This window comes from Stegostoma tigrinum, chromosome 6 (genome assembly GCF_030684315.1).
Source record: "Stegostoma tigrinum isolate sSteTig4 chromosome 6, sSteTig4.hap1, whole genome shotgun sequence".
NCBI lineage: Eukaryota > Metazoa > Chordata > Chondrichthyes > Orectolobiformes > Stegostomatidae > Stegostoma > Stegostoma tigrinum.
The window spans coordinates 91,590,747-91,801,712 of NC_081359.1; the positions used below are offsets into that span (position 1 = coordinate 91,590,747).

Below are 210,966 nucleotides of genomic sequence, written 5' to 3' on the forward strand. Positions count from 1 at the left end.
ATTGTGCAATATCTCATATTGAAACCTGTCAAATGTCTTCTCAGCATCTAGGCATGGTGCATCAACAGATTCCCCTTTATCCATAGTGCATGTTATTTCTTCAAAGATTTCCAATAAATTGGTTGAACATGATTTCTTTTTCACAACTCTTTGACTCTTCCCAGTTATCTGAGTTTCTCCAAATGCCCAGTTATAACTTCCTTAATGATCGATTCTGACACCTTCCCCACAATAGATGACATGCTAACTGCCCTTTAATTTCCTGTTAACTGCTTCCCTCCCATCTTAAAAAGAGGGATTATATTTGCTATTTTCCAAACTGACAGAATCTTTTCAGAATGTAACAAATTTGAGAAAATTAACAGCAACACATCTACTACTTCATTACTGAGCTCCTTTAAGATCCTGGGATGAAATCCATCAGGACCCAGAGACTTATTCACAGCTCCATGACTTTGCTAAGTACTACTTTTCTAGTGATTGGGAAGGCAGTTGAATGAGAGAAGGACAAACGAAACCTTTCAAAGGCTCCCTGAAGGGTTCCCTTAAGAAATGCAACATAAATGTCAACATGACGGAGACCCTTGTTTTTGAATAAATATTTTGATTTGGAGGAACATCCTGAATGAAGGGACAGAATTCCTCAAGAACCCCCATTGGCAATAGAAACATAGAAAAGGAACCAGAGAAAGAAATACCAATGATCTCAAGGCCAAAGCCCAATTCCACCTCCCTGACTCATCAGCCATGCAATGATCCACAGAGTCCATGATCAAAGACATTGAATTTCCTTGGTAGACAATCATGCTCTTTCCTGAATGTTTGTTGACAATGCCAAAAGATTTAACCAGATTCCCCTCTTCATTCAACCTCCCAATTTGCAAATATCCCTGGAGTGTTTAATGTATCCTCTGTTACACATTCAGAAGTGAAATGTTTCTCCAGCACACCTTTATAGATTATCCACTATTGGCTCAGCATTATCACACTCAGAAGGATCAACAAACACTACTTTCTTCCCTTTTAGATGCCTATAGAAAGTCTTGCTATATGTTTTTGCATTAATAGCTAGCTTCCACTTTTACTTTAGTTTATTGTCTTAATTAATCTTTAAGTCATTCTGTGCCACATTCTGATCAGTCATCTGACCTGCTACCCACCTTTGGACATTTTCATGCCTTTTCCTTGAGTTTGATGCTTTTCCTTAAATTCTTTAGTTGATTAATTCTTTAGTAGATTGTGGGTTACCCATCTTATTAACTCCTCACCCAGGCTAAATATTAACAATTTTCCAGTTGATATGTAAGTTAAAACTACCCAGGATTAAAGCTGTCCCTTTATCACAAGCACTCAACAACTCTTCTTGTATACTTCTTCCTATTTATGATTACTGTTTGGGGCCTGTGGGTCACTCCCATTAGTGACTCTTTTTCCTTACTATTCCTCACCTCCACACAGATTAATTCTACATCTTGAGCTCTGGAACTCCAAAGTTATTTCTGACTATTATACCAATACCAACTTGGATAAGGAGTGATGCCTCACCATCCTTACCGAACTTCCTATTGTTCTTGAATGTCATCTACACTACTCCCCCCACCATGCTTTTAGCAGTCTACCATGTCTCTGAAATGTCTATCAGATCATATTTATTCACTTCAGTGAGCACAATCAATTAATTTATTTTGTTAAGAGTGCTGTGTGAATTCAGATACAGAATCTTTAGTTTTCATTTTTGTTATCTTTGTAGTATCAAGCCTTAACTGCTGGTGTATTTGCTCTTTGCCTCTCACCATTCTGAGACCTTCATTTTCCATTTTAGTGTTGTTGTGCCAAGGCATTATCCCTTGATTTGTTACATTTACCCAAATTTGATCTCTCCCACTCCTCCCCCACAAATGTTATACTCATCCAGGCAAATGGGGAACATTCCATTACTCTCCTGGTTTGTTCATTGTAGATGGTGGACAGGCTTTCAGGAGTCAGGAGATGAGTTTCTGAAAGCAGGATTTTGTGCCTTGGACCTGCCCAGAGTTTGTATCATTTGTTCTTTTCATCAAAATCCATACAGTTGTTTGGAGGGCACGGTGACTCAGTAGTTAGCACTGCTGCCTCACAGTGCCAGGGACCTGGATTCGATTTGGTCACCTGTCTGTGTGGAGTTTGCATGTTCATCCCTTGTCTGTGTGGGTTTTTGCCGGGCGCTCTGGTTTCGTCCTGCAGTCCGAAGATGTGCAAGTTAGTTGAATTGGCCATGTTAAATTACCCATAGTGTTTGGGGATGTGTAGATTAGGTGCATTAGCCATGGGAAATGTAGATTTAAGGGCATAGGTCTGTGTGGGATGCTGTTTCGACAGTTGGTGAGGGTATGTTGGGTTGAACGGCCTGTTTCCACACTGTGTGGCTCTGTGATGAATCAAAAGTATTCACAGAGCTACAGGGGTTTCTAACTGTGTTGTCACTTTGACAAATGCAGCTCTGTCTGTTCTCTCCAGATCATCATTGATTCCCTACAGCGTGAAAACAAGCCCTTCGGCCCAACAAGTCCACACCAACTTTCAGAGCAACCCACCCAGACCCACCTCCCTATAACTCACCCTCACCTACATGTCCCTGAACACTATGGGTGATTTAACATGGCCAATCCACATAATCTGCGCATCTTTGGACTGTGGGAGGAAACCAGAGCACCCAGAGGAAACCCATGCAAATAGAGGGATAATGTGCAAACTCCCCACAGACAGTGAAGCAAGGTTGGAATCGAACCCAGGTCCCTGGCGCAATAAGGCAGCAGTGCTAACCATTGAGCCACAATACGTCCTTATGAATTTAAACACGTCCATCAAATCTCTTACCCTTCTGCTGTTGAAAAATAGTCAAACTATTCATTTAACTAAAATGCCATTTTGTGAAACCATTTTTGTTCATCTTTTCTGTATGCTGTTGCACACAAACTACGCAGCACGGAATGGCAAGGGTGGATATGGTACTGAAATAGTTATGTTGCTGGATTAGCATTCTAAAGGCATACTTTTGCATCCCATTGTGGCAACTGTTGAGTTTAAATAATTTGACACACCATGAATTAAAAAAGACAATTGCTTGAATACAATGAAATCCATCCAGTTTAATAAAATCCTTCAAGGATGGAAATTTTCTGTGTGTATATCCAAGCACATACCAATGCGGTTGGCTGTAAACTGGTGTATGAAGCCTCACTCAATTTATTCAGTTTCTTAAGGGCTATTAGGAATGGGTGCTAAATACCAGCCTTACCAGTAACGTGTTAATTCTGTGAATGGAAATTGAAAAGTCCAGTTAACCTATTGTAGCACACATATTTCATTTGATCCTCTTTATCATTGCTGAACCCTTCTTTGGGTTAGCCAATTTGATAAAACAGACTATTCATTTTCTTCATAGAAAATATTCTTTCTTACTAATACATTAACTGAGCCACATCATGGCATCTAATTGTACTTTACTAGTATCTTTTCTGCTATAATATTTTGTATATGCTGCTGTTGGTGTGTAGGATTGAACGAGTTACATTTTGCATTGTTACTGGGTAGAGTCCGAGAGCATTTACAATACAGGAAGAGGCTCCTTGGCTCATTGCAGTTGTGATGTTGAAAAAGAAGCTGCTTTGTTTGCAAAATTTTCTAGATTCTGGAAGTTGTAACAAATTAACGAAAAGACACCTGTTCAGAAAAGCAGAGAGACAGACATAGGAACAATAAAGGATAGCTAGTCTGCTATCTCACAGGGAAAAGTCTGGGATCCCGAACATTTCAAAAATTGTAATACAATCAAGCAAAGTCTATAGACAGAATCTTAACAGGCTGCCAGCAACGTGGGCTGTGGTGGGCTCTGTGACAGAAACTGACGCCTTACAGTGAAAATTATTCCACCAGCCTCCACTTAGTCAAAAAAGTGTTAAGATTCTACCCAACATCGTTCTATGAAAGAGAAGTCAAATAATTAGAAATGTGTTGTTTTAAGGTTGGAAATTTGTAACTTGTAGAACTACTACAGAGGTCAATGCTGGGACCAAATTTTTACAATCTATATTAATGACTTGGATAAAGAGACAGATGCATTGTCACCAAGTTTGCTGGCGATAAAAAAGAATAAGTAGGTAAGCAAATTATGAAGAGGACACAATGGGCACAGTCTACTCTCACTGATAGTGAGTTCGGAGATGAATGGCACATGTCATTGGACAAGCATATGGACGTACATAGAATAGTGTAGGTTAGATGGGCTTGAGATCGGTATGACAGGTCGGCACAACATCGAGGGCCGAAGGACCTGTACTGTGCTGTAATGTTCTATGTAGTTCACTGGGAAGGCACCATACTTGAACCCACCATTTTCCTGTCTCTGCCAGTGTTAAATTCTGGGTGGGAAGGACCATGGCTGGCCTCTGTGGCCCGGTCTCAATTAACTTGCATGGGGAATTAATAACCATTCAGACTCTGCATTTAACTAATTTTTTGTGTACTCTTGATCCAGAGTTGTTTTTAGATGTTCAGTGCTGTGCATAAGTCATTAATATTAATAAGATAATAATATTAATAAGATAGAATAGTTCTGAGGAATGGTCACCGGACCCGAATCGTTAACTCTGTTCTTTCCTTCACGGGTGCTGCCAGTCCTGCCGAGCTTTATCAGCAATGTCTGTTTTGTTTTCCGATTTATACCATCTGCGGTTCTTTTGTATTTTAGTTAGGGCTTACAATAAGCTTGGAGTGTTGAGAGTGCCTAGTAAAGGGTTAAGAATCACTGTGAGTTGTGAAGTACAAATAGATTGGGAGTCCATTAACATGGTTCCCATGTACAAAAAAAGCTGTAAAAATCTTACACAGTCAATTAAAGACCCATCAGTTTTTTACTTTGATTCAATCATCTTACATGGAATTGATGATTAGGAACGTACTGTCTGACCAACATCTTTGATTTCATTTGAGAAAATGTTAGCCTGTGCAACACCTCTGATGAGGTTACAGTGTGAGAATAAGAGCAATTCCAAGGAAATTTCTGTCCAGTATTTAATTCAAATTGAAAAAGTGAATCTTGCCTTCTCATGCTTTGTACTTAATTGGGTAATCTAAATCGACCAAACAGTCTGTAACATTTTCATTCTTGCTAAATGAATAGTGTATGCCAAAGCATTGATGGGCTAGCCCAAACATAATTTCTACGTTTAGCCTAATTTTCATAGCATTGGTGAGTTTTGGCATCAGTGATGACTGTCATTGAGAATTATCTTTCTCATGAACAGAAAATGTGGATTAGCTGCAGGATTTAGATGAAAGCAGTAACATGAAGGTGATGCCAATTCTGTAAGTAGTGAGCTCTTTTTAAATGAATGCAGGCCATCTTCCAAGCATAACTTTATTTACATGTTTACCAAAGGATTTCTAAGCTCCTAGCTAGGCTGTGAATATTTGTAATAGCATCTCATCCAAAGCTAGATGGTAGCCACTTTATCTTTTCAGTTATTTGATGCTTGGTTCATTGGCTTTATTTACATCACAAATTTGTAACTTAGCTTTACTTTCACTTCGAGTGACGTTCAACTTTGAAAGCTCTGGTATTACAAAAATTTTTGGGATTCTAAATGACTGGTTTCAACAATGTAGCTATAGACTTGTTCTTGGAACAAGTGCTGAAAAGGTAGGAAGCGTGCTTTTGAATAAACGAAAACCCACTTCACAGCCAATCTGCACAACCTACAGAATGTTGAAATGAACATATATGTACAATGTATCCAATGTCTACTATCCAACAGTGATTTTTTAATACATTGAAATTTTTGCAAAATGAATATTGTATACAGACAAGACATCAATCTTTTGCAATTTATCAACTATTGCATTTTTGAACCTTTTAGCAAATCCTCTGCTTCCCTGAAAACAACACAATAAGATGATTGTTAGCAGTATACCAAAAGTCTTAGTTCTAGTGTAGCTTTCCCATTTGGCACATTTAATTCTACTAACGTTGCACTTTTGCCACAACACTATTGCCTTCATGCCTTTTCTGCAGTATATTGTCAATTAGCTTACAGTAAACCAGCAGCAAATTAGATCTGAAGAAAAAGAGCATGGACAAATCAAGAGGGAGAATAGTTACTGGAAAACTACCAATGAGAAATTACGACCATAATTCAAAGCTCTGAAACTGCAACACGTGATACGTTATTTATTACACCAATTGTTATTGTGTTGAAAATTCCTCAATTCTCCCTAAGAAAATAAAAATTTGCACTTGAAACAAGACTTTCAATATCTTCGAAATCCTTTGGTAAACATGTAAATAAATCTCAATACAAGCAACAGATTTAAATATACACACTTCCTGTAAATTTCATACTTGCTTTCCAAAACCGACTCTATTATATTTTGTTCATCATTTCTAAATTGTTGTAAAACATTGAGTCAATTCTCCCAGCACCTGAGCAATGTTGCAATGGCGCAATAGGTAGAGAAGTATAGTGAGATCAGAACAGTGCGATTCTTGATATGAAGGAAAATATAGTCCGATTTTGCACACCAAGATTTTAACAATGAGGGAACGGTATTGGATATATTAATATCTCTTTTGACCTATTTGCACCTCATTTATTTGTAATTTGCTATTCTTCCAGATGGTGAAAAAGTGTTGACTTTTACCATCTAGTTCATTACCTCACAACTCCAGCTCAATGCTGAGATAACAAAGTGTGGAGCTGGATGAACACAGCAGGCCAAGCAGCATCTTAGGAGCACAAAAGCTGACGTTTCGGGCCTAGACCCCACATCAGAAAAGGGGGATGGGGAGAGGATTCTGAAATAAATAGGGAGAGAGGGGGAGGCAGACCGAAGATGGATAGAGCAAAAGATAGGTGGAGAGGAGGGTATGGGGGGAGGGGGGAAGTAGGGAGGAGACAGGTCAGCCCGGGGAAGATGGACAGGTTGAGGGAATGGGATGAGGTTAGTAGGTAGGAAATGGAGGTGCGGCTTGAGGTGGGAGGAGGGGATAGGTGAGAGGAAGAACTGGTTGGGCAGGCAGGAACAAGCTGGGCTGGTGTTGGGGTGCAGTGGGGGGAGGGGAGATTTTGAAGCTTGTGAAACCCACATTAATACCATTGGGCTGCAGGGTTCCCAAGCGGAATATGAGTTGCTGTTCCTGCACCTACGGTTGGCATCATTATGGCACTGCAGGAGGCCCAGGATGGACATGTCGTCTAAGGAATGGGATGGGGAGTTAAAATGGTTCGCGACTGGAAGGACCAGTTGTTTATTGCGAACAGAGCGTAGGTGTTCTGCAAAACAGTCCCCAAGCTTTCACTTGGTTTCCCCAATGTGGAGGAAGCCACACCGGGTACAGTGGATACAGTATACCACGTTGGCGGATGTGCAGGTGAAGAACTGCTTGACTTGGCAGGTCATCTTGGGGCCTGGGATGTGGGTGAGGGGGGAGGTGTGGGGGCAGGTGTAGCACTTCCTGCGGTTGCAGAGGAAAGTGCCGGGTGAGGTAGGGTTGGAGGGGAGTGTGGAGCGGACAAGGGAGTCATGGAGAGAGTGGTCTCTCCGGAAGGCAGACAAGGGTGGGGTTGGAAAAATGTCTTTAGTGGTGGGGTCAGGTTGTAGATGGCGGAAGTGTCGGAGAGTGATGCGTTGTATCTGTAGGTTGGTGGGGTGGTATGTGAGGACTAGGGGGATTCTCTTTTGGCAGTTATTGCGGGGGCGGGGTGTGAGGGTTGAGGTGCGGGAAATGCGAGACCCACGGTCGAGGGCGCTGTCAACCACTGCTGGGGGGAGGTTGTAGTCCTTGTAGAACGAGGACATCTGGGATGTACGGGAGTGGAATGCCTCACTAAAGACATTTTTCCAACCCCATCCTTGTCTGCCTTCCGGAGAGACCACTCTCTCCGCGACTCCCTTGTCCGCTCCACACTCCCCTCCAACCCCACCACACCCAGCACTTTCCCCTGCAACCGCAGCAAGTGCTACACCTCCTTCCTCACCCACATCCCAGGCCCCAATATGACTTTGCACATCAAGCAGATGTTCACCTGCACATCTGCCAATGTGGTATACTGCATCAGCTGTACCAGATGTCACTTCCTCTACATTGGGGAAACCAAGCGGAGGCTTGGTTTGCAGAACACCTACACTCAATTTCCAACAAACATCTGCACCTCCCAGTCATGAACCATTTTAACTCCCGCTCCCATTCCTTAGATGACATGTCCATCATGGGCCTCCTGCAGTGCCATAATGATGCCACCCATAGGTTGCAGGAACAGCAACGCATATTCTGCTTAGGAACCCTGCAGCCTAATGGTATCAATGTGGATTTCACAAGCTTCAAAATCTCCCCTCCCCCCGCTGCATCCCAAAACCAGCCCAGCTCGTCCCTGCCTGCCTAACCTGTTCTCCCTCTCACCTACCCCCTCCTCCCACCTCAAGACGCACCTCCATTTCCTACTTACTAACCTCATCCCACCCCCTTGACCTGTCCGTCCTCCCCAACTGACCTATCTCCTCCCTACCTCCCCACCCATACCCTCCTCTCCACCTATCTTCTCCTTTATCCATCTTCAGACTGCCTCCCCCTCTCTCCCTATTTATTTCAGAATCCTCTCCCCATCCCCCTTTTCTGATAAAGGGTCTAGGCCCGAAACGTCAGCTTTTGTGCTCCTAAATGCTGCTTGGTCTGCTGTGTTCATCCAGCTCCACACTTTGTTATCTCGGATTCTCCAGCATCTGCAGCTCCCATTATCTCCAGCTCAACGCTTGTTACTCCAGCCTTCACTTTGGCTAGCAGCCGCTAACATCTTAAAGTGCATTCCAAGGGCAGCAATTCTAGTAACAAAGTGGTTGGCATTAGACATACACCAATCTCACCAAATCATGGCCTATGTCCAACTCGTTTAGAATGGTTATGCACTTCACTGCCACTCTTTGGACAGCACTGACACCAGTGTGCAATACTGCCACCAGCAAAGACAAACACCCATCTCATGCATTGGAATAGAGCACATTTTAGTGGTCTTTGCATGCTCTCTTAGAGCTCACACACTTTGCACCTACTTAGATGCTCACAGCAACTCTGCCTACCGTTTTTGCACTTTGCCAGTTTGCTCACAACCTACAGGTTCACATTACCTCTGTCTTACCTTGCCCTTTTGTGTGGACACAAAACCAGGCAGCTTGTCATGGTTGTTAGTAGTAATCAGTCAATGGAATGAACAGTTTCTTGTATGGCACCATGCTATGAAAATGTCACAGCTGCAGCATGTGCCATCAGCTTTCATGACGTACACGCTGTGAGCATGGAAAGGCAAGGACTCCTGCTGGAGCAGATGTCATCAATGGTTGCCACCACCCTGACTTTAATGTGGAGCGGGGGAGCAGCACATAACTCTGTCATAAATAAACTGTATGTCCTGGGCCTCAGGTAGTAAAGTGGGCAAATGAGCAATTAAATAAAAATGTATCAGAGATAATAGGAACTGCAGATGCTGGAGAATCCGAGATAGCAAGGTGTAGAGCTGGATGAATACAGCAAGCCCAGCAGCATCTTAGGAGCAAGAAAGCTGATGTTTCAGGCTGAGACCTTTCAGCAGAAATGGGGGAGGGGAAGGGGGTTCTGAAATAAATAGGGAGCGAGGGGGAGGCGGATCGAAGACGGATAGAGGAGAAGATAGGTGGAAAGGAGACAGACAAGTCAAAGAGGTGGGGATGGAGAGTTGCAGTGGGAGAGAGATCCCCTGAGGTTTGTCTGGAGGGAGGAGGATAACTTCTTCAGGGTAGGCATCCTTAGAAGAGGCTTCGTAGTGGGGTTAAAATTGTATCAGAGAAATTTTAACCCCACTATGAAGCCTCTTCTAAGGATGCCTACCCTGAAGAAGTTACCCTCCTCCCTCCAGACAAACCTCAGGGGATCTCTCTCCATCCCCGCCTCTTTGACTTGGCTGTCTCTGATATTCACATCCAAGTCATTTATAGAACGTAGAACAGTACAGCACAGTACAGGCCTTTTGGCCCACTATGCTGTGCCGTGGAATAATCCTAATCCAAAAATAAAACAACCTAACCTACATTCCCCTCAATTCACTGCTGTCCATGTGCATGTCCAGCAGTCGCTTAAATGTCACTAATGACTCTGCTTCCACGATTACCACTGGTAAACTATTCCATGCGCTCACAACTCTCTGGGTGAAGAACCTCCCTCTGACGTTTCCTCTATACCTTCCTCCTAACACCTTAAAACTATGACCCCTCGTGGCAGTCAGTCCTGCCTTGGGGAAAAGCCTCTGGCTATCGACTCTATCCATGCCTCTCATTACCTTGTACACCTCGATCAGGTCACCTCTCTTCCTCCTTCTCTCCAGAGAGAAAAGTCCGAGCTCAGTCAACCTCTCCTCGTAAGACAAGCCCTCCAGTCCAGGAAACATCCTGGTAAACCTCCTTTGCATCCTCTCTAAAGCCTCCACATCTTTCCTATAATAGGGCGACCAGAACCGGACGCAATATTTCAAGTGTGGCCTCACCAGGGTTTTGTAGAGCTGCAGCATAACCTCGCAGCTCTTAAACTCTATCCCCCTGTTAATGAAAGCCAAAACACCATATGCTTTCTTAACAACCTTATCCACCTGGGTGGCAACTTTGAAGGAGCTATGCACTTGAACACCAAGATTCCGCTGTTCCTCCACACTGCCGAGAATCCTGCCTTTAATCCTATATTCAACATTTAAATTTGACCTTCTAAAGTGCATCACTTCGCATTTATCCAGGTTGAACTCCATCTGCCATTTCTCAGCCCAGCTCTGCATTCTGTCAATGTCTCGCTGAAGCCTGCAGTAGCCCTCGATACTATCAACAGCACCTCCAACCTTTGTGTCATCAGCAAACATACTACCCCACCCCTCAACCTCCTCACCCAAGTCACTTATAAAAACTACAAAGAGCAGAGGCCCAAGAACAGACCCCTGTGGGACACCACTCAATACTGACCTCCAGGCAGAATGCTTACCATCTACAACCACCCTTGCCTCCTGTCAGCCAACCAATTCTGAATCCAGACAGCCAAATCACCCTGTATCCCATACCTCCTGACTTTATGAATGAGCCTGCCGTGGGGAACCTTATCAAATGCCTTGCTAAAGTCCATGTACACCACATCCACTGCTCGACCCTCATCAACCTGTCTCGTGACTTCCTCAAAGAACTCAGTAAAATTTTAAGGCATGACCTTCCCCTCACAAAGCCATGCTGACTCCCTTTAATCACGCTATCCTTTTCCAAATAGTCATAAATCCTATCCCTCAGAATTCTTTCCAAAACCTTGCTGACTATAGACATAAGACTGACTTGTCTGTAATTTCCAGGGATTTCCCTATTCCCTTTCTTGAAAAGAGGAACATTTGCCTCCCTCCAATCTTCCAGTGCGACTCCCGTGGAGAGTGAGGAAGCAAAGATCTTCACCAGCGGCTTAGCAACCTCCTTTCTCGCTTCCCAGAGCAACCTTGGATAAATCTGGTCTGGTCCTGGGGACTTATCAATCTTAATGTTTGCCAAAATTTCCAGCACATCAACTTCCTCAATCTTGATCTGTTCAAGCCTGTTTTCCTGCTCCTCAAAGTCCTCATTCACAACAAGGTCTCCTTTCCTTAGTGAAAACCGAAGCAAAAAACTCATTTAGGGCTTCCTCTATCTGCTCAGACTCCACGCACAAGTTCCCTACGCTATCACTGATCGGCCCTACCTGCTCCCTGATCATTCTCTTATTCCTCACGTATGAGTAAAATGCCTTCGGGTTCTCCCTAATCCTTCCTGCCAAGCCTTTTTCGTGCCCCCTCCTGGCCCTCCTCAGTCCACTTTTGAGCTCCTTCCAAGCAAGCCTGTAATCCTCTAAAGCTGTGCTAGACCCTTGCTTCCTCCACCTTACGTAAGCTGCCTTTTTCTTTTTGACAAGAAACACCTCAGTACCCAACATCCAAGGCACCTTAATCTTACCCCTTCTTACCTGTCTCAGAGGAACAAATCTATACATCACTCGCAACAACTGCTCCTTAAACAGCCTCCAAATGTCTGCCGTGCCCTTTCTGTGGAACAATTGCTCCCAATCTGTACTTCCCAACTCCTGTCTGATAGCGTCACGGTTTCCTTTACCCCAGTTAAATATCTTCCCCTGGCAACTGCTCCTTTCCCTTTCCATGGCTATGGTAAATGTGAGGCTGTGGTGGTCACTGTCGCCAAAGTGTTCTCCCACCACAAGATCTGACACCTGTCCTGGCTCATTGCCGAGCACCAAATTCAAAATGGCCTCCCCCCTCGTCGACCTGTCCACATACTGAGTAAGGAAACCCTCCTGAACACACCTGACAAAAACGGATCCATCCCAACCATCTGCACGAAGGAGGTTCCAATCCATATTGGGAAAGTTGAAGTCACCCATAACAACAACCCTGCTATGTTTGCACTTTTCAACAATCTGCCGGCCAATGAGTTCTTCAATCTCCCTACTGCTATTTGGGGGTCTGTAGAAAACCCCCAGTGAGGTGACTGCTCCCTTGCTGTTCCTAACTTCCACCCATACTGACTCAGTTGACAAACCTTCCTCGGCAACCTCAGCCCATACCACCTCAGTAGACGAGTCCTCATCAAAGGTTCTTTCAGCCACTGTTATACTGTCCTTGACCAACAAAGCCACACCTCCCTCTCTTTTACCACCTTCCCTGACCTTAATGAAAGATCTAAACCCTGGAACCTGCAACAATTCCTGACCCTGCTCTATCCATGTCTCCGAAATGGCCACAACATCGAAGACCCAGGTACCTACCCAAGCTGCAAGCTCACCTACCTTATTCTGGATACTCCTGGCATTAAAGTAGACACACTTCAATCCAGCTTGCTATCTGCCAGCACACTCCTGTGACAGTGAGGTCCTGACCATGTCCCCCCTAAGCTCATCCTCCTGCGTACTGGGACTACACCTCAGTTTCCCATCCCCCTTCTGAGCTAGTTTAAATCCACCCGAATAGCACTAGCAAATTTCCCACCCAGGATATTAGTGCCCCTGTGGTTCAAGTGGAGACTGTCCTGTTTGTAGAGGTCCCACCTTCCCCAGAATGAGCCCCAATTGTCCATGTACCTGAAGCCCTCCCTCCTGCACCATCCCTGCAGCCACGTGTTCAGCTGAAATATCTCCCTGTTCTTTGCCTCGCTATCATGTGGCACGGGTAACAAACCAGAGATGAACACTCTGTTTGTTGTAGCTCTCAACTTCCACACTAGCTCCCTGAAATCCTGCCTGACATTCCTGTCCCTCTTTCTACCTATGTCGTTGGTGCCTACGTGGACCACGACTTGGGGCTGGTCACCCTCTCCCCTCAGGACCCTAAAGGCACGATCCGAGACATCACGGACCCTGGCACCTGAGAGGCAACACACCAATCGTGAGTCTCTTTCATTCCCGGCAAACCTTCTATCAGTCCCTCTAACTATTAAGTCCCCAATGACTATCACAGTCTTCCTATCCCCCCTTCCCTTCTGTGCAAGAGGGACAGACTCTGTGCCAGAGACCTGCACCCTACTGCATGCTCCTGACAAAATGACAAAAAGCAGTGGACCTAGAACCAATCTTTGTGACGCACCACTGATCTCCAGCCTCCAGTCCAAAAAGCAACCCTCACCACCATCCTCTGTCCCCTACCTTTGAGACAATTTTGTTTCTATCTGGTTAGTTCTCTCTGTATTCCATGTGATCTAACCTTGCTCACCAGTTAACCATGCAGTACTTGCCAAACTCCTTACTGAAGTCCATATAGTCCATGTACCCAACAAGGACAGATCAGAGGTTAGGAATCATAATTCTATTAGTTTTAAAATAGTTATGGAAAATAATTCTAAATTGGAGGGAAGCTAATTTTGACAGTATTAGGCAAGAACTTTAAAAAGTTGAGTGGAGACAGATATTTGTTGTGGGAAACCTTCAAAACTGAGATAACGAGAATACGGAGACAGGAGAAAAGTATAAAGGCAATAGGAGCCTACTCAAAAGGAAAATCAGGAGGGCAAAAAGGAGATGAGATAGCTTTGGCAGATAGCATTAAGGATTTTACAAATACATTAAGAGCAATTAGAGTAACTAGGGAGAGAATAGGGACCCTTAAAGATCAAAGAGATTATCCATGGGAGACACCACAGGAGATGGGTCAGATACCAAATGAGTTTTTTGCATCAGTGTGGAGAAAGACATGGGGAAATAAATAATATATCTTTAAAAGTGTCCATACTACAGAGGAGGTGATGCTGGACATCTTAAATTCATATATGTGGATAAATCCCCATGGCCTGATAAAGTGTAACTTGGAAATTTGTGGGGGGCTAGGGAAGTGATTGCTGCGCCCCTTGCTCTGATATTTGTGTCATCGCTAGCCATAGGTTCAAGCAGTTTGGAGGTTGGCTAACATGGTGCTAGTACTTAAGAAAGGCTGTAAGGAAAAGCCAGGCAACTATACGCCAATAAGCCTGACATCAGTTGCCAGGTAAGCTGTTGGAGGGGATTCTGAGGGACAGGATTTACACATGTTTGGAAAAGCAAGAACTGTTAGGGATAGTCAACATATCTTTGTGTGTGGTACTCGTGTCTCACTAACTTGATTGAGTTTTTTGAAGAAGTGACGAAGACATGGTCAGATATAGTTTCTTCTATAGATAACCTCTTTGATCTTTAAGGGTCCCTATTGTCTCCATAGTTACTCTTTTGTTCTTAATGTATTTTTAGAATCCGTTTGGTTTCTCACATTCACAATCCTTTGAGAGAAGAAATTTTTCCTCATCTCTGTTTTAAATCTGCTACCCCCTACTCTAAAACCATCATCTCTTGTTTTAGAAACATAAACAGAAATTACTCAGAAAACTTTGAGTCCATTGACCCTTGTTCAGAATTCAAGTTTTAGATTGCCTCACATGAGGAAGCATCCTTTCTACATGTATTTGTCAATCTACTTTAGTATCTTATATTTTTGAATTAACTTTCATCTCACTCTTCTAAACTCCAGAGAGTATAGGTCTAAACTGCATAATCTCTCTTCAAAAAACAAATTTCTCTTCTCTGGAATCAATCTAGTCAACCTCATCTGAATTGCCTTCACGACAGCTACATCTCTTCTCAAGTGAGGGGATCAAAATTGTGAGACAAAGCCTAGTTGCACCCTTGCACAATTGCAGCAACACTTCCCTACCTTTATAATGAAATGTGAGGCTGGATGAACACAGCAGGCCCAGCAGCATCTCAGGAGCACAAAAGCTGACGTTTCGGGCCTAGACCCTTCATCAGAGAGGGGGATGGGGTGAGGGTTCTGGAATAAATAGGGAGAGAGGGGGAGGTGGACCGAAGATGGAGAGAAAAGAAGATAGGAGGAGAGGAGAGTGTAGGTGGGGAGGTAGGGAGGGGATAGGTCAGTCCAGGGAAGACAAACAGGTCAAGGAGGTGGGATGAGGTTAGTAGGTAGGAGATGGAGGTGCGGCTTGGGGTGGGAGGAAGGGATGGGTGAGAGGAAGAACAGGTTAGGGAGGCAGAGACAGGTTGGACTGGTTTTGGAATGCAGTGGGTGGAGGGGAAGAGCTGGGCTGGTTTTGGGATGCGGTGGGGGAAGGGGAGATTTTGAAGCTGGTGAAGTCCACATTGATACCGTTGGGCTGCAGGGTTCCCAAGCGGAATATGAGTTGCTGTTCCTGCAACCTTCGGTGGCATCATTGTGGCACTGCAGGAGGCCCAAGATGGACATGTCATCTAAAGAATGGGAGGGGGAGTGGAAATGGTTTGCAACTGGGAGGTGCAGTTGTTTATTGCGAACCGAGCGGAGGTGTTCTGCAAAGCAGTCCCCAAGTCTCCGCTTGGTTTCCCCAATGTAGAGGAAGCCACACCGGGTACAGTGGATGCAGTATACCACATTGGCAGATGTGCAGGTGAACCTCTGCTTAATGTGGAAAGTCATCTTGGGGCCTGGGATAGGGGTGAGGGAGGAAGTGTGGGGGCAAGTGTAGTATTTCCTGCGGTTGCAGGGGAAGGTGCTGGGTGTGGTGGGGTTGGAGGGCAGTGTGGAGCGAACAAGGGAGTGACGGAGAGAGTGGTCTCTCCGGAAAGCAGACAAGGGTGGGGATGGAAAAATGTCTTGGGTGGTGGGGTCGGATTGTAGATGGCGGAAGTGTCGGAGGATGATGCGTTGTATCCGGAGGTTGGTGGGGTGGTGTGTGAGAATAAGGGGGATCCTCTTTGGGCGGTTGTGGCAGGGGCGGGGTGTGAGGGATATGTTGCGGGAAATGCGGGAGACGCAAATCATGTTCCGCTTGGAAACCCTGCAGCCCAATGGTATCAATGTGGACTTCACCAGCTTCAAAATCTCCCCTTCCCCCACCGCATCCCAAAACCAGCCCAGTTTGTCCCCTCCCCCCACTGCACCACACAACCAGCCCAGCTCTTCCCCTCCACCCACTGCATTCCAAAACCAGTCCAACCTGTCTCTGCCTCCCTAACCTGTTCTTCCTCTCACCCATCCCTTCCTCCCACCCCAAGCCGCACCTCCATCTCCTACCTACTAACCTCATCCCACCTCCTTGACCTGTTTGTCTTCCCTGGACTGACCTATCCCCTCCCTACCTCCCCACCTACACTCTCCTCTCCACCTATCTTCTTTTCTCTCCATCTTCGGTCCGCCTCTCCCTCTCTCCCTATTTATTCCAGAACCCTCACCCCATCCCCCTCTCTGATGAAGGGTCTAGGCCCGAAACATCAGCTTTTGTGCTCCTGAGATGCTGCTGGGCCTGCTGTGTTCATCCAGCCTCACATTTCATTATCTTGGATTCTCCAGCATCTGCAGTTCCCATTATCACTTCCCTACCTTTGTCCTCTTTTCCTTTATTATTAAATGCCAAAATTCCATTTGCCTTCCTTATTTCCTGTTTTCCCTATGAGATTCTAACAGGATTCAACAGAATAGATGCAGGAAGGATTTTCTAGGTGACCGGAGAGTTCAGTACCAGGGATGGGGGGTCAGGCCGATTAGGACTGAGATCAGGACAAGTTATTTCAGCCAGAAAGTTGTGAGCCTGTGTAATTATCTGCTACAGAAAGCTTCTGAGGCCAAAACATTGAATATTTTCAAGCAGTAAGACATAGTTCTTAGGGCTAAAGGGTTCAAAGTGTCAGGGGAGAAAGAAGAAGCGGTGCTGAATTGGATGATCAGCTATGATCATATCAAATGGCGGAGCAGAGTTGAAGGGCTGAATGATCTACTCCTGCTCCTGGTTTCTACGTTTCTATGATATATGATACGATATTATGATAAGGGTAGCACGGTGGATCGGCGGTTAGCACTGCTGCCTCACAGTGCCAGTGGTCTGGGTTCAATTCTGCCCTTGGGCGATTGTCTGTGTGGAGTTTGACATTCTCCCTGTGTCTGCAGGTGTTACCTCCGGGTGCTCCGGTTTCCTCCCACACTCCAAAGGTGTGCAGGCTAGATAGATTGGCCCTGCTAAATTCCCCATAGTGTTCACAGATATGTAGATTAGGTGTGTTAGCCATGGGAAATGCAGGGTTACAGGGAAAGAGTAGAGGGATGGGTCTGGGTGGGATGCTCTTCAGAGGATTAGTATGGACTTGTTGGGCTGAATGTCCTGTTCCCGCACTGTAGGGATTCTATGATTACGAGTCCGCATTCTTCGCCTATTATTAATTACTTTAAGGTGACAATGGGGAGACCTATGCTCATCAGGCTCAGACAGTAGTATCCCCTTCTTCTGGAATCTTCATCAGATTAAACAGTTTTTCTGCATCTTAGCTACCTTATACCTTAGGTGTAGTGATAGAGATATGATTCAATCAAATTAAATTGGCTGAAATTGGAAAGTGCTATGGCTGCACCAATCCAAGTAAATCGAGAGGGTTAAGGTGAACATTAGCCCAATGTTAATCCAAACCCACCATACTATTGACTCTTTGGGAGTAATCTCTTTTTTTGTTTGTTTCCATACCTCTCAATTTTCAGTTGCCATTTCTATCAGTTTCCTTGAATTTTCATATACTAGTTTTACAAAATCTAATTTTGATCTAACCGATCCATTTACCCACAGATGCTTGATCTTTGATGTACTCTCATTATGTTGAGGTGGAATGTATTTTCTGGTGGTCTGCTGTTTAGTATGCCAATTTTTTTCAAACCAATTAATCTGAGATCACTTCCCTTTCATGTTACTGAAATTAGTTAATTTCCATTTGAACACCTTTATCTTTGTCGCCTCTTTTCTATTTTCAATGTGAACTTAATTAGACTGGTTCCCAAGAGTTCTCCTATCTTCAGGTCACATATTTGCCCTGCTTCATCATGCATAACTAGATGCAGCACTGTATCCTGCATTGTTAGACATGCAATAATTTTAGTTGTATTCTAAGGACCTTTTCATGTTTGACCACAAACATTTGTTGTATCCTGTACATATAAGAACACATTCCCCGAAAGTTAAAACCCTCATCATTGCTAATCACCGTAAATCATCTGTCACCCCATCATCAATTTCTTTCTAATTGTCTACTGGTTTATAAGGTACTTCTAATGTGATAACAGATCCCTTCTTCTTTATTAACTGCAGTCAGACAGGCTGAGCTGGATTTCCCCTGGCCATGCCACAAAAAGTTCCAATTACTCTTTCTCCACCTTAAGGGAAATAACACTGGTGGGCTCATTTGCCACGTAAATGGCAACTGCAGTATGAAATTTACATGCCTGCTAGATTTCCTTGGCATTCACTGTGTTCTCACAGCAATGTGACCTCTACTAACACAACTAGGTATTCCCAGTCTCTTTTTTTCATTCAGTCGTAGGATGTGGGCATCTCTGGTTAGACCAGCATTTATTGCCTATACCCAATTGCCCAAAAGGCAGTTAAGAGTCAACTACATTGCAGTGGGTTTGCAGTCACCTGAAAGCCTGACCAAGGAAGGACATCAGTGAACCAGATGGGTTTTTCTGAGAATTCGCCTTAATTCCAGATTCATTTCATTTTATTGAATTCAAATTCCACCATCTTATCATAGTGGGATTTGAATCCAGGTCCCCAGAACATTAGCTGTGTTTCCGGAAAAATAGTCTAGTGATAGTATCATGAGGCCAATGCCTCCCTTCTGGAGTGTAAGAGAAAAATAGCACCTCTCACAGGTAGGTTATAACAATCTTTGGAGTGATTCATCTGTATTGGCTCTCACTTTTAACCAACATTCGCATGTAGCTTCAAGAAGTTGTTAGCATGGGAAGTGGCCGTATTCCAGTAAATCGCTTTGATGGGTGACAACAGCAAGTTGTGGTTTTCCATCAGTCTCCTAACTTAGGTATTTGCCCACTCTGGCATGTCAATGTAAGGGGACAGGGTTGGGCACTTCAGACCAGCCTGCTCTCATCAACCACAGCCATCAAGCCTGTCCAATAGAGCATATGGTGCAACGGCCTCTCCTTCTCATCAGATGTTGAACTAGTTGGGCCTCCTACCAAGATCCAGGAGTGGGAAAGGGTTCCTTCAGGAAGAGTTGCAGTCTCATAAAATGGTAGGAACTTGCCGTACAATGAACATGAAATTTGGCAAGGTAGACGTGTCATGCCTAATCAACATAGGAGTGAAGCTGTTAACCATTACCAATATTTTTGAGAGAGTCTTTCTGAGGGTGTGACCTGATTGATGCCCCTTTCCTCATCTGGATCTCTGCTTTGCAGGAATCACCCAAACCCTGTCATGGCTTCAAGGAGCTCACCCTATCTGTCCTCATTCACAATTTCCATGGCCTGGACTTTCTGGTAGTTTTTAAGCCAATCGATATGCCAGTGGAAGTACGGAAGTCAAGAAAATCTGTGCTGCTAGTGTCAACTATATTAAGAAATATACGGGGATCCATAGAAAGTATGTATGGTGACTACTTTAAACTGCAGATTACAACACAGCAACATTACCCCCCCCCCCCAACCCTGATCGAAAACGCCCTAGACCGTGTCTCCCGCATTTCCCGCAACTCATCCCTCAAACCCCCTCCCTGCAATAAAACCCAAGGCAGAATCCCCCTCATCCTCACATACCATCCCACCAACCTCCAGATCTAATGGATCATCCTCCGACACCTCCGCCATCTGCAATCCGAACCCACCACCAAAGACATTTTTCTCTCCCCACCCTTATCTGCTTTCCGGAGGGACCACTGTCTCCGTGACTCCCTTGTCCACTCCACAATCCCCTCCAGCCCCACCACACCCAGCACTTCTCCCTGCAACCGCAGGAAGTGCGACACCTGCCCTGACACCTCCCCCCTCAACCCCATTCAAAGCCCCAAGAAGACTTTCCACCTGCACATTTGCCAATGCGGTATACTACATCCGCTATTGCCATTGTGGCATCCTCTACATCAGGGAAACCAAGTGGAGGTTTGGGGACCGCTTTGCGGAAAACCTACACTTGGTTCGCACTAAACAACTATGCCTCACAGTCGCAAACCATTTCAACTCCCCCTCCATTCCTCAGATGACATGTCCATCATGGGCCTCCTGCAGTGCCACAATGATGCTACTCGAAGGTTGCGGGAACAGCAACTCATATTCCGCTTGGGAGCCCTGCAGCCCTATGGTATCAATGTGGACTTCACCAGCTTCACAATCTCCCCTCCCCCTACCGCATCCCAAAACCAGCCCAGCTCGTCCTGCCTCCCTAACCTGTCCTTCCTCCCACCCATCCCCTCCTCCCACCCCTAACTCCTATCTACTAACCTCATCCCATCCTCCCTGCACTGACCTATCTCCTTCCTACCTCCCCACCTACACTCATCTCTACTGTCTCCGTCCCTGCCTCTTTGACCTGTCTTGTCTCCTCTCCACCTATCTTCTCCTCTGTGCATCGTTGATCCGCCTCCCCCTCTCTTCTTATTTATTTCAGAGCCTCCTTCCCCGCCCCCATTTCTGAAGAAGGGTCTAGCCCGAAACATCAGCCTTCCTGCTCCTCTCGTGCTACTTGGCCTGCTGTGTTCATCCACCTCTACACCTTATATCTCATGTTTATCTGCAGTCATGATTTGGCCCATGGTTATTACCAGCTACCTGGTGCTGAACAAAATATTGAAAAGACAACATTCCTGACAGGCACGAGGAGCTTTATTAATACATGAGAATGCCACTTGATCTCTGTAATGCCCTAGCCACTTTTATGCATGTGGTGAATAAAGTTTTGGTCTTTAATTTGAAGTCACTCCTTGTGTATCTGGACAAGCATTGACATTTGAGGAGGCTGTTGTAAAAGTACATACCATCTGAACTCTCTTGTTCCTGTTTAATTTGAAAACCAAATCAGAGAAAAGCCACTTTTCTAGACAAAATATATGGTACCTTGGATATTTTGTCACCAAGGAAGGTCTTAATGCTGACTGAAAAAATTCAAAGCAGTAGAGGAGTGGACCTGCCCTAAGATGGAACAGGAACTGCAGGGATGCCGGAGCTAATTGGTTACTATAGGAAATGCATATAAGGCTATAAACAGTTATCTGTCCCACGACACAATTTGCGAAAGAATCAGAGAATGCTGCAGGAGTGATTGGGAAAGGATGTCCAAGGAGTGATACATAGATAAACTCACCATGCTTCTACTGAGGATGTTCAGGCCAATGATTGGATACCATACATCACATGAGGCTAAGCCAGGCATTTGCATTGACATCTAAGGAGATTGAGAGGGAAGCACTGAGATGAAAAACATTGATTCATTACAAAAACAGAAGTTACTGGAAAAGCTCAGCAGGTCTGGCAGCATCTGTGAAGAAAAAAATCAGAGTTAATGTTTTGGGCCCAGCGACCCCTCCTCGGACCCAAAACGTTAACTCTGATTTTTTCTTCCCAGATGTTGCCAGACCTGCTGAGCTTTTCCAGCAACTTCTGTTTTTGTTCCTGATTTACAGCATCTGCAGTTCTTTTGGTTTTTATTAAACCACTACAATGCTGACAGGACTGATTTTCCATTGGCACCAGTTATTCCTCCCAAATTTATATATCGGAATCAAAACAAAATAAAGAATGTCTGGTATTCTGAACCTCATAGTCATTTAGCGCAGTGGAGTCCATGAGAACTGTCCAAATGTGCTGTGAAATTTTGTACAAAGGTGACAAAAATCAATGTAAGACATTACTTCATCGCAAACAATATTCCATCCAACCAAAATTATAACTAATAAAAATCATTAAATTTAATAATCAAATTAAAAGCAAGCTGTCAGTCTTTGATTCTATAATGTGGACATTCTAAACACAGATGATCAAAGGGCCAAATTGAGAAGATCGATAAATTTTACTGGAGACCATTGAAACCAGACAATTATGTGTGCAGAGATAATGGGAACTGCAGATGCTGGAGATTCCAAGATAATAAAATGTGAGGTTGGATGAACACAGCAGGCCAAGCAGCATCTCAGGAGCACAAAAGCTGACGTTTCGGGCCTAGACCCTTCATCTCCTCTCTGATGAAGGGTCTAGGCCCGAAACGTCAGCTTTTGTGCTCCTGAGATGCTGCTTGGCCTGCTGTGTTCATCCAGCCTCACATTTTATTATGTGTGCACTCTTTTCTTGTTGATGGTAAAACAAAACAACATAAACTAATATTAGCAAATATTCCTATTGACTGTATCCACATTTCTATGCAAAATCTATTTTATTTCCCCAATCTGAAAAGGAATAGATAAGTTTGTTTTCAAGAGATGTTTCCTCCGCTAATTCAACTGTTGATGAAACATCTGAACCCAAAAGAAAATAGAGCAGGAGCTGTTCATAGACAGAGTCATTGTCTTCAGGTTTTCATGGATGGGAGATGCTGTTTGCCCCTTACCTGAATACCTCAACTGCAAGGAGAAGTTTGCAAATGCCGTAATGGTACTAAGTAAGTTTGTAGCCAAAACATCCAGCTTCTGTAAACAAAGACATACAATACTTCAGTGCTTGAAAGAACGAAAGATGAAGCAGATCCAACATCTAATGGAATGTGAAGCTGGATGAACACCACAGGCCAAGCAGCATCTCAGGAGCACAAAAGCTGACGTTTCTGGCCTAGACCCTTCATCAGAAAAGGGTCTGATGAAGGGGCTAGGCCCCAAATGTCAGCTTTTGTGTAACTAAGATGCTGCTTGGCCTGTGGTGTTCATCCAGCTCCACACTTTGTTATCTGAGGCCATAAGTTATTTTCTTTCTGGAAGAATGTAGAAGTGTGTATTGTCAGCCTGCAAGGCCATTTTCAGGACCTTATACTCATCTTATTAGTATGAGGAAGGGATTAGAAAAGATCACCTAAACATTGTTTGGTTCAGTTCCTGGCTAGGCATAAGTCAATCTTACAAATGTTTACAATAACATCAGCACTGGCCACCAGTTGATGCACGAAATGTGTGCACCTTCATGGACATATCTACAGCCAATAGATCTGAGAGAAATACTGCTCTTTTTGTAGAGAACTGGCTAAATCGCTGTCCTCAGCAAAACTTACCTACCTGAGGAGGATCAACTCAGAAGACCGCTGCTTAAAACAAAACAAAAACCTGAAAGAACAATGGATGCTGGAAATCAGAAACAAAAACAGAAATTCCTGGAAAAATTCAGCAGATCTGGCAGTATCAGTAGATAGAAATCACAGTTAACATTTTGGGTCCAGTGGCCCTTCTTCACCCTGATGGTAGCTGAGAAAATGTTGGTGCTTATGCAGAGGTTGGGGTTGGGGAGAGAGGAGTGTAAACAATAGGTGGAGATAGAGCTTGAAGAGAGAGAAAGACAGTAGAACAGACAAAGGAGTTGGTAAAGATTGGTCTAGGGGATTGAACCGCTGCTAATGTGAACCAATAGTAGCTGACAGTGTTGTGTGTGTTGTGTTGGGGTAAGGACGTGAGAGACAGTGCCTCAGGCCCTAAAATTGTCTAACTTGCTAATAAGTCCAGAAGGCTGCCGAGCTCCCAAACAGAAAATAATGTGCTGTTTTTCTAGCTTGTGCTGAACTTCACTGGAGCTCTGCAGCAAGACTGACGCAGAGATGTTGACCAGGGAACACAGTAGTGTGTTGAAGTGGTAGGCAAGTGGAAGTTTGTGGCCACTTTTACAGACATGTAATGAAAGCCAAATGTATTGCTGATTGCTAGACTAGTCACTGCCTTATCATTTCAAAACTTTATGTATACAACCATTCACCTGGACACCACCAGGACATCAGAAATATCTTAACACCTCAAGTCTCAAACAGGCAGTCATGAAGGAGTTTTCCTCAGGCATTCGTGCCTGAGTGCCTTAGAAGATGGAGCATGTGGCATCCATCAATGCCTTGAGAGAGGTGGGCACTAGGGTGGGGGAAATACAGTGTTTTATTTCCCCCTCCATCTCCATTTTTATTTAGTCCTTTCTCACTCTCCCTACCCCACCTCCCTCACTTTTGAGGGTTCATATTGCCCATAATGGGCTTTGCTTTGAAATATTTAATTGGCTACATGGATGATTACTAGTGGTGGTTAGTATTTTGGTGGTGCCATAAAGGTCCACTACCACATCTGACAGTTTGTCTGAACATTTTGGCTCCAGGGTGCCAGATAAATTAAACACTTTATGGTGCTAAAGTCAGGCCCCACAAATGGTTGGAATTAGTTTTTGTTGGTGATCTCCTTCAACAGATATTGTTGGTGGGAGTGTTGCTCAGTTTTGTGTGATAGGACTTCTCTGTATAAGAAAAGGGAATAAGAAGAAAGAAAAGAAGAAAAAAAGACAAACCCAGAGGGGCTCAATCTCATTGTGGTACTGTCCCTATCTCTGAGCCAGGAGTCACAGATTCAAGTGCCCCCGTCCCAGAAGAGTGTAATATCATCTCTGAATAGGTTGATGAAAAAAACCACAAAGCAGACCCAGGGAAGGTACATTAGAGTGACGAGTAGTGGTTCTATTTTGGTGTTTGACAACAAATGATGTTCCTTCTTAAGTCAGGCTGCCCAAGTAATTGCAATCACTAAATAAATTAGCTGTAGGTGAGTATTTGCAAAACAAAAATGCATGAACTAACCATCATGCTTAATGGGGCTTTCAGTACCTGTGTTCTCTGGCACAAATCTTACCAGTGTGTGTGTAGTGTTAGTTGCCTTCTGAGAAAATCTCATTGTTTCCACCCAGTTTGTAAGATTGCTTACAATTCCATAGCTTTACTGAGTCTGGGCTGTGGCTGTGGCATGGCTCCTTAGATACGCATCCTGGGCAGCAGGCATTGGACTGTTAGGAGTGCTTCACTTGACCTATATGCCTGCTACTGCAGTTATGATCTTCTATACCCACTGCTGCTGAGTCATACATTTACAGCCCTAATTTATTCATATCCTTATTTACCATGTTTCTGTTGATATTTGCTTATTCTTTTCTTCACAATCCTTCTTAATCACATTTTTTTAGTTCCCAGAACTTGTGTGTTTTCATGTCTACTATCTTAAACTGATTTGTCTTTTCATCACACTTACTGTTAGCTTCTCTCTCACTTGCTCTAAATTAAGCTCTAAATTATTTCTATGGCCGTATTTATACAGGCTTAAATGTAAGAGATCTGGTACAGAAGGTGGGAGATACATACATAAACAATTGGGAGGCTGTGGAATTCACTCCGAACTTAATGGTTGAAGCAGGACCTAAGACAACATTCCACAGTGGATTAAATAGATTGATAAAGGAAAAGTGAAATGGAATGAGAAAGTGCCATTAGAATTATTTTTTCATCTAGAAAAGGAACACTGATAGTGACTCAAAGTAGTGTAGATGATGGAAATCCGTGCATTTTCTACTTTTGTTTAAGATTTCCAGCATCTACTTTTGTGACTCGCTGTCAGTGCTTATTCTGTGATAATGCCAGGATTCATTAATAGGTATAACAGAATCTGTGGCAAGAGAAACTGAGTTAATTGCCAGCATTTTCTGCTTTTAATCAATTCTACCGAGTCAATGATTTGAAAGGTCTATGTTTATTTTTACCTTTTATGGAGTCAGAGTCACACAGCATGGAAACAGGCCCTTCAGTCCAAGTTGTCTATGCTGACCAAGTTTCGCAAACTAAGTTAGTCCCTTTTTTCTGCACTTGGCTCACATCCTTCTAAACCTTTCCTATTTATGTACCTGTCCAAACGTCTCTTAAGTATCATAACTATGACTGCATTTACCACTTCCCCCAGCAGTTCATTCCACATATGAACCACTGTGTGAAAAATTTGCTCCTCGGGCCCCTTTTAAATCTTTCTCGTCTCACCTTAAAACCTCTCATTTGAACTCCCCAACCCGAAGGAAAAGGCCTTTGCTATTCACCCAATATTTGTCCCTCATTATTTTATGAACTCCTATAAGGTCACTGCTCAACCTTTTACAATCCAGGGTAAAAAGTCCCAGCTTATCCAGCCTGTCCTTACAACTCAAACACTCCAATCCCGGTAACATCCTTGTAAATCTTTTCTGTACCCTCTACAATTTAATAACATCCTTCCTATAGCAAGACGACCAAAACTATTCATGGTACTCCAAAAAGTGGCCTCAGTGTCCTGCACAACAGTAACGTGACATCCGAACTCCTCAACTCAGTTGTTTGAGCAATGAAAGCAAGCATTCCAAATGCCTTCTTTACCAACCTGTCCACCTGTGACACAAATCTCAATGAACTATGAACCTGACCCTCCGTCTCTCTATTCGACAACATTCCCTGGGCCCTACCATTTATATGTACACCCTGCCCTTGTTCAACTTACCAAAATGCAAATCTCGCATTTATCTATATTAAACTCCATCTACCACTCCTCAGCCTGTTAGCCCACTCGATCAAGATCCCTTTGTAATTTCAGATAACCTTCCTCACTGTCTACTATACCACAAATTTTGGTTGATTTCTACAAATTTACTAACCATGCTTCCTCTATTCTTATCCAAATCATTTATACAAATGACAAAATGACAGTGGAACCAGGACAGATTCCAGCAGAACACTGTTGATTACAGATGTCCACCCCAAAAAACCATCCTTCTCCTCCACCCTCCAACTCCTACCGTCAAGCCAATTTTGTATCTAATTGGCAAGATCTCCCTGAATTCCATGGGATTTAACTTTACTAACCAGCCTACCATGTGGAACCTTATCAAAGACCTTACTGAAGTTCACGTAGACAACATCGCGCGCTCTGCTGTCATCTACTTTCTCGGTCACATCCTCAAAAATCTCAATCAAGTTTTTGAGACACGATTTCCCATGCATAAAGCTATGCTGACTATCCCTAACCAGTCCTAGCCTCTTCGAATACATGTAAATCTTGTTCCTCAGAATTCCCTCCAAAAAATATATGCATTACTGATGTCAGACTTACTGGTCTGTAGTTCCCATACTTTTCTTTGCAGGCTTTCTTAAATAAAAGCACAACATTAGCCACCCTCTAGTACTCCCGCATAGCACTCGTGGCTACAGGTGATACAAATAACTGTGCTAGGGGGACCAACAACTTCTTCTCTAGTTTCTTAATAATATCCCAGGATACGTTTGATCAGGTCCTGGAGATTTATCGACCTTTATGCTTTTTAATACCTCCAGTACCCCGTCTTCCATAATGTGGACTGTTTTTGAGACATTATTTTACTGCCCTGAGTTCCCTAGCTTTCATGTCTTTCTCTGCAGTAAACACTGAAGCAAAATATTCGTTTAGTACCTCACCCATCTCCTGTAGATGACCTTTTTGATCTTTAAGAGCCCTATTCACTCCCTTGTTGGTCTTTTGCCCTTATTATACATGTAGAATCTCTCTGGATTGTCCATAACCTAACCTGGCAACGTTATCCCATGTCCCCCTAATACGCTTCTGATTTCCCTCTTAAGAATGCCCCTACTCCCCTTATACTCAAGAGATCCACTAGGTCCCTGTTGTCTATACCTGACATTTGCTTCATTATTCTTGACCAGAGCCTCAATATCTCTATTCATCCAGTGTTCCCTAATCCTACCAGTCTTACATTTCAGTGTAACAGGAATATGCTGCCTCTGAACTCTCATTATCTCACTTTGGAAGCCTCCCACTTGCCAATTGTGCTTTTACTTTCAAACAGCCTACCACAGTCAACTTTTGAAAGTTCCTATCTCATAATTTCAAAATTGGCCATACTCCAATTTAGAACTTTAACTTATACAAGGCCAATCCTTTTCCATAACTATTTTAGAGCTAATAGAATTATGATCACTGGCCCCAAAGTGGTCCCAAGTAACACTTCAATTACTTGCCCGGCATTATACCTCAATACAACGTTAAGTTTTGCTCCTTCTCTAATAGATACATCTACATACTGGTAAAGAAAGTTTTCTTGAACACATTTAACAAATTCCTCCCCATCCAAGGCTTTAACTCCATAGCAATCCAAGTGTATGTTTGGAAAGTAAAAATCCAACATTATTACAATCCTATTATTCCTACACATATCCGAGACCTCTCTACATATTTGCTCCTCAGGTTCCCACTGATTATTGAGGGATCTAATCAATGCAATCATTACCTTCTAATTTCCAAGCCCCACTCACATATTTCCACTGGATGATTTTCCCTAGGAGTATTCTATCTCTAAGAAGAGCAGTAATGTTTTCCCTAATCAAAATGTCACACCTGCTCCTCTCGTAGCACCCTTTCTACAACATCTAAACCCCAGAGCATTGAGCTGCCAGTACTTTCTGTTTCGCAGCCATGTTTCTGTAATAGATATGATGCCCCAGTCCCATGTTCCTATACATCCTGAGTGCGGATGATGGTGATAACTGCTTTCACCATGCTGGATTTAAATGAACTACCACTGCACAGGGTGCTGACAATGATGAGGCCAAGCAACCCGATAGATTCTTTTCAGTGCCTAAAGAAGGCAGGTGTGGAAGTTCCAGTAGAGGCAACCATGGAAACTTATGTTGAAGTGGACAAATCCATATGCTGCAGAATGGAACTGACAGATGACAATCATGTAAGCAGTATGCTCTTCAGGGGAAGAGATTGATGTCCCTGTCAAGTCCATGAATGCTTACTTGCTCCACCATTCTTTTCCCCAACTGAAACCACAAAGGGCATTCAAGTGCTCCAGGATTTTGCTCTGCAGGTCCACAACATGGAAAATATATTTGAATTCATTGAAAACTCATCTGAAGAAAGCACACTAAGCAGAGCAAAATTACAGAGTTTTACCAGTGCTAAATCCCAACATTTCCTCAATGCATTTTACTGCACATGGTCAGGCCATTTGAAAGTGTGAACAATTTTAATAAATAAAAATGTTTTCCATCTATTTCCTGCTTTGTGTTTTCATTTGGGTTTTTTGGCATAGAATGTGTTTGTTGGATTTTTTATCGGCATCCTCAGCTACCTTGGAGCTCTTTACATAAATTTGTGGGCAGGATCCCTGTGATTCAACTTATTGCCGTTTTACTATGCTGCTTTCCATTATTGCTGCCAAAGTTTTAAAGTTTTTGTTATGTCATTTTTGAATAGCTTTGCAAACTCCACAGCTGAGTGAATAGAATGTGTCATTAGCACAGGTTGTAACAATTTAGCAGTTTGGGAAGTGTGAAAAGAATATCATTAATGCTATGCTGTCGCTGGTCGCTTTTCTCTGATTTTTGCGAACAGATCATAATGTGCAAGTTTGTTTGCAGCAAAATTTCAAGGAAATTAAGAAAAAGGAAATAATACTCAGAGCATCTTCTTTAACAGATTTATCAATGGACTTAATTGGATGATAGCCCCAAGCAATATCTATTAACAGAAAGAAAGAATATACTGTTGCCATTGACTTCCTTGCAGAGCAGTCTGTGCTGTAATATTTTTCAAAAGAAAATTGATGAATTCCTTGGGATTAAAAATAGGATAAGTTATAATCTTGATATAATTAACTGGAAGCATTGAGTAGTAGCATCTACTGCAGCTGGAAAGAATGATGCAGTCCTTCCAAAAATGCCACATAAAATTACAAGAATGGAATAATGTAGAATAATTTGGTTACTAATCACAACTACCTTTGAGGACCAACACATGTAAGAAAGTACAAGATGCTATATCTAGAATGATGTGTCAAACATAAAGATTGTGGCTGACATTATTGAAAATTACAAGTAGTTCAGACCAAATTGATTACGTTATCATTCCTTCAGGGCAACTGCCCCAAAAGAATTGGTTATCCTACAATAAGTGTCAGATTGATTTTGAACTTACTAAATATCAACTGACACGATAATATGGTTCATTTATAATCAAGCTGTGAACGGATTGTTGTAGTGGTTTTGTCCGATTCTGTTGACTCCCTATTGAGAAGATTCGATTGTGCCCCTTCCAATGATCTCAGCTGAATTGCTTTTGGAAAAAGTATTGCCATCTTCAATTCAAGAGGAATTGTTTGATTTTGATTCATAGGTGGTCATGGTGGCCTGGAAGAATCTGCAAATGTTATACTGGTTTGCATAGCATTGGGTTTCATTGACTTTCTCCATCTACTACATGTTCCTAATGGCACATATCATTACCTGAGTTCTTCATGGCTTTTCTTGCTCTGTCAAGGGTCTTTGACTCTGTCAACAGTGGAGTGCTTTGGAAAGTCCACCAGACTTTAATATCCAGAAAAAAACTAGTAACTATCCTGGGACTCCTGCATCATGGTAAGACAGCAACAGGCATTTGTAATTGATAAGCTGAGGCCTTTTGTACCTGGACAGGTGTCAAGCAAGGCAATAAATATTGATTTTAAAAAGTGGCATGATTGCAGCAACTCTGTTAGCAAACTGCCCCAGCCCATTCATGAAACTCACTTGTGACCACTTTCCACAAGGGGTCATAACTGAGTTTTGACACAACTGAAAGCTTTCAACCTCAGCTAACTAAGAGCCAAAAGATGAACGTAAACCTCACATGTTCACAACTTAAAATAAGTCAGCCACTGTGCAGTTGTGACATACACATATTCAGACATACCCCAGTCACTTTAACAAAAGAACGAACCACAGATGCTCGAGATCCGAAACAAAAACAGAAATTGCTGGATAATCTCAACAGGTCTGGCAGCATCTGTGGGGAGAAAGCAGAGTTAATGTTTCAAGTCTGGTGACCCTTCATCAGAAGTCCATCATTAACTTGGACTAGGTAGGAGACAGTGTGAAACATACAGATGCTAATATATTATTACACTTGTTCAAAACTGGAAAAAAAAGTGTTGTATGCATTTTTTAAAATAAGTAGTTTGAATCAATGGAAAGAATATTGGTTAAAATAAGACAATGCTGCTGGAGGGACTAGAATATCTGATTCATGTGAAAATATTGATAATGTTAAGTTAAAGCAACATTTTCACTGACAACTTAAATTGTGAGATAAAATGAATTATGTATTGAAACTATGAATGATAATTTTTCAGGTTCTGCAGCTAAGATTATTCTTCAAACTGTGCAAGAAAAAATCATTTGACCATGTTTACATGAAATTCTTGAAGCTGTCTAAACTTGATTAAGATTAATCTGTTGCTATACATGTCATCAAACAGAAATACAATTACCCAAAATTAACGGAAGCTACTTTGGAAGTTAGAAATCTGCAATAACACAAGAAATGCTGAAAAACTCAGGTCAATCTACAAATGTGGAGAGGAAACAAAACAGAACTTGGTGAACAAACTCAATAGTTCTGGCAGCATTTGTGGAGTGAAAGCAGAATTAACATTTCAAGTCCAGTGACCATCGTTTGGATTTTTTTAAAATTTCAGTGTGTAGAGGAAAATGGTTAACATTTCAGGCCAATACTGTTTTAAAGGAGATTAGAAATTGGCATTCCTAAAATGAATAAAAAGCCAGGAATAAGGTGGGATGGAGGAGAACAGGATACAACAAATGCACCGTATGGATAAAAGGAACAGAGAGCAAAAGAAATGAATATTTGCGTCACAACACCAGGCAGGGAGCTTCCTCCGTCTGTGTAGATGCAGCATCAAACACGTTTGACTCTTTAAATGATAAATAATTTTAACTGCAGTCCTACTTTTTGCAGTTACTTGATGCTGCCACTGCCTCACTGGTTCACTTTGACCTGCAAAAGACCATATCGCATAGGAGCAGAAATTAGGCCATTTGCAATATCAAGTCTGCTCTGCCATGCAATCATGGTTGATACATTTCTCAACTCCATTCTCTCTGTAACCTTTGATTCCCCTTGACAATCAAGAACTTATCTCTGTCTTAAATATACAGAATGACCTGGCCTACACAGCCTTCTGTGGAATGAATTCCATAGACTCACCACTCTCTGGCTAAGTTTCTCTGTATCCCCAAACTAAAAAGTCTTCCTACTGATATAATTTAACCAAATCTAGTTCACTCCAACAAGTTTCACATAGCTTGGCAAACTTGTAGTTAGATGAAGCAACCTGATTGGGCATATTATGACGTCTCTAGAGCAGTTGGGGCTTGAATCCAGACTTAAGGGACATTACCACTGTGCCTTAATATTCTTTATTCATAAAACCCATAGCTATTTGTAATCAGCCTGCCCAGACATGTTGTCATGCATGTCTGGAGCAAGTGAGACATGAACTTGAGCTTTCTGGTCCAAAGATAGGGACACTACCATGACATCATTACAGCCTTCCCCTAGCAAAATTGTCCATTTAAGCTAGAATCCGTGGTCAAATTCACAGTTAACTGATTAATTAGATATGGAAATTGGTTACCCAGCAGTTCCATGGGGGTTTTCCAATCATTTGCAGATCTGTTCCTGTTGTGCCTGGAGGTAGATTCTATTGAATATTCCAATTAGAGCATTTCTCATCCTTTAAAACGCTGGAGAATATAAGTCTAGTCTGCTAAATCTTTTCTCTTGACTCAATTCATTTGTCCCTGGATTAAATTTAATAAACAATAATGCATCTGTAAGGCAAGTGTATCTTTTCTTAGATAAAGAGACCAACAATACGTATGATATTCCAAGTGTGGTCTCATCAGGAGCCATCTATAGTTCTGCTGAGAATTCTTTAGTGTCATGCCGCAATTCTTTTGTAACAATGGCTATCATATCATTTACCTTGCTAATTTTTTCCTGTACCAGCATGTTGAATATCTGTACTTTGTGTACCAGGACATTAATTCAATATCCAATCTCTTGCCGTTTTAAAAACACTCTAGTTTGTTTTTCCTACAGAAGTAGGAAACATCACACTTTATTGCATTATATTTCAGCTGCTATGTTATTATTGTATGCAATAACATCAGCATAAACCAAAAAAACTAATGCGGAATCACAGAAATGCTACAGCATAGGAAGCATTTGGATCATTGCACCAGTTTTCCAGATGAAGATCATGTCTTTATGCCACTCTCCAGCCTTTTTCCCATTCCCTAGCACTTTTTCCTGTTTAAGTAATGATTTAATGCCCTCTTGAATGCCTCAGTTGACATTGCATCCACCATTCTTCTAGGCAATGCATTCCAGACCTGAACCACTCATGGTGCGAAAATTGTTTCTCTCACACTCCATTTGCTCCTTTTTCAAATCATTTCAAATCTCTTGTCCTGGATTCTTTTATGAGCAGGAACAGTTTCTCTTTGTGCTGAGTAACTGATAATTTTGAGAACTTCTGTCAGATCTCCTCTTGGCCTCTATTCTTCAAGGAGAACAGTCTCACCCTCTCCAATCTATCCTCTAAACTGAAGTCTCTCATCGCCAGAATCGTTCTTGTAAATCTCTTCTGCACTTTTGCCAATGCCTTTACATTCTTCCTATAGTATGGTGCCTAGAACTGTACACAACACTCCAGTTGAGGTCTAATAAGTGTCATGAGTTCAGCATCACCTCTTGCACTTGTATTCTGTGCCTCTAATACTAGGATATTGTTTGCTTTATCAACTGAATCCCCAACCTGCTACCTTCAATGATTTATTCCCTTATTTTGATTTGTCTGTCCATCATCTTCCTACCAAAATGCATCATTCACTGTTCTACATTGACCTTCATCTGCCACTTATCCCTCCACTCCATCAACTTGTTAATGTTGTTTTGAAGTTCGACACTGTCTTTCTCAGTTTGTAATGCTTCAAAACTTTGTACCATCTGAAAATTTTGAAATGTCTTCCCCACATCAACAACTAGATTATTAATATATAATCAGGAAAAACAAGGGTTCCAACACCAACCCCAGGGAAATCCACTGTTAACCTTCCTTTAGCCACGTTCTTTTCAACTTTAAGTACCAACAGCCTATTCAACACTTCTTCCCTATCAATTTTGAACCATTTTAGGACAGTTTCCTAAGATGCAAAGATAGATTCAAAGTAGTCATTCAATATCTCAGCCATGCCTTTTGCCTCTGTGTGTAACTCCCCTTTCTGTCCCTTCTCAGTTATATTCCTCCTTTTTACACACTTACAATTTATATTCCTATAGGAGACTTTGAGATCCCCTCTATGTTGGCTGCTAGATGTTTCCCATTATTCCTCTTTGCTTCTCTAATTTTTTTTTTCATCTTACTTCTGAACATGAAGTAATGAGGTTCAGAGATGTATTTTCTACCTGGTAGATACTGTTATGGTCACTGAGTTTCTCTCCAATCTCTCATTCCTGTTTATCATACCCAGCTCTGTATTGCTCTACTAAAGCTCTGCCAACTGATTTTTTTGCTCTGGATTGACCATTGTCTTTCTCCACAATCATCCTAAACCTTAGTCACAATGTTCATTACCTCCTAAATGTTCCCCTATTGATACTTAATCCACTTGACTCCCATCACCATAGATGGATCAAGGCAAAGACTTGGGCAGGGGTCAGAGAGATTAAGAAAAATGTACAGTAAATGTAAAAAGAAATAATCTCGGCAACTCATTTGAAAAGATATTATGATGGGGAGAAAAGCTTGGAATAGAGTATTATGTAAAGGCTTTAGAACCCTGGAGATATAATGCCAAAGTTTTGAATATTCTGTATCTTTACATCTTCTGTTACTATGCATTCTTCTCAGGAGCTACATATCATGCATACACATAAGTGGAAGATCTTTGAATGCATTATGACATAGAACTGTTATAAAGTTTGCCTTTGAAACTTGTTTCATTCTCAAATGTGCCATTAATTTAAAAATTATAGCAGATGTTCACGAAAAAAGTGGCAGACATTGAATTGGATTCTATTTCTAAAATGAACCATGATAGAGAGATTTTATCTCAGCACAGCCAAATATCAAAAACCTGCTTTTACACCTAAAGCACTTTGATTGCCTTCCTAACATGACTGACTGCAGCGGCAGCTAGCTTCACTGATTATTGGTGCAGGAAAAGTGCATTTGGCATTTCATTTGGTAAGCAAGGTTTGGAAACTTAGAAGTTTCCATCAAATTTGTGGAGCTGCAGGACAAAAATCTTAAAATTCAATTCAATAAGCATCAACAACATGGTGTCTTTTTTGCAAAACAATCAGTTTCCAAATGCAATTGGCAATAGCTGTCCAACTTGAAGTTAAATCATTCAATCAAGTGAAACATAACTGGTGAGAATAAACAGCTCAGTTGTCACCGGTTTCAAGGCTCAAGCCTAAATGATTTTATAAATGTTTAAGTTTTTGAAAAGTTATTTCATGGGATGCAGATATCACTGGCAAGGATAACCTATCTAACTGATTTTTAACTGTCCTTGAGGTGGTGGTGAGCTGCTTTCTTGAACTGTTGGAGTAAATCTGATGCAGGTGCATCCACAGTGCTGCTGGAAATGGAGTTCCTCAATTTTGATCTCACTGAAGAAATGGTAATGTAGCTTCAATCAGGATGGTGTGTATCTTAGAGAAGAACTTTAAGTTGGTAGTATTTTCGTTCATTTGCTCCCCTTGTCTTTCTAGTGGGTTGTTAATGCCACTATATTAATGCTTTTATATCAATTTAGTGTTATGGATTATTACTTATCTATCAAGTTAGTTCTTTTTTGGGTGAGTCAAACTCTGCTGATTAATGCTTTCACAAAATCAATAATTATGCATGTATTTCGGAATTTGAGGAAGCTTGAAGCCTTAGATTAGAAGTGGTTAGCCCCAATGATTAAGATAATTAATGCAAATTCCTTGGAACTGCCTTTCCCCTGGGACAAATATTCAAATTGCAAAATTTCCAGCCACTCCATACCTGGGACTATCTCATTCTCTGGTGTCAGTGCCATTTAAAATTTTTCACGTAAGGTGCTGGCATCATTCATAACGTTAAAAAACTTGTCTCAGGTGAAGGCAGAGTAATTTACTGTGGTGTCTTGGCACAGTGTGCAAATCTCAGGTGCTGGGTTACAGTAAATAAAACTTGTTAACTTGTAACTATTTTGCTTCTAATAAGATAATCAATGACACTGATCAATTGTATCATTGAAACCAACCCTCTAAATTTCAAAGATCTCCCTATGACTCTTTAGTGGCAGCAAAAATGCCTGCACTCATAGTATATTTAATATGAACAAATGATGCAAAAGTGTGCCAGCTGCCCAACACTGCTACAGTACAAATGTCATGCAATATGCTGCATAATGCAATTCTCTTTGCCTGTGATTATACTGTTTCTGAAATATAACAAGACATTTAAATGGATTATTTAAACACAATTGATTACCACATACAAAAATTTCATGCCATTCTGATATACTCAAAGTAAGAACAATGGGTGTTTTTTTTACACACTGAAAAGTCAAGTCAAGTATTAGTTTATTGAATTTAAATTAAGTCACAAGTTTTAATAATTTAAAGGTCTGCAGTCAGCAGTAGACAGAGACAGAAAAGGTTTATGTTTACATTTGCTTGGGTGCTTAACTACTGATCATGTTAAGATGCTAGATCGGGGTCGGATGTTTCACACTGAAATGAAAGTCAAATGTAGACAACAATAATTTGTATTAAATAATATCCTAAACGTACTAAAATGCCCAAAGCATTCACAAGAGAATTATTGAACAAAACTTGACATCAAGCCACAAAGATCTGTTAGGACAACTGATCAAAAGTTTGGTTGAAGAGTTAAAATTTAAGGAATTTCTTAACCGAGAAAAAAAAAGTGAAGGCCCACTATCAGTGGAGCAATTAAAGCATGGATCCATTGTAAGCCAGAATTACATGGATACGGGAGGTTCTGCTATAATACAATAGGTGGGCTCCTGTGCCACGTCACATTATAGGAAATTGCGCTATAGAAATAATAGGGCCTATGGAAAAAGTAGGGTTGGGGCAGACCACCAAAAAATCCACTCAAAAGCCTAACACAAAGGATAGCACAGTCTGAATAAATGTTTAATTCATATCTAACAATGGAATAAAAGTAAATTTAACACTTTCCCTTGAAAAAATATCCAGATGACTTGTTGGGGGAGGTTTTGAGATTGATGTTGTTAATGTAGGGACTGAGGACAGTCATCACCTTTAGGCTCAGTTGTGTTTGGAAGATGACAGTGAAAAATAGTTAATCCAGCAATGGATGACTGGTTCATTTGCCTTCTGGCTGTTTCTTGAGGGTTGGCCTAAAAAAGGCATCCAGTTTTTGCTGCTTTTCCCTTTCTTCATTCATAAAGAAGCTGCTCATAGGGTACCAAATAAGATCTTATCCCATGTACTGCTACCCTGTTGCATTCTGCATTGTAATTGTTGTCGTCTAAGAGCTGCAACTGGTCGTCAGTTTCCCTCATGATAGATGACAAAATAGAAGTGGAAAGCTCTTGTGGTGCAGCTTCCTGGATTTCATCTTCTTAATGTCCAGCTTCTACTTCCCCCGCAGCAACAAGTTGTTGTAGATCAGCAGTAGAGAAGTTCAGAGGGACTCAAGCAGCTCTTCAACATCCACACTCCACTCCAAATTCAACTTGCTTTGCAAGATCAACGTAATGTTCTTTGATTCTTGATGAATCAAAGGTTTTTAAATCTTGAAAATGTCTGGAGAAACATCCACCAAATTGCACGCCAGCAGTCCTTACTGACATCACCTCAGGCCTCCATGATAATTTCAGTTGCATTCTTGATGTTAAAGCGCTTCCAGAATTGAAGAACACTGTCCTTCTGCCCTTCAGTGGCTGCAATCAGCCTTTTTTTTTAGATTTTTTTTAGATTCCCTACAGCGTGGAAACAGGCCCTTCGGCCCAACAAGTCCACACCGCCCCTTGAAGCATCCCACCCAGACCCATCCCCCTATAACCCACACACCCCTGAACACTACAGGCAATTTAGCATGGCCAATCCACCTAACCTGCACATCTTTGGACTGTGGGAGGAAACCCACGCAGACACGGGGAGAACTCCACACAGACAGTCGCCCGAGGTGGGACTCGAACCTGGGTCCCTGGTGCCGTGAGGCTGCAGTGCTAACCACTGAGCCACCGTGCCGCCCAGATGTGGTCCTTCAAGAAGAAACTTTAAAAATTGCTATTGCACCCGGGTTCTTGGGTTGAATGAGAGATCAGAATCAACTGAATCATGTTATAATCAACACAAGTTTGCATTTTAGAATTAGTATTCTGATATTCATCAGTCATGTTATAGCCAAATTGCATTGCTGGAACACTGGTTATAACAGAACCCCATATATAGGTATTTTTCCTTCTGAATGTTAGTGCACATCAAGGGGAGTGATGTAAATATTAGTGTTTTGGAATAAACAACTTATTGTACAAGAAAACATTGATAGCAAAGTGATACTTGATACAGAATTACACACTGAATACTATGACCCAAAAGTGTTCCTTAGCCCCAGTCTTAGCCTCAGGAAAATGTTCTCTATAGCTCCTGTTGCTACATACAGCTAGCTTTCAGGTAGTGAAGTCATCCAATAGTTTCATCTCATTTCACGTAGAATACGAATGGCCAGCAAACAGAAGAAATTAATAAAAATATTATTGGCTGGAATTGATCAAATGATCCAACAATGAGAGGGCAATGGGTTGCATCAGTCAGTCCATATTTGGGGGATTTCAAGACAAAAGTTACCAAGATATGAAATATCATACCGGCACATTGCACAGAATGCTCTGAAAGTTCATCCAATGTTGTACCTGCAATAATTATGGAATGATACTTGAATGGTATCAGGAGTTGCTCCTTGCAATTTGCAAATCTTTTCTGTAAATCATTCAGCTGATTACATGATGTTGGAGCAGAAGCTCCAGCAGATGACAGTGGTGAGGGAGGGTACCCAGCAGGCAGATCAAGCAATTGACTCCAGGTGAAGTGAACTGGGCACATTGGGTGCCTATAGCAATTTATAATCTGCGGATGGAATGAATTTTCATTCAATATACTCGGAAGGGGGCTTAGCAGAACAGGCAATGCAAATAAAGTAAGTTTCAAGAAAGTTGATTCAATCAAGGATTCAGAATTTACACATCAATACATGGATTAGAGCCAAAGGACTCTATCAGTATCTCTCCAGTGAATTCAGAGACATAGAAAGATCTCGCTCTTTAAATGGTGAGTGTGACTCAGTCAGAAATACATAGGCCCATGAGAGAGAAAACATACTGCGTGTCGTCAAAAGTATGTATTTATTTTCTCAACCAATTCAAGCAAGTTGCTTTTCATCCCGCAGACTTTTTGGGATCCTTGACCTGCTACTTACTGTAATGTTAGGCAATAGGAAATAAATCCTTCTTTTAAAAAGGATGCATTCATTTCATTCATACATTTCACATAAAATAAAGAAGCTTGTTGATTTGTAGTTGACTTTGCCAACAGTCTGCAGTATCCTCTGATTTAACAACACCTTCATGCCACTGTTTTGATGCTATAGATCAAAGTGGGCGATGTTCGATCCATTTACATAACGTCACTGCCAACCCTTCAAGAAACAATGGATGAGCATGTTGCTTAATATTGCAGGTCAACTCTACTGAAGAAACGTCAGCCTTCCTGCTCCTCTGATGCTGCTTGGCCTGCTGTATACCAGCATCCAGCTCTATACCTTGTTGTCTCTGAAGAATGGTCACTGGACCCAAACCATTAACTTGGATTTTTCTTCACAGATGCTACCAAACCTGCTGAAGATTTTTCAGCAATTTCTGTTTTTGAATCTGTCTTTGAAATGGGGAAGACCCTTATGATTGGCACCCAGAAGTCACACGGCTGCCCTTGCAGATTCGGCTGGTATTTGAACCAGATTGTACTCCAGAAGAATCACAAGACATACTTTAATATTTATTGAAACTTTCCAATGGTCTACAGAGGTCTTGAACTGTGTAAAAATCTGGTTGTCATAAGAAACCAGTTAGTGCAGAGATTGTTTCGCAACAGGAAGGCAAGAGGTATTCAGGGCTGCTGTATCGAACTGGATTACCAAGAGTCACAGGCTGCATTACCACAAATGTAAAGAGCCTTCATTCCTCCTCGGGACCTGTTCTGCTCAGTCCACTGCTACAAACTAGTTCCAACTATTTAGTTATACATCCAACTGCAGCTGCTGTAATTGACTATAGTTTGTCAATTCCTTCACTTTGGAAAGAGATTTTTCAATCAATCAAGACCTGCAATGATATTAGAGAATGATCTCAACTTCATTTATAACCTCCAATTGTTTGCTTTAAACCTTAGTATCTGTATTTGAGTTAATAACTATCATTTGTTAGTTAAACAGCTTGCAGCAACAGTTATATAAAAAAAGTTAACTTTCTTCCTTAATAAAAACCGAAAGAACTGCGGATGCTGTAAATCAGGAACAAAAACAGAAGTTGCTGGAAAAGCTCAGTCGGTCTGGCAGCATCTGTGAATAAAAAAATCAGAGTTAACGTTTCGGGCCCGCTGACCCTTCTTCAGAACTAGAAGATTTTCCAGCAACTTTTGTTTTAGTAACTTTTTATCTTTTTGATGCGAGAGATCAAAGTGGGTGATGTTCAATCCACTTACATAACGTCACTGTCAACCCTTCAAGAAACCATGGATGAGCACATTGCTTAATATTGCAGGTCAACTGGTAATTTTGCTGGTAACTTTAGATCGAAACTCTAAGGGCAGAATCTTGCTGGAGTCTAAGCAACATTGGTTACGGCAAGATATATGGTAGGATCAAGAAAGAAGTCTGGCAAGACACTTCTCAACATTCGGATTCTCTTGCCCCCACCTTATCTGCCTTTCACATGCAGTTTGTGAGATTCTCGCCAGGCAGCAGTGTGTTACCATTTGATAGTGATTATTACATGCTGAGGTACATGATAATGGCCCAAGCTCCGACATTATTATTCCAGTTTGATCTTATGAAGCTTGGCAAACAAACTGCTGCAGGGAATACCTAATGTGAAAATCAATGCTGGAAAATGCTTGGTGGGTTCATCTCACCATCTCTTCTAATAACCTCCATCCTACCTACAGCCTAACTGCAGAGCAGGTCATGGTTCCTGGATATTAGCCACAGAAACCCTTCTACATGGAACCTGGCATTTAGGTAGCCATTGCCAAATCTTGGCAAATGAAAACGGAAAGAACTGTGGATGCTGTAAATCAGAAACAAAAACAGAAATTGCTGGAAAGGTTCAGCATGCCTTGCAGCGTCTGTGAAGAGAAATCGGAGTTAATGTTTCATTTCCAGTTCCGAAGAAGGGTGACTGGACCCGAAACGTTAAATCTGATTACTCTTCACAGATGCTACCAGCCCTGCTGATCTTTTCCAACAACTTCTGTTCTTGTTGCCATATCTTGGCATCTCTTCAATGCACTGGCATGCACCTGCAAGTTCAGGTTTGCCGAGTGGAAACGGGGCGGCACGGTGGCTCAGCGGTTAGCACTGCAGCCTCACCGCTCCAGGGACCCGGGTTCAATTTCAGCCTTGGGCGACTGTCTGTGTGGTGTTTGCTCATTCTCCCCGTGTCTGCATGGGTTTCCTCCGGGTGCTCCGGTTTCCTCCCACAGCCCAAAGATGTGCAGGCTAGGTGGATCGGCCATGCTAAATTGCCCGTAGTGTTCAGGGGTGTGTGGATTATAGGTGAATGGGTCTGGGTGGGATGCTTCAAGGGGCGATGTGGACTTGTTGGGCCAAATGGCCTGCTTCCACACTGTGGGGAATCTAATCTAATCTATCAACCAGCAGTTTATGGGTGCATCGAATAAAGTAATCACACAGGGATAGGCATCCAGCCCATGGCATGGATCAGGCTGCCTATCAGGCTGCTCCCTTGCTCTTTCAGTGCACATTCACATGGTGCCAATATGCCAGCCTTGTCTTGCCCTACATTGACATGCCTGGAAGGCAATTGTTGCAGCCATATAACCAGGCAGGGGGTTATACTGTGCAAAAGTCCTCAGTCAAAGGTGAGTGTATCTGGCCATATGTCAGGGTGCCAAGCCAGTCTAGTATTTGCACCACGAGGCAGCAGCATTCATAACAAACATACTGTATCTGCAGCAAGCAGTGCATTTGTATGAACGCCTGAGGGGAGTAGTCTGCAATGATAGGCCACCTGTCACAGAAGGTCACAGCACTGCTCACAGGACATGGCAAGGAGTCTAGGTCCTATACAGAAACCTGGACAACCACATGAACTAGTGAAAACCAACGGTTTACGAGCAAAGCAAACCACAAAGATTACTGTCAGCGTTGGAACACACTCAGGTCCTTCTGTGCCACAGCATAATTTCTTTACTATCTTCCTCTCACTGTTCTGCACCGAGCTATTCTGTATTATGGAGTGGAGCCTGCCCCATTTGGCAGTCATTGGTCCTGGACATTTGGTCAGGTTCCCCAGGGGCACTTGTCTGGATGAACGACATAAACCAACGATCTTCTTGCTAGAAACAAGTTGGTCTGAACTTCCAAATACCGAAGGATGGGCACTCAGGCAGAGTGGAGATGGAGGGCCTTGTCACCTTTACAGAGTCCTGAGTGGAAACTGCTGATGGGCCAATGTGTGGCTCCTTGTCCAGCTGGGTGCATCCTGTACCACCCTATCTTCTTTTGAAGTTAGTGCACCTGGCCTGAGATCAAGACTGCCTGCCCCATTCTTGCCCTGCCTTCAGTCCTGAGGACCAATGCATGGGAGGCAGAGTTTAGGTATGCATGACTCTCTAGCATCCTCTGAGCATGCTAGGCCAATCTCTCCATAACAGTGGCTATGTTGTCCATGGAGGCAGACATGTGAAAGGCCTGGCTGTATTGCTCTGGTTTGATTGGTAAATGCATCCCATGTGCCTGTCTGCCACTGCTGCTGCTCAATTTGCATTTCTGTGAAGTCCTCAATGGCTGAGATAGAGTGCTGACCTGCTGATGGCTGAGGAGCTACATGGTTTTTCAAATGCCAATAGACAGGATGTTTCTCCCTCATCTATCTACACAACTGGCAGCCTTCAATTCCACACTCCGTTCACCTATCAACCCCACCAACATTTCGGTATCAGACCTAGTAGGGGCTCCAGGAGGCATCATTATCAAAGCTTTTGCCTGGCCCTGACACTGCCATTCATAGATGTGTCATTCTTGACAACAAGTGGTTCTCTTCACATCTACCCAGGACTCTAGCAGAAGATGCATAAGACGTTAGAAGCAGAAGGAAGCCTGCAGCTGAGTCCTGCATGCCCTTGAGATGGCAATAACTCAGGTGGCAATCTCTGACCAGGCCGGTATTGTCTGGTGACATTGCTCAGAGAAGAGCATCAACACATTGTCAAATAGGGCCTCCTGGTCCCTGTCAGAGAATCGCAATGCCGACTTCCCCTTCTTCAATTGTTTCTTCTCAGTCCCCAAAATGAACGTGGTAGTTGCCAGATGCCAACGTTCCTCCAGATGCTTAGAAAGCTTTCAAAGCTGCCATGGATTTAAGTAATACTGGTCCTAGGGCAGGTATCCAGTGAATGGTAAGTTGTTCTGGAAACAGCAAATGGTGAAATGATGTAGAAATTACATGTGATATGCATCAATGGGGTGGCAGTGGCAAGTAACATAACATTAATGGCACATTTGGTAAGATATGGTGAGATAACTTAGTCTCACAGCAAAAATCACTCCATCATCTTCATGGACTTACATTTAGCCAACAAAAGGTTCAGCTCCATGTCCCTTGTGCTTGGAATGGTAGGTTTAACATACAATAAACGGCTAAGGATCCTGGGATTGTACTCATTAGAGTTTATAAGGTTGAGGGAAGATCTAATAGAAACTTACAAGATAATGTATGGCTTAGAAAGGGCGGACGGTGGGAAGTTGTTTCCGTTAGGCGGAGAGACTAGGACCTGTGGTCACAGCCTTAGAATTAGAGGGGGTAAATTTAAAACAGAAATGAGGAGACACTTCTTCAGCCAGAGAGTGGTGGGCCTGTGGAATTCATTGCCACAGAGTGCAGTGGAGGCCAGGACGTTAAATGTCTTCAAGGCAGAGATTGATAAATTCTTGATCTCACAAGAAATGAAGGGCTACGGGGAGAGTGCAGGGAAGTGGAGTTGAAATGCCCATCAGCCATGATTAAATGGCAGAGTGGACTCGATGGGCCGAATGGCCTGACTTCCACTCCTATGTCTTGTAGTCTTCTGATGTTTCCCAAACATATCACTGCAGTGACCCTTAGAAAATGAAGAATGGAGGTGATCAGGAGAATGAAAATGATGCTCAGAGGCAGAGAGATAATTGGGAGGAGGGAGACAATCAAGGAGGGCAGGGATGAACAGAGAGGGGGAAGTCATTCAGGAAAGACAACGTAATTGATGGAGACACAAGAGGCAACTGGGAGGCAATTTGATGGGAGATAGCAGTGGCATTTAGGATTGCTATGGAGTTTGGAGGAACATCTTGTTCTCCCTGATGTAATCCCATACTTTGCTACATTCAACCCTACCTGCCAGGTTTTTGCCCACTTAGTTATCTATATATCATATCATCACCCCAAAATCCTCACTTAAATGGTCCAGCAGAATCTATGTTTTGTACTGTCAAATCAATGATCATCAATTGTCAAAAAGCAATATGGTACTTTTGCATTACATGACTGAAACATCAGTGGAGGAGGAATTACTATCACAACTTATTCTTAGAAGGCAAATGTGATTGGCCATGCCCAGCAACCAATTGTCTCCCATTCTGAAACTCAAGACAATCTTCTTCAAAGACAAAGGAGAGTTTAAAGAGCAATGTGGCCAACGAGTAGATAGAAAACCACCACAACAATGTGCTGGCCAGAGAGTAAGGGTCAGAAATCCCATTCCTGGATAGCAATGAGGGTTTCTAAGACTCTCCAACAGTTCAGGGCATGTGAAGCCATTACTGATCATGGCGCTACTTTGCAAAAAACAGAAGCTAGCTCAGTATGGCACACCAATCAGACGTAAGAGTGAGGAAGGACACTCTGATTGTAATGATTGCTCATGATGCTGAGTGACAGTTACCAAGTGCAAGACAACCAGGTCGTCAACCAAGAGCAACCAAGGATAACACGTAACTCTCCTGACAGGTTTATGATCTGCAGATTAGGATGAGGCGTCAAACCTTAAAGGGATTGTAATGAAGTCAGAAATGCTTATCTTGTTAATTCTATTTTTACTGGTTAGCATAGTTATCAAATTATAATTTATGTCTGTGATTTTTTTTAGAAAATGGAGTTATGTTTCACAGCTAGTATACAGCATGCCTTTAAAAGACATGCTCACGATATCACCATGTCATAGCATGTGATGTGAGTGTAGAAAGGTCTGTCTCCATTTTAACCAGAGCAACGTTGGATGGAAGCACGCTACTATTTGTAACAAAACAGCTTAGTATTAGCCCAGACACTGACGTGTCTGTGACTAATATATGCATTAACTAGGATCTGTAATAAGTATCATCTTTGTTTTCCTTTCAGTCCTAATTTACCCAAATCAAGTCCCTATGTTACTGAAGCTAATATAAGTATTGCCCCATCAGGTACAAATACACTCAAGGGTATGAAAGCCCACAATATAGGAGCAGACCTTCTTATTTTTATCTAATTTCACAAAGACACACTTTACACGTATACCTTATAAAATCCTTTACGAAGACATTCAATTTTCCAGAATCAATTCAAAATGGTGCTTAACTCCCAAGGGTTTATTCCTGTCCTTTCCTTTTCTCAGCCGAATAACTTGTGACCTTAGAACTGTCTTTTACAATAGGTTTTCAATTCCTGGAGTCTCTCCTTCCAGCCCAAGCTCAGCAGCTCTTCCAGCCTCAGTTCATTCCCTACAAACTTGGCTTTTTCAATGTGAACTTGAGTCTCCACATGTTTTTCTGCATGGTCCTGGCCATTCCTGGCCCCTAGCTGCTCCAGCTCTCCCGGATTCAGGTAGACTCAGGTCCCTGTCTGTGATATTCAGTGATATCCTAGGAAAACTCATAAACCATCTTTTATAATGGCTTCCTCTGCATCCTTCCCATGGCAATGTCAATTCAATGAGCCTTACATGCTGGTAGAAAGGCTAATTACCTTTGCAAGCCCAACTCTTTTCAACCTGGAATTAAATAGACAGTTTAAACATGACTGTTTATAATCCAATTCAGTCTCCACTAACACACAGGCTGTTGTCATTGTCTCCAACAGTAAATACATGTACTTTCTTCCTGTTAATATAAACTAAACATTCCTTTGATCTCCAGCACTCAAATCAACCCACTGATTTTGTTTTACTATCTGTCTAATTTTAGAGTGGATCACACGACAACATTCAATCTTATAAACCTCACAATTATTACACCTTCCCCCGAAAGAATAAAATGTTGTCACCAGTAGTGATGTTCTCATCAACATTATTCAAAAATAACAACTAATAACATTTCTTTAGCCACTAACAGAACCCATTAACAGCTATTCACTCTCCCAGCCAGACTGTTATCCACTCCTATGTCCAACTGTCTTCTCTCTATTTGTACTCTATCCCCTCTTATCATTTACTTCTTACCACCCTCCCCCACCGTATCCTCTGCATATAAACCAACATTTCCTAGCTACCAACAGTTCTGAGGAACGGCCACCGGACTCAAAACATTAACTCTGACTTTTCTTCACAGATGCTGCCAGGCCTGCTGAGCTTTTCCAGCAACTTCTGTTTTTTTGTTAATGACAATTCTTTACTTAGCTTGCTGTAACAGTACAAGTAAATTCTGTACCCATGCTGTCATTTCTTCCATTAAGCCACTCCGTCTTAGTAGAGTCATGACTATATCAATCAAATGCATTTAATAGCTAGATAGAGTAGATATGGAAAAACTGTTCCCATTCATAAAAATAAAAAGAATGAGAGCACATACATTTAAAGTGACATGCAAATGAAGCAAGGATGATGTGAGAAAAAAATGCTTTCACACAGCAAGTAATTAGGGTTTGGAATGGAAGTGTGGTGGAGGCAGGTTCAATTGGAGCATTGAAGAGGGCAGTGGATGATTATTTGGATAGAAATGTTGTGCAGGGATGTGGGATAAAGGTAGGAGATTGGCACTAGATAACTGAACCAGGGTATGCACATTGGACCAAATATCCTTCTTCTGCACTGTAACAATTCTAAGATTCAGTATTAGCTATTGTTTGACTTTTTGAATTAACTTCCATAGCCTCTTCATTTTTGTGTTGTATTCTCTGCTCCAAAACTTAAATGTGACATTGATTGTAAACAAGTCACTTTGTTTCAAAGCACTCACACATCCGATCCATTTGCAACCGCTGTGAACTCTTTATCTTTAGCCTTAGTTCTCAATGGTTATTTACTCTCGGAAGTCTGAGCTTTGGATTCTTGGCACATATCTTTTCTCCATATAGTACTTCCACTTACAAACAGTCCTGGATATCTCTGGCCAATTGCCAATTTCAAGAAGATGGTAGCAATTTATCTCTCACTAAATTACTTCCTTCAATAAAATCAGCATCTTTGTATGTAATTTTACCACCAGTCCAATAATAACAGACTCATTGCCTAGAACATTGTTCAAATTCGCTCTAGACTGTTAATAGGCAAAAATATTTCCATCAATAACATGTATCAGTATACTTCTTTCTAGTAAACATCTGAAGGATAATCCATGTTTTTTGTTAGCATCAAGCTTTGAGCCAACCCATATTACAAAGGATAACATTCTTTGCTATTCTTAACATCAGACAGGCATATGCTTACTTTACCCAGAAATATAAAAGTGCAAAAAATCTTTTACAATGGGATTTACTCTAAATATCTTTTGCTGACATTCGTTTGTTGAGCTATTATATTTCCATAGTATTGAGTCTATTGTAGATTGGCCATAAAACAAATTTATAATGGCAGGCTACTAAAAAGGCAGCATTACTAGATTATCAAATATTGTCTAAATTGTGACACAGTTAAGAAGATGCAAATACTGCAGATTTGTAATCTATACTTTCCACACTTTCAAAATGTTGAGTGTTCAAATGATTATGTTCTTATCTTATCTCACAAGATTATGTATTTGAGTCACATATCAGAATATTAGCAAGTGATCTTAGTTGACAATCTTGTGTGATGTTAATAGAGTGCTTTAATATCAATGTGCTAACATTCAGATGAAACATTAACACTGAGGATCATGCCCACCTTGTGTGGAAAGCTTAGACCAGCAGGAGTTTGTGGGATCAGTGACAAGACACTTCATTTACACACACATCTGGAGTGCCATATGCAACATGCTGTCAGAGCCTGAAACATATGCCAGATATCTTCATTCTCTCACAGGATGAGAGCGTCACTGACCAGGCAGTATATATTGCCCATCCCTAATTGTCCTGAGGGCAGTTTAGAGTCAGCCACATTGCTGTGGGCCTAGAGTCACCTGTAGGCCAGACCATGTAAGATTGGCAGTTTCCTTCCCTAAAGAACATTAGTGAACCAAATGGGTTTTTCTCCAACAATCAACAATGGAATATACAATCCTTATTTTCGGACTTCTTGAAATATCAGGAAAGCAAATTGAATCTTTTCAAAGTATGCCTTGCCTAATATTATTTACTATACTCCATTTTTGTATGAAGGATGTAAGAGAGAGAGAAACACTTTGCCAATACTCTACAGTCTGCTTTCTTACAGGTCATGGGTGTTCTGTGAGAAGTCCAATATAGAAGGTATTGTTAGGCAATGGGTAAAAAGTTAGGCTCCATTGAAAGAGGTGGGGGTGTGGTATTACATATTGATTGATTTCAATCAAGGACTCTTCAATTTTACATCAGAATATTAATTCTATTAGACTTACAACTATTTAAGTTAGTTTTACTGAGCTATTTTTAAGCAGGAATATATCAATATTTCGTTATAATTATAAGAGCAGCACTTGTCTGCTTCCAGTCTGCTAGAGATTTCCCAATGGAGATTGACTCCCTGAAATGACCTTCAATATTTGTCTGTCTCTAACTTTGTATAAATGCCTTGGGACATAGGTCATCTGTCTGAGGGAATTTATTAGTTTTTACCTGCTTGAGTCTATCCAGAATTTTGCTTTGCAAGTGTCAAAATCCCAAAGCTCTCACAGTGTGTGTTTGATGTCAGGTGGTATATAGCTTGTGTCCTCCCTGGTTAAAAACCTCAAAGAAATAGTCGTATAACATGTCTTCTATCTCTCATTCTTCATAATCTTCAACTTCATTAGGGACTTAACATTCTTTTGCTAGCTCTATTGCTAATATAGCTCTGGGAGAATATTTTGACATCATATTTTCTATTTGTGTCTTTCTATCTTACTCTTGGCAATTATGACTGATACTTTATTGCAGCTCACCAACTTGATATTATAACACAGTTGTATGCATTCATAGATTCGAAATGTGTACCATGCAATATTAAGATTGAAACCATCTTCTAATAATAAATGTGAATCTTTTGGAAAATTAGTACTCGTTTATCAATCTAGATACCAGTTTTCATCAAATATCCATTTAAATATTAGAATTATAAGCCTTAAAAAAAATCAAGCTTTTTTCCCCAAAATCCCAGGAACCAGCTCTAACAGTGATGTATCATTGAGCAATATCTAGATAGTTGCCGTAGAAAAACCATTTATTTGAATCTATGCTTTGAAGCTTCAAGGAGACTAAGTCCTCTAAGCCATTGGGAAATTCAGGGCATGTGTAATCAATCAAAACATTGACAATAGTGCTGTGTTTTCCCCTGGAATTTTTCAAAGTGAAACTTGTGCATTGAATGCCTATGTTGCTAAGATACTAGAGGTTTAATTCTTCAAACAATCAGTACATATATCATTGTGCTAATGCTTTTTAAAGTAGACTGCAATTATACCATATTTTAATCTACACCCTATTAAAACGGTGGTATAAGAAAGCATGGATTAATGTGGCATATATAACAATGTAAATGTAATTTTAATTGTTTCAGATAATACCTGTATCAGCTCTACCGGTAATGTCACCTTGAGGCAGCATTGTAGTGAGGCTATTCCAGCTAAACCATGGGGAAATATCTTTATTCAGCATTACTGGACCTAACGCCACTGTAAAATGATGGGTGTAATTTATAGTCAAACAACACCATTTTCAAAAACATACATTTGGAAAAAGAACTGCACAATAACTGGGAATGAAGAATCTGTGTTTAGAAAGAGATCTCGGTTGAAAAATTCACTGTTTCAAAATGATTATCTAGAACGGGCTAAGGGTGTCTTCATGGAGGAATATTAGAATTCTAAGAAAATTATTTTTAAATTATGATTGTTAGAGATAAAAAAAATATACTTGGGATCATTTAGATTGGACATAGAGTAGAGATTCTGACTGATTCTGATTTAGTTTCAGTGTTGAATTGTGGAAACAGTAATCTTGTAATTACCAAGGCAATATCAGTGCTTGAATGCATAATATGTTCTTAGCACAGAGCATTTGCTATTCATTATTTTTGCAGAGATATTAACCATTTAAAATTGAAGAACATGCTAATATAATAGTGTAATTTCAAAGTCAATAGTATTAACCTAAAGGGGTTTAGAAGATTTATTCACGTGATTGTTGAGAGGTGACCTTATAAAAGTTTATAAAATAATGAGGGGCGTGGATACAGTTAATGGCGATTGTCTATTCCCTAGGATGGGGGATTTCAAGGGGACACATTTTTAAGGTGAGAGGAAGCAGAGAAGAAAAAAGATATGAGGGGAAACATTTTTGCTCTAAGGGTGGGTCATGTGTGGAATGAACTTCTGGAGGATGTGGTGGATGTAGGTACAATCACAATGTTTAAAAGACATTTTATGGACATTTTAAATGACACAGGCAGGCAGTTGGGACTAGTCTAGTTTGGGATTATGTTCGGCGTGGACTGGTTGGACCTAATCCCACCTGCCTGTCCCTGGCCCATATCCCGCCAAAACTTTCCTATTCGTATACTTATCCAAATGTCTTTTAAATGTTGTAATTGTGCCTACATCCACCACTTCCTCCAAAAGTTCATTCCACAAGAGAACCACCCTCTGTGTAAAAAATTTGCCCCTCATGTCTTTTTTGAATCTCTGTCCTCTCACCTTAAAAAATGCGTCACCTAGTCTTGAAAATCCCCATCCTAGAGAGTAGACGACCACCATTAACTCCAAGATAACATGGTGTAGAGCTGGACGAACACAACAGGCCAAGCAACATCAGAGGAGCAGGAAGGTTGATGTTTTGGGCCTAGGCCCTTCTTCAGAAATGGGGGAGGGGAAGGGGGCTCTGAAATAAATAAGGAGAGAGGGGGAGGTGGATAGAAGATGGATAGAAGAGAAGATAGGTGGAGACGAGACAGACAGGTCAAAGAGGTGGGGATGGAGCCAGTAAAGGTGAGTGCAGTGGGGGGTTAGGGAGGGGATAAATCAGTCCGGGGAGGATGGACAGGTCAAGGGGGCAGGATGAGGTTAGTAGGTAGGAGATGGGCGTGGGGCTTGAGGTGGGATGAGGGGATAGGTGGGAGGAAGGACAGGTTAGGGAGGCAGGGACGAGCTGGGCTAGTTTTGGGATGCAGTAGGAGGAGGGGAGATTTTGAAGTTTGTGAAGTCCAACTGCACCTCCCAGTCACGAACCATTTCAACTCCCCATCCCATTCCTCAGACGACATGTCCATCCTGGGCCTCCTACAGTGTCACAACGATGCTACCCGAAGGTTGCAGGAACAGCAACTCATATTCCACTTGGGAACCCTAGAGCCCAATGGTATCAATGTGGATTTCACAAGCTTCAAATTTCCCCTTCCCCATCCTCCCAAAACCAGCCTCTCACCTATCCCCTCCCCCCACCTCAAACCCCACCCCCATCTCTTACCTACTAACTTCACCCTCCCCCCTTGACCTGTCCGTCCTCCCTGGGCCGACCTAGCTCCTCCCTACCTCCCCACCTACACTCACCTTTACTGGCTCCATCCCCGCCTCTTTGACTTGTCTGTCTCCTCTCCACCTATCTTCTCCTCTATCCATCTTCGATCTGCCTTCCCCTCTCTCCCTATTTATTTCTGAACCCCCTTCACGTCCCCCCTTTCTGAAGAAGCATCTAGGCCCGAAACATCAGCCTTCCTGCTCCTCTGCTGCTGTTTGGCCTGCTGTGTTCATCCAGCTCTACACCTTGTTATCTCGGATTCTCCAGCATCTGCAGTTCCTACCATCTCTGAAACACCATTAACTCCATAAATGACCCTCATTATTTTATAAATTTCTGTAAGATCACCTCTTAACCTCTTATGCTACAGCGAAAAAAGTCCCAGCCTATTCAGCCATTCCTTATAACTCTAACTTTCCATACCTGGCAACATCCTGGTAGATCTCTTCTGAATCCACTTCAACTTAATAATATCCTTTCTACAACTGGGTGACCAGACCTGGACATAATATTCCAGAAGAGGCCTCACCACACTCCTGTACAACCTCAACATGACTTCCCAACTCTTATACTCAAAGGTCTGAGGAGTGAAGGCAAGCATGCTAAATGTTTTTTATCCACTCTGTCTGTATGATGGAAACTTCCTCTATCCTACAACATAACCTAAAGCCCTATCATTAAGTGTATAAACCTTATTCTTGTTTGTCTACCAAAATGCAATACCTCGCATTTATCCAGATTGAACTCCATCCGCCATTTTTTAACCCATTGACCTATTTGAACAAAATCCTTTTGTAATCTTAGGAAACCTTCTTCACTGTCTGCCACACCAGCAATTTTGGTGTCATCCACAAACTTACTAACCCTGCCTTCTATATTCTCATCCAAATCATTTATATACATAACAAACAAAAGAGGACTCAGAATCGATCCCTGTGGAACACTGCTGGTTATAGGCCTCCAGTCCAAAAAGCAATCTGCCACCATCACTCTCTGTCTCCTACCAGTAAGCCAATTATGTATCCAATTGGCAAACTCACTTTGAATCTCATGTGGTCTAACTTTACTAATAAGTCTACCATACAGAATCTTGTTGAATGCTTTTCATAAGTCTAGGTAAGCAATGTCTACTGCTCTGCCCTCATCAATCTTTTTGGCGACTTCCTTAAAAACACTCAATCAAGTTTGTGAGAGCAATTTTCCTCACATAAAACCATGCTGACAATTCCTCATCAATTTTTGTCACTCTACATGTCCATAAATCCTATCTTTTATCATCACCTCCGACAATTTACCCACAACCAAAGTCAGACTCACAGGTCGAGACTTCCCTGGTTTCTCCTTACAGCCCTTTTTTGAACAAAGGCACAGCATTGGCCACCCTCCAGCCATCAGATACTTCACCCATAGTTACAGATGATGCAAATATTTCTACAAAGGGCCTCGTAATATCCTCCCTTACTTCCCACAAATTTCTGGGATTCATTAGATCAGGTCCCAGAGATTTACCCAGTTTTATATTCTCTCAGACCTCCTGATCTTCATCTTCTGTAATGTATACTGCTTTTAAAACATCAAAATTTATTTCTCTGCAATCTCTAGCCTCCATTTCTTTCTCCACAGTAAAAATTGATGCAAAATTTTAATTTAACATCTTTCCCATCTCCCGGGGTTCAACTCAAAGATGATCCCCTTGATCTTTAAGGGTCCCTACACTCTCTCTAATTACCCTTTTGCTGTTAATGTATTTGTAGAATCTCTTTGGATTATCCTTAACCTTATCTGCCAATGCAATCTCATATACCCTTTTTGCTTTCCTGATTTATTTCTTAAGAATGCCCTACACTCTTTATATTAATTAAGAGATTCAATTGAACAAAGTTGTCTATACCAAAAATAAGATTCTCTTTTATTCTTGACTAGGACCTCAATGTATTTATTCATCCATGGTTCCTTAATTTTACCATCCTTACCCTTCATTCTAACAGCAACATATTGCCTTTGAACTTTCATCATTACGCACTTGAAAGCCTCTCACTTGTCAGATGTCATCTTACATGCGAAGAGTCTACTCCAATCAACTTTTAAAAGTTCTTGCCTCATACCATTAAAATTTTCCTTACTCCAATTAAAATCTTTAACTTTATTTGAAGGCTTATCCTTTTCCATAAGCACTTTGAAACTAACAGTATTATGATCACTAGACCCACAGTGTGTGGTCAGTTAGACAGTTTCCAAAAGCCAGTTAATAAAAGAAACAGCAAGGAAGATGTAAAACAGAAACAGCGACCTGCATTGTGAATTACAAGGGATCAAAATAGAAGGGAATTTTCTAATCCCTACTACCATGAAAGTGAGAGGTGATCAATGGCAGAATTGAATTCTTTTTTTGCATTCTCAGTGACAAATGTACGAAGTAGCAACAGAATTAATTTTTTAAAAATTGAACAGATATGAGTTGCAACCCTGTTACCAGCAAAAGATTGCTACAAATTTTATGGCAGCCTAGATCGAGTACAAAAGACAGACTGCTCAAAATTTGAATTCTTTGAAGATACACTTTGAACTTCATATTAATGTAACATATGAACAGTACGTGTTCAACATTGGAGTTCAGTGGAGAAGGAGGCTATTGATCAGTACGTGACTGCGCTGGTACATCTAGCTGGATCCTGTCAATTTGGACAACTGAAAGATGATCTCAGCAGAGATGAGATTGTCTTAGACATCATATATCCTGCAGTGACAGGGCTTCTGCAGAGAGAGGGGAAATGTACTCTCCAGAAAGTTATCAAAATGGGTAAAGCTCTGAGCTAGTTAATCATCAGCTGGACTGTATTAACATGAGAACAAACAATGCTTTGCCCTACATCGAGAGTCAGTCTAGTTTAAATGAGTACAACATATTGGAAGAAAAGAAGAAATAATTACACAAAAGCCAGCAGAAAGATCCAGGCCACAGGGCAGGATATAAATGTTGCATGGGCATCACATTAAAGAGAAGGAACCATGCCCATTGCAAGGAAAGCAGTGCTTTAACAGCAAGAAGCCGAGTCTTTTTTCACGTAAGTGATTAAATAGAAAGAAGCAAAACAAACCCGCAAAGAATTCTGCTGGAGACACTCCAGCCAATGAATTTCATGATGGTTGGAATCTCCAGGTCTAAGGATGATCAATGGTTTGTGACTGTTAGAATGAAGACTATAGAAGGAAAGCTTCAAATGAATGTGGTGTCAAACAGACAGTGGTGCTTCGTGGAACATCATTAGTCTACCAGATCTGTGTAAAGTGTCCATAGATCGTGACCTGAAAACAAATCCCTTGAAAGAGAGGTGAGACTATAACATGGAACAATCCTCACACTGTTTCAGCATGGAGACAGATAACCAACTTAAATCAAATCAGCCTCCAAATCCTCCTGCTAAAATCGAACTTTTGTCATAACACTCTTGAAAGCTTCTCACTTGCTCACATTTTCTTACATTATGCTCCATTTGCTGTGTTTTTGCCTATTTGCTTAGCCTATCTCTGTCCCTTTGTATCCTCCTTATGTGTCTCCTAACTTTTGATTTGATTTGATTATTTGCAGTCACATGTACCTGAGTACAGTCAAAAGCTTTGTTTTGCCAGCATTACAGGTAGATCATAGCAAACAAGAACATACAGATCATTGGGTGCTCAGACAGAGTGAGGCATACAAGGTTACAGCTGCACAGGAGGTGCACAAAGCAAGACCATTATTAGCAAGATCAACATTGTTTGAAGTTAGAGAGGTCCATCCAGCAGGCTAATAACAGCAGGGAAGAAACTGTTCTTGAACATGTTAGTGTGGGTGTTCAAGCTTCTGTATCTTCTGACAGATGGACAAGGTTGGAAGAGAGCATTACCAGGATGGGGGGGTTCTTTGATGATGTTGGCAGCCTTTCTGCAACAACAAGAAATGTAAATGGAGCTCATGGATGGGAAGTTGGCCTATGTGATGGGCTGGGCTGTGCACACAACTTTCTGTAGTTTCTTATGGTCCTGGGCAGAACAGTTGCCATACCAAGCTGTTATACCCGAATAAAATGCTTTCTATGGTGCATCTGTAAAAGTTGGTGAGGAACCTATGGACAAGCTGAATTCCCGAAGCTATCTGAGGAAGAAGAGGCATTGTTATGCTTTCTTGACCATCACATCTTTGTGGGAGGTCCAGGACAGATTGTTAGTTATCATCAGTCCTAGGAACTTGATACGTTTGACACTCTCCTCCTCAGCTCGATTGATGTAGGAAGGGCATGTTGTCCTCCTTTCTTCCTGAAGTCAATCATCAGCCTTTTTTGCTTTGCACTGAGAGAAAGGTTGTTATCATTGCACCACGTCACCAAGCACCCTTTCTCATTCCAGTATTCTAAATTATCGCGGTTTGATCTATCCTACAACGATGGTGCCATCAGCAAACTTGTCGATGGCATTCATACAGAATTCGGCCCCACAGTTGTGGATGTACAGAGAGTACAGTAAGGGGCTGAGAATGCATCTTTGCAGGGTGCCAGTGTTGAGGATTATTGTGGAGAAAGTGCTGTTGTCTATCTTCACTGATTATGATCTGTGGGAGACGGACGTTAAGGAACCATTTGCAGAGGGCAGAGCTAAATCCTAGGTCCTAGAGTTTTGAAATTAGTCTGGTAGGGATTATGTTGTTGAAGGCAGAGCTGTAGTCAATGAGTTAGGCACCTGAAAAAGATGTCCTTGTTATTCAGATTTTCCAGAGATGAGTGTAGGGCTAGGGAAATGACATCCACTCTGTACCAGGCTAGAGTTGGTGTGGACCATGACCAGTCCCTTGAAGCACGTCATGATTATAGAGATCAGAGCCTCTGGGTGGAAGTCATTATGGCACGTTATGTGTGTTTTCTTTGGTACTGGGATGATGGTGGTCTCCTTGAAGCAAGTGGAGACTTTGATTGTGGCAAGGAGAGGGTGAAGACGTCAGCGAATGCCTCCACCAGCTGGTCGGCACAGGATCTAAGTGCATGGCCAGCACCTCCATCTGGGCCTGTCATTTCCCTCAGACTTATTCTCAGGAAGATCAATCTGAAATCTGCTGCGGTGACAGAGGGAACAGTTGTGTATGGGGCTATTGGAACAGGTGACATTGAGCTGCTGGCATTCTCCTTGAACTGAGCATAGAAAGCACTGAGCACATCAGAGAGGGATGTGCTGTCGTCTGTTATCTTGGTCTGCTTCATTTTGGGTCCCATTATGTTGTGAAGATTTTGCCACAGGCAAAGGGTGCCCGTATAGTTAGTTTGAGCCTCTAACTTGTTCCGGGACTGTCCCTTGGCATTTCTGATGGCTTTTCAGAGTTTGTATCTATATATTCGTGGTCATCTGACTTGAATGCCACACACCTGGTCTTCAGTGGATTTCCTGGTTCATCCAAGGTTTCCTGTTGAACAATACACAGATTGACTTCTTTGGCACACAGTTCTTTATGCACTTGCTAATGAAGTCTCTGACTGTGGTGGTGTTCTTGTGATCTGCTGAATTCTTGAATATCATCCAGTCCATCAATTCCAAGTGGTCCCAGACAAGCTCTTCCACTGCCTCAGACCAGCACTGTACTACGTTCAGCGAAGGATCCTCCCATTTCAACTTCTGCTTGTAAGCTGGGAGGGGGAACACAGCACTGTGATCTGATTTTCCAAAGTGTGGACGGGGTATGGAGAGATAGGTGTCTTTAATTGTTGTGTAGCAATGGCCAAGGATGCTCCAACCAATCCTTGTGTCATACACAAGTACATCAATCATACTTTCGGCCCCTTCATTAAAGTAATTTATATAAATTGTAAACATTTGAGACTCTACCGTTAAACTTTGTTGCAGACAACTTAATCATCTTCTCAAACAGAAAATAGCCCACTTATTCCTACTTTCTGTTGCTGCTAGCTAGCCACTCTCTATCCTTGCCAATGTTACTCCCTGCATCATGAGTTTTAACTTTTTATCACAACTTTTCATGTATTAGAAACAGTAAGCATAGTACATCCACTAATTCTCCTTTGTCCACAATATATATTACCACCTCAAAAACTTCCAGTAAGTTGATTAAGAATGATTTTCCTTTTCCAATACCACATTGATTCTGTCTGATTACTTTGAATTTCTCTACGTGCCTTGTTATAACATCTTTAATGTGGAGGTGCCAGTGTTGGACTGGGATGGGCAAAGTTAGGGGTCTCATAACACCAGGATATAGTCCAAGAGGTTTATTTAAAATCACAAGCTTTCAGAGCGCTGGTCCTTCAACTACACCTGGCAAAGGAGCAGTGCTTCAAAAGCCTGTGATTTCAAATAAACCTGTTGGACTACAACCTGATGTCATGTGACTTCTGATAACATCTTTTATTACAGCTTTTAACATATTCTTTCTGGCAAATGTTAAACTAATCAGTCTGCATGTAACTCTGTCTACCTTTCTTTTTGAATAAAGGACTTACATTAGATATTTTACTCTCAAATGGAAACTTCACTGAATCTAGGCAATTAACAGCAGCGCATCAGCTATCTCATTAGTTATTTCTTTTTATTCTCAAGGGTCATGTCCATCAGATATATGGCTGACGTGCACTACCTGTGTAAAAAATCTGAAGATGCTGAGACAAAGTGTGACATCTTCTTGATTCAGTGAGAAGAAACAGCTCCACAGCCTTGAAATTCATCAACCCCAAAGAAACATTGAATTGGAAAGACAAGTGAAGGAACTCCTAGGAGGAAGTGACCATAATATGTCAGAATTCATCCTGCAGGTTGAGAGGGAGGAGCTGGAATCAGAGGTAATGGCATCACAATTGAGTAAAGAAAACTGCAAAGACATGAGGGAGGAGCTGGCCAGAGTTTATTGAAAGGGGAGCCAAGCAGGGAAGATGGTGGAGCAGCAATGACAGGAGTTTCTGGGGGTAATTCGGGAGGCACAGCAGAAGATTTCTAAGATTACAAGGGGATCTTTATCAAATGGGTCAATGGGCTGAAAAATGGCAGATAGGGTTCAATCTGCGAGGTATTACATTTTGGTACAACAAATAAGGGTAGGGCTTGGGTAGTGTTGTAGAACAGAGGGACCTGGGTTTCAGGTACATAATTCTCTAAAGTTTGTATCACATATAGACAGGATGGTTAAAAAGGCATTTGGCATGCTTGCCTTCATTACTCAGTCCTTTGGGTATGGGAGTTGGGACGTTATGTTGAGGTTGCACAGGACATTGGTGAGGCCCTTCTAGAATACAGTGCCCAGTTCTGGTCGCCCAGTTACAGGAAGGATATGATCAAGCTGCAGAGGGCTCAGAAGAGACTGACCAGGATGTTGCCAGTATGGAAGGTTTGAGTTATAAGGAAAGTCTGGGTAGGCCGGGACAGTTATCAGTGGAGCATAGAAGGTTGAGAGGTGACATGATAGAAGTTTATAAAATAATGAGAATATACATAGAGTTGATGAAAGTTGTCTTTTCCCTACGTTGGGGAATTTCAAGACTAGGGGACACATTTTTAAGATTAAGAGGAGAGAAATTTAATGAAGACATAAGAGGCAAATTTTTTGCACAGAGGGTGGTTTGTGCACGGAATAAACTTCCTGATGAAGTGCTGGATGTGGGTACAATTACAATATTTAAAAGGCATTCGGATGGATGTACGAATAGGAAAAGTTTGGAGAGATGTGGGCCAGGAGCAGGCAGGTGGGACTGGTTTATTTTGGGATTATGTTCCACATGGACTGGTTGGACTGAAGGATTTGTTTCAGTGCTGTATGACTCTATAACTCGATGACTAAATACACTCAGGGGAGGACAAGGCAACCACGGCTGATAAGGAAAGTCAGAAGCAGCATAAAAGCAAACGAACAAGCATACAATGCGGTGAAAATTAGTGAGAAGCCAGAGGATTTAGAAGCCTTCAAAAACCAGCAGAGGATAACCGCAAAAGCATTAAGGGGTCCAAGGTTAAATATGAGGTGAGTTAGTTAGTGATACAAAAAAGTTTGCAAGAATTTGTTCAGATATATAGAACGTAAGAGAGAGAGGAGTGTGGACATCAGACTGCTGGAAAATGAGGCTGGACAAATAGTAATGAGGTATAAAGAAATAGTGGAGGAACTGAATATGTACTTTGCATCAGCCCTCATGGTCGAAGACACCAGTAGCTTACTAGAACTTCAACTCAGTCAGGGGCAGAGGTGCCAACACTAAGGAGAAGGTGCTAGGGAAGCTGAAAGGTCAAACAATGGATCAATCACCCAGACCGGATGGACTACACTCCAGATTTTTGAAGATATTGGCTGAGGAGATTGTGGAGGCATTGGTAGTGATCTTTAAGGTATCAACAGAGTCAGGGAAGATCCCAGAACAGAAAATTGGCTAATGTAACAGCCCTGTTTAGGAAGATAGGGAGACAGAAGATGGTAAATTATAGGCCAGTCACTGGTAAGATTTTAGAGTTCATTATTAATGATGAGATTGCAGAGTTGGAAGTATATGATAAAATAGGGCTGAGTCAGCATTGATTCATCAAGGGGTGATCATGCCTGACAAATCTATTAGAAATCTTTGAGGAGGTAATCAGCAAGTTAAACAAAGGACAGCCAGCAGATGTGATCTATTTGTATTTCTAGAAGGCTTTTGACAAGGTACCGCACAGAGAGCTACGAAATAAGATAAGAAGTCATGGTGTTGAGGGCAAGGTACTAACATGGATAGAGGATCAGCTGACTGGCAGAAGGCAGGGAGTTCTTTTTACTCATTCATGGGAAGAGGGCATCATTGATTAGGCCAGCATTTATTGGCCATCCCAAATTACCCAGACGGCAGTTAAGAGTCAACCACATTGCTGTGGGTCTGGAGTCACATGCAGGCCAGACCAGACAAGGATGGCTGTTTCCTTGCCTAAAGGACATTAATGAGCTAGATAGGTTTTTCCAACATTTGGCAACAGATTCATTGTAATCATTAGACTATTAAGTCCAGATTTTTATTGAATTCAAATTCTACCATCTACCATGCAGGATTCAAACCTAGATCCCCGGAACAATACCTGGATCTCTTGATAAACAGGCCAGCAATAATACCAGTAAGTCATCGCCTAGATAAAGGATCTTTTCCAGGATGAAACTGGTGACTAGTGGCATTCTGCAGGGGTCAGTGCTAGGACCACAACTATTCACGTTATAAATGAACAATCTGGGTGAAGGTACTGGAGGTATTGTTGCTAAATGTGCAGATGACACAATGATAGATGGAGGAGGCAGCAGAAGGAATTTGGACAGGCTAGGATTGTGGGCAAAGAAGTCACAGATGGAATAGAAAGTGTGAAGTTATGCACTTTGGTGAGAAGAATAACAGTGTGGACTATTTTCTAAATGGGGAAAGTCTTTGGAATCTGAAGCACGAAGGGACTTAGGAGCTCTAGTTCAGGATTCTCTTAATGTTGATATGCAGGTTCAGTTGACCATTAGGTAGGCATTGTTTGCATTCATTTCAAGAGGGCTAGAATACAAGAGCAGGGATATATGGTTGAAACTGTGTAAGGCTCTGGTCAGAGATAATGGGAACCGCAGATGCTGGAGACTCCAAGATAACAAAATGTGAGGCTGGATGAACACAGCAGGCCAAGCAGCACCCCAGGAGCACAAAAGCTGTCGTTTCGGGCCTAGACCCTTCATCAGAGAGGGGGATGGGGGGAGGGAACTGGAATAAATAGGGAGAGAGGGGGAGGCGGACCGAAGATGGAGAGTAAAGAAGATAGGTGGAGAGAGTGTAGGTGGGGAGGTAGGGAGGGGATAGGTCAGTCCAGGGAAGACGGACAGGTCAAGGAGGTGGGATGAGGTTAGTAGGTAGCTGGGGGTGCGGCTTGGGGTGGAAGGAAGGGATGGGTGAGAGGAAGAACCGGTTAGGGAGGCAGAGACAGGTTGGACTGGTTTTGGGATGCAGTGGGTGGGGGGGAAGAGCTGGGCTGGTTGTGTGGTGCAGTGGGGGGAGGGGATGAACTGGGCTGGTTTAGGGATGCAGTAGGGGAAGGGGAGATTTTGAAACTGGTGAAGTCCACATTGATACCATTAGGCTGCAGGGTTCCCAGGCGGAATATGAGTTGCTGTTCCTGCAACCTTCGGGTGGCATCATTGTGGCAGTGTTGTGAGCATTTTGGGCCCTGTATCTAAGGAAGAACGTGTTGGCCTTAAAAGAGGCCAGAAAAGATTCACAAGAAAGACAAAAACTGAAAGAACTGCAGATGCTGTAAATCAGGAACAAAAACAAAGATGCTGGCAAAGCTCAACAGGTTTGGCAGCATCTGTGAGGAAAAAAATCAGAGTTAACATTTCAGGTCCAGTGACCCTTTCTCAGAACTGCAGTAGATCTCTGGAATGAAGGGCATATCAGATGAGCAGCATTTGAGGACTCTCAGTACTCAATGGAGTTTGGAGTGATGAGGTAAGGATCAGATCGCAATTTATGGAAAGACGGTGAGGCCTGCATAGAGTGGACATGGAGAAGATATTTCCATTAGTATGTGAGACTGAGGCCTAAGGTACAGCCTCAGAGCGAAGGCATGATGCTTTAGACCTGAGATGAGGAGAATTTTTTCAGCCAAACGGTGATGAATCATTGCTGGAGGAGGCTTTGGAGACCAAGTCTTTGGGAAATAGGTAGGTTCCTGCTTAATAAGAGGATCCAGGGTTACAGGGAGAAGGTTGGAGAATGGGGTTGAGAAACATATCAGCCATGATCGATTGACATAATAGACTCGATGGGCTGATTCTACCTTATGGTATTATAAATTGAGCAATCTACACAAGATGCAATTCTCCGAAGTGCTGCAGGATGTAGTGATGAAAGTGTGACATGAAAGTATCACCTGTTGCTATCAGAGAGTACTAGGAATATTGAGATGAATTAAAAGCCTAAGCAATGTTCCCTTTAAGCTGCGTCTGTACATTGTGACTGACCTTAGCATGCCAGCTGCAGCATTGGCCTCTGGTTCTAGACATTGCTGCTGCATATGTACCTGGGAGGCCTGTGCAGCTGGAAAGACAATGAGAGGGAATTCTGAGCCTAAAATCAGCATCTTATACAAGGAAAATAGAATTATTATCTCCAAGAAGATGAGAAAAGAGATATCGTAATGCATTCATTCAAGCAGTCAAGGAATTAAATGTATTCTGAGGAAGGCAAAGAGCTCTACTGACCAAACGCGAACTTTGTGCTTAATGACCACATCAGAAAGTACAGATGAAGCCAAGTAAGCTAAAGAGCTGCTTATAATGCTTCCAGCTTCAGAACTCCAACCTAACTTCACCATGGCTAATACCATGGGAAATGTAGTCCTGACCATGTGGATGAACAGGGGCAGTTGGTATGAAAAGACTACAACTCCCGGATAAATTTCAGGAAAAACTGCAACAAAGCTGATAGGAGCTACATCTTAAAGAAAAAAAAATAAATTCAAGATTTCTGATATGATGTCGCAATTCATCACCTGGTTTAATGTTTTGCAATCGTATGTTAAACATACAAATATTTGTAGCTTTCTTTAAATTATTGCAAATGTTGTATGGCTTTATTGTTGGCCCACCTTAAAATGTAGACATTTATGTTTTTGTTTAACCTATTTTTTTCCTACATGAACCTGTTCAGAGATGTTATTACACACTTTGGAATAGATAGGACTTACACCTGGAGCCTCCCATATTCGAGGTAAGAACACTACCACTGCATTACATGTAGATTTTTGAGTAACTTTTTAGTTTTGAAATTTAAGTGTATTTGGAAATGAACTCATTCCATGTTAGAAATAAAATGTTATATTTATATAACATAAGGAAATTGAGTTTAAGAGCCGCAAGGTTATGCGGCAGCTCTATAAAACCCTGGTTAGACCACATTTGGAGTATTGTGTTCAATTCTGGTCGCCTCATCATATGAAAGATGTGGAAGCTTTGGAGACAGTGCAGAGGAGATTTACTAGGATGCTGCCTGGACGGGAGGGCCAATATTTTTAAGAAAGGTTGAGGGAACTATGGCTTTTCTCATTGGAGCAAAGAAAGATGAGATGTGACTTGATAGAGTTTTACAAGATGCAGAGAGGCATTGATAGAGTGGATACCCAGAGACTTTTTCCCAGAGTGGAAATGACTATTACGAGGAGATATAATTTTAAGGTGATTGGAGGAAGGTATAGGGGAGATGTCAGAGGTAGGGTCTTTACACAGAGAGTTGTGGGCGCATGGAATGTGCTGCTGGCAGTGGGAGTGGAGTCAGAAAAATTAGAGACATTTAAGCGACCCTTGGATTGGTACATGGATGATACTATAATGTAGGATATGCAGTGTAGATTGACTTTAGTAGGATAATAGGTTGGCACAACACCTTAGGCCGAAGGGCCTGGACTGCGCTGTACTGTTCTACGTTCTATATGGTTGGGCCTCTGTTCCTGAATTTGAGTGGAATTGTATGAACAACAAACATTTATTAAGTTGAAATTAAATGCAAATTCAAACAATTTTTTTAAATCAGGTGTTGAAATTGCTCCTCTGATGCTGCTTGGCCTGCTGTGTTCATCCAGCTCCATACCTTGTTGTCTCAGATTCTCCAGCATCTGCAGTTCCTACTATCATTGAAGATTATTTCTTTGCTTAATGTGTGGTATGCATTGCTGAAAAATGGTTTTGACCTGTTTTCTGGAACCTTCTTTGGTATTATGAGAGGGATCAGTAGCCAGTGACAATAAATCCTTAATCAGATCACTCAGATTAAGAGAGGCCGAGTGATAAAGCCCTGAGTCCAGATTCCATTTGTCTCATAAATTTACAGACGCAAGTAAATTCAATTCTAAACTGGACAAGAGGTGGGATTGAATGCTTTCTGAGTTTATGCAGGAATGGCCCTGGTGAAGAGTGGCTGGCTGTGGAGACAAAGTGAGTGTTTTTGAAGTGTAGATTTGTTTGGAGACGTAATTCTGGAAAGAATTTAGAATATACAGTAGTACGCTAATTTTATTAAGTTTAAACTTCACATCCATTGGAAGCTTATAATGACTGTTTTAAGTAATTCAAACAATCAGTAGTTCCAGTAATGTTAACAGTATTGCCATATTTTCAAATGATTTATATTAAGAAACATAATATCCCCACTCATGCGACAGGTTATTGTAAGAGGGAGCAGTTTTCATTTAGAGTCATTGCGATCTGAAGTGAAGAAAAAAAGGCCCTTCAGCCCATCTAGTCTGCAATTATTTATAATTAGCCATTGACTTTAATAGCAGTATACACAATGGGTTTTTTGAATTATTCATTAACACATGAATGTCATAAAGGGCATATAAAATACATGAAGAAAATATGTAACTTTGTCTGTATGCAGCCTCAATTCTTCGGAGATGGAAGAAGAACTGGTTTGATTTGTGGCTAGATGGTATCCTTGTATATTATGAAGATGAAAATCGTCGTCAGCTGGAAGACAGTATCCATCTAAAAATAAACTGCATAAATATAAAGGCAGGGTATGAATGCATAGGTAAGCATTTACTGTTATTTGTACAGTTTGCAATGTCATGTTTCAAAAGTCATCAATGAGCTAACTAAACATGTTTAAGGTTGAGGACAATTGAAATTCATTTCATGCTGTGAGTGAAAATCTCTCAAGTGATGTTTGGGCATTTTCTGGCTTTTTGAATAGTTGATATGAGAAGCGGTAAGGTTCATACTGATGCAGTAAAAGTGATATACTTGCCTACAATGGTGAGCAACGACCCATTAAACTTGCCTAGTGTGATAAGGTTCCTCTTCTTTGGGATTGTGGGGCACATTTGTCCTCTCATTGCTTTCCTGAGGTTTGATTTTGTGTATCATTAGAAAGAAAAAAAAATGTGATGGTTTAGAGGGTAGTACATCAGCACGGGACAATGTAATATGTGGAGTGCCACATGGATTGGTGCTGGGCCTTCAACTGTTGACAATTTATATAAATGACTTGGATGAAGGGACAGAAAGTATGGTTGCCAAATTTGCTGACAGAAAAAAGAGAGATCAGCAATTAAGATGTGTAGAGCACACAAGGAATCTATGAAAAAGAATATAACTTTGTGAAGTGAATGGGCAAAGATGTGGCACATGGAACAGAATGTGGGAAAATATGAAATTATCCATTTTGGCAATTGGAATAAAAACAATGATTCTTATCTAAGTAGTGACGATTGAAGAGATCTGAGAGGCAGAGAGATCTGCTTGTCCTCATGCATGAATCACAGAAGGTTAGTCTGCAGGTACTTCAAGCACTTAAGAAAGCTAAAGGAATATTATAATTAGTGCAAGTTGAATTGAACACTAAAGCATAAAATTAATGCTTCAGTTATGAAGGTTAATAGTGAGACCACATCTGGAGTACAGTGCACAGCATTGGTCACCTTATTTAAGGATGTATATAACTGCTTTAGAGGCAGTTCAGAAAAGGCTTACAAGGCTAATACTTGGAATATTGGACCTGACTTATGAGGAAAAGCTGGACAGCCTTGTAGTGTATTTATTGGAGTTTAGAAGAGTAAAAGTTGATATGATTAAAACACTTCTTTGTATTCATTCACAGACAATGAATTTTGTGGGCTAGGCCAGCATTTATTGCCCATCTCCAGTTGGCTCTCCTGCACCTTTTACAAACAACATCAGTTTCATGGTCACCATTAGATTCCAAATTCCATATTTTTAAATTGAATCCAAATTCCACCATCTGCTGTGGTTGGATTCAAATCTTGGTCCCCAAAATATTACTGGGGCTTTCTGGATTAACAGGCTAGTCATTGCCTCCCCCTGTCCCTGGGTAGTCTTAACAGGGGAGATGTGGAGAGAATGCTTTCTCTTGTGGGTGAATTTAGAACCAGGGGTCACTTTTAAAAATCAGGGGTTTACTCAGTCAAACAAGGATGAGGCAGTTTTTTTTCCTGTCACACAGTTAAAAGTCTTTGGAACTCTTTTTTCCGAGAAGATAATGGCAACACAATGCTTGAATATTTTTAAGACAGGACTGGATACATTCTTGATTCAATGGGGTAATAAAATGTCAAGGTTAGGTGGGAATGCAGATTTGAGGTAACAATCAAATCGGCCATGATCTTATTGAATGGTAGAGCAGGATTCAAGGGGTCACTTAAACTACTCTTCCTAATTTACGTGTTTGTCGAAATTGAGTAACTCCTTCACAATAACAAGACTACTCCTGTTTGAGAAGGAGATCAAAATCTGGAATTGTTATCAAACAAGGCTGTGTGATAACCGTCACAATATTTATAATCTACTTGACAGTGACTGCTCTTCTCATCAATCATCAGCAAAATAAGGGTCACTGAACTGTACTTCCTCTCCACAGATGCTGTTAGACCTGCTGAGTTTCTCCAGCAGTTTCTGTTTTTGTTTCAGTTTTCCAGCATCCTCAGTTCTTCATTTTATTTTAGTAATCAACTGCCTTTTGGTGAATTAAATACCACCTGAATAGTATCAATGTGGACTTCACAAGCTTCAAAATCTCCCCTCCCCCCACCGCATCCCAAAACCAGCCCAGCTTGTCCCCACCTCCTTAACCTGTTCTTCCTCTCAACCATCCCCTCTCACACCTCAAGTCGCACCTCCATTTCCTACCTACTAACCTCATCCCGCCTCCTTGACCTGTCCGTCCTCCGTGGACTGACCTATCCCCTCCCTACCTCCCCACCTATACTCTCCTCTCCACCTATCTTCTTTTCTCTCCATCTTTGGTCCGCCTCCCTCTCTCTCTCTATTTATTCCAGAACCCTCTCCCCATCCCCCTCTCTGATGAAGGGTCTAGGCTTGAAACGTCAACTTTTGTGCTTCTGAGATGCTGCTTGGCCTGCTGTGTTCATCCAGCTTCACACTTTGTTATCTTGGATTCTCCAGCATCTGCAGTTCCCATTATCTCTGACCTGAATAGAATATTTTTTTGCCTCAGTTGGCTCCTTGCTAAAACTAAACTGACCACTATAGACATAAATGATCTGCAATTTATGGATGTCTTTAGTGTTATTGCTTACACTGCACTAGGTTTATAAGCTACTGTCAAACTCCTCAATTCTGCAGACAAGAAACCTGGTGTATCCTTTTGAAAATTGTAAAAATGAAACCCTGATATCAATCTGATCAGCTAAATATTGTGGCAGAACAGAGTCTGGAATATGTTGAGCACTTAGCCCACACTCCAAGATCTAGATCATTTCTACATATCTAAAAAAAGCACCAGTCTGTGTACTGACCCCTTTGGAACTCTACTACAAACCTTCCCCCACACCAAAAAACTCCAGGTTCTGCTGGTGCTGGAGATCTGAAATAAAGCAGAATGTACTGGAGAAACACAGCGGGTCTGGCAGCAACTGTGGAGAGAGGAAAACAATGCTTCAATTCAAAATGACTCTCTTCTTCAGGACTAAAAGTTTAGGATTTGAACAAATCCCACATTTTCCATCACCATGTGACTACCAATTCTACCCCAAATAATTGTTTTTAGAAGTTCCCACCACAAGCATGGTCTGTAGTTGCCTGGCTATTTCTGAACAAAGGCATAATGTTTATGATGCTCCAGTCCTCCAATTCCATCCCTGAATTCAGGGAAAATTGATACATTGTTGCTAGTGTCTCTCCAATTTTCACTCTCACTCCTTCAAAATCCTTGGATGCATCTCATCTGCTCCCTGGCCCACATTAACTTCAAGTACTGACAGCTTATTTACTAACCCTTTCCTTATCAATTTTAAACCCTCGTAGTGACTGTTTCCTCCTCTGTCACTGTGGCCTGTGCAGGTCTGCCTCATGACTAAACATGGGGGATACAAAGTATTCATGAGCAACATGGTCATGCCTCTTAACTTCTTGTGTAAATCCTGTCTTTGGTCCTTAATGGCTTTACTCCACTTCTTACTACCCTTTCACTATTGCTGTGGCAATAGATGTTTTTGGGATTTGATTAAAAGCAAAATGCTGTTAATGTTGGAAATCTGAAACAAGCACAGAGTGCTGAAGAAGCTCAGCAGTTCTGGTAGCATCCATGGAAAAACAGACAAAGTTAATATTTTCAGTCCAATATGACAGTTCTTCAGAACATTTTGGGATTTATGTTATGTAAACTGTCAGTGTTTTTTTGCTTCTTGCAGTTGCTTTCTCAATTTTGCACCTCCAGCATTCAGCTTGATTCTCAATTGTATTTATTACTTTACACCCGGCAATGATGATGTGAAGTCTGGGACTTTGGAGGTGCTGTACAATTCTGTCAATATGACAATGGCTGATTCCCAACCTTCGCCCGTGTCACCATATGTTAGCGTGCAGAGTTTTGCCAAATCAGCTGGGCAGATTGTGACTGAATTATTTCTGGTGCCTAAGGTGATGGCGGGAGATGGGCAGGTTTTATTCTTAATCAACATTTCCACAGCAGTATGATACAACTGATTGCCTTGCTGGGTCATTACAGAAGAGAGGGAAGAAAACTATGAGATCACTGAGGATTTGGATTCCAATATAGGCCAGGTCAGATAACGAAGATGGATTTCCTTCCCTAAAGAATATTGATGAACTATCCGCTGATTCCTGACTGATTCCATTGAAACTGAGTGAGAAAATGCTTCTCAAATGTAGCATAGTTGTGGGCACCATATGCACTCAGGTTGCTCATAAAACATTTTCAAACCAAAGATAACACCTTTTAGACCCATTACCATTTCTATCTTGAAGGAAATGGACAGCAGATATATGGGAAGTATCACCTGCAAGCTCCTCTTCAAGCCACTAACCCATCACAACATAGAAATATATCATTGTTCCTTCAGTGCCATTGGGTCAAAAATCCCCAAATTCCCTCCCAAACAACATTGTGGGTCTACCTGCAGGACATGGAATGCAGTAGTTCAAGAAGGTAGCTCGACAACACCGGCAACTAAAGTCAGGCAATAAATATCTGTCCAGCCAGCGATGTTCACATCCCATGATTTTACAAAAAAGGTCAGGGTGCCAGATTTGTGAAAGGTTAGACCATAAGACCATAAGAAATAGGAGCAGAATTAGGCCTTTCAACCCTTTGAGTTTACTCTGCTATTTGACCATGGCTAATATGTTTCTCAACCCCATTCTCTTGCCTACTCCCCATAACTCCTGATCCCCTTACCAATAAAGAATCCATCTTTATCTTAAATACACTCAATGACTTGGCCTCCACTTCTCTCTGCAGCAATGACTCATTGTCAGTGGATTTGGAATTGAGTGATGAAAGGGCGAAGTTTGATTTCATTTGATTTATTATTGTGACATGCACCTAAGTACAGTGAAAAGTTTTGTTTTATGGCAGCACAGCAGGTCATAACATACAAAGACACAAAGATCATAGGGTGGTTGAACACAGTAAGGAACACAAAGTTACAACTGCAAACAAGGTGTACAAAAGGCAAGATCGACATTAGATTTGAAATTTGAAAGGTCAATTCTGAAGTCTAATAAGAGTGGAGGAGATGCTGTTCTTCAACCTTTGATACGTGTGTTTAAACTTTTGTATCTTTCGCCCGATGGGAGAGGTTGCAAGAGATTATGGCTGGGGTAGGAGGGGTTTTTGATGATGTTGGCTGCCTTTCCGCAGCAACAGGAAGTATATGTGGAGTCAATGGAGTCAATGGATGGAAGGTTAGCTTACATGATAGTCTGGGCTGTGTTCACAGCTCTCTATAGTTTCTTACAGCCCTGGGCAGAGCAGTTGCCGTACCAAACTGTGATGGATCCAGATAGAATGCTTTCTATGTTGCATCTGTGAACATTGGTGAGGGTCTTTATAGAAATGCTGAATTTCCTGAGTCTCCTGAGGAAGAAGATGTGTTGTTGTACTTTTTCCAGCCACTGAATGACATGAGTGATGGTGAATCAATTGCAAAAGTACAACAAGAGTTGAAAATTGAGATTCCCAACATCAATTTTTCACCCAAGGTTTTAATGGCTAGATGAGAATCTCACTAGAAAATGGCAAAAAGCCTATTTGAACGCATTAACATTCCAATATTACCTAATCTTGCTTCATTTATATCCAAATTGCTATTTTCTCTGGTAATGAAGAGAAACTAATCAGCAACAATTCACAACGTAAAGGTATTAATGTGTGGGCCGTAACCACTTGTACCCTCTGCCCATAAAGATTGACATCAGACAAGCACCAGCCTCACTACATCATCATGTCATATCTCATATTCACTTCTCACCTCGTCACTTCACTTTGGAGCACACCAACATGTTACGTTGCAATGGTCCTGACAGATGGCTTTGTGCACTGGGTCAGAAACTCATCTCATGATCAGGTCAGAAATCACACCAAACCAGGTTGTAGTCCAACAAGTCTTTTTGAAAACAGAAGCTTTTGGAGCCTCAGGCCTTCTTCAGGTGTTAGTGAGAGAGGTAGTATCAGACACAGAATTTATAAGTAAAAGATCAAAGGTTCACACCATTGATGAGGATGTACCAAACAAACCTAAGATGCTGTTAAATTTTTAATTAGTTAGAAGGTTTTAATTGAATAATATGTTCACCTAAATCATTTCAAGTCATCAGAGAACGCATGAACACCAGATATAATCAGCCACACTCTCAAGGTAGTGCACAATGTCAACCAGGTACAACACAATGCCATCCATGCTCTCAAAACCAGTTGCAACATTGTCATCAAACCAGCAGACAAAGGAGGAGCCATTGTCATACAGAATAGAATAGACTACTGCAAGGAAGTGTACTGGCAGCTGAACAACCAGGAAGACTGCGGATGACTACCTGTTCATCTAACAAAGGAACACACCTGCAAACTGAACAGACTGGTGAAGACTTTTGATCCAGTCCTTCAGAGTACCCTACGCACTCTCATCTCACGTACTTCCTGCATAGGGGACTTCTACTGCCTTCCAAAGTTACACAAAGCCAACACTCCTGGGTGTCCCATTGCGTCAGGCAATAGGCCGCTGTGTGAGAACCTCTCTGTCTATGTCAAGGTCATCTAGAAACCCATTGTACAGGGAACTCACAGCTTTTGTTGCGACACAGATTTCTTAAAGAAACGCAGCACTAACGGTCCAGTCTACCAGGAACATTCTTCATCACAATGGATTTTTCGGCACTCTATACCAATATCCCCCACGACAACAGCATTGCTGCAACAGCCTCAGTACGCAATACCACTAACTGCCAATTTCCACATGCAATCCTACAACACTCCTGCTTCATCCTTGAACACAATATCTTCCCCTTTGACAACTAGTCCTTCATCCAGATGCAGGAAACAGCCATGGGGACCAGATTTGCTCCCCAATATGCCAATATGTACATGCACAGGTTGAAAAAAGACTTCTTTGCTGCACAGAACCTCCAACCAATGCTATACACCAGGTATATTGATAACATCTTTTCCTTTGGCCTCATAGTGATGAATCACTGAAACAATGTCATAGTTATGTCAACAAGTGTCATCCCACCATCAGATTTACCATGGGCTACACTTTAGAATTAGTCTCATTCTTGGACACACGCATGTCCGTCAGGGATAGGCACCTCGGTACCTCACTCTACTGCAAGCCCACAGATTACCTCACGATGCTGCGCTTCTCTAGCTTCCACCCGAAGCATATTAAAAAATCCTTCCCCTATGCATACACAGAATCTGTTCAGATGAGAAGGAAAGGGACGGACACCTGAAGGTTTTGAAGAATGCCCTCATAGGAACAGGATAAGATGCTCAACTCATCAATCACCAGTTCCAATGCGCCACAGTGAAAAACCGTAATGATCTCCTCAGAAGACAGACACAGGTCGGCGCAACATCGAGGGCCAAAGGGCCTGTTCTGCGCCGCATTGTTCTATGTTCTACATGATATATCCAATATGGTGCCTTTTGTTGAACAGTACTTCCCGGGAGCAGAGAAACTACGCCATGTTCTTCACAGCCTTCAACACTTTATCGATGACAATGAACACTTCACCAAGATCTTCCCCAAGCCTTCACTTCTTGCCTTCAAATAACTGTCAAACCTTAAGTAGACCACTATTCACAGCAAACTTCCTAGCCTTCAGGACGACATTGATCACAACACTATACAACCCCGACAGGGTAACTTCTGCAAGACATATCAGATCATCAACATAGACACTACTGTCACACGTGGGAACACCACCTGTCATGTGCATGGCACACACTCATGTGACTTGGCCAACATTGTCCAACTTATACCCTGCAGGCAAGAAAGCCCTGAGGCATGGTACATTGGCAAAGCTGTGCAGATGCAATGACAACAGATGAATGGAAACCGCGCAACAGTCACCAGACAGGAATGTTCCCTCCCAGTGGGGGAACACTTCAGCTGGTAAGGACGTTTGACCTTGGATCTTCAGGTAAATGTCCTCCAAGGCAGACTTTGAGATACACAAGAACGCAGAGTCGCCGAGCAGAGGTTGATAGCCAAGTTCGGTCCCCATGAGGACAGCCTCAACTGGCATCTTGGGTTCATGCTGCACTACAGATAAGCCCACCATGTTATACACTCTCTCTCTCACACACACGTGTACACACACACACACACACACACACACACACACACACACACACACACACACACACATCTATGGGGTGAATTTATATTTGCAGATACATTTTATTTTGTTCAACATCTCTCACCTAACATTCATTGTCTGACCTAAAATGTCACCTCTTCTTTACACTGATAAAACCTTTAGTTCTCTCAGGATCATGACTCAAAAGGATTTTGTGAATTTACATATACATATTAATCAATTAAAACCTTCTAACTGATGAAAGATTTAACAACATCTTGGGTTTGTTTAGTACATCCTCATCAATGGTATGAATTTTTGATCTTTTACTTATAAATTCTGTGTGCGATACTCCCTCTCTCACTAACACCTGAAGAAGGACTGAGGCTCCGAAAGCTTGTGATTTCAAATAAACCTATCGAACTATAACCTGGTGCCATGTGATTTCTGACCTTGTCCACGCCAGTCCAACATCGACACCTCCACATCATTTCATGATCAAAACATGATCATGATTAGTTGAAGGGTCAAAAAAAGGGGCACACTTTTAAAGTGAAAGGCAGGAAGTTAAGGGGGGATTTGAGGAAGTATTTTTTCACCTACAGGGTGATGGGGTCTGAAATGCACTGCCTGGGAGGGAAGTCGAGGTGGGTAACCTCACAACCTTCAGAACGTACTTAGACAAACACTTCAAGTATCATAACATTTAAGGCTATGGCCCTAGTGTTGCTAAGTGGGACTAGCGTAGGTAGTAGTGTATTTTTGGTGGTATAGACTCAATGGGCTGAATGGCCACTTTTTTACTGTGTGATTCTATGAAGAGGATACAATCTTAGGCCCCTCAGCTTGGTCTCTTAGCATTCACTTGCTCTGTGTCTATTGGATGCTCACAGTATCTCAACCTTTTCAAGGGAAAAAAAATGACATCAGAATAAGTATCTGCACAAACAATTTAAAATGCACCATTCAAAACAGTTTTGCAAGATATCAGCATCACAAGGCCAGTTTTTGATTTTTAATGTCATTCATGGGGCTAGACCTGCAATTCTGCCCAAAGGGCAGTTACGAGTAATCTACATTGCTGTTAGTTTGGAGTCATATATTGGCCAGATTAAAGAAAGCAGCTTCCTTCCCAAAAGGACATTAATGAACCAGATGGGTTTTATGACAATTGAAAGTGGTTATCTGATCACCGTTAGACAGGTTTTTCACTCCAGACTTTCACTGAATTAAAATTTCAAACTTTGAAATTGTCTCCTGTCAACAATGTTCGAGAGTATTAATATACATATGAGGAAAAACAATAGTCCCAACATCAGCCCCTGGGGATCCCAAGTATAAACAGCCCAAAAAATATCCATTGACCATTACTCTCTGTTTTCTTCGATGGCAATTCTGTATCCACATCACAATTGCCTCTTTTTACCTTGACCTGTATCCTTCCTCAGAGGTCTGTTGTGTGGCATTGTATCAAAGTAATCCATGCATAACCTCATCAATTGCACTACCCCTCATTGAACTTATCTGTTACTTCAGAAACCTGCAACAAGTTAATTAAATAAAAATATGGAAATATTAAATAAAAATATAAAAATATGAGAAACCCATGCTGAGTTTTAATCAGCCCACACAGGGTTAAGGAAAAACCCAAAGCCCTTTATTCATACATGAGGAGCAAGAGGATAACTAGAGAAAGGGTTATCCCACTCAAGGACAAAGGAGGGAAGTCATACGAGGAGTCAGAGAAAATGAGTGAGATTAATTAATGAGTACTTTGTGTTGGTATTCACTGAGGAGAAGGGCATGACGGATGTTGAGGTTAGGGATATATGTTTGATTACTCGAGGTCAAGTCAGCATAAGGAGGGGGGAAGTGTAGGGTATTCTGAAAGACATTAGGGTGGACAAGTCTCCAGGTCCGGATGGGATCTATCTCAGCTTTCTGAGAGAAGTGAGAGAGGAAATAGCTGGGGCCTTAACAGATATCTTTGCAGCATTCTTGAGCACAGGTAAGATCCTGAAGAACTAGAGATTTGCTAATGTTGTCCCCTTGTTTAAGATGGGTAGCAAGGATATTCCAGGTAATTATAGACCAGTGAGCCTGACGTCAGTGGTGGGGAAGCTGCTGGAGAAGATACTGAGGGATAGAATCTATTTACATTTGGAGGAAAATGGGCTTATTAGTGGTAGGCAGCATGGCTTTGTGCAGGGAAGGTCATGTCTTACCAATTTGATAGAATTCTTTGAGAAAGTGACAAAGTTGATAGACGAGGGAAGGGCTGTAGATGTCATTTACATGGACTTTAGTAAAGCATTTGATAATGTTCCCCACGGTAGGCTGATGGAGAAGTGAAGTCGCATGGGGTCCAGGGTGTACTAGCCAGATGGATAGAAAACTGGCTCGGCAACAGGAGACAGAGAGTTGTAGTGGAAGGGAGTTTCTCAACATGGAGAACTGTGACCAGTGGTGTTCCACAGGGATCCATGTTGGGACCACTGTTGCTTGTGTTATACATAAATGATTTTGAGGAAGGTATAGATGGTCTGATTAGAAAGTTTGCAGATGACACTAAGATTGGTGGAGTAGCAGATAGTGAAGGGGGCTGTTGGAGAATGCAGCAGAATATAGATAAATTGGAGAGCTGGGCAGAGAAATGGTGATGGAGTTCAATCCAGACAAATGTGAGGTGATGTGTTTTGGAAGATCCAATTCAAGAGCAAACTATACGGAAATTGGAAAAGCCCCGGGGAAAATTGGTGAACAGAGAGAACTGAGTGTTCAGGTCCATTGTACCCTAAAGGTGGCAATGCAGGTTGATAGAGAGGTCAAGAAGGTGTAAGACATGCTTTCATTCATCGGATGGAGTATTGAGTACAAGATTTGGCAGGTCATGTTACAGTTGTATAGGACTTTGATTCAACCACATTTGGAATACTGTGTACAGTTCTGGTCACCACATTACCAAAAGGAGGTGGATGCTTTGGAGAGGGTGCAGAGGAGGTTCACCAGGATGTTGCCAGGTATGGAGGGTGCTAGCTATGAAGAGAGGTTGCGTAAATTAGGATTATTTAAATTAGAAAGACGGAGATTGAGTGGGGTCCTGATTGAGGTTTACAAAATCATGAGAGATATAGACAGGGTGGATAGCAAGAAGCTTTTTCCCATAGTGGGGGACTCAATTACTAGGAGTCACAATTTCAAGGTGAGAGGGGAAAAGTTTAAGGGAGATATGCATGGAAAGTTCTTTACACAGAGGGTCGTGGGTGCCTAGAACACATTGCTGGCTGAGGTGGTAGAGGCAGGCACGATAGCCTCTTTTAAGATGTATCTAGTCAGATACATGAATGGGCAGGGAGCAAAGGCATACAGATCCTTGGAAAATAGGCGACAGGTTTAGATAGAGGATCTGGATCGGCACAGTCTTGAAGGGCCGAAGTAATTGTAATTTTCTTTGTTCTTTGTTCTCTTTGTTCACACTTTTTCCATGTGATACCTAATTCTATTCTAAGTAACTGTTCCCAGAAGTTTCCTCATCACCGAAGTTAAATTGACTGGTCTATCATTGCTGGGATTATCCTTACAATCTTTTTTGATCAAGGTCACAATGTTTGTAATTTTCCAGGCTTCAAGCACCTCCTCCGAGTTCAGCAAAAACTTACAGCTTATGGGTAGCATCCCTGCAATTTCTACCCTCACTGCCTTCAAAATTGTAGGATGCATTTTATCCAGCCTCAGTGCCTTGTGAACTTTAAGTGACAACAATTGTCCAAAAGATCTTCATCATTAATTTTGAATGAATCCAGTGACAGAGTTACCTTCTGTATAAAAGACAGTGAGTTTGGATAAGGGGGTAATTTTCAGGGTGGCAACTTGTAACTACTGGAATACGGCAAGGATCAATGCTGGGGCCATGATTATTTATGACATGTATAAAAACTTGGATGAAGAAAGTGAATGTACTGTAGCTATGTTTCGGGACAGCACAGTCTGCAGAGAGATCTAGGCAGTTTAAGTATGTGAGCAAAAACTTGGCAGATTGAACATGATGTGGGAAAGTGTGACGTTATGCACTTTGGCAGGAAGAATAGAGGAACTGAATATTGCTTTAATCAAGAAAGACTATAGAAAGTCACAGAGCAGTGGGTTTTTGGAGCCCTCATGCATAAATAAAAAAATCTAGCATGCAAGTTCAGCAGACAAAAGGGAAAGCAAATGGAATATTGACCTTTATTTCAAAGGAAACTGAATTAGAAGGCACTTGAAGAGTCAGTGTAAGTACGATGGACTGTATAGCCTTCTTCTGTGCTATATATGTTAGCATTGTAGCTATACTGGAATAGCTTGGCTCAGAGTATAAATCTGTTTACAAATTTTTTTGAACTTGAGAGAGCAACAGTATTCATTCTTGGATTCCAAGTGTTCAAGTTGCTAGGCAGGAGAATTTAACATAAATTTGTTTCTACCTCATGATGATTTTAGTGCATATCTATCAGCAAACACAACAACTCCATGTTATTCCACCTACTTTAATTCCAGGGGCCTCAACTAGATATTGCTGAACATTACAGCATTTGCAGGAAGAAATCGAATTAATAGGCAAAATCTTGTACTTTTTTTCTAAGCAGTTTTTAAAACAATAGGGATTACCTATTCCATGGCATTCTTCCAAATATCATAATAAGGAGAAAGTCAAAGAAATGTATAAAATAAACAAAAATCCTAAGATATTATCCATAGTGTGTAGGTTTGTTGAGTGGATATCATAATAAGGAGAAAGTCAAAGAAATGTATAAAATAAACAAAAATCCTAAGATATTATCCATAGTGTGTAGGTTTGTTGAGTGGACCACAAGGTAGAGATGATAGTTTGGGGCTGGTGATGTTTTCTGGGTGTTACATTAATCATTTACAGAGTCACACCTGAGCTGATGTATGTGCATGTTGCGCCCAACTTTACTTACAGCAGAATTTAGCTCAAACATAAATAGGATGTAAACTCCTGTATCCTGGCACTTAAATTATTTAAACAGCTCAAGCCGTGACGAGCTTTCTAAAAAAGTTATTTTGTAAAACTGGTATCCAAATAGCTAAGCAGTAACAAGGTACGTGTTTCTGTTTTTTCCTTGCTTGTGATTTTTTTGTTACTATTTACCTTTTACAGAGGGCTTGCCACCAGAACAAAGCAGTAGAGAATGTATGCTGATAATTTACCTACGGGATGGTTCAAAACTGGCACTAAGTGCAGACAGCACTGATGATGCATTGTAAGTATATCACTCCTGATCTCTTTCTACAGAAAATTTATGTATCAAACTTAATAAAATGATACGTTCAGTGAGTGCTATTGTGAACATGTTATAAATCTATTAAGCTGATTACCAAGGGAAGCATGAATCACTTAGCAATGATTCACTCAAATGCAGATTAGATTGATTTTAGAAAATGATATTTTGTGATACTTGTGATAATTGAGACCAGATATGATAAGTTTGGTGTATTTGGCACGAACAGGTGTCTGTGTATTTCTGTTTCTCAAAACTTTCCACCACTGGAGGTTTTCTTATCTCACGTCTTGTTCTGCTGGTTATTAATTTATAAAATTTGATTGCTGTAGTTAATCAACAACTCTCATTATTGTTCTATTATGCAGCGACAATGATGGGAGAAAGCAATCTCATTGGTTTGCTTCCTATTCTTCATGCAGCTTCCTTGATTTTTCAAGGATCATCAAACCATAATTTATGCCACAATTTTACTGCAGGGCAGGACAAGGAAACTGGCCTCAGGTGTACTTCAGGCAGAACAGGGATCAAAACTCATACTGTTGTCATTTTACTAAACTGCGTAAGGTATCTAATTTACTAAGCTACCTCGCAGCCCTCTTTTGGTCTTACATTTCCAACACCAATTGCTAGCAGACAATCATACTATATTTGATGGTTGAAATTGCATGAAATCAAGGGGTTATAATAATAGGATTAAATCAAGGGGTTATAATAATATGATTAAATCAAGGGGTTATAATAATAGGACAGTTGCCATAATGCTGCTAAAGTATTGATTTCAGAAAAAGTACTGGGTCCGATAGTGAAGCGTTCATCTACATTTTAAAGGAGGCAGCTCTGACTATGAGACTTGGGGGTTCTGAGTGCAAAACTGAATACTAGGTTGCCTTAGAAATAAATTAGAAGTAAAATAATTGAATCACATTATGCTTAAGTATTCCTTTAAGCTGTTTACAATGCAAACAAGATACATTACAATCCAAAAATAAATCTAGGATACAACATAAGCCTTAATTTTCAAACCACCTTGCTGTAGACACTTATGGTTTCCTTATAAATCTTGACATTGCCTGGCAAGAGAAGTTTTCTGATAATCTCTTCAAAGCAATAAATGTTTGCCCCAAAGCAATCAGGGCAGAACATTTGCATTTAAGGGTAGGGTCCTGGGGAGTGCAACCAAACAAAGAGACCTTGGGGTGCAGGTTCATAGTTCCTTGAAGGTGGAATCACAGGTTAACAGGGTATTGAAGAAGGTGTTCGGTACACTTGCCTTTATTGGTCAGTGCATTGAGTATAGGAGTTGTGATATCATGTTGTGGCTGTACAGGACATTGGTGAGGTCACTTTTGGAATATTGCATTCAATTCTGGCCTCCCCGTTATAGGAAACATGTGAAACTCAAAAGGGTGCAGAAAAAATTTACAAGGATGTTCAGATAACACAGTGTGGAACTGGAGGAACACAACAGGCCAGGAACAGGAAAGTTGACGTTTTGGGCTGGGACCCTTTTTCTAAAGAAGGGTCCGATCTGAAATGTCAACTTTCCTGCTCCTCAGATGCTGCCTGACCTGCTGTGTTCTTCCAGCTCCACACACTGTGTTATCTCTGACTTCAGCATCTGCAGTTCTTACTACATCTTAGCAAGGATGTTGCCGAGGCTGGAACATTTGAGCTATAGGGATAGGGTAAATAGGCTGGGGCTATTTTCCCCTGGAACATTGAAGGCTGAGGGTTGACCTTATAGAGGTTTACAAAATCATGATGGACATGGATAGGATCAACAGCCAAGGACTTTTTCCCAGGGTAGGGGAGTCTAAAACTAGAGGGCATAGGCTTAAGGTGAGAGGGGAAAGGTGTAAAAGGGACCTAAAGGGCAACCATTTCATGCAGATGGTGGTGCATGTATAGAATGAGCTGCCAGATGAAGTGATGGGCATGGGTACAATTACATTTAAAAGTCAGCTTGGTGGTTTCATGAATAGGAAAGGATTAGAAGGATATGGGCCAAAAGCTGGCAGATGGGACTAGATTAATTTAGGATATCTGATTACATGGATAAGTTGTACCAAATGGCCTGTTTCCATGCTGTATATCACTATGACTATGACTCAATAAGAGGAGTAGGCTAATATGACCCAAAGGTAGGCAGGAAGCATCAGCTAGAAGAGCAGGACAGAGAAAAACCCTGAAACAGGGAGTTCCCTCCTTCTAGAGGAAAGGAAAAGAACATCCTGCGATAGGCGGTGAATATGGGCTTGGGGAGAGGGTGACAGGAGGACCTCAAGATTGGTAACCAACATTGCCTATTGAAACAGGAAAGGAAAGGACACTTTGATAGACAGTCAGAGTGACAGTGATCTACAGGCCCCCAAACAGTAACCACAATGTGGGACAAAGTGGACAAGAAATGATGGCCAAGCCATCGAAGCCTAAATCCAATCACTGACTTTTTAAAAAAGAATATGCAGAATTTTTGAATATCATAGCCAATACATCCTCTATCTCAGTAACTATCTGAAGAAATATTGGGTGCATGTGATAAAGGGATAGCAATAATTATGAATGACTTTAATCTACATTATTAACTGGAAAAATCAGATTGACAGTGGCAATCTGGATGCAGAGTTTATAAAATGCTTTCAAGACAGTTCCTTAGAGCAACACGTTGTGGAACCAATCAGAGAGCAGCTTGTATTTAAATAGTTATTGTGCAATGTGAAAAGATTATTTAATAATTCAAATTAAATGCATCCCTCGATATCAACTAACGTAATATGATTGAATTTTACATTCTGTTTGAAAGGCAAAATACTGCTTCTAAGACAAGTGTTTTAAACCTAAATAAGGGCAACTATATGAGCCTTTTAAATTTTTGTTCATACAAAGTGGTCATCAATGCTGGACTAGCAATTATTACCCATTCCTAATTGTCTTTTGAGAAAGAGATATTGAATTACCTTCTTGAACCACTTCAATCCTTTTGCAGTAGCTACCTCCACAACGCTGTTAGTGATTGAGTTCCAAATATACCCAGCGGTTTTCTGCATGATGTGGTAACCAGAGCTAGAAGAAGAATGGTATACCAAAATTTCATGTTGTGCTTGTAAGTATGATATGAAACTTCCAGATTTCAGTTTTCACTCCTGAGAGACATCCTAGACTCGAAATGTTAGCTTGCGCTCTCTCCATGGATGCTGCCTGATCTGGTGTGATCGTCAGCATTTGTTGTTTTCAGACTAGTAGGTAATCTTGGGCTGAGGTGCCTGCCACAGAGAGAGGGCAGCAAAGGTTGGCAGCAAGGGTGTGGGTGTGATTGCTGCTGGCCTCACTCCTCCTCAATCTCTGGTCTGTCATTGAGGCACTGAGGGGATAAAAGATTTTAGCTGCATGACAATAAGTCTGCAAGTGGTAGCATAAGATCCTTAAGTTGTCATTAATTGAACATTAAGGGTCTCAAATGAGAGTAAAACATGAAGATCACCTGTAGACCTTCCCAACCAGAACTTATTTCCAGTAGAGGCGAGAAGGCAACAGGATTCTGGCACTCCACCCTTTGCTAATTACATACTCTTCCTGACTCCCAGCTTGTCATCAGTGAGAACAAATGATTCTGCCTGTGGTTAAAAGGTGACCAACATTGGGAAATAAATATTCCAGAATACGCAACACTTTGAAAAGACATACCAGAGTGGAAAAGGAAGAGGGATAGCCCTGATATAGGACATTATTGGCAAAAGTATCTTGCCTTAGAAAACCTGTATGTAAATCAGCATGGGTGGAGATTAGGAATTGCAAGGGTCAGAAAATGCTTGTGGGATGAGTTTATAGGACAACTAAGAGTAGTTATATCACACATTGAAGCAGAGAGTATTGGAGTTTGCAAAGGTCTAAGGGGAGGGATAGCTAGATTGATTGGAAAAATAAACAAAAACTATGGTTGTAAACAGTAGCAAACGTTTAAAGAAACAATTCAAAATATCCAACAAAAATATCTCACTGAGAAACTAAAACTAAAAGCTAAACCAAGGAAGATATATCCATAGATTACTGAGATAGTATAAGGCTATAGTAAAACCTTATAATCTGGAAAAGAATAGTAATAAAAATGAAGATTTGAAATAATTTGGAGACTGACAAGTGGCCACAAAGATGTTGATGAAAAGTGAAAGATTAGAGTACGAGAGTAAACTTTTCAAAAATCTTGTAAACAATTGTAAGCGTTTTTAGAAGGTAGAGAGTAACTAATTAATATTTGTCCCTTAGCAGGCCTAGACTGTGATCTGACATCCCCAGTACCTGATGGCCTACATCCTAGGGCTCTAAAAGAGATAGCTACAGAGATAGAGGATGTATTGGCTATGATTTTCCAAAATTCTGTATATTGTTTTTTAAAAAATCAGTGATTGGATTTAGGCTTCGATGGCTTGGCCATCATTTATTGCTCTTGAGAAGATAGGGAGGAATATTCCCAGTAGGTTGGAAATTAGCAAATGTAACATTGCTGTTCAAGAAGGGATGGAACGAGAAAACAAGAGTTTACAAGCCAGTTGGTTGGACTTTAGCATTGGGAAAGTGCTGGAATCTATTATGAAATGAAAATATGTTTAAGAGAATGTTGAAGCTTTTGGAGGATGTAACTAGCAGCAGAGGTAAAGGAGTGTTGATGTATGTGGCCTATTTAGGTTTTCAGAAAGTTTTTGAAAAGGTCCCATACAGGATGTTTGTAAACAAAATTAAAGCAAAGAAAATAGGGAGAATAAACCCCCATGGTTTGAGAACAAGTTAATGGACAGAAAACGGTGTAGGATTAAATAGGTAATTTTCAGGCTTGGTGGCTGTGACCAACGGCGTACTGTAGGATCAGGGCTTAAGTCCTAGCTATTCACAGACTACATAAATGGTTTGAATCTGAGAATTAAATATAAGGTTCCCAAGTTTGCCTATGACATAATCTAGGTGAGAATGTGACTAGAAACAAACTACTGCAGATTTGAAATAAAAGACTAATAGGTTTCTGTATGTTGAAAACACCAAAGGATTTGGGAGTAGTGCAGCAAAATGGCGTTGAAGTAGAAGTAGATGGAATTGAAGTAGATCAGCCATTTTCCCATTAAAGGGCTAACTGGCGTACGCCTATTACTACTTGTTATGTCCTTACAAGTGGGGCCATTTCAATTTAGCAGGTTCTGACTAGTGGAATATTGAAAGGATCAGTGCTGAGGCATTAGCTATTTACCATCTGTATTAATGACTTAGATGAAGAGGTAGAAAGCAATGCACCTCAGTTTGCTTATAATACAAAGCAAAGTGAAAATGCAAGCATTCAAGCGGAGACAAAGAATCAGCAAAGAAATATAGGTGGATTAAGTGAGTAGCCAACAAGGTGGCAGATGGCGTATAATGTGGAATGGTTTGATTACAAGGAAAAAGAGGTCTGGTTACAGTTTTATGGGGAGCTGCTGAGTGCCCATTTGGAATTTTGGTCACTATAATAAAAGAAGGATAAACTTGCATTGGAGATAACAAGGTGTAGAGCTGGATGAACACAGCAGGCCATCCAGCTCTACACCTTGTTATCTCAGATTCTCCAGGATCTGCAGTTCCTACTGTCTCTATACTTGCATTGGAGTCAGTGTAGTAAGAGTTCACTAGGTAAGTCCATAAAATGAGAGGGTTAGAATTAAAATTAGAATTAGAATTAGATTTTTATTCTCATGTGTATTCAAGTTTAGAAATACATGAGTACTGTGAAAAGTCTACAAAGATGCCATTCTCCAGTGCCAACTTGATTTCAAAACTAGAATTTTAAAAAAAAAACAATATCAGAAGTAAAAGAAAAGCAAAAGACAAGAAAAACATCCAGAACTTAAAGTCTAAGTATCATCTCCATAAAGGTGTTTGGAATCATCAATCCAGGCACATGGGTATAGCCACTATAATAAAGTATGAAGCTGGATGAACACAGCAGGCCAAGCAGCATCTCAGGAGCACAAAAGTTGACGTTTCGGGCCTAGACTCTTCATCAGATGCTGCTTGGCCTGCTGTGTTCATCCAGCTTCACACTTTATTATCAGAGATAATGGGAACTGCAGATGCTGGAGATTCCAAGATAATAAAATGTGAGGCTGGATGAACACAGCAGGCCAAGCAGCATCCCAGGAGCACAAAAGCTGACGTTTCGGGCCTAGACCCTTCATCAGAGAGGGGGATGGAGGGAGGGAACTGGAATAAATAGGGAGAGAGGGGGAGGCGTACCGAAGATGGAGAGTAAAGAAGATAGGTGGAGAGGGTGTAGATGGGGAGGTAGGGAGGGGATAGGTCAGTCCAGGGAAGACGGACAGGTCAAGGAGGTGGGATGAGGTTAGTAGGTAGCTGGGGGTGCGGCTTGGGGTGGGAGGAAGGGATGGGTGAGAGGAAGAACCGGTTAGGGAGGCAGAGACAGGTTGGACTGGTTTTGGGATGCAGTGGGTGGGGGGGAAGAGCTGGGCTGGTTGTGTGGTGCAGTGGGGGGAGGGGATGAACTAGGCTGGTTGAGGGATGCAGTGGGGGAAGGGGAGATTTTGAAACTGGTGAAGTCCACATTGATACCATATGGCTGCAGGGTTCCCAGGCGGAATATGAGTTGCTGTTCCTGCAACCTTCGGGTGGCATCATTGTGGCAGTGCAGGAGGCCCATGATGGACATGTCATCAAGAGAATGGGAAGGGGAGTGGAAATGGTTTGCGACTGGGAGGTGCAGTTGTTTGTTGCGAACTGAGCGGAGGTGTTCTGCAAAGCGGTCCCCAAGCCTCCGCTTGGTTTCCCCAATGTAGAGAAAGCCGCACCGGGTACAGTGGATGCAGTATACCACATTGGCAGATGTGCAGGTGAACCTCTGCTTAATGTGGAATGTCATCTTGGGGCCTGGGATGGGGGTGAGGGAGGAGGTGTGGGGACAAGTGTAGCATTTCCTGCGGTTGCAGGGGAAGGTGCCGGGTGTGGTGGGGTTGGAGGGCAGTGTGGAGCGAACAAGGGAGTCACGGAGAGAGTGGTCTCTCCGGAAAGCAGACAGGGGTGGGGATGGAAAAATGTCTTGGGTGGTGGGGTCGGATTGTAAATGGCGGAAGTGTCGGAGGATAATGCGTTGTATCCGGAGGTTGGTAGGGTGGTGTGTGAGAACGAGGGGGATCCTCTTGGGGCGGTTGTGGCGGGGGCGGGGTGTGAGGGATGTGTCGCGGGAAATGCGGGAGACGCGGTCAAGGGCGTTCTCAATCACCGTGGGGGGGAAGTTGCGGTCCTTAAAGAACTTGGACATCTGGGATGTGCGGGAGTGGAATGTCTTATCGTGGGAGCAGATGCGGCGGAGGCGGAGGAATTGGGAATAGGGGATGGAATTTTTGCAGGAGGGTGGGTGGGAGGAGGTGTATTCTAGGTAGCTGTGGGAGTCGGTGGGCTTGAAATGGACATCAGTTACAAGCTGGTTGCCTGAGATGGAGACTGAGAGGTCCAGGAAGGTGAGGGATGTGCTGGAGATGGCCCAGGTGAACTGAAGGTTGGGGTGGAAGGTGTTGGTGAAGTGGATGAACTGTTCGAGCTCCTCTGGGGAGCAAGAGGCGGCGCCGATACAGTCATCAATGTACCGGAGGAAGAGGTGGGGTTTGGGGCCTGTGTAGGTGCGGAAGATGGACTGTTCCACGTAACCTACAAAGAGGCAGGCATAGCTGGGGCCCATGCGGGTGCCCATGGCCACCCCCTTAGTCTGTAGGAAGTGGGAGGAGTGAAAAGAGAAGTTGTTGAGTGTGAGGACGAGTTCCGCTAGGCGGATGAGAGTGTCGGTGGAGGGGGCCTGGTCGGGCCTGCGGGACAGGAAGAAGCGGAGGGCCTTGAGGCCATCTCCATGCGGAATGCAGGTGTACAGGGACTGGACGTCCATGGTGAATATGAGGTGTTGGGGGCCAGGGAATTGGAAGTCCTGGAGGAGGTGGAGGGCGTGGGTGGTGTCACGGACATAGGTGGGGAGTTCCTGGACCAAAGGGGAGAAAATGGAGTCCAGATAGGTGGAGATGAGTTCGGTGGGGCAGGAGCAGGCTGAGACGATGGGTCGACCAGGGCAGGCAGGTTTGTGGATTTTGGGAAGGAGATAGAAACGGGCCGTGCGGGATTGGGGAACAATGAGGTTGGAGGCTGTGGGTGGGAGGTCCCCTGAGGTGATGAGGTCATGAATGGTGTTGGAGATGATAGTTTGGTGCTCGGGTGTGGGGTCATGATCGAGGAGGCGGTAGGAGGTGGTGTCGGAGAGTTGGCGTCTGGCCTCGGCGATGTAGAGGTCAGTACGCCATACTACCACTGCGCCACCCTTGTCTGCGGGTTTGATGGTGAGGTTGGGGTTGGAGCGGAGGGAGCGGAGGGCTGCCCGTTCTGCGGGGGAGAGGTTGGAGTGGGTGAGAGGGGTGGAGAGGTTGAGGCGGTTAATGTCTCGACGGCAGTTGGAGATGAAGAGGTCGAGGGAGGGTAGGAGGCCTGGGGGTGGTGTCCAAGAGGAGGACTTGTGTTGGAAGCGGGTGAAGGGGTCAGTGGAAGGAGGGTTAGGGTTATCCACTTCACCAACACCTTCCACCCCAACCTTCAGTTCACCTGGGCCATCTCCAGCACATCCCTCACCTTCCTGGACCTCTCAGTCTCCATCTCAGGCAACCAGCTTGTAACTGATGTCCATTTCAAGCCCACCGACTCCCACAGCTACCTAGAATACACCTCCTCCCACCCACCCTCCTGCAAAAATTCCATCCCCTATTCCCAATTCCTCCGCCTCCGCCGCATCTGCTCCCACGATAAGACATTCCACTCCCGCACATCCCAGATGTCCAAGTTCTTTAAGGACCGCAACTTCCCCCCCACGGTGATTGAGAACGCCCTTGACCGCGTCTCCCGCATTTCCCGCGACACATCCCTCACACCCCGCCCCCGCCACAACCGCCCCAAGAGGATCCCCCTCGTTCTCACACACCACCCTACCAACCTCCGGATACAACGCATTATCCTCCGACACTTCCGCCATTTACAATCCGACCCCACCACCCAAGACATTTTTCCATCCCCACCCCTGTCTGCTTTCCGGAGAGACCACTCTCTCCGTGACTCCCTTGTTCGCTCCACACTGCCCTCCAACCCCACCACACCCGGCACCTTCCCCTGCAACCGCAGGAAATGCTACACTTGTCCCCACACCTCCTCCCTCACCCCCATCCCAGGCCCCAAGATGACATTCCACATTAAGCAGAGGTTCACCTGCACATCTGCCAATGTGGTATACTGCATCCACTGTACCCGGTGCGGCTTTCTCTACATTGGGGAAACCAAGCGGAGGCTTGGGGACCGCTTTGCAGAACACCTCCGCTCAGTTCGCAACAAACAACTGCACCTCCCAGTCGCAAACCATTTCCACTCCCCCTCCCATTCTCTTGATGACATGTCCATCATGGGCCTCCTGCACTGCCACAATGATGCCACCCGAAGGTTGCAGGAACAGCAACTCATATTCCGCCTGGGAACCCTGCAGCCATATGGTATCAATGTGGACTTCACCAGTTTCAAAATCTCCCCTTCCCCCACTGCATCCCTCAACCAGCCCAGTTCATCCCCTCCCCCCACTGCACCACACAACCAGCCCAGCTCTTCCCCCCCACCCACTGCATCCCAAAACCAGTCCAACCTGTCTCTGCCTCCCTAACCGGTTCTTCCTCTCACCCATCCCTTCCTCCCACCCCAAGCCGCACCCCCAGCTACCTACTAACCTCATCCCACCTCCTTGACCTGTCCGTCTTCCCTGGACTGACCTATCCCCTCCCTACCTCCCCACCTACACCCTCTCCACCTATCTTCTTTACTCTCCATCTTCGGTACGCCTCCCCCTCTCTCCCTATTTATTCCAGTTCCCTCCCTCCATCCCCCTCTCTGATGAAGGGTCTAGGCCCGAAACGTCAGCTTTTGTGCTCCTGGGATGCTGCTTGGCCTGCTGTGTTCATCCAGCCTCACATTTTATTATCACACTTTATTATCTTGGATTCTCCAGCATCTGCAGTTCCCTCTCTGATGAAGGGTCTAGGCCCGAAACGTCAGCTTTTGTGCTCCTGAGATGCTGCTTGGCCTGCTGTGTTCATCCAGCTCCACACTTTGTTAGCCTGGACTCTCTGTCAGCCTGCAAGTCTGGCATCATTCAGCAGGAGGAGCTGTGTTCCTGCCTCCATTGCTACCTCCAATCGCTGGAGGAGCTTTGCTACTGCAGTCGCCATGGCTGGCCCCGAACACCAGGAGGAACTACATCCTTGCTGCCACCACCTCCAATGGAGGAACAGCATCTAACTTTGCCACCGGCTCAAACCACAGGTTAATCCGCCTCAAAAGGCTTTAAAGGAAAGAAAAATGGAAAATAAACAAAAAGAAAAGAACAAAAGGAAACCCACTGGGAAGTAAGTGTGTAGGAAGTCCCAGTTTCACCACACACAAACTGGAGGAACAGTACCTCATATTCCACCTCGGGAGCCTCCAGGCCAATGGCCTGAACGTAGAACTTACCAGTTTCAAAACTCCCCAACCCCTGGCCTCATCCCATGTCCAACCCTCCCTCATATCCCCCACCTCCTTGACCTGACACAACCTGTCAATCTTCCTCCCCACCTGCCGCCCCACCCTTCTCGCTGACCCATCCCCATTACCTCCTACCTGCATCCACATATCACCATCCCACCTACCTTCCCCCAGCCCCACCTGTCCTCCCTCTATTTATTTCCCAGCTCCCCTCCCTCTCCCCAGTCCTGATGAAGGGTCCAGACCCGAAACATTATCGCTACTGCTCCTCTAACCTGCTGTGTTCCTCCAGTTACACATTCTATTGATTCAGACTATAAGACCTGTTTTCTGAAGTCCCCATTTTGAAGAGCAATTCGGTTTTTTTGGCCCTGTATTCCTTTTGAAGAATTGTTTATAACTCCTGTTATTTGTTTACAACTGCTTTGTAGGTTGGGTTTTTGCTGTAGAAATGATAGATCTGGGTAGAGTCACCAAGGGACATGCTGCTCATTTCTTTTCCTTTTGTATCTACCTGAAAGATTTTCTGAAATTCTGAAATTTTCTCAGAATCAGACCATGCATTTTGTCAAATGGGATTCACAGATCCTGATCTGGAATGACTTTTCTTGTATGATCTTTGTCCTTCATATTATTAATTATGCAACTGGGATCCTGTACACCCTTCTTGTACAATTGCATGAAACTGCTTGCCACTGTTGGGAAGGCCCAGAAATCACAATGGTGTCATATTCAAAGCTCAGTCACACGTCAGACACAATTAGGATCTTCCCCTCACACCATGATGCTCAAGGGGTAATACAAAGGACATGACCTCAAGGAAAAGAAAGCTTGCTTTCTGCTTCGTAGGCAGGGATCTGGAGGTCATGGTGAATGGGGTGATGGAAAGAAGGGTAGCCCTTCTTCCAATGGAGGCCACACCACCAGCATAAACGAGTCTGGATCCAGATTGCAAGGTCAGTGTATATCCTGGGTAATGCAGGATGCCCAGCAGTGCAGGAACGGTGGGGCGGACAGGTGGGGAGGAAGATGGACAGGTTGTATTAGGTCAAGGAGGTGGGGGATATGAGGAAGGGTTGGACATAGGATGAGGCCAGGGGTGGGGAGTTTTGAAACTGGTAAATTCTATGTTCAGGCCATCGGGCTGGAGGCTCCCGAGGTGGAATATGAGGTACTGTTCCTCCAGTTTGTGTGTGGTGTCATTGTGACACTGGAGGATGCCTAGGACGTATATGTCACTAACGGAGGGGGAGAGGGAGGTAAAGTGCTTGGCAACCAGAAGGTATTGCTGATTATAGTGTACAGAGCACAGATGTTCCATGAGAATTCCCTGAGTCTGTGCTTGGTCTCCTGCACATCACCACAGTAAGTGCCACAATTTTCTCTCTACTACCTCCCACTCACATATCCACCACTGACTTTAACTCTGCTACTGCACATGCCTCACACTAAGCTCATGGACTACAGCCCTCAATGTTGCATACATCATTTCCACTCAACAGTTCTCACCTGCCTCATTCTTCCAAACTACTAATCCTTCCTGTCTTCTGTTCTTCCTGCACACTCACTGAGGATATCTCACCACCACCCCTTCTCCAACTGCTCTTCCAAACATTTCCATCCTACTCAATCAATCCTTCCCTTTATCTCAATGTGGGAAATACTGTTTCACAACCAAGCAAATAAGTCGAAGACCTTTAGTGGGAGTAATAGACAGCAGATTCCTCATTCCTAAAGAGGAGAAAAACTGGATTTGACCAGAGAAGAGATTGATTGCCAGTGTGTGGACACAGAGACCACATTGTCCAACCGGCATAGTAAATATTATTGTGCTGTGCTGCACTACTATCCTAATATCACCAGTGCTAACACATTGTTAACCTGCACCAGCTTTTATCATTCTAAGACAATGGATTGCCTCTCTTTTATGCAGGCACCAAGTAAATCTCCACATAAAGGCCAGTTGGAGAATTTCAGTTTTAAGACCAATTCTGAGGAGGAAGCAGCCCAGAGGATGCACTGTCAAAACTTTCCCCTGTACCTTCTACCAGCTCAGGCTTTCATCTTAGTGGATACTCTTGCTCAATTAAACTCAGGAGAATCCTCTGGTGAGCATATCATTGACATGCTTCTGGTTGAGGGTGAAATGGCTGGTATCACTGAGGACTGCCAGAGACCAGGCAGCTTCTCAGCTCCAGGCAGAAGATGATCCCATATTCTTGGCCATTTATTACTTTATCAAAAGAACAAGCGGATTTGGTCATCGGCACTCAGTAAACTGGATTGAAGGATAGAGGAATCCAGCAATGTGTTAAATAACGTGCTGGCTCCGTACATCTGGAATCAAGCCCAGCAGTTTGGGTGCCTGCTGGATGTGTGCACAGATCTACACTCCATTGCTCCCGCCATAGAGGTTCAGGATCAATGGCAAGATGAAAGGACGTTGCGGGACCTTGACCTCACTCTAGGTGACCCTTCCTTTCAGGGCGACAGGGAGATGAGGAGTAACACACATGGCCCCTATAGGCTGCTTCTTAGGACAGGAATGCTCTCCCCCTTTGGCTGCCACCTGCCTGTGGTTCCAAATCTGCAGCAGTTCCAGTCGAGGATTGTGAACCTGGCTCTGGAGAGGAGACTCCCAGTGGATCTGGACCCCTGTAGGTCCAAAGAAACCAAGGGACAGGTGTCCAAGTCTTTGAAGGCAATAGGGCCAACCACAGCTGGCTCCATCTACACCAGGTGTGAAATTCAGGACTACAGTTAGCCAAAGTGAGAGGCACATAAGTGACACAGGTGAAACGTCATTGTAATTAACCCTTCACTTTGTAAGTATCTGTTCTCTCCACCTACTCTGCTGTGCAGTCAGCCACTTTGTGTAGTTATTATGCAGTTGACTTGCAATCGCAATTGGCAAAGTTTCCAACTTTGTTTCCATGTGAGCTGTTTGCAGGCTTTGTCTGTGATTCAAGAATTACGCCCATCCACCATGTTCATTTATGTTTTGCTGTCCCTGTGAATCCTAATCTTTCAGCCTTTGCCATTTCTATAGAGCCCACTCATAGAAAGTAGAACATAGAACAGTACAGCACAGTGCAGGCCCTTCAGCCCACAATGTTGTGCCGACCTATAATCCTACTAAGATCAATCTAACCTGCATACTCGACTTTTTACTATCCTCTATGTGCCTATCCAAGAGTCGCTTAAAAGCCTCTAAAGTATCTGGCTCCACTACAACTGCCGGCAGCGCATTCCATACGCCCACCACTCTCTGTGTAAAGAACCTACCTCTGACATCTCCCTTATACCTTCCTCCAATCACCTCAAAATTATGCCCTCTCATATTAGTCATTTCCACCCTGGGAAAAAGTCTCTGCCTATCCACTCTATCTATGCCTCTCATCATCTTGTAAATCTCTATCATCACCTCCCATCCTTCTTTGTTCCAATTAAAAAAAGGCCTAGCTCCCTCAACCTTTCCTCATAGGACCTGCCCTCCAGTCCAGGCAACATCCTGGTAAATCTCCTCTGCACACTCTCTAAAGCTTCCATATTCTTCCTGTAATGAGGTGACCAGAACTGAACACAATATTCCAAGTGTGGTCCACCCAGAATTTTATAGGGCTGCAGCATAACCTCACGGCTCTTAAACTCAATTCCCCTGCCAGTGAAAGCCGACACACCATACACATTCTTTACAAGCCTATCAACTTGATGCATCAGCAATGTGAGTTGAGGCTTTATGAAGATACATATACATGGAAATAAGGTAGTCATTGCTCAATGGTAAGATTCTGAAGTTGCCATTTAAGTCTTGAGAGGCAAGTTGCAAAAATCTTTCTTGAAGTGTAGATTCTGATTTTTTTAAAAAAAATTCTCCATAGTATTCATTCCTTTCTTGCCAATGCTTATTCCCAGCAGGAAGGAAACACTTCCCTCTCCATGTTCCTCCAGGCACTTCTTTCAGATAATTTGAAAACTTTTAGAGCTGTTGCTAGTCCAGCAGATAAATATTGGAGCAAGTCAGAAAATTCTCAGCATCATTGGTGGGACTTTCCCCCCCTCGAGGAGTCCTTGAATTTGCAGGCCTACTTCACAGCATTAAATGGCATAAATTGGCTTGAGGGGCATCTTCTGCCTTAATCATTAACCAGCCCTCATCTCCAGGAACTGCTGGCTAATCAAGTGGCTTTCAGTTCTGACCTGTCCCAGCATTGGCAGGGAAACATTGGCTAATGTTGACTTTGCTGCAGTCCTGTAGGGAAACATGGCACGATGGAGCCAGTGTCAGGGGCCAGACTGGCATGCCCCAGCAAAGGAAGGGCAGGAAGTGGGGAGGGAGCCAGACAGATAAAATGTGCAGAAAGGAAAATATAGGGACCACTTAAGCGGGCGTCTCTCTGATTGACTGGTCCTCGCCAGCCTATCCAGTGAAACCTGACCAACTGAAAACTCACCACTAACCTCCTACTGTCATTAATTGGCCATTTGAGGCACTCATTAGGCCCATAGGTGGGTTTGTTTCCCAGTATCTCTGACATTGCTTCTAAAACTGTGGCTAGCGTAAGTACGGACAGCGGGTGCTGGGAATGATGCTCTTGGCATAGCACTCAATTTTATGGCCATCTGCCTGTTAACCAACAATATTATAATATTCAGCTCAGGGGACCCTAAAGATATCAACAATTCAGAGCGAAAATTCACAAGATTTGATTACAACTTTAAATTCCAGATTAAAAATGATCTCAATATGAAGTAAGAAAAATATTAAGAAAGAGAATTTTTTTTACCTCAATTGGCTATGTGTTTGCTTCGATAAAGGCATTATGTAGTGAATTTGATCAGTCTCCCACCAACAAGGAACTGCTGGGCTCCTACAAGAAGCAACAGAGTCTGAGATACCGCAGCTCTCTGCTAAGCCAGGGAATGTCTATTTCCATATTTTGGATGGCAGTAGAACTCAGTTGTTGGACAAATAAATGAATAGTTCTCTACCACTTCCTTTCACTGCGGTATTCTGAACTGTAAATAAGATATCTGTGTAAACTAATGTGCAGAACATAATTTATATGCACAAATAATTTGGTGGAAATTTCATTTTGACATGTGGGATGGCAAAAAAGACAACAATGACATGAGGAAAAACTTTATAATGCAGCAAGTGATTGGGACCTGCATTTTAACATTGGAGGTAGAGGTAGATGCAATCTGGTGGAGGTGGATGTGTTTGGGGCCTTCCAAGGAGAATTGGATAATTATCTGAAAAGGCCACACTGCAGAACTACAATGTAGGAAGGTGAGCTGGGGTGAGTTGCTCTTGCAGAGAGCTGACACAAGGGCCCAATTAACCCCGCTTCTGTGGCTGTAATCATTCTGTGATTCTACAGATTTAGGACTATGTTTGGTCCTCATTATCATTTAGGTAAGCTGCCAGTGCCTGATGTAACTCCACAGGAAGCTGTCCCATTTTAAGAAAACAAATATAGCGCCACTCAACTTGCTGGAATTGCCCAAAGGCACATCCCAGGAGGAATGAGGAGTATTTCAATAATAAGTGGAAGAACCATTGAGTGGTACCATTTAGCTGAGGATGTTCTGCTTCTGCTGCGCAGCCTCCTTACACAAATAATTCTCAAAATTGTTTAAAAGAACATTTAGTGTCCAACAATTGGAAGTGAAGTAGGCTCAGCTTTGGACCCGAAACATTAACTCTGTTTTTTACTTCACCGATGCTGCTAGACCTGCTGAACTTTTCCAGTAACTTTGTTTTTGTAGGCTCAGCTTCTGCTCTACTGTTTGCTGTTGAGCCTGGGGTCGAAAATAGGAACCCCATGTATAGATGAAAAGTACCTTACACTACTTCAGGTTGCTGCCCAGGAGACCTGATAAATGGTCAAACCCAATATCAGGACATCATCTGTTCCAGCTCCCTTATCATTAGCCACCAAATGTTTCAATAGGGTCTCAATAAAATTCTCATTGATTATTTATTTTGCCGACAACTTTGCTAGTCCAACAGAAATTTCTAGAAGCTGGAGGTGGAAGTTGAGCCGTAGACTGGAAACCTCTGTTGTGTAATTTTCATACTTTGTCTCACGGTGTTTAAAATAACCGCACAATCCAGTATTTGTTGGTTTACTGCCGAAGGACTATTCATTTTCAAGATAGAGAGGGAAATAAAAAGTGGATTAAGTCCCATTATGCTCCTTTTACAGATTTCCCAACTTTCACAGTGAACTGAGCCTGGAGAAAAAGAATGGAAATGGAAAGGATTATTCATAATATTGTGATCAAGGAATTCTCACTACCAGTGTCAATGAGTCCAAACTGGGATAATGAGTTTGTGTGACGCTCTGCTGAATAGAATAAATTTCTGGAAGAGACAGAGGCTTTTAGTTATACTCTGGAATATACTGCCTGAGAGTACGGTGGAAGGAGGTTCAATAGAATCATTGAAAAGTAAACTAGACTGTTATCTGAAATGGAAGAATGTGTAGGTTTACATGGAAAGGAAGGAGAGTAATAATAAGTGAATAGCTCATTTAGAGATAATGGGAACTGCAGATGCTGGAGAATCCAAGATAATAAAATGTGAGGCTGGATGAACACAGCAGGCCCAGCAGCATCTCAGGAGCACAAAAGCTGGCGTTTCGGGCCTAGACCCTTCACCCTTTATTAGCTCCTTTAGAGAACTGGCACAAACACTACGGAGTGGAAAGGCCTCCTTTTGTGCTGTTTCAATTCTGTGACATTGATTCCCGAATTTCAGTCGTGCCGTAACAGCAATAGGTAATTTGTAGTGGTGACGGAAAACCAACTGGGAATTAAATCCAATTAAATCACTTTCATGTTCTATTCAGTTACATGGTGTACTCCATCAGTGATGTAAGTTAATTATGCATTAACTACCTTTTATATGGTAGACTGAAAAATAACATATCCAAGCTTGATCTCCAAGGTCATTACCCCCTCTGCAATCTCTGGTGATACAAACTTAATACTAGCTCCTCAGCCAGGGAAGGATCTTATTGAAAAGTGGTTTAGAAGGCATTCCATAGTTTCATTTCATTCAGGCTGGCTTTCTACATTTTACATATGACAAGTGAATAGAAATTCTGCAACATCTCCCCTAACCTTCCTGTACTCATCCAACTTCACAGCAACAATTCAAGAAGGCAGCTCACTAAGGCTTTCTTGAGAGCCATTAGAGATGGGCAATAAATGCTGGTCAGCCAGCAATGTTCACCATCTGGTTATTAAAAAATCAATCAGCAGCATCACTCTGCCTTTCTTAGAATCCCTACAGAATTGAAACAGGTCATTCAGCCCACTGGTCCACATGGACCCCCTGAAGAGCATTCTACCTAGACCCATTGCCTTACCCTATAACCCTGCAATTCCCCTAGCCAGAGATGATGGGAACTGCAGATGCTGGAGAATTCCAAGATAATAAAATGTGAGGCTGGATGAACACAGCAGGCCAAGCAGCATCTCAGGAGCACAAAAGCTGACGTTTCGGGCCTAGACCCTTCATCAGAGAGGGGGATGGGGAGAGGGAACTGGAATAAATAGGGACAGAGGGGGAGGCGGACCGAAGATGGAGAGTAAAGAAGATAGGTGGAGAGAGTATAGGTGGGGAGGTAGGGAGGGGATAGGACAGTCCAGGGAAGACGGATAGGTCAAAGAGGTGGGATGAGGTTAGTAGGTAGCTGGGGGTGCGGCTTGGGGTGGGAGGAAGGGATGGGTGAGAGGAAGAGCCGGTTAGGGAGGCAGAGACAGGTTGGACTGGTTTTGGGATGCAGTGGGCGGGGGGGAAGAGCTGGGCTGGTTGTGTGGTACAGTGGGGGGAGGGGACGAACTAGGCTGGTTTAGGGATGCAGTAGGGGAAGGGGAGATTTTGAAACTGGTGAAGTCCACATTGATACCATATGGCTGCAGGGTTCCCAGACGGAATATGAGTTGCTGTTCCTGCAACCTTCGGGTGGCATCATTGTGGCAGTGCAGGAGGCCCATGATGGACATGTCATCTAGAGAATGGGAGGGGGAGTGGAAATGGTTTGCGACTGGGAGGTGCAGTTGTTTGTTGCGAACTGAGCGGAGGTGTTCTGCAAAGCGGTCCCCAAGCCTCCGCTTGGTTTCCCCAATGTAGAGGAAGTCGCACCGGGTACAGTGGATGCAGTATACCACATTGGCAGACTCCCACGATAAGACATTCCACTCCCGCACATCCCAGATGTCCAAGTTCTTTAAGGACCGCAACTTTCCCCCCACAGTGATCGAGAACGCCCTTGACCGCGTCTCCCGTATTTCCCGCAACACATCCCTCACACCCCGCCCCCGCCTCAACCGCCCTAAGAGGATCCCCCTCGTTCTCACACACCACCCTACCAACCTCCGGATACAACGCATCATCCTCCGACACTTCCGCCATTTACAATCCGACCCCACCACCCAAGACATTTTTCCATCCCCTCCCCTGTCTGCTTTCCAGAGAGACCACTCTCTCCGTCACTCCCTTGTTCGCTCCACACTGCCCTCCAACCCCACCACACCCGGCACCTTCCCCTGCAACCGCAGGAAATGCTACACTTGTCCCCACACCTCCTCCCTCACCCCTATCCCAGGCCCCAAGATGACATTCCACATTAAGCAGAGGTTCACCTGCACACCTGCCAATGTGGTATACTGCATCCACTGTACCCGGTGCGGCTTCCTCTACATTGGGGAAACCAAGCGGAGGCTTGGGGACCGCTTTGCAGAACGTCTCCGCTCAGTTCGCAACAAACAACTGCACCTCCCAGTCGCAAACCATTTCCACTCCCCCTCCCATTCTCTAGATGACATGTCCATCATGGGCCTCCTGCACTGCCACAATGATGCCACCCGAAGGTTGCAGGAACAGCAACTCATATTCCGCCTGGGAACCCTGCAGCCATATGGTATCAATGTGGACTTCACCAGTTTCAAAATCTCCCCTTCCCCTACTGCATCCCTAAACCAGCCCAGTTCGTCTCCTCCCCCCACTGTACCACACAACCAGCCCAGCTCTTCCCCTCCACCCACTGCATCCCAAAACCAGTTCAACCTGTCTCTGCCTCCCTAACCGGTTCTTCCTCTCACCCATCCCTTCCTCCCACCCCAAGCCGCACCCCCAGCTACCTACTAACCTCATCCCACCTCCTTGACCTGTCCGTCTTCCCTGGACTGACCTATCCCCTCCCTACCTCCCCACCTATACTCTCTCCACCTATCTTCTTTACTCTCCATCTTCGGTCCGCCTCCCCCTCTCTCTATTTATTCCAGAACCCTCACCCCAAACCCCTCTCTGATGAAGGGTCTAGGCCCGAAACGTCAGCTTTTGTGCTCCTGAGATGCTGCTTGGCCTGCTGTGTTCATCCAGCCTCACATTTTATTATCTTGGAATTCCCCTAGCCAGTCTACCTAACCTGCATACCTTTGGACTGTGGGAGGAAACCCAGACAGATACAGGGAGAACATGCAAATCCCACAGTCACGGAAGGGTGAAATTGAACCCAGGTCCTTGGTGCTGTGAGGCAACAGTGCTAGCGACTGTACTGCCCCTGTGAGCCATTGTCTTAGATGTTGATTTTGACCTTTAACTGTTAGTTGCCACGCCTTGGGGCTATTGAACTGACATTACCACACCCCCGCCCCCACCAGGATCACAATTACCAGATGTCATCCCTTTCAAAAGTGGACACATTGCTCAATGTAGTGAATGAATGGCTTGAAAACAGTACCAAAGTTTTTGTGTGTATGTGTATGTGTGTGTGATAATGTTATTTGAGGCTATCATTTAACAGACTCAAGATTACTCTTTTGCAGTTATAACCAGTAGACTGAAAATTTCAATATAAAATCTTCAGAAATTGCGCATACTTTTTGTTAAAATGTGGAAAAAACCCACATCTAAATCAGTTAAACAATTTTCAAAGCCTAATTTGTTCTTGTGTTTGGCAGGGCATGGAAACTGGCATTCCTGGAAACTAAATGCAACCTGGTAAGAATATTTGTTTGTTTTTAAGAAGAAACCTAATTTGTTATTTTCCAAAGTTTTCATTTCCAGAGTGCACTGAGTCTTATTCATTAGTCAAACAGAGGCAAATGAAAATGTTCATTGGTAAGTGAATTCAAATTTGGATCACCTGATCAGGAAGGCAAACAGCAGAATATGGCTCACAGTGGTTGAAGCTGGGTGTTTTTTAATAACTTACATTTCAGCATGCAGTCATTTTTTTGATAGGAATAGCCCCTCATGATATTGGTTGCAGCTAGTGGGTTTTCTTGTAGTGTTTGATGCACAAACCAAGTTCTGAATTCTACTGGAGAGATAATGGGAACTGCAGATGCTGGAGAATTCCAAGATAATAAAATGTGAGGCTGGATGAACACAGCAGGCCAAGCAGCATCTCAGGAGCACAAAAGCTGACGTTTCGGCCTAGACCCTTCATCAGAGAGGGGGATGGGGAGAGGGAAGTGAAATAAATAGGGACAGAGGGGGAGGCGGACCAAAGATGGAGAGTAAAGAAGATTGGTGGAGAGAGTATAGGTGGGGAGGTAGGGAGCGGATAGGCCAGTCCAGGGAAGACGGACAGGTCAAGGAGGTGGGATGAGGTTAGTAGGTAGATGGGGGTGCGGCTTGGGGTGGGAGGAAGGGATGGGTGAGAGGAAGAACCGGTTAGGGAGGCAGAGACAGGTTGAACTGGTTTTGGGATGCAGTGGGTGGGGGGGAAGAGCTGGGCTGGTTGTGTGGTGCAGTCGGGGGAGGGGACGAACTGGGCTGGTTTAGGGATGCAGTAGGGGAAGGGGAGATTTTGAAACTGGTGAAGTTCATATTGATGCCATTAGGCTGCAGGGTTCCCAGGCGGAATATGAGTTGCTGTTCCTGCAACCTTCGGGTGGCATCATTGTGGCAGTGCAGGAGGCCCATGATGGACATGTCATCTAAAGAATGGGAAGGGGAGTGGAAATGGTTTGCGACTGGGAGGTGCAGTTGTTTGTTGCGAACTGAGCGGAGGTGTTCTGCAAAGCGGTCTCGCAACACATCCCTCACACCCCGCCCCCGCCGCAACCGCCCAAAGAGGATCCCCCTTGTTCTCACACACCACCCTACCAACCTCCAGATACAACGCATCATCCTCCGACACTTCCGCCATTTACAATCCAACCCCACCATCCAAGACATTTTTCAATCCCCACCCCTGTCTGCTTTCCTGAGAGACCACTCTCTCCGTCACTCCCTTGTTCGCTCCACACTGCCCTCCAACCCCACCACACCCAGCACCTTCCCCTGCAACCGCAGGAAATGCTACATTTGCCCCCACACCTCCTCCCTCACCCCTATCCCAGGCCCCAAGATGACATTCCACATTAAGCAGAGGTTCACCTGCGCATCTGCCAATGTGGTATACTGCATCTACTGTACCCGGTGTGGCTTCCTCTACATTGGGGAAACCAAACAGAGGCTTGGAGACCGCTTTGCAGAACACCTCCACTCAGTTCACAACAAACAACTGCACCTCCCAGTCGCAAACCATTTCCACTCCCCCTCCCATTCTTTAAATGACATGTCCATCATGGGCCTCCTGCAGTGCCAGAATGATGCCACCCGAAGGTTGCAGGAACAGCAACTCATATTCCGCCTGGGAACCCTGCAGCCTAATGGTATCAATGTGGACTTCACCAGTTTCAAAATCTCCCCTTCCCCTACTGCATCCCTAAACCAGCCCAGTTCATCCCCTCCCCCCACTGCACCACACAACCAGCCCAGCTCTTTGCCTCCACCCACTGCATCCCAAAACCAGTCCAACCTGTCTCTGCCTCCCTAACCGGTTCTTCCTCTCACCCATCCCTTCCTCCCACCCCACGCCGCACCCCTATCTACCTACTAACCTCATCCCACCTCCTTGACCTGTCTGTCTTCCCTGGACTGACCTATCCCCTCCCTACCTCCCTACCTATACTCTCTCCACCTATCTTCTTTACTCTCCATCTTCGGTCCGCCTCCCCCTCTGTCCCTATTTATTCCAGTTCCCTCTCCCCATCCCCCTCTCTGATGAAGGGTCTAGGCCGAAACGTCAGCTTTTGTGCTCCTGAGATGCTGCTTGGCCTGCTGTGTTCATCCAGCCTCACATTTTATTATTCCGAATTCTACTGCTGATTTCCCATTTCTGTGGATTGAACTGAAGTTATAAATGAAGAACTTCTTTGTGTCTTATACACGCAGTTTTGCTTACTAGCAGCTAATTTTTCATACTCATAGACAGCTGCTGGGTCATTTTTTTTAAAGTTAAAAGTACATTATTGTTATCTTAGATTATATGTTTCAGGTCAGCCTGCAATTTTGAAATGTGTGTACCTTGTTTTACATCACCTTCTGAATTGTGGGATAGATTGGATTGTTCATCTTCCTGTCTCACTGTCTGCTCCATATTTTTGTGTCTCCAAACTGGTCATATCTGCTGTTTTGCAGCTTATGCAAAAAAGTGATGCAAGTGTAAAACGAAAATGGGATGTTCTCTCTCTCTCTCTCTCTCTCTCTCTCTCAATCATTTGTGCCAAAATATCACATTTGAGCAAATTGAGGAGGCATCCCCCAAGAACCACTTCAGCCAGGACTGTGATTGAACCCGTGCAATCAGCATTATTAAGCACTATGCTCTTAACCATTGGAACTAATTGTCTGTACTTCCCAAGATTTCACACCATAAAATATTACGCTGTGCCTATCAGTCAACATAGACATTTGTAAGCATGATGTTCAGATGTGTTATGGCATTTCTGAACCAAGTGGGACTTGAACTGGAGTTCGAATACCACCACTTTGCAACAAGAGCCCACCCATCAATCCATTTAGATATTTTTCAGATATGTTATGAAACATTTATGGAGCAGTTGACAAAAATGGCTTCAATGCATAAAACCTATCCAAAGCTTTTAAATCTCCTCAAATGGTTAAATCCCTTTTAAAAACAAGCAAATTTCTAGCCAGGCACCATATCAATATCAACAAATCCTTTACTGGATGGATCACTTGGTATCGATCCAGGCACCGGAAAGGACGATGGCAGAAACAGCCCAGTCGACCATGCAAAGTCTTCCTCGCGAACATCTAGGGGCTAGTGCCTAAATTGGGAGAGCTGTCACACAGACTAGTCAAGCAACAGCCTGACATAGTCATCCTCACAGAATCATACCGTACAAACAATGTCCCAGACACCACCATCACCATCTCTGGAATGTCCTGTCTCACTGGTAGGACAGACCCAGCAGAGGGGGCTGCACAGTGGTGTACAGTTGGGAGGGAGTTGCTCCAGGAGTCCTCAACATTAATTCCAGACTCCATGAAGTCTCATAGTTTCAGGTTAAATGTGGGCAAGGAAACCTGCTGCTGATTACAACATACTGTCCTCCCTCAGCTGATGAATCAGTACTCCTCAATGTTGAACAACACTTAGAGGAAGCACTGAGGATGGCAAGGACACAAAATGTACTCTGAGTAGGGGATTTCAATTTCCACCTCCAAGAGTGGCTCGGCAGCAGCGCTACAGATCAAGCTCGTCGGGTACTTAAGGACATAACTGCTGGACTGGGTCTGTGGCAGGTAGTGAGGGAACCAACAAGAGGGAAAAACATAGCTGATCTCATCCCTGATAATCTGCCAGCTGCAGTCGCACCTGTCCATGACAGTATCGGTAAGCGTGACCTTTGCACAGTCCTTGTGGAGACGAAGTCCTGCCTTTACATTGAGAACAACCTCCATCGTGTTGTGTGGTGCTGCCACCATGCTAAATGGGACAGACTTTGCACAGATTTAACACCTCAAGACTGGGCATCCATGAGGTGCTGAGGGCAATCCACAGCAGCAGAATTGTACTCCAGCACAATCTGTAACCTCATGGCCCAGCAATTACCTTAATCAACCATTATCATCAAGCCAGGGGATCAACCCTGGTTCAATGAAGAGTACAAGAGGTCATGTCAGGAGCTGCACCAGACATGCCTGAAGGTGAGGTATCAACCTGGTGAAGCCACCAAACAGGACTACTTGCACGCCAAACAGCGAAAGCAGCAAGGGATGGTCAGAGCTAAGTGATCCCACAACCAATGGATCAGATCTAAGCTCTGCAGTCCTGCTACATCCAGTCATGAACGGTGGTGGAAAATTAAACAACTCACTGGAGGACGAGGCTCCACAAATATCTCCATCCCCAATGATGGAAGAGCCCAGCAGATCACTGCAAAAGATGGTGCTGAAGCATTCACAGCAATCTTCATCCAGAAGTGCCAAGTGGATGATCCATCTCAGCCTCCTCCAGTGGTCCCCACATTACAGATACCAGTCTTCAGCCAATTCAATTCACTCCATGAGATATCAAGGAATGGTTGGAGGCACTGGATACAGCAAAGGCTACTGGCCCTGACAACATTCTGGCAATTATACTGAAGGTTTGTGCTCCAAACCTTGCCCCCCCGCCACTTAGCCAAGCTGTTCCAGTACAGTTACAACGCTGGTATCTACCCAGCAATGTGGAAAATTGCCCAAATATGTGCTGTACACAAAAAGCAGGACAAATCCAAACTGTCAGTTCAACCCCATCAGTCTCCTCTTGATCATCAGTAAAGTGATGGAAGGTGTCATCAACAGTGCGATCAAGCAGCACCTGCTCAGAAATAACCTGCTCAGTGATGCCCAGTTTGGGTTCCACCAGGGCCTCTCAGCTCCTGACCTCATTAAAGCTTTGGGTTCAAACATGGACAAAAGAACTGAATTCCAGAGGCGAGGTGAGAGTGACAGCCCCTGACATCAAGGCTGCTTTCGACCAAGTGTGGCATCAAGGAGCCCTAGTGAAACTGGAATCAATGGGTATCAGAGGACAAACACTCCAGTGGTTGGAGTCACACCTGACACATAGGAAAATGGTTGTGGTTGTTGGAGGTCAATCATCTCAGCTCCAGAACATCTCTGCAGGATTTCCTCAGGGTAGTGTCCTAGGCCCAAAAATCTTCAGCTGCTTCATCAATGACCTTCCCTCCATCATAAGGTCAGAATTGGGGATGCTCGCTGATGATTACACAATGCTGAGCACTATTTGTGACTCCTCAGCTACTGAAGCAGCCCAGTATCTGCAACAAGATCTGGATAATATCCAGGCTTGGGCTGACAAGTGGCAAGTGACATTTGCGCCACACAAATGCCAGGCTCTGACCGTCATCAATAAGAGACAATCTAATGAACGTCCCTTGACATTCAATGGTGTTACCATCACTGAATCCCCCATTATCAACATCCTGGGGTTACCATTGACTAGAAACTCAACTGGACTCACACATTAACACGGTGACTACGAGAGCAGGTCAGAAGCTGGGAATACTGTGGTGAGTAGCTCATCTCCTGACTCCTCAAAGCCCGACCACCATCTGCAAGGCACAAGTCAGGAGTGTGATGGAATACTCCCCACTTGCCTGGATGAGTGCAGCCCCAACAACACTCAAGAAGCTTAACATCATCTCAGACAAAGCAACCCACTTGATTGGCACTACATCCACAAACATTCACTCCCTCCACCACCAGTGCTCAGGAGCAGCAGTGTGTACTATCTACAAGATGCACTGCAGAAATTCATCAAAGATCCTCAGACAGCACTTTCCAAACCCACAACCACTCCCATCTAAAAGGACTAGGGCAGCTGACATATGGGAACACCACCACCTCCAAGTTTCCCTCCAAGTCACCCACCATTCCGACTTGGAAATATATCACCGCTCCTTCACTGTCACTTGGTCAAAATCCTGGAATTCCCTCCCTAACAGTGTTGTGGGTCAACCCACAGCAGGGGGACTGCAGTGGTTCAAGAAGGCAGCTCACCACCACCTTCTCAAGGGCAATGAAGAATGGACAAGAAATGCTGGCCAGCCAGCAACACCCACATCCCACAAAATGAATAGAAAAAAAAGCTTCTCTAAGTTATTAATCAAACCACGAACTTATAACCTCACTACTGAGATAATGATGACTTTTGAAATTCAGCCCACTATTCAAAATAATATAATATTATTGCTTGGGAAAATGTAACAGAGCTCTATTGAAACTGTCCAACCAGATGCTGTTTTTCTTTTCTAATCTATGGCTACTAAACAATGCAGCCCAAATTCTAACTTGGTGATTCTGTTTTCGTTTTAAAGATAAAAGAACAGTGGATCATGACAGTTATCCAGACTTCATCTGCCCTTCAAGTGTGCTTTTGGCCATTGCATCAAATTATGATTTCCAGATTGTAGGTTAAGAATCTTAGAACAGCCAAAAATGTTTGAACTCGTAGTTGGCTCAAATGGCCCTGCGGAATGTGGGTTTCCCTCCTATACGATTCATACCCTGCCCTTTTACCTCTTCTGGCAACTGTGCCTTTATCAGAAGTGGTGATGTAACTTGTGAATCCAGATCCCACCTATTGTTTATGAGGGTTCACAGAGTCTTCCCAACACTGTTGAAATCTGGCTCAACGTGCCAAAGTTAGAGATCACATGATCGTTCCTCATTTACTCAAAGGTAGTTTATTACAGTCACAAGGATAGGGAGAAACATGTGGAGTAGCTCAGAGTTAAAGGGAGAAATTTGATGGCCCCCTGTCCTCCACTAACCCCAAGTGATAGATTTATGATCTGAATCCCATTTCTGTGCAACTTGAGAGTCCGAGGAGAAGTCTTGCTTTACCAGAACAATGCCAACACAGAAAAAACCTCAAACCCCACCCCCACCAGCACCCAAAACCTCCCTACAATGTCAGACATACATGCCATCCACTCTCAGATGATTTTCCAACCCAATACAGGCAGGGGTCGGATTAACCCATCAATCTCATTTAGAACATGCCCTGCAGTTTCCGTTTGGCAGAACCTGCTGGGGACCTCCTCCTCTGCGTTTCCTGTTAGAAATTATCCCTGTCGTTCTCATCGAATTATTTTCTGGCCCAAAGGTCTCAGGGTAATTTTGAGTCTTGGTGCCCATTATACGTCTCTGGATTTGTTTCCATTGAAGTCCACGAAAGTAAAACCAGTCGGGATGTGAAGGCCTGCCACTTTGGTCATTTTATATCATACCAACTCAAAATTACCTTTGTCTTGCAGCTAATGAAAGTCTTGCTACGCTTGTTCTTTGCTGATTGTTGTTCACATCTTAGTGCAACCACAGGGAAGAATAATTAGCCACACAGCCCCTCTGCTAAAGAAGGCAAACAGACAAGACAATTACAACCCAATGGTCTCAATGTGGACTTTACTGGTTTCAAAATCGCCCCACTGCCAGCCTCATCCCATGACCAACCCACCCTCTAATCCCCCTCTCCTTGACCTGACACAACATATTCACCTTCTCTCCCACCTATCAGCTCCTACCTGACCAATCCCCAACACGACCTACCTGCACTCACCTATCACTATCCCACCTACCTTCCCCAGCCCCACCCCTCCTTCTCCCGATTTATTTTGGAACTCCCTTCCATCTGTCCCATTTCTGAAGAAGGGTCCTGACCCGAAACATCAACTTTCCTGCTCCTCTGATGCTGCTTGGCCTGCGGTGTTTATCCAGCTCCATGCTGTGTTGTCTCTGACTCCAGCACTGGCAGTTATTAATATCTCAGACAAGACATCTGCTCGTCATCACCTTAGGGAACCAAAGTTGATGTGTATTTGTACAGTCAAAGGGAACTTTGAATTTGGCTCATGAGGTCAAGTAGCCTAATGGGTGCTTCTAGTCATTGCTCATAAAGGCTGGTGTCTTGGGTGAAGTGCCAGTGATTTCTTTATAATTGCAGAGGAAGACCCCTTAAATAAAAGTCACCTTTACATGAAAGCGTTGAAAGCCAACATAAAATAATCAATGTCTCTACTTGTGGTTTCCTTGAGGAATTCATGTGAATTAATATAAACCTGAAAACCACCAGATTTACGCATCATCTTTAATCAAAAACTCAATGAAGTTTAACAGTTTCGGAAAAACCAGAACTAGTAGCCCAGGTGATAAAATTTTAACGCTGGATTGATCATTAACATAATTTTGTCCTTTCCTTGCATTTTCCTTTTGGCATTTAGACACATCTTTCGGAACAGATATGCTATCAAGAGTTTATTTTTGCAATGTTAACTGGTTGCTCTGACTTCTACAGAACAGAGAAGTCACCTGTCCTCTCAGTTTTCCCTTTTTTCTCATTGCTTCTGCATTTTAAAAAATCTTAAAACATAAAGGGCCAAATTTTCTGAGTAGTGGCAATCTTATGCAAATTGTCAGTCCATTTTTTGCAAAAGGAGAGGAGAGAACTCTACATTTCTGTCAGCAGATTCCAATCATGACTCAATCAGAACAGTACTTCCCATTCCGACAGTCCTTTCATGGTGGGGTAAGGCAAACCATAGCCTCTTTTCACAACAGTCAGCTGCTATATTCAGGAAAGCAGTGGTCCAAAATCACAGACAGCAATTGTGACAACTGCAGTCAAATGGTCAGTACATAAAGTAAGCGTGAGGTTAGGATGCTGAGAGAAAAGGGTGCAGATGGGTCAGTGACAGAGCAGATTGGGTCTGGCATTGGGGAAGATGGTAAGCTGAGTCATATAGAGTGTGGAGCGGGTGATGGGGGCCAAGTCCCAGGGAGAGAGGGTGAGTGTGTGAGGCATATTAAGTCGGGGTAGTGAAAATGTGGGCTGTAGTGGGAGAAAGCGGGTTGCGGGTAGATGGAGAGATCAGGTCCAGAGTGAGAGCTGGTCAGGTCCAATGGTTGGGAAAGTGGGGATTAGTACCAGAGCAAGGGGAGGGGAAATCAGATCTGTGTGCATGAAGGGACGGGAATTATGTCTGGAGCACAGAGGGGCGGGGTCATGTTTAGAATGTTGATTGGTGTCAACAACTCCAGAGCTGGGTGGAGTAACAGCTCCTGGGGGACATTAGTTCAGAGTCTGGGTGGTATACGTTGTCTAGGGAAGGTGTTGTTGGAGATTTGTAAGCTGTGTGTGGTTGGTTGAATAGTCAATCACGAATTGTACTATGCATTTAATAGTATAGCATTTTCGGAGTAACTACTTAGTTAACTTCATCAGAACCTTCCAAACTCTATGATTTTGATGGATGCTTTAAGACGGTACCAGGTATAGGGGACTTCCCAATGGGTTTCCTGGGTAATTCCTTCAGAGTCTACTCCCACGGGGAATCTGCAGGTGTCTGTGCACATCGGAAAATCATTGCCACTATTTTCCACCTGAGAATGAGATGTGTTGCACCATTATGTCATTCCATATCTCACTAGTGATTAATGATAATACAAACTCCAAAGGCTGCTGGCTGAAGCTCCTATTTAATTCAAAATAAATTCAAAGGAGATGGTGGTGCATGGTAATGTCTCTAGACTAAAAGCCCATCAACCACCACCACCCCCCTTCTCCATAGGCTAAAGCTAGGGTCAAATCACCTTGGTAATTGCTGAAATGCAACTTCAATTTTTAAAAAATCTGTAATTGAAAGTTAGTCTCAGTGATGGTGACCATCAAGCTACTGTCAAATGTTGTAAAACCTTATCAGGATCACAATTGCTGTCCAGGGAAAGAAATCTGCCGTTTTTACCTACATGGATGACATGTGACTCCAAACCCACAGCTCTCTGAAATGGCTGAGCTGAGCCACTCAGTTCAAGGCTAATTAGGGATGTGCAACAAATACTTAACTTGACTGGAACACACACAACCCATGGAAGAATTGTTTTTAAATGATATTTACTTAAGTAACAAAATAAGAATAAGAAATGAGCTGCTTCAGACTTTTATTTCAGACGACTGCAAGCTGGGAAATTTGAAACATCATAATTCATTTGAACTTTTAAGATTGTGAAGACTTGACTATAGAGTATAAAATGACACTGGTGCATTCGTTCCACTCAATACCAACCCTTTTGGACACTTGCTAAAGGAAAAATTAAGTGCATTTGCTGCATGGGTAATAACATTGTAATACTATCGGACACCACTACCGTTAACTTCAGACACTGTCAAGTCATCTTTCTCAATTTTCTTCGTATATCTGAAAACATTACTAGTGCAGTATTGCTGACCCATTGTCTCAGCCCGCTCCTGCCCCACCGAACTCATCTCCACCTATCTGGACTCCATTTTCTCCCCTTTGGTCCAGGAACTCCCTACCTACATCCGTGACACCACCCATGCCCTCCACCTCCTCCAGGACTTCTAATTCCCTGGCCCCCAACACCTCATTTTCACCATGGACGTCCAGTCCCTATACACCTGCATTCCGCATGCAGATGGCCTCAAGGCCCTCCGCTTCTTCCTGTCCCGCAGGCCCGACCAGTCCCCCTCCACCGACACCCTCATCCGCCTAGCTGAACTCGTCCTCACCCTCAACAACTTCTCTTTCGATTCCTCCCACTTCCTACAGACTAAAGGGGTGGCCATGGGCACCCGCATGGGCCCCAGCTATGCCTGCCTCTTTGTAGGTTACGTGGAACAGTCCCTCTTCCGCATCTACACAGGCCCCAAACCCCACCTCTTCCTCTGTTACATTGATGACTGTATCGGCACCGCCTCTTGCTCCCCAGAGGAGCTCGAACAGTTCATCTACTTCACCAACACCTTCCACCCCAACCTTCAGTTCACCTGGGCCATCTCCAGCACATCCCTCGCCTTCCTGGACCTCTCTGTCTCCATCTCAGGCAATCAGCTTGTAACTGATGTCCATTTCAAGCCCACCGACTCCCACTGCTACCTAGAATACACCTCCTCCCACCCACCCTCCTGCAAAAATTCCATCCCCTATTCCCAATTCCTCCGCCTCCGCCGCATCTGCTCCCAGGATGAGGCATTCCACTCCCGCACATCCCAGATGTCCAAGTTCTTCAAGGACCGCAACTTTCCCCCCACAGTGGTCGAGAACGCCCTTGACCGCGTCTCCCGCATTTCCCGCAATGCATCCCTCACACCCCGCCCCCGCCACAACCGCCCAAAGAGGATCCCCCTCATTCTCACACAACACCCCACCAACCTCCGGATACAACGCATCATCGTCCGACACTTCCGCCATCTACAATCCGACCCCACCACCCAAGACATTTTTCCATCCCCACCCCTGTCTGCTTTCCGGAGAGACCACTCTCTCTGTCACTCCCTTGTTTGCTCCACACTGCCCTCCAACCGCACCACACCCGGCACCTTCCCCTGCAACCGCAGGAAATTCTACACTTGCCCCCACACCTCCTCCCTCACCCCTATCCCAGGCCCCAAGATGACTTTCCCATATTAAGCAGAGGTTCACCTGCACATCTGCCAATGCGGTATACTGCATCCACTGTACCCGGTGTGGCTTCCTCTACATTGGGGAAACCAAGCGGAGGCTTGGGGACCACTTTGCAGAACACCTCCACTTGGTTCGCAATAAACAACTGCACCTCCCAGTCGCAAACCATTTCCACTCCCCCTCCCATTCTTTAGATGACATGTCCATCATGGGCCTCCTGCAGTGCCACAATGATGCCACCCGAAGGTTGCAGGAACAGCAACTCATATTCCGCTTGGTAACCCTGCAGCCCAATGGTATCAATGTGGACTTCACCAGCTTCAAAATCTCCCCTTCCCCCACCGCATCCCAAAACCAGCCCAGTTCGTCCCTCCCCCCACTGCACCACACAACCAGCCCAGCTCTTTGCCTCCACCCACTGCATCCCAAAACCAGCCCAACCTGTCTCTGCCTCCCTAACCTGTTCTTCCTCTCACCCATCCCTTCCTCCCACCCCAAGCCGCACCTCCATCTCCTACCTACTAACCTCATCCCACCTCCTTGACCTGTCCGTCTTTCCTGGACTGACCCATCCCCTCCCTACCTCCCCACCTATACTCTCCTCTCCACCTATCTTCTTTTCTCTCCATCTTCGGTCCACCTCCCCCTCTCTCCCTATTTATTCCAGAACCCTCACCCCATCCCCCTCTCTGATGAAGGGTCTAGGCCCGGAAGGCGAGCTTTTGTGCTCCTGAGATACTGCTTGGCCTGCTGTGTTCATACAGCCTCACATTTCATTATCAGGGCAGTATTGCTAGTAAGTTAGTTAAATGTACAATGTTAGCTGACAGAACTGGACATAGCAGAAGAAACTTTGTCGAGAAAATTAACACCATGATATAGTTATGCACCTCTTTGGAAGTCGTTGGATAAAGCGTAGCTAAGTTATGATCACACTTTCCAGGCTTCAGTGTGTCTGCATTTGATGGACCATTAATGGGCAATTAACATAACCCACTCATGGTAAGAGTATCCAGTGTCAAACAACAGTAGTGCAGAAGCCTAGCAGTGCCTTGAGGGAGTAGATATAACTATAAGACAGACTACAAGCCTTGGGGCTTTCTAGCTGCTATTCTCAAAGACCAAAGTACTACTTGGATGGTGCATTGGAAAATCGGCGCTTAGCTTTCTTAACTTGCTGATTGCACTCCTCGTGTCCTGCAACATAAGGGATTCTGGATCCAAGGTATCACTGCTGTTTGCATTAACTCCTGGGAAATAAACATTGACACATCTATATTTTTTCCACTTGACCATTCAAAATTAAAACAATGATTTTCTTATTTTGTTTTTGTGAGGAGCCATGTGATCTTTATTTGATAGTTGTATTGGTGGTTTGAACTGACAGAATCACTGACATCGTCAGTAATTCTAATGGACCGTCATGCTTTTAAAAGTCAGGTGGAACTTAAGGGGAAGTAAGTTACAAGGAACACTGTCTCTGAGATGCAGTGGTGTAGCGGTAATATCAGTGGACCTGGAAACCAGAAACTCAAGCTGGTGTCCTGGAGATATGTTCATATCCAGCCGTGGCAGATGGTAAAATTTGAATTCAATTTTTAAAAAAAGTGGCGATGTTGACTGCCATGAAAACACAGTTGTTTCATTAGTGTTCTTTTGGAGGAGGAAATTGGCTGTCCTTACCTGGTCAGGTCTACTGCAAAAACGTGATTGCATCTTAACTATCCTCAGGGTAATAAATGTTGACCTAGCCAGTGATACCCACATCCAATGAATGAATTTTTAAAAAGCTGTCAGAATCCTGTAACATATAATGAACAATATATTTATAATAGGGGGCCTGTTAATTTCTTAATTCACTTTTAGGAGAAGGATAATAAGAACCATTCAAGAAATACTGAAAATAAGATGAAGTTACATTTACTGTGGCTTGACATGTTAAGATCAGAAAATATAACTGTTTCAGAGCTAACAGTCACAGCTCTTGGTAAGATGTGGAGCATTGCACAAGATCTGTCCTTTGGATGTATTCTTTGATGGGATGCGAGTGCCACTAGCAAGGCCAGCATTTATTTCCCATCTCTTTGTGCCTTTGGACTGAGTGACTTGCTGGGTCATTCAGAGTACAGCTACTGTAGATTTAGAATCAAATATAAGCTAAACGGGTAAGTACGGCAGATTTCCTTCCCTAAAGGACATTTGTTAACCAAGAGTTCTTATGACAATCAATGATAGCTGCATGGCCATCCTTACTGAGAGTAATAGTCAATTCCAGTTTTGTTTTCAGATTTAAATCCCACCAGCTGCGGAGGGCTTTGAATCCATCTGCGAAGAGCATTAGCCTACACCTCTGGATGATGAGCCCGGTGGCAATGCCGTTATACTACCATTTCCCCAAAAGCTCCTCCACAAAATTCAATGCATTACAGAGAAATTGCTGCATTGTCAGAGATCCGAGCTTATCAAGGAGATCTTAACGTTAGTCTCCTTTGCCCTGTTCAGGTGGATTATGGTTATCCCAGGATCCTGTTGGTTTGCTCCCTGGCCATCATTCATCTTCAACCAACAGTATAAACAAGAATCGGGTCATTTGCGTCATCCCTGTTTGTGACACTCTCATATGCTCTAAGTGATGATTGCTTTTGCTTCAATTTAAGGTTTATGAAAAATGTAAATGCTTTGCAACATTAAAGCCTATATAATTCAAGTTCTTCTATTCTGCTCAACTGCTAAATATATCTAATCTGCGGTTAACTGAGGATTAAGGAAACCTTCTGTACCTTAAAAACCCTTCATCAAATCACTTACAAGTAATGGTTCATTGACCTAATGATACTCTAGATTTGTAACATCTCATAAAACCTTAACCCCTCCATTTAAGGAGAACTCATTTTATCAGGGCTGGTGGAAACATACAAGAGAAAGTTTTATTTTAAGATTGTGCTGTGTAATCTTTTGCTGCTTTGTAAGCACCAGAGTTGATCCAATCATGTTCAAATGTTACTTATAGTTTGCATATGTGACACTTTCAAGTGTGACCAGAATAACAGTGGAGTGTGATGAAGATGGCAGATGTGAGGCAGCTGGCCATAACTCAGATTTAGAAGGCAACAGATGGATCAAGACATAGAGGATGTCACTGAGGCAAGGCTGTTAATATTTGGAAAAGGCATGAATCTCTAACTGATGAAACAAGAAAAGATTGGACATAGAAGAGATAATACAGTGTCCCTAAACACAGATGTTACCCATATCTCTCCACATGAAATTTAGTATTTTTGAGCTGATTTGAAATAAACTTGATTGTGAAGGACTTAAGTATAGTAGTTTAATGTGAAAATTGGTTTCCAAAAATCAGGGTTTGGGGAACATCATTTGGCCTAACCAGTAAGGGAGAGAGTACAAAAAAAGGGATAGGCAGAAATAAAACAAAACTTTGCTGTCTAAGCAGAAAGTAATCCTAAGTTAAACCATCCTAATTCTGATTGTAGTAATGTTGAGTTTTGATATAATGATGTGGTGTTTTTGAAGCCATCATCATGGTTTATATAAACGAAATTTGGTTAACTGATGCAATGAGCAGAATTTTAACTGCCAGCCTTGGGAGTAGAGCGTGCAGTCGTTCAGGTATTGGTAAAGGGTTAAAAGTTTTGTTCTTTTCATTCATGAAATGGGGTGTTGTTAGCTAAGTCAGCATTTATTACCTAATCTTAAAAGCCATTGAGAAGGTAGTGGGCAACTGCCTTCTTGAATTGCTGCAGTGCCTAGGGTGGAGGTACATTCACAGTACTGCTAGATAAGGAATTCCAGGATTTTGACCCAGAGACTGTGATAGATTCGCGATGTAGTTCCATGTCAGGATGGTATTCCCTAAATTCTGATATTTGGATTCCAGTTACTGAAAAAAAAATCCAGAACAAAAATACTTTAAGATGAATTCCAAAATAGCATTTATTTGCAAATATTTAAATGTTGGGAAATTCTTTCAATTTTCCATGCACATGCATATGCTCAGAAGGTTAAGTTGGAAAGGAAAGAAGCAGAGATAATTGAGCATTTCTGCAACTCACTTCCTCCGCCACTTCCATCCAGGCCTAATTGATTTAAAAGGTCTTTATCCCTGGACTGTAGGAAATAGCACTTTAGTTCTGTCCCTCAGATCCTGCATCAGGACCATAATGGAAGAGTCAGAGACCAGGGGAGGGGGGCCTGGGGCAGATTTTTCATATTTCCTTTCCATTCCAGTAGTTACTGAAGCATCAGGAATCCATGTGGAGTTCATCTACCCTGACATTTGCAGGGTCCCTTTAAATTAGAAATCCCAACAGATTGCAGATTGTCCTCAATGCCACCCTCAGTGATTTGTTGGGAAACCAATATGCTGCTTAATCGCATGGCAGATTTACATGCAAAACTTGCTGCCAAACCAAATGGGTTCCTGACCCATTGCCTTACTCAATTACAAGGAGTTTTAGATCAAGAAAATTCTGTCCAATAAATCAGGCACATATGAAAGAGTAAAGCGTTTTTCTCTCTGGCAACTGCCACAGCGATCAGTTTCTTGCTTACCCACTCGAGTTGCATGGTAAGAAATTAAAAAAACAATTGTCCCTAATGGAAGTCATCTCCATTTTGCTATTGCATGCTGTGTACAATATCTAGAGCTGGGGTCTGATATTGGGCACATTTCCTGGTTCAGACAGCCAAGGAGATTTTTTTAATGAGCAAGGGATTGTTCAATTCAAGACAGCAGGTGGGCTCCTGAGTCTGCAAGGCTAGGAAGCTCTCCAGCTGCGTGAAATTAACAGTGCCGCTATCAGAGTGGGAGCTGCTGATTTACTTGAGAGAAAGACTGAATAAAGACTGTGATGATCCCAGAATTAAAAGCAAACTGAAATACTGTTTAAAACAAGACTGTCCACATTGTAGTCTACAACTATCACTTAAGACCATCTTTCAATAGTGGCAGGGGTTTAAAAGTTGTCATCGGTATACTGCCCTCAAATCTGCGTGGAGGGCCACCCACACATCTGAGCTGTGTTTCAGCCTCACTGGGGGGTATTCCATTTGGCATTGGTATTTGGCCTGAACAGACATTTAAAGATGCCAAAGTGCGTACCTACCAATAAACTGACAGTTCCAAAAAGAATTCAGGGCAGGAATATGTTGCCAAACTGGCAAGCACCTTTTAAAATTCAATCTGTAACGTTCATGATGGGGCACAACTTTGTTGTCTGTTCCTTTCTAAATCAATGGAATTTGCAAGCTTTCGAAACAAGGAATCAATAAGGTGGATGGATATGTTGCCTTGAACAGTATTAGTATTTCCTGTCGATGGATGACAAGACTAGTAGCTAAAACAAAATGATAATAGAGCCACCGACAGCGCGGTAACTCACTGAAGCTGTTCTCAGATCTGCGGCCAGAACTTCACATATCTCAGTAATTATCTCCCTGGTGGCCATTCATTTCCAAATTGACTGCTTGTCTGACAAAACCAGGCTGCTCATTTGATGTTTGTAGGTTTTGGCCACTAAATATGGATGTCTCCTTGCTACTGACTCCCCCTGTGTATCGGTATGATGTTTTATTCCATTTCTCAAACAGCAGAAAGGCCACTGAGAATTCAGTGGCGTTTCGGCAATGTGTAACATCACATTCCTTTTGTCAGGACTATTAAAATTGAGAGCAATTGCAATTCATACCATTGTGGTAGATCTTTCAAAAGACCTGAATCTGAAGAACTACTTAAACTAATTGGATTTGGCTCTGTGTGTGTGTGTGCGTGTGTGTGTGTGTGTGTGTGTGTGTGTGTGTGTGTGTGTGTGTGTGTGTGTGTGTGTGTGTAATTTATTTTTAATCATTTCCTGCTGTGTAAAACATTCACCTAATTTTGTGGTTAAGATCGTACTAGTGTTCCCTCACATGTGGTGGTAATTGAATAATAAAATTGCTGATTATATAATGTCTCTCTGAAAGTTTTACCAATAACTTCCAAATATTGAGACTTGGTAAGTGTAAAGCAGTGATTTATTTTCTCAGTGGTTCTGGAAAACAGTGGGAGCTATACGTTATACCTGCAAGCAGGAACCTGAGCAATACTCCTGGCTCACACACTTGTGCGATATTGAGGGTAGCAATAGCACAGACAGAGATGCAAAGTTTTGGATGAAACGTCTCGAGTTGGGCTGAAAAGATTGGTTTCACTACTCGAGGATCTAGGAAGGTCTTTCTGGTATTCTGACCGATACTTATAACACATCCAAGATTGCAAAAATGATTCAATTGTCATTTGTGGAATTTGTGATATTGAAGTTCACAAATTGTCCGCAGTGTTTCCTACACCACATGAGAGCTACGATTAGAAATACTTCAGTGATTTTAAACTGCTTTAAGATGACCTAAGGTCATGAAAGAGCTCATGTAAATCTTTCTCATAAAGAATTCCATCATTCTGCAGCTCCCTTTTTTGTTTCAAATTGTTCCTACATTCATAAAGACGTTTAAATGTTTCTGTAATCTGTTTAATGAGGCCAGTTTTTGTATTAGACATTTTACTGCAAGAAAATTACTGCATAATATACAGTATTTGTAACACATTGGCATTGCTGAATGAACATACGATAAATCAGATTATTTGGCATTATTAAATGTTGTTTCTTTAATTTGAATCAATCGGAATCAGCAGCAAGCAAAAATGTGGTTTTTAGGCTAAGAAATAAAACAAAAGATTTGTAATCAGAAAATAATAATAACAGTGAACTGAATCAGTAAAAATCTATTTGCAATGGGTCTTGCGTTAAGCTGAGCTGAAGTGCTGCAGCAGGCCTGAGACAGAAATGTTAGCATAGGAACAGGTTGGTGTGTTTAAGTGGCAGGCAACTGGAAGCTTAGGGCCATGTAATACGTGCAGCAGAGATGTTCAGGAAAGTGGTCACCTGGTCTGTGTTTCATTCCTCCAGTGTAGAGCAGACCATATTGTGAGCAGCAAATGCAAAAGACTAGATTGAATGAAGAGCAGGGATGCTTCCCTTGGAAGGTGTATCTGGGGCTTTGGATTGTGAGGAGTGGGGAGGTAAATGGGCAAGTGTATTAACTTCTGCAAGTGCATGGGAAGGTGCCGTGGGGGTGTGAGGAGGTGTTGGCAGTGAGAGAGGAGTGGACCAGGGTATCCCAGAGGGAACTACCCTTGCAGAAGACTGACAAGGGAGGACAATCTCTGTTTAGCGAATAGTTGGAGGTAAGATGAAAGTCATGGAGGAGAACACGAAGAAAGTTATAAACGGAAATCCTGTTGGAGAGAAGAGCAGAACTTCTTCAATGTGGTTATACCTGGAAAAGATGAGGCAGTAAATTAAACAAAAATGAAACAAAGAACTGTGGATTTTGAAGACCTGATACAAACAAATGCAGAAAGTACCGGAGAAACACAACAGGTCTGGCAGCATCTGTGGGGAGAAAACTGAGTTAACATTTTGAGATCAGTGCTGTGGAGAAACTGGTCCAGATTCAACTGTGGCAGCTGGTGGGATTTAGTTAATATATCTAGAATTGAAAGGCATGGTCAGTAGAATGACAATGAAGCTGCATATGATTTTCTTAAAACCCCATCCGATCATTAATGTCCTTAAAAACAAGATATCTGTGCCACTTACTTGGTCTGACATCCAGACCCATATCTATGTGGTTGAGCATGAACTGCCTTCTGAAATGGTCCAGCAAACTGCTCACTTGTAAAAAATTGCTTCAGATACCAGATGGAATGTATTCATTCAAGAAAGCACCTTACCATCACTTTCTCAAAGGTAATTAGGTATGGGCCATTAATGCGGGCCTTACCAGCAATGTCTGCGTTCCATAAAAGGATAAAAATAAATGTATTTCTATGTTTCGTAAACCTTAATGCCAACTGTTGCTGTCCTAGACTGGTTTCCTCAGTCATTAACCTCAACTGCTTGTCATCATTTACAAATACTTTTGAAGCCTCACCGTATCCTACTGCTGGAACAGACACCGTCCCTTACACTCAGATTGTACTCTCTGCTCTTCAGGCTGACTATATTTGCTCTCTTTCCACAACATGGTGCATATCTATCACAATTTTGAGTTCAGTAAAAATCTAGAATGAAAAGCAAGCCTACCTTCCTGGTTTACTAATATCCTTTAGGAAAGGAAATTTGTCATCTTTATTTGTTCTGGCCTAAGTGTGATCCTAAATCCACAACAATGTGGCTGATGCTTAACAACCCTCTGAGCAATTAGGGGTGAGAAATAACTGCTGGTTTAGTCAGTGGTGACTATACCATGAACAAATTCACACACCACACCTTCCTCGTCCTTTAGAACAACAAAAATAATTGATTCTACAAATTATGCCGAAACAAAAGTCGCTATCAAAACACTGAACATTAAAGTGTCTTAGTAAACAGGTATTCACTAATATGGCCAACCGTATATCCCAAGTTGTGGCTCTTTAATAGACGGTAGTGTAGTGGATAAGGTCTATCAATCCAGCAGGAATTGTCATGCAATTAATAAATTTGATAATGCACTGGCACCAGAAAAATTATAACAAAAGCTGTTGGATTATTATTAAAACACAAACACTTCAAGGAAGGAACCTGTTACCACTACCTGGTCTGGTCTGTATCTGGCTCCAATGCCAGATAATTTTGGATCATTCCTATTCTGGTGTTAGAAATGTGGTCTGAAATAAGTTGCTGTAGCAGCTGTATTCAAGGCGTTTAATATCAAGGTGGTAAGGAACAGGAGCTGTACTTTCATAATATTAATGACTGCATTTACTTCTTGAAAGTAGTTTAGCAGATTACAATCTAAGGTTTGTAATCTAACTAGCACTATAAATTAGTTGTCACACATGACATATTAAAACGGTTTCCATTCTTTGAAGAGACATGTAATTAATTAACACCTCATATAAATCACATTGTAAATGTCTTTTCAGAGTCTTATCTGCTTCCTGTGTTTTCTAATAAATTTAGACTCTCATCCTCAGTCAACTGAAATATATGCATGGCTAAACTTTAATGGCAGTGATAAATTAGAAGCAATAATGCCCCAATACACAGCTAATAAATAACAAAATGAGATAACCTGAAATTATCTTGCATTTTCACTGTTTTATAGACATCCTTTCTAGTCTATCAGAAGGCAATCAAATTAAAAATCAAATAGCAATAATGATGAAATGAACAATGGTTGCAATGTGTCCGTCCATCTGGATATGTGAAGCAAAGAATGCCTGACAATTCTGAAGAGGAGCCACTGTGTATTGAGTAAGAGCTGCTGTTAGGAATATTTAATTTACCTTGTGCTGCCGTGTTATGTCCTCATAAAGAGGGGTTTAAGTGAGCAGATTCTTATGGTTTTCCAATTAAATGTAGGATGTACTGTTTTAAGTAGGTATACTTATTTTTAAATGTTCCTTAGTCTATATCCTATGCTTGTGATTGCAGTGCACTTTAAGAATGAGTGTAGCATTGCTAAATTACTACTTTATTTCTTATCTGATTCTGTTCTTTCCAGTCTTTGATCTTTTGCACTATAAGGCTTTGTTGCTTTACTAGAGTGCCTTTATAATCTCAATTAAAAATACTAGTAGATCTGTGCTGCGACTTCCAGTTTTGAGAAAGCACATTACAATTACTTATGTTCATGTGCTACCAGGAATGCTAATAACATTCCAAGGCATGTTACAAACAAGGAACTAGAAAATGAACTGCAGAAGGAAAAGCCAGGAGACTGTTTTTAGTCATGTTAAAATTGTTTTTTGAGAAATATTATAAGATGCATGTTGTGCACCCTACAATCTTCAACACTTCCTCCAAATTGTGTTCAAAATGAGGAGCACTGACTCTTTAGCCAGTGGGTGGGGGGGGGGGGGGGGAAGGGGCATCATAGAGTCAAATAGCACAGAAGACACTCTTCAGCCCATTGAATCTCCAGCAACCTCTCTGCACTAGTCCCACTTTCCAGCTGTTGGCCCATAATTTCAAATGTTATGCCTTTTCAAGTGCTCATCTACACGCATTGTAAGAATGGTGAAACTTCCCATCCCAACTACCTCCCAAGGCAGCACATTCCAGATTCCCACCATCCTCTCAGAAAAAGATTTCCTCAAATCCGCTCTAAACCTCCAGTCCTTCCCTTTAAAATTATGCCCTCTTGTTCTTGACCCTTCAACTAGTTTGAACGGCTCTGCCCATGCCCCTCATAAAAGTATGCATTTCAATCAGGTCCCCACCTCATCCTTTTCTGTTGTAAAGAAAAAACCCAAGGTTACTCAGCCTCTCTCATTGCTCAAACTCTGGTAGCATCCTGGTAAATCACCATTGCGTCCCCTCCAGTGCGATTGCATCCTATTGTGTGGTGACCAGAACTGCGCACAGTACTCCAGCAAAGCAAAATTTTATACAACCTTAGCCTGATGTCCACACACTGATAATCTGTGCCATGACTGTTAGAGACAAGTGTCCCTTCTTAGCCACCAATTAACCTCTCCTACCAGCATTAGGGATATGAGGCCAAGCATCCCACGGTCTCTCTTTTCCCCTGAGCTCCCTGATGTCCTGCCATTCATTGAGTATGCTCTTGTCTTGATACTTCTTTACAACAGTGGTGGGGCATTATCTGCTAATAAGTAGGACATTATTTTGCCCTGACCTGATGACCAGATGCCATGAGATTTCATGGGGACCAGAGTCAATATCTAGACCTCCAAGGGCAAGTCTCCAGTGACTGTATACCACTGTGCTACAACTTCTGCTGGGTTGTCCTGCCAGCGGGTCAACTAATGGTTTGAGTGTGGGGCATTGTATGTTAGCTATGATTCCATGAGAATGCCTATATCAGATTATGAGACAGTCCTCCCAATTTTGGCAGTAGCCCTAGGTGTTGATAAGGAAGACCTTGCAGGCATGGTGGGGCAATGTCAATTTCAGTGCCTTAGTCAATACCAAGTAGTCAGTCTGATTTCATTTCTTTTTGAATATGAAAATGGCGATTGATACAACTGAGTGGCTTGCTAGGCCATTTCACAGGGTCATTCAGAGTCAATCAGTGGGAAGTTGTTTTAGATAAAATTAAAACTTTTGGTTTTTCCTTGGCATTTGTGAACAAGATAGATTTTTATGACAATGGCTATAGAACAGCACAGGAATGCACATCTAGACTTTTAATTCCTGATTCTTATTGATTTCACATACCACCATCTGACAAGGTGGGATTTAAGACTCCAGAGCATTATTTGATGCTAATCCCAGTAACAATACCATTACACCATTGTCCCCGCCTCTGGAAGAGTTTCACATTGACAAGAACACACACTCCATCATCTTGGAGACAATGCTATTAGATTGAAGATAATAAAATGTGAGGCTGGATGAACACAGCAGGCCCAGCTACACTTGCCCCCACACCTCCTCCCTCACCCCTATCCCAGGCCCCAAGATGACTTTCCACATTAAGCAGAGGTTCACCTGCACATCTGCCAATGTGGTATACTGCATCCACTGTACCCGGTGTGGCTTCCTCTACACTGGGGAAACCAAGCGGAGGCTTGGGGACCACTTTGCAGAACACCTCCACTCGGTTCGCAATAAACAACTGCACCTCCCAGTCGCAAACCATTTCCACTCCCCCTCCCATTCTTTAGATGACATGTCCGTCATGGGCCTCCTGCAGTGCCACAATGATGCCACCCGAAGGTTGCAGGAGCAGCAACTCATATTCCGCTTGGGAACCCTGCAGCCCAGTGGTATCAATGTGGACTTCACCAGCTTCAAAATCTCCCCTTCCCCCACCGCATCCCAAAACCAGCCCAGTTCGTCCCCTCCCCCCACTGCACCACACAACCAGCCCAGCTCTTTGCCTCCACCCACTGCATCCCAAAACCAGTCCAACCTGTCTCTGCCTCCCTAACCTGTTCTTCCTCTCACCCATCCCTTCCGCCCACCCCAAGCCGCACCTCCATCTCCTACCTACTAACCTCATCCCACCTCCTTGACCTGTCCGTCTTCCCTGGACTGACCTATCCCCTCCCTACCTCCTCACCTATACTCTCCTCTCCACCTCTCTTCTTTTCTCTCCATCTTTGGTCTGCCTCCCCCCCCTCCCTATTTATTCCAGAACCCTCACCCCATCCCCCTCTCTGATGAAGGGTCTAGGCCCGAAACATCAGCTTTTGTGCTCCTGAGATGCTGCTGGGCCTGCTGTGTTCATCCAGCCTCACATTTTATTATCTTGGATTCTCCAGCATCTGCAGTTCCCATTATCACTATTAGATTGAAGCTGTGTTTTATTTTCTCTCTAGCTTTTTTTTAGCTGCTCTCTTTCTTTGGATCTACTTATAATGACCAGATATAGTAAAATAGTCTTCCAGCTGAATTGAATACAGTTGTCATAAATTGAATTCAAATTTTTTTTCAAGCTTACCAAACTGTAGCCAAACTATTTTTGAACTAATACAAATAATTTCATTTTTCCAGTTAAAGATATGAGACCACATTATTTTTGAATGATTACTGAAATCCAACCAAGCTGGGCTGTTTTTTGAAAAGCTGTAATAGACGCAGAATCCACTCCATCTTTCCGTGAATAGAAGATAGATGAACCAGTTAGAAAGATAAGGCATACTGATTAATATTTATTTGAATGAATTAGGAGGACAAATTAATACAGGGCAAAATCCACAGGCTTAGCATTGAAGCTTCTGTGACTACATGCAAAAAGGCCTGCTCAATACTTGGGCTTGGGTTGATAAGCAACAAGTCTTTTTCCTATCACAGAAACTATTAACTATAAAAAGGGAGAATCCAGAATCTTTCCATTGCATTCAACAACATTATCACTTCCATCATTAATTGCCTGGGAGGGTTGTTATGAGCCAGAAAATTAACCGGGCCAACCATAAATTTGCAGAAATCATTGCAAATGGTATTTTAAGAAAAGAGTTAGTAAGAATCCTGATAAACAAAGAAATAGAGAATAAAAGCAAGCTGGTTATGGTGAATCTGTATAAAACACTAGTTTGAACTCAACTAGAGCTTTGTCTCCAATTTTAGGTACAACAATTTAGGAAGGATGTTGAAAAGAGATTGGATGGTGGTGTTGAAAGTCATGAATGGTCAAAATAAACAGGGAGAAACTGTTCCCATTGGCAAAAGGCTGGAAGGCCAGCAGACCCTGATTTAAGGTGAACAACAGAGAAACAAATACAGTATGAAAAAGAAACCATATGTACACAGCTCGTAGTTTGCACGGAATTCACATAAGAATGCACTGGCAGCAAATTCATTCATGGTTTTCAAAAGGGTATTATTTAATTATCTGAGCAGAAAACATTTTGCAGTGCTATGGGGAAAAGGGGGATTTTACCTCCTGACTCCTCAGAGTTTATCCACCATCTTCACACTCCCACATTATGCCTGGTATGAGTATCAGGAGGCATATTCTCCAAATAATGGGTTAATGGCACATTAAGGCAAAGCAGCCGTTTGATTCACATTCCCTCCACCATTGACATACAATGGCAACATAATGTACCATCAACAAGTTGCATTGCAGCAACCCACCAAGATTTCTTTGAGAGTTAGTTTTCCTTCTCCTATCATTATTCCTTTGCTGGAACACTGTGAGGTAGTGTAAGCTCATAATCTTATGGTCCCCAATTGTGATGGCTACATGTGGGTTGTCTTGGATGAAGAATGATTGGAAAAGAGAGTAAATGTTCTGGGCATGCTATACAGGTTAACTTCATGAGGGTGCTGCAGTTCATTCATGCCTCAAAAGAAGTGTAGACGTTTGTCCAGAAATTGTTATGTTTTGGCTCTTTTGTGAACTTGCTTGCACCCAGTACATTGGATCTGCAAAACCACATTCATTTTGATAGTTCTTTCCATTCATGCTGTTTGTACCAAGGTTTTAACAGGCAAATGCCCTGTGCCACCAAGCATTGTAAATCTTCACCACAGTCCCGGGCCTAGACCCTTCATCAGAGAGGGGGATGGGGCGAGGGTTCTGGAATAAATAGGGAGAGAGGGGGAGGCGGACCGAACATGGAGAGAAAAGAAGAGAGGTGGAGAGGAGAGTATAGGTGGGGAGGTAGGGAGGGGATAGGTCAGCCCAGGGAAGACGGACAGGTCAAGGAGGTGGGATGAGGTTAGTAGGTAGGAGATGGAGGTGCGGCTTGGGGTGGGTGGAAGGGATGGGTGAGAGGAAGAACAGGTTAGGGAGGCAGAGACAGGTTGGATGGATATTTTATTTTACGCATGATGCTACTAACCCCAATGTTTCTTTAAGTCTTCAGTGGAGCTATTGCAATTTCCTCTGAATGGCTGGCTTTCCTAGATAACCAGCTTTGGACCAGACAACATGTGTACATTTCCTATGAACATCAAACCCGTTCAGATGGATGGGTTTGCCTCACACGCTCAATACTTGAACAAATGTCCCTGTGTCATGGGTGACTGCATCTTTAATTTTGCTCAACTAAATTATTTTAAGATGAACCGTAATGATGTAAAATGCGACTGATTCTCAAACGCTTAAGTATAGAAAACGATATATGCTGAAAAGGTCACAGTTTAAATTACATAGTTTTGGTAATTATCCATTTGATGTTTACTTCTCTCTAAAGTACTAACCAAGTCACTCTGTAGACTCGAGTAAGGTTGCAACAAATAACTGAACCAGGTAATTGCTGCACAGAGGCCCCTCAAACATTCTAGTGCATATGTAGCTACTTCAGTCACGAAGGAAAGGCAAGCGGTCTCAGCCTTAAATTACAGTCAATGCCATCAGGAAGTACGCAGTCAAATTCGGGAGTTGCTGTGCTTGTTTTTCAAGGAATCCTTTGACCTCCATTAAGGCTTTCAGCTTCCTTAACCTTTTGATGTTGGCAGTAGTGTTTTCTCTACAGTTTTTTAAAAAAAAGTTTTGATGGCTGCGTCATGGAAATATTGAAGGGATTTGAATTTCCAACTGATTGCAGACCAGATTTGAATCTCCAATTTTGGTAGAACAAGGCCCCATCTTTGTTCCAGGGTATAAAGCATTAGGGAGTGGGAATCTCATTCGCCAACTTTTTGATCAACCTGCCTAAATCTGGAATTGCATTTGCAAAGCTTCAGTTAGGATAAGCAGTAGTTCAGGATTGAGGGTGTAGGTGCTGCTTTACTTTCTGCTCTGGTGGCCATAGTTAAAGTAAAAGGCAACTCAATTGATCCACTTAGCCATGTTAAAATGGTGAAGCTACTTGTGCAGATCTTAAAAGTGCCATGAGCAGTAACACAGGCATCAACTTCCTGGAGAATCCAACAACTGAAATTTTCCATCTTTCTACAGAGTTGAGATGATAAATACATTCAGTGCAGAATTTGCATTGTTTGCCCGGTGCTCATATTTTGGATTCTAACGAGAAGTCACCAAATTTGAAATGTTAACTATGTTTTTCTCTGTCTGTGGCTGTTATCTGTCCACCTCAGTCTTTCCAGTATTTTCCATCTGTTTCGTGAATAGATGGGACCTAATTGAACTGCATTTTCTTCATATGTCTCTGTAGGTTTGAGTAGAAACCATGAATTTAGGACATTCTTAGATATTTATTAAAAACAAGTTGCCCTAACTGTTGCCTTCATATTGGAATTTTGAATAGAATTATAAATAGACTTTCAACATTGACTAGGCATAATCTAGTGTAATTATTTTCAGTGACTATTGTCATTACCCTACCTTGACAACATTGTTTCAGATGAAAGAGTTAATTCATTTAGATACGGTTATGTGTGACAAGTGAGGATCTGTAAAAAATATCATGCAACTTGTAACTTATCCTTTTTAACTCCAGCAGGGGCTCTAATTAAATCATTGCAATGAATAATTTATAAATCTGTGCTTTCGCTGTACTATGGTTCCTGAAGGCAATAAAAAAAATATGAATTGTTCATTTCTCCCAGCTTCAATATTGATGATTATTTTATTGATTTTTTTTCCCAAGCTGTACATAATTTAAAGATTATCTGACATGAACTTGCCATTCAAATTCCTGAAGCCTGACAGTTCATGTAATAATCGTAGAAGTATTTCAGTAGCCAGTCTCATTAAATTCCAAGGTGGTTACTATTGCTGAAATAGTGGAATGTAATTCAGTGAAATTGCCTCCATTATCATTCACAAACAGAAATGATCACAGCCCAATACTGATTGTGCTTAAGCTTGCGCTTTTTCAATAATTATCTAATGAGAACGCATACAAAAAGTAAATGCATTACAACATAAACATAAAATTGTTTTTACTACCACTAAGTTAATTAATTGTCTTTTCTATTGATGTTAAAATAAATACTGCTGGATTGAGTTTGCTAACAACAGTGTTGCTAAAATATTCAGTGTCCACTTTGTGTTAACTTCCTTCATTTTGCATTTGTATGAGCAGGTTTATAATGGATTGAATGCCCGTTTGAACTTTCATGTTATAATTACAATCTCCCTGCAGCAGCTGTACAAATGTGTGTATGGGCGTATGTGCTGAAAATATAAACAGAATGTATGAAAGAAAACTGTTGTGGATGCTAGAAATCTGAAATGAAAAGAGGAATGTGTCTGAAATAGTCTGCAAGTTGGATAATGTCTGTGCAGAGAGAACTAAATTTTTTTCTTTTCGGTCAATGATCTTATACTAAATATCAAAACAGGTTTTAGGCAAGGAGAGAGGCAGGAAATGAACAAATGGGCAGAAAGGACAAAGGGGAAGCTCAGTGATTGGGAAGAAGACAGGAAAAACAAAATGACGAAACTAATGAGGGTACAAAACAAATGTGAAAGTGAAAAACAGAATCAGCTCCAGTTGTCATCCAAAACAACTACAAAAACAGGGGACAGTGTATGATCCAATATTGTTGAATTTAATTTTGAAATTAGGGGACTATTAAGTCTCATTGAAATATGAGGTGTTTCGTCTCAGGCTTAGATATTTTTAATCAGGCTATTCAGATATGTTATGATATATGTCTGGGTCAGGTGGGACTCAAATGCAGATCTTCTGGCCTAGAGGTAGGAACAGTACCAATGCACCACAAAAGCCCCTATTCCTCAAGCTTGTGTTTCACTCCCATACGGTAACTACTAACATGCATAGCATACTGACATCCCAGAAAATCCTTCAAGCCTATTCCACAACATTGTTGTGGGCTGAGGTCTGAGTGGGAGTGGGTGGATAATTAAACTGGCAAATGACTATAGATTCTGGGTAATACTTGCAGAATTAACAAGTGTTCCCTAAAGGGTACTCCACCTTCCCAGAGGTAAGATCTACATCAAAATCTTTGACTGAATCACTTCTGCATGATCTGGTCAAAATGACCCTTAGTCTTTAACCCCTTAACTAAAGCTGACAATTTTGCATCACCACAGGAAGAGCAAAAGATGTTACCTATATTCTTGACATTACACTGCCAAAGCAACTTGTCTACTCAGAACATTTTGTAGCAAGAAATTCCCAGAAGTTAACCTTAGGGATGTCTCAAAAGCACCCCTGAAGAGGTCAAAATTACCCACCATCTCATGAGCATCCCTGTCTCCCTATCGATATGAAGAAGTCCAATTGAGGGACTTTGTTAGGTATATATAGAATCAAGGTGTCAGAAAAAGCAGCAAGTCAAGGCGACAGCTCACAATCGCCCCCTCAAGGGTTGTCATGTATGGACAACAAATCCTGGCCTAGCCAGTAATACACTGTGAAAGAATAAATGAAGAAGAACATCCAACCTTCCAAGCAACTCATCTACCTGACCTTCAAGTATCATCTGCCCTGTACGTAGGAGAATCTGCAGAACGTGCATTAGACTTATCAGCTATCTCAGAACCATTGATCCAAGGTGCCAGCAAATCAGCCTTGATTCCAAAGTGTTGCCTAAGAAGAAGAAGGCTTTGCTGAGGGAAAAAAATAAAATTGCCATAATGAGTCAAGAGAAAAAGGTGTGAGCTTTAAATTAAAATCATATTTGAAATGAAGGCTCACAATTTCAAAATCCGATCTATTTATAACTCATTCCATGGCACCGCTTTTGGAAATCACCTTCAGAAGAGCATTGAGTAGGAGGAATGCTGATTTCATGCATAAGCAGCGCAATTACTTTATTGAGACGCAATGAGGTGTTTTGATTCAAATACCTTCAATGTAACTGATCATGTGGAAAACAAAGCTTTTCAAAAAGGTTTTCCATGAAGATCCAGCCTTTTAAGTAGCAACTCTGTGTGGGTGTCTCCTGTCACAAATCTTGTCACTATTGCTTAACACTTAAATAAAGCACCCCAGGGTTATGATACCCTACACAGGTATTAATTGTCACATTATCCCAGAAAATTCCCAATTTGCAATAATATCAGCACTGCTTATAAACTTCACTTTAACAACTATCTCTCTTTGTATTATTCTGGAAGCCTGCCTGAAAACAGCAGGCAAGCATTGCCATGGTAACGTGAAGTCTTTTGACAGACCTGCCCTCAGTTCTGTGCTTATTGGCTATGTGCTTTGCTATGTATGTTTGTAGTTACAGTAAGGCACTGAATCACTGGGCTCCATTGTTTTAAATTGATATAGAAATTAAAAATGGAAATTCTTCCCCATTCAAACAGTGACAATAAATACATTTACTATTAAACAGCATTTTTAAAATCCTTTCTCAGAATGTGCATGTCACTGGTGGTAGCGAGCAGCTGAGTGTGTCTGCACATAAGAGAAAGGAGTAGAAGTTGACAGTACAGCTTGTTAAGCCAGCTCTGCTATTCAATATGACCATGGCTGATCTTCATGAATTCCCCACCACCTTCCTGTTGAACTCTCAGTTATAAAGGAAGCTGAGTGACCTAGTGTACAAATCACAAAGTTAGTAAGCAGGTACAGAACGAAAGCAAATGGATGAAATATTTTGTGGCAGATGTACAGAGCATTGATGAGACCACATGTGGCGTATTGTGTACAGTTTTAGTCTCCTTCTGAACAATTCCAGAATAATGCACATGAGAGATAGCTGTGAAAGTGAATTTTATAAGCAGCACTGGTATTATTACAAATTGCCAGTTTTCTGGGATAATGTGACAATTAATACCTGTGTAGGGTATCATTACCCTGGGATTCTCTAATCAATTGTTAAGCAGTAGTGACAAGATTTCTAACAAGAGACACCCACACAGAGTTGTTATTTAAAAGGTTGGATCTAAATGGAAATCCTGTTTGAAAAGCTATGCTTTCCATATGCTCAGATACAATGAATGTGTTTGAATTAGAAGTAATTCAGTGAAGATTCACTTGAAAGGTGCAAGATGGGGGTGTTACCTAACGAAGAAAGGCTTGACAGGCTAGGTTTGTATCTATTGGTGTTAAGAAGAATGGGGATGATCTTATTGAGGCATACAAGATCATGAGAGTATTTGGCTGAAGGAGGTTTCCTTCCCCTTGGGGGAGAGGCTAAAACAAGGGGACACAGTTGAAAAATCTGAATTCCTTTATTAAGATGGAGATAAGGAGAAACTTTCTTCATCAGAAAGTTGTGAGTCTTTGTAACTTCATTCACAGACAGCAGTGGAGGCAGGGTCATTGAATAGTTTAAGGCAGAGGTAGACAGATTTTGACTGACAGGACAGTCAGAGCTTATTGGGGGTAGGCAGGAATGCAAAGCTGAAGACATAATCAGGCCAGCACTGAATGGTAAAGTAGGCTTGAGGGGCCAAATGACCTACTCCTGCTCTTAATTTGTGCATTTACATGTTTGTTTCCCTCAATTACCTGAGAAACAAATCACCTGTCTCTCTCAGTCCTAATTATATTCCATAAAACAGCATTATCAAAATTCTGTTGTAGAAAACTCCAAAAGATTCACAAGTTCTTATTTTCTGAGTGATAAGTGTTTGCTCCAGCCTTGTAATCTTTTAGCTAATCTCGTAAGTACGGAAGCTGTACCTAGGTACCTTGGTACCTTAGCTGGTGTTTTCAGTGCTGACTTACAAACTTTTCACTGTACTCATTTGCAGATATGTGACAATAAAGCTAATTCAATTCAATTCAATCCTGAGATGGTGACCTATTTTCCAAGTTACCCAGTGCTCCAGGGATAATAGTGTCTAGTTTATCAACCTCCTTAAGAATCTTGCTTGTTTCAATGAGATCACCTCTGACTCTTCTAAAATCCAGAGAATATAAACCCAATTATTCTGTCTCTCATCACTGGGTAACACAATCACTGCTTTGTTGTAATTTCTCAAATGCAAGTACATCCTTTCTTAAATATGTTGATCAAAATGCACTTGGTATTCTTGGTGCGGTCTTTCTAAAGCTCTGTAAAATTGTAGTGAGACTTCTTTCAATATGGCATTTGTCATTCTAATTGCTTGCTACACCAGCATCTGACTTTCTGCATTCTCTGTTCACGTACATGCAAGTTCTTCCGAATACCAACACTTACAATTATCACTGCCTTTAAAAAAATGTTCCATTTATATCATTCTTATGTCCAAGTTGATTAATCCCACAGATGTCCACATTATACACCATCTGCTAACTTGGTGCAAACACAATTAAACTATATATCTTTAAGTCAGTGTCTTATGTTCTCTCAAAGATAACACTACTACACATTCTTGTCACATTAGCATACAAGATACATTTACTCCTTGTCATTTTGACTAAGTCAGTCCATTTATATGACTATATGAATTAGGAGAAGTAGGCTCTTCAGTCCATTGAGTCTGCTCCACTATTCAATGAGATCCTCAACTTTATTCTCCTACCTTATACACATTACCCCTGATCCCCTTACTAAACCTCTAAAATTGTAGTGAGATTTCTTTCAAGAGGACACCATGCCAGGCCGAGAGGACTCCATGTACCGCCCAAAGAGCACCATGCAGGGCTCTTGCAGGATCACCACACTAGGCTGAGAGGACATCACATTGGGCTCAGAGAATGCCATACTGAGCTGGAGCTATGTGGAGTTTGTGCATTCTACCTGTGCGCTGCTTGGGTTTCCTCCAGGTGCTCTGGTTTCTTCCCACAGTCCAAAGATGTGTTTGTTGGGTGGATTGACCATGCTAAATTGCCCACAGTGCCGAGGGATATTTAGGCTAGGTGAATTAGCCACAAGAAAAGCAGGGTTACAGGGATAGGGTAGTGGGGTGCATTTCAGTGGGAAGTCCTTCAGTGGGCCAGTGTGAACTTGATAGCTGAATGGCCTGCTTTCACATTGAAGGGATTCTATGATTCTGCAATATCCCTGATTGCGACTGACCCAAGCAGATGACTGGCTTTGGATAAGCCCCTGAATTGTGTGTAGACTGTACCTGTGACTGACAGTACAAGGAAGTACTGACTAACAAGAGTTGGACTGAGGAGTAGTCCCCATCAACTTCCAACATGGCCAAATGTTTGAATGAAAGTTGGCCTTGCAGGCAGCTGGCTCACACTGGAATTATGAGAATGACATTTCAGTGCACTGTACAGCAATCCCCCTCACCCCCACCAACAAATCCCCACCGACAAGCAGCCTGGCTAAGTATCTGTACAAAAGAGCTACATCCACTCGGCAGTACTGATCACATTTAGTGTCTCACTCCGAGCTCCAACACACTAACAGGCAAGGAACAGCGAAGCCAAGTATGGAAAGGCAAGGTGATGGATGCTGTGAATATGCACCAATTGAGTGAGAGCTAAGACAGCAAACGAGTATCCATGAGTTGCTGCCCGAGTAGTTATCCCTATGGGCAAGGAGTCCTCGCAGCAGCTTTTTGGTGCTGGTTGCCACTGTGCCCCACAATGCAAGCTCCTCTAATAGATCCTGGGATGTTGACAATGATCGGTTGCCAATGTCCGTGGATGTCGTGTCCATGAATCAGGCCCTGAGAAGCTTGTGGTGAGAGACTTGGAGGCTATTTGCAGTTAGAGGGTGAGCTGAAGTTGCTGAGTACCCCCTCTGACATCCACATTGTGAATTCTGCCGAGTTTGCTCATGGTGAGTGGTAGGCAGGAAAGGTGCAAGTTAAATAAGGTGAGGTGAAGTTGCTAAAGTTATTAACAAGCCACAATCCCCTCTAATGGGCAACTTGCCACTGCCGAGCAAGAATGTCACCTCAACATCCAGAGTGTAAAAGATTCAGTGGCTGGTCCTTCTTCAAGACAGCCCTCACTCTTGCACAATTCTGACACATTTCTCATCTCTGGCCTCATTGTTCAGGCGTCCATGAGATTCTATCCATGATTCTGTAATGGCCTTCATAAGACAGGTCTTTACTTTTCAGAAAGATAAAATATGGTTCTATCTCACATTTTAATTACTTCCCCATTATCCAGCCTGATTGCTGAAGAGTCAACGTCTAGAGTCATTGATCATACAGAACAGAAACAGATACTTTGGTCCAAATAGTCCATGCTGACCAGGTATCCTAAACTGAACTAGTCCAAATTTCATATTGTTCTGAAATTTCTTTTTCACTCCTCATTTATTTCATGACTATACTTTCATCTCTCTTCTGACTATCACCTTGACTTTAACGTATTAGCATGACACACTTTGTGATTCCTTTCCCCATGTGGAACACTCATTACACAGTTTAGATCATTGAGATTACTTTTTGATTTGCTAAAGCCCAGCATACCTTGCATTCATAGGTTCCTCAGGCACAAGTAACTGTTAATACCTTGTCTGCAGCAACAATTTTGTTCTTTTATCTACATTAATTTTCATTGTACATTGTGCACCAGTCTTATCAGTCAGCTCACGTGCTTTGGTGAGGTCCTCTCAGAAATACATTGTTTTTGAGCTTTGATTTATCATTTTTTTCTTTAATCTGTTTAATTGGTCCTTTCACCTCATATCCAAACGTTCATTCAAAAGGAATAAAGGCTGTAGATTTATTAGGAGCATTCATAATGGCCATAACAAAACTGGAGTCAGTGGAAACAGTGGAAGCTTTTTCTTTCTGATGAAGGGTCTGGGCCCGAAATGTTAGTTTTTGTGCTCCTGAGATGCTGCTTGGCCTGCTGTGTTCATCCAGCTCCACACTTTGTTACCTCGGTTTCTCCAGCATCTGCAGTTCCCATTAACTCTGAAGTCAGTGGAATCTGGGTAAAACTCTCCCCTGGTTTGTGTCATAGCTGGCAGAAAAGAATATGGTCATGAATATTATAAGTGCCATCTCAGCTCCAGGATATCTCTGCAGAAATTTCTCAATGTCGCATCCCAGGCCCAGCCATCTTAATCTACTTTGTCAATGATTTGTGGACATCAGTTTAGGAATGTTTGCCAACAAATGCACAATGTTCAGCAACATTCATGACTCCTCAGAAACTGAACTAGCACATGCACAAATGCAGTAAGATCTGAACAATATCCAGGTTTGGTCTGACAAGTGGAAGGCAACATAATAGGGGGATCAGATATTATGAGGAAAGGGCAGGTAAATGGACGTGAGGAATGTTGAATTAGCCAGGATCCTATTGAATGGAGAAGCAGGCTTGAGGGGCTTAATTTCTTGTGGTCTTATGATCTATTTCCTTCCCATTTCAGCAACGTTTGGTGATCCTTTGCTGGTTCTAAAATATCCCAAATCTTCAGACTTAACACTTTGGCAGATTAGAAGCCTTTTCTTTTAAACTAACATTATCTTTAACCTCCTGAGCAAGCTACAAATGTATCTTTCTTGCTGAATTTTTATTTTTCAATCCAATATATTTTTGAATATTGCTTAAAACAAACATGTTGCAGAAGGTATACATCTTGCACTCAATAGAACCGAATTACAAGAATACCAAATTCAATGGGAACAATAATTTGTATCGCATGAGTTAACAGTTGGCAAGTGGACTCTGATTGCCCAAGTATTGCCATGGAGAATGAAATGAAGAGCAATTAGCATCTGAGCATTTGCTTAAAGTCAATCAAACCTGATGAGACAAGGCGTGGGAAATGCATTAGCTATTCCCCAAACTTTTGTTTAGTTGAAAGATCTCAATGTGTAGGCATATTCTTTCTGTTCTTCAAGAATAGGGTTAAGGAGAATCCAGAGGGATTCTATAAATGCATTACAGACAAAAGGCTAACTAAGGAGAGAATAGGGTCCCTTGACAATCAGCAAAGCCACCTATATGTGGAGCCGAAGGAGATTGAGGAGATACTAAATGAGAATTTTGCAACAGTGTTTATTGTGGAGAAGGATGCAGAAGGTAGAGAACATGGGGAAATAAATCATGACATCTTGAAAAATGCCCATATTACAGAGGAGGAGGTGCTGGACATCTTAAAAATTATCTAAAACATCTTAAAAAGTGTATAAATCCCCAGGACCTGATCAGGTGTACCCTGGAACTCTATGGGAAGCTAGGGAAGAGATTGTTCGAAACAAAAACAGAAGTTGATGGAAAAGCTCAGCAGGTCTGGCAGCATCTGTGAAGAAAAAAATCAGTGATAACATTTCAGGACCGGTGACCATTCAAAGGGTCACTGGACCCAAAACATTAACTCTGATTTTTTCTTCACAGATGCTGCTAGACCTGCTGAGCTTTTCCAGCAACTTCTGTTTTTGTTACTGGTTTACAGCATCTGTAGCTCTTTCAGTTTTTTTAAAGAGATTGCTGGGCTCCTTGCTGAGATACTTGTATTATCAATAGTGACAGGCAAGGCACCAATAAACTGGCCGCTGGCTAATGTGGTGCCATTATTTAAGAAAAGCCAGGGAACGATAGTCCACTGAGCCTGCCATAAGTGGTGGACAAGTTGTTGGAGGGAATCCTGACAGGATCTACATGTATTTGGAAAGGCAAGGGCTGATTAGGGATAGTCAACATGGCTTTGTGCATGGGAAATCGTGTCTCATGAATTTGATTGAGTTTTTTGAAGAAGTAACGAAGAGGGTTGATGAGGGCAGTGTGGTGGATGTTATCTGTATGGACTTCAGTAAGGTGCTCAACAAGGTTCCTCATGGTTGAAGGGTTAGCAAGGTTAGTTCACACGGAATAGAGGGAGGACTGGCTATTTGGATATAGAACTGGCTCTAAGGTAGGAGAGACAATGTGGTAGTGGACAGTTGCTTTTCAGACTGGAAGACCGTGACCGGCTGTGCGCCACGAGGATCGGTGCTGGATCCATTGCTTCTCATTATTTATATAGATGAGTTGGATGTGAGCATAAGAAGTATAGTTAGTAAGTTTGTAAATGACACCAAAATTGGAGGCGTAGTTAGTAGTGAAGAAGGTCACATCAGAGTACAATGGGATTTTGATCAGATGAGCCAATGGCCCGAAGAGTGGCAGATGAAGTTTAATTTAAATAAACGTGAGGTGTTGCATTTTGGTAAGACAGATCAAAGCTGGACTTACACACTTAATGGTAAGCTCCTGGGGTGTGCTGCTGAACAAAGAGACCTTGGAGTGCAGGTTCTTAGTTCATTGAAAGTGTCACAGGTAGCTAGGATAGTGAAGAAGGCACTTGGTATGCTTGCTCTTTATTGATAAATGCATTGAATATAGGCATTGGGAGGTCATGTTGTGACTGTACAGGACACTAGTTCGGCCACTTTTGGAATATTGCACGCAATTCTGGTCTCCATGCTGTAGGAAGGATGTTATGAAACTTGAAATGGTTCAGAAAAGATGTACAAGGATGTTGCCAGGGTTGGTGGGTTTGAGCTATAGAGAGAGGCTGAATGAACTGGAGCTATTTTCCCTGGAGCATCAGAGGCTGAGGGATGACCTTATAGATGTTTATTAAATCATGAGGGGCACAAATAGGGTAAGTAGATAAGGTCTTTTCCCTAGTGCAGAAAAATCCAAAACTAGGGGGCATAGGTTTATGGTGAGGGGGGAAAGAATTAAAAGATGCTTAAGGGGCAACTTTTTCACGCAGAGGGTGGTGCTTTTATGGAATAAGGTGCCAGAGGAAGTGTTGGAGGCTGGTACAATTGCAAATTTAAAAGGCATCTGGATGTGTATATGAATAGGAAGAGTTTAGAGAAATGTGGACCAAATTAGGATATCTGGTTGGCATGGACAAGTTGGACCAAAGGCTTTGTTTCCATGCTATACCTGCCTATGAGTCACATAATCTCAAATTGGTTGTTTGTGTCATTATTCGAACAATTGGGACTATTAATAGATGTTGGACCATGCATATTCGGCATCCTTAAAGCTAACTGTGGATTAAATGTCTTTGTATGGCAATTCATTGCACAAAAATTAAATGTTGAAAAATATATACATATTATGTGAAACAGCTGCATACACTTTTTATATCTGTCAAGTGATTTTCATTTTCTTTTCTTCATTCATTCATGGAATAAGGGCATCACTGGCTAGGCAACATTTATTGCCCATCCCTAATCGCCAAGATTACAGTTAGGAGTCAGCCACATTGCTGTGGGTCTGGGGTCACATGTAGGCCAGACCAGGTAAGGATGGTTGTTTCCTTCGCTAAAGGACATGAGTGAACCAGGTGGGTTTTTCCAACAATTGATAATGGAGTTACAGTCATCATTAGACTCTTAATTCCACATATTTATTGAATTCAAATTCAACCATCTGCCGTGGTGTGATTTGTACCTGGGTCCCAGAACAAAAACAAAGTTGCTAGAAAAAAAACAGAGTTAACGTTTCAGGTCCAGTGACCCTTCTTCAGGACCCGTTTTGAGGGATGGTCACCAGACCCAAAATGTTAACTGTCTTTTCCTTCAAAGAGGCTGCCAGGCCTGCTGAGCTTTTCCAGCAACTTTGTTGATCCTGATTTACAGCATCTGCAATTCTCTCGGTTTTTATTTACTAAATCTCCAGAACATTACCTGAGTGACGGGACTAACAGTCCAGCGATAATCCCACAAGCCATTGCCTCTCCTAAACTCACAAACTGTTTTGTTGCAGACCTTTAGATATTATACAGTACTGATCATACAGTGCTCTTTGGTCATGTATCAGACAATGCATGTTGAGAAAATGAAGCATTTTATTTAGTTCTCATCTGAAAGCAGTCACTTCTAATTCAGTTTTAATACTGGGGACATTAAAAGAAAGTTTTATTCAGTGTTACATGCATATAGTTTGATCTCAAAGCAGAAAACCTAACCTGAGGAACTAATCAATACTGCAGGAAAAAGGCACCATACGATGATGTGGGTAACTAGCAATTCCTCATAAATTTAATTGGATGGTTAAAATTTATAATGCAATATTTGCCACCATGGGCGAAATATTGCATTCAATTTATGACTCCAGGTTTCTCCATTGGAATAGACAAATCTTTCCCTGTGATCATAAGAGTGGAGTCAAAGGCGTCAGGATAATAGCAAAGAACATTATAAGGCAGCTGCCCAGTGCATTACTGCTACTGGAGAAGCTCCCTGAGGTAGGCTAGTAACTCCAGAGAGGCCATTAGCCCATCACCAAGTCACCCTTTATTTAAACATCTCACTGATGCAGCTCCCTCAGAGCCAACTCTGAGAGTGAAAAGGATGTCTGACACTCCGTTCTCATCTATCAGCCGGGGGTCCTGGGAGCTGTTAATCTGGTACAATCAGGGAGGTGATTTTCTCTGAGGTCCACAAGCAAATGAACATCCAGTCTGCATATATATGTAAAGCCCCAGTTAGGGGCTATTTGGAATGCCACCACTGACTTAGTGAAGGCAGCTTCCCTGCAGCAATTCAGTGGGCCATCTGGGCAAGAGGCTAGATCCTCTAAAGAGAAAAAGAAGAAGGAGAAAACTCCATACTAATCACCTCAGGTCAGCTACCAGATTGGAAAGTTGTGCCTGTGTCAGCCTTTTAAAGGTTGTAATAATTTTCACTCCTTTCAGGGCACTCCTGTTTTGAGGTATCTTTGCATTTTCTCAGTTGTCACAGTAGCACCTACCCTTCTTGCTGGGGCTGCCCACACTCTAGAGCCTAATGATTGCCAGAACAGTGTATGAAGCCTACCTGCCGAATTGGATGGTGAGCTTGGAAACAGATAATTACAGTGCCACCATGGGCGAAATATCGTGCTCCGTCTAGCTCCTGGCAAATGTGGATTCTGGAGGCCAATTTAGTCCCAATGTCAGGGTCTTGAAGCCTGCAGGAAAGTTTTGTTCAGTGTTACATGCATATAGTTTGATCTCAAAGCAGAAAACCTAACCCGAGGAACTAATCAATACTGCAGGAAAAAGGCACCATACGATGATGTGGGTAACTAGCAATTCCTCATAAATTTAATTGGATGGTTAAAATTTATAACCACATTTAATTGCAAAGGCTAGTCAAACACTCAATCAATTTGAATCTTTCGGAGATGGATTGGGATACTTTATTTTTGCAGTTCACAAAATCACACGAAGAGAGTTACTTTTTTGTATTGAGACTAATTATGTTGATAGCTTAGTACCAATTCTTTGAGCACATGTTCCTGTTTGGAAAGTTAATTTATGTATCTGTTGCAAATATGTATATATATATGATCCTGGATTTTGTAGTCACTGGTGAAGTAATGATGTTTGCTGCTGACTTCAAGGAACCCATTCAAGTATTCATTTCATTCTGACACCAGCTAAAGGGAATATCTAACAACAGCACGTCAAACAGGCTAAAGTGATCGATCACATTGAAACATAAAATAATAGTAGGAGTAGGCCATTCAGCCCTTCAAGCCTGCTTCGCTATTCAATATGACCATGGCTAATTATCTACTCAGTACCCTCTCCCCACTTTGTGCCCATACCATTTGATCCTTTCAGCCCTAAGAACTATATCTAACTGCTTTTTGAAAACATTCAATGTTTTGGCCTCAACCATCTTTTAAACAGAGAATTCCACAGGCTCACCACTCTCTGAATCAAGGAATTTTTCCTAATTTCAGTCCTAAATGACCCATCCTATATTCTTAGACTATGACCTCCAGTTCTGGATTCCCTGCTCATCAGGAGCATCTTTTTTGCATTTACCCTGTCTAGTTCTGTCAGAATTTTATAAGTTTCTATGAGATCCCTTTGTTGCACGCTTTCCATAACCACAACATCGTTTCTCACGTAAGGAGACAAAAATTGCACACAATACCCCATGTGTCCCTACAGCGAGACATCCCTGCTCCTGTACACAAATTCTCTCGTCATGAGGCCAACATACCATTTGCCTTCTTTGCTGCCTGCCGTACCTGAATGCTTACTTTCAGAAACTAGTGTACAAGGACACTCGGGCCTCATTGCATGTCTCCATTCAGGTCATAGTCTGCCTTCTTGTTTTTGCTTCCAAAATGGATAACCTTACATTTAGCAACATTATACGTCATCTGCCATGCATTTGTCCACCCGCTGAACTTGTCTAAATTACACTGAAGCATTTCAGCATCCTCCTCACAATTCACCCTTCCACCAGCTTTGTGCTGTCTGCAAATTTGGAGATATCACATTTAGTTCCTTCATCTAAGTCACGATTGTGTATTGCGAGTAGCTGAGGTCCAAGCACTGATCTCAACAATACCCCAGTAATCATTGCCTATTACTTGGGAAAAGGCCAGTTTATTCATACTCTTTGTTTCCTGTCTGCTAATCACTTCTCCATCCATGTCATTATGTTACCCAAATTGCACACACTTTTAATTTCTATTCCATTATGGGGAATTTTGCCAAAAGCCTTCTGCTATTCAAGTAAAACGCATTCACTGGCTTCCTCAAATAAATTCTCCCAGTTATTTCCTTGAAGCATTCCAGGAGTTGGTCAAGCATGATTTCCCATTCATAAATGTACACTGACTCTGTCCAATCCCATTTCCAAGAGCTCAGATATTATACCGGACTCCAGCAAATTCCTTACTACTGATGTCAGATTAATCAGCCCATAATTCCCTGTTTTCTCTCTATGTACCTTTTTTAATAGCTACCCTCCAATGTGTAGGAACTCTAGAGTCTACAGAATCTTGAAAAGGTGACTACCAATGTACCCACTATTTCTAGGGCAACTTCCTAAAGTATGCTTGGATGTAGTTTTCCAAGGCCTGGGAATTTAACTGCCTTTAATCTCAAGATGATTTCCCTGCTAATTATCATTTCTTACAGTTCCTCTCTCTCACTAGATGCTGTGTTCACCAACACTTTTGAGACGTTATTTATAAAATCCTTTGTGAAGACAGAACCAAAATATGTATCTAATTAGTTTGCCATCCTTTTCTTCCCCTCATTATAACTTCCCCTGTTCATTCTGTAAGGCACCTATATTTGTCTAAGCTAATCTTTTTCTCTTCACGTATCTATAGAAGCTTATCATATCAGTTACTACATTCCACACAAGCTTAGTCTATTCTCCCCCCTCTTAATCAATCCCTTTGTTCTTCTTCACTGAAACCTAAATTGCTCTCAATCCTCATATCTGCTGCATTTTTGATTAATTTATATGCCTCTTCCTTGCATCTAACTCTATCTCTAACTCCCCTTGTTAGCCACAGTTGGGCCATCTTTCCCATTGAAGTTGTATGCCACATAGAATGAACATGGTCAGTCTTCTCCAAGGAGCTTCACATAACTGACAGCAATTAACAATCTAGTTATCACATTGAAAAGCTCTCACATGTACAACTAAGAATTTACAAACAAGTCTTTTCTTTCAATTCTTTTATATAATTTTATTCAAAGCAGAAGGAAGATTGGGAAACATACTTGGGATTAAGGTAGAAGTTGAATTATAGTTAACTTTATCAAAGTATTAAAAACTAATGTTTTTCATTGTTTAAAGAAGTGGAGTAATTTTTAAATCATGGAATGGAGAAATTTTACATTGACAAATATAAAATTAGTTTCCAAAGTCACATAGATGGTCATAAGTAATTATAACTGAGTAGACTGTTAAAATTGTGGTTACACCTCATCCAACTGGGCACAACTCCTTCAAGCATTTTTACAATCAGTATAATTGCATTGAAAGAATAAATTCACATCGATTCAATAGTAGCAAATTGCTTTCCATTTTCAACAAATTCAGCAGCACCCCTAATGGAGGGGTAGAAACACATTAACAACACTTTCTGGATTTTCACATTTACCTGCATATTTGTTGATTTCGAAGTTGTTGACACTTCCACAGAGTAATGACAGCGAATGGTGCTAGTTTTTCTATCTTGAGGACTGCAAAATTTAGGCCATTATTGTTGCAAATTCTGACCAGGGACAGGTATCTTGTTGAGATGAGTTACTACCTTAAGCATTGAAAAGTTTTAATTTAAAGGAATTGCCCCACCTAATGTCTACTGTGGCAATAATATAATCCTGAAATATAACAATTATATCTCGTCGTGATCTGAGCTAATTATTTGTATATTTTACATGTGCCCTCATATAGCTCTCCAATCCTTCCCACTTGTAAGGTTGGACCAAGTTTAACTAACTTTAGTGGCTTTATTTTTCACAAAACAAGGAGGTCACAGATGTAATCCAAACCCATTTATTCCACCCAATTTCACTTTGTTTTCCTTAAGTGTGAAAAATAATAAATACACAATGCTCCCTTACGGGGGGATTACCTTGCTTGTTATTTCAAAATGGTCTTATGGTTTCATCAAATGTAAGAATCACATTTTAATTTCTAAGTCAGTGCAGAATGTCCTTTCTCTACTGTCTTTTGTTTTCATTCATTAACTGGGAGATGCAGTAAGATCTCCTGAGGTCACAAACTGCACTATAGAAATGGAAGTTGTCCATTTTCTTCCGGCAGCCCATTTACAATGTGAGTTTTCAGTCGGACTGTTGACCTGTTCAGTTCCAGTGAATAAAGGTGGCTCATCAAACATTGGCATATCTACTGGAATGTTTAATTATCTTCCATTGTCTCCACCACAGTGTTGTTATTTCATCTGAATTTTAATGCAAATCTCTCAGACCTTCTGTCCTTTGAATTTAACTGTTAGATTTTTATTAGATCATATGTAAAAGCACCCTTACAACAACACAGTTAGAGATCTTCAACTATTACAATTAGATTATCGCTATATCTTTGCATGTCAATTTAATGTTAATTTTGGTTTAAAGTGCAAAACAACATTTGTGATGCCCTATAGTTTTTTCAAAGATGTGAGGAATTGCATATATCTGATAGCTAAAGAAGAAAATTCTCGGTTTTTTTCTCACTATTTGTTGGAATGTGTCATTTTGTTCTTGTTGCATCCTTTGTTTCCTTGAAAAGATGGTAATGTAATTTCTTAAACAGTTACTATTCTTGTGGCAATGATGATGCTGACTCAATGGAGGGAAATTTCCAGATATTGACCCAGGCTAATAATGAAATGGCAAGGCATGTCCAAGTAGGATATACATGACCTGGAGACAGTAGAATGCCAATGACATTGCTGATCTTATCATTCTCAATGATGAAGATAGCGAGTCAAGGCAGTATTGTTGAAGTAATCCTGGTGAGTTCTTGCAGTGCATCATTCAAACACACAGCACTAATGGTGGAGAGAGTGAATATTTTGTCCAGTGGCAGGGGTAATCAATCGTTCTAGATAATGTTGAACTTCTCGAATTCTGTTACAGCTGTATTCATCCAGCCAAGTATTCCATCACACTCTATCTGAACCTTATGGAGTAAAAGGACAGGACAAGAACTTCTCAGTGCAGAACATCCACCCTCTCCCCTGCTTATAGTTATAGTCAGTCTTACAGTCACTGCTCCAGTGAATCTTTTGTCAGTGGTTTGATTTTTGGTCTTAGGTAATAGAAGTGAAACTTACCAAAGTATCATTGAAATGAAAATACTCTGAAAGGCAAAGGTTTAAAAATCTCAAAAATGATAGCAACATGAAAGAGAGAAGCTATAAAGGAGAATGCCAGAAATCACTCCATTCTACAGCATTTGTGACTAACCAATCATAAGCCATCTTTATCTGTCAGCAAGTACTTAGACTTGAAACTGATAGCATATAAAGATCTTATATCTTAATTTCAGATTAACTGAGTAAACATGTACATTACCTACAGCTCAATTATCAACAGGAAAACATTTATCATTCTTAGTGGAATAATCATATACTGCTACTGGAGTTAAAATTCTTCTTCCTTCTTCCATAGTGTAATGCCTTCTAATGTTTCATTTATTGTTCTTTTTAAAGGTAACACAGTATGATCCTGATGACCATTACCAGGCTGTTACCCCAAATGCTTTTAGCACCATCTACATCAACCCAAGGAACTGTGGCCACCCATATTTAGGTATAGTATTCAAAGTTCTGCATTATTTTACAATGACATTAGGTTACAAGTCCATCATTAAATTCATTTAGTTTAAACATGTTTCTATCCATTCTTGAGGCATAGAAGGGTTAGCAGAATGCAGGGGATGGGGACAATCGAAATGTGGAGCTGGTTTAAGGAACAGATATTGCGCCTCCTTGACAAGCATGTCCCTCTCAGGCAGGAAGGAAGTGATAAGGTAAGGGAACTGTGGTTTACTAAGAAAATTGTATCTCTTGTTAAGTGGAAGAGGGAGGCTTATGTGACGATGAGACGAGATGGTTCAGATGAGGCAATGGAGAGTTACAGGTTAGCTAGCAAGGATTTAAAGAGAGAGTTAAGAAGAGCAAGGAGGGGACATGAGCAGACATTGGCAGGTAGAATAAAGGAGAACCCTAAAGCTTTCTATAGGTATGTGAGGAATAAGAGGGTGCCTAGGGTAGGAATAGGGCCAGTCAAAGACAGAAGTGGGAAGTTGTGTGTGGACCCTGTGGAGATTGGAGAGGTGCTAAATGATTATTTCTCATCTGTTTTCACTAGGAACAGGAGAATATTGTAGAGGAGATGACTGAGTTACGGGCTACTAGAATTGAAAAGATTAAGGTTAGTAAGGAGGAGGTGTTATCAATTCTAGAAGGTGTGAAGATAGATAAATCCCCTGGGCCAGATGGGATTTTTCCAAGGATTGTCTGGGAAGCTGGGGAGGAGGTGGCGGAGCCTTTGGCCTTGATCTTTGAGTCGTCATTGTCTATAGGTTTAGTACCAAAGGACTGGAGGATTGCAAATGTTGTGCCCTTGTTCAAGAAGAGCAGTAGGAATGACCCAGGTAATTATAGGCCTGTGAGCCTTATGTCTGTTGTAGGAAAAATTTTGGAAAGGATTATAAGAGGTAGGATTTATAATCATCTAGCAAGCAACAATTTGATTGGAGATAGTCAGCATGGATTCGTCAAGGGCAGGTCGTGTCTCACAAACCTCACTGAGTTTTTTGAGAAGGTGACCAAGCATGTGGATGAAGGTAAGGCAGTTGACGTGGTGTACGTGGACTTCAGTAAAGCCTTTGATAAGGTTCCACATGGTAGGCTATTGGAGAAAATATAGAGGCATGGGATTGAGGGAGATTTAGCAGTTTGGATTAGAAACTGGCTTTCTGTAAGAAGGCAACGAGTGGTGGTTGATAGAAAATATTCAGCCTGGAGTCCAGTTACTACTGGTGTGCCTCAAGGATCTGTTTTGGGACCACTGCTGTTTGTCATTTTTATAAATGACTTGGACGCAGGCATAGGTGGATGGGTTAGTAAGTTTGCAGATGACACTAAAGTTGGTGGAGTGGTGGACAGTGTGGAAGAATGTTGCAGGGAGACTTGGATAAACTGCAGAATTGGGCTGAAAGGTGGCAAATAGAGTTTAATACGGATAAATGTGAGGTGATTCACTTTGAGAGGAATAATAGGAAGGCAGAATACCGGGTCAATGGAAAGATTCTTTTGGTAGTGTAGATGTGCAGAGGGTTCTTGATGTCCATGTACATAGATCCCTGAAAGTTGCCACCCAGGTTGATAGTGCTGTTAAGAAGGCTTACGGCGTGTTAGGTGTTATTGGTAGAGGGATTGAGTTCCAGAGCCATGATGTCATGCTGCAACTGTACAAAACACTAGTGCTGCCTCATTTGGAATATTGCGTGCGGTTCTGGTCGCCCCATTACAGGAAGGATAGGGAAGCATTGGAAAAGGTGCAGAGGAGATTTACCAGGATGTTGCCTGGTCTGAAGCGCAGGCCCTTTGAAGAAAGGCTGATGGACTTGGGTCTGTTCTCATTGGAGAGAAGGAGGCTAAGAGGGGATTTAATAGAGACATAGAAGATGATCAGAGGATTAGATAAGGTGGACAGTGAGAGTCTTTTTTTGAGGATGATGACTTCAGCTTGTACAAGTGGGAATAGCTACAAATTGAGGGGTGATAGATTTAAGACAGATGTCAGAGGCAGGTTCTTTACTCAGAGAGTGGTAAGGGCGTGGAACGCCCTGCCTGCCAATGTAGTTAACTCAGCCACTTTAGGGGCATTTAAACAATCCTTGGATAAGCACATGGATAATGATGGGATAGTGTGAGGGGAGGGGCTTAGATTAGTTCCCAGTTCGGCGCAACATCGAGGGCCGAAGGGCCTGTTCTGCACTGTATTGTTCTAAGTTCTATGCTCTATGTTCTATCCAACATTTTCAGATCAATATTTTTTGACTGGTATTAGTTTGAAGAACAGGTCACTAGACATGTAGTAGCAGACATAAAGGGCATATTCCAGAATACACAACAGTTATATTCAAAGCATAACAACATTTCCAAAGGAAGGATTCATTATCTGTGGTTAACTCGTTAAGGTTAAAGATAGTGCTGAAGTAAAAGAAAAAGCATCTAATTTTGCTAAGGTAGGTGGTAGACCAGACAATTAAATAGAATAAAAATAAGATTATTTGAAAAATTAACAAATTATTAATTACAAAGAACAAAGAAAATTACAGCACCAAAACAGGCCTTTCTGCCCTCCAAGCCTCACTAACGCGCCGACCATCACAACTAAAACCCCTTTTTCTTCTGGGCACCATATTCCCATCTTATTCATGTATTTATCAAGAAGCCCTTTAAAAGTGACTATAGTATCTCCTTCCACTACCTCCCCGGCAGCGAAAGTGTAAGAAAATAATAGATATAAATACAAAAGGTAGTAAGAATTTCAATATGTAATTTTGAAAAAGAGTTAAAGTGAGTATTGATCTTATAGAAAGTGAGTTAAGGGGAAAACTGATAATGGAAAATAAAGGCATATAAGATGAAACGAGTTTTTGGAGCTCTTTCCTGAAAGGCAAGGAAGCTGTGGCCTAAAATATTTTTGGGTCAGAGGTAAATAAATTCTTCTTAAGCCAGGGAGTGTAGATGTTGGAGGAGGTAGGCATGTTCACCTGTACTTATAATCAGCTCAGCTATGATCTTGTTGAATAGCAGAACACTTTCGAATGGCCAACTCTTACTTGTTTATTTGTTCAGAATCTAAGACTTCACAAGCATTCCTGAAGGTTCTGCACAATTTTCAGGTCATTTCAATATTGCGTCAAATATTTCTAATGTTCAAAACATATTGTTCTTAGTTTTATTTAAAAATGATCATTAAAGCATTTCCATTTTCATTTATCCAATTTTAACTTGTTTTTTTTGTGCCATATAGAGTGTGACAGGAGGAAGGAGGGAGTGTTGGAGTTTCACAGAATTTTGCAACACATTTATTATGAAAATGTTTAACCAAAACGAAGTTGAAAACCCCTTACACAGATCCAAGCCAAATTTCTTTAAAGTCAGGCAACACCGGGTTACGGTTCAACAGGTTTATTTGAAATCTCAAGCTTTCGGTGTTCGGCTTTCCGAGCAAGATGTTCATCCAGCTATTTTTAATCAAACAAGTAACTTTGTTGTATTAGTCACATAATTCTTTCTGGTGCTACCTTCCACTTAGCATCGTGAAATTGATCCGAGGGGGAAAGGCCAAGTTTCGCGTGACTGTTGTCATTGAGAGTATACATCTCATGATACCTCCGAGCACACTTCCAGCGAAGGGTACTGTTTTAAATCATGCTTTCTGTTGAAGCAGACACAGAGAAGATATGTTTAACAAGGCCATTCCCAATTTATTCTGATTCCAGGGCTATCAAATAATTGCATGGAGGGTTTCAGTCAGGTCGTTACTGGCTAGTACCTTGGCAGGTATTTTTCATCCATGCCATTCAGAGTAATTAGAGTGTTTCCAAGGAGGCATCTAACATTATGGTTAGTCATGTATTTGTATATCGTGGAGGTGCCTTCAAATTTGCCATTGTAGCTTTTATTTTCAGAAAAGGAGACTGCCCCTGACCTAATCATCTGACAGTGTAGACTAAATTCATCTCCATCTACAGTTGTTAGCTACAAGTTGGTCAAAAGTTTTTCTCATTCATTCTGACCTACCTGACTCCTCTCCTCAATTCTTCTTGCTGAAACTTGTCAGACTGAGGAATTCCCGTTAAGAAATTTTTGGTGCAAGTAATAGTGCTGAGGAGAAAAATTACCTTTGGCACAAAGGCTTAAGCGAACTTAAAATCGCCAAAATTATCAAATATAGTTAACTTTAATATTAGTTTACGCTGGACATCCATCGTACTTGAACAACAAGAAATGTCAAGCAGAACAGACAAGCAGCCAAATTAGTATTCAAATGAGGCATCCACGTTAGAGGTAAATCCTTCCAATACTGCTTATCCAGTCCATTGGAGAATGATTAGGGACATTGTGGGGCAGCCCTTCTGCCTCTCCTACTCCATGGCCACCTGAAGAGTTGATATGCCATGGGAACATCCACATTGCCAGCTCGATCCAGACACCTGATTATAAATAAAAAACTGAAATAAATGGTTAGATACTCACAAATGTGATAACTTTACATTAAATTTTGTGTTTTTCTTCTCTCTCAGGGCCGGGAGCGAGCCACATTTGGGTCCATCAGAATCCATGTTGCAGCACAGGTGGACAAATTGCACTGGGGATGCTTGCTGGGGCTGTGACAGGCACTGTGCTGAGGTCACTGATGTGGTCACCATGTTGGCTCTAAAATAGCATTGCTATGAAGGCAGTAACTTTCCCATTGCTGCATTTACTTCAGCTTTACAATGGTTTTTGTGTGTGTAAGCTTCTACTTACTACTTAGAAAATAATATAGACTATCGGTACAATTAGTCATGAAATAATTAGCCTAGACTTTGGTTTCAAGCAAACTTGAATATCCAAAGATTTAATGCACAGAATATATGTTGATTTTGGAACTATACTACACTTAAATATACTACACTTAAACATAGTGTATTAATGCAGCATTTTGAAAAATATAGGTGAAAGCTAAATTATATTCTTTACAGAAAATTTAAATTTCTTCTGTTAAGATGTAAGTAGCAGTTTCTGCTTAAACGTGTGATGATCTGTGACTGTTTCGTGCGGATACAGACAATATTTTCCTGATTCATTTCGCTAACTGCCCTCTGACACACCCCTCCTCAACAAACAACCCCAATTTTTTTGATTCCTGAAGGCTATGGAAAAACTTTGGCCAACAGAGACAATGATTTTTCCACTGGCTGCCTCTGTTGGTAAGCAACTGACTTCTGCTTAGAAATTCTGCACATTGGGATGGCAATGATGGGCAGCACAGCATATGAGCAGCAACAGATGTACATGCAGGAACAATCAGCCCAAAACACATTCGATAAAGTTTCAGTGTTATACATTGAGCCCTGTAGGAGGATGTCCAAGACTATGCTTGAAGAAGCATTTTATTATTTGATATGCAGAAAAGGTAGATTGAAGTGATTCAGATGTAAAGTGTGTTCTACCAGTGTGAATGTAAACTTTGTTACTCAAGTGGTCATTTAACCTATTTAGATTTTATCCCAAATCAGCTTTAATTTTAGCTTTGTCTGTTCCTTAAAATGAAATGTCAACAACATTAATCATTCCTCAGTCCAAGCAATTTTCAAGTACTCTGACAATTAAATGATGAGGTAAAAATAAAATAATGCAGATGCTGGAAATCTGAAACAATCATAGAAAATACTGGAGAAATTCAGCAGGCCTGGCAGCATCTTTGAAGAGAGAAACAGAGTTAATGTTTTGGGTCTGGTACGATTTCGTTGTGTTAAACGTCGAAGTCTTGTCACCCTCGCCCATATTTGAATAACTAATGTATGATTGGTGAGAAAAGTGAAAGCAAACAGGGGGCACAGTTTTCTCCTGGCTATGATCACTGAGATTGGTGGTCATAGTGAGGAGGCTGGTGGTAGCAGAGGTTGGATATATGAATTGTTGCCATGCTTGTAAAGTCTTGGCCTGTTTCTTGATCCCCACCTTTCATTCCATCGAGGGCCTGTGGCAGGTCTTTGCACCAGGTTTTTAAAGATGCTGCTCCTCTGGACAGCCAATAGGCATGGACACAGAATACGAGGCAGGAGTCCAGGAATATCCCTCTTACCCAAATTACATGCACCTACTCCAAACACAGCAGATTCCTGCTTTAAGATAATAAAATGTGAGGCTGGATGAACACAGCAGGCCAAGCAGCATCTCAGGAGCACAAAAGCTGACGTTTCGGGCCTAGACCCTTCATCAGAGAGGGGGATGGGGGGAGGGAACTGGAATAAATAGGGAGAGAGGGGGAGGCGGACCGAAGATGGAGAGCATCTCCATCTTGCTCTCCATCTTCGGTCCGCCTCCCCCTCTCTCCCTATTTATTCCAGTTCCCTCCCCCCATCCCCCTCTCTGATGAAGGGTCTAGGCCCGAAACGTCAGCTTTTGTGCTCCTGAGATGCTGCTTGGCCTGCTGTGTTCATCCAGCCTCACATTTTATTATCTTGGAATCTCCAGCATCTGCAGTTCCCATTATCTCAGATTCCTGCTTTAACTGGTTCTCAGCATTGGTTTTCTCTTTACTACACTTACAAAATTTCTCACATGCAGTGAAATCCATCCTGTCCATTCCAAAGAGGGAAGGTGCGAATTTCCTATTTGAAAGTGGAATAGCGCTGGAAGTATTTCCATTTGACGTCATGATTTGGGAAGAATATCTTCAACAGTCTGTAGTGAACAGAGAAATACAATCATACTTTTGGGAGTTAAGGGAAGTCCATTTACTGTCAGATATTTACTAGGGACTAATCTCTGGCCTCAGCTTTGTGAAAATTTTAATGCTACATCTGCTGACCTTGAAACACATCAATACACTTCCTTAAGTAAAGCTGACCATCTGCTTCTGGTTGTCCTTAATGTCCTTGCAATGTAATTTTAAAAATGGGAGATCTGGAAAACAGTCCACCAGTTCACTATCATTCATTTTACATTATGATACAAGTCAGTGTTGACCCCAGTAAGCGCACTAGCAGTAAGTAAAACTCCAGAGTGAAAACTGCTCTGCAATATACAATCTTTCTTGTACTGGGGACATAACAAGGAATTTTGAACAACTGCATCTTCATTACTCCATGACTTCATGACTCCAGTATCAGCAGTTCTTACCATCTTCATTATATCTTGTTTTGTGACCATATTGTCACTTCACATTAATCACTAGAGGAGAATCAGATAATATTCTACATCTGAGTTTGTTAAATACCCTGCATTCAACCAAAACCTTTATTTCAGGTGATGTACATTTAATATTTCCCACAGGCTGCATGTAGATGCAGATACAGCAGAGTTAGAGATCATTTAACTGTGTCAAGGCAGCCAGTACACTAAGTAGGATTATATTTCTCTGAACATCCTTCATCCAAATAACAGTATCCTGACATCTAAATCTCAAAGGAACCTTCCACAAACTGCACCTGTTCTAACAGTTTCAGAAACAGCAGAAAGAAAATAAGAGGAGGAGGAAAGTTGGCATTTTGGGTCAGGACCCCCAAAATGTCAACTTTCCTGCTCCATTGATGCTGCCTGGCCTGCTGTGTTCCTCCAGCTCCACACTGTGTTATCTCTGACTCCAGCATCGGCGGTTCTTACTATCTCAGAACGAATGTAAATCTTCTTCTGTATAATTGTAATTCTCGTAACATCTTTTAAAGATAAACAACCTCAGTTTGACTTGTGCTGCATTTTCTGATTTCACTAATGGATTTTTTATGGCATAACTCATATTAGTCATTAAAAAGCTTCCCCAATTGCAGATCCTAAACATACTCTGCCTGCTGTTTTTGAATAAAGGTTGAAAAAGTTAAAATTTAAATTTTGCATACCTAAAGGAGAAATATAGAGTATGAGTACCAATTCTTTATCCTAATTTAGGCAAATTTTACATTTGTACATAATCCATAATGTGATTGGAAGGATACTTCAGCAGAACATGACCTTGACAAAATGGGGACAATGCTGAATGTATTTTTGGACTCCACCCAATTAGGCTTTATATTCAATTCTCAATGCATGCTAGGCTCTGTTAATACATGTCATGCTTATGTTTGTTTTCATAGATTTCCTGAACGCAATTCAACTATGAGACAATTATATAAGATAAAATGCATCTGATTAAAAGGATACTTTTGGAGCTTTGCCTGAATTTCTTTTCCAGGTGCTGGCAAAGCTGCTGAGAATTTACACAAGTTTTTGCCTATTTTCAGATTGCCAACATTTTCCAAATTTTGTATCATGGGATCATCTTAATTATTTTCAAATTGGCCTGTGTTCCAGCAGATGTTCTATTTTTGATTAAATTATGTAATATTGCCCAGTGGTTTTGGAGGAAATTTAATTCTGATCAGGCAATACCTGAATGAAAAGTGTTTAATATTCCACTATGTAAAACTAGACAAGAGTAAAAACCAAAAGAACTGTAGATGCTGTAAATCAGAAACAAAAATGGAAATTGATGGAAAAGCTCAGCAGGTCTGGCAGCATCTGTGTAGAGAAGTCAGTGTTAACATTTCAGGTCCAGTGACCCTTCTTCAGAAGTGGTTGTTCCATTAACCTCCTCCTTCTTCAGTGGGCCCAAACACTCCTTCCAGATGAAGCAGCATTTCACTTGTGCTTCTTTTAATCTAGCCTAATGCATTTGCTGCTCACAATGTGGTCTCCTTCACATTTGCAGTACTGAATACAGCCTGTTTGACCCCTCTGCAGAAAACCTCCACGCCTCCATAGGAATCACCCTTACCTTCCAGTTGCCTGTCATTTTACTGTACCACCCTGCTCCCATCATAACATTTCTGTCCTTGATCTGCCTGCTATTTGTGTGACAGCAAAACACAATCTAAGCTGCAGGAGCATCACCTTGTTTTCTACTTAGCCACTTTATAGACTCTAAGACTCAGTATTGGATTCCAAAACTTCAAAGCGTAACCTCTGACCTCTATTATTCTTACATGTAGTTGTCAATGACTGCATGATCCTGTCCTGGATAGGCATAGACTGGCTTGGGTGAAATGAGAGCCTTGCTACATGTATGCAACAAGAATACTCCAGGGAAAACCTGTAATTTGTAAAAGCTGCTATTGCCAGTTAGCGACAGGGAAAGTGAGCGAGTTGCTGGCTCGAGCAAATAAATCATCAGTCACCTGCTTGACACATTTATACACTGCAAATTGAATAATGTTGCTAATGCTCCATGGAATATACTCAAGACAAAGGCTCATGTCTGAAATGACCTTGACAGTCACTACTATCCGTATGACTAACTTGATGCAAGCTCATAATCAGAATATAGTGGGGCAGGCAATTCCATGGACACAAACAAGCAGGAGACTGAAGAAACGCGGTGAGATCCCAGGTTCAAATCCCACCATGACAGGATATAAACATCTGGACTTAATACCTAATGATGACCATGAAATGATTGTTATAACACCCCAGTCCTTACCTGGTCTGACCTGCATGTTACCCCAGTACCACAGAAATGTTGTTGACTCTTAACTGCCCTCAAAAATGGCCCAGTAAGTCACTCAGATGTATCAAAAGGCTAAAAGGTCATAAAGGGTTGAACCAGATGGGGCACTCAACATTGAGCTTGAGCCCCATTAATTTCCTTAGCACTTTGGGATGGCTAATATTGTGCCATTATTTAAGAAAGGCTGCAATGAAAAGCCAGTGACCTATAGGGCACTGAATCTGACATCAGTGATGGGTAAGTTGTTGGAAGAGGCTGTCAGAGATACAATTTACATACATTTGGAAAGGCAAGGATTGAATGGGGATAGTCAGCATGGTGTTGTGTGTGGGAAATCATGTCTCACAAACTTGATAGAGTTTTTTTGAAAAAGATTGCCAAGAAGATAGGTGAAGACAGTGCAGTTGATGTTATCCACATGGACTTTAGCAAGGTCTTCAACAAGGTCTCATGTGGTAGACAGATTAGTAATGTTAGATTACATGGGATCCAGGGAGAGACAGCCAATTTGACACAAAATTGGCCCAAATTGGCAGAAGACAAGGTGGTGGTAAAGAGTTGTTATTTGAACTGGAGGCCTGTGACCAGTGGTGTGCCACAGGGATCAGTTCTGGGTCCAGCGCTGTTTGACGTTTATATCAATAATTTGGATGAGAATATAGGAGGTATGGTCAGTAAATTTGTGGATAACACCAAAATTGGTGATATAGTGGACTGTAAAGAAAGTTATCTAAGAGTACAATGAGATCTTGATCAAGGTGGGCCAATGGGCCAAGGAGTGGCAGATGGAATTTAATTTAGATGAATGCAAGGCATTGCATTTTGGTAAAGCAAACTAGGGTAGGACTTACACAGTTAAAGGTAGGTCCCTGTGACAGCTGTTGAACAGAAGGACCTAAGGGGTGCAGATTCATAGTTCCTTAAAAGCGGAGGTAGAGAGACTGGTGAAGAATGCAATTGGCATGCTTGCCTTCATTGGTCAGAGCATTAACATAGGAGTTGGGACATCTTGTTGTGGCTGTACAAGGCATGGATGGAGTCACTTTTAGAATACAGTGTACAGCTCTGGTTGCCCTGTTATAGGAAAGCTGTTGTTAAACTAGAAAGAGGACAGAAAAAAAATTACAAGGATGTTGCCAGGACTGGAGGGTTTGAATTATAAGGAGAGGCTACATAGGCTGTGACTTCTTTCCCTAGAATGTCAGAGGCTGAGACGTGATATTATAGAGGTTTATAAAATCATGAGGGCCATAGATAAGCTGAATAGCCATAGACCTTTTCCAAGGGCAGAGGAGCCCAAAACTAAATGGCATAAGTTTAAAGGTGAGTGGAGAAAGATTTAAAAGAGAACTGTGGTGCAATTTTTTTACACAGAGGGTAGTGAGTGAATGGAATGAGCTGCCAGACAAAGTGGTACAATTGCCACATTGAAAAGACATTTGGACAGGTGCATGAATAGGAAATGTTTAGAGAAATATGGGCCAATTGCTGGCAAATGGGACTAGTTCAGTTTAGCATACCTGGTCGGCATGGATGAGTTGGACTGAAGAGTCTGTTTCCATGCCAAATGACTCTATGATTCTCTGACTCTTTAGTGATGTTTATTGTATTAATTTCCTCTCCTCCTTTTACGCCCTTGAACATTTAGTAACTTTGGAATGTTATTAGTATCTTGCACTATGAAGGCTGACGTAAAGTATTCATTCAACTCCTCCGCTATTTCCTGCTTCCCCATTATTATTGTCCCAGCTTCATTCTCTCAGAGACAAATATTCGCTTTGACCTCTCTCTTCCTTTTTATGTAGTTAAAGAAGCTCTTGCAATCTATCTTGACATTACTTGCATGTTTACCCTCAAAGTTTATTTTCTTTTTTAAAAAATTATTTTTAGTTAACTTTTAAAAATTTTTCCAATCCTGTGGCTTGCCACTACTTCTTGACACACCTTTATTCCCCTTCACAATTTGATGATATCGTTAACTTCCTTGGTTAATCATGGTTAGCTCATCTCTTTCCCAGAATCCTTCTTTCTCACTGGAATTTCTCACTTTGTTGTGAACAATGAACTATTTTCTTAAATATCCTCCTGAACTGTCTTTGCTACTAAACTCCTTAAACAGTTTACTCCAGACAGTTCTGCCCTCACTCCTTTTTAGATACCCTTATTTAAGCTCAGTACAGTTGTTTTTGCTTCAGTTTTGCAATTTCAACACTGAATGCTAAATTTTAGCATGTTATGGTCGCTACTTTCTAGGAATCCTTTACTCTGAAGATCATTTGTTTATTAGGCTTACCTCATAACATGGCACCAGATCCAAAACAACCTGGACTGTGGTTGGATCCACAACATATTGTTCTTGGAAACTGATCTGAATACAAACAGTGAAATCTTCCTCATGGCTTTCTTGGCCAAACTGACTTTCCCAATCCACATGAAGATGAAAGCCAATCATGATAAATGCTCTCCCTTTTTTTTAACATGTCTTCATTATCTCCTAATTTATTATCTATCCTACATTATAGTGTCTATTAGGGGGTATATAGATTACAGCCAATGTCTCCCTCTCCTTCTGATTTTTTACCTCCACCGTATGGATTATACACCAAAAAATCCCAGACCAATGTTTGCCCTTATACTTAATATATCCTGTACTAACAAAGCTCCCCCACAACCAACTGAAGAGTTCATTCAGAGACACAGGTAATGTTCTGTGCACCCAATTCAAATCCTGCCATGGCAGTTGGTGGAATTTGAATTCAGAAAAAGTCTGGAATTAAGAGCCTAATAGTGACAAGGAATCCATTGCTGATTGTCAGTAAAACTCATGGTGCTCACTAACATCCTTAGTGGAAGAAAACAGCCATCCTGGTCTGGTCTACACATGACTGTAGACCCACAGCAATGTAGTTGACTCTTAGCTGCCATCTAGGCAATTAGGGATGAGCAATAAATACTGGCCTGGCCAGTGCTCCCTCAACTCATGAACGATTAAAACAAAACCCTTTCCTTCCCATTTTTCCTTTCCAAAGGTCACATAAGAGCATAGACATTCACATATATTTATGTTGTTAGTTCACATGTTTTTCTAAACACTACATGCATTCAAGTAAAGATCCATTGTCTTGATCTTTTTAACCATTCCTTCCCCTTAACCCTATTTGCTGCTGCTTTTCTATGTTTGTTCACATTTTCCCACTGAGTATTGCCATTGAAATAGCTGCCCTGTGATGCTAACATCATTTTGCTTTGTAAGCCTGCATGTTCCATCTCCCAAACACTCCCTCATCTAATTAATTAATGTCTTCTCTACAGCCCTAATTACTCTATTCAGTAGGACACCAGTCCCTGTATGGTTCATGTGAATCCCATCCCACCAGAACATCCCCTTCCTACTCCAGGTCTGGTAGTAATGCTGCATGAACAGAAACCCATTCCAGTCACATCAATGTTTGAGCCACACATTTAATGCCATGACTTAATATTTACCGTATGCCAGTGGCTCAGGCAGTAATCCTGAAATTCTTGCTTTGGGTGTTCTACACTTCAGTTTAGCTCCCAACAGTTCAAAATCTTTCGGGGTTACCTCCTTTCTAATCCTACCAATGTCATTGGTACCAACATGAACAGCAATGACTGAAGCCCTTTCCTTCTATTCCAAGTCACTCTTCAGCCTCAAGGAGATGTCCCTAATCCAGACAATGCAGCACTTTGGGACTCCTGCTCACAGCTGCTGAGACCAATATCTAACTCTCCCTAAATTATACTTTCCCCTACCACTACTACATTCTTACTTTATTCTCCCATTTGAACAACTCCCTGTAACAGGGCACCATGGTCAGTTCGGTCATCTTCCCTGCAGTCCCCACTCATATCCACACAGCTTGCGAGAGCCTTGTAACTGTTCCTATAAGTCTGCTGCATAAGGCTTTCCAGGGTGTAACCCAGCAAACATGAAATTAATTTAGCTCATATCAAAATAGTCGCCAAGGAGGAGGGCTGTTAGAGAGAACTGGAGAAATTTACAGCGCACAAACGGAATATTCAGTCCATTGTGCCCGCACCAGGCTGAATAATCAGCTGTCCATTCTAACCCCATTTACCAGCACCTGGCCCATAGCCTTGCAAGTTATAGTAACCCAGGTCCACATGCAGATTTCTTTATAACATCATGAAGGATTCTGTCTCAAGCAATCATCAAGCTGGGAATGAGTTGGCAGGCATTAGGGAGGGTTAAAAGTGGGAAATGGGGCAAGGTGACTCTGTCTATCACATAAACACCAACCTATTAGAATTTTACCAGTGGTGAGTTAATTGACAAGCGGCATACCACCCTATAGGCTACTTGAGGCCCTTAGAGTCAATTTACTGGCCCCTTAAAAGCTGCTTCCTGAAGCTGCTTGTAAACTTTGGTAGCCTGGGTTCAGGAAAGGGACTCCTTTCTATTCAGAAGCACCCCTCCAAAAGGTAATGGTCATTTCCTCTGCTTTCCCATCCACCCCCAGACTTGCATACTTTGCTGGGGCCTGTCTGACTGGGCTCAGCAAAACCCCACACCCCCCCCTTAAACATATAGAGTTCAGCCTCTAGAATAGCTCCTTGTCGGAGACTGGCTGCAACCCCAGCAGAGGCCAATGCTCCCAGTGATTGGCAACCAGCTCTCGGAGGTGAGACATTCACAAAGGTAAGAGCAGAAGCCAAGGCTTGAGACATTTAACAGCTGTAAAATTAGATCATGACTTCCCAACCCTGTGGAGGCAAGCTCAAACAGTTCATCCAAAAAAAGCAGGGCCAATGTTTCACAAAAGTATCTGGCCACTGAGGATTGTAAAATATCTTTTTCTTTCAGCTTTGTCTTTAGCTATTTCAACACCTGTCATGACAGACAGGTAACATTGAGTTCCTTCTTATGTGTAGTATATTGGATACCCCTGCTATTGTTCAGTTCCCAAATGCATAATTGGTCCAACCCTTCCTGGCTTTTCTGAATTACCTAATATTCCACAGTATTTCGATGTTTGACCACTTTGAGAGAAGTCCTGCTGTGAATCTTTTCATGATCCACACTGTGGACAGTGACAGCAAAAAAATTACTAGAAGCTGTTTGGGCAACTCATTTCATAAAAAGTCTTCCCAGCCAACAGAAATAGTTGAGCTGTTCATTTGGACCAAGGTGAAAAAGCAACGTACAAGTCTCATTGTAAGTAGAGACCTGACATCACTCTAATTAAACTGGGAAGGATATCAGAGAACAGTGGGGCCCGTGGACACGAAGTGATTTTTTTAATGTCAAGTTGTTGTGATCTTAGGCTCTTCTGTCTTCTCAATGTGATTTAACTATGAATGGCACTTAAGAATTCAAATACCTTGTTTAATATGGTAATGGATGAAGATTTAATGCCAATCTTAGAAAGGTAAGTGAGGTACTTGAAGAAGACAAATTTGCAGGGGTATTGGGGAAGAGCAGGAAGTTCTGTTAACTGGATTGCTTTTCAAAAGAGACTCAATGAGACAAAATACCTTCCCCCATGTTGTGCTATTTCATGACTTTTACACATCCTAGATAACTGGGCAATACCATCAATCTATTATAAGTTAAGCTTCTCAACCTCATTACATGTAAGTTAGTGACGGATGGCAAGTCCTCAGGGCTGTAATGACTTGTACATCTGAATGTATAAAATATAACATTAATGCTGATTTTCCTTTCATTTTTCCCTGATTAAATTCCCTTCCAACTGCACACCACTTTTCCAGCTAAGAAGACAGGCAGGTGACCAGCTGCAGGCTATTTTCACATTTGGATCTGTATAAAAGACCTTGAGTCGGGCTCCTTTCCAATTTTTCTCTTCACTCCTTGTGGGGAAGTGTATGATCTCAGTTTAACATCTCTGGCTGTTGATTGTGAATACATAAACTCAGTATCTCAGAAAATGTACAATCACAAGGGGAGCTATCTGTCAACTTACATAGATTCAGGAAGGAAAGAGGTTAAATCACCATACATGTGTTATTATGTATGAAGATATGGGTCAGTCTTGATCGCTAGTAAATTGTGATGCTGGCAGTGGGTGAGGTCTACACTTTGTATGAAAAGGGTGACATTTAAGGACAGCCTTTTAATTGACTGAACTATTTCTGAAAATTGTTCTGTTCTTATCTGCAAGAAAAACAAATTCACCTATCATGGATTTCCCTTTTGTTAACTATTGTGTGCAAACTAAAAGTATGTTCTAATCATACTGACATCTTTACATTAATGTTATAATAAATTACATTAGTAAGTATGTTTGTAACTCACTATTAACACAGTGATCCCCTGGGCCCTGTCATTTAGAATTAGACTGGGGCCAAATCATGGTTTGAGCTACAAGTGACAGCCAAAATCACAGACAATTTATTTGCTTACAATCAATGAATTGACTTTCCCTTCAAATACCTTTAGTTGTATTCAATTTGTAACTGTATACTCCTGGCTGTCACTTACTCAGAATAGAGATCGGTTTCTGCAATGGCACCATTACACATGACCATCACTGTCATCATGGCTGCCCTGCAGTTCTAGGATGATGTCCACTTGAGGTTGTGCGTTTCTGCTGAACAGGGCCATTCTTGACCCTCAAATCTTTGCACACTTAGGGTACGATGTTCCATGGGGTCGTGGGGTCATGGGACCTAAAGAGCAGGATTTGATCCCTTTTCTTTCCTTCTCTGCCATGTAGGATTGAGCAAAAATCCCCATCATTTAAAATACTGGACCAAGACCCTAGGCTTTTCAAAAACTTTTGAAAGTGAAAAAAGAAGGCAGCTGGGCTGGGGGCTCTGGGAACAAACACACACACACACATACGCACACTTACAGTTGGCTACTTGGAACCATTGTGCAGCCTGAAAATCCAATTCACACCTTGACGCGAAGAGAACCATCAAACAGACCTAACGCTCCAGACTGAAACTAACCATTTCCACCTCAAGCTACAAAAAAAAACCCAGACATCTTGAAACCAGTAGACAGATACCAGACATTTAACTACAATCAATATTCATTTGCAGAGCTACCGGACATTCCATTTAATCAAAATACCTTCACACTTACTCTTAACTGGCAAGAAGCCAATTGCCTCAAAGGGGACACCAGTAACACAATGGCAAGCATAGATTTGGTGCTAAGATAACAGGCCCACAATTATTATAAAGGCAGGCCCTGATCTCACCAGAGGGAGAGCAATTTGCCCAGGAACTATCCCTGCAGGTACCACCAGGAGAAGGCTCTGAAAGAACTACTGCCCCAAGAGCAATCCCCACTGTCCAGTGCCTTCTTCATTTCACATTCACTAAATAAGTCTAGTGTCAGAACCGTGGATCTGGGAGTGATTTGAACCACCTAAAAATCAGCAAATTACAGATCATAAATCAGGATCTCTACAGCCACCACACTGCTTCATCATTCAGGTTCTTGGACACAAGGCATAATATAGCTTAATTAACAAGTTGTTACCATTCTGAACAATTGATGGCAAGCTCCTTTCAGTCATTAATATCAATGCTTAATGTCTAATGGGGAGCTTCAGAGTGTCTTTGTCTTTCTTTGACCTCCTCTGGAACATTTGCCATTTAAAATTTAAGAAAACAGAATCTCGCTGGAGGGAGATAATGGGACCTGCAAATCCTAGAGAATCCATGATAACAAAGTGTGAAGCTGGATGAACACAGCAGGCCAAGCAGCATCTCAGGAGCACAAAAGCTGACGTTTCGGGCCTAGACCCTTCATCAGAGAGGGGGACGGGGAGAGGGTTCTGAAATAAATAGGGAGAGAGGGGAAGGCGGACCGAAGATGGATGGAGAAAAGGATAGGTGGAGAGGAGAGTATAGGTGGGGAGGTAGGAAGGGGATAGGTCAGTCCGGGGAAGACGGACAGGTCAAGGAGGCGGGATGAGGTTAGTAGGTGGGAAATGGAGGTGTGGCTTGAGGTGGGAGGAGGGGGTAGGTGGGAAGAAGAACAGGTTAGGGAGGCGGGGATGGGCTGGGCTGGTTTTGGGATGCAGTGGGGAAAGGGGAGATTTTCAAGCTTGTGAAGTCCAATGGTATCAATGTGGATTTCACAAGCTTCAAAATCTCCCCTTCCCCCACTGCATCCCAAAACCAGCCCAGCTCAACACACTTCCCTAACCTGTTCTTCCACCCACCTACCCCCTCCTCCCCCCTCAAGCCGCACCTCCATTTCCCACCTACTAACCTCATCCCGCCTCCTTGACCTGTCCGTCTTCCCCGGACTGACCTACCCTCTCCCCACCTCCCCACCTATACTCTCCTCTCCACCTATCTTTTCCTCTATCCATCTTCGGTCCGCCTTCTCCTCCCTCTCCTTATTTTTTCCAGAACCCTCACCCCATCCCCCTCTCTGATGAAGGGTCTAGGCCCGAAATGTCAACTTTTGTGCTCCTGAGATGCTGCCTGGCCTGCTGTGTTCATCCAGCTTCACATTTTGTTATCTCACCGGCGGAATGCATTTTATGCATCCAGAAACATTGTCCAGTCCATCAAGAGAGATTTTTCAGGAGTTTCACCTGAATGCTTATCGTAACGGCTTTGAAACAGGCACCAACGTTGGGTGGCACCGTGACTCAGTGGTTTGCACTGCTGCCTCACAATGCCAGGGACCCGAGTTCAATCCCAGCCTCGGGGGACTGTCCATGTGGAGTTTGCACATTTTCCCTGTATCTGTGTGGGTTTCCTCCCACAGTCCAAAGATGTGCAGGTTAGGTGGATTGGCCATGCTAAATTCCCATAGTGTTCAGGGATGTGTAGCTTCGATGGATTATAAGGTGGGGTCTAGGTGGGATGCTCCAATGCTCAGTATGGACCTGAAGGGTCTGTTTCCACACTGTAGGGATTCTATAAATTTGTTTGACTGCCCTTCCAACAAAACTGGAAAATGTAGCAGAGGCACTGCTGGTGGACTTTCTCTTGTGTTGTTGATTCAAAGTCCAGGTCTCACTATAGTGATCATACCATGGTACTACAACTCTGTACAATGAAACTTCCATAGATTTGTGAGGCCTTTGGTGTCAAACATGTGTCGCTGTAGCTATTAGATCTCCGCATCAGTGGTGGCCCTCTGAGAGAGGTGCCTGAGCAGGCACAAGAAGTGCTCCACATATTCCACGGTCTCTTCGGCACGTAGAAGGGATGGAATATTTGACTTACCAGGTTTGGATTGATATATGGGCTTTGTCTTTGCAACATTCAAGGACAGGCAAAGTGTTTTGTATGCAGGTGAACCGAAGAGATTAAGAGTGGCTTGCAAAGCTGGTGCAAAGTGGGCAATGCCACAGCAGCATATGTCTGGGTACCAGAGGTCATGCCTGATCATGGTAGTCAGCTTAAGTTTGATACAGAGGCAACTGCAGTTAGAGAGTTTTCTGTCTAGGCATTATTTAAAGCACCAGAGGGTAATTGCTAATTGATGAAGTGAGTAACGACTGATTGTAAATAGGATAGGGACTATCACACAACTTGGCTTGACTGTTGGGTTTTGCAGGCATCTATTTCAGATCTTCCACTCATGACAGTTGCCATCATATCACTATGTCGTTGTATCAGAAGAAAGATTGTCGGTCTAAAACTCTGGAGAAATGTCTGCAGAGACTCATGATTTACCAAACCAAATGTTTTGATTAGGTCATTAAATTATATGATGAGTCCCTGATGTTGTGCAAGATATTTTTCTTAGATTTTCGTGGGAACATAGGCTATGTCTGAGACTCCTCTAGAAGATCTAAAGCAACACTGTGGCCAGAATCTTCTACTTTCACAACCAGCAAATCTGAAGACTGGAAGGTAACTTAATAAGGTTGAGTGGTGGCATCCCAGAATACTGCCATCTTCCAGGGGATTAAATGCTCGACGAGAAAGGCCAAACATGAGTTTCCCATCCTGTTGCCAGTTGAGTTCCTTCAGTGATTAATTAATGATGGGGAGCATCAAAGCATCTTTGTAGGCTTTTCAATGAATGACCACTTTAAGGTTTACTCCTACTGAACCATAATTCCCCCTGCTCCCAAGTGCAACTTGTTAGGAAAAATAGGCAGGTTGTCAATGGGGAAACCAGGGAATATTGTCCTGGCAACAACCACAGCTGTGTCTGTGTCACTGTTGAGTGTTAGAGCTGTTGGACTCCAATTGGCCAAAAAATTAACCTGGCAAGCAGTATGTCATCAAACAGGGTCTTTATCCCAATCAATGCCCACTGGGGAGCAATTGGGTGACTGATTACAAGAAGATCCAGTAGGCTTTCAGACCTTAATGATGTGTGAACTTTTCCCCACTAATCACTGAATCCACCATGTCTCTGGCAGGACATAGCTAATTAGGGAGAATGTGTGCCAGGACTTTCTTTGGTTTGGACAACAGTTTCCACAGCCTGTTTATCTCCTTGAAGATAGTTACAGTTGTCACATTCCTGAAGTCTAGGGGATTTCTTTTTCATCCTAAGTCCTATAGGATGAATAAATGGAGTCTGGATGTGAGCATGTATCCACCAACTTTAAAGACCTGAGCTATTGGGACCACAGGCTTTATTGTTGTTCATCTATATGATTTACTGTTGCAACCATATCTCCTACCACAGGGCACCAGAGAATGGGGGTGGTTATTGTTGAGATTGCAAGAGGAAAGAGAGAGTTTCTCTGTGGTGAGAACCGACACTTGTTTGACTTGGTTAGGGCCTGACAGAAAGCACTGGTGATCAGGATTTGGGGAGCTTATTCTCGGACCAGAGCCTCAGCTTCAGGGTCAGCCTTACTGCTGTGGTCAGGAGCGATGCCCCACCCCCCAACTGGGAAAGTTCTGGATGTTTACCTGTGTTTACCATGAGGCAGTAGACCCTTCTAGCACCAACAAAATGTTGGCAGGGATGCCAAATGTGCTTAATTGGGCTGTTAGTTGGCTCAGTTGTCTGCCCAGAGGGTAGCTGTGTCATACAGGTTCTCTCCAGTGTGGCAGCATGCCATGAAAATGGGAAGGCATGAGGCTCCCCTCCTGACACCTTCCCTCACTATTGACAGCATCTTACATTGTGCACCAAGCATAGGTGAAGATGTTTTATTAGCTGAGATTAATAGGAATGGTGCTTTTGGCTTCAGGAGCTCCTGTTGACAGCAATGTTGTCAATAAATGTACTTGTTTGCCTCTGGGAAGGTATGAAACATGTTTGAAAAGCTATATTAAACTGGAGCATGTATCTCTCTCACCCAACTGGGTTTTCAAGTATTTCACAAATTACTTTTATACCTTTTGCTTTAGCAAAGGGTATATGTCCAAGTAATCCTATTTGTGATAATAATTAGGTGCTGTTTTATTTCTGGACCCCTGTAGAATGTTCTGTCAAAGTATAAAAAGCAATACAAGAAACAACACTGGAGTTTAATTATACAAGGTTCCTGCATCTGATGCGGGCCATCTAGTGCCCAATTAACAATACGCAAGGATCACTCAGGTTATTATTACCCCTTAAATTAACAGAGTGAGAATATTCACATCGAGAATGATCTGGCTAACAGCTAAAAATGCATTAAGTAAACAACTTTTTAAGAAAGCAGCATCATCATACAATAAAAATAACCTGTCTGATAGCACACAGGAAAACTATGTTATACCAAAGCTAGGCTCATATCTATCAAAGAGCAGTGCTCCATTTTGTCTCCAATGTAGTTTAAAGTATAATAGTCATTTCTCCAGCAAAATGTTATAGACGAATCCCATGAGAGTTACACTGGGGTCAAGTTCCATTATGAATGCACAATGACACTACTACTCTTCATAGATGCAGAACTAAAAAAAAATGCCAATTGTGCTGAGAATAGAAAACTACTCTTTAACATGTCAGTTTATGGATCCTTTTCTGGCTCTAAGATATCAAAATAGCTGAATTAAAAGCTAACAACTAGGCATCAGAGGTTTTACAATTAAAGCTGGGGTACTGATCAATATATAAATTAATATAACATGAAAACATTGAAATTAAATAAATCTAATTTGGTTAAAACTGTCCTAGAGGTATTGATGAGTTACTATAAGGTGCAAAGCTTTAGCTTTGTTTGGTGCGAGTTGCAGATTTGAGTTTACTTGTGTCAACTGCTGGATGTGTTTATGGAGCCCACAGGTACTACAGTAAAGAACACTGCAGAATGACAAAAGGACAGATTACTCAGCAGCATTCACAAACACATGCATTCATGCAAAAGCTTTCTTTTATTTCAAACCCTGATTTGCTACTCTCCTGGTGATTATGTTGGCAGTTCTAGCACAATTCTAAGCCAGTAGTTTGATGTAGGTTTGTGACATGTTGAGAGTAGTGGTGTCAGAGCTTTGTGTGGGTGTGCAGGGGTGAATGCAATGGCATGTGGGAAGCCCGTAAGTGCATTCAATGCACTTCATTTCACTTCCATCTTTTTGTATCCATTCAGAGGTAGCTGGTGAGACATAGCCCTGGATCATGTGATTTCATCTTTAGTGTGTAAAGGAATAATTCTTTGATACATGTTGAAGGAGTTTGAAGTTGAGGTGAAGAAAGAGACAAAGGTCAGAATAAATTCTGAGTCTAGACGGAGTAAAGGTTGTGCTCCATTTCACCAACACTTCCCTGGATGCACTGATGCAGGAGTAAGAGAGAGAGAAAAAGCCCTCCCTGGGGCAAGAAACATGTGGCTAGGACAAGACGGTATTGTGATATTATAAACTCCAGAGCTTTAACAACTGTTCATGGATTGAAGTAATCAACAAAAGATAAAGAGAAGCAATAACTCTGCCTGGAATAAACCGATAAAGGGACAAAGACAAGCTGTTACACAGAGACTGAAAGCAATTAGCCATGTCTTTGACAAATTGATTAATTTATTTTGCCTTTATTTTGCTCACATAAATTTTAATTCAAAACTGCTTTGACATGTTCTTGACAAACTGGATGCTTTATTGCCACAAAGGACAAGGATCGCCCTGCAAAAGAATTTAAACAGTTCGTCACAGGAATGCTGTGCCTTCAAACAGATAGACAATAGCAAACGTAACATGGAACAGAGAAGCTACTTCTGATAAGCAGGCAAGCTGCAAACTTTTAGATGAAAGGTCTTTTTTAAAAAAAAGTCATCAATAATATCACCTTAAAAACCTGAAGAACAGAAATTTGTACAAGAATCAAACACCAGAATTCCACCTTCAGCAAAACTTTAGAGAATAACTTTACTTAAGGATCAAGTCCTGGACACTTCCACCTTCAGCAAAACTTTAGAGAATAACTTTACTTAAGGATCAAGTCCTGGACACTTCAGAGACCAGACTGCTGTTAGTGGGAATGTAGCCAAGTTCCATCGTTGATTGGGTGAGAATCAAGTTGGGATGACAGGCTTAACTTGCTTAGTTGATCGGTTTTATTCTGGTTGCTACATGCAATAAAGTTGAAATCATTGTTCAGTACTTGATTGTCTGTGAGATTTCTTAATTATCAGCCCTTTACAAGCTAGAGAGGATTTATTGTTAAGTAAAGATCAAATTGGTTGGCAAACAGAAATTTGGAAACAGAACAGGGTATTCCTATGCCACCTGATGCTTCACCTTCCAATGGCCAAGTGTGCACCTGTTTGAGCAGATAAGAGTTTGCTGAGACCCTCATTGACTCAATGAAGAGTATCTCAGCAGTAAGAGTAGGGATGTGAACAGCATACCCCTACCTCTGTTGAAGCTACACAAATAATGTAGAAATACCAGAAAAAGTAAGAGCGAGGTCTTTTAGTTGCACTTGGATTTACAATTGAGTGTTTGAGATATTATTTTGATTAATTTTTGCCTTCATTTTGCTCATATAAATTTTAATTCTGTTACCATCTCCCATTTATTATTGGATGTTTGATAACAAATGGTTTAGATTTTGTTTGACGAAGAATGTATAGATAAGAGTTGTTGTGAAAAAGACACATTTTGTCAAAGCTTTGTTTTAGGACTCATCAGGACATTTCACAAGAATACCAATTCCAGAGGGAAATAAACAATCCTACCACAAGAGGCGAGACTGTTAAGTGGCTGGCAAATGGACTGTGATTTGTAGTGACCATGGAGAATGAATCCATTAATACTGATTGACAGTTAGCAGCCAGGCTTTATTAAATTTTAAACCAGGCTGGTTGGCTCTCATTGGTGTATGATTGGTCACATTGGCCAGAATATTGCCATTCTTATCCACCTCAGAAAATATGCTAAATTTGTATACAGAAAGTGCATTTTTGTAGATAGAGTTAGGACAAGCTTAAGTACTCCTGCTATTTTAAGAAGGCTGCTTCTTTTGTTAACCTGTATCAGGGTAATTTTGAATTGTTGTCTTTTTAAAGTATCCAGTTACACAAATACATCAACGCTGGAAAATAACATTTATTATATACTTTATGTATTTGTGGATATGCAGTTAGTGTAACAACTTAACATAGAGGCTCAGACAACAAAATGTGAGGCTGGATGAACACAGCAGGCCAAGCAGCATCTCAGGAGCACAAAAGCTGACGTTTCGGGCCTAGACCCTTCATCAGATGAAGGGTCTAGGCCCAAAACGTCAGCTTTTGTGCTCCTGAGATGCTGCTTGGCCTGCTGTGTTCATCCGGCCTCACATTTTGTTGTCTTAGATTCTCCAGCATCTGCAGTTCCCATTATCTCTAACATAGAGGCTCACTTCTGTTTGCATACAGCCTTCAAGGAGGCTTGCCATCAGTACTGCCTTTAATCAGAGCAAGCATAATGTTCTCAAAGTACTTTCTGATGTGAGATTTCTTAGCAGTTTTGTGACGATGCATTTATTGCAGTCAGCCATTCCAGTTTTTTTAATCAATGAGTTCTTCACTTTGACATATTTTTATCCACAAAACTGACTTAGCTTGATTTGACCATTGATCAGATATTTGTAATAAGAACAGTTAAAAAAATTCATATAATCTGATTGTTGCTATCTTTTGACAGAGTTCAGCAACAATGTCTACAGCAATCCTGATTCTCACTCTTGATCACACAGTCAATATAAAGCTGAGACGACACAAAACTATCAGCATTTAAAAGGAACATGACAAAGCTGCCTTGCAACCTTAGGTTAAGGCAAGTAATATAAATATTTAATTTTGACACTCTTTTATCTGTACATTGTTAAATTATTCAAAGAGGTTTCTTCATCTTAGAGTATCCAATCACAACAGATATTTGCAGAAAGCTTGTCAAGGAACAAGTCTTAACTTGTACAGAATATCAACAAGGGTATGAATGTTGAAGCTTTACTCAACATATTAGCACAGGACATACTGGTTGGAATAATCGCCCGCTCTGTATCCCAACCTTTGTACCAGAATGAGAATGATACTCTAATATGTGGATTTAGATAATACAAAACTATTAATTTGACTATTCCATTTTGATTTATAGTACTTAGAATCAGGATCATTGAATGGTTATAGCACAACAAGTGGCCATTTGGCCCATCACTCCTGTTCTGGCTCTCCAAAGAAGTAACTTACTCAATGCTGTTGCCCAGCCTTCTCCTCGTAGCCCTGCAAATTCCTTTTCAGATAGTAATCCGATTCCTTCTAAAATGCCTACTCAAAATAGAGAACTAGTTGATGGAACTGTTTTTACTACCTATGGCCTGTGAGCATTGAAAAACGTGCAAGAAACCTCATGGAAGCATAAGTGAAAGGTGAAAATCAACGCAAGCCAACAGTACATAGCTGTTGGAATGGCTAAAGTAGAGATGGGTGTATTAATGCTTGGAATTTCAGACACAGAAGTCTGGGCGGCTGAATGTACAGCTGTAGATGGTGCGACAGAGGAAAGGAGAGCAAAATAGCCAAGCATCAGATCAAGACATGGTTAATTCAGATGAAGTTTTTGGGCTGGAGGAAGTTTAAAAAAAAGGGAGGGGCAAGGCAATATATACATGATGAGAGTTTGAAATTACGGGTATTGGGGGCTGAATCAAATGAAAAATCAGCAAGACCAAAGTTGTTGAGGGAGACAGTAGGCCAGATTTTATTTACATAAGCCATCAGGGTAGTATAAGATCCAGCTTGCTTTATGGAGTAGGAAACAGAATTTTAGAGTGAGCTGAACCGTATAAAGGCCGATGGGTGTGGGTCTGCTTACAAATAGTATTGGAAGAGGATTTTGATTTTATTGTCACATGTACTGAAAAGGTGTGTTTACGAGTGATACAGGCAGATCACAGCAAGCAAAAGATGTACAGATCAAAAAGATTTAGAGGCACGCAGGTAATTTTTTAGGTTACATTATTTGTGGCTAAAGTCTATTCGACAGCCAGAAAGAAGCTGTTCCTGAACCTGCTTTTCTTGTGTGTGTGTGTGTGTGTGTGTGTGTGTGTGTGTGTGTGTGTGTGTGTGTGTGTGTGTGTGTGTGTGTGTGTGTGTACACCATAGTGTGATGGGTTTATGATGATGATGATGATGATGATGTTGGCAACCTGTTCACAGCAGTGAGCTGTGCAAATAGAGTCCATGGATGCAATGAGATTACAAGAGAGTTGTCCAGAAGTGGTGTGGCTGGCGGAGGCGGATGTGACGTCATCGGTGGGGTCTCCGGCAGTGTCCTCGACGCCGACGGAACCCCGCCCACGGCCGATGCTGACGGAACCCCGCCCATGGCCGACGACCTCATCGCTCCGCCCACAACCTCCACAGCCAGCAACCCCAGAGGAGACAGCCACACTGAACCCTGCCGCATCTTCACCATCCCCCCAGACCTCCCACTAACTGAGGACGAACGGTCAGTCCTTAGTAGGGGGCTCACCTTCGTCCCCCTACAACCACACATCAATGAATACCAGTCACGATTGGACATAGAGCAGTTTTTCCGCCGTCTTCGCCTCCATGCCTACTTCTTCAACCGGGAGCCTAACCCTCCTTCCACTGACCCCTTTACCCGCTTCCAACACAAGTCCTCCTCCTGGACACCACCCCCAGGCCTCCTACCCTCCCTCGACCTCTTCATCTCCAACTGCCGTCGAGACATTAACCGCCTCAACCTCTCCACCCCTCTCACCCACTCCAACCTCTCCCCTGCAGAACGGGCAGCCCTTCGCTCCCTCCGCTCCAACCCCAACCTCACCATCAAACCCATAGACAAGGGTGGCGCAGTGGTAGTATGGCGCACTGACCTCTACATCGCCGAGGAGAGACGCCAACTCGCCGACACCACCTCCTACCGCCCCCTCGATCATGACCCCACACCCGAGCACCAAACCATCATCTCCAACACCATTCATGACCTCATCACCTCAGGGGACCTCCCACCCACAGCCTCCAGCCTCATTGTTCCCCAACCCCGCACGGCCCATTTCTATCTCCTTCCCAAAATCCACAAACCTGCCTGCCCTGGTCGACCCATCGTCTCAGCCTGCTCCTGCCCCACCGACCTCATCTCCACCAATCTGGACTCCATTTTCTCCCCTTTGGTCCAGGAACTCCCTACTTACGTCCGTGACACCACCCACGCCCTCCACCTCCTCCAGGACTTCCAATTCCCTGGCCCTCAACACCTCATCTTCACCATGGACGTCCAGTCCCTATACACCTGCATTCCGCATGCAGATGGCCTCAAGGCCCTCCGCTTCTTCCTGTCCCGCAGGCCCGACCAGTCCCCCTCCACCGACACCCTCATCCGCCTAGCCGAACTCGTCCTCACCCTCAACAACTTCTCTTTTGACTCCTCCCACTTCCTACAGTCTAAGGGGGTGGCCATGGGTACCCGCATGGGCCCCAGCTATGCCTGCCTCTTTGTAGGTTACGTGGAACAGTCCCTCTTCCGCACCTACACAGGCCCCAAACCCCACCTCTTCCTCCGGTACATTGATGACTGTATCGGCACCGCCTCTTGCTCCCCAGAGGAGCTCGAACAGTTCACCCACTTCACCAACACCTTCCACCCCAACCTTCAGTTCACCTGGGCCATCTCCAGCACATCCCTCACCTTCCTGGATCTCTCAGTCTCCATCTCAGGCAACCAGCTTGTAACTGATGTCCATTTCAAGCCCACCGACTCCCACAGCTGCCTAGAATACACCTCCTCCCACCCACCCTCCTGCAAAAATTCCATCCGCTATTCCCAATTCCTCCGCCTCCGCCACATCTGCTACCACGATAAGACATTCCACTCCCGCACATCCCAGATGTCCAAATTCTTCAAGGACCGCAACTGTCCCCCCACAGTGATCGAGAACGCCCTTTACTGCGTCTCCCATATTTCCCGCAACACATCCCTCACACCCCACCCCCGCCACAACCGCCCAAAGAGGATCCCCTTTGTTCTCACACACCACCCCACCAACCTCGGGATACAACGCATCATTCTCCGACACTTCCGCCATCTACAATCCGACCCCACCACCCAAGACATTTTTCCATCCCCTCCCCTGTCTGCTTTCCGGAGAGACCACTCTCTCCGTCACTCCCTTGTTCGCTCCACACTGCCCTCCAACCCCACCACACCCGGCACCTTCCCCTGCAACCGCAGGAAATGCTACACTTGCCCCCACACCTCCTCCCTCACCCCTATCCCAGGCCCCAAGATGACATTCCACATTAAGCAGAGGTTCACCTGCACATCTGCCAATGTGGTATACTGCATCCACTGTACCCGGTGTGGCTTCCTCTACATTGGGGAAACCAAGCGGAGGCTTGGGGACCGCTTTGCAGAACACCTCCGCTCAGTTCGCAACAAACAACTGCACCTCCCAGTCGCAAACCATTTCCACTCCCCCTCCCATTCTTTAGATGACATGTCCATCATGGGCCTCCTGCAGTGCCACAATGATGCCACCCGTAGGTTGCAGGAACAGCAACTCATATTCCGCCTGGGAACCCTGCAGCCATATGGTATCAATGTGGACTTCACCAGTTTCAAAATCTCCCCTTCCCCCACCACATCCCTAAACCAGCCCAGTTCGTCCCTCCCCCCACTGCACCACACAACCAGCCCAGCTCTTCCCCCCCCACCCACTGCATCCCAAAACCAGTCCAACCTGTCTCTGCCTCCCTAACCGGTTCTTCCTCTCACCCATCCCTTCCTCCCACCCCAAGCCGCACCCCTATCTACCTACTAACCTCATCCCACCTCCTTGACCTGTCCGTCTTCCCTGGACTGACCTATCCCCTCCCTACCTCCCCACCTATACTCTCTCCACCTATCTTCTTTACTCTCCATCTTCGGTCCGCCTCCCCCTCTCTCCCTATTTATTCCAGAACCCTCACCCCATCCCCCTCTCTGATGAAGGGTCTAGGCCCGAAACGTCAGCTTTTGTGCTCCTGAGATGCTGCTGGGCCTGCTGTGTTCATCCAGCCTCACACTTTGTTATCCATGGATGGAATGTTTACTTCTGTGATGGTCTGGGCTGTGCACACTGCCTTCTGTAGTTTCTTATGATCCAAGGCAGTGCAGTTCCCTTGCACCCAGACAGTATGCTTTCTTTATGTGGGAAGTCTAAGACTGGTTGTCGAGGGCCGAAGGGCCTGTTCTGTGCTGTATTGTTATTGTCACTCTGAGGAATGTAACGCTCTTCACTCTCTCAACCTCAGTTCTATTGATGTAGGTGGGGGGGGAGGGTGTTCTCCTCCTTCCTTTCTGAAGTTGATGATCAGTTCTTTAGTGTAGCCAATGTTGAGAGACAGATTGTTCTCATTGCACCACGTCACCAAATCTTCTTCCTCCCTTCTGTATTTTGACTCATCATTGCTATATATCCGTTCCACTATGGTGGTGTCATCAGTGAACTTGTAGATGGCATTCATTCAGCTGAGAGTTTAGAGGGAACAAAGGCAGGATAAGGGTTTCTGTAGTATATGGGCTGAGATTGAGTGATTGGTGATGACAGAGTTTGGTAATATTATGGAGCTGGAAGTAGCCTCACTTTGGGATGAAGAGGATATCAGCTTCAGAAACCAGTGTGGGTCAGAGAAGACATGAAAGTTCTCAGATTGCAGTAGGATTTCTGCACTGACAATACTGAACAATTGACAACTGCAGTAGGATTTCTGTAGAAGCAGTGCTGAGAAAAGCAGTAACATTCCACTACTATCAGTGCTGGACGATTGAGAATGGCAGCTGTGTTTCTGTCCTTGCAGTGCGGTTTGAGTGCTAACAGTGCTGAACTATTGGGAGTTAATGAATCGTTTCTGTACTGACTGAGCCAGACCATTGGGAATTGCAATAGGATTTCTGCATTGACAGGACTGAACCACTGAGACCTGAGATCAGATTTCTGTACAGATATGACATGAATGACTGGCACTGGTATTTCAATGCATTAAACCTTTCATATTCTCTGTAGTTGAATGATGTAATTTGACTGCACATGAATAATTATTAGATTAATTGTTTTTAGATTGCATATTATCATTTTGTAGCTTTTGACTATCTACAACTGCAACCTTTTTAAAAACATTTTCATGGTTCCGTAAACAAAGCTGTAGGCCAGCACTTCTTGCCAATGCCTTGAACTGAGGGGCTTGCTTGGACATTTCAGAGGGCAGTTAAGAGTTAACCACATGGCTGTGGGTCAGGATTCTTATGTATGCCAGACTGGGAAAGGATAGCAGATTTCCTGCCCTAAAGGACATGGCAAACTAGAGGTATCTTAATGTCAGTAGTCTTAATGACAATGGATGTCATCTTATGGCATTGAGGCTACAGCTGTTTTGATCTCCTTATGACAGAAAAGATATTATTGCCATAGAGGGAGTGCAACAATGTAGTCCCCTACATGCTGGGACTGTCTTATGAAGAGGGATTGAGAAACCTAGAATTTTTAAGCATGACAGCTGATCTCATTTAAAATTACTTGAATGCTTAATAATTTCACCCTTTGGAAACTTACTTAATACTTTAAAGGGATAGGCAACATAGAGGTGACTAAGATGTTTCCCCTCGTTGGGGAGTCTAGAAACAGGGAGCACAACTTAAAACAAGGGTGATGCCACCTGGATCCGAAATGAGGATTTGATTTTTAAAGTTGTGAACCTTTGGAATTCTCTACCAGAAAGAGCAATAGAAACTTAGTCTTTAAGTATGTTTAAGGTAGAGATTGACAGATTATAGATTATCAATGGTGCACAGGATGATATGGATGAGGTGACTAAAGGGCATTGATGTATTTGGATAGTAATGAATGCCTGGGCAGGTTCAAATGGGCTGAATAGCCTATTCCTGTTCCTGTGTTCCTACATCAGCCTTAGCCTCTGGTTGACAGGCCCAATGACATTACCACTGCACCATCTCCCCCAGTTCACATTCCTTTGCTTGTCTGGTAGCTGCACGTTATTGGACAATACAAACATAAGGGCAATAACTAAGTGGTGAATTCTAAATGGAAAGCTAAAGCCCTGTCTGAACGCAAAGATCAAGGTCAAGTTGTACTTGTTGAGTTATTGAAAGAGTTCATGGAAATATTGAGAAGTGAAACAGTTGAAGAAGAGGCTGTGCTGTTATGGGAGCAGGACTGTTATTTAGTCCTTCAAATCTGTACCAAAGTTCAGTGGGTCATGGCTAATCTACAGTCGAACACCAGAAATTTGCCTTTTGCTTCATACCCTTAATAACTTTGGTTAACAAAAGTCTAATCATCTCCCATTTCAGAACTAATCTTGCATGAATTAATTAATGCAAAACAGAATTTCAAACTTCCAGAGACTTTTGGGTGAAGTAGTATCACCTAACTTTGCCCCATGAAAAATAAAGTTTATTTTTATACGATGCCACCATTGCCACAGACTGTCCAACTACCATGAAGAGTTTCTCTCTATTCACATTTTCTGTTCCCTTAATATCTTGAAAACTTCACTCAAATCACTCCTCAAACACCAAAATTCTGGGAAACACGACCCCAATTTGTTTAATTGTTGCTTAAAATTTAATCCTTGGAGTTGAGACATCAAACTTACACGATGCTCCCACATAGGATCAGATGTCCTTCCTAAGCTGTCATGTCTGGAACTGCTCGCAATATTCCACGTGGAATCTGTAGCTTTTCATGGCTGAACCATGACTTCAACTGCTTTGTGATCTAGTTCAAAACCAACATTCTTTTAATCTCTTCGAATTATTTTTGCACATGTTCATGATATTTTTATGATTTGTGGACTTCAAAATCACTTTAACATTTCACTGTTTCAACCTAATCTCCATTTAAGTACCCTGCTCTAATCCTTTAGAGGTTTGAAGCAAATTACCTCATATTTGCTTGCCTTGAAATGAATTTGCCCACTTAATTAAACTATCAATATTTCCTAGAAGTGTTATACTTTCACCTGCCATGCTTAGAATGCTATATATCTTTGTACCATCAGCAAATTTAGATTTATGACTTTCAATTTTGACATGAGTCCTTATTAAATGCCCTGGGGACAGATCCTTGCAAGATACCACCAATCAATTCCTGACAACGAGAGAGCCAGCTGAGTATCCCTACTCTCTATATTCAGCAAGGATCCTAGGGAGGATAATAACTTGCCTTTAAAAGCCATGCATCTAACTTTAACCACCAACCTCTTCTGAGGGACTTTCACAAATGCTTCCTGGAAGTCCATGTAATCACACTATCCACAAGATCAGTCATATCTTAACTGAATTAAAACATATTTGCAGAGTGTGATCTACACCTTAGAAGTCCAAGCTAATCAGCTGAAAATGTTCAAGATATTTAGACATGCCATCTTAATTCCCTAACAATTTATCATTGAAATTGTTATCCTCACTGGTCTATGATTTTGTGGCTTCCCTTTATCACTTTTTTCTCTATTTTTCAATTTAAAGAAACAGATTTTTAAAATGTTTATTCACAGATTAAGGCCATAGATGGCTAGACCAACTTTTTTTGCCCATCCTAAATTTCCCTTGGTTGTGACTGGTGGTGGTAAGCTGTGTTCTTGAACCACTGAATTCCATGTCGTATAGGGGCACTCACAATTCTGCTAGAGAGGGAGTTCCAGGATACTCACCCAGCAACACTGAAGGAACTTCGAATGGTTTGGAGAGGAACTTGCAAGTGATGATGTTCCCATGCAACTTCTCCTCTTGTCCTTCTAGATGCTAAAAGTCGTGAGTTTGGAAGGTGCTGGTGAAGGAACCTTGGTGATTTTCTAAAAGCATCTTATGGATGGTCCACACTGATCTCACTGTGTGTCAGTGGGATAAAGGAGTGACTGTTAAAAGTGACGGATAGGGGGCCAGTCAAGCAGGCTGCTTTGTCCTGAATGGTGTCAAACCTCTTAATGTTGGAGCTGCTCCCACCTAGGCAAGTGGAGAGCATTCTATAACACTCTGACTGCGATCAAGAGGACATTTAAATAATGTGGATAGATCATCTCCAATGTTCACCTTTCCTTTTAAGTCCTATAATGGAGATCATCTGATCCCAGGATCATGTCCATCTTTAGTGTTATTATTTTCTTCATTGCTATTTCTTTGTTTAGGTTAGTTTTGACAAATTGCTGTCCTTATTATTTTCCTTAACGTGCTAGCCTCTTCCTTTACTGTAAATACTGAAGCAATAGAATTATTCAGCGTGTCCAATATTTCTTTGTTCTCATTGACAATATACCAATGTTAGTTGTGTAAAAATTTTATTCCAGATCATCCAATTGTTCCTAGCATAATTGTACGACTTTTGACTCAATCCCAAATTCCACAGATAGATTTTTTGCATAAAGGGACTACCATACACAATGATCTCTCCCAGCATTCACCCAGGAATAAAAATCTGATCTATCATATTATTATGAATAAATATCAGAACGTCCTTTGGTTTACAATAGCTATGTTAAAAAAAGGTGTACATTCCAAAATCTGTGCACAATGAATTCATCAAAATATCTCCATTTTGTCATTTCCCATAATGAATTCATCATTCTCTAGCAGCAGCTCAGTACAATAAATTTAGTCTCAATGTATAGTTACTTGTTTCTTCCCATGCATTCACATCAAACTGCCGTCCTGTTCTTGCCCATTTCGGGGATTTCCAAATCACACCTTCCTTTGACTGACTCTTCCTTTGAAAGATTCTCAACAGTAACACAATGCTATGTGCTTGGATTTCTCGAAGCACTTAACAGGGAGTTATACGTAGGTTGTAAACTGGTGACGGCTCAAACTGGAATAAGGGCCTTCAGGCATGATGTTAAGTTAAATATCTCCATCTACTGGAGAAGTATTGTAAATGAATTTGTGGAAGATCTACAAATGCACTAGATTAGGACGTTAAATCGTTTTACTCACCTATGTCTCCTTTATGAATGCAGAAATCTGCGCACTGAAAATAGCTGGGCTGAAGGTAAACACTCTCATATATACCTTATTGTGTTCAGAACATTGTGAGATGTCTTTTAAAAAAAAGAAAATCTGTATTCATATTACAGGCAGTCCCCAGGTTGTGAATGGGTTCCATTCTTGAGTCTATTTGCAAATCAATTTGTAAGTTTAACATAATTCTGTACATTACGAAGTATATGTTCATAGATGCCGGAAACGTTCATATGTCAGGTCTTTAAAATTACACCACTATATGAGATCATGTTTGCAAGTATGAGAGTCTGTAAGTCAGATGTTCATAAATCAGGGACCCATGTATACAAGTTCTATTTTCCATAGTCTAATTAACAAGACCTGTTTTGTTGTACCAATAAATTTAACAAGTCATTTGAAAAGAGACCACATGAGATCCCAAAATGCTTTATAGTCAATTTTTTGAAGTGCAGTCATAGTTATACTGTTGGAATTTATGCACAAGCACCTACATGTAGCAATATAATAATGGCCAGATGCTCAATTTTTGTGATATTGTCTGAGTGAGGACTAAATCTTCAAAATAGTGCCACGTGATGGCTTGTGTCCTCCTGAGAGTCCAAATGGGACCTAAATTTAACATTTCATCTGAAAGGATTTGGAACTGAGGCCGGTGATTTCATTGGAAGTTTTTGATATTGACCGGGTTGTTTCAACGAATCAACATGAAACAGCTATTAGCATGGACAAATCACATAGGGCATCGCTACCCTCTTTCAGGCAATTAACAAACACAGCCACACAAGAAAGGGTTACCACCTGTCTCTTTGCCCGTGACTGGCACAGGGAACTAAATTGAAAGGAGAGAACATAAACGATAAAAGTAAACTTTTTATTCCTGCTATTTGTCTTGTTCTGTATAATTGCCAATGAGAATTTCAGCTGTTTTTCGCAATTATGTGATACTTTAATCTTAGAATGTTCATGGTCTCTAATTACTGTTTCACCATAATGTTTCAGAATCTTCATTAATACCTGTTTGACAATGAGCTTGTCAATTCTCAAAAGAAAACTGTATCTTTTACAATTAAGTTGAATTGCTGTTGGTATTAAAGAACTTGAGAATTGCTGAGAAAAAGACATTTGTCAAAATTTATAGCCTCACAGGCATGAGAACAATTGGCAGTAATATCAATTTAAGCAGAAAACCAGCATTTCTACTGTCTGAGGGGGAAATGCTGATTGTTTGGCAAGGGGACTCAAAATCATCCAGGCAAAACTTGACAGAATTGTAAACACTGAGGAGGACAGTGCAGAACTTTAAAACAAAATTGACAAGTTGGTGGAGTGGGTGGATAGATGGCAGATGGATTTCAAGTCAGAAAAGTGTACAGATGCATTTTGATACAAAGATTCTAAAGGGCTTGCAGGTGCAGTGTACATGCGTCATTAAAAATGGTAAGACAGGTGGAGAGAGCTGTCACTAAAGGGTACAGTATTCTAAGTATCATTAATAAGGACACATGACAAGCGAAGTTATAATGAACACCTTTATGACAGTGATTAGATTTTGGCTGGACTATTACACATGGTCTGGGCATCGCAATATAGGAAAGATGTGAATGCATTGCAGAAAGTGCAGAAAACATTTGCGAGAATTATCCCAGGAATGAGAAACTTCAGTAAGGTGGAAATATTAGAAAAGTTGAGATTGTTTTCCTTGGGGAAGAGAAGGCTAAAGGAGACTTGATATGAGCTTTCAAAATCATGAGGGACCTGCAAATAGCAGATAGGGAGAAACTGTTCCTGCTTTCAAAAGGGTCACAAGCTAGAGGGCAGGTTTTAAAGTGTTTTACAAAAAAAAGTGCATACGAGCAGCGTTCTTCCAAGTTGTGCACTTATGTGGGTGCATTGAGCTTCCTCAAAGTCCCTACACACCAGGGTACGGACACATTAACTAATAGTCCTAAAAGACAATGCCATGCACGGACCTCGGCAGTTTATGTAGCAAAAGAAATTTCACAAATGAGTAGTTAAGGTCTGAAACGTGCTATCTGGAAATGTGGTAGCGGCACGTTCAATTGAGGCATTCAAGAAGGCTTTAGATGATTATTGAAATTGCAACAATGTACAGCAATATGAGAAAAGGCATCAGATTGCAGACAGAAAATGCTCAAAAAGCTGATGCAGACAAGATGGCCTCTTTCTTCACAGTATCAATTTTGAAATTCTGTGAAATGCATCAATTAATGATTGGCAGTTAACTGTAAGGCTTTGTTAAAGTTATACCAGGCAGGTTGACTCTGGCTGGTCAAGGCATTACCTTGAGAAATGAGCGAGCATATAATTGTCACTTAGTTTGGTGAGTTGACACAGACATAGTGACATTTACATGCTTAAACAGGACTGTGTGTGAAAGAATGTGTCGCTTGCAGTGCACCACACTGTGGGCCTGACTGACAATCTCAGATTGTCAATCAGCATATTTCTTTGCACACTCAGAATTATCCAAATGCAGAATCACATCCAATGCTAGTCACTGTGTTGAATGCTATGTTTGAAATGAACACCCAAAGGGCTATGTTGTTCAAAATGTTCTGCGACTCCGCAAATACATATTAACAGGGCGGTGTTGTTGTCATCAGAAAGAACATGTGTGTTCTACATCTGTTTCAACTCAACAAAATAAGTAGCATCCATTCATTTGTACATTTCTCAGGGCAAGGCCTTGACTAATCAAGTCTGAAGAAGGGTCCCGACCCGAAATGTCAGCTTTCCTGCTCCTCTGATGCTGCTTGGCCTGCTGTGTTCCTCCAGCTCCACACAGTGTTATCTCAGACTCCAGCATCAGCATTTCTTACCATTTCAAAGTCAACTTGCCTGATTCAAAATTTAAACAAAGCCTTGCAATTAGCAAACAATATTGCCTGGTGTATACACTTTGGCATTATCTCTACCAGTCGGAGTATACCTGCTAACCAATCAACATTCTCCTTTCTTATTACATACATGGGATTTTCCTTTACGTTGATATTCTGTGAATTGTCCTAATGAGTGCAAGATTAAACATTTTAACAAAATTTGTCTTTTTTCAGCAGTACTTAAATGATAATGACTGTCAGGAAACATTCACTTCATTTAGTTACAAATTCTATTAGGTTGATACTGAAACATTCAACACTTATGGAACACTTTCTCATGTAAATCACACTCATTGCCAATCGATCTACAGCCAAAGTCTATCCAACGGAAAAATATTAGCAGAAATTATGTAAATCCCGTCAGCAGTTGGTCAGGGAACTAGAATTTGGACATTAATGTTACATCAATTGCACATTATGAGAGTTCTGTTTGTAAACTAGTGAATTTTTTAATTTTCTGCTTTAATTTTAATTTTAGAATACATTCAACCAGAAGAAAACAAAATTATTTCCTTTCCCTCTCTAGTAATTTTTAACCCCAGAATTTGCTTCACCGTTGAGGATTTTTCATAGCAATCCCTTCTCCAGACCAAGCTAGGTGAATCTTCAAGTCTTTTCTTCAATCCTCATGAATTTCATTTTTTAACCCAACTGTGAAGTCCCACACATACTTCTGAGCAGTGAACTATGGGAATTTTCAGTCTCCCATTGCTGTATCTGTCCAGGATCCCAGCAAATGAATTACTCTCTGAGTTCCAGGCAATTGTTGGAAACCCCTCTCCTTTCATCATTTCTGTAGTAAAGTGAATCACACAGGTTTTGTGTCCAGACAGAAATACTGATCGACTACCTTTGTGACCCAAGCTCCTCTTTTATTTTGAAGTTTAAAATATAACATTATAACTTGCTATTCTCAACACCTTCGTGTAACTTTGAAGATTAATAGTTTAACCATTGTTACCACAGATGCTGCTGCCATTGTTTCCCATTGTAAAGACTTACAGCTTCTTTACAACCTGGACCTCCTTTTAATCACTAAGTTGGTAGATAGGCAGCCTGCAGAACGGGTCGTGTGACCCCCCCCCCCCCGCTTCAGTTCATCAAAAACTAAAGATACCACCCCAAAACACAAGCCTATAAACCTCATTATTGCAACACAGTATCTTCCCACACAAAATAAAAAGTTAAATTCATCTTAAAGTATAGTGAAATAAATGAAATAGCTCCACAAAGCAGATGACAGATGCTGTTATGATTCTTTTTCTTGCCACTGCTGATCCTACCAGTTGTAATGGAATGCATAGTGATTAAATATCTTCCATTTGTAACCCTCTTTTAGCTATCTTACAAGACGAGAAGAAATCATTACTGAATGTTGTTAATATGATTTGCAGAATCCCACTTCCAATCCTGAAAGCAAGGTCACACATCAGCTATTTTTCATTTTGGTGCAGCATTAAAGTTCAATATCTATAGACAGATATGTGAGACTGGCTAGCCACAGCAGGAGATCTCTTTGCAGGAAGAAATACCTATAAACAGCAGCAGCAACATCTATTTAGTGTAGTATTTTAAAGAGCTATCTTTAAGAGCGAGATCCAAAGTCCATCACAGTGATTGCGTGAAAAGATTCCAGTGAGGTGTATTAGAGATTGTGCACTCAGTTTAATCTGCTAATGCCTGACTGAGAGTGGGATTCTGTCCCCAACATAAAGCATTCCAACAGGTCAGGCAACAACTGTGGAGACAAAAGGGTTAATGTTTCAGTTCTCCCTGAATGTTTTCAGGTTACCCCCAACGACCCCATCCACATTGGGACATACAGGTGTCATTGGCTAGGCCAGCACTTATTGCCCAATACTAGTTGCCCTGGAGAAGGTAATGATGAGCTGCCTTCTTGACCACTGCTGTCCATTTGGTGTACAGCCAACTATAATAAGGTCACAGAGTTATACAGTACAGAAACAGACCCTTGGCCAAACTCATCCATACCAACCAGCTTTCCTAAATGGAACTAGTTCCATTTCCCTGTATTTGGCCCATATCCATCTAAACCTTTTCTATCCGTGTACCTGTCCAAGTGTCTTTTTAAATGTTATAGTTGTATCTGCCTCAACACTTCATCTGGCAGTTCATCCCATATATGAACCACCCTCTCTGAAAAAAAAATTTCCCTTCAAGTCCCTTTTAAATCTTTCCCCTTTCACCTTAAACCTACGCCCTTTAGTTTTGGACTCTCCTACCCCGAGGAAAAGACCTTATCTATGTCCCTCATGATTTTATAAATCTCTATAAGCCTCTTATAAATCTCCTCAGCATCTTACCTCCTGAGAAAATAGCCCCAGCCTATCCAGCCTGTACTAATAACTCAAACCCTCCAGACTCGGAAACTTCTTTGCATATCTTTTTGGCACGCTTTCCAGTTTAATAACAGCGTGACCAGAATTGTACACAGCACTCCAAATAAGGCCTTACCAATGTCTTGTGCACCTGTTACATTACATCCCAACTCCTGTCCTCAAGGCTCTGACTGATGAAGGCAAAAATGTCAAGCTCCTTCTTCACCTGTCCACCTGTGATACCACTTTCCAGGGACGATGTATCTGCACGCCTGGCTCTTTCTGTTTGATAACACTCCCCAGGCCCCTACAATTAACAATGGGAGTCCTGCACTGGTTTGTCTTTCCAAAATGCAACACCTCGTATTTATCAAAATCAAATTCCATCTGCCATTCCCCAGCCCATTGCCACAGGTGATCAAGATCCCATTGTACTCAGAGATATTCTTCTTCACTATCCACTTTCCCACCAATTTTAGTGTCATCCATAAACTTACTAACCAAGACTCCTATATTCTCATCCAAATAATCTATACAAATGATGTTCAACAGTGGACCCAGCACCAATCCTTGTGGAACACCACTGGTTACAGGCCTCTGTCACCACCTTCTATCTCCTACCATCATGCCGGTTTTATATCCAGTTGGCTGGCTCTCCTTGGATCCTATGTGATCTTTTTTTGCTAACCAGTCTACTATGTGGATCCTTGTTGAAGGCCTTGCTAAAGTCCATGTAGACAATATCTACCACTCTGCCTTCATCTATTTTCTTGGTCAATTCTTCAAAAAACTTCATCAAGTTTGTGTGATACAATTCCCTATGCACAAGGCCATGCTGACCTATCCCTAATCAGTCCTTCCCTTTCCAAATGCATATCGGTCCTGTCTCTCAGAATTCCCTCCAACAACGTACTTACTACATCAGGCTCGCTGATCTGTAGTTCTGCTTTTTCTTGCAGCCTTTCTTAAATAATGGCACAACATTAGCCACCTTCTAGTCTTCTGGCACCTCATCAATGGCTGTCAATGATGCAAACATCTCTACTAGGGGCCCTGTAATTTCTTTCCTTGCTTTCCACAATGCCCTGGGCCATATTTTATCAGCTCCTGGGGATTTATCTATCTTTATGCATTTTAAGATCTCCAGCACCTTCTCTTCTGTAATATGAATTCTTTTCAAGACATCACTATTTATTTCCCCGGGTTCCCTATTACGTCCCAACTCCTGTACTCAAGGCTCTGAATGATGAAGGCAAGATTGTCAAGCTCCTTCTTCAACACCCTGTCCACCTGTGATACCACTTTCAAGGCACGATGTATCATGTCTTTCTCCACAGTAAATACTGACGTGAAATATTCATTTAGGATCTCATTTATCTTCTTTGGTTCAGGACTTTGCCCCATCAAAACAGAAGGAGAAGCAATACACTTCCACGTCAGGGTGATGAGTGGTTTGGAGCGTATTGCCTGAGGATCTCTGGTAAATTTCTGCAATGTACCTTGGAGATGGTATTGGTACTGGATGGAGTGAATATTAGGGGCTGTAGTGCCCATCAAGGGACCTGTTTTGTCCTGGATGGTGTCAAGCAATTTGAGTTTTGTTGAAGTTGCACTATTCCAGTTAAGTAGGGAGTATTCCGGCTCAGTCCTGACTTGTACCATGTACATGGTGAACAAGCCTTGGGGAGTCAGGAGGTATGTACTCACTGTAGGATTTCCTTTCCTCTGACCTGCTTTCGTAGCTACTGTATTGATGTGGCTGGTCAGCTCAGTTTCTAGATAATGGTAACAGGGTGTTAACAATGGGGGGTTCAGCAATGGCAATGCCATTCAAAGGAAAGGGGTGATGGTTAGATTATCTGTTTTTGGGGAAGGTAACTGCCTGCCATTCATATCGTGTGAATGTTACTTGCAACTTGTCGGCCAAGCTTGGATGTTGTCCAGATCTTGTTGCATTTGAGCATGGGCTGCTCTAGTATCTAAGGAGTAGTGAATGGTGCTGAACATTGCACCATCTTTGGCAAACATCCCCACTTCTGACCTTATGGTGGAGGGAAGGTCATTGATGAAGCAGATGGGGATGGCTGGGCCTAGAACATTACCCTGAGGAACTCCTGCAGAGATGACTGACCTCCAACAACCACAGTCAATTTCCTGTGAACCTTTGAAATATATTCATGCAATGTGAGCATCGCCATCCATTGCATTTATTGCCCAATGGTCAGTTAAGAATCAACAACATTGCTGTGGGGCTGGAGTCACATGTAGACTAAACCAGGTAAGGATTGCAGTTTCCTTCCCTAAAGGACACTAATGAACCAGATGGGTTTTTCGAGAAATCAACAGTGATCATCATCAGATTCTTAATTCCGTTTTTTTTTATTGAATTCAAATTTTACCATCTGCCATGATGGGATTTGACTTTGGGTTTCCAAAGAGTTACCTGGGTCTCTGGATTAACAGTCCAGCGATAATACCACCAGGCTGTCACCTCCCCCTGATGTGGGGAGATCCGTAAAAGAGATTCAAGATCAATTGCAGTGCCTAAGCAATTGTTCAATGACCTGGTTCCACCCTGACAGTTCCCCCTGACCTGGTGTGAGACCTACCAGCGGAGAGTTTTCCCTTGGCACCTGATTTTGTGAGGGCTCTTTGGTGTCATATTTGGTCACATACAGCCACGTAATGAAAGATCTGAAGGTAAGGTACATTAGTTTCTCTCCACAGACATTTCCTGACCTGCTGAGTTGTCCCAGCCTAATTCAGATCCCCAGCATCTGCAATATTTTGCTTTTATAAGACCATTCCAAGTGGCTGTAATTACAACAGTGACTATAGTTTAAGTGCACATTGTTCATTTTGAGACGTTCTGAAGTTATGAAAGTTACTACAGAAGAGGGAATCCTTTTCTAAAGGTTTTATTTGCCAGGAATAAATGTGGCAAGACTTATCCAAAAATGAAATAGGAAAATAACACAAGTGCTGGTCACAAAAGTACCTATTCCTTTATGAATTTTAAATTGTCATGTTCCCCTTAAATTTAGAGACATTCACAACTGGAGACTGCTTTCATTGTGTAAAAGATACCCACTGAGGTATATGCTCATAACTACTTCCTGACTCTCATATTCCATACATCATGATAAAGTTTAGAACTACAGGAGCATTTTTTTAAAAAAGCCTTTTCAACCTGTGAACCTTACTGTCAAATCCCTCAGCCTCTCCAGCAAATCACAGTTCTCGTGATATAATTCCATCTGGGGCCACAAAGAAACACTTGAAATATGTATTTGCCTGGAGGCGAGGGCTGAAAGTGTCATACTCATATGACGCTACCTATAAATGATTTATTGGCCCTTTAATTTGGCATTAGCTTTACAGCAGGTCTGACATTGTGAAGAAAGTAAATTTAATCTCTGTCAGGGTGGAACTAGATTATTGAGCCATTGCTTGGGGACTGCAATTGATCTCAAATCTCTCTCTTACCAATCGAGCACAGCTCCCAATTATAATCACACTAATAAATTGTCAACGCTCCGGTACAAAGGGAGTTAGGGAGTAAGGATATAGGATAGGACATGATTAAATAATACTCCAAAATTCATAGTCTAATCTACACAAGTAATAGACAGCAAAATGCTTGCATGACATATTTGCTTTGTCTACGGCACACAGGTAGATATAGGGAGCAGTACTTGTTGCTTTAAAACAAGACTCATATCCCTAGCTCAGGAGGAAATCACATAAAGTTAACTGGTTGGTATTATTCCAGGAGATGCTATCACATGACTACTTACTTTCAACTGCCTTTTCCCTGAATCCAACCATTTGTCACTGGTGCTGTCAATCAGAGCATGTTGCTTTTATATTATTGAAAGAGCCATGTCACCATAGAAACTTGATCCCAGCGAGGCTGCCTAATTTTTGCAGCTTTGTGGAATCTGTGGACCTTGTGTATATAAATTATTACAGGCTTCAGGCTCTCGTTAATTATTGAACAGAGCAACTTCTAAATTTCTGGTTGCCCTTCAACCCCCGTGCTACTGATCATTATGCAGATAGTGTGGAGAGGACCAGGTAGATCAGAGGAGCCCCTCAGCTTGACTGAGGTGGCTACTAACAGGTCCAGCCTGTGGACCGCGGAGGGGGTGGTTGTACCTGACTGACTGCCTGCCTCTCTTCATTGGTTACATCTGCTCCTGGTGTTCTTGGTGAGGAAGCCCACAATGTCCACTGTTCACTTCAGCTCAATATGACCAGTGATGCTGGATCATCAACATGAGATTTTAATTCAAATTTGCTTTGGACTTACAGTTTCTACTACAATGCCCTTTGGGGTCGTTCACATTTTGTTTTAATTTGATTAACCGTTCAATATTAAAATAGTGAAAAGGAGACCACAATCTGCTGTGTTTGTGAATGTATTGACGGTGGAAGAGTCCATTTCAGGGATTACTAAAAGAAGTAAGAATCAAAGCTCCACAAAAAAAAATTCTCTGCTGCAAATTGGCATCATGCAGCATTTGGTCCAGTGTGGCCACAAATCTGTGCGAGCTGGAGCAAGCCAAGGGCTGCGATCTGGTCGGTGCAAACTAAATGCATTCTTGTAATATCTCAACGTGGCCAGATGTGATCCCACGCTTCCTGCTACTCGGATCATCATTTCTGAGGAAATTTGTCAGGTTAACCACCAAAAGTAAGAACAAAAAGCCTCTGCCTTGACATCTCAAAGATTTGGATCTCAGCTGGGCATTCACATTTTATGTTCTGTTTTGTGGAGATTTCAAAGCTTACATGTCTGGTGGAACCAGAAATGGAAAGCTAGAGGTCAGTCACAACAATGGAAGAGGGGAAAGCAGGAACACTTTAAAGAAGAAATATAAAAACCTCCAAAAATAAAAATAAAATGAACCATTGTGAATTTAGATGCTTGGATTCTTCCAACAATTTGACTGAGGTTCTGTAACTTGGATTAATAAACAGCAAGATAACAAAGTGTGGAGCTGGATGAACACAGCAGGCCAAGCAGTATCTTAGGAGCACAGCAAGTTCTTTTAAGTTGCAAGTCCAATAGCCAATACACTCGTTACTGAAGCCTGTATTCCATCTTGATAATATGAAGCCCAGGAAATTAGTTTGGGAGTGTTCTCAATAAAGGTTTGTTTTTGCTTCCGTCAAGCTGGCCACAAAACAACAGCACCCAAAGCTGAACTACGTTGTACAGTTACCCTTCCAGTACTACAAGTAAGACAAATATATTGACTGAAACTATCGTTCTTCACCACGGATAATACCATCACTTAGGATTAGTCAAATGTTTCAGTTGAATGACAAGTACAATTTCTTTTAATGCTTCTGTGGAAAGCTACATTTTTGTTCATTTGTACTCACTATAGTGTTAGTAGTAGCTAGCATCGCCTTGTTTCCATCCAAGCTCTACACTTTGTTATATCGCCTTGTTTCTTTTCTGGTTTTCTTCAGGCCACCCTCAGTCACAGCTCAATGATTTCCACCATATCAACTTCTCCTTTAATTATTGCGAGGAAAAGGCCATTTGGAACTTAATTTCTAATATCCACAGTTGGCTCTCCCCAGCAAGTTCTGTACAACCAAACACCAGCTAAAAGTAGTAATGGAGACAATTGTGGTCCAACCTCTCATCTTCTTGGCCTTGCAGGAGAACACAGTGGATAATGAAGAAGAAACAAGGTAATTGAGGCCTTTCCTGAAGAGTTTTATCAGATTCAAAGCATTAATTATGTTTTACTGTCTTCACAGATGCTGCCAGACCCGCTGAGTTTCTCTAGTACTTCTGTTTTTATTTTGGGTCTCCAGCATTTAAAGTATTTTATCTTCATTAGAAGATAAAAAGAACCTAATCAAATGGTGGCACACTATATCTATCTGTTCTGAAAGCCGTGAATGATCTGGCTTTTGACCAGGGTGGCCATGGGCACAATGCACAAGGGAATGGGTATTGGAGAGATGAGACTCTGTCTAAGACAGGGTGGAAAACTCGTCATTTCCTGTGGGGGGAATAAAGCTTCCTGCACCCCAGTTTCTTTCAAGTTAACATTAGCTCAAATGACTTGTTTCAGCTTGCTGTAGCAGCTGCTGACAGAAGTGTTTTAGCATAATCAGCTTCGTGTGACTCACATAGAGAGCATATGAGCTTCTCTGCAGATAAATTGGCCAACCTTGTGCCAATGCATGTGCAACAACACTGACTGTACACTGAAGCAGCACAGTGACATACACAAAATGTATCACACATTCTGGGGAACTGAACAATGGGTACTGTCACAAATATATTGCTTTAATATCATTTTTTTAAATGTGCTCATGGAATGTGGGTATCACTGGCAAGGCCAGCATTTATTACTCAATCTTAATTGCCCCAGAGACGATATTGACCTGCCTTCTTGAATCCTGGCGATCCTTGGACTGTAGAGACATATACAGTGCTGTAGTAAGGGAGTTCCAGGACTTTGACACAGTAACACTGAAGGAACAGGGATATATTTCCAAGTCAGGATGGTAAGTAGCTTGGAAGGGATCTTGTAAGTGGTGGTGTTCCCATTTATCTGTTGCGCTTGTCCTTCAAGGTGATGAGGTCATTTGTTTGGAAGGTGCTCCATAAAGAGGCATGGTTAATTTCTGTACCGCATCTTTTAGACAGTGCCCACTATGAGTGGTAGTGAAGGGTGTGAATGTTGAAGCTAATGAATTAGGTTCTAAGCAAAAAGGCTGCTCTGTCCAGATTGTGTCCACCACCTTGAGTGTTGTTGGAGTGGCACTCATCCAGCAAGCTGAGAGTATCCCATCACTTTCCTCAATAGTAGGAGGACTTCGTGGAGTCAGGAGGTGAGTGCTTGCTGCAGAATTCTTAGCACCTGACCTGTTCTTGTAGGCACTTTGTGTGGAGTAAGTGGAATGATTCCCATTGTATGAATGCACAAGTCAGAAATCAATTGATAGGGTTGCTTTCTCGTAGCAATGATGCTCTAAATTTCCAGCAAAGCTTCATTAGTGCATCTATAGTGAGGGTATGACCTTTGCTGTTTCCCAGTTCCTCATTCTTCATTCCTACATCTCTCATGGCCACAACGTTCTGCATCTGCTCTGAGTCATGTAAGCCAGACCAGGTCAGGATGGCAGATTTCCTTCCCCAATGGACATTAGCGAACTAGATGGGGATTTTCAGCGATTGACAGTAGTTAAGCTAATTTTTAAATCAGGACTTTTTCAAAAGATTCAAGTTTCAACATATGCAATGGTGGGATTCAAACTCATGTGCCTGGAACATTAGCCTGGGGTTCTGGATTGTTAACCAAGTCACATACTGCTATGCCATCACCTCCCCACAAGTGTACCTCCCACATTGGATCTCCTGACACCAAATGCCCCAGCAGTCCCTCATGAAACAAAGAACATTGACCATATTGTGCCAATGCATGAAGTGATCCCTGAGCTTTCCTCTCTAATACAGCATTCTAGATCGCACCTATATTCATGACTGATTTCTCACTGGAATGTCACCTTTTCCATATGGATGGGCTTGAGTCCCTGTGTAGTTTTCAGGCCTCTTCATGAGAACTGCAGACTGCCTTTCATAGGGCTGACATGTTGACTGTCAAAAATATGTCATTTTCAGGCCCCTTGTTGCTTTCTGATTCCTGAAATTGCAGATGCAGGCAATGCCGCTTCTTAAACTTGCCTGCCTCTGCTCCCACCTGTGCCTCTACGAAAATCAATTCTGTATTTGTGTACTCAAGTAGCTCTGCTGGACTTTACCGGTCACATGGCACTGTTTGAAGATGTGCCAAAGCCTGCCAAGTATCCAGGCCAATATTCCTCCATCTATTGACATCAAGAATAAATCGTCTTCTCCTTCATTCTGTTGCTGTTTGCAAATTGATTGTTGAGTTTACCTTTACAATAATGGACTGCAGTGTTTCAGGACCACGACAACCTGTTGAATAGCAACAAGGGATGGGCCATAAATTTCAATAATGAGCTTTAGAACAAAGACTACATTTAACAATTATCCTCTGGAATGGCAAGCAGCTTGGGACCTAATAAACTTGAAATCACACTTTATAAATGCAAGGTTTTTTTTCTAATTGAGATTTGCAATTGCTGGTTTTTCTTTGATAATGGTCAGTAGACACTCCCTTGAACATTCAGGGGGACATTATGAAGGGATGCATGCTAATGAGGCCATGCCTGACTGAGACACAGATGGAGCGAGTACAAATTTGGTTCATAGGTTAAGTTCTGGTCAGTCTTCTCAGATTTAAATACAAAGTAAAACTGAGATATAAGAAACAAGGAAGGTAAATTGAACAGGGAATACCTGGTAGTGACAGTTGTCTGTCAATCAGCTGAATGTTATTGGTTCGATTGCTATTCATTGTTGTAGTGAAAGGGGCATAGTGCTAGTGTCCATATCACTGAGCCAGGAGACCGAGGTCTAAGTCTTTTGTAACAGCATCTCTAAACAGGTTGATTAGAAAATATCTTCATTGGTGCAGCAGGAATCTTGACTGGCTAGCAACTCATCAGAGGCTCAATATAAGCAATAGTACTGTTTCTATCTCTGGGCCCAAGGGTTTTCGTTCAAGTCCTACTTGCCCTTGAGGTGCGGCATAGCATGTTTAAACATGAGTTTTATAAAATGATGAGGGGTATAGATAAGGTGAATAGCAAGGTTCTTTTCCATAGGGTGTAGGAGTTCAGAACTAGGGGCTATATTTTTAAGGTGAGAGGAGATACATTTAAAAGATACCTGAGGGGCAACACTTTCACAGAGGGTAATTCATATGTGGAATGAACTGCTAGAGGAAATGGTAGATGAAGGTACAGTTACAACAGTTAAATGGCACCTGGATGGATAGATGAATAGGAATGGTTTAGAGCAATATTGGGCCAAAAGCAGGGAAGTGGGACTAGTTTAGTTTGGGGAAACTTGGTCGGCAAGGACGAGTTGGATAGTAGTGTCTCTTTCTGTGTTGTCTAACTCTATGAATTTCTCACTGTTCTCTGTGGCTAGGATTGAGTCCCAAAGGCTGTATTGCCTGCCTAGTGCCTGGGTTCAGGATATCCCACCTGGGCCACAAAGGAGCATGAAGTGGGAAGGGAAAGATCCAGTTATGGTGGTCTGCATATGTACCAACAATATGGGTGGAAAGAGGTTCTGCTGAGGCAATATGCGCAGTTAGGGGCTAAATTAAAAAGCAGAACCAAAACATTATAACGTCCACATTAGCACTAGAGCCTCTGAAGATTTTGCAGGGTTACACAGAAGAGGATAGTACTAGGCATGATGCTTATTTGGAGAGTGGGCATAGATATAATGAGCCAAATGGCCTATTTCTGCACTGTAACAATTCAGTGATTCTGTGAAGGGAAGTAATTTGCTCCAAAACTTCTGTTCCTAGGAATCCATCATCAGTTGCTGGGCAGTGCACGAGCAATTTAGAAGGTCCACCCTTCAGAAATGGCTTTGCTTGTGTGAGGTTAATTTTGTCTCTCCGCTTCCTCACTCTCAATTGGAGCCAGAACACGTTTTCTTTTCTATTGCGACTAATTAGAGACAACGCAATCTATTGCGACTAATTAGAGACAACGCAATAAACACGCATTGCTTGAAATGCATGAATTAACTGAATACTGAAACAGCTCAGTGGGAAATAGGTCGATATAGCAGTCAGATACGATGCAACAATATTCATGCATGTTCCAAACTTAATGCTTTTTTTAAAAAAAAATCTCATTTTGAAAGTTGTTTACACACACAAAATCAATTAATTTGGTTTCATTGCAAGGTACCTTACAACAACGTCAGATAGGATGCAATAGGCAGATGTAGTTTCTATGGGTAATTGGAGACACCTGGTGGACCACACATGCCATAGCAATCCTTCCTCCGGCTACACTGCTTGCATCTAATTTAGTCATTTAACAGATTGCATTGTAAACAATTGTGTTCGTTGTTTTTTGCCCCCCAGTTTATAAGCTGCTTTATTTACATGCTGCCTATTTCCACAGCAGTTTACTATGCCTCAGCAGTTTACTGTTACTGTCACAGATGTGGTGGAAGAGTGAGAGTCACTGGATAGCTCCAAAAGGCTGAATGGCCACTATGCTGTATGACCCAATGCTGATTTGTAATCAGCTGCCTGAAGTATGGCAGTTAACAATTTCCATTCCTTCCTTGGTTAATGCTATTGATGACCCCTGTACCACTGCCCTAGGCTGAGATTTGATAGGAGAAATTTGAAGTCTCCAAAATCCCCCAAATCTGCCACAAGGAGTTGCAAACTTATTGAAAATATATAACTGTTTGTTAGAAACAGTCAGGTTAAAAAAGAGAATGTATCTGTGCAATGTAGCATTCTAATTGGAAGTGCCAAATTTTAACCTTTGAAAAGGAGACAAGCAAGCCGTTAAAAAAGACAGGGTCCTACCCTACATCCATTCAAAGAGCCAGTTCAGGCACAATAGGGTAAATGGCTTCCTTCTGATCTGTAATAATTCTGTGAGCTGATAAATATGTAATAGTGAAAACCGTCATGAACGGGCTCACTCAACTAGACAATGAAGGTAGGTATTGGAAGAGGACATCATGGTCAACCATGTCCATGGCATGGTCAGGAGCGATAATGCACCAGGGTCAAAAATCACTGAAGGTGTCCTTTGCATTCTTTATTGTTTAAGTGTCGTGGAAGTGGCAGATAGCTAGTTAGAGTAATATATAGGCAAGACAGGAGAGGGGGGAAAAAAAAATCGAATGATCCATATTTTTTGGTCTACGATGGGATGCTGGGAAGTGAAGGGGAAATTAAAGCGGTACTTTTTCAATAAATAGTTGCAGCTGGGGAAAGTTTTAAACGCTAACCAAAGGCCACCAAAAATAATAAACAGGGAGAACATAAACTTTGAGCTCAAACATGCAAGTAATATCAAAATGAACAGCAAGAGCTACCTTAAATATAGATGAGAAGAGAGATCAAAGTTGACATAGGTTTCTTAGAAAAGGAGGCTGGGAAAATAATAGGGAACCAGGAAACAGAAGTGTTGAATATATATTTTATATCAGTCGTCTCTGTAGAAGATACTAATAACAGAGAGAGGTTGATTAGCGTGTAGGAGAGACATTTTCCTGTGAAAATGAGGAATAGAAATGGCAAGATTAAGGAACCATGGATGACAGGTAAAATTGAGAGACTAGCCAAGAGGAAAAAGGAAGCATACATGAGGTCTAGGCGACTGAAGACAGACGAAGCTTTGCAAGAATATTGGGAATGTACAGCGAATCTGAAACAATGCATTAAGAGGGCTAAGAGAGCACATGAGATATTGCTGGCAAACATGGTTAAGGAAAATCCCAAAGCCTTTTATCACATATAAAAGAGCAAGAGGGTAACTAGAGACAGGATTGGCCCACTTAAGAACAAAGAAGGAAAGTTATGCACTGAGTCAGAGAAAATGGGTGACATTCTTAACGAGTACTTTGCATCGGTATTCACCAAGGAGAGGGACATGACGGATGTTGAGGTTAGGGATAGATGTTTGCTTAGTCTAGGTCAAGTTGACATAAGGAAGGAGGAAGTGTTGGGTATCCTAAAAGACATTAAGGTGGACAAGTCCCCAGGTCCGGATGGGATCTATCCCAGGTTGCTGAGGGAAGCGAGAGAGGAAGTAGCCGGGGCCTTAACAGATATCTTTGCAGCATCCTGAGACACGGGTGAGGTCCCGGAGGACTGGAGACTTGCTAATGTTGTCCCATTGTTTAAGAAGGGAAGCAAGGATAATCCAGGTAATTATTGACCGGTGAGCGTGACGTCAGTGGTAGGGAAGCTGCTGGAGAAGATACTGAGGGATAGGATCTATTCCCATTTGGAAGAAAATGGGCTTATCAGTGATAGGCAACATGGTTTTGTGCAGGGAAGGTCATGTCTTACCAACTTAATAGAATTCTTTGAGGAAGTGACAAAGCTGATTGATGAAGGAAAGCTGTAGATGTCATATACATGGACTTCAGTAAGGCGTTTGATAAGGTTCCCCATGGTAGGCTGACAGAGAAAGTGAAGTCACACAGGGTCCAGGGTGTGCTAGCTAGATGGACAGAGAACTGGCTAGGCAACAGGAGTCAGAGAGTAGTAGCAGAAGGCAGTTTTTCAAATTGGAGACCTGTGACCAGTGGTGTTCCACAGGGATCTGTGCTGGGACCAGTGTTCTTAGTGATATATGTAAATGATTTGGAGGAAGGTGTAGGTGGTCTGATCAGCAAGTCTGCAGATGACACTAAGATTGGTGGAGTAGCAGATAGTGAAGGGGACTGTCAGAGAATGGAGCAAAATACAGATAGACTGGAGAGGTGAGCGTATAAATGGCAGATAGAGTTCAATCCGGGCAAATGTGAGATGATGCATTTTGGAAGATCAAATTCAAGGGCGAACTGTACAGTAAATGGAAAAGTCCTAGGGAAAATTGATGAAGAGAGAGATCTGGGTGTTCAGGTCCATTGTTCCCCGAAGGTGACAACGCAGGTCAACAGGGTGGTCAAGAAGGCATACGGCATGCTTTCCTTCATTGGGCGGGGTATTGAGTACAAGAGTTGGCAGGTCATGTTACAGTTGTATAGGACTTTGGTTTGGCCACATTTGAAGTACTGTGTGCAGTTCTGGTCGCCACATTATCAAAAGGATGTGGATGCTTTGGAGAGGGTGCATAGGATGTTCACCAGGATGTTGCCTAGTATGGAGGGTGCTAGCTATGAAGAGAGATTGAGTAGCTTAGGATTGTTTTCATTAGAAAGATGGGAGACTGAGGGGGGAACCTGACTGAGGTCTACAAAATCATGAGGGGTATAGACAGAGTGAATAGCAAGAAGCATTCCCCCCCCCCCCCCGCCAGCGTGGGGGAACTCAATTACTAGGGGTTATGAGGTCAAATTGAGAGGAGGAAAGTTGAAAGGAGATACGCGGGGAAAGTTCTTTAGATAGAGGGTGGTGGGTGCCTGGAATGCGTTGCCAGTGGGGGTGGTAGACGCAGACAGGTTAGTGTCTTTTAAGATATATCTGGACAGGTACATGGATGGGCAGGGAGCAAATGGACACAGACCCTTAGAAAACAGATGACAGGTTAGACAGAGGATCTTGATCGGTGCAGGCTTGGAGGCCTGAAGGGCCTGTTCCTGTGCTGTAAATTTCTTTGTTCCAAAATTATGAAAAATGAAAAGGGGCAAGTGAGAAGAAATAAATACACTAACTATCACTAGAGAAAATGTGCTAGACAAAGTAACAGTGCTAAGACAAGTCCGCTGAACCCAATGAGATGCATCTAAGGATATATTAGAAGTAGTAACCACAGAACTAATGGATGTGCTGGTAGTAACCTTCCCAAAAATCTTTAGATTCTGGGATTAGTTCTAAAAGATTGGCAGTTTTACAATGTAACATTTATTTAAAAAATGAAGGCCAATTGGCTTAACATCTAATATTTGGAGAAAATGTGGCCGTCTGCTATAAAAGATCTAACAGCAGATCATTTAGAAATAATCAACCAGTCAACATGCTTCATGAACAGGTAATCAGGCCTATCCATTTTTTCGCAACTCTTTTGAGTGGTGATCAAGTGGGATAAATAAAGAGGATCAGTGGATGCAACTGATTTGAATTTTCAGAAAGCGATCTGTACCACACATTAGGTTACTTAATAAGTGCCAATGGTGTTGGAGATGGTATGTTAGCATGGAGAGATGACTGGTTAACTCATAAGACAGCGTATTGTGGTAAAGGGTCATTTTCAGGATGACAGCCTGTATCTAGTGGACTATAAGAGACATTTTCCACCAAGAGATGGCAGGCAGAGGGTGATTGGTGCTCTGCTTTGTGAACAAGGTCTTGGAGGTGATGAACAGACAAAAACTTCACCCTTCTCCAGGAGCAGCCATGGTGGCCATGACAGCCTCCTGCAAGATTACCACCTGGGTTAGGAATTTGTTCCACATCTTCTCTCAAAAATGTGAAAAAGTGGCTCATAAGGATGATACAGAGGCCATGCAGGGATACAAGATAACAAGTGTGAAGCTGGATGAACACAGCAGGCCAAGCAGCATCTCAGGAGCACAAAGGCTGACGTTTTGGGCCTAAACCCTTCATCATGAAGGGTCTAGGCCCGAAACGTCAGCCTTTGTGCTCCTAAGATGCTGCTTGGCCTGCTGTGTTCATCCAGCTTCACACTTGTTATCTTGGATCCTCCAGCATCTGCAGTTCCCATTATCTCCATGCAGGGATACAGACAGGTTAAGTGGTGGGCATAAAGTTGGCAGATGGAACATAAAGTGAGGGAAGAGTGAGGTTATGCCCTTTAGCAAAAGAACTGAATATTATTTAAATGGAGAAAGCAAAAGAATGGAGGGATTTGGGAGCCCTCGTGTACAAATCTCAAAAAGGTAACAGGGAAAAACAAATGGAATGTTGGCCTTTATTTCAAAAAGAACAGAGCATAAAAAATAGGGAGGTCTTGCTAAAACTATACAAGACACCAGTCAGACCACAGCTGGAAGAGTTTTGGGCCCCCTAACCAAATTCATGCATGGGATTCAGTTGCCTTTGAGAATGTGGTGGTGGGCTACCTTCTTGAACTGCTGATATCCATTTGGCATTGGTACACCCATAATGGTGTTAAAAGGAGAGCCAGAATTGTAACTTAGTGACACTGAAAGAACAGCAATATATTTCCAAGTGTAGATGCTGGAGGTGGTAGCATTCCCATCTATCTGATTCCTTTGTCTTTCTACATGACAGTAGACAAGCACTTGGAAGGTGGAAACTTGAGCCTGTGTGAATTTCTACAGTGCATTTTGCAGATGGTGCACACTGCTGCTACTGATCCGGTGATGTGGTGCCAATCAAACAGCTTGAGATTCATTGTAGTTAATGAAACTTGGATATTCATTTATTAGAGATACCTCTTTAAATCTATTACTGCATTGCATAAGTACAAGATCAAATTTAGATGGAAATACATTCCAAGAAATGCATTAACTAATATCTTGAAAGATGGTAACAGATAATGGCAAGTCATAATCAGAAGACTAAAATTGCCAAAAATAACATAGGCCTTTTAACATTATGGACACTGAAGACATTAAAGTGACATAAAATAGCACCAGTAACAAGGGAGATTAGCATGTAATTTCTTTGCATGTGATCATATTAGGTACATAAAAACAAAATTGCTGGAAAAGCTCAGCAGGTCTGGCAGCATCTGTGGAGGAGAAAACGGAGTTAATGTTTCGGGTCCGGTGACCCTTCATCAGAACTGACGGTGGCTGGGAGAATGTCAGTTTATCTGCAGAAAATAGGGAGGTGGGTGGGGTAGGGAGTAAATAATAGGATAGAGCCCAAAGAGAGAGACAGTTGGACAGACAAAGGAGTTGCTAACGATCAGACTAGGAGGGTGAATAGTTGTTAAATGGGGACTGTTAGTCACTAACAACAGGGAGTGTGTAGTGGCAGGCTATGTGGTAACAAGGGCTGGTGTGGGGGGTAGGGGGCTGGGTCATGGGGGAGTTTAGGTCCTAAAATTTAAAGCAATGTTGAGTCCAGTGAGTTGTAGGGTCCCCAAGCAGAAAATGAGGTGTTGTTCCTCCAGCTTGCATTGGGCTTCACTGGAACACTCCAGTTGGCTGGAGACAGAGATATTGGCCAGGGAGCAGGGTACTGCATTGAAGTGGCAGGCAACAGGTAGTTCAGGGTCTTTCCTGTGAGTAGAACGTAGATGTTCTGCGAAGCCGTCACAAAGTCTACGCTTCACTTCCCCACTGTAGAGGAGACCACACTGAGCAGCGAATGCAGTAGACCTGATTCTGGGAAGTGCAGGTGAAGTTCTGCTTCACCTGGAAGTATGTTTGGGCCCTTGGATACTGTGGAGGGAGGAGATAAATGGGCAGGTGCTGCACCTTCGCCAGTTACAGGGGAAGGTGCGGTAGGGATGTAGCAGTGTTGGGGGTGAAGGAGGTATGGACCAGGATGTCCCAGAGGGAACGGTCCCTGCAGAAGGCAGACAAGGGAGGGGAGGGGAATGTGTGTCTGGTGGTGGCATCTTGTTGGAGGTGGCAGAAATGGCATCTGACGTTCTTCAGGATGTGGATGCTAGTGGGATGGTAGGTGAGGATAAGGGGGACCCTATCGCTGTTGCGGGAGAGAAGGGGTGAGGGCAGAAGTGTGAGAGATGGGTCAAACGCGATTGAGGGCCCTGCCAACAACAGAGCTGGGGAATCCTCGGTTGAGGAAGAATGTGGACATTTCAGATGCTCCCTTGTCAAAGTTGGCCTCATCTGAACATATGTGATGGAGACGGAGGAACTGAGAGAATGGAATGGAGTCTTTACAGCAAGTGGGGTGAGGGGATGTATAGTCCAGGTAGCTGTGGGAGTCAGTGGGTTTGTAATGGATATTAGTGGCCAGTCTATCCCCAGAAATGGAAACAGAAATGTCGAGGAAGGGAAGGGAGGAGTCAGAGATAGACCAGGGGAAAATGAGGGCAGGGTGGAAATTGGAGGCGAAATTGATGAAGTTTTCCAATTCTTGACAAGAGGGGGAAGCAGCACCGACGATATCATTGATGTATCATAGAAAGAGTTGAGGGTGGGGACTGAATAGGACTGGAACAAAGAATGTTCCACATACCCCACAAAGAGACAGACATAACTTGGGCCCATGCGGGTACCCATGGTGACCCCTCTTACCTGAAGATGATGAGAGGAGTTGAAAGAGAAGTTGTTGAGGGTGACGACAAGCTTGGCCAAGCGGAGGAGGGTGGTGGTGGGTGGGGATGGTTCAGGCCATTGCTCCAGAAAGAAGCGGAGAGCCCTAAGACCCTCCTGGTGGGGAATGGATGTGTAAAGGGATTGCACCTCCATGGTAAAGAGGTGGTGGCAGGAGCCAGTAAAGTGGAAGCTTTGAAACCGGTGTAAGGTGCCAGATGAATCATGGATGTATGTGGGTAGGGATTGAACTGGGGGATGGAGAAGACTGAGTCAAGGTAGGAAGAGATGAGTTCTGTGGGGCAGGAGCAGGCTGAAACAGTGGGTCCATCTGGACAGTCCTGTTTGTGGATTTTTGGCAGGAGGTAGAAATGAGCTATGCAGAGTTGGAAGGCTATTAGCTTGGAAGTGGATGGGGTGGGATGGGGGGGGGGGGGGGGGGGTGGCGGCACGGTGAGGACATCACCAGATGAAATTAGATCCATAGTGGATACAATGGCCTGATGTGCCATGGTGGGGTCATAGTCCAGGGGAAGGTAGGAGGAGATATCGGACAGCTGGCACTCAGCCTCTGCAAGGTAGATGTCAGTACGCCAGACTACAACAGCATCACCCTTATTGGCAGGCTTGATGACAAAGTTACGGTTAGGTCTGAGTGCAGAGTGCAGTCAGTTCGGAGAGAGATAGGTTGGATTTGTTGAGGGGCAATGAAATTGGGGCGACTAATGTCACGGACACAGGTCTCAATGCAAAGATCGAGTGCAGGTAAAAGGCCAGAGGGAGGGGGCCAGGTGGAGGGAGAGTGTTGGGAGTTGGGCAAACGGGTCTGTGGGGTGGGGAGAGGACTCTTGTCCAAAGAAATGAGCACGGAGGCAAAGACGGCAAAAGAGCAGTTCGGCGTCATGTCACGCCCGAAACTCATTAAGGTGGGGACACAGAGGGATAAAGCTGAGGCCTTTGCTGATTAGAGTGTTCAGCATCAGAGAACAGAGGTTTAGGAGGGATGATGAATACCCGACTGGTACACCATCATTTAAAGTCATAAGCAGCTGAAATCAGGAAATCGATAGGTAAGGTTGCGATGAGAATCTTTTGTCTCAGTTCTGTTTAAATCTCTTCACATTTTTCCCTCACCCACTGATTTTAGTATAAGACTAGATGGCGCCTATATCCACTGGGAAACCACACAGATGGCAGGAGAGGAGGATGGAAGATAATAAAGTGTGAAGCTGGATGAACACAGCAGGCCAAGCAACATCTCAGGAGCACAAAAGCTGATGTTTCGGGCCTAGACCCTTCAGCAGAGAGGGGGATGGGGAGAGGGTTCTGGAATAAATAGGGGGAGAGGGGGAGGCGGACTGAAGATGGAGAGAAAAGAAGATAGGTGGAGAGGAGAGTACAGGTGGGAGGTAGGGAGGGGATAAGTCAGTCCAGGGAAGATGGACAGGTCAAGGAGGTGGGATGAGGTTAGTAGGTAGGAAATGGAGGTGCGGCTTGAGGTGGGAGGAAGGGACGGGTGAGAGGAAGAACAGGTTAGGGAGGCAGATACAGGCTGGGCTGGTTTTGGGATGCAGTGGGGGGAGGGGACGAACTGGGCTGGTTTTGGGATGCGGTGGGGGAAGGGGAGATTTTGAAGCTGGTGAAGTCCACATTGATACCATTGGGCTGCAGGGTTCCCAGGCGGAATATGAGTTGCTGTTCCTGCAACCTTCGGGTGGCATCATTGTGGCACTGCAGGAGGCCCATGATGGACATGTCATCTAAAGAATGGGAGGGGGGGAGTTAAAATGGTTCGCGACTGGGAGGTGCAGTTGTTTATTGCGAACAGAGCAGAGGTGTTCTGCAAAGCGGTCCCCAAGCTTCCACTTGGTTTCCCCAATGTCGAGGTAGCCACACCGGGTACAATGGATACAGTATACCACATTGGCAGATGTGCACGTGAACCTCTGCTTAATATGGAAAGTCATCTTGGGGCCTGGGATAGGGGTGAGGGAGGTGGTGTGGGGGTGTGTAGCACTTCCTGCGGTTGCAGGGGAAAGTGCCGGGTGTGGTGGGGTTGGAGGGCAGTGTGGAGCGAACAAGGGAGTCACGGAGAGAGTGGTCTCTCCAGAAGGCAGACAAGGGTAGGGATGGAAAAATGTCTTGGGTGGTGGGGTCGGATTGTAGATGGCAGAAGTGTCGGAGGTTGTATCCGGAGGTTGGTGGGGTGGTGTGAGAGAACGAGGGGGATCCTCTTTGGGTAAACTGAGCTAACCAACCTCCGCTCCAACCCCAACCTCACCATCAAACCCGCAGACAAGGGTGACGCAGTGGTAGTATGGCGCACTGACCTCTACATCGCCGAGGCCAAACGCCAACTCTCCGACACCACCACCTACCGCCCCCTCGATCGTGCGGGGTTGGGGAATAATAAGGTTGGAGGTGGGGTGGTTGTGGCAGGGGTGGGGTGTGAGGGATGTGTTGCGGGAAATGCGGGAGACGCGGTCAAGGGCGTTCTCGACCACTGCGGGGGGTGCTGGGAGTTGCGGTCCTTGAAGAACTTGGACATCTGAGATGTGCGGGAGTGGAATGCCTCATCCTGGGAGCAGATGCGGCGGAGGCGGAGGAATTGGGAATAGGGGATGGAATTTTTGCAGGAGGGTGGGTGGGAGGTGGTGTATTCTAGCTAGCTGTGGGAGTCGGTGGGCTTGAAATGGACATCAGTTACAAGCTGGTTTGCCTGAGATGGAGACTGAGGGGTCCAGGAAGGTGAGGGATGTGCTGGAGATGGCCCAGGTGAACTGAAGGTTGGGGTGGAAGGTGTTGGTGAAGTGGATGAACTGTTCGAGCTCCTCTGGGGAGCAAGAGGCGGCGCCGATACAGTCACCAATGTAACGGACGAAGTGGTGGGGTTTGGGGCCTGTGTAGGTGCGGAAGAGGGACTGTTCCCCAACCCCGCACAGCCCGTTTCTATCTCCTTCCCAAAATCCACTAACCTGCCTGCCCTGGTCGACCCATTGTCTCAGCCTGTAACCTACAAAGAGGCAGGCATAGCTGGGGGCCATGCGGGTGCCCACGGCCACCCCCTTTGTCTGTAGAAGTGGGAGGAATCGAAAGAGAAGTTGTTGAGGGTGAGGACGAGTTCGGCTCGGCAGATGAGGGTGTCGGTGGAGTGCGACTGGTCAGGCTTGCGGGACAGCAAGAAAGCGGAGGGCCTTGAGGCCATCTGCATGCGGAATAGAGGTGTATAGGGACTGGACATCCATGGTGAAAATGAGGTGTTGGGGGCCAGGGAATTGGAAGTTCTGGAGGAGGTGGAGGGTGTGGGTGGTGTCATGGATGTAGGTAGGGAGTTCCTGGACCAAAGGGGAGAAAATGGAGCCCAGGTAGGTGGAGATGAGTTCGGTGGGGCAGGAACAGGCTGAGACAATGGGTCGACCAGGGCAGGCAGGTTAGTGGATTTTGGGAAGGAGATAGAAACGGGCCGTGCGGGGTTGGGGAATAATAAGGTTGGAGCCTGTGGGTGGGAGATCCCCTGAGGTGATGAGGACATGAATGGTGTTGGAGATGATGGTTTGGTGCTCGGGGGTGGGGTCATGATCGAGGGGGCGGTAGGTGGTGGTGTCGGAGAGTTGGCGTTTGGCCTCGGCGATGTAGAGGTCAGTGCGCCATACTACCACTGCGTCACCCTTGTCTGCGGGTTTAATGGTGAGTTGGGGTTGGAGCGGAGGTTGGTTAGCTCAGTTTACAGCCAGTTTACGATGCAGAGTGATGCCAACAGTGTGGGTTCAATACCCATACCAGCTGAGTGAGATGTGGCGACCCTCATGTTAAACCCACCAGCAGTTTTCACTCAAATGAGTGTGGCGCCCCCATGGTCTGGTTGGAACCTGGTGATTTAATATAGAAGAGGATGGGAAAGTGGGTTTAAAAATTTCAGTTGACACAGCATCCACAGCTTTAGAAAGGTCCATACTATGAAAAATGTTTCCTAATTTCATTCCAAAATGTGCATCAACTGACATGTCAAGGTAATTTAGCCTGTCTCACTTTTACATCAATATCTTGGAAGGCTTCTCTGCCTTGAAGGCAACAGTGCAGTTAAGTCAGAGCTACACGAAAGAATAACAGTCTATGTAAATTCTGATATCATCCATGATTGCACCCAGTCTTTTCATTCTGACAAATCTAATAACTTAGACAGTAGTGAATGCTCCTGGAATAAAACAAGTTAGATAAAAACTCAACAGTTCAGGGAGTTGCAAATCACAGCACAACTTGAGCGCACATTCTGAATCTGATATTGTCTGAAATCAGGTATATCTAGAAATTAGACAATACTGCGGCTTTAGAGAAAAAAAGTGTTAGGTATTTAGTGATTGGTATACATACATACACTCGAAGATAAAAGTGTGACACTGTGGAGATCATCATTTTGTCCTTTTTTGTGAAAAAAATATTTTGCAATTAGTTTGCTTATATTGATGTAGAAATCTTTCAGATGTTCTCAAACTAAACATTTGTCAGTTAACTGATTTACATAATGACTTTCTGCACAGAACAGTATCAACGAATATTTGAAGGGATTTCTTAGGTGTGGTAATTGTCAGCAAAATTTCCATTGTGTTAATCTGAGGCTCATTTTTGACTGGCCACCTGACAGCTTCATTAATTATTGTAGGGCAGGAGAAATCACTTGAACCAATTACATGAAAGAGCTGAGATCAGTGGGGTTTGAATTTGCATTTCCTTTCAAACCCAGTCAAACATCTTTTGCAGACCTGCAAAATGACAACACTACACAAACAGCATGTATAAAATGGTGCTGGCACTAAATCCAGTTCCTAACTAGACCTTACTGCACACTTCGTAACATCATAACAGACAAAATCATACATAATTCAAAACTATGAGACCTGACAGAATGTGCCGACCATCACATTAATGGATTCCTCAAGATGCAGTTTAAAATAGCCCATACTGCATGAGCAGTCAGTATGCTAATGCAGCACCATCTGCTGCCTTCTAAAGAATTCTAGAATGGTTACAGCACAGGAGGTGGCTGTTTGACCCATCAGGTCTGTGCCAGCACTCAATCAGCAGCTCATTTCGTCCCACATCACCACCCTTTCCTCATAGCCCGACAATTTTTTTTAAAAATTACGATAATTATTCAATTCCTTTTTGAAAGGAGCCCCAGTTAAATTTGTCTGCATCACACTCAGGTAGTGCATCCCAGATCTGAAGCACTGGCTGTGTAATTAGTGTCTTCTGGTTTTAACTCATCCACTGTGGGAAAAGTTTTAATCTCTCCAATTTTGAACACCTCTGTCAGATCTTCTCTCATCCTTCTCCTTCCACCCATTCACCTTCCGCTGGTTGATCTCGAACTCTTTATACTTTCCTTCCTGGACTTTTATCTTCAGGTAAGTGGTCCATTGATATTCATTACAAACCACCAACCCCCACAGCTAGCTCAACTCCACTTTTTCACACTTTGCTTCCTGTAAGGTCTCCAATATATTCCCCCAGTTTGTCTTGATGGCAACTGTCCCAACGGTGCCATTTTCTACAATAGAACTTCCGACAAGGCTTTTTCCCCCCCACAACACTGAGTTGAAACAACGTCAGACTGTAAACTTGGTCCACTAAATTGTCTCCCTTATGCTCCGTCCCCTGCCATCTCTTTCACAGGCAACAATGCCAGATGGCCATGGTCATCTCCCTATCCTCCCAATTTAATGTGGCTTCTGAAAGATAACCTCAAGCACATATCCAACTCTGCTCACTACTGCTTCTTTGAACACCAAGTGATATTCACCGTCTACTTCACTGCTCCCTGTGCAACATTTGTTTAGTAATGAACAAGATTATTCCAAGCAACCTTACTGTGAAAGATCACATTTACAACTGCCTTTGACAAGTCTACAAAATGGATGGTAACACTAATTCTTTCCCAGGTGCAATCTGCTTAAACACCAAGACAAGTGGGGTACTCATCATGTAATATCTTGCTTTCTCCATCATCTCCTCTGATGCCTTTTCTCCCTCTAAATACCGATCAATTACTCTTGCCTCTTAGAATTGTCAGTCAACAATCTCCCCAAACTACATCCCTAATTTTTGCTCAAGATGTTCATCCACTCTTTCAACCTAGATCTCAACTTCACTTGCTTTGTCCCTTAAATTCTCCTTAGTCTCTAGGCCTCTGTCTCACCTTATAAGTTTGATGTTAAGACTGAAAACATAAAGGAGAGATGAACAGAATATACGTAAGCTCAAGTTCATGAAGAAATTTTCAGCATCCAAGGTAGGAAAGAAGAAATTATACATCACATGCACGTAGAAGAACGTATGCAGAGGGTTAACAGCAACATTTACAAAACAGGAGGAATCTTCATCATACAAAAAATTCAAAAGTCTTATCAACTGAGAAGATATGCATCTTACTTATTCATGACTAAGGTTAAAAAAACTTTAAGAGCTGATGAATTTCTAAACACTATGTATTGTATCTGGGCTATTCCGACATGGTCTTTGTTAATAAAATATAAAATTAGTAAATTGCAGATCTTGTTACAACTTAAAATAACCCTACTCATTACATACTCCTTTAAACAGGGCTGTATTCTGGAGAGAGAAATTCCAGACCCTTAAAACATCAGTTAATGTTTAATTAAGCAGGCTGTTTGAAGGTAACATTCTCAAAGCTTACTCCCCTGTGATGTGGTTATAGCCTTATTGTATAAATGCAAGATTAAGCGTTTGTGGGGTTTACTATCTTCAAGTCAGTGGAGACAAGTTTTGGTGAAACAATCATCTAAATGGAAGGAACAGAGGGATACAGACCAAGGGCAGGCAGAAGAGAGTAGTTTAATTTGGTGTCACGTTTGGCACAACATCGTGGGCCAAAGTGCCTGTTCCTATCCTGTACTGACTAAATGAACTTAGTCAAGATATAAATCAATTGACACCATCATCGAAATAGAGACTACTCAACTTTTCTTCCTGACTTCTATGCTGGTTGGACCTGTAAATAGATCTTTTCCCCAACTATTATCCCTTTCCTTTCAATACTACCATCATAATTCCCTTTTGTAACAAACAAGTACAATCACCCCCTCATTCCAAATTAGCACAATATCTCCACTTGATTTTACATGATAGTATATTCAAGGACTGTCACCTCTCAAAGTTTGTCCATCTTTGCTTCAGTCTGGTTGAATTTCTCTAATCAAATCTACCATTTCAGTGAAACATTAACTGAGGTCAGAAATATGTGACCATGCTAAAACTCTGCATCACCTATCCCCTTTCAAAATATCATCTTTGGTTTGGATGTTTGTACCATGGTTCATCCATCCTTACTCTATGGTTCAATTTGTTCCTATCCCCTACAGTGTTGAACTGGTTAGTTGTCTTTATCTGCTGTACTATGCTAGTAATCCAGATGTAATCATGGTCAGTTAGTTCCAATTCATCAATAACACTACATAATTTACTGCACTCTATTGGAGACTGCTTCTACACTAATCTCCAAACCTCACTCATCATGTTCTCAGTCATGGCTACAAAACTGCCTGATTTACATTAATGCCTTATTCCACATCTCAACCCTTAATGTGACCCCCAACACGTATACTATTTACATTCCTGAAATCTTAGGCAGAGTCCCTCTGGTGCCTTCACTGCTATGATTTTGTTCTTGTTGCTATCTCTCTTCTGAATTCATGCTCTGTTGACACTGGAGGAATTCATTTGTGGAACCAAGTCCATTAATCTCCACCCAGTGAAAATAATAATCTGCAATGATTAGGTAGATGTTTCCCTCAAGTTGAATAAATCCAGATCTAATTTTTCCAAAATTTTAGTTGGAATGGTTGGCAGATGACATGCTACAATAAAGTTTTCCATGGCTGCTGAAATTCAAGGCCCCTATTTTGTTCATTGTACACCCGTTCTGTATTTGGTGATATCTTAACTACTCTCATGTGTTCTTTACAAAGTAATCATACAGACTTTAGTTTTCAATGGGCACTTGGTGATCCTAAGAAAGTCATCCACAATTACTTTCATTGCTCAGTTTTAGAACATAGAACATAGAAAAGTACAGCACAGTACAGGCCCTTCGGCCCACGATGTTGTGCCGTGGAATAATCCTAATCCAAAATTAAAATAGCCTAACCTACACTCCCCTCAAATCACTGCTGTCCATGTGCATGTCTAGCAGTCGCTTAAATGTCACTAATGACTCTGCTTCCATGACTTCCACTGGCAAAGTATTCCATGCGCTCACAACTCTCTGGGTGAAGAACCTCCCTCTAATGTCTCCTCTATACCTTCTCCTAACACCTTAAAACTATGACCCCTCGTGGCAGTCAATCCTGCCCTGGGGAAAAGTCTCTGGCTATCAACTCTATCCATGCCTCTCACTACCTTGTACACCTCAATCAGGTCACCGCTCTTCCTCCTTCTCTCCAGAGAGAAAAGTCCGAGCTCAGTCAACCTCTCCTCGTAAGACGAGCCCTCCAGTCCAGGCAGCATCCTGGTAAACCTCCTTTGCACCCTCTCCCAAGCCTCCACATATTTCCTATAATAGGGCGACCAGAACTGGACAATATTCCAAGTGTGGTCTCACCAGGGTTTTGTAGAGCTGCAGCATAACCTCGCGGCTCTTAAACTCTATCCCTATGTTAATGAAAGCCAAAACACCATATGCTTTCTTAACAACCTTATCCACCTGGGTGGCAACTTTGAGGAAGCTTTGCACTTGAACATCAAGATCCTGCTGTTACTCCACACTACCGAGAATCCTGTTTTTAATCCTATATTCAGCATTTGTAGAATACATTCAGGCTAGCAGAGACCATGTGCGTATTTAAGTCACCTTCATTCAACTAGTTTGTTCTGTGAAGCTGACAAATTTTCAGTACTATAAAGCAAGGAAATGCGGATACTGGAAATATGAAACGAAACAGAAATTGCCAGAAAAACTCAGCAAGTCTGGCAACATCCATGACATAAAGCAGAGTTAATGCATCAGATCCAATGGCCCTTCTTCAGAATGTTCTGGACTCAAAATGTTTACTCCACTTTCTCTCCACAGATGTGACTGTGCAGGCTTGGAGGTCTAATACCAGTATATCATCCAATTTAGTCTATTGCATTTGCTGCACCCAATGTGGGCACATCTACATTGGAGAAACCAAACGCAGACTTGGTGACCACCAAGCAGCACACCTCCAATGTGGAAGTATGACCCCAACATTCCCATAGCCAGCCAGTCATTGTACTTTCTAACACTGATTTACTCCCACTACCTGGATAGTGTCTTGATCGATTTCTACACAGAACCCTGCTCGCAAGCCCACTTGTGTATTTTTGGCACGCTGCAATGCTGTAGTGAATCACAGCACAAACTAGAGGAACATTTCATCTTCAGACTTTACAACCATCTAGACTTAAGATCACAGAATCCCTACAGCATGGAAACAGAGCCTTTAGCCCAACAAGTCCACACTGACCCACAGAACATCCCACCCAGACCCATCTTCCCAGTCTACACGTCCCTGAACACTATTAGCCATGCTAAATTGCCCATTCACCTAGCATGCACATCTTTGGACTATGGGAGGAAACTGGAGCACCTGGAGGAAACCCAAGCAGACACAAGGAGAATGTGCAAACTCCACAGTCACCCAAGGGTGGAATCAAACCTGGGTCCCTGGTGCTGAGGCAGCAGTGCTGACCACTGAGTCACCGTGCTGCCTCAAAATCCTCAGATTGTGTACCTATTTCTTCCCTCTGTTTTAGCTTTACTTGTTTATACTCTGTCACTATGTCTGCTCTCTTCCCAACCCCTGCTGCTGTGGGACCACCTGCTCTTTGCACTTTGGCAATTGAACACACCATTGTTCTGCTATTCTCACATTCCAATCACTGAATGCAATTTTTATTATCCCCCAGCACTCCACCCCACTCCACTCTACTGCACAAATGCTCCCCTTCCACACTTTTCATCAGAGCTGTGGAAGAGCCATCCAGACTCAACGTTAGCGTGCTCTCTGCCCAAGGATGATGCCTGACCCAGTGATTTTCAGCATTTTTGTTTTCAGCGTAGCTAGGAAAAGTTTGGTATATTTGCTGGAGGTAGGGGAGGGTGGGGGAAGGCACAAACAATAGATGGAGATGAAGCCCACAGAGAAAAACAAACAGTTGGGCAGACCAAGGGTCAAGCCTGGGAGAATCAATATCTGCTAACAGAACCCACTAGTGGCTGATAATGGGTTGTTAATGGTAGCAGCCCATGTGATGACAAGGCCTGGTGTGTGGGGCTTGGGGTAAGAACACAAGGTGGTGGTGCTCAGGTCCTAAAATATTGAACTCAATATTGATACATTGATGCAGTGCTGTTACTGTATAAAAGACTAAATTAGACTACAGCTTAAATTATGTATGCAGATTTCACTTGTAGCTCAGCAAGTTAGTTGATGTGGCATTGGCTGATAAATGCTATTTGCATTCACTGAAAATCAGGACAAAATGTGCACTGCATTTCATTTAATCATCTTAATAGCAACAGTAAGCATATTAATCAGCCTCACGTCCATTCCATTTTAATGAAATTATAACATGAAAAATAACCAACATGTTTGTACCAACTTATTTTCTCAACATTGAACACACATGAATTTGCCACTGCCTAAACTTTTCCAACCATTAAGTAATTTGTTTCTTATCTAGTTCCATATCATCAGTTGTCACTGATAAATGTAATAGACATAATGCATTTTTGGACAGAAATATCAATCCTAAATAGGGGCCAAGCTTGGAAATAGAATAAAGCTGGTTAAGATAAAAAGATGCATAAAACACTGCCAAAAAAAGAACAA

At 42.5% G+C, this 210,966-nt stretch overlaps 1 protein-coding gene and 1 long non-coding RNA gene across 2 annotated transcripts; one reads left to right on the forward strand and one right to left on the reverse strand.

The window, feature by feature from the left end:
- Positions 1-65,114: 65,114 nt before the first annotated feature.
- plekhb1 (pleckstrin homology domain containing B1) lies at positions 65,115-150,387 on the forward strand. Its single transcript, XM_059646938.1, has 6 exons — positions 65,115-65,260; positions 65,706-65,858; positions 79,068-79,170; positions 99,736-99,775; positions 144,185-144,284; positions 148,801-150,387. The coding sequence occupies exons 1-6, from the start codon at positions 65,224-65,226 to the stop codon at positions 148,935-148,937; spliced, it is 570 nt and encodes a 189-aa protein (XP_059502921.1). The 5' UTR covers positions 65,115-65,223; the 3' UTR covers positions 148,938-150,387.
- A 16,292-nt stretch (positions 150,388-166,679) lies between these two features.
- On the reverse strand, positions 166,680-177,872 carry LOC125453076 (uncharacterized). Its single transcript, XR_007247677.2, has 3 exons — positions 177,732-177,872; positions 175,718-175,839; positions 166,680-166,739 (listed from the first exon to the last, which is right to left on the reverse strand). It is a non-coding gene; the product is annotated as an uncharacterized LOC125453076 (long non-coding RNA).
- Positions 177,873-210,966: the final 33,094 nt, after the last annotated feature.

What these genes read in the sequence shown, in the direction of transcription:
- plekhb1 (XM_059646938.1), top strand. Translation starts at nt 65,224, where the DNA reads ATGGCCCTGGTGAAGAGTGGCTGGCTGTGGAGACAAA. An exon ending in GGCAGGGTATGAATGCATAG is followed by an intron (nt 65,859 to 79,067) that starts GTAAGCATTTAC and finishes TACCTTTTACAG; the next exon opens with AGGGCTTGCCACCAGAACAA. An exon ending in GACAGCACTGATGATGCATT is followed by an intron (nt 79,171 to 99,735) that starts GTAAGTATATCA and finishes TGTGTTTGGCAG; the next exon opens with GGCATGGAAACTGGCATTCC.